Source organism: Panthera onca, chromosome B1 (genome assembly GCF_046562875.1).
Source record: "Panthera onca isolate mPanOnc1 chromosome B1, mPanOnc1 haplotype 2, whole genome shotgun sequence".
NCBI lineage: Eukaryota > Metazoa > Chordata > Mammalia > Carnivora > Felidae > Panthera > Panthera onca.
This window is the reverse complement of record NC_138342.1, coordinates 173,539,858-173,828,215: the sequence shown is the minus strand read 5'-3', so window position 1 is coordinate 173,828,215 and position 288,358 is coordinate 173,539,858. Positions and strand designations below refer to the sequence as shown.

The 288,358-nt window shown below is 41.3% G+C and overlaps 1 protein-coding gene, 1 long non-coding RNA gene and 3 pseudogenes across 8 annotated transcripts in view; 2 read left to right on the top strand and 3 right to left on the bottom strand.

The window, feature by feature from the left end:
• Positions 1 to 996: 996 nt before the first annotated feature.
• LOC144616059 (small ribosomal subunit protein eS24 pseudogene) lies at positions 997 to 1,417 on the top strand (annotated as a pseudogene).
• Positions 1,418 to 29,349: 27,932 nt separating this feature from the next.
• LOC132692917 (large ribosomal subunit protein eL8 pseudogene) lies at positions 29,350 to 30,661 on the bottom strand (annotated as a pseudogene).
• A 39,479-nt stretch (positions 30,662 to 70,140) lies between these two features.
• LOC132692918 (5'(3')-deoxyribonucleotidase, cytosolic type pseudogene) lies at positions 70,141 to 170,915 on the bottom strand (annotated as a pseudogene).
• On the top strand, positions 170,354 to 279,583 carry ADRA1A (adrenoceptor alpha 1A). Of its 7 annotated transcripts, XR_009615932.3 has the most exons (5): positions 170,357 to 170,778; positions 172,006 to 173,560; positions 274,212 to 274,597; positions 278,765 to 278,874; positions 278,984 to 279,583. XR_009615932.3 is itself a non-coding variant. In XM_060653203.3 (4 exons), exons 2-3 carry the CDS (start codon positions 172,678 to 172,680, stop codon positions 274,727 to 274,729), a joined length of 1,401 nt encoding a protein of 466 aa, XP_060509186.1. In that variant the 5' UTR covers positions 170,357 to 170,778; positions 172,006 to 172,677; the 3' UTR covers positions 274,730 to 274,741; positions 278,984 to 279,583. The 7 variants fall into 7 exon arrangements, 5 of the variants coding, with proteins under 5 accessions (XP_060509186.1, XP_078301556.1, XP_060509188.1 ...); XR_009615933.3 differs by lacking the exons at positions 278,765 to 278,874; positions 278,984 to 279,583 and adding an exon at positions 231,744 to 231,822 and having other exon boundaries at positions 170,354 to 170,778; positions 274,212 to 274,306; XM_060653203.3 differs by lacking the exon at positions 278,765 to 278,874 and having other exon boundaries at positions 274,212 to 274,741.
• A 7,564-nt stretch (positions 279,584 to 287,147) lies between these two features.
• The window catches only part of LOC144616109 (uncharacterized), a 2,647-nt gene continuing 1,436 nt past the window's right edge, over positions 287,148 to 288,358 (bottom strand). Inside the window, exons 2-4 of the long non-coding RNA XR_013555041.2 lie at positions 288,234 to 288,358; positions 287,960 to 288,062; positions 287,148 to 287,240 (exon numbers count right to left, since the gene is read on the bottom strand). The exon at positions 288,234 to 288,358 is cut by the window's right edge and continues 24 nt beyond it. This is a non-coding gene — a long non-coding RNA (uncharacterized LOC144616109). The remainder of the gene's footprint in view (positions 287,241 to 287,959; positions 288,063 to 288,233) is intronic.

Here is a 288,358-nt window from a genome sequence, read left to right as displayed (position 1 = left end):
TCTTCTTTAGCTGATTGATAGGAAGGACTATGTTAGTTGATTTTTGAGTGTTTGGGCAGTCTTGCATACCTGGAATAATTACCACTTGGTCACGTGTATACTTTTTTCTACATTGTTGCATTCTATTTGCAAATATTTTGTCGAGGATACTTTTAGACATGTTCAGGAGAAATATGGGTTAATAGTTTTCTATTTTTTTGCAGTGTCTTTGGTCTTGGTATTGGGGTAATGCTGGATTCATAGAATGAGTTAGGAAGTATTTCCTCCGTTTCTGTCTCTGAAAGAGATTACAAAGAATTTGGCATAATTTTTTCTTTAAATGTTTGGTAGATTTCACCAGTGAACACAACTGGTCCTGGTACTTTATGTTTTGGAAGATTAGTAATTATTGATTAGATTTATTTACTAGATAGGAGCTATTCAGATTGTCTCTTTCTTCTTGTGTGAGTTGTGACAGACTGTGTCTTTCAAAGAATTGGTCCATTTCATTTATGTTATCAAATTTGTGGGCATAGAGTTATTCGTGGTATTTCTTTATTATTATTTCCATTTTTGTGGGAGATGTAGTGATATCCTGTCTTTCATTTCTGAGATTAGTAATTAGTAGTGTGTTCTCTCTCTTTTTCTTAGTTAACCTGCCTAGAGGTTTATCAATTTTATTGATCTTTTCCAAGAATTGGCTTTGGGTTTCAATAATTTTCGTTATTGAGTTCCTGTTTTACATTTCATTAATCTCTGCTCCAACTCCATTTTTGTTTGTTTGTTTACTTTGGACTTAATTTGCTCTTCTATTTCTAGTTTCCTAAGGTAGAAACTTAGCTTTTTAATGTTAGGTTTTTGTTGTTTTCTAACACATCCTTTCTGTGCTATAAATTTCCCTCAAAACACTGCTTCTCTGCATCCCACAAATTTTGTTTTATTTTATGTTAGTGTAGTTCAAGATATTTTTAAATGTCTCTTGAGAGAAATGTGTTATTCTTTAAATAACACATTTAAATGCGTGTTATTGGCTCGGCCACCATAACGAATGACACAGTAACTATCCGGACCAGGAAGTTTATGACCAACCAACTACTTCAGTGGAAATGAATGGTCATTGATGTTCTTCACCCTGGAAAGGCAACAGTACCTAAGACAGAAATTTGGGGGAAAACTAGCCAAAGTGCACAAGGCCACACCAGATGCCATTGTTGTATTTGGACTCCGAATCCATTTTGATGGTAGGAAGACAACTGGCTTTGGCATGATTTATGATTCTTTGGATTATGCAAATAAAAATGATCCCAAACGTAGACTTGCAAGACATGGCCTGAATGAGAAGAAAAAGGTCTCAAGAATTCAGCAAAAGGAACTCAAGAACAGAATGGAGAAAGCCAGGGGAACTGCAAAAGCCAGTGGTGGTGCTGACAAAAAGTGAGCTGGAGATTGGACAATAGGAGTGAAGATTCTGTAGTGACTTTATCTGTGATGGCTGTGCAGATTTTTCATGAGAGGATTAATAAACTAAGAACTCTTAGGTGTCTAGTGATTTGGAAAAATGTATTGTTTAATCTTCACATATTTGGAAATTTTCTAGTTATTTTTCTGTTATTGATTTCTAGTTTACTTCCTTTGTGGTCTCAGAGCAGACATTGCATAATCGTTTTTCTTTTAAATTGGTAAGTTGTGTTTTGTGGCCTAGAATGTGATCTATCCTGGTGAATGCTCCACGTGAGCCTGAGAAGGATGTGGATTCTGTTGTTTGGGATGGAATAGTTTATAGCTCTCAATTACGTACAGTTGATTGGCGGGGCTGATGAGTTCAACGATTTCCTTAATTGATTTTTTGCCCGATGGATCTGTCCATTTCTGATAGAGGGATGTTATAGTTTCCAATTGTGATAATGAATTCACCTATTTCTCCTCGCGGTTCCCAGTTATTGCCTTATAGATTTTGACACTCTGTTGTTTGGTGCACACACATTAAGGATTATGTTTTCTTGGAGAATTGAACTTTATAAACATGTAATGCCATTCTGTACCCCTGATAATTTACCTTGCTATTCAGCTTTTCTCTTGTTAGGATGGAGTGATGAGTTCTAAGATCCTTACATGTAGGACAAGAAATGGGGAATAATTATATATAATATCTCTCTCTTTAGTTTTCATTGTTGTTACTTTGGGTACTACAATATATATGTGTATATTATACCAATATTTTACCACTTTGAATGAACTATAGAAGCATTCTTTTCATTTCCCTTCTTCATTTTAAAATATCATTGTCTTGAGTATCCTATGATGCTATAAATCAAATGTGATTTATACAACTCAAGAGGAAAAGGACAATCTGTTGTATACACCCATATTTCTGCTGTTTTTCTTCTTCCTTCTTGATGCTTCAGGATTCTTTTATTCTTTCCTTTGTGTCTGTTAAAATGTCTTTTAGCCATTCTCTTAGGATAGGTTTGCTATTCCATTATATGAGAATGTCTTTATTTCCCCTTCGTACTTGAAGGATAGTTTCGTGAAATGTAGAATTCGTAGCCGACAGTTCTTTTTCCCCCAGCATTTCCAAGATATTGCACTACTTCCTACTGGACTCTGTGATTTCAGATAAGAAATCTGTTATTTGAATGGTGTTCCCCAATTCATTTCCTCTCTGTCTGCTTTCAGATTTTTCTTTGTCCTTTATTTCTAAACGTTTAATTTGGATATGGATATCCAAATACAGATGGCATTTGGAGTTTGTTTGCTTGGATTCTTGGATCTATAGGTTTATATCTTTCACCAAGTTTGGGAAGTTTTTAGCCATTACTTTTTCAAATACTCTTTTAGTCTCACTCTCTTTCACCCTTTCCTTAGGATTCTTGACTATACCCATGCTGGATTATTTATTATTGTCCCACTGGTCTTTGAGGGTCTGTTGAATTTATTTTTCTTTAGTGTATGTCTTCCATGTTGTTCAGATAAGGGGAATTCTATTGATCTGTCCTCAAGTTCACTTATTTTATCTTCTGTCTTCTCCATTCTATGACTGAGCTCATCTAGTGAGTTTTGAGCTTTTCTGCCTCTTGTATTTTTTTATTCTATAATTTGTATTTGGTTATTTTAATATTTGATTTCTTTGCTGAGCTTTTCTATTTTCCCATTTGTCTCAACAAATTTTAAAAGCATTTTAAAATTGAAGCATTTAAATGTTGAAGCATTTTTATTCTGTAAGCTTTAAAATCCTTGGTGGTAATGTCAGAGAATTCCGACATCTAATTCATCCCCATTTTGGAGTCAATGGGTTGTCTTTTCTCATTCAAGGTGTTTTTCTTGACTCTTGACACAAAAGATCATTTTCTATTGTATCCTGGACATTTTGTCTAATACATTAGGAGTGTGGGTCCTGCTGTATCTTTTAAAAAAAACAATTTTTAACGTTTACTTATTATTGAGAGACAGAGAGACACAGAGCATGAGCAGGGGAGGGGTAGAGAGAGGGGGAGACACAGAATCCGAAGCAGGCTCCAGGCTCTGAGCTGTCAGCACAGAGCCTGACGCAGGGCTCAAACTCACAAATTGCGAGATTGTGACCTGAGCGGCAGTCGGTTGCTTAACCAACTGAGCCACCCAGGCGCCCCTATATCTTTTATTTTAGTAGGAAGTCTCCCTGTTTAGGTTTAACAGTCAAACCTTGGGCTGCTTTTGTGGGCTGTGGTTCCAATGGCTGTGCATTTGAAGCATTACTTTGGCTCATTTGAGTCTTCTGAGGCTTCCTCAGCTCTCTGCTTGTGCTGCCTTTGGGGACAGAAAGGATTTTTCCAGGCTGGGATTCTGAAGGAGCACTACGTAGAGATCCCCCAACTGGTGCTTTCTGTCTTCTCTGGTGTCCCTGAGCACGGAAGAGGATTCTTGCACCTGCCTATCAAAAAGTCTTTTCAGGTTGCTGCTTATGTTGCTACATCCCTATAGCTGGGTCCAAGCATCCACCTTGGTGCCCTTCGGAGAGTGGGATTGGCCATTTGTTATGGCTGAGTCCCTCCCACTGGTTCCACATGTTGACCCTGGTGGCTCCCAGTAGGAGAAGGGATATCAGGAGTATTAGCATTAGGTTTGTGGTGCCCAGGGGATAAAGGAGGCTTCCCAGACTAAGTCTGTTGTGGTAAGTTGGTCCCTCTTGCCAGTTCTGGCCCCCTGCCTCAGTGAATCTCAACAGTGCAGGCGTATGGAGGCTGCTGGGGGAGAGTACACGCCCTTGTCTTTTTTCGTTGATGAGGCTCCTAATTATTTTGCCTTGCTAGTGGTGTCAGGCTCACTAATGTTGTCGGAGCATCTCCCATTCGATCCAGGAAAGGAATGAATTTACCTGGGCCGTATTTTGTTGCCAGGTTGAGGGTCAGGAAATGCTGGGTCTCAATGACCTTACTCTGTTGGTTACGAGAAGACACAAGATACCCTTGCACTGAAGTGTTCCTCCAGTCCTAAGGTTCCAAATCAGCTTGCCTTCTGCTTACCACCATTCAGACTTCTTGTTTATTTTCATTATTATTATTATTATTATTATTATTATCATTTTTGCATTATTTCCGGAGTTGACAGTTATGCTTGGGAAGAAGAAATGGGGAGAAACAAGCCTGTGTCATCTTGTCAGGCTGGAAGTTCTATCATAATATTTTTGCTAAAAACTAGAAAACGACTTCTGAAAAGATTTCACAAATGCAATACGTTGGTTTCTGTGGATTATCACACTAAACAGTATGAAAAATGAGCATGGTGTAGATATACGTATCATTTTAATGTGATTAATCCTCCATAAGTTTAGACACATTTATGACTAGTACTTGTTTGAGAAGCAAACCTGAGAATTAAATAGAGAAAAAGTGATTTTTCTCTATAGTGATGCTATATGAAGTTTTCCTACTGATGAACACAAGAAAAAATAAGCTAAATATTAATGCAAACATATGTCTGTCTTCTCGAGACTGCATGTTTAAAACAACTTACAGAAGTTGCACAAGGTTTAAGACTAAAGATCGTCACTATTAAAATCACATACACTTGGTAAAAATATGCAAACCAATGACATGATGCTATATCAGGCGCTCCACACGTCTCTCGACTGAAATTTATAACTGGAATTAATTGCAGATGACTTTGGCTCATGACTGGGTAATTTATTCCAGGCTAGAGGTTTCAGAAACAAAGCATCTTTATCTGTCTCTGTCTTTAGCCCTCCTGAGAGGAGCCCATTTATCAGCCTTCTTTATTGATTTTTTATTTAGAGAAGTGATGCAAAATGTGCTAGACAGCCAGATAAATTAGTGATCATCGCCTCCTTTGCGTGGTTCTGAATTTCAAAAAACCATATGCATATATGGCATATATCATTCTGTTATATGTGACTGTAATACCTAGCAAGGGTCTCATCACTTAAAACATAAAAACGCACAGAGACCATCTTACTGGCTTTTGTTGGTTTAGAAATGAAAATTATATTGACAGGCTCTTTTTGATATCCCTTAAGCGATAATTTGGTTAACATTAATTATCATCGTGATATGTAATTGTATTTATGTATTTATGCATTTATGCATAGACCATTTGAATATTTTACATTTGCCTGTTAGCATTGTTTTCAGCACGCTTTTATATTCGTGATCTTTTACTCTTTTCACAACTCAGCTTTATGAAGTACCTTCATCTTGCAGATATGCAAGCTGAAGAGAAGTGTAGGACTTATTTTTGTTAAGGTCAAACAGTTAACTTCCAGCAGCCTGGAGACCCGAATATAGATCTTCTGACTCCAGGCTCTTTGCGGTAAACATCAATCCCTCTGTGACTAAAGTCCAAACACAGGATGAAAGAAAACAGAGCAGAATACAAAAGGAGTTATTTCGTGCTGCATGGAGAGGTGCTGTTTGCAACCAGGAAGCATAGCTAATTACCAACTTGGCGTTAATTACTGATCTGCATCTAGTTTATGACTAAACGTTATTCAGCCTGTGCTGATTAATTCTGCTGTGAATCAGATCATTATATCATTGGTTAAAATTCACACTTTGGCCATACGTCTGGGAACAGTCTTCTAGTTCATACACCCCACATGCAGAGACTATTTGTAGTTAATGAAAAAAAAATTGTGATTCATAGAATTCTAATTTCTAAGTTGCCACAAATGCATAGAAGATTATTATATAGAAAATGATGTTTGGCTAATTAAATACCGATCAATCCAACTTCCATTCCGAATCCTGTGCAGAACAAGAGACTACATTTAGGATCCATTCTTCGTACGCTCAGATTTAAGTAGAGAATCCTTCTTCACTTCATATGAACGATATAATTTTCTTTGTTTATTCAACATGCTGCATTATTCATTCTATTATAAAAATTGTCTACTCACAAGGTTTTAAAATAATTGAGTCTATTTGTTTCGCTTTCCCTGATGTATTAATATTTTCTTTGCATGGTACTTTAGAAAATATATGACCTAGCAAGCAGCCTAATTCTTGTCACAGCTGCAACCTTACTGAGGCAGAAAATTTGGCATTTATATAAAATGAAACCATCTCTAATGCTTTGTCCGCCCTTCTAGAATCCCCTTTGTTTAATCACCATGTGTAGAGCTTATAAAAGGACTGCTTTCAGGAATAAGTAGATAGAAATGAGGGGATGCTGATGTGTGAATAAAACGGTGATATAAAAGAAAATGGATTTTGTTCCCCCTCCAGCTGAAGTCTGTGGATGTTGCCCTCTGCCTGTCACTGATAGCTGTATGTGTCAGTCTCCAGATTCGTGAATTACATCCCTGACCCACCCCCTCCCAGACCAGGATGTCCCTGCTACACGTTTCCATGGTGCCGAGCTTCCCTATCATAGCACATTATTGTAATTGCTTATTGTGTCTTCTGAATCCTCTGATAGTCATAGAGTCAGGGACAGGGTCTGCCTTGCTTCGCATTCTTGCACCGTCATCTAGTACAATGCTGGCACACAGGGGCTCTTCATAAATGTTTGCTCAAGAAAAAAATGGACACAGTCTAAAATTTGAGCTCCTGGCCACTCTCACGCACACCATGAAGGCTCTGCCTCAATGTTCGTGTGAATCTCGCCCTTCAGAAACAACACTCCTCTGTTCCTTTTGGTAGTACCAGCATCTAACTCAGTGTCTGCAATATATTAATTGCTTGGTGAATGTCCCTTAAGTAACTGAATTAATGAGTTGCAACCAGTTCTTATCTTGGGCATGAGCTAGTTATTTGTGGATCAGATCTGGAGACTCTCTGGTGATTACATCACCAAGAGTTGTCTTCAGGACTGCGTAAGGGTAGGGAACAGGCACATCTGCTGTGAAAGGCATTTCCCTGATGTGTAAGTTAAACAAAGTTCACATTCCTATGCAATTTTCAGCCTAGTGTAAATTAGACACTCAAATAAACTCAAGAGTAGAATTTTGACTTTTCTGGTACCCTGACTGATTTTTGATGGTCTCAGTGAAGGATGCAGTCCCAAGTTCATTTCTGAACATCCTTCATTTTGATTCTGAAACCTGTCACACAATGAGAAACACCAGCCCCTTGGGTATGGTGGGTTTTATGTCTCTGACCTGTCTTATCTCTTCATGGTAAAAGGAAGAATGCGTTCCATGTCAGAACAGGGGTTCTGAACACCAGCCTCCTTCAGATTCCTCCTGGTGCCAGATGGGCACCGAGGAGAGTGGACGTACTGGGCCTGGGAGGGGGAGGGGAGGGATCGTCTGCACTGTGTCAACTGTGAAACCGTCCACAGCTTGAGGCTGTGCCGATCTGCTGGTGCCCACTGGATGGGGATGGTGGTGCTGGCCAGGCAGCCTCCGTAGGTGTCAAAGCTGGAAGTTGGAGTGAAGGAGCAGTGACTCAACCTCAACGCAAGAAGAGACCCAGCTCGGGCACATCCTCAAGGAAGACAACGCTGGGGCCATGAGGGATGAATCATGTTAACAGGGAGGGAGCCACAGAGATGATACCAGCTGGTTGATGCCTGGGTGAGTGGCAAGTTGTTAACAGTTGCTAGTGGGAAGGAAGATTCCTGAGACTCCACAGGTGCCTGCCATAAGATGGAGTGATTTGGGGATTTTCTTGGTCTGTTCATGCTGCTATAACACAGTACTACAGACTGAGTGGCTTACTCAACAAACGCTCACTTCTCAGGTCTGGAGGTTGGTATGTGTGAGATCAGGGTGACAGCATGCTCAGGTTCTGGTGAGGGCCCTCTTCTCGGTTTGCAGATGGCCGCCTACTTGCTGTGTCCTCACATGGTGGGGAAAGATCAGGTTCTCATCTATTCCTCTTCATAGAGAAACACTAATCCCATTATGGGGGCCCTGCCCTCTTGACTTCATGGAAATCTAATTACCTTCCAAAGTCCTCTCTCCAAATACAATCATATGATGATTAAGGCTTCAACACATGGTCTGGGGGGCCAGGGGAATACAATATTCAGTCTATAGCAGGAATTAAAGGAAGGAGTTAATGTACCTCTAGGTGAGGTACTTAGGTACTTCTAGGGTCCAGAGAGAAGTGTTTGTATTTCCTGAGTTACATGACCCATACTTGCTCTTGATTTGTCCTGTGGAGACCTTCAGGTGTCGGTACCATATACCAGGTGACATGTGCTGTGGTGGCTTTGCATGTGCCCCTCTGACACCCATGTGCCTTTCAGCTTCAAGCAAGGCACTGCATCCATCAGAAGAGCTTGGGGCTGAAGAGGAGTGACCTTGGGGTAGACACCAACTCACACGTAATCCATATATCATGTGGCAGGCATCCTTGAAGTTTGTAGAGATACAAATGCACGCAAGAGAGATCTACTTCCTGCTCTCGTGAAGCTTACATTCTAGAAAGGAGACAGACAGCGTGCAGGGCAATCAACATATTAACCAGATACTGTTGAAAGCGACACATGGAGGCACCTGGGTGGCTCAGTCGATTGAGTCTCTCTGACTTTGGCTCAGGCCATGATCTCACAGTTTGTGAGTTCGAGCCCCACGTCAGGCTCCACACTGACAGTGCAGAGCCTACTTCAGATCCTCTGTCCCCCCCTTCCCTCTGCCCTTCCCCTGCTCACTCTCACTCTCTCTCTCACACACACTCTCTCTCACAATAAATAAACATTAAAAAAAAAGAAAAGTGGCACACACCCTAAAGAAATTAAAATAGGAGAACTTGTGGAGTAACTGAGGGGTGGAGGGATGTAGTTTACACTAGGGGTGATAAATGAATTTGGAGGGGGTGGTATTGGAACTGAACCCAAATGATGGAAAGATGTAGGCAGAGTGTTCCAAGCAGGGGTCACACACAATTTTGTGACAGGATGAGGTGAATGCATTTGAGAAATAGAAGGCCAGTATAACTGAAGACCATTCTGTCTCTCACCATCTGCTTGTGTCTCTACCAAATGCATATGTTGAAGCCTTTATCCCCAGTGTGATGGTATTTGAAGATGGGACCTTTGGGAGGTAATTAGGGTTAGATGAGGTCATGGGAGTGGGGCCCTCATAGTGAGATTAGTGCCCTAAAAGAAGACATACCAGAGAGTTTGCCTTCTCTCCGAGGTGCCTTTCCACCGAGGAAAGGCCATGTAAGACGGATGCTACACCTTGAGGAGGAGGCCATCTACAAGCCAAGAAGAGGGCTCTCACCAGAGTGATTGGTGGTCACCTTGATCTTGGACTTCCATTCTTCAGAACTGTGAGGAAGAAATTCCTGTTGTCTTAAGCTACCCTAGTCTAAAATACCCCAGTATTTTGCTATGTCAGTCCAAGCTAACGAAGACACCATCAGAGACATAAGACATAAGACACTTGGGCAAATTAGAGCCAAACTAAGCCTTGTTTATCTCTCCTGTAAAATGGCAATATATAGACAACCACATCATAGTTTGTTGGGAGAATTAAATGAAATTATGCATTTAAAGTATTTAGCACTTTAACTGAGACATAGTAGATGCTCACAAATTTTGTTACTATTAATAAATTCTGCAGGAATAAATGTGAGTGATGATAAAACCCACTAAAATCTCTTTAAAATTTTTTTCAACATTTATTTATTTTTGAGAGAGGGAGAGAATCGGAGAGAGAGACAGAGCCCAAGCAGGGAGGGGCAGAGAGAGAGAGAGAGGGAGACAGAATCCCAAGCAGGCTCCAGGCTCTGAGCTGTCAGCATAGAGCCTGACGTGGGGCTCAAACTCACAAACCACGAGATCATGACCTGAGCCAAAGTTGGACGCTCAACCAACCGAGCCACCCAGAGACCCCAAAACCACTAAAATTTTTTGAGGAGTTGTTTTATTTTGTGTTGTGCCATCAAAATCATTCTTGCGGGGGGCACACAAAGTGGAGGGGGAGATGTCACTTGAGTCACAGGACCCTTGGTATGCGAACCACAGCTGTAGCTTTGGCAATGGTAAGCAAATGAAGCGCCAAGAATCTCTTTGGAAAAGGAGCAAATATAAGAAGGATTTACTGAAACGATTGGATTAGAAATTGTTCTGAAGAAGGAAAGAAGTTGAGAAAAAATGTATAGGGTTTTCACTGCCTTCTACTGATTTAGATGGGACGCACAGTCACACAAAGTGGTAATACGTGTTCATTTGTTTCTCTGAATCGGTTACTTGAGTTTTCAACTAATGGGAGAAAATTAGAAGCTCTTAGCGTTATATGAGGAAAAGGAAGCCATTAGAGCAAGGGGAAGACATCATTTACCAATAGTATTCCATAGATTCTCCTTTTTATAGTTTCTAAACCCATACATTAAGGGGAAACGATCACGACTATGTCTACCATAGTATCCTCTGCTGTGTAGACATTTATCCAAAGAAACTTTCATGAGCTCTACCATGCGCCCAGCACTCTCAGAGGCACTCACTGTTCACAACGAGGTCCTTGTGCCCAGGAAAGCAGCTGCAACGGTGCTTCCAGCTGAGGAACAATGGGATGCTATGCCATCCCCACTCTGCAAACTCAGGGCTGGGCACTGGCCACTCAGGATAGAAAGGAAGACTCTCCTTGCCAGTCAAGTGGTGGCCAAGTTGTCCAGACTGAAAAATCCTGGTTAGAAGAGCGGGAAAAATCTCATAGCATTGATACTCTAGCAGGACAGGAGCTTCAGGCCAAAATTTAAGTGAAGATGGCTACCTAGAGAAGCACATAGGGGACCAAGGCGACTTTGGCTCCAACTGTGCTCAACAAGATGACATTGAGATTTGGTTTTCATGAACACATGGGTAAAGGGACTGGGGCAATGCCCAGAGCCTGCCTGAGGTGATGGGTCTAATAGAAATCCCTCATCCATAAAGTTGCGATCCCAGTGGCCATGTCCTTGATGTGAAGGTGAAACGGAAAAAAGAGCATCGATGTGGGTACATAGGTAGGTAACAATCATTCACCAAGAGCCACACTTATCAGGATTCACAGTTTTAGAAATTCCATATCATTTCTTCTGTTCAGCAGCAATTTATTTCTGAGGCGATGAAGTATCTGCTCTGACAGAGAAAAAGAGAGGGTATTTAAAGGAGATTAAAAGGGACATCAAGTCAACATACAAGCGTTTGTTTGCTTTAGGTCCAGGGTGAGGTATTTTGGCAGCAAAATCCAGTCTTTTCTTTTTTGGGCACATCTTAAGCTCCCTGGATGGTCATGTGACAAAGTTCTCTCCAATGGAGTGTGAGCAAAAGTAACGTGGCTCCCTTCCAGATCAGGAAACACTCTGGCACATGCTTCTCCACTTCTGCCTTTGGACCAGACAATGACGGTGTTGTCCAGAGAGATCGAGTGTAAGGATGAAAGAGTGTCCATCAGCGCGAGTGCCCGAATGGCTGTCCGTCGAGATGACCCACAGACCTGAACAACTGTGAGAAAGTAATAAACTGCCTTGTGCTAAACCCCTGACACGTTGGGGTCTGGTGGTGGCTTCCAGCTAGCCTAACCTGACCAACGCAAAATCCAAGCACCTGCCATTCTGAAGAGTAAGGACTTGGAAGACCGGAGCAGAGGGGAGTAGTGAATCCTGAGACAGGCAGGAGAGAATGAAAAACAGAACTTACTACATGTTTTCATTTGTTTTATTATGGAGACCATTGCTGATTATAAAATCCATGTTGAGATGAAGAACAAAGCAAATCAAACTAATGTCCTGGTACTACGGTCCTAGGACCTTGGGAACTTCTCAGATGGCCCTTCCTGATGGCATGCCCTTCCCGCCTAGAGAGGCGGCTCCTGTGTTGACTTTTACAATAATCTCTGCTTGCTTTTCTTCATAGTTTTACAGACATATTATTCATACCTAACATTTTCTTTTAAAATTTTAAATAAGTGGTATATGGTTTTACGTAAAAATCATTCTGTACATTGTGATGGTTAATTTTGTGTTAACTTGACTATACTAAGGGGTGCCAGATAACGCATTGTTTCTGGGTCTGTCTGTGAGGGTGTTTCCAGCTGAGATTAGCATCTGAATCACGGCAGATTGCTGTCCCTAGGGGCATCATCCAATCCTCCCGGGACCTGAACTGAACAGCAAGGTTGAAGAAGGAAGAATTTGCCCCTTTTCCTTTCTAGCCTACCTGTGTGAATGGGGACATTAGTCTTCTCCTGCCCCAGGACTGGAATTTGTACCATAAGCTGCCTGGTTCTTAGGCCTTTTGGAGTCAGAGTGGAAATGTATCAAGAGCTCTCCTGGGTCTCCAGCTTGCAGAAAGCAGAACCTGGGACTTCCCAGCCTCCATAATCATGTGAGCCAATTCCCGACAATGAATCTCTCGCCCTCCCTCCCTCTCTCTCTCTTTCTCTCTACAGCTCTGAGAATGAGCCACCAGCGACCTTAGAAGCAAAAATTCACAAGGAAAGAACAAATGACAGCAAAAAGGGGAAAAAAGAAATTGATAAAAAGAGATACAAATGAAATATAAAAAGACTAGCACAAATCTAAAATTTTATTTTAAAGAATATATATATACATACATATATATATATGTATGTATATATATATATATATATATATAGTCAAGAAATTCTGGAAATTGGAGCATACAGAGGAGGGATTGACTTTACCAAATACTAATAAATTATTGTATTAAGTTGGATTCCATGGTTTTCATATATATATATATATATATATATATATATATATATATATATATATATTGTTTCTCTGGAGAACCCTGACTAATCTAATACATACATGATTGATTGTGTTACTCAGTATTATGTTTTTGAAATTCATTCCTGTGGTTGCACGTAGTTGTCCATTTCACTTTTTGACTGTTAAATCACATTCTGTTTTGTGAACAAAATAGTTGCTGGGTCATAAAATATATGTATGTTCACATTATTTAATAAAATTAACTTGTTTTCCACAATATTATACTAATTCCCAGATCCACAACAGTCTCTTTTGCTCTCTATTCCTGCCAGCACTTGGTCTTGTCACAATATTAATATTATTATTATTATCGCCAAACTAGTGCCAAAAGTAATCTTCTGTCCTGTTGCTACATCCTCTCCCAGATTATAGTTTGTGCTTTTACTCTCTAACTGCAGTCTTTTAGTGAAGAGGAGTTTTACGTCTTAATGTGTTTGAATTGTGTTTCTTACTGAAGAAATTTTTCTTCACATCAAGGTCAGTGGTAATTTGAGCCTCAAACCACAGGAGAGCTGACTGACGGATATAAATCTTCAGGTGGACACTCCCTACCACAGCAAAAGCTGAGAAAGGCAAGTTTACTCCTATCTTTCTTTGTAAGGTGCACCCCTCTCCCCCATCATTTATTTTCTCATGGATTCTAAGGTCCCTCAGGGGTCCTACTTCCATTAAAAGTTCTCTGCCTGCCCTCTGCCTTGTATGAACCCTTGCATTTATAGTAGGACTTAAAGCATTTATAGAGCTTCCATTTGAACTCAGGTTCTAGGTATATAAGGCCTGGAAGGCACTTCAAGACAGGCTTTGGCTTCAGCCTAGCTAACTCTCTGGATTGTACTTTAGCTTCGTTTTGCACTCTGAGGATTTTCCTTGGTTTCTTACCACTTCTGGCATGTATTCAACAAGAGTTTTTAATGGTTTATCCAGACTTTAAAATTGTTTTCCAATGGGAGGATTTTCCGGGGTATTTTGGATGACTTATGGCCAGAAACAGAAGTCCAAACAATACATTTTAAGACAAGAAAAAAAAAAAAAAAACAAAACACTTATCATTGGGTGAATGGGTTTAATAGATAAGGGAATATAAGGGATAACAGTGGAAAACAGAGCCCAATTCTTGAACACAAAAGGAAAACCAGTAAAAGCCAAGGCAGATTTTACTCCAGTTTCTCTCTGAATAAGTGGGGGGCTCTGTAGATCTCTCCCCAAGTCTAAGTAAAGTTCCTTAAAACAATCTTCAGCCAGAGGATCACCAGTTATTTAAATTATAACAATTCCTAACATGTAATATTATTAATTATAATTATTTAAGTCAGTTCCATGCCCAGCGTAGAGCCCAACTAGGGGCTTGAACTCACCACTCTGAGATCAAGACCTGAGCTGAGATCAAGAGTAGGATAGGTAACCGACTGAGCCTCCCAGGTGCCTCGATTGTTTTTTTAATTTTTATTTATTTATTTTTAAGCTCGACTCCAATGTGGTGTTTGAACTCATGACCCTGAGATCAAGAATTGCATGCTCTCCAGACTTAGCCAGCCAGGCACCTTAAGAAACTTTTTTTTTTTAATGGAAATTGTAAAATATAAATATGATCCTGTCATCCTGTGCTTAACATACATCAATGTCAAAGGTTTTCCATTGTTTATAAATTTCCTACCATGACGAATAAGGTCTTCCATTGTCTACACCTTTGTGTGGACTGTTGTCTCCACCTGGAGTTCCATTTTTCTTTTTTGTCCACCCAATTTGCTCCTACTCATCCTTTGAGAATGTATGTCAACTGCATCACTTCTGTAACAGTTTCCTCCTTCAACCCCAATTCCTACTCCTGCACCGACGGTCTCTTCCTTCTCCTCATTCTAGTGAATCATCTACACACAAAACTGTGTCACATCACACCATGTTGTTGTTATTCGTTACGTTACCGCTTGACCACTGAGTACGCTAGAAGTTATTTGAGCACCAGGCAGTATCCTAGACAGTTCCCTATCCCAAACACTCAATTATTGTGCCTAGAAAAAAGATGTGCAAAAAATTGGTCAAATGACCAAATGGAGTGTTCCAATTTCCTAATCAGGTTGGGAGGCTGTACATTTTAAAAATAAAATCAGGATGGGGCGCCTGGGTGGCTCAGTCGGTTAAGCGTCCGACTTCAGCTCAGGTCACAATCTCACGGTCCCTGAGTTCGAGCCCCGCGTTGGGCTCTGGGCTGATGGCTCAGAGCCTGGAGCCTGCTTCTGATTCTGTGTCTCCCTCTCTCTCTCTCTGCCCCTCCCCTGTTCATGCTCTGTCTCTCTCTGTCTCAAAAATAAATAAACGTTAAAAATAAAATCAGGAATCCCATTCAGTATGAAATCTGTGTAGCAACCTATTTCAGCCTCTTCTAAATCTGTTAAAATAACAGTGAAGCTATAGAGAAATGAAAAAAAAAAGCTTTGTATCTTTAAAAGCTAAGGCTAACAGACAAGCCAACGACAGAATGTGATGGTGATCCCCACCAGCGATCTGATAGATATAACTGAACTAAAAATTAAGCATATCTAAGCCTCACATTGCTAGATTCTGTTTTGAGTCACACAGGATTTCTGGAAATAAAAAGCCGAAGCGCTCCTGTCTGGAAGCCCACCCTCTTTACTCCCATACTGAGGAGACATAGGGGTTGCACTAGTAACAATAACATGCTAATGAATCTTCAACACTTTGGGCACTGACTTAAGATAGAAGATGAATTCTCCCATCCTCCTCTGCTTGAACATGTCTCAATGAGAGTCCCAGAAAACAAGCATGCAGGAAATAAAAGAAAGGTATGAGCTCCTCATAGGAGCGGGGGCTCACAGTAGCATGTTCTATTCATATAAATGCAATTCCCAGGAGTGAAATAAGCATAGTTTGTGTTCACGTGTGTATGTATGTAGGGGCAGGGCAGGGGTGGGGGTACTGCAGGAGGGCAAACAGAACAGACTTTCCAGTGCACACAAGTCCTTTTCTTCAGTGCAATTGAATAACAGAAGTCCAGACAGAGAAAGAGGGTGAAGTTGCCTGTGTACTGAAGATTTCTCTTAGGAACCCATCCAGTCACCCTCCACATAGAGACCCAAAAAGCAGATGAAACCATCAAACAATGGGGTGTCCCCACTTATAATTTATATATTTTGCTTATTGGTAAGCAGCGTGGCAGATTTCCTCTCATGAGAATGGGTAAAGATCATGAGACCAAAGTGAGGTATACAAATGTTGTTTATCAAAAGTAAAAGGAGACGGGATCAAGAGGACTCGAAGAAAATCACAGCTCTGAGAATGAGCCACCGGTAAGCTTAGAAGCAAAAATTCACAAAGAAAGAACAAATGACAGCAAAAAAGCAGCGGGGGGGGGGGGGGGGGGGGGGAGAAATTGATGAGATAAAAAGAGATATAAATGAAATAGGAAAAGACTAGCACAAATCTAAAATTTTATTTTGAAGAATATATATATATATATATATATATATATATATATATATATATAAAGTCAAGAAATTTTGGAAATTGGAGCGTATAGAGGGGAGATTTACTGTACCAAATACTAATAAATTATTGTATTAAGTTGGATTCCTTTGTAAGTTGGCTCTGAGGTGGAGAATCATATGTAGGAATTTTACCAGGATATATACTTAGGATCAACCCCTGTGAAAGAGTAAAAAAGCAGGGGCGCCTGGGTGGCGCAGTCGGTTAAGCGTCCGACTTCAGCCAGGTCACGATCTCACGGTCCGTGAGTTCGAGCCCCGCGTCAGGCTCTGGGCTGACAGCTCGGAGCCTGGAGCCTCTTTCCGATTCTGTGTCTCCCTCTCTCTCTGCCCCTCCCCCGTTCATGCTCTGTCTCTCTCTGTCCCAAAAATAAAAAAAATTAAAAAAAAAAAAAAAGAGTAAAAAAGCAAGGAAAGAGGAGGAAAGAGGCACTGGCAGGTGCCTATAGCGTCTCCTTTCCCTGAGGGGGTAGCCGGAACCAAGATGGCCCCTCAAAGTTGCCCAAATGAAGACAAGGAGCCGGATCTTTATTCTCCTGCAATAGTTATGGAGTTCAACTTTTCACAGGAGGAGGCAATTTAGCTTGGATGAGCAACTTTCTTTAACGGAGTGCTGTCCTAGGAAGTAAGTGGGGAATTAATACCTCAGTCTCTCAGGGGGATCTTGGTGGTGTCTCACAGTATCCACTGAACTCCAGAAAGAAAATAAGTGAAACAGTGATACCAGATCTGTATTCCTAGAACTGAAGAAGATCTACGTACCTAGAATATGAATGCATATACAAATCCAGAATACAATAAAAGAATGTAGATAATTAGGAGAGGGGCACATGGGTAGCTCAGTCAGGTAAGTGTCCAACTCTTGATTTCGGCCCAGGTCATGAACTCATGGTTGATGAGATTGAGCTCTGAGTCAGGCTCTGCACTAACAGAGTGGGATTCTCTCTCTCCCTCTCTTTCAGCTCCTCCCCCGCCTCAAAATAAATGAATAAACTGAAAAAAAAAAAAAAAGATTTGTAGGAGAAAGAATGGATTATTCAATAAATTTCAGGGTGACAGGGGATTCACAATTTTGACAAAATTAAAGTTATGCCTTTAATTTACCCTATACTGTTTAGGATATAGATCTGCTATATGAGATCTGAAAGAATCCAAGGACTTCAATATGATAGTTGTATATGATCATTTTGTAATCTGGGTGGAGGAAGTGCAGGGGTAGAATGGTGAATCTAATACATGAATCGCCCACTCTCTGCATGTTTCTAGACGTAGCACGAACACGTTGTGAGCAGCTAGATGGAGGACGAAGAGAGGATAAAGGCCCTCCTTTTGAGAAAAGACCCTGAAATTGCATGTCACTTACGCCCGCATTTCATTGGCCAGGTCATACCCGCAAGAAGGCTGAGAAATGTATTTCATTCTGAGTAGCCACGCATCTTGCCCAAACACAGGCCTTTTACTTCTACGTTGGAGAAAGTAAGCATCAATATTGGAGACTACCTCTGTCACAGGCACCAATTCCAGACGAATTAAACTTTTATTCAGAAAAAATGAAATGACAACCATTGGCAAAAGCTTATGCCAGGATGTGGGAAATAAATCCCCTCAAATATAGATATTAAAAATATCACTGTAACCAAGTCTGTTGATCTAGGACTTGCATTTCTAGTTATTTATCCTGAGGCATGAAACAAAGATGTGTGCAAACATTTAAGTGCAGTGGGTATCACAACATTATGATTATGAATTAAAAAATGAGAACAAGAGATTGTTCAATATTTGACAATATGAGATACATAAAATATTTTTATTTCTTTTGTCTTTATGTAGAGTTGATTCAGCCGACAATGGACTACTATAAAGGGGCGCCTGGGTGGCTCAGTTGGTTGAGCGTCCAACTTCAGCTCAGGTCATGATCTTGCGGTCCGTGAGTTCAAGCCCCGCATCGGACTCTGTGCTGACCGCTCAGAGGCCGGAGCCTGTTTCGGATTCTGTGTCTCCCTCTCTCTCTGACCCTCCCCTGTTCATGCTCTGTCTCTCTCTGTCTCAAAAATAAATAAATGTTAAAAAAATTTAAAAAATATATATAAAGTAATTAAATATTTTGGTGCAAAGAATATTTGATGTAATGGAAAATACGCAACACATGTTACTGAATGAAAATTTTTCAAAGGGGTATGTATAACATGAAGCTGGGTTTTTTAAAATGTTTATTTATTTATTTATTTTGGAAGAGAAACAGAGAGAGAGAGAGTGCACATAAACAGGGGAGGGGCAGAGAGAGAGAGAGGGAGAGAGAGAATCCCAAGCAGGGTGCAGGGTCCCAGCTGTCAGTGCAAAGCCCGACTTGGGGCTTGATTCCATGAACCGTGAGATCATGACCTGAGCCAAAACCAAGAGTTGGATGCTTAACTGATTGGGCCACCCGAGCGCCCCAACATGATGCTGGTTTTTGAAAGAGCATATACACATCTAGGAAAGCTAAAAAAGTGTAAGACAAAATGTTAATCACAATGTGCATCACTATTTACCTATATACTTTACCCAAACATGTATAAAGTATCACCTTGAAAGTAAAAAATAAAATTCTTTAAAGGAATCGAGAGTCTAAAGTATTAGCAGGATGCATGAAGTGGAACACACAGCAGTCATGGGTGACTTCCGAGAGGATGGCACTCGACATGGCTCTGGAGGGCCCTTGAGGGACATATGGAATTTTTTTTATGTTTGGAAAAGGGAGGAGCATTTGTCATGGCGAAGTGACAAGGCAGAGTAAAGTTTGTTCAGGGAAGAGTGAGCAATTTAGCGTCTTGGAAGGATAAGCCTGGAAAGTCAGGCTGGAATGGGCTTACAAAGCGATATTAGGAAGCTTGAGCTCTTTCTCTTGGGATAATAAAGAGCCATGGAAGATGTCAGTTGGAGGGAGTCGTATGATTAGATTTGACTACTGAAATAGGCAAGGTGGATCGTTCCAGTCCCTCTCCTCCCCAACTGTGCCATCACTTCCTGGTAGATGGCCAGGAGAATCCTGGGGTTTTCAGCTTCCCTCTAGTTTCGGGAGCGCCTCACTTTGAAATTCATCATTGTACCTTGTGTTCTCCTAAAATTCATCTGTTGAAGCCTCATCCCCAATGTGATGATATTAGTAGTGTTTATAAGTCAGCCCGTTTGTGGTAATTTATTATAGCAGCCTCCGTGGACCAAGGCACACTTTGCTATTTGAATGTGTTTCTTTTCGCCAGGCGTATGTATGCAGTGTTCTTCACCTCCCCAGCCCTCGTAACATTTATTTCATTTCTATTTCCACATATACTTTTGTATAAGTTCGTTAACGTGATTATATCAAATAAGCTTTCTTCACGCATTTTGATAACAAATTTTGTTCGTTCCATAGTTTTTTTTCCCCATGTATACATAAATATGTATGAAGTTTTCCAAAAAAATGGGATCATATCACACTCGCTTTACTGAATGTGCATTCCTTTTCTCATCAATAACTGGAACTATCCTCCAATTAACTGATACAATTCTAAGTCATTCTTTTCAAAAGTGCACATCTTGTTTCTATGCAGTATATTTTCAGTCACTTTATCATCTACAGCTTTACTTTACTTTTTGTCTAGTTTTTCATCACCACAATGCAATAAACATTCTTACATATGTTTGCTTCTGTAGCATACCCTAAAAGCAAAGTTGCTGGGTCAAGTGTAGGTGTAATTATAATTGTAAGAGGAAGCGGCCAGAAGGATTTTCAAAAAGGTTTAACGCTACATTTCTAATGGCCTTGGGAAAGAACACTCTGTTGTAGAGATCTTCACCAGTGATAAATATAATAGCTTTTTGGCATTATTGTTGCCAGCCCGATGGATATAAAATGATATCTTATTATTTTTATTTGCATTTCTCTGGCCACTAGTGAATAGCTGGTGTGGTGCTCTTGTCTATTGGAGCTGTACTTCAAGAGTTATTATTTATATCCTGCTTTCCAAATCTTCGTCCCTTCATAACCTTTTTTGATATAGGGCCAGCTGACTGGTCAATTTAAATTCTTCCTGGCCTCTGTTGACACAGTGTCCCTGAGTACTGTTAGAATTCACATTTTAGAACATGAACTGACTCCTCTGTACGAGTGTCTCCCTCGAGAGACTTAGTGTGCCTTACCCAAGCCAGATAAACTCTAGGCAGGAGGAATTGGGAAGTTCACTCACATCCCTCTTCTGGGGAAAAATGGGTGTGAACAGTACACAAATCCCTAACTCCTAAAACACCTAAATGAGTTCAGCGCCTTATCGAGAAATGCAGGTCTGCAGCTGTGGGATAAGGCCTCTGCGTGTCAAACACCACCTTTGAAAACATGAACTAGCTTGCAAATAAAGCATTCTCTGGGCATAACAGGATTTCAGAATGACAGATGTGACTCTGGGCGGTCTTGAAGGATACTCTGGGAGGGTGGTATGTTTCTCTCTCATTGATTGCTCAGTGTCTGTGCTCACCATTCTAATCTATTCCAGCCAGCTGCATGCGGCAGATTATTACCTAGTCAATGTGGAACACGGCCAACCGCTGGGGAGGCATCGGACATTATGCCATCATGTCAAGCAGTCACCAAGACCAGCCCTTTCCCCTGGAGCCCGTTAACAATTAGAATGTTGTGGATTGTCACTACAGTAAAAAAAAAAATCGAGAGAACTCAGCCTTGCTGTTTATGACTAACATCATCTGGGTTGCGAGAGGACTAAAGCCCAGCAGGAATTCTCTGCTTCCAGATGCCCCCCCCCCCCCGCCCAAATATCCCTCTGCCCACCACATCCTCATCCAGGGTTAACTGAGAGCACAACCTGCTCCAACTAGTTCTAACCTGTTTGCTCCAAAATGATTTAAAAGAGAGAGAGAGAGAGAGAGAGAGAGAGAGAGAGACCTCTCTGCTTCCTTTTTAAGGTAGTAATCTCTTTGATACCAAAATAATTACATAACCATACACATTAAAGAGGAAAAGACCATCCCTGTACATGTGACAGGTCCCCAAATCACATCAAGAAGGATTAAATGACTTGCCAATTACAGGTTAGCCAATGTCAGGATCAAGACCCTGACATGTGTACTCTGACTATAACATGAGTATTAGAATGTTCACGGAGGGGGCGCCTGGGTGGCGCAGTTGGTTAAGCGTCCGACTTCAGCCAGGTCATGATCTCGCGGTCCGTGAGTTCGAGCCCCGCGTCAGGCTCTGGGCTGATGGCTCGGAGCCTGGAGCCTGTTTCAGATTCTGTGTCTCCCTCTCTCTCTGCCCCTCCCCCGTTCATGCTCTGTCTCTCTCTGTCCCAAAAATAAATAAAAAACGTTGAAAAAAAAATAGAATGTTCACGGAGGATTTTCAGGGAACGTGTGGAACCCCTAGAATTGTGTGAAAACTTTGTGTCTTCTTTTTTGGTGGGCAGGAGTCCATGGTTTTTATCAGATTCTCAAATGGCTCCCAGGTCGAAAGTGACTTAATAAGAGTTACAATTCCAGGGGAAGCTCAAGTCCTCACTCCAGTGGCCAGGAGGGACTCTCATAAGGATCGGACCAAGTTAGAAACTTCGAAGATATACAATAGGACCCAGGCAGCAGAATGAAGAGAACTTTTGGTGGAGAAGCAAAGATGGTGATTCTCTTTCAACTTTAGGATCTATTCTCTATGTGCTGTTTTCTCATGAGGCAGATGCGATCACGTGGAGCTCTGAGTGTCCTCTGTTTGGGACTCTCCTTCATTCTTTGATGGCTGAGGGACTCTATGATCAGGCTTAGGGCATGGAACCCTGGACAAATTGACTCAACCGATTCTGCTCAAGGCTTCTCCGGCCCTTGCCAACTGTCATTATCTTTGGTGAGGAGGAGCCAGAGGACCAGCTAGAACAGAGGGCAGAGCTGATTGGACACTTCTCCAGACCTTCCTTGACCCAAAAAGAGTAGCAGGAGCTGAGGCTCCCATGCTGTTCAGCTCAATTTGCCAGAGTGAGAGACCAGACCTGAGGTTCACGTAGGAGCCTGATTAGTAATAAGCCTAATAAGTAATAAGACATTTACCTGGAGGGGCCACTCTGTGCAGCTGTCAGAGGCCCATCTCAGGAATAAGAGGCTCCATGGAGATACAGAACCTGGAGACCGCCACATCTGACATGACTAATGTCATTTACTATTGATTATCCATGCATCTAACTGCATTCAGGCTTCCAAAAGACATCACCAGTGGGTCGTGTCGGGGAAAGGCAAGCTCATTTTAGTAGCCATGCCAAGGAAACTAGATTTGCAAAGTAGGTCTGACGTACATTGACCAGCATACTTTTAAACACATACATGTATATGTGTATATACACAGGCACACGTTTGCCTATGCAGGTGTAAAACACTTGCCTGCGGTGAATAGAAATGATTTTGAACAACCACTTCTCTTAGATGATCCACACCACGGGTGCTCTTCAATAATGCAAATACGGAGGAAACAGAGACCATCTTTATACTCTCCTCTCCTATTATTTGTGGCTTAATGTTCAAACACCTGGCATGTCTGAGAACAATGTGGTACCTTCTTCCAGTAACCAGCAAACTGTATCTACTGCTCATCCTGGACTAAATCTCAGGGATCTCATGCAGGGTATAGCTCCAGCTCCAGCTGGCTTTTGTTTCAAAGCTATTGCATCAATGTCCTGAGCCCTAAAAGATTCATTTATTCTGTAAGTATTTATTAAGGGTTCACTTTGTGACAGTCCCTGCTCTGAGAGCTGGAGGCACAGAAAACTAAAACCACTGCCTTTTTTAGAGATTGCATCTTGGTCTTAGGAGACAAGCAAATAAAACATGCGAGATGGTGATCACACTATGGGATAAAGAGAGGGATGGGGCTGCAGAAGTGGGGCGGGGAGGGTGTGTGCATGTCATTTAAGATAGAAAGCCTCAGGGGCGCCTGGGTGGCTCAGTCGTTTAAGCGTCCAATTTTGGCTCAGGTTATGATGTCACAGTTCATGGGTTCGAGCCCCGTGTTGGGCTCTGTACTGACAGCTCAGAGCCTGGAGCCTGCTAAAGATTCTGTGTCTCCCTCTCTCTCTGCCCCTCCCCTGCTCATGCTCTGTCTTTCTCTGTGTCTCAAAAATAAATAAATGTTAAAAAAAAAAAAGATAGAAAGCCTCTTTGAAAAGGAGACATTTGAGCAAAGATCTGTCGGAGGTGAGAGTGTACCATGTGGCTGTCTAGGAGGAAAGAGCTCTAGGCCGAAGGAACTGCAAATGCAAAGGTCCTGGGGTAGGAACCTGCTTGGAGGCCAGTGTGGCTGGAGCACAATGACTGGAAGGTCAAAGAAGTGGCAGTGAGCCATGACCTGACACCAGGAGTGGAATCTGACTCTGATGTTTTATTTGATTAGTTGTTTCTTTTTTCTGAGTTGCTGAACAAATACCTACACTGTTTTTTTTTTTGTTTTGTTTTTTGTTTTTTGTTTTTTTTTTTAAGAATTTAAACTTGACAAAGGTCATTTCTGGAAAAAAGGTTCTATGATGTTTCCTTCATAATCTCTCTCTGTTTTGTTTTGTTTTGTTTTTCGCAGTTCTTGTTTCTCTCAGCCCTCTTTAGCTCTCTAGCTGTCCATGCTTTTGTTGCATGGCTTCAAGTTTCTACCTTCCAAAAAAGAAAAAAGATTTCCACCTTCAAACTCAAAAGCAGGTGAGACCCGGCAGCACCTGTATGTCAATGAACCAGACCCACGAAATACATGCAGCGAGAGAAAAGCACCAGTCTTTGGCCCACTGTCAGGTCACTGGGGAAGAAGCCCTGGGACCAAGGTGGTCATGGCTCCAGGCACAGCCCAGCCCAGGATCCCGTCTCTGGCATCATGAGAAGGACCTGTTGGCTTGTGTTTGCTGCCTGCTGCTGCTCCCCATATCAGGTGGCCACAAATAGGATAGGATATCAGCCCTGCCACAATTTCCTGGCTTCATTTCTAGCCTTGGTAGGATTCCAATAAGCTCACTGCCCATCTGCCTCCAAATCCACTTGCCCCCCTTCCCCATGTCCTTGTAAACGTTGGTCACTGGTTGACTACCACCATCCCCTGTGTCAGTTACCTAGTGGCGACCCTGGGTGGTCGTGACTGTGTGGCTCTTCCTCCTAATTACAATTTTGTTGTTTTTTTAAAGTTTTTATTTACATTCCAGTTAATTAACATACAGTGTAATATTAGTTTCAGGTGTACAGTATAGTGATTCAAAATTTCCATATATCACCCAATGCTCATCACAACAAGTGTACTCCTTCATCCCCATCACCTGTCAACCATCCTCCACCCACCTCCCCCATCAATTTGTTGTCTATAGTTAAGAGTCTATTTCTTGGTTTGCCTCCCTCTCTCTCCCCCACCCTTGCTTGCTTGTCTTATTTCTTAAATTCCATCTCTGAGTGAAATCATATTTGTCTTTCTCTGACCGATTTATTTCAGCATAACATTCTCTAGCTCCATCCACGGCATTGCAAATGGCAAGATTTCATTCTTTTTATGGCTGGGTAACACTTCATTGTGTGCGCACACACACACGCACACACACACACACACACACACACACACACACCTTTATTCATTCATCAGTTTCTACACTTGGGCTGTTTCCATATCTTGGCTATTGTAGATAAGGCTGCTATAAACATTGCGGTGCTTGAATTCCTGTGAATTAGTATTTCTGTATTCTTTGGGTATATACCTAGTAGTGCAATTGCTGGATCGCAGGGTAGTTCTATTTTTAACTTTTGGAGAAACCTCCATAGTTTTCCACAGTGGCTGCACCAGTTTGCATTCCCATCAACAGTGCAAGGGAGTTCCCCTTTCTTCAAGTTCTTGCCAACACCTGTTTCTTGTGTTTTTCATTCTAGCCATCTGACAGGTGTGAGGTGGTACCTCAGTGTGGTTTTGATTTGTATTTCCCTGATGATGAGTGATGCTGAGCATCTTTTCATGTGTCTGTTGGCCATCCGGATGTCTTGTTTGGAAACGTGTCTATTCATTCATGTCTTCTGCCAATTTTTTAATTGGATTATTCATTTTGTGGGTGTTGAGTTTTATATGTTATTTATATATTTTATATAGTAACCCTACCAGATATGCCATTTGCTAATATCTGCTCCCATTCCACAGGTTGCCTTTTAGTTTTGTTGGTTATTTTCTTTGCTGTGCGGAAGCTTTTTATTTTGATGAAGTCCCAGTTGTTTACTTTTGCTTTTGTTTCCCTTGACTCAGGAGACATATCTAGAAAGAAGTTGCTATGGCCAATGTCAAAGAGGTTACTGCTTGTGTTCTCCCCTAGGATTAAAAAAAAATTTTTTTTAATGTTTATTTATTTTTGAGAGAGAGGGTGTGTGTGTGAGCAGGGGAGGGGCAGAGAGAGAGGGAGACACGGAATCCAAAGCGGGCTCCAGGCTCTGAGCTGTCAGCACAGAGCCCGACACGGGGCCTGGACCCATGAACTGTGAGATCATGACCTGAGCCAAAGTTGGGTGCTCAATCGATTGAGTCACCCAGGCGCCCCTCCTCTAGGATTTTTATAACCTCAAACTATTTCAAAAAATAGAAAAGAAAGGAAAACCTCCAAATTCATTCTATGAGGCCAGTAAATTCATTCTAAGACTCCACTAAAAAAAAACCCCACAGGCCAATATCCCTGACGAACATGATGTAGAAATTCTCAATAAAACACTAGCAAACTGAACCCAACAATACATTAAAAAAAAAAAAAAAACCAAAAACATTCATCATAGTCAAGTGGGATTTATTCCTGGGTTGCAAGGGTGGTTCAGTGTTCATAAATCAATCAACATCATATGCCGCATTAATAGAAGAAAGGATAAGAACCATATGATCATTTCAATAGCTGCAAAAACAGTATTTGACAAAGTACACCATCTGTTCATGATAAAAATCCTCAACGAAGTAGGTTTAGAGGAACAAACCTCAATATAATAAAGACCATCTATGAAAAACCCACAGCTAATATCATCTCAGTGGGGAAAAACTGAAATTTTCCTCTACAGTCAGGTACAAGTCAGGGATGTCCACTCACACCACTGTTATTTAACATAACTAGAAGTCCTAGCCACACGATCAGACCAGAAGAAGAAATAAAAGGCATCCAAATTGGCAAGGAAGAAGTAAAACTTTCACTATTTGCAGATGACATGATATTCTATATAGAAAACCTGAAAGACTCCACCAAAAAACTACTAGGACTGATCATCGAATTCAGCAAAATCTCAGGATGCAAAATCAATGTACAGAAATCCGTTGCATTTCTACACAGCAATAATGAAGCAGCAGAAAGAGAAATTAAGGAATCGATCCCATTTACGATTGCACCGAAACCCATAAGATACCTAGAATGAACTAACCAAAGAGGTGAAAGGCCTGTACCCCAATTAAAATTTGAATCTATCCACTGATCTCACCCTCCTCTGCTGTGAGCCTTGTCTGGTCATTGCCATTCTAGCCAAGTGACTCACACGGCCTCCAGCTGTCCTGCCTGATCCATTCCCTGCAGAATAGTGAGATGATCTTTCTAAAGGGTAAATCTGATTGTATCACTCTTCTGGGTAACTTAGGATAAAACCCAAAATTCTTCATATGACCAGCAAGGGCCCTGTGTGATTTTTTTCCCTTACCTGCTTCTAGAGCTTAACATGGCTCACCTGTCTCCCTGTTTGCTAAGCTCGAGCCATTCTGCCTTTTTTTTTTTTTTTTTAGTTCCCAAACATACCCAGTTACTTCCCAATGAGACTACATGTGTCGAATCTACCTGAGGCACGCTTTCCTGTGCCTTTCTCTCCTCGGTAACTCCTACCCACCTGTGCATCTTAGCAAGTATAGTTCTTCTTCAGAACAGCCTTCCTCACACTAGACTAAGATAGATGCCCCCTCCTATATGGCATTTCTGCACCCAGAACTTTTATTGTACGGCACTAGGCAAAATGGTCATTGATTTCTTTTTTTTTAATTAATTTATTTAAATTCAAGTTAGTTAACATGCAGTGTAGTATTGGTTTCAGGAGTAGAACTTACATAAAACACCCAGTGCTCATCCCAACAAGTGCCCTCCTTAATGCCCATTACCCATTTAGCCAATCTCCCCACCTACCTCCCCTCCAGCAACCTTCAGTTTGCTGTCTGTATTTAAAAGTCTCTTATGGTTTGCCTCCCTCTCTGTTTTTGTCTTATTTTTCTTATGTTATTGTTTATTTATTGTTTGGACTATGAACCTCGCGATGTCAAGGAATTGCTCTTTCCTTTTACCTTGTGTTCTCAGCTCCTGTTTTTTTTTTTTTTTTTAAAAATGTATTGTTGTATGGAAACCAATTTGACAATAAATTTCATATATTGGGAAAAAAATTGTACTCATGAAACTTGTTGAAAATGGTAAGGCAGACATTTTTCAGGGGGACTGGTACAATGGGGTTTTGTAGTAGAGGAAAGATTGGGCTCAACTCTGAACATGAACACAGGCGGTGGGGAATTACGGCTAAGTAGCAAGGCAGGGGGCAGTGAATAGAGCATCACTGAGAGGCAATATCAGAGCTGGGGGATTATTGCTAGACCAAAGCAACAAGGTTCTTGCAAGAACACAGAGTTGAGGAATCTGATCAGATTTGTAGGAATCTGATCCTACATTGACCCTGTAGGATTCTTATCTGCCCAGGACAGAGCCCAAGTTTGGGTCTTGAGGATTTAGCAAGCCTGACTAGGGCTGGGTCACACCTAGCACAGTGCCTAGGGCATAGTAGGTGGTCTCTCTCTCTCTCTCTCTCTCTCTCTCTCTATATATATATATATATATAGTGAATTAAGTGCCTATCTGTTGGTGTAGAAGTGAGTGTGATTAACAAAGCTGTCAATTCTAATTTTACCCCTAACATGAGCTTACAGTCAAGCTCTTCTCAAAAACTGAAAAATGAGTTTAGTAATTTAAAATGCCTTTCACTGTATCTGAAGTTGAATTTTTTTGAGTTCATTTTGCTATGTAGCAGAATAAAGGGCCTTGAAAAAGTACAGCTTTCCCACAATAGATACATAATTCTCCAAGTGATTTTAGAAAGCAGAGCTATAGATTTAGCAAGCAGCATTTTGTTGCAGAATAATATTATTTATACCATGTACCAAACCAGACAGTTTCTTTCTTTAAAGCCAGTAGGAAAGGTTGCAAGCATCTAATGGAAAACGTGAAATATTAGCAACTGTTTCATTAGTCATTTGGACAGTCTAGTCAGCTTGGATGCTGGTTACTGTGCCCAATAAATAAGAAAGTAATTCCTCTTCCTACTTAAAATCATGGCTACAAATTTTAAAATTATTTCACGGTGTGTAGACAACCAAGTTATGCAGCAAATGTATTACTATGAAGACACAGGGGGCCTTAAACTAATTCTCCAAACAAAGCACATTAGATCAGATAGACTCTGGATATTTTCTGTTTTGTTTTGCTTCTGGCCCCTATTTCAAGCCTTAAACAGCTCTGGGCCACACAGCGGGGGTAGGTACTCCTTGCGGCTACCAAAATCAATGGAAGGTCAACTGATTTACCTTGCACTCAAGTGGATAATTTGCCGAGTGACCTTTTGTGAATCAAAATGTGATTCCTTCAAAGACTCTGATCTCTTTCCAAAAATAAAAAGATTTTTTTTTTTTTTTGGCAAGAGAACTATTTATGACTTTTATGTGCAGAAAGACAACAGTGTCCACTTAGCCCAGTCTTTGCGTTTTCCTGATTGGCGATGCGAGCCACCGACTTTGGACCCGGGACACTGCCTGGTCCGTGATGGCGGATATCATCATATCTGTCATTGTCATCGGTCCTGCTGGCTTCCGCCAGCTTCGCCAGAGCTCCTTTGTCTTTGGAGTTAACCTGTGTGAAGGACAGCAGTGGTGCAGGTCTTCCTGTGGACCAGACACCCCAGCCTGCACTTCCCCTTGATGATGTAGTAGGGAGCCCCCTTCTTAGGACACAGGGCAGGCAGGAAGACCACAGGCTCAACGGGATCCACACCATGTGCAATCACTACCGGCTGAGCTTTCTTGTCCACCAAGGTGGTGACGGTATTAACCCCAGCTCAAAGGACAGGTGACCTGTTACTGGTGTAAGAAGTGAGACGATTCATGTTCAGATATACCAAACAAATGTAGTGCTGTCTAGTTAACAATAGGTTTACAACCTGTTGGAAATATGTAGGAGACTCCCCCACCAATGGAGTCCCAAACCCTTAGACACTTCACTTCCTGGTTCTTCTTCCCCGCCCCATTTTCCGGACTTACTTTCCCAGGCTTTGCAATGAGCATGCGCCAAAGAACTGAAGTCTCTGCATCACCTCCAGGAATGTACTTTTTTGTACCTTTGAACATACTCAGCCAATGAGGAATCCGGGAAGGGACTTGCACACTAGGAGATAAATTGCCTGTTGTGGCTGCCAGGAGTGTGCCTGTCCATCAAACACTCACTCTTGGAAGAACATTGATTAAAGCCTCACCTCAAAGGGCTCTGAGTCTCCACCTCCCTCCTTTGATTGGGTCAGTGGGCTTATTTTTCATAGTAGGGACATCTGCTTTGCCAGCAGCTTTTTTCTCTGCCCTGGGCCAACAATCTCTGCTGCTTCTCCTTGCTTTGTCCTTGGTCTGTATTTGTGGGCCAGCTTAAGCTGAGTAGCTGTTTGGCAGCCCAAGGCCAAGGTCCTGGATGGACTGGTCAATTGCGGGAGGCACTTTTAGAAGTTTATGTGAAAGAGCCCTTTGCGGCTGCAGCCGGATATAGTGGGGCTATTTGACAAAGAAGGTGAGGTCCCTTGTGGGCTGGATGTCCTGGCCGATGCCAGATGTCTTGGGCCTTTTCTCAAACAAGGGACTGACTGCCTTCTTGGCCTCCTGCTTCTTCAGGACAGCAGGGACAGGGCCCCTTAGCCTTCTCTCCTTCCCCTTAGCCTTCTTTCCTTCCAGCATCTTGTATGGCTACAGGAGAGAGAGAGTCCAAAATGAGAAGATTTAATGACCTTCTAGGCCCAGCACTGCTTCATTCTCAAACACAGTAACTATTCTCACCCTTACCGTCGTGTGCCTGCATTTTCCTTTTTCTTTTGTTCTGATGTCATACTTTTTCTTTCACTGAGCTTTTTCTTTGGTTTAAAAATGCCTCAAGTTTGTTTTTATTTTTGGAGACAGCTTCAATTTAAAAACACTCAATATGTAAAAAAATGTTACATTTATTTTATAAGTGTACAGAATGACACTGTTTATGTAAAAGTTTAAAAACACAAAATGATCCTAAGTAATGCTTGTAGAAAGAGGCATTCATAGGAAGTGAAGATACGAGACACACACGGAAGTGACACCCCCACCTTAGGAGAGCCGAGACCTCCCAGAAAAGACAAAACCGGGATGGACTGGTTTAGCATTAAACCAGCTAAGATTTCACATTAAAATTTGTCACATTCTAATGTAGTACACAAAACAGATTTGCAAGATGGCAAGCAAGTGTGGTGAGTGGCTGGCTCCCAGAACCCAATCTGGAAATGCTCCAGAGTGAGAATGAAATTGATGGGCCTGCCTAATTAACTTAAAGACTGTCAGAACCCCCTGGGGCATCGCAAGTGGGGTGATGTGGGTGGGAACTGCAGGTCAGACTGAAGGAGGACCGGAAGCCACAGCAAGCAAGAGACAGAAAAAGATCTCTTAACTCTGTTCTGCTCTCTCCCCAGATCAGCCCAAACGGATCAGCCCGGTCACCCCACGCAGGAAGGAAACCTGAATTAGAGCCTAGTCTGGAGGCAGGGGCGAGTGATATCTCGGTGGAGCCGGTGGAGCAGCTCTGGAAGAACAGGTCGCAACAAACCGTGGTTATCACCCGAGGGAGGTGACAACCCTCTGGAAACCTGAGCTCGTAGAGAAATACAATGATTGTCTAAAATTCAGCTGAAGAATCAACATAAGGCGAAGCACGATGAATTGATTTCACTTCTATGTGGAATCTAAAGAAACAAAGTGAACAAAGAAACAAATAGAAACAGACTCATAATTGTTGGGGAAGGTCATCAAAAGGACATGACAACCAGCTGATCTGTGAGATGGGACCCGGAGGCTCCTCACCCCCTCCCCTGTCCTTGGAATGTGGGTTCCGCTTTCCAGCTCCCGGAGGCTGCTCCTAGGACCTAGGCTTGAGATAGCGATGTGGTGTGGAGAACATCCACATGAATCAGTGACTAAACCCAGTTAAGGCCTCTTTATAAACTTTTCGGAATTGGCAAAAGCAGGTCTGAGAATCCATTTGTCTTGCTGCTGCTCAAGACAAGCCTCGTATGTAAATTTCCTTTGCTTATTAAAACTATCACCTACCAACCTGGAGTGGCCTCTTTCTTCAGTCTCTTCCTGCCTTCCTAGTACTGATGGCCAGTTTCAGATTACACCAGGGAAGCTCCTCGTTGGATTGTGAATCAACACGGATACCGAGAACAAACATGGTTGCCAGAAGGAAGGGGTGGGGGGATGGGCGAAATACGTGAAGGGGATTAAGAGGTACAATTATAAGTTATAAAATCAAGAAACTGTGAAATTAATAAATCACAGGGATGAAAAGTAGAGCACAGGCCTACGGTCAATAATACTGTCATTTGGTGACAGTCGTATAGAAGTGCTGAATCACTGTCTTGTCCATCTGAAACTAACACGACATTCTATGTCAACGCTACTTCAGTTTTTTAAAAAGTAAACGAAAGCAATGTTTTTCAGGAGGACATTGGTAATTTGAAGCAGGAACGAAGGGTTATGAAGAAGAGCCAATTGCAAATTATCATTACAGTAAGAAAATCTGTAAATGGATTGAATATCAGAATGGACAAAGCCAAAGAATGAACTACTAAAGTGGAAAAAAAGACATGGAAAGGAATTTTCCCGGAAGGCAAGTATGCCTAAAAAGAGCAAACTATAAGAAAAACGTCAAGAGAGGAGGATTGGAGAAGCTTCCGAAGAAGACAACGAAATAAATGGAAGGGAGAAAATATTTGAAGAAATAATGACTGGGAATTTCCCACGATTAAAGAAACAAGGAAGACCACAGACTGAAGAGGTTTAAAAAACGTCAACCGAGGACATAAGAAAAGCCCACACTTTGTTATAATACAGTAAAGTTTAAGACCATGAAAGTCAAAGATTCCTGACACAAAGAAACAAAAGTCAAATTGATACCAGACTTTTCAGCAGTGATATTAGTGAGATCAGGCTAATATTTTCAAAATGGTGAAGGAGAAAATAAAATTAGAAGACTTAGAATCTGTGTAGAGTGTTTCCGTCTAGCTGGTTTCTTGTTCAAGTGCAATAAATGTAGTCTCCAGCATGTTATTGTCTCAGAGGGATTAACACAAAGACTCTCTTTGAAACCACTCTTGCAGGAAGTATTCTGGCAAAAGAAAAGGCATCCAAAAGATACAAAGAGATACAGACAGGAACTAATGGTGAGTAAACCTGTATTTGGATTTCACACACCTGATTCATATGTATTTTTGTGTGTCCGGGTTCTTTCCCTTTAGCATAACATCTTTGAGATTTGTCCACATTATTATATGTCATCTGTGATACTTTCAATTATTGTAATTTTGAGGGATCAGAGGGAAGAGAGTCAAAAGGGCAAACAGCCTAGATTTGAAATACCTGAGCTGAAATTCTGACTCTTTTTAGTTGTGTCACTTTGCACTAAAGGATATAATCTCAGGGCTGGCTGTTTGCACAGATCTCTCTAAACCTCAACTTCCTTAACTTCAAATGACTATAAAAATACTCAGCTCACAAAGGTGCTGTCAAGATTAAGATAAAATAAGTGAGAACTTGGTGCTAGACACAGAATAGTTGTTCCTGGAAGAGGAAAAAAAAAGATTTGTTCCATCTGAATATAGCTGGCTACTCACAGATATTGACTAATTACACTTCCTTAATGATCAACCAGAGGGGATGAAAAGGAGAAACAGTTTTGTTTTGTTTTGTTTTTCCCCATCAAACCTGACAATAGGAACCTTATGTTCTCCCCTGGAATACAATTTCAAGGTTTAAAAGAGATTATATATAAGAATATATCATTTCAATTTGGAAACAAAAGAGCAAGCAATTAAACATAGAGCCAGCAGCAAGGCTTGGGGCAGGAGGGACCCTTGTGAGTCTTATCTTGAACTTCAGAGTGTGGATCCCAGCCATTTCCATTGTCTTTCCTCAGGGAGGATAAAATTAATTCGAGAGATTTAAAGATAGACATTCCTGCTATGTTAAAATATTGTGGTGTTCTTGAGCAAGATGCTATGACTCAAGCAAAAATCTTTTTCATGAGAATAAAGCAGAACCAATGTATTTGGTGGCATTAAAATGAAACGATAGACCCAAAGACCCCCATCATCTTCCTGCCTATGTTAACATCAGCTCAGAGAATTTCTTCCCATACACATCAATGATTCCAAGATGTAGAGAATTAAAAATGTAGCAATCATTTCCAATTATCTGGGATGTTCTTTAAGAACTATAGGGCGTGAACCACTGAAAAGATCTCATTTAGGAAGGAAGGCCATCTTTGAATATCTTGAACACAGACACCTTAGACTACACTGCCATTCTGTTATCGTGTGGTTTGATGTGACAGTTGAAATTACCATTTAACTGAGGCATTTCTACATTGGTAATTCATGGACTGGGTAACTTACAATGAAAAAAAAATACTAAAGCAATCATTTTTCTTGTGGTTAATTTTATATGAATAGAAAGAGATAATACAAGTCATTCCTTTTTCTAATACTTCTGAATAGGGTTGATCTCATAGAAATTTAATTATAAAACACATGTTTGAACACTGATGAATCTATTAGGAGCCTGTGGCACAGACAAAAGGTTTGGAAGTAGCTTCTCTCCAATAAAAACTACAAGGTTAAGAAAAATAAATGTGTCATTGACTAAAAGAATACATCTTTATGCTGTTTTTTTAGATTTCATATATATTTATTCATTTATACATGAATAATCTTATAAAATAGGTAGAGCGAGTGTCATGGTTTCCACTCTATAAGTAAAGAAACTTGGACTGAGATTTTTGAGCAGCGTACTATTAGAAGAGATGATATTTTTCCCCAGATGTTATCACCGCCTCCAATTTTTATGGCCCCTTTTTCATCTATGAAGCATTTAGAGACAACTTGCTAAGGCAGACCACTCAAACCAGGTTAATCCAGAAAGAAGGGAATGAGTGGATTCCCGTAACTAGGAAAACCAGGATGACTGAATGCAGACGGAATCAGACTCCACATTATTGACGTTTCTTGCTTTCTTTCTTGCCTCAGTCCTGTTCTCTGTGTGGCTGTCTTTCCCTCCCTCTGCAAATGGGCTTCCTCCATGTGGCTTGGTAGCCCCACGTACCACTTCCTGCTACACCCACATTCCAGAAATGCCAGGGTCGGGGCGCCTGGGCAGCTCAGTCGGCAAAGCATCTAACTTCGGCTCAGGTCAGGATCTCGTGGTTGGTGGGTTTGAGACCCACGTCGGGCTCTGTGCTGACAGTTTAGAGCCTGAGCCTGCCTCGGATTCTGTGTCTCCCTCTCTCTCTGCCCTGCCCCCACCCCCATGCTCTGTCTCTGTCTCTCTCAAATATAAATAGACATTTAAAAAAATTTTTAAATACCAGGGCCAATCTTCTTCATTTGCTCCCGTTGAAAAAAACCGGGATCTCAGTTTGGGTCCCTTGTCATTTTTTTTTAGCCATTTCCTGAGATCAGAGTTATAGGAGACTGTGACTGGCATGAGTAGGACCCTATCTCTCATGTACAAATTGGGGACAGAGCACATGACTGACCACATATAGGGGGAGGGGATGATGCCCCAAAGAAAAGGATATTGGCAAATACTCATTGTCTCCTGTACACTGGCATAGAAATAAACAGACAGGAAGCTTACGGGTTAGACTAGAACATTTAGAAACAGATACATGTATATGTAAGGATTTGTTACAAAATTTTTTCTGGAAATTCAGATAGGTGGGGAAAAGATGAGCTGGATAATAAATGCTGCAAAAACTGAGTTGATGATGTGAAAACATCAGTAATTGTTGGATGTAATGAAAGGAACAAACGAATGAATGAATGAATGAAGAGGTCTGAGTTAGAGTCTCATTTCTGCCGCTCATAGCTCTGGGATTTGGGGATTGTTATTTCTCTCTCATAACTTCCATCTTCATTTCGATTCTTCATTGTTGGATTAAATGAGCTCTTAAAACTACAGAAGCTGCAACGGAAGTAATGGCAGAGGACACAAGTACGTAATAAAAATACACAATCCCATATAAAATAAACACAAGGAGTGCACTGGAAGATATTAATGCTTATACTCCATTTTGGTGGAGGGAAGTCACATATCACTGATTTCAAACTTAAGTTGGTACAGCCTCTTTGGAAGGTGACTTGGCAATACTTTGTCAAAATGCTACAGAGTTTGTATGTTTTTCATGCTGACATTTCACATCTATGAATGTGATTTTGATTTAATTATAAAGATCCCTTTCTAGCATTGTTTATTAGAACAACCGACTAGAACGGACCAACACTTCATAGATGATGGTGTATCGATAAATAGAAACACTAGAGTCATTAAAATAAATTTGTAAAAGAATATGTAATGACACAGATGTTCACTGTGTATTTTTATATTAAAATAGAGAAGGTACAGATAGTAATGGAAGTAATTCCATTTCCATAAATAATATGTATTTAGATGATTTGTTTTTCAGAGTTGAAGGGTGCACAAGCGTAACATGGACAGCAGCTAAGGAGAAAGGCTTCGCCATCTCACCATCCTTGTTCACTTCCAAGCCTGATCTGTTTACAACCCAATTTCCCCTCATTCAAAATGAATATAACCAGACATACCTTACTGCAAAGCTGTACACTTTATTTTTTTTTATTTAAAAAAATGTTTATTGGGGCACCTGGGTGGCTCGGTCGGTTAAGCGTCCGACTTCGGCTCAGGTCATGATCTCACGGTCCGTGAGTTCGAGCCCCGCGTCGGGCTCTGTGCTGACAGCTCAGAGCCTGGAGCCTGTTTCGGATTCTGTGTCTCCCTCTCTCTCTGCCCCTCCCCTGTTCATGATCTGTCTCTCTCTGTCTCAAAAATAAATAAACGTTAAAAAAAATTAAAAAAAATGTTTATTTATTTTGAGAGAGCGAGTGAGCGAGAATGGGGTAAGGGAAGAGAGAGAGGGAGAGAGAGAGAGAATCCCAAGCAGGCTCCATGCCCAACACAGAGCCCAGCATGGGGGCTCGATCCTACCAACCATGAGGTCATGGTTACAATATGTATGTGGAAAAGTGGATACACGCTCAGAGATCAACCCACAGGTGCTTCTGTGTGGTTGGACAATGGATCGTCTTCATTTCTCTGCCTTGTTTTCTGCAAATTCTTCGTAATTCACGTGTTAGTTTTTAGACAAACACAAAGGTCAAAGGGATTTTATAGACTCTATTGAGGATGTGAAGAACGTTACACAAAGACTGGTGGGAAAGAATCAGTGTGAAAATTGTTTTTAGAAGTTTTAGCAACGTTTTTCTTTGTATTTGTCTCCATGTTCAAGACTTTTTAAAACAAGCATGTATTTCTTTGTTGGCTTCCAAGTCTAGCTGCTTTTTGCCTTAACCTTCCCACCCTTTCCTCTTCCAAGGTAAAGGTGGCGAATACAATCATGAAATGATGGAAACCGCTTTCTTTGCCAGCCAGGAGATTCTGCTCCATTGCTTCAGGCATCGCAAAGTCAGTGATTATTGTCAATTTGTTTTTAAGTCCCACATTGGACATGCCATTTGGTATGTTGTCTGAAACATGGTGTCGCTGTGGGACTTCCCATCTGAATTTAGGACTTGCCAGAAAATCCGAAATGAATTCTCTCAGGAGTCCAGACTCCTTTCTGCATGGAAGATGCATGCATGACATTCAGAGCCCAGGCATGTCACTTTGTCTTCATAGGAGACTGATTATTCTTTTGCCTTTTGGTCCATTGCACTTACCATGTAGAAAGAACCCGGACACTTTGGCACGCTGTTGTTTCCACACCGAGGGAGGAAACATGTTGACTGTTACTGTCATTGTTACATTAAAGCGTGTGTCAATGTATTACTATTTCGTCAGGTAGATTTTCTTCTGTACGATGATGATCTGTGGTCACTTACCTCCAAAGCACTGATTTTTAATTTGATCTTCTTAGAGATGTTATTCCTCCAAAAATACAAAGAAATACCCATGGCTATACAGTGCTAAGATTGCAACACAGGAATAAGGAAAAAAAATGATTGTGCCCTAGGTGCCCTAATGTTCTTGTTGCTAAAGAAAGTGAACGGGCTGGAGGCCAATGTAGCTCTGTGTTACTAGTTTTAAATTGTCTTTTGGTTCTTAGTAGCTTAAGAGCCACAAGTTTTCACCCACTTGTAATTTTATGTTGGATTTCTCCACACAAAAGTAGGAACACTGCCTAAAGAAAACCAAAATAGATCCAACGAAATCCGCTAGCAGTCCATGAACTCCTTGTTTCTTTCTGCTTGCCCTGCTTTCTTCCTCATAATCTGAAACTGGACTAAATGACTCCATAGGAAAAGCAGGCATTTCCCAGCAGTAGGGTATAAGAGTGATTTTGAATCATACGGGTGATCTGCTATCCCCAACAAATGGACTAAAGGTCTGGATTGAAGGGAATTTTCCTAGCTTGACTTGTTAAGATTGCTTCACAGCAGATGACTTTTGGCCCCAGTGCCTCTTATCAGCTCTCAGTTGTGCAGCATGAGGTTGTGTAGGAGCAGACACTTATTTTGATGTAGTTTGAGTCTCTAAAGAAATATTTACGAGGTAGAACAGCTCAGGGTAAGAAACATAGAAGTTAGACATCAATTCAGTATTTATTAAATGTGATAAAATGAGTGACAAACAAGACGAATGAGGTCTAGAAATCTGCTGTGCAACATTGTACCTACTGTCAACAATAATTTATTGTACACTTAAAAGTGTGTTAAGAGGACAGATCTTGTGTTCTTTTCAAACAGAAAGAAAGAAAAGAAAGAAAGAAAGAAAGAAAGAAAGGAAGAAAGAAAAGAAAGAGGAAGGAAGAAAGGGGAGAGGGAGAGAGAAAGAAAGAGGGAGAGAGGGAGGGAGGGAGGAAGAGAGAGGAAGAAGAAGGAGAGGAGAAGAAGGAGAGGAGGGGAGGGGAGAGGAGGGAAGGGAAGGGAAGCGAGGGAAAGGGAGGGGAAGGGAAGGAAGAATGAAGAGGTCTGAGTTAGAGTCTCAGGTCTGCCACTGACAACTCGTCTTGGGATAATATTTATCTCCACATAACTTCCATCTTCACTAGATTGTTGGAGGAGTAAATGAGATAACAAGTGTATAAAGCGTTTAGTAAGCAATAATTACCTCACTTTGACAGGATGGTCGTGTGACCCTCCGGCTTCATAAACACTGCCAGAAACAGTAATGTCAGCCAAGATACAGAAATATCTTCTCCGGCTGGTGCCTTTTTCCTTTAGACTTTGGCAAATGTTCTCACACTGGAGAGGGCGTGGCATCGAGAGTGCTGGAACAGGTATGTGACACCTGCGAAGGGAAAACTGTCCCCCCAGAACAAAAGACCAGCCTCATTACTGTTGGAACTGTACCTCCGCGACAAGTCAACTCAAACAAAGGAAGGTTATTCGTTGCGCGCCACTTACCAAGAGTAAAAAAAGAAATCCAGGACTTGGAAAAGAAGGAAACACGTTCACAGTCTTTTCACTTCAAAACTGTTGCCTACTGCATTTGCATGTACTAAACAAGCACATTCCTGTTACTCATCTGGAAGAGAGGGTTGATTTGCCTTCAGAACGGTTACTGTTCTTAGAACTTCTGACTCTATTAGGCACAGTTCTACAGGAACCTGTTTTCTTCTCTGTGTGTTCCCTCCCCGTATTGTGTGGCTTGAGAGCATCTGGGGTCACGGGTCAGCACCAAACGTGCATCTGAAATGTAACCCACTGTTCGATCCTGTTTTGAATTCATAGCCTGTTGCTCTGAGGGAAGCAGCAAGCTCATGTTCAGGAAAGGAAACGAGCAAACGCAAATATTCCTGGCTTCCTTCGGAGCTGAAGAGTTGGACAGGGCAGCTAGCTCAGTCAGCTCAGCCTCAGTGCTCAGTAGCGTAAGAACTCGGCCTCTGTCACTGACTTGCACGGCAGCATATATATGAGACTGGGAAACAGATTATTTGATGTCTACAATGCATAAAAGCAGAACGTGTAGCAATCCATTTCCCAAACAGCAGCAATTCCACAGACCCAAAGAAATTTCCAGAAGCAGCTGGGGGTACAGACGGGGACAGGGGAGGGGAATAATGCATCCTCAGGATTTTGTTGCTAGTGTTTGAGGCTGGTGGCCATCTGTTGGTTTGTGCTCATTATTTGCACTTTTGCATGGTATGTGGGGAAAGATAATGCGTTACATGCATTATTTGTACCTTTGCATGATATATGAGGAAAGATCATCTGTGGAGGTAGATATTTTAGGAGTCCAAACTGAACAGGGCTTGGATCTCAGATTTAAATGCCTGGAGGACCAAGCAGATGACCTGACTGTGTAAAACAGACAGTGTATGAGCGCTTCCAGTGGTTTATTTCATGATGGTGCTTTGATAAGGTTACATTCAGTTTGCATGTAAGCATGTAACGATGTTGTTTACCTCCACCAAAATATGGGTTAGCTCCCAATTTGCTCATCCCTCTCAGTCTTTCTTGCATTTTCTTACTTTTGGAAGAGACTTAGAACTTAATAACTATTTTATTTCCTCTTATTTACATTGTAAGAAATCCACGATTTCTTGCAACAATCCATGCATGCAACAATCCATGCATGTCTGATGACAAATGATAATTGATACTCCTCAGGGTGTGGGAGACAATAAGACCGTGGCCAATGCAGAGAACATGCCTGGTGCTTTGGACTGAACTGTGTCCCCACCCAAATTCATATGGCGAATCCCTAACCCCCAGTGTGACTGCTTTTGGAAGATAAGGCCTTTAGGAGGTACCCAAATGTAAAGGTCATAAGGGTGGGGCCCTGACGCATTAGGCTTAGTACCCTTGTAAGCAGAGGTACCAAATGAAGCTCTTTCTCTCCCCTTCCCAAGTGCACAAAACAAAGGTCAGGTGAGCACAGAGCGAGATGGCCTAAAGCCAAGAGAAGAGGCCTAAGAATGAAGCCTTCCCTGCCTGCACCTTGACCTCAGACTTCTGGCCTCCAAAACTAGAGGGATACATTTTGGTTGTTCAAGCCACTCAGTTTATCTTACTTTGTGATAACAGCCCCATCAGACAAATGCACCTTGTCAAAAGTAGGCAGCTGCTTTTTAGTTACAGATTGTTATTAACAGGCAAGAGTGAGAGCCCAGGATAGCTAGATTTTCCATTTTTCCCCTAAGACAGAAACCTAGATTTTTACATGAGCAGTGTCCTGGATTTTTTAATGTTAAGTAACCAATAAAAACTCTGAACACTGTGAAGGTATGAAATGGCGTCTATAAAGTTCTTCACTGCAACATTATTTGTAAAACTAAAATGTTAGAAATAACCTAAGTGCCCATCAACAAGAGACTGTCTAAATAGCTGAACATTCATGAATGGGTTCAGAACAAGTGTCCCCTTTCTGAACGATGTTTTACAATGCCCCTTGGCAATGCATTCACTAATAACATAATCTCCAGTTGCAATTTTTAAAAAATTAATCAAGCGTCTTAACTCGAATATGAAAACTATGTAGCTTTTAGTTGATTATAAAATACGGATTTCCATGTAGAAATGTTCAGACTCAGCTACTCTAGATAATCAGCAGTACGATCAGGCATGCTCGTCCACAGAACCACTGTGAATGCAACAGTTAGAGCTGCAGACCCGCCCGGCATGTTGCATGGGAGGAAGCTGTGAAGAAAGAGAAGTATCCTGCATCTCAATTTCCACGGTCTGGCAATTTCAGTGTAAAACACATCTCATGTGTCTAGGTAAATTAGAATCAAGTTCTAGGCTTGCATAATTATAAACAATCCTACAAACGTCCGGCGGTGCACTTGAAAAAGTTGCAGAGCCTACGGGGAAAACCTTCATTGGGTCATGCATTGCAGCATGCCTGGCCTCCCCACTGAGTGCCAGTGGTACCCCTGATCTCTGTGACAAGCAGGAGCATCTCTACAAACTTCCAATACACTTTCCAAGGATGGGCAGTGTTGTCTTCATTGAATGCTGCAGACCGAATGTTTGTGCTCCTGCCCCCATTCATATGTTGAAGCCTTAATTCCCCATGTAATGATATTTGGGAGGTAATCAGGTTGTGCAGGTGGAGGTCTTATGAAAGGCTCAGTGTCCTTATAAGAAGAGTCACGGGACTCTTGTCCTCTCTCCCCTCCATGTGAGGGCACAGCAAGACGGCAGCCATCTGCAAACCAGAACGAGGGCTCTCATCAGACCCCGAGTCTGCTCGCACTTTGGTTTTGGACTCCCCAGCCTCCAGAACTGTGAGAGAGAAGCGTGTGCTGGTTAAGCCACCCTGTCTATGGTATTTTGTTACAGCAGCCTGAGCTGACTGAGACCTTGAGAATAATGGGAACAGATCATTTCCCATGTTTCTTCCTGCTCTTCATCGTGTAAGAAATCTACAGAAATGACTACAGTGGATAGGTAGCTAGAGGTACAGGTTCGTAGTAAATGCAGGTCTAGATGCTTATAATAGCCTCTCTAGAGAAGCAAAGATTTTGTGAGATTCCACGTCTCTGAAGAAAGACAGAACACATGTGGGAGGGAGAATAGAAAATCAGTCATGGGGTTTTGGGTGGATGGATCGGGTGAGAGCCGAGAGCATGCTGCTCATGAAGAAAAGCTGCCAGGTCCTAGGTGTCTGGAGAAGCTCTGGGTTTCCCTGAGGGAGACACTGTGTACCTTCTGAAGGTCAGCTGTAGGATTTTGAGGGCTACAGGTGTGTGAGTGCGAGTGAAATATGGATGATCTCGAAGGCCTGTGAACACACTGATGGTGTTAGACTGAGGTCACAGGCCAATATCCAAAGGTGACAAGAAAGGAACTGATTCGGGACGGAGTGAAAAGTACCACTGTCATCACCTTCTTTATAAAAATAGGTCCCTGATGAGGGGCACCAGGGTGGTTCAAGCAGTTGGGCGTCTGACTTCGGCTCAGGTCATGATCTCACAGTTTGTGGGTTTGAGCCCCGCATCGGGCTCTGTGCTGTCAGCACAGATGCCCTGTCCCCTCCCCCACTCTCTCTGCCCTCTCTCTGCCCCTCCCCCACTCTCCCTCTCTCTTCCTCTCAAAAATAAATAAACGTAAAAAAATACTATCAATAAACCTTAAAAATTAAGGGTTCAATGGTAGTTTCATTCTGCCTCTTTTTTTGGCAAATAATGCTTTCATCAAGAGTCCTTAATTATTGGTTGCTTTAGAAACAAACAACAAAATGTTTCAGGTGCAATGACTGAGGCCACATCTGGATCAGCTCATCTCGAGATCGCTGCTTGTCCCCTCCCCCATCCCCGGCCATCCCCTCGTGTGTGATGGCTAATGAGCTTTAAAAATATATTTACCCAAATTCTGCGTTCTCCACAGGGTGTGATTACAGGAATAATCTTGTCAGGACGAATGTTCCTTCCAACACCCGCTCGCCCACCCCCTCTGCTTCCATGGCAGTCAGCCCTCCTCCTTCTCTAGAGTTTATCCCAAAGTTCCTCATCATCTGGAAATGGAGTCAGGGCCCCATGCAATCGTTGTGAGTGAAGGAGCGTGTTTTAAAGATAGGAAGGATCCACTTCAGAAGGAGAGATTGCGTGCATACACGAGAGAGAAGTGGTAGTCTTTAGTGTAAGGTTTTTGAGAAGATGTGGGAGGACCCTCGAGTGAAAGAAAGGATCACTAAAAGAAGTTAGAATATTTGGACCTACGTTGGCCGTTGTCCATCTTATCTTTTTAGTTTTCAACAATTTCCAGAGTGTTCCTACTCTGTTTTGCAATGATCCTCGGCTAGACTGGAGTCATTAATAAAATCTTATAGCTCTCATTAGATAATTGGGAATGCCATATTCTCCTTAACTTGTGGGGGATAGAATCTATTACAATAAACTCAGTCTATTACAATTAGACTCATAATGTCCAGGCTTTTAAAACAAAATATTAAGCAAGATCAAATAGAAAACACAAAGAAGCACCTTCCATCCCCCCCCCCCACCTCCCCAACCCTGCCCCCACCTGAATACCAAAGATTGGTGACTTCCCAGTGGATAGGACAGAATGGGTCTTTCATAGTTATCTCAACAGTCTGTCTCCAGCCATCTTGTATCCTGAGGTGAGCGTGAACAGCAAGGATCGAGTCTCGTCGGGTGTGAGATGACCAGACACGTTCTTTGCCTGCCTCTGTGTGGTAGCTCCATGCTCTGTTATACAAGTCTTCAGTCACCTAGGCTGTTGTGTAAACCCCGACTCAAGTTTGTCTATCGAAAGCTTCTGTTACGCATTCATTTCACAAGAGACCTCTGGGTTTTTATTTTGTCTGATGGTGATGTCCGGGGCATTGGTGTGGTGTGTGGGCTACAGATACACTTGCCAAGGGGCGACCTGGGCTGGCTGTGGGTCCCCTCTCTTCCATTGCTACGCCCAGCTCACCCCACAGGAATAAATGTCTCCTGCCTCCGAGGCTAGTCCTGTTTTGTAAAGCAATGTGTTCTCATTTGCATCCTCTTTATTTTTTCTTCTTTTGAGTAAGCCCATTTTCAATTAACTTCAACCAAGCCATATTGGATACTAATAAATGTAAGGTATTGTTATATGTACTGCAAGGAATATAAGTTACATTTACTAAGCTGGAAGTCCCTCAAGAGCAGAGACCATGTCTTATTATCCTTGCGTTCTGCATGGTGCCCAACACAAAGCAGGGGCTTCATAAATATAACGTGAACCAAACGAAATGAATGTCTCAGCTGTCATCTGTAGGTACTCATTATCAGATAAAGGGGAATAATGCAAAACTTAATTAAGATCAAGGAAGAATGTCCTAAGCCCACAATACGGGGACAAAGTGTTGTGAAGAGTAACAAGAGAGCAATAACATATTTTAGGGGTTAATGAAAAGGAACTTCATGGAAGAGATACCAATGTGATCTGTGAAGAATGCTGGTGTCGGGCGGAAAATATAGAGCTAAAACTCGGACAAAGGACATGCACGATGGAGGGGACGATATGAAAGAAGGTGCTGAGACTTTGGGAGATGCAGAATATCAAGCATGTCTGGGTGACGTTACACAGTGATTACCCATGTGGGCTCTGGGTTCAAATCCCTGTGCTGCCACTGACTAATTGAATCGCTATATCAAATTACTTAAGTTCCTCTGCGCTTCAGTTTCCTCGACTGCAAAATGGTGGTAATAATAGTATTCTGCTCCGTAAGGCCACTGAGAGGCTGAAATTTGTTCCTACAGAGTCTGGCACAAAGCCAGTAATCGATAAATATTATTTATTAACATGACTAGAGTAGAAATTTGAACGCTGGATAAATGTTAGAAAGCTGCTTTCCCATTTCAACGATTCCACCACGTAGGCATATAATCTCGGGAAGTTTTACTCACTCAACAAAAGGATATATGTCCGTCAGTTGCCCTCATTGGGACTTCACTTTTTCCTCTACTAAACAAGAGGTTTGAGGGGCGCCTGGGTGGCTCAGTTGGTGAAGTGTCCAACTTCGGCTCAAGTAATGAGCTCATGGTTTGTGGGTTTGAGCCCCACACAGGGCTCCGTGCTGACAGCTTGGAGCCTGGAACCTGTTTTGGAGTCTTTGTCTCCTTCTCTCTCTGCCCCTCCCCTGCTCACGCTCTCCCCCCCCCCCTCTCTCTCAAACATAAATAATAAACATTAAGAAAAATGTAAAGAAGAGGTTTGATAAGATTGCCATTAAGTCCTTTTTAGCTCTACAATTCTGCAAGTGTGTTTGTCACGCTTGAATGAAATGCTAGATAACTGTGGGAGAACCAAAAGGAAACAAAGATGGGAAAGAAAATGTCACGTTGCAAGCGCTGTAAGGGCCACAGGCGAGAGAAGTCAGTCTTACAGGGAATGGAGAACTTTTGCCAGTTCTGAATAGAGGAACAAGCTATTAGGTTTCTAGTTCGAGGAGAGGATTTCAGGAATTCAAAGGCATTTATGAGAGCCATCTAGCTCCCCTTACTGAGGCAAAGCATCCCTGTGGAAATGATTTAACCCAGGGAGGACACGGTTTATGATTTGTTGTGTCAATAAATCACTGCTAAAGAAACAAGTTATTTGAAAGATCCAAATGCGTGTGCGTGTAAATACAGGCCTCAGCAAGCTGGAAGAAGGCGCCAGGGACTAAGGTGCATAAATCCAGGCCTCGGCAAGGGAGAAACATCACAGGCACATGGAGGCACCTGCTGAGGGAAGGTCACAGAAGTGACCCTTGAGTTCTTCAGAGACAGCACCGCCCTGACTCTGGAAGTGAGTAGGAAGTAGAAGCCATCTCTGGACAGGATGCGGAGGCCACACGGAGCTGTGTCCTGGGCTGAGGGGTTGGTGGGCCCAGGTAGTTGGAGGGCATACTGAGGATTCTGGATTTTCTTCCATGCCCAATGAAAAGCCACTGAAGTTTTTTTGTTTGTTTGTTTGTTTTTTAACATTACTTATTTTGAGAGAGAGACAGAGAATCTCAAGCAGCCTCGTGCTGTCAGTGCAGAGCCCATTGTGGGGCTAGATCTCAATAACCGTGAGATCATGACCTAAGCTGAAATCAAGAATCAAGAGTAGGACGCTTAACCCACTGAGCCACCCAGGCGCCCCAAAGTGTTTTTAATGAGAGAATGTTATGGTGTCGTTTACGTTATGTAAGTATTGTTCTTACTGCTCTATGGAGGAGACGCAGGTATGGAATCAGGGAGGCAGTTGGACAGTACAGTTTGAGAGAAGTTTTACAGACGGACTCTACTCGTTTGGAAAGGGAACAAGCAATCAGGGTCATTCTTACAGGGTAATGACAATTTAGAATCGAAGGGAACTTCGGTGAGAGTGCAGATTTTCACACACTATTTAGAACTGAAACTCATTTTCAAATGAGATTTTATTCAAGACTCCCACAATCCAAAGTTGCTTTGGGTGAAGCAGGGGAGGGGCAGGAAACGCAGAATCCACCCTAAAACTGGGCCACCAGCTTTCCCATAGTGCTGGCCCCTCCAGGATAGCCTCAGGAAGAAAGTGACATACGGCTCAAAAACCATGTTATAACCATTTATTGGAACCATCTCATTTAAAAAAAATTTTAACGTTTATTTTATTTTTGACAGAGAGACAGAGAGAGAGACAGAGCATGAGCGGGGGAGGGGCAGAGAGGGAGACACAGAGTCTGAAGCAGGCTCCAGCCTCTGAGCTGTCAGCACAGAGCCCGACACGGGGCTCGAACCCACAAGCTGTGAGATCGTGACCTGAGCTGAATTCAGATGCTCAACCGACTGAGCCACCAAGGTGTCCCATAACCATCTTATTTTACAGTTACATTAATTCTACAAGTGTTTATAGAGCATTCCCCATCTGCCAGGTACTGTGCTAAGCTCTCGTGTGCTAAGCTCTCTCTTATGTTTTAATTGGATGGCAGATGAAAAAAGAGCAAACGAGTACATCAACAAGATAGTTAGAGAAAGGGATACATGCCTTAAAGAAGTAAATAGGTCACGGAGAGTAACCTGGAGGTGAGCCCACTTTAGACTGGGTGGTAGGAGACAGACTTTTGAGGAGGTGACATTTGAGCTGGGTCTTTGTGGTGGATATTGGTGCAAGTCTATGGCTGCCTTGTACCTTTTGGATGTCTGCCCAGATTTTGCAGAATTTCTCACCTTATCGCCCTTGTCCGAGGTAAAAATGAAATCTTGCTTCGCCAGCCTTCCTGTGACCGGAGAGCATTCTTGTGACATGAGCTTCTCCGAACAGATGTTCTTTGTAGTGTAAGCACCTGACAACTAGCTTTTTAAATCGTCACGTAAGTTCCTGACATTAACCTTTTGATCACCGAGACGTCCGCGTCAAAGACATCCATCTTGAATAAACACATTGCCAGCTACCCAACTAGATAAAGAGCCAGGCCATTCTACTCTGGAGGTTCCCCCGTTTTGAAAGTTCTGGTTGGCCTTGGGGCACCTGGGTGGCTCAGTGGGTTGAGCATGGACTTCAGCTCAGGTCGTGATCTCGCAGTTTGTGAGTTCGAGCCTTGTGTTGTGCTTGCTGCTGTCAGTGTGGAGTGGAACTCGCTTTGGCTCCTCTGTACCCCTCTCTTTGACCCTCCCAGTTTGTACCCTCTCAAAAATAAATAAATATTAAAAAAAAAAAGAGGAAAGTTCTGGTTGACCTAAATTACGGACGGTTTGACCACTCGCTTTTCCCTTCTCATACTTTAATCCCCACCCTTCTATTTTATGTTCACCAATAAAGAATGAACCCACAAAATCCTACAGGTCCCACAGTTGATTCGAATAAAGACAGAACACTGGGTCCATGCTCCCTCTTTGTCTCCCTACCTGTGACCTCACAGTGTGGCCCCAGATGTGCCGTGTATCCTCTAGGATTTGTGAGTAATAAACCTTGTTTTTTCAAAGTCCGCTGATGGTCGTTGCTCAGCTGTATCTCGCAGTCGTAAGAACCACAAGGGCCAGTGCAGCCACAACATCGGCTCTGGTCAAGGAGGGGTCTCTGGGGGCTCTGCACAAGTAATGCAAGCTCAGGTGAGTGCCCCCAGCCACCTCTAGCCTATAGCATCACTATTGGCAGGCCAAGACAGACATGAAACACACCCACTAGGGATTGTGACTCAGAAAACTGTAATGTGAAAAGGGGTGGTACCTTTAAAGCATTCCAGGAAGGTGGCTAAACTTAACAACTCGGGCAACAACAGATATCGGCCAGGATGTGGAGAAAGGGAACCCTTCTGCACTGCTGGTGGGATGCACACTGGTACAGCCACTCCACTCAGTATGGAGGTTCCTCAAGAAAGTAAAAATAGAGCTACCCTATGATCCAGCAATTGCACCACTAGGTATTTATCCAAAGGATACAAAGATGCTGTACGAAGGGGCACATGCACCCCCATGTTTATAGCAGCGTTATCAACAACAGCCAAAGTATGGAAAGAGCCCAAATGTCCACTGACGGATGAATGGGTAAAAGATGTGGCATACGTATACAATGGAATATTCCTGAGTGATCAAAAAGGAATAAATCTTGCCACTTGCAGCAACATGGATGGAACTAGAGTGCATTATGCTCAGCGAAATAAGCCAGAGAAAGACAACTATCATAAGATCTCACTCATATGTGGCATTTAGGAAACAAAACAGATGAACATAGGGGAAGGGAAGCAAAAATAAGATGAAAACAGAGAGGCAGACAAACCGTAAGAGACTCTTAAATACAGAGAACAAACTGAGGGCTGCTGGCGGAGTACTGGGTGGGGGGATGGGCTAAATGGGTGATGGGCATTAAGGAGGGCACTTGCTGGGATGAGCACTGAGTGTTAGATGTAAGAGATGAATCACTAAATGCTACTCCTAAAATCATTATTACACTATATGTGAACTAACTTGTATTTAAGAGAAAGCAAGAAAGAAAGAAAGAAAGAAAGAAAGAAAGAAAGAAAGAGAAAGAAAGAAAGAAAGAAAGAAAGAAAGGAAGAAAGAAAGAAGAAAGAAAGAAAGAAGAAAGAAGGAAAAGAAGGAAGAAAGGAAGGAAGAGAGGGAGGGAGGGAGGAAGGAAGGAAGCACTTCCAGAAGGGTAATGGATCCTGCTTGAGAATCAACGGGAAAGGAAGGTGACATTCCCAGTAACAGCATCCCTAGCATTGTAGCATGGGCTGTGGCTCCGTGCTTCATGGTAGCACCAATCAGATTGTCACTGGAGTAGCTGCTCATGGTATTGTTCAAGCTGCTTCCTGATTCATCTGCAGATTCTGGGAGCCCCTTACCTGACTTCATAAATTACTTTCCCATTTGAACCAGCGTCAGTGCGTTCCATTCTCTGTGACTTAGGATCCCAATCGAAGCAGTAAGTGATCCTAGGAGCGTCTGCTCTCAACAGGTCTTCAAAGAAACGGGCTGCAAAGATGACGGGGTAGCCTGGTTGCTTCTGAGCTGACGAGCTTATAGAAAGAAAACAAGTTCAAAGCTTTTATTTTCCCAGGCTAAGGCATAATCAGAAAGCCAGGGGATTTCTCCGATTTCTCAGGCAGTACGGAAAGAATACCTGCTCTTGGCTGCAGACACAGGGCTGAAGTAGTCAAAAGTCAAAGTCAAGGTTTGAGCCTGAGGGATGCCGAAATTCAGAGTGAGAGAGTGACATCTCCAAAATAGCAGTGCAGGAAACCCCAGTTTCCATTATTCCCCAAAGATAAATAATTAGACAGTCATCCATGAACATAAACAGCTCTGAGAGAGCTATGGAGTCCACTGAAGAACCATCAGCAACTCGGTGGAACAAAAAATGTGAGAGTAATTGCACAAAAAGGGGAGGGAGACTGGCTTCACTTTGCCTGCATCATCCCACGCCCCGCCCCCCTTGGTGGCACTGCTCAGCACCAAGAAGGAACCCTCTAGCATTTGTCCTCGTGAGAAAAAGAAGAGGGGTAAGCAACCAGCTTCCGCAGCCTTTTGGGGCTCCCCACACAGATCCTACCAGCCTCTTGTCTCCCTCCCTGCTTTCTTCTCCTTGTCTCATTCCCCCAGCTCTACCAGGTCGTGGGTCCCAGCCTCTACGACTGTGAGTCAGGCTCCTGGAAGCGGTCCTAGAGTTGTGTGTGTGCATACCATATACTCTGGCCACCATCACTGCCTGCTCTGGTCTCTACCCACTGGATGTGGAGGTACCACGGAGGACCCCGACAGCCCTCCTAGCCACTGCAGACGCACTACAGCACTTACCAAGGACCACACAAGTTGTTCATGCAGCGGACCCCAACGACCTGAGCCAAAAAGACATCGTGCCTTCAGACCTGGTGCTGCCACATGCCCCCATATATGGCACCCTGCACCAGTAGACCTGGGGTATCACCAGCATAAAAACTTCAGCACCCTTTCATGATATGAAAAATATTCAGAGCAGAAGGCAACTTCCTCAACCAGATTAATAGCATCTTTGAAAAACCTATAGCTAACATCATACTCAATCGTGAAATACTCAATGCTTTTCAAAGATTAGAAACAAGGTTGGGGCACCTGGGTGGCTCAGTCGGTTAAGCATCCGACTTCGGCTCAGGTCATGATCTCATAGTCCGTGAGTTTGAGCCCCGCATCGGGCTCTGTGCTGACAGCTCAGAGCCTGGAGCCTGTTTCAGATTCTGTGTCTCCCTCTCTCTGACCCTCCCCTGTTCATGCTCTGTCTCTCTCTGTCTCAAAAATAAATAAACGTTAAAAAAGAAACAAGGCAAAGATATCCACTTTCATCACTGATGTTTATCATTAAAGTACTGGAGGTCCTAGCCAGAGCAAGAAGGTGATAAAAATCAAATAAAAGGCATGAAGATTGCAATAGAATAATGAAAATTGTTCTTGTTTGAAATAATGATCAGGGAAGTAAAAACTCCCGAGAATTTCCAAGAAAACCACTAGAATGAATAAATATGTTTTATGGGATTGTAGGATGGAAGTTCAATATTTAAAAAAAATAATAGTTGTGTATCTTTACACTAGCAAAAAACATTAAACACTGCAATTTAAAAAGTATTTGCTCTTAGCATTAGAGACTGTTAAAAACTGAGAACAAACTGAGGGTTGATGGGGGGTGGGAGGGAGGGGAGGGTGGGTGATGGGTATTGAGGAGGGCACCTGCTGGGATGAGCACTGGGTGTTGTATGGAAACCAATTTGACAGTAAATTTCATATATTAAAAAATAAAATTTAAAAAAAATAAAAAAAAAATAAAAAAAAAAATAAAAAGTATTTGCTCTTGCATAAAAAAAGAACAGCAAAATACTTACATAGATTTAATAAAAGGTACGTGAGTCCCTGTACCTTAGAAATTCTAAAACAAGGTAAAGAGAAATTCAAAACATATAAGTAAATGGAGATATATAAAACGCTTCTGGATCAGAAGACTTAATGTTGTTAAAATAGCAATCTTCCCTCTATAGATTTATGCAATCTAAAACCAAAATTCTAACAGAATTTAAAAAAATACAAATTGACAAGCTGCATTTAGAACTATTATAAACAGGCAAAGAACCTGGAATAGTTAATACAATTTAGTAAAAGGAAAGAAAATTGAAAGGATTGTGCTGATTTACATGTTTACTACAAAGCTACAGCAATTAAGACAGGGTGGTATTGGAGAAAGGCTACACTTACAAAGAATAAGGTAACAGAAAACGCAGTCCAGAAACAGACCCATATTTTAAGGTCAATGGATTGTCGACTTAATGCCATGGTGATTAGGAGAAAAGATAGCCTTTTCAAAGTGATGTTGCAACTGATGTTGTAAGTGTAACATCAGTTACAACTGATGTTGTAAGTGATGTTGGATATTTCTATAGAAGAAAAACGAACTTTGGGGCACCTGGGTGGCTCAGTTGGTTAAACCTCCCACGTTAGTTCAGGTCATGATCTCGCAGTTTGTGAGTTCGAGCCCCGCATCGCGCTCTGTGCTGACAGCTCAGAGCCTGGAACCTGCTTCAGATTCTGTCTCCCTCTCTCTGCCTCTCCCAGCTCATGCTCGGTCTCTCTCTCTCTCTCTCTCTCTCAAAAATAAATAAACCTTAAAAATTAAAAAAAAAAGAACTTTGACCTCTATCTCGCACTATACATAAAAGTTAGCTCAAAATGAATTGTAGATCTAAATATAAAAGTGAAAACTATTGAATTTCTAGAAAAAAATGCAGGAGAAGATCTTAGTGAAATTGGATTAGTCATAGATTTCATAAACAGGACACCAAAATTACAGACTATAAATGGAAAAAAAAAAAAGGTAAAGGTAAAATGTACTTCATCAAGGTTAAAACCTTTTTCCCTTTGAAAGGTACGGTTAGGGTAATAAAAAGCAAGCCACAGACTGAAAGATATTCTTGAAAAATATGTATACAACAGAGGGCATGTGTCCAGAATATATAAAGAACTCAGTATTAAAACCAAAAAAAAAACCAAACAAAAAAAATAGACAAAAGAGTTTAGGATGCATTTCTCAAAAAGGATGAGAAAAGATATTCAACATCATTAGTCATCATAGAATCACTGATTAAAACCACAATGAGATACCACTGCACATTCATTGTGATAACTAAAGGTAAAAAGGTTGACAATACTGTGTTGGTGTCGATGTAGGCCAACGGGAACTCTCATACGTTGCTGGTAGAAATACAAAACAATACACAGAAAACTGTAAGGCAGTACCTCATAAAACTAAATACATATTTGCGATATGACACAACATTTCCACTCATAAATATGAGAAATAAAAGCATATGCCCGTACAAAAATATAAACGTAAATGTTCACAGGAGCGTTATCCACAATACTCCCAGACTAGAGGCAACCCAGATGTCCATCAACTGGTGAATGGATAAAATTATTAAAATATTTAAACATAAATATGTATTACAGTAACACATTTTATTTATTAATACATTGTAAAACAAAGAAAATACATTTGAAATGTAAGCCAATTATAGTTGTTTTTAACTCTTAAAAGATAAATTCGAAAGAAAACTGTAGTTGCTAAGTTTGAATAAGAACACCACTGTAAAGTGGCCTTTGATAAGAGAATATGCATGTCGTGTTGACATACATCTCATTTTGACTGTTTAGTAGTTATAAATGTTAAAAATCACAACTTTCAAAACATATTGTCTCAAATGAATTAAAGTTTCAGAGCTCACTTTGTAGGGCTAGGATAAAATTCTTTCAGAAGACATCAGAATTCTCTCAAGCTTGAATTACTTCAATCCTAATGGGTTATTTTTGTCCTAAGGTCAATTAGTTCATTTTCAGATAGGCAAATATCTTCAAAATAGTTTATATCAGAAATAAAAGAACTATGTATTTATGATTACATACTATGCCGTCAAGATAGTGGGCATTTGAAAGGGTCCTGAAGTGTTCTAGGGGTTTCACAGATTTCTTTATTTGAATCTAGTGGTGGGAAATTTTCTATTTGAACTCCATTTTGGAAATGTACTTCATTCAGTATTTGAAAGTTTGCAAGGATGTTCGACGATACTATACTGTTTCATGTTAACAGCATGGCCAAGAAAATTTGTCCTGCTTTTTTTCAGTTGTATTGGTGACTTTAAAACCTTGAATTCGAAAACTTACTCATACAATTAAATATATCTGCCAGGTAAACTCACCTAGGTACAAAATTCTTTATTTCAAAGTGTTCCAAGAATGTGTTTCCCTTATCTTTTAGCAAACACAAAACTTCTACCCCTAGTTCAAACAAATACTTTAAGACTTGTCCTCTTGAAGGCCAGTGAATTTTGTCACCCATAGAAATCATAAATATTTTCATCTTGCGTAATAGCTGTTGCACAGATCTTGCAATACTGTTTAGACTCATCACTATTTCAAAATTATGTTAGTGATTAGACCTGCTGTTAGATCACACATGTTCACAGTTCTCCCCTCTACAGACACTTGTTTGACCAGTCTGCCAACCCTCAAGAGACTGGGTCTACTGGCCATTCAGGGCCAAATGTTGAGATCACTTGTTTGGGTTGATTTTTACTTTTTCTTATTTATAGTTATTTGTGACTAGCCCCATTGGAGTGTAGATCAATCAAGTTTAAATATCTATGGTTGAAATAAATGTTTAAGTGATCATTTAAAATAATTTATAATTTCTTTATAATACAAAGGATCGTAAGAGACTACTATAAACAATTATACGGCAATAAATTAGAAGACCTAGAAGAAATGGATAAATCCCTAGAAACATACAACTTACCAAGACTGAATCATGAAGAAATAGAAAATCTGAACAGATGAATAAGTAAGGAGATTCAATTAATCATCAAAAGTTTCCCAGAAAAAATGTCTAGAACCACATGATCACAAGTGAATTCTACCAAACATTTAAAGCACTAATGCTAACCCTTTCCAAATTCTTCCAAAAAAATAGAAAAGAGGGAATACTTCCAAACTCATTTTATGAAGACAACAGTACTTCAGTATAATAGTGAGTTAAGGACACTGCAAGAAAAGAATATTATAGGCCAGTATGCCAGACAAATACAGACGTAAACATTCTCAACAAATATTAGCAAACCAGATTCAATAATAATAATATACCATAATCAAGTGGGATTATTCTAGGGATGCAAGGATGGTTCAACATCTACAAAATAAAGAATAAAAATTATATGATCATCTCAATAGATGCAGAAAAAGCATTTTACAAAATTGGACCTCCATTAGTGAAAAAAACTCTCAACAGACTGAGTATCAAGGGAACATACCTCAACATAATAAAGGTCATATATTACAAGTCCGTAGCTAACATCATACTCAATGTTGAGAAGCTGAATGCTTTTCCTCTAAGACAAAAAACACTCTTGTCAATTTCATTCAATGTAATACTGGAAGTCCTGGCAAGAGTGAATAGGTAAGAAAAAGAAATAAGAAGCCTCTAAATCAGAAAGGAAGAATTAAAACGACCTCTATTTGCAGATGACACAATATTATACACAGAAAACCCTAAAGGCTCCATCAAAAAAAAATTGTTGGAACTAATAAATTCAGTAAAGTTGCAAGATTAATATACAAAGAACTGTTGCATTTCTATACACTAGTAATGAACTATCAGAAAGAAAAATTAAGGAAGCAATCCTATTTGCAACTGCATCAAAAATAATAAAATATTTAAGACCAAATTTAACCAAAGAGGTAGGAGATCTGTGTGCTGCAAGCTCTTGACATTAATAAGACATTGACTAAGAGAAAATAAGACATTGATGAGAGAAACTGAAGAAGACACAAATATATGTTCATGGTTTGGAAGAATTAATATTGTTAAAATGTCTATACTATCCAAAGCAAAATGTAAATTTAATTCAGCTTCTATCAAAATTTCAATGGTACTTTTCCACCGAAATAAAAAAAAAAACAACAATCCTGAAGTTTGTTAAAGACCTTGAAGAGCCTAAGCAATTTCGAAAAAGAAGAACAAAGCTTGAGACACCACATTTGCTGATTTTGAACTATATTACAAAGCTATAGTAATTAAAACAGTATGCTATTGGTATTAAAACAGACACACAGGTCAGTGGAACAGAAGAAAGACCAGAAATAAGTCCACAAATATATAATCAATTAATTTACTACAAAGGAGTCAAGAGGGGCGCCTGGCTGTCTCAGTCAGTTAAGAGTCCAACTATTGATTTCGGCTGGGGTCCTGCTCTCACAGTTTGTGAGTTTGAGCCCCATGTCAGGCTTTGCACTGACGGCGTGGAGCCTGCTTGGGATTTTCTGTCTCCCTCTCTCTCTCTCTCCGCCCCTCTTCCAATCTCTCTCTCTCTTTCTCTTTCTTTCTCTCTCTCTCTCTCTCAAAATTAATGCACAAAAACAAAACAAAACAAAACACAAAAGAAGCCAAAAATATACAATGGGGAAAGGACAGTCTTTTCATTAAGTGGTGCTGGAAAAACCAGACAGCCACATGCAAAAGAATGAAACTGGATCGATCTCTATCCTACACTGTACACAAAAATCAACTCAAAATGGATTAAACACTTGAATGTAAGACCTGAAACGATAAAATTCCTAGGAGAAAACATAGGCGGTAAGCTCCTTGAGATCAATCTTGACAATTTCTTGGATTTGACACCAAAAACAAAGACAACAAAAACACAAATAAACAATGGAAATACATCAAACTAAAATGTTTCTGCATACAAAGGAATCCATCAATTAAATGAAAAGGCAACCTATGGAATGGGACAAAATACTTGCAAATTGATATATCTGAAAAGGGATTAATATCCAAAGTCCATAAAGAACTCATACAACTCAAAAGCAAAAAACCAGACAATCTGATTAAAAAATGAGCAGAGGACCTGAAGAGCCATTTTTCCAAAGAAGACATGATGGCGAACAGGAAAATAGAGAAGGTGCTCGACACCACTGATCATAAGGAAAATGCAAACCCAAATGGTGATGAGCTATTGCCTTACACTTGTTAAAATGTCTGTCATCAAAAGGACAAAAAATAATTATTGGTGAGGATGTAGGAGAAAAGACAGACTATCGGAGGGAATGCAAATCGGTGCAGCCACTATAGAGGTTTCTCAAAAATTTTAAAACTAAAAAAAAATTAAAAATAGAATGACCATGTGATCCAGTAATGTCACATGTGGGTTATATCCAAAGGAAATGAAAACAGGATCTTGATGAGATATCTGTATCTCCATGTGTCTTTTTTTGCAGCATTTTCACAATAGCCAAGATAGGGAAACAACCTGTGTGTCAAGGGATGAGTAGATAAAGAAGATATGAGATCTATGTCTATGTAAACATAGAGATATGTAAACATAGAGATATCACTATTATTTAGCTATGACAAAGAAGAAAATCCTGCCATTTGATAAAGCGGAAAAAAATATTAGACTTGTGAACATTAAAATATGTGAAGTAAAAAAATTTTATGATTGATAACAGATTGCTCCGTGGTATAGGCAGGTAGCATGCTGTAAGAATACTAAAAAATCTTTTAAAATTCGCTTTTTCTTCATATTTCTTTTTAGTTTACTCTCTGAGATATAAAGTACTGGCATATGTATTCAATGTACGACCCAGTGATATTCATACGCTATTATTCCATGAAAATACCATACATTAAAGAAATATGTCTGAGAAAAGTGTGAAATGTACTTTATGAAGGCAAAAAACAAAACACAAAAACAAGCAACTCCACTTGACAGGAGCTGAATTTCACCGACCCAGATTCTGAACTAGTGTTTTAATCTACATGCCAACATAAGGGTTAAAGTCATTAAATGAAGGGCGCCTGGGTGGCTTAGTCGGTTGAGTGACCGACTTTGGCTCAGGTCATGATCTCACGGTTTGTGAGTTCGAGCCCCTCATCGGGCTCTGTGCTGACAGCTCAGAGCCTGGAGCCTGCTTCAGATTCTGTGTCTCCCCCCTCTCTCTGACCCTCCCCTGCTCATGCTCTGTGTCTTTCTGTCTCTCAATAATAAACAAACATTAAAAAAATAAAAAAAATTAAAAGTCATTAAATGAATTAAACCTTTACATAAACTATAGTATCTACATCTTATTGACTTCTTATATAAATTTCTTGAATATCCTATATTCTACCTATTTAACATTAAAATTACCTGCTGCTAAACACATTAAACAAATTGGAAATACAAAAAATCAAGTTTCAAAATGTCAGTTGAATCAATATTATTTTTGACGTATATATTTATTTTTACAGACTCAATTTTCGTTGACACGTCAAAGAAAAGGAAAGATAATGATTCCTGTAAACATGTTTTCACCTGCATTGTCGATGTGATGTTAGGATGGAATACAAAAGCCATTATGTTTTCTGGGCCAAAAGGTCTTGTCAACGGAAGCATATATCCAGCGAACCAAGAAAGGACTTCGCTTCTGCTCACGCCAAAAGTGGACCTAAACAAGATATTTTGGGAGAAGAGGTTGCACGATGGAAGTTCAACTCAAACGAACTGGGACCTCCCTAAACCTTGATTGTACTGTTTCCCAAAAACCTTTTCTTGAGGCATTCTACGAAAGTTGTCAAACACAAGAAGCCCTACTCTGTTGGAAAGGCTTAAGTAAAGCCATGTGTTCCAGTTAGCCAAGACTGGTTTGTAAAATAGAACAGGGGCAAAACTACAAGTGGTTTTCTTGTCTAATGATGTGTTCTGGAAGAGTTAATATTGCTTTTAACGTTTTGAAGCAGATCATCGAGTAATCGACAGTCTCCTTATTCCCTTTCAGCACGCAACTGGATAAAACTTCAGACATCTTTTTAAGCAATCACCTCCTTTCTCATACTCACTGTTTACATGCTAATGCCATCAAAGAAAAAAAATCTGACCTCATGAACTGCTTTTGAAATGACGAAGATCACCAATGTTTGGAAGTGGTAAAAAGTTTGTGGGTTTTTTTGTTTTTTTGTTATTTTTGCCACACCACTCTCTCCGAAAGTAATAGCTTCGTACGTAGCACAGATGGAGCTCTTGTCATGCTTTGTAAGGCGTCTCGTTTGGCTACTTTAGGGAAAAAGGAAGCTCTCCACATCTTCATCATAAACAGACAAAACAAGGCTCTTCCAATATCCCCAAAAGAAGTTTGGTGGACAGCCGTAAAGTTATAAATTTCATCAGAACTGAACCCGATTCCTTGGTTACAAACAACTGAAACTGAAGCTGAAACTTTATTAACAAGGGAATTTATTTAAAGGGATTGACCATAATAAAGGCTAGTAAACCAGGCTTGGACAAGTCAAGGGAGGGGACCAGCCAAATTCCTGTCACGGGAGTGGCCAGGGGCAGGGCCAATGCCACTAGACTCTTGACTAAGCCATCACAAACCTTTATTGACCCTCTGCTTTTGTGTTGTTCCCTCAGGAATATCTGTTTGTCACTTTTAGGTTATGTGGCTACGTTCGAGCTGCCAAGAGAGGGTGAGAGGAATAAATGCCTTCCTTCAGTTTCCCTAACGGAAGGAAAGGTATGATTTTTTTTTCTTAGATATACAGCTAACCAGTGGTGAGCGTGGTAAAACAAATTACTCTGAGCTTTTTTCTATCAAACTGTGACAGTGTTGTCATATTATAATGTTCATTTTTCAGATAACAGCTTCACATTGTGGATTCATATATATCTTGCCATCCCACACCCGTCTATAAAGAATGACTACAGCTGGGATGTGTCTGTGTGTGTTTTCATGACAGTTTCAAAAGAACCATCAGTCACACATCAATCCCTTTGGCCACGCCCATGAACAGAAGTAATAATTTATATCAGTCATATCATCATCATCTATCACAGTCAGTATAAGCATGTGTTTTCTTTTCAAGTGCAACATTTAATTTCTTTTTTTCCAGGCTGGTGAAATCATGCATGTGGGGGAAAAGGAAAAACAAACTTCTTTTGGATGAGACCATAGAGTTGGTAATTGGCCGTGGAAAGAATCAAGAAAGATAAATTTCTACTTCAATCAATAAATTAGTTAAATTAAAAAAAAAAAATTGGGGACCATGTGTACCTAAATCATGGTTGAATAACTTGTCTACAGTGCTTTATTCCAGGACAGTGAAGCAAGGTCCTCAGAGTTTTGAGAGAGAGAGAAAAAATTATGATCTGAGAATTAGCAATGTAAAACTGGATTACAAAATGAACGACTTCTAATGATGTTGTCACTGATGAACAGATACTGGGCAGATGGGGTGGAAAGGGAGACCTGAGGAAGGAGAATGTGATAACGTGTGAAGGAAGGGTCAGGGTGAGAAGTTGGGAGGAATAGGCACTGAGGGTTATTCCTGTTAATTATTTGAAGTCATTAAAATGCTGCATCTTTTTTTTAGCTACTATACTCTCACTTCAAGAATGTGGTTTCGCTGAACTAGAACAAATAGCACTAAAATGTGTGTGGCACCACAAAAGGCCCTGAATAGCCAAAGCCATCTTAAGAAAGGTGAACAAAGTTGGACGTGTCGTAATCCCAGCTTCAAGATACACCACAGAGCTGCAGGAAACAAAACAATATGGTGCTGGCACAAACACAGATGCATATCAATGGAACAGAAATAAACTTAAGCTTATATGGTCAATTAATCTACAGCACAGGAGGTAAGATTATAGAAGGGGGAAAAGATAGTCTCTTCAACAAATGGCGCTGGTGAAACCAGACAGCTACATGCAAAAGAATGAAAGAGTACTACTCCCTTACACCGCACACAAAAATAAATTCAAAATGGATTAAAGACCTAAATAGGAGACCGAAACCATAAAATTCGTAGAAGAGAACACAGAAAATAATTTCTTTGACATTGGCCATGGCAGTATATTCCCAGGTATGTCTCCTTAGGCAAGGAAAAAGCAAAGCAAAACTAAACTACTGGGACTACATCCAAATAAAAAGCTTTTGCACAGTGAAGGAAACTATCAACAAAACAAAAAGGCAGACAACCACAAATTTTTGGAAGCAAATATTTGGAAGCAAATATTTGCGAATGATAGAGCCAATAAGGGGTTAATATCCAAAATATATAAAGAACTTATGCAACTCAACACCAAAACAAACAAACAAACAAACAAACAACCCCAATAATCTGATTAAAAAACGGGAAGAGGACCCGAATACATATTTTTCCAAAGAAGACATCCGGATGGCTAATAGACATGTGAAAAGATGCTCAACAGCACTCATCATCAGGGTAATGCAAATCAAAACCACAAAGAGATATTACTTCGTACCTGTCAGAACGCTTAGAATAGAAAAGAAAAGAAATAACAAGTGTTGATGAGGGTGTGGAGAAAAAGGAACTCGCATGCACTGTTGGTGGAAACATAAATTGGGACTGTAAATTGGAAAACAGTATGGCGGTTCCTCAAAACTTTAAAAGTAGAAATACCATATGATCCAGTAATTCCACTACTGGGTATTTAACCCAAGAAAATGAAAACACTAACTTAAAAAGATATTTTCACCCCGTGTTTATTGCAGCGGTGTTTACAATAGCCAAGGTACGCAAGCAACCTAAGTGTCCGTCAGCAGATGAATGGATAAAGAAGATATGGCATGTATATACAACGAAACATTTCTCAGTCATGAAAAGAGAGTGAGATCTTGACATTGGCAACAACGTGGATGGACCTAGAAGGCATTATGCCAGGTAAAATAAGTCAGACTGAGAAAGACAAATAACATATAATTTCACGTATATGTAAGATCTGAAAAACAAGACAAAGAGAGACGGAAGACTCTTAAATACAGAGAAAAAACCGGTGGTTGCTAGAGGGGAGGTGGGGAGGATGGGCAAAATAGGTGAAGGGGATGAAGAGGTACAAACTTCCAGTTATAAAATAAGTAAGTCCTGGAGATGAAAAGTACAGCATAGGGAATAGAGTCAAAACGATTGTAATAATGTTGGGTGACAAGATGGTGATTATTACACTTATGGTGGTGAGCACCAGGTAATGTATAGAATTGTTGAATGATTATGTTGTACACCTGAAACTAATATAGCACTGTGTGTTAATTATACTTTAAAAAAAATTTTTTTAAAATGTTTACTCATTTTTTGACAGAGAGTGAATGGGGGAGGAGCAGAGAGAGAGGAAGACACAGAATGTGAAGCGGGCTCCAGGCTCTGAACTGACAGCACAGAGCCCGATGCAGGGCTTGAACTCACGGACCACGAGATCATGACCTGAGCCGAAGTGGGACGCCCAACCGACTGAGCCACCCAGGAGCCCCTAATTATACTTTAATAAAGAAAGTTCAAAAATTTTTACATTTTTAAAAATAGAAAAAGGAATATGGTTTTAAAATTTGGACAAAATTAGAAATTGTTCCAACTCCTGGAATTGTAATGTCTCTCGATGATTTGGAAATGATACCAACTTCTCCCAATATAAACATTTCTTATATTGTAGAGTTTAGCTCATCTGTGACTAAAGCACTAAAAAAGCATGTAGTTCTGGAAAGTGCGGATGATATTGGAAATGGATCTGCGGTAGGATTTCTGTGTAAGGAAGACCTGTCCGCTAATGGGACACCTTCCTACTTTAATGGACCAAAGGACATACAACCACAACTCACGGGAAGGAGCTGTATTTCTTTTCTCTAATATTTTCCGCCATGTTCCTACAGATCTCTTTTATTCAATATTTAAAAGAAGACTAATGTGATAATGATGCAGTAGCTGGGTAGAACAAAAAGTACCTAACTTTCCATGGCATTGCTAAACCAGCACAGTTCATTAACTTTATTTTAGAGCTACTCATATTTTTATGGAGTACCACTTATCCCATAAAAATTATATGATGAACAAAGATTTCCTAAGAGCCTCGGTATTGATAAATTCAAAGCACTTTTCAAGCCATGAAAACCCTTTGATCTAGTAGAAAGATAATTGTTCTTAGAATTGAAATGCATAACAATTACACGATGAAGGAAAATCTTGTGAGCTTTCCTGGCTGATGCAACAAGTTTCAGTCTGTCAAAGTCAGCTTCAATTCCATTATTTGAATTTAAAGGAATGGTAGAAATTACATCTCTTAATATCCACGGCATTAAAATCTTTATCAGGGACACTTCCATTGTAAACACACTCCAAGCATATAGCATTGAAGGATACTGGAAACAGAAAGTTAAAGGACAAACCCAAACACGGAGATGAACTGCTATGGCTCTGGAATGGTCTAGTCAGTGAGGAATCCATGGGTCTCACAGCCTAGGAGTCCCAGGGAAACCAGACGTGGCCCAGAATTCCTCTCTTACAGTGCCCAGATCATAAATGCACTCCACAAGGGGCAGGAACGCATAACCAGCCTCTGAATGAAACCAGGGCCTCAATAGCCTTCTGTACTCATGAAAGATGGTTGCAAAAGTTTCTGCCCGCCAGGAGTGTGAGGGAGACAACTTGCCCGGGGAAGCAAGAGGACACAGACACAGCTCCCAATCAGGACTGGCCGGGGTTGGTGATGACATCTACAGCATCCTGTATACTACTCTGGGGAGGGGATCCAAATCACTCTCCAATTTAAGATCTGATAGTTTTGGATGGGGTTCCTGAGACATTGGACAGAGAAGGCAAACACATGGAGAAGGAGAGAAAGAAAGAAAGAAAGAAAGAAAGAAAGAAAGAAAGAAAGAAAGATGGAAGGAAGAAGGAAGGAAGGAAGGAAGGAAGGAAGGAAGGAAGGAAAGGGAAGGAAGGAAGGAAGGAAGGAAGGAAGGAAGGAAGGAAGGGGAAGGAAGGAAAGAAGAAAGAAAGAAAGAAAGAAAGAAAGAAAGAAAGAAAGAAAGAAAAGGAAGAAAAGGAAGAAAGAAAGGAAGTAAGAAAGAGGAAAGGAAGGAAAGAAGGAAGGAAGGAAGGAACATAGTGAGGGAGAGATATAAAATTTTACTCAAAATGAGCTTTCAAACTAGAAGAATAAATATAAAAATAAGAAAAATTGCCAATAAAATTTAAAATGCAAAAGATCAAATCATTTTAGATAAATATAAATAATGTAACAGGCTGAAGAATGGCTTGAAATAAGTACATTTAGCTTTAAAAAATGTAAGAATAACATCCATGAGAAAGAATAAGACAGTATAAAAATGAGAGGCAGAATGAAATAGGAGTCCATGGATATGAAACTGAACCAATTAGAAATCTTGAAACTAAAATATTGTCATTAAATTTTAAAAATTAGTGAATAGGGGTGCCTTGGTGGCTCAGTCAGTTGAGCCTGTGACTCTTGCCTTTGGTTCAGTTCACGGGAACAAGCCCTTGCATCAGGCTGCTCACTGAGTATGGATCCTGCTTAAGATTCTCTCTCTCTCTCTCTCTCTCTCTCTCTCTCTCTCTCTCTCTCTCCTATGCTCCTCTCCCCTGCTCTTTCTCTCTCAAAAAAAAAAAAAAAAAGAGAGAGAAAAAAGAAATCAGTGAATGGGGTAAACTCTATGCTGGGTAAAATCAAAGAATATAAGAAAGGAAACATATTACTAAAGAATTCATCCAGAAAGCAGAACAGAGAAGCAGATATTTAAAATGTGAAACAACAGATAAAAGACACGGAAGACAAACGTAGAGGCTCCAACATATGTCTGATGAATGCATCAGAAGAATGGAGAAAAATTAGCAGAAAAGCAAAAATGAAGAGAAAATAGCTCATGATTTTGCTGAATTCAAGAAAGAATAGTGTCAAAGCAAAGCAGTATGCTCAATATTAAGAAGGATTTTTAAAAATCGATCCATACCTGGACAATGAGCAGTGAAGCTAAAGGAGAAAATTCTAGAAATTACCAGAGAAAAAAGGCTGATTTTGCAGGACAATAACAATGAACCTCATTGGGCAGGTTCAGCAACAATAGATGCCAGAATACAACAGACTACAATAGAACAATAGTTATCTTAAAAGTATTGAGGGAATGGGTGCCTGGGGGCTCAGTTTGTTGGGTGTCTGACTTCAGCTCAGGTCATGATCTCAAGGTTCATGGGGTTGAGTCCTGCATTGGGCTCCATGCTGACAGTTCAGAGCCTGGAGCCTGCTTCAGATTCTGTGTCTCCCTCTCTCTCTGCCCCTCCCCCTCTAATGCTCTGTCTCTTTCTGTCTCTCAAAAAATGAATAAATGTTAAAAAAAAATTTTTAAGTATTGAGGGAAAATACATGTCAACCTGGAAATAATTATTTTAACAATCTTTTATAATTTGGGTGCCATTAAAACTAAAGATATTGGTACAGGGACAGACAAATGGACATGTGAATAGAAAGCCAAGAAACAGAAATATACATTTATAAGCATTTTGTGTGCCTGAGAGAGAGAATTACAAGTCAGTGAATTAAAAATGGATTTTACTTCATACTTTGGGCTTGGACTTTGTTCTTCATGTGGAAAAGAATGGGACTAGACCTTACTTCATTTCATGCCCTCGAATTGACTCCAAGTGGCTTAAAGACTTAAAATTTTAATTTTTTAAAGTTTTATTTATTTATTTTGAGATCGAGAGAGAGCACATAAGCAGGGGAGGAGCAGAGAGAGGGAGAGACTCCCAAGCAGGTTCCATGCTGTCAGTGCAGGAGTCTGACTTGGGGCTGGAACTCAGGGACTGTGAGATCATGACCTGAGCCGAAATTAAGAGTTGGACACTTAAGGACACCTGGGTGGCTCAGTCGGTTAAGCATCCGACATTGGCTCAGGTCATGATCTCACAGTTTGTGAGTTCGAGCTCCGTGTCAAGCTCTGTGCTGACAGCTCGGAACCTGGAGCCTGCTTCGGATTCTGTGTCTCCCTCTCTCTCTGCCCCTCCCCGGCTCATGCTCTGTCTCTTTCTCACTCAAAATTAAATAAGCATAAAATAATTTAAAAAAGAGTTGGACACTCAACCGACTAAGCCGCCCAGGCGCCCCAGGATCTAAAATTTTAAAGCAAAGCTTTAAAGCTCTTGGAAGAGTTTTCTTAGAAGGAAACTTCTACTGTTAAGGATTTCTTAAGCAAGGCATTAAAAGCAAATTATAACAGAAAAGATTAATAGATTTGATTACATGAAAATTAAAACCTGCTATACAAGAACACTGTGAGTATAACAAATAAGATTTAGTTTGCTTCCATTTTTTTTCTCCATTACACTGCTATAATGAACATGCTTATACATATTTTTATGCAAATATTTCATCAAATAAATTTTTTAAAGTGGAATTGCTGAGTTGAAAAATAGGTACCACTTAATAGCTCCTGCTTTCTAAATAGTTTATCAATTTATATTTGCATTAGCACTAATTGAGAGTGTTTTCTTGACACTCTTTTCAACACTGGTTATTATGACTTTAACTTTATATGTACAATATTAATTTTGTTTCTGGTCTTCTGTTGTTTAGAGTAATGCTGCAGTAAACATCCTTGCACATGAGTGGTCTTGCATTCGTAAATGTTCCATGCAAAATATAGAACTGTGTAAGGTTCTATATGAAGTAGTCCTAGAGATGAAGTTGCTGAATCAAAAATGTGTATATTTTAATTGCTGTCAGAAGAGATAATTACTGTGCCACCACCAAGAGTTCATGAGAGGGGTCATTTCCCCATATTCTGGGCAGCATTGTATCTGTCAAACTTCTCAAAGTTCTCCATTTTTGCCAATCTGACAAGTGAAGAATGGTATAGAAATGGTAAAGTCTGCATTTCTTTAGTTATGAGTTCGATTGAACATCTTTTCATATTTTCTAAAGCTACTTGGATTTCCCCTTTTTCTAAATGAATTGCGTGTTCATGTCCTTTGCCTGTATTTTGACTGCATTTATCGATTAACTCCACAGTCTTCATTGAGCACCTGTTGTAATGTACCAGGCTCTATTCTGAACTCTGAGAAAACAGTGCTGCAAATGGCAGATGAGGTCTTCTGGGTCCTGGAACTTACCATTTAGTGGAGGAAGTGAGGTAATAAACACATAAAGTGTAACTTCAATATAATGAAGAAGATAAAACCTGGCATTGGGACAGATAGCAACTGGCGGAGGGCACTGCTTTAGAAGAGGCAAGCAGAGGAGATGCCCTGTTAAATCTGCTCCTCCCACCTCCTCTTTACATTATCTGAACATATGTCTGAACACGTGATCTGTTTCCATGATGTCAAGGTACACACCATTTATGACTCTGTCTGGCAATCATAATTACCCCAAGAAGTTCAGCTTTAATTCTACCTTTAACGGATAAAATTCACATAACCATCCCTTCTTCCCACAGCCTTCACATTTCTGGGTTCATAGTTTTGACTCATTTATTGGTTTGTTTAGATTTTGTCTTAAAAGGGTTGATGTGTATTCTATCCCTTAAATTCTTGCATGCCTGAATAAGGCCAGTCTGTTGGACAGCTTAGCTCGGTATAAAATTCTTGAGTCCCAGTTTCTCTCCTTCCTAATTTTTTTTTGTTTGTTTTTTTAGAGAGAGATCATTAGCTAGGCAGAGAGTCCAAGAGAGAAGGGGAGAGATAATCCCAAGCAGGTTCCACGCGCAGTGTGGAGCCCAACGGAGGCTTGATTTTACAACCAGGAGATCATGACCTGAGCTGAAATTGAGTCAGACAATTAACCAACTGAGCCACCTAGACGCCCCATAATGTTTTAGTTTTTGAAGTGTCTTCTAGTATTGAGTACATTCTGTGACATCATCTGAGGCCAATTTGATATTTCCACTTCTTCAACATGAATTACCCCTTAAACTGGCTATTTAGAAGATTCTCCCTTTACCCTTGAAGTTCAGAAATGAGACCAGGATATTGATCAGGTCTGTATCATTCTGTTTACATTTTTCCTAAGACATCATGCTCCCTTTCAGGATTGAGATTTGAGTAAATTTTAGTTTAGGCAATCTTCAATCTTTCCAACCTTACTGTTTTTTGAACTTCACATTCTTATTCTAATATCGCTTCTTAAAATGTGGTTTTAATTTACATAAGTTATTTTATTTTTCTCGTCCATTTCATTCCTGAACTCTGCCAGCTCACTCTTTTGTTGCCTTTTGTAGGGTTGTCATCTTGCTCTCTCTCTCTCTCCCTCTAACTCTTGTTTCAAAGAAGCCGTCTTTCTTTAATTCCTCTCAAGTCATGGATGCTTTAAAAAACCTTTCTCCTATTTTGAGGCCAAATTTGTTTTCTGCTTTGTGTTACTTATTTATTTGCCTTCTGATTTTCCTTCATGCTTTCTTTTTAAATAATAGTTTATATGCATAGGAGCTGCCATAGAGTGCATGTTTGTGTTTCCTCAATATTCGTATGTTAAAACCTATGCCCAAGGTCATGGTATTAGGAGGTAGGGTCTTTGGGAGATGATTAGGTCATGGGGCAGGGCCTTCATACATGGAATTAGTGCCCTTATAAGAGAAGCCCCAGAGCACTCCCTGGCCTTTCTGCCATGTGAGGACACAGTGAAAAGACAGGTGTCTATGAACCAGAAGGTAGGCTCTCACCAGATGTCAAATCTACCAGTGCTTTGACCTTGAACTTTCCAGACTCCAGAACTATTAGAAATAAATTTCTGCTGTTTATAAGCCACCCAGGCTATGGTGTTTTTATTACAGCAGGCTGAAAAGACTAAGAAAAGACTCATCACCCATTTCTTTCTCTTTTTTTCCTCATAATTTCTCATTTTAATGGAGGCTATTTTAGGGAGGAGGGAGATGTGAACTGCTGAGTGCCCACTTTTATTTCGATATGTTAATTTAGAACGCTTTCTCACTGGTTTTTATCCTTAGTGAAACAAGTCTCCCCACCCCCATTTTTAGCGGAATTTAAAACACTGAAATATATTTGATATATAACCCTGGATAAATTTAAAGTGTACAACATGTTGATCTGATACATTTATATATTGTAATATGATTGCCATTGTAATGATAATTAGCATCTCTGCCTGGCCACATAATTATCATTTCTTTTTAGTGGCTTGAAGAGTTAAGACCTAGTCTCTTAGCAGGTTTGATGGTTGTAATTGAGGTGAGCAGACAGCTACGTGACGCATGGTGGAGGGCGTACGTTTTCCATATGGTTATTTAGACCAGTATTTCACCTGCTGTGATGGATGTGCAGACAAGGACCTGGGGCTTCCCGCTAAAATACACACCTGCCTTCATGGAGTCTGGGGTGGGACGGGAGAGTCTTCATATCTAACATACTCTAGATGTGTTTAATTCTGCTAGTCCGTGAGGACACTTTGAACTGCGGGGATTTGGGGTTTACTTCTTTCTTTTCACCTGATTTAGTACAGCAGCTCCCAGATTGACCCACATCCCCCAGCCTGCCCTGCAGCTCTTCCCGCCTCCTGCTCCTTCTGCCTGGGGGGGGGGAGACGGGCTCTGGAAGACAGTTTTTGTGCTTTGTAGGCCTTTATGGGATTTAAGTTAACATTTGATTAAGTTCTAATTCTACGGCATTGTTTTTAAGAAGTTGTTGATGATACAATTTCAGTTTCTCTTTTAGGAAATTTGTTAAAATATTTTTGTGGCCTAAATTACAGTCTGGTTTTGTATGTAGTAACGAAAAATAAATGCATTTCTTGCTTATAGAGGCCAAGGTCTCTCTTTCTCTTTCTCCCTGTCTCTCCCTGTCTCTCCCTCTCCCTCTCTCTTTCTCTCTCTCTCTCTCTCACACACACACACACACACACACACTTGACCTTATATCTTACATATTTTAAAATTCCTTTTAATAATAGCTTTCCCCCACTTGTCTACTTGACCTATGAAGAAGGAAAAGAGGTGGAGTGGTATGTTAAAGTCTCCCACTGATATTCTGGTTGTGTTGATTTTCTACAGATTGTTGCTCGCAGTAGAATTTTTGTTGCAGTATTATTCCAGGCATGAGATGTCCTGGCAGTTAAATCTTCAGTGTGAACTCTAATCTTTAAAAATATTTCCTGATTCTTGCAAGTTCCTTTTTTCTTTTTTCTCCGTGAGCCAAAGTGTTTTCTTAAAAAGGTTCCTGAGTGATTTTCCCACCTTGCTTCCCGGCCAGCCATCTAGCGACGTTCCAGGTGGCTGGCCCTTGAGAACTGACGTTACTGTGTCTTTCTGCTTCAGGGTGCTGGGTGGTCACCGTCATCGCACTGCCCTGTCATTCAGCTCTGCTGGGGTTCCCTGGCAGCCTTCCTTCAGCTACTGTCCACTATCCTGGTCCCTTGCTTATTCCTGCAGCAGCTCCAGGTCCCCTTGGTCCCGCCGTCTCCACCCCCTTCACTTGCTGTCTATGATCTCCCTCCAGGTGTCCCTCCAGGTGTCCCTCCAGGAGAGCAGCTGTCTCCTAAAGGGGGCGGGGCCGGGTGCTGGTTGTGGCAGCAAGTAAACAAGATGTGCTCCCAGCTTGGCATCTCCTCTTGGCCTCAGATGGTGTCCTTGTCATCCACGAGCAGGTCCCCCAAGCCCACCGTCTTGTCCCTCATCAAAATAGTGCAGTCCACGAACTGGTGCTCCAGGTGGTTCTCCACCCACTCAGCCAGCGCTAATTCTCGCCCGCAGTGTTCACACTTCAGCGGAGGGCAGGTGCACACGGGGACCTCGGTGTCCTGCATGTCGTCCACCTCCGCACGGCTTCCGAGGCTCCAGGGATCGGCTCCGCGTCTGGGGAAAAGCCTGGGACCTCGTACACACTGGCCACTTCGTCCACTAGGTCCAGCAGCAGGTCTCTGTACTGTTGCGGGTGAGGAACCCCAGGCGCTCTGCCAGCGCCTCGTCACCACCACCGCCCCCTCCCTGGGAACTGCCTGGGGAAGCCCTGCAGGAGGTCCGCTGGACGTTGGCCCACAAGTGGTTCAAGTCCAACAGCACCTGCGAGAGCCAAGGGCCCTTGTTTTGTTTTGTTTCTTAATAAACCATTTATTTATTTATTTATTTATTTAAAAGTTTTATTATTTATTTTTATTATTTTTTGAAAATTTACGTCCAAATTAGCCTACAGCGAAGTAACGATTTCAGGAGTGGATTCCAGTGATTCATCCCCTAGGTATAACAGAGCCAAGGGCCTTTTTCATGCTTATCGCCTGAGTTCTATTCTTGTTACTATCAATTTTACAACCTTTGCTTGCCTTTTTTTTTTTTTTTTTTTTTTGAATGCTTATATGTTTGTATTTGAGAGAGAGAGAAAGAGAGAGCACAATCAGGGGAAGGGCAGAGAGAGAGGGAGACACAGAATTTGAAGCAGGGTCCAGGCTCCCAGCTGTCAGCACAGAGCCTGACGCAGGACTCTAACTCACGAACTGTGAGATCATGACCTGATCCCAAGTCTGGCAATTGACTGACCCAGCTACCCAAGCTCCCTGCTGTGCTTGCTTTTTATTTGCGTTTGCTTATCTCTATCTTTTTACTTTTAATTTTTTTTGCATCAGTTTGTTTTAGGTAAGTCTGCATGTATTTGAATTTAGTCTAGGCCCCATTTGATTTTTAATGAACTACTTTAACATCTTTAATTATTACTTAACAGTCGTATTTCATCTTGTATCAGTCACTGTGTTCCATGGTTTTTAAAATATTTATGTTTTCTTACTGTTTCAAGTTTTGATTTTTTTAGTTACTTTTTTAAAAAATATTTCTTTAGTTTTGAGAGAGCTCGTGTGAGCGGGGGAGGGTCAGAGAATGGGAGGCAGACGATGGGATTTGGGCTCCACGCTGACAGCGGTGAGATTCATGTGGGACTAGAACTCCTGAAAGGTGAGATTATGACCTCAGCCCAAGTCCAAAGCTCAACCGACTGAGCCAGCCGGGTGCCCCTTACTGTTTTCATTTTTTTACAATGAAATACCATGTCTTATTTTTATCTTCTTCAACATTTTGAAAATCATGTCCTATTTTTATGTCCCTTGGTGATTAACTTTTTCAAAAACGTTCCTTCACTATTTTTTCTAATTACCAGAGTTAAAAATACACATTTCAGACCCTTTCATTTGTGACACGTAATTTCATACACTTTGAAAATGTTCTCTCAAAAATCCCTACATACTGATATTTATTATTTATTCAGGCTACGCTATGTGCCCCAAGGGGGTCCAAGTGTCGACTACCTCAGGGAACGAGGCAGACCACAGGACCCACCCTCATGGAGTTCACTCTGGCACAGCAAAGACAGGCAAGAACAAAAATCAGTGTGTCTACACTGTAGAATATGATTTCAGGAAGTCATAGGTCTATATCATTGTTCTTATCTAATTATATTTTATTCTCATGGAAAATATTTTTGCATTGAATAATATAACCAGATTGACAATAATATTTGGGCTTCTTCCTATTTGAACTGGCTATTGCTCCTGATATGCAATAGTTTTTCCCATTGAGAGATCTCAATTTTATCAAATTGCAGGAAGTAAAGATACAAATCTAAGAGCTTCAATGGGACGCCTGGGTGGCTCAGTCAGTTAAGCGTCCGGACTTCAGCTCAGGTCATGATCTCGCGGTCGACGAGTTCGAGCCCCACGTCAGGCTCTGGGCTGATGGCTCAGAGCCTGGAGCCTGCTTCCGATTCTGTGTCTCCCTATCTCTCTGCCCCTCCCCCGTTCATGCTGTGTCTCTCTCTGTCTCAAAAATAAATAAACGTTAAAAAAAATTAAAAAAACAAAAACAAATCTAAGAGCTTCAAAACTTTCTAAAAACAATTCTAAGCGTTGGCTTTCCTGGCTCTATTTTCTAAGTTCTTACATTACTGAAAATAATTATTTGGGACTTTCATTTATGAAAGAACTAATATTGCTATAAAATTTTTGGATCTACCTTTGTTCCTTAAAATCCTGTACAGTGAAAGAAAATCTTGGGCAATTGTCTCATTGCCTCCTGAGATTTCATGTTATGTAAGGCGAAACTTGAGAAAGATTTTTGCCTGTTGTAAATCATCTACTTTATCTGCCTAGAAGCTTTCTTGTGTGTCTCTACAGATGGCTTCTTTCAGTGATTTTCCAAATAAAGTATGGAGGGCATTAGAGTGGATATATATATCCATTTATTTTGCCTGCCTTGTAGCACAACTCATGGAGTAGAAAAGAAAGCAGCTTACACCTGTAATGGCATGGGGCTCAGAGCTTCAACTCAAGCTTCCACTAAAGCTCTGAGATTCAGACCACTACAGACGTGCAGAATATGTACAATTTCTACATATGGGTTATTTTATTAAGGGAACATAGAAGTGTGCTATTAGCCTTAGACATTTTTTCCCCCAATTACCTTCTAATTTGTATGAAAATTTCCCCATAGCTTGACAGTTGTCTGTGAACTTTGTTTTAGTAAGAGGGTAAATTTTCGTCTTTTGTGTTTCCTCTTGAGTGATTTGTCGAAGAGTTTGGCAGATTCCCGGGTGGATGCTAATTAGTAGAAGAAATCCACAGTGTTTGTGATTAGTGACCCATTTACATGTTCTTTTGAAAGAGAATAGTATTCAGTTTACAAACAATGTATAAGGTGTCAGAAACCATTTTTCAAAATGTATGAGAAATTGAATGCTTCAAACTTTTGAAGAATACTGTCTTGGTCAGAAAGCTATATTGCTTAGCCCTCTTCATTCAAGAGAGAAGCCAAATTCAAGCTAGTTGAAAGAAAAAGAGAGAAGAGAATTTACTGGCACATGTGATAAAACATCCCGAAGTAAAAGTAACTTCAAGCATGACTGTCTCTAGCAGCTCAAAAAATGTGAACAACCCATTACACCAATGCAAAAATGTATTCTTTCCAGATTGTCCCAGAAAACTGTGTAGAATCGATGGGCTTATTTTGGGTTTAATGGCCACGCCACGGGAATAGTCATCCCATGAGAATGTTGACTGTCTAGGATTGTCCCTTTCCATCTTATAGGTACACACCATATTATCACGAAGGTTGATTTCATGTTCTAGAATTTTCAGAATATATTTTTAGTTGTTTTTTATCCCCCAGCTTTATTGAGATATAATTGACATATGACATTGTGTTAAGTATGCAGTATACAACCTGTTTATTTGATAGACTTTACAAACTCATTACCACCAAAGCATTATCCGACATCTGCATCACGTCACATAATTATCATTTCTTTTTTTGTGATGAGAACACTTGAGACCAACTTTCTTAACAGCTTTCAAGTATATAATACAATATTTCCAACTATAATCACCACGTTATACATTAAATACACAGAACTTATTCATGTTCTAATTGGAGGTTTGTACTGTTTGACCAACATCTTCCCTTTCCCCCTACTCCGCAGTCCCTGCTGACCACCATTCAAGTGTTTATCTCGATGCATATGGCTGTATGGCTTGTTTAGATTCCACATACACGTGCTATCGTACGGTATTCGTCTTTTTTGACTTTGCCCTGTCTCATTTAGCCTAAAACCCGCAAGGTCCATCCATGTTCTCACAAATGTCAGTATGTCCTCCTATCTCATGTTCTGAATATTCTATTGTATCTATACAACACAACTTCTTTATGCACTTATCTGCTGACACACACTTAGGCTGTTTCCATCTATTGGCTGTTGTGAATGATGCTGCAAAGAACATGGGAATCTAGATATCTTTTTAAGATCCTGTTTTCATTTCTTTCGGATATATACCCCAAAATGGGATTGCTGGGTCATATGGTAGCTCCATTTTATTTTTTTATTTATTTATTTTTTTAACGTTTATTTATTTTTGAGACAGAAGAGAGAGCGAGCATGAACGGGGGTGGGTCAGAGAGAGAGGGAGACACAGAATCCGAAACAGGCTCCAGGCTCTGAGCAGTCAGCACAGAGCCCGACGCAGGGCTCGAACTCACGGACCGCGAGATCATGACCTGAGCCGAAGTCGGCCGCTTAACCGACTGAGCCACCCAGGCGCCCTGGTAGCTCCATTTTAATCTAATCATCACCAAGACTCATGTCAAAATGCTTTCCACCCTCTATGTTTTCTTCTAGGAGTTTTACAGTTTCAGGTCTTACAGCCAAGTCTTTAATCCATTCTGAGTTGATTTCTGTTCATGGTGTAAGATAGGTGTTCCGTTCCATTCTTTTGCCCGTGGCTCTCCAGTCGTATTCCAACACCATTTATTGAAGATTCTGTCCTTTTACCATTGTATATTCTTGGCTCCTTTGTTATAAATTAGTTGATGATAATGCTGGAGTTTACTTCCAGGTTGTCTATGCAGTTCCACTGATTTCTGTGTCAGTTTTATGCCAATACCATACAGTCTTGATTACTATAGCTTCGCAATATAATTTGAAATCAGGAAGTGTGATGCCTCCAGCTTTGTTCTTTCTTAAGGCTGCTTTGGCTATTCAGTCTTTTGTGGTTCTGTACAACTTTTAGGATTTTTTTTCTATTTCTCTGAAAAAATACCATTGGAATTTTTATAAGGATTACATTCAATCTGTAGATCATTTGGGGTAGTATAGACATTTTAACAATATTAATTCTTCCAATCCGTGAGCATAAAACATCTTTCCATTTGTTTGTGTCTCCTTCAAATTGTTTCATCAGTCTTGTAGTTTTCTGTGAACAGATCTTTCAGCTTCTTGGTTAAATTTATTTCTAGGTATTTAATCCTTTTTGATGTAATTGTATGTTCCTCCTATGTGCGATTTGTTGGGAGTTTTTATAATGGAGGATGTTGAATTTTGTGAAATTCCTTTTCTGCATCTATTGAGATTATCAGATGATTTTTACCCTTCATTCTCTTAATGTTGTATATCACATTGCTTAGTTTATGGAATTTGAACCATTCTTGCATCCCTGGAATAAATTCCATTTGAATGTACTGTGGAACTCAGTTTACTAATATTTTGTTGAGAATTTTTACATCTGTGTATACCAGGGATATTGGTCTGTAATTTTCTTTTCTTGTGGTGCCCTTGTCTGGTTCGTTATGAGGGTAATGTTGGCCTTGTAAAATGAGTTTAGCAGTATTCCTTCCTCTTCTATGTTTGCAAGATTTTGAGAAGTAATTGTATTAATTCTTCTTTAAATTTTTGGTAGAATTCATCAGTGGTTCATTAGTTCATTAGTTCTAGACTATTTTTGTTGTCTCCACCTATTTGTACACGTTCCAGTTTTCTTCTTGCACCTTATTTTTGGTTTCATAGCTTTTTGATTAGAAGGATGCTTGATGTTACTTCAGTCTTCTTAAATTTATGAGGATTTGTTTTGTGGCCTCACATGTGATCCATACTGAAGAATGTTCCATGTGAGCTTGGAAGGAATGTGTACTCTTCTGTTGTTGGACGGAATGTTCTGTAAATGTCTGTTAGGTCCATCTGGTCTAATGTGTAGTTGAAGTCTGATGCTTCCTTATTGATTTCAGAATGCAGTTTTAGAGGTAGCTCCCATGAGGCACCATTTCACACCTACTATGAAAACGATAGTCAAAAAGATGGACAATAACAAGAATTCCAAAGATGTGGAGAAATTGGAATCCTCGTGCATTGCTGGTAGGACTGAAGGACAGTGCAGCTGCTATGGAAATACTTAAGCAGTGTTCCTATATGACTAAGCATTCCATTCCTAGGTATATATCCAAGAGAATTTAAAACTGATGTCTACACAAAAACATGCACACACATGTTCATAGCTTCATTATTCACAACATCCAAAAGCTACAAAAAAACCTGAGTGTCCATCGGTGGATGAACAGGTAAATAAAATGAAAAATTATTCAGCCATGAAAAGAGGCAAAATACCAGTACATGCGACAGCATGGATGTACCATGAAAACAGGATGGGAAGTGAAAGATGCCAGACACAAATTGTCTGGTAGTGTATGATTCCATTCTTGGAATGTTCGGAATAAGCAAATCCATAGAGACAGAAGCTATATTAGCATTTCCTAGAGGCTGAGGAAAGGGAACAATAGTGAGTGGGTATAGCGTTTCTCCTTGTGGTGATGAAAACGTGTAGGAGTTAGTCCTGATGGCCTCACAACTTTGTGAATACACTAACAGCCACTGAAGTCTACACTTCTCAGGGGAGAATTTTGTACTATGGGAATTACGTACAATAGAAAAGAAATAATTCTTTTTAAATTTTTTTTTAACGTTTATTTATTTTTTTGAGACACAGAGAGACAGAGCATGAACAGGGGAGGGTCAGAGAGAGAGGGAGACACAGAATGAGAAACAGGCTCCAGGCTCTGAGCTGTCGGCACAGAGCCCAACGTGGGGCTGGAATTCACGAACTGCAAGATCATGACCTGAGCTGAAGTCGGATGCTCAACCGACTGAGCCACCCAGGCGCCCCAAGAAATAATTCTTTAAAAATATAAAGATGGATTCAGAATGGAGAATGTGTAACCAGACATTTTAAATCAGCGCTTCCAAGAAATTATAACATCTCTGGGGAATTCTCTAGCAATCTAAGGGATGTGGACTGCCTTCAGCCGCTCCAGAGCATAAAGTGCAAACTATCATAAAAGGAACTGTTCAAGGCCCTATTTGTTTTGTTTTGTTAATTAGTGCTGCCTTCCTGTATGGCCAGAATAATTTCATATTTGCAAGTTTTAAATATGATTGATGATAATCATTAATACACAAAAAGCTTCCAAATACTGCTGAATTAAGTGGCATTTAACACCTGGAAGATATTTTAGGTCAATTATAATCTACTAAACTACAAAATCAGCATGCTGCTCATGAAGGGTTCTCATAAAGCAGAGTATAATTCAAAAAGTTCATGTGAAAACAGGAAAAGTACATTTTATATATGTAAATGGTTTGCCCAAAAAAGGACAAATTTAGGCAAATAGTCGAAAGTTCTTATTTTCAAATTACAATAAAAGAACTGTAAATAATTTACTGTGTAACATTTTTGACTTTTAAACCTATTTTACTTTATCTTTTAAACTTATTTATTTTGAGAGAGAGAGAGAGAAAGAGAGAGAACGCGCATGCAAGCCGGGGAGGGGCAGAGAGAGAGGGAGAGGGCAAGAATCCCAAGCAGGCTCCACCCTGTAGGCACAGAGTCCGAAATGGGACTGGATCTCACAAACCATGAGACCATCACCTGAGCTGAAATCAAGAGTCCAGCACTTAACCAAATGAGCCAGCCAGGCGCCCCTAAAACTATTTTATTATAAAACAAACCACAAATACAGGAAGGTCTTCCGAACAAATACACAGCCTGATGAGTTTTTATGAGGCCTTTTTATAACTACCATCCAGGTGAAGACATGTGGCCTGATTCAATCACAATAACACTCTTACCCCAAGTAACTATTATACTCACCTTTGTAGAGATGACACAAATGTCCATTCTTAGAGATTGTAATTTAATCTTACTCACTTTTTTAAAAGTGTTCGGATTCCGTGTCAATTTCAGCCCACACATTTCTCCTCCTTCCCTTCCTTTTTCTTATCATTTATCTATTAAGGAATCGAGGACATTTGCCCAGCAGAATATTTCACACTCTCAGTTCTACTTATTGTGGACTCATCGTGCAGTTCCTCTGTCTTCTTGAAAATTGGCAGCTGATCGCCAGGCTTGATCAGACTCAGTCAGGTTCAACTCCTTTGGCAAGACCGTGTGGAATGTTGTACTCTCACCAGGGGGGATCTGTCTGCTTGTCTCTCTTTGTGGTCTGAGCAGCTGTTGATACTCGATACCTGGATCCGTTCATTCAGTAGTGGTTGCAAAACAATGATCTTTCAATTCCTCATTTTTTTTTCATGTATTAAATAAAACGCTTTTACAAAGAGATGCTTTCCCTCTTCTACTGTTTGTACTATCCAGGCAGACAGTTTCTACAGAGCCCGGACAAACGCTGGATTCTTCGCTCTGAATATTTGCTTGGTTTCTGCTCGGTGGGGGTAGAGACAAATGACCTACTAGTTTTTAAAGGTTTAATATTCAAGAATAAAAATCTGAGCCCCTACTCTTATGAAAACAAAGAAGTAGAGATTTAATATTCTCGCGTATTTTTCACTTCTTACTGAAGTATAATATATTTAAAGAGTGTCCATATCATAAGATTGTAGATCAGTGGTTCTTCACGAACTGAACATACCTTGTAATCAGCAACCAGATCGAAAACCAAGGCACTCGCACTACCCTAGAACAGCCCCTTCCAGTCACAACCATCTCTGAGGATAACCGCCCCCCCACTTCCTGATATCCAACAACTGTTTCTGTTTTGTTTCTTAGATGAGTGGGATCATACAGTGTAATCTCTTTTGTACTGAGGTTCTTTGCTCTGTCATTATGTTTGCAGCAGTCACTGGATTGTGTATCCATTTTTCTGATAGGATTCAGATTGTTTCCAGTTGCCGGCTGGAGTGTTAAGAACTTTTCAGCGCATGCCTTTTGGGGCACGTAGATGTGCATTTCTTCGGGTATGGATTGCCTTCATTTTTAAACATGATACTAGAACCAGATAGTTTCTTGGGAAAACTACGGAAATATGTAAATAGCTTCATTTTTAAACATGATATTAGAACCGGGTAGTTTCTTGGGGAAACCACTGAAATTTCTGAAATTCTTTTATTGAAAAAATGAGTTGTTGTTAGTAATTATCACCGTACCTCATTTAGTTTCAAAATTGTAGCTGCTACCGCTGCTAACATCAAGTACCAGCCTGTAACAAATCTCAGAGAAAGTGGCACCGCCCATGGCTGCATTCAATCCACTGTCTATGCTTGTCGCAAAGAAAAACCGTAGACAGTTCAACGCCGGAGGGGAATTTTACTTTTTCTTTTCGATGCCCTCTCAAAGCTCTGTCTGCTCCCTCAGAGCAGTGCCCATTTACAGGCCACCAGTCGCTGAAGCAGCTCTGCTTAAAAACCTGAATTACCTGGAAATCTATTTTTAATTTACTTTTATAGGGATTCATCACCTGCTATGGGATAAATCATCCTCCCTCCCCCAAATTCATACGTGGAAGTCCTAATCCCCAGTAACTCAACATATGACCTTATTTAGAAATAAAGTCATTGCATGTGTCATTAGTTAAGATCAGGCCATTAAGGTGGGCCCTAATCCAGGATGATTGGTGTCCTTATATAAAAGGGCAAATCTTGGGGGCACCTGGGTGGCTCACTCGGTTGAGCATCTTGATTTCAGCTCAAGTCATGATCTCATGGTTGGAGAGATAGAGCCTCGTGTTGGGTCTGCACTGACGGCATGGGGTCTGCTTGGGACTCTCTCTCCCTCTCTCTCTGTCTCTCCCCGCCACATGCACGCAAACACACACACACACACACTCTCTCTCTCTCAAAATAAATAAAGAGCTAAGAAAAAAAAAAGGGCAAATCTGGACACAGACCTGCACACAGGGAGAAGGCCATGCGAAGAGGAAGGCAGAGATTAGGGTGATGCTTCCACAAGCCAAGGAACGCCAAAGATCGACCACAAGTCACCAGAAGCTAGGAGAGACACATAGAACAGACCCACCTCTCACAACCAACCCTGAAGATACCTTGATCTCAGACTTCGGGCCTCCTGAACCGCGAGCCAATAAATGTCTCTTATGTAAGCCTCCCAGTGCGTGGTACTTTGCAACAGCAAACTTACACATCACCCTTTATAACGTGGTACCCTGGGCTGTTGCCCATTGTCATGATCCTTAATTTGGACTCTAACTTGGACTTCTAACTGACTGACAGCGTGTAATCTTGAGTAAAGGATTCAACCTCCCTCTGTAAGCATCTGTGTCTTCTTACGTATAATTAGGATAAAAATCATACCTCTATCACAGGCTTGCTGCAAGAATGGAGTAAAACCTGCATCTAAAGAACTTCTGAAAGTATCTCTAAATGGTAATTATTATTTTTTTTTGCAGAAATATCAGAGCTTTATTCAAACTTAGGCCTTTCTAACCAAAGAACCTCTATTCTTTTTTAAAATATAATTTATGGACAAATTGGTTTCCATACTAAATAGCAATTTTTCAAATAAGTATTAACTTTTATCATTATATACTAAGTCGCAACCATAATAAATTCCAAAAAGCAGGACTCGTACAAGCCGCGTTCTGTAGAACACAGAAACATGCACGAAATAAATAAATAAACGCAAATTATCCTTCACAACAGATACAAAAGGGCAATAAAAACTGATGTCACAGACCATTTGAGGACAAGGCAATCATGACATCTTATCTTATGGATACAACCACAAAATAAAATAAAAATGGATAGCTTTAAATGCTTTCCATCAAGGAAACATTTTCAGGACAAAACAAAACAGGTAGCTCATGAAACCAGAAAGAGTCACAAAGTGATTCTAAGCCAGCAGGATGAAGAAACTGATGATGACAAAAGCAGGAGAAAAATGGCATTCTGGTAACCAACGTTTACAAAGCATTTCCTAGACACCAAACCCTGTGCTACATCCTTTTCCCAGACTGTCATGGAATGATCAGTACAATCTTATGAGGTAGGTACTACGATTATTCCCATTTTACAGGTAAGGACACTGAGGTTTCAGAGCTGGCGTAACTCACCCAAGATCATAAAACAGAGGCAGGATGGTGTCCCAGGAAGTATGACCACAGACCCCAAGTTCTTAATCACTGTATACTCCCCCGGTCTTCAGTCAAGGTACAACTGGTCACTCATGTTCTAGAGAACACCTCCCTTACTGCCTCTCATATACTGTTTCTACTGCATATCCTGTGCATTTGAATTTAGTGATTTCTTATAACTCGCTCTCACGGCGCCACATACCCCAGCCCCATGCACACGCACGTGCGCACGCACACACCCACACCTGATGCTTGTTTGAGCCCTCTCCATCATGAGACACGAGTGACACGGTTGAACAATCCTCATTCCTAGGCCGGACGTCTAACCATTGGTGAACAGCTGGGCCTCCTACCATTCAAATATGGAAAGGGTCTCAGGGCCCAGCCCTCCTGTGTCCATCTTGCATATGGGCCACTTCTCATCTCTGCTGCTTGGAGGGCACAAGCGGTCCCTGGAGCCCACCTGTGCCTACACCTTGCTGCCAGTGCTCCTCACTGTTTTCTCTGCCCTTCTAAAGGCTTCTGAAATTGGCCATCCGTGGCTTCCTTCACCCACAAATGATTTAAAGTCAAATTGAGAATAGATTTTTTTTCTTCACGTAAGATCCACAAATAAGAACGCGTTCCAAGGACAGGAAAAGAAAAATTTAGTATTGGTAGATCTCTGGTTTCTATCAGCTCGGTAGATATTACTCATTAACCGAAAGAGTCAAATCTCCACTCTCATAAAAACAAATTAAATGCAGTTAGCTGAAATATACCTTTATTTGGCTCTTGTAGTTTTTCAGCTGTGACAAAGTAAACCTTTTCTTTTTTTTTTAAGGATCTTTATATAACATAAGAGATCGGTTTGGCATATCCTAAGACAAACCCCACCAATGGAACAAAGGTAGATTACAATTAGTTGTTTTGTAAGCATTATTTTTGGAAAGCCCAGTGTTGATTTCAGCTTTGCACATACCGTATAATGATATAGTAAAGCTGGAACCGTACACATTTAGAGACCGTAATTACAGCAATGCTGTACTTGACTCCCTTATTTGCTAAGCTGAGTTGGAAACTGAAGTTAAGTGGAGACAGAGTCTACCCAGTTTACTCCACAAATTTATCCCACTTAGAAAACAAGTAAGAATTACAATAACAACAACACGATGCTTTAAAAAAAAAAAAAAAATGAAACTGCTGTAGTTTTTACCCCTTTGGAATTTGATGCCCCCTAAGGTAGAAAGGAAAAAAAAATAGGGATTTTCATTGGATTTTTATTGCCATTCAAGGAAAAACAGTTTGGGTTAGGTCTTTTGGTTTCTATTCATGTACCCCGTCATAATCAACGGGCCTCAGTCTGGCTGTCTCTTCACATTTCACATCTTTCCTAAAATGTTTTGGGTTCAGAGAAATTCAGAATGTACTTTGTGCTAAACACTCTTTCTTTTCCTTTTTAAGTCACTGTAAACATTTACCTCGGCTTCAGATTCATTTGCACTTATCCCATCCAAACTTCTCACCGCCTAACCCTGCACGGACTAAAATAAAACCAAACACTCTTGCTTATAAAAGACACCGGATTCCAGAATCTCTCTGCAGATTCTACTAGGCACTTTCTTCGTGGAGGCATGACGTTCTCTTTAGCCAAGTATAGCTGAATTAAAATATCCACTGGGTTTTCATTCCATTTGAGCCTCCTTGTCCCAGCTGAGCCCCGGGATGCTGCTGGGCCGAGGCCTTTCCAGCCTGCATGGCTCTTGGTTCCATGATAATTCCATGACTGAAACCCAATGTACTCAAAACTCATCATCTCCCTTCCCAAATCTGTTTTCCCTTCTGAGTTCATTCTCAGGAAATGGCACCACCTTCTCCTGCAGCCCCAGCCAGAACCCAGAAGTCATCCTTCACCTCCCACCATGCCACCAGAGCAGGTACATTCACCTGTTAGCATTCGAATTGGCTTTCCCTTTCGTTGCCCCTGTCTATGCAACATTGTTTCTTGTCCACATTTGTGCAGTGACCTCCTAAAACTAGTTGGTCTGTCGCTAGACTTATCTCTCCCCAATCCCTTGCTCACTTAAAAATAGTGATCTTTCCTTTCAACAATAGCTAAATTATGGAAAGAGCCTAAATGTCCATCAACTGATGAATGGATAAAGAAATTGTGGTTTATATACACAATGGAATACTACGTGGCAATGAGAAAGAATGAAATCTGGACATTTGCAGCAACGTGGGTGGACCTGGAGGGTATTATATTAAGTGAAATAAGTCATACAAAGACAGATACCATATGTTTTCACTCTTATGTGGATCCTGAGAAACTTAACACAAGACCATGGGGGAGGGGAAGGGGAAAAAAAAGTTAGAGAGGGAAGGAGGCAAACCATAAGAGACTCTTGAAAACTGAGAACAAACTGAGGGTTGATGGGGGGTGGGAGGGAGGGGAAAGTGGGTGATGGGCACAGGGGAGGGCACCTGTTGGGATGAGCACTGGGTGTTGTATGGAAACCAATTTGACAATAAATTTCATATTAAAAAATTATAAATTTATAATAAACTGCTATTTAATGGGAAAAAAAATAGTGATCTTTCTAAAGGAAAAATTTGGTCACCTGAATCCTCTTCTCAAAACCATTCCATGGTCTCGCATCACTTTTGGAATAAATTACAAATTTCTGAGTAGATTTCACCAGGCACTTCTTCACCTGCTCTTATCTTCCCTTTCACTCTTCTTTGCTCCTCCCTGCCTGTCTCTCACAAAGTCAAGGGAATTGCCCTCAGCTCCCCAAGTGTGTGCTGATATTTCTTCCCTTTAGGCCTTCTAGCTGTTTAGCATGATAATAACTCTGATATACTGACTGTTTTATCATGTACCTGGCGCTGTTCTTTTTTTTTTCTTGACTGTTTTTTTTTTAATTTATACTTTTTAAATTTATTTTAACTTTTTGTCAAATTGGCTAACATACAGTGTGTAAAGTGTGCTCTTGGTACCTGGCACTGTTCTACATAGAGTTAGTTCTGCTGTGCTGTGATATTTATCTTGCAAAAAATCACCATGCTGTGCAAAATCATGCGATCAAAATCTTTATGGAAAAAATGGAGTTGGGGGTGTACCACCCAAAATACAAATCAGTGACACATTTTAAAAAGCTAGAAAATGAATAAAAACTTTGACATAAATTTGATGGTTAAGAAACACATAAATACTCACCATACACATTTTTGCTCTTCTTCAAGGATTCCCAACACAGAGCTCCTAAAACCCTTGGAATTTCCTGAGAGATAGGGGTGAGAGAGGAATATCTTTTGTTATTCATAAGCCCTTTTCAGTGGTTTATGCTAATGAATCACTCTTGAGGATACAGGCTGGTTATCAGAGGAATCAACTTTGTGATTAGAGGGAGGGAACTTTTAGCTCAGGCTCCTGACCTTTGGGGAGGAGACAGGGCTGGAGATTGAGTCAATGGCCAACGGCCAATGGTTTTAGTTTCTCAGATGATTTGAATGTGCAGCCAGAGTTGAGATCCACTTGGAGCAAAGCTGAACCTGCAGGTGCAAAACATCTTTTTGCAGAGTGATGTGAGAGCCAGAAAGGTCCTTTGCACCTCCACCAGCATTTGGACTGATTGGCCTTGAGTTCTCTACTGGCACCAGAAAGTCTGTGAACCTGTGATCAGTAAGACCATGCTGAGGAGAGAGCAATTCAAAGCACAACATTAAACCAGATCTGAAGCATTTGTATAATCTCCTCAAACCAGATTTTATATTATGAATTGATGCATGTACTGTGCCCCCCATTTATTTTTGTGAATTCCAAAACATTCTTGTCTCAGAACAAGAACATCAGCATTAGATAACCTATTAAGTAGGTGAAGAAGTGTCAGATGCATGGAAAGATTTTAAGAATTGTGACAGTTTGGGGTGCCTGGGGGGCTCAGTAGTTTGAGCGTCCGACTTCGGCTAGGGTCATGATCTCATGGCTCGTGAGTTCGAGCCCCGCGTAAGGCTCTGTGGTGTGGTGACCGCTCAGGGCCTGGAGCCTGCTTTGGATTCTGTGTCTCCCTCTTTCTCTGCTCCTCCTCTGCTCACGCTCTGTCTCTCTCTCAAAAATAAATAAAGATAAAAAAAAATTGTGACAGTAGTACCATTGGGTGATGAGTGTAAAACAGACAAATTGATCAGAACAGCAGTATTTTCTATGATGATTTAAAAGTTTAAGAATCAAGGTAAGCTCGTGACCCCAGGTTAATGGGGCAACTGTCACAGAATGTACCATAAATTATTAATGTTTTCTATTCAGCCAGATGAAATGGGCAGAGAACAGTGTTTTCCAATGCGTATTTCATGAAATCCCCATTTCTTCAGATTATATGGGAAATGCTAGGTGAAATAAAATGAGACAGGTTTCTTTACTGTCGGATTTTTAGTCTTTCTTATGAAGATGTAGATGGTGAATGTCTAAGAAAGAGATGACAGTAAACTATGTCTTCAAAATTTCTTTTTTTCTCTCCGTAGATTTGTACTTCAAAAACACATATTGTTTTTTTTTTTTTTTCAACATTTTTTATTTATTTTTGGGACAGAGAGAGACAGAGCATGAACGGGGGAGGGGCAGAGAGAGAGGGAGACACAGAATCGGAAACAGGCTCCAGGCTCCGAGCCATCAGCCCAGAGCCTGACGCGGGGCTCGAACTCACGGACCGCGAGATCGTGACCCGGCTGAAGTCGGACGCTTAACCGACTGCGCCACCCAGGCGCCCCAAAAACACATATTGTTTTAAGTCCCAGAATAGAGGGCTGGGGGGAATGAGAACCAGTCAATTCCATCTTTCTCAAAACTGCTTCTAGCTCGTCTAAATATGTGGTTATAACTCTATGCCTTAGGTCATCTTCCCTGCCACTGGGTTCTGGACTTCACCGGGGCAGGGGCCCGCTCTAGGGACCAGAAGGAGCCTTAGCCAGCAAGTCAGACTTCATCCGGCCTCTGCCTCCCTCACAGCAACCACCCGGAGAGGGGAGCGAGGATGACAGGGAATCCTAGGCACTTAGACCACTGCCCACACACAGAAATAGTCCTGTGGAGAACTGTCCCAGGTTGGGCCTGGACCTTCTTCAAGGAGCAGGGAGGCTGGCTTCTGAGGCAATATGGCTGGTTGCGGGGGGCGGGGGGGAACCTTGCTCTCTCTGCCTGTGCTGTACCCACCCCTTCACCAGCAAGCTCTCCTCTGCCCCAAAGAGACTTTGACATAAAACAGTACATGAATCAGTAAAGAAGTATAATACAAGAACTGAAAAAAAACCACAAAAAAACCCTTTCATTTGCATCTCAAATTAAGCCCTGAATACATATGCTAACATAAATGAATAAGCTATTCATCCATGTGCAAAGAAATAATCTCTCCGCTCACTGATGAAAATAACCCAAGGCCCACTTCTACAGTAATCATGGGCTCCTGGTCCTCAGACTTGGCTACATCTGGGCTCACGGTGGCTCTCGGATGGGTGGTTTTTAGCTCTGTCCATCATTGTTGTTTTTTTTTAATATTTATTTATTTTTGGGGAGACAGAGAGACAGAGTGCAAACAGGGGAGGGGCAGAGGGAGAGGGAGACACAGAATCTGAAGCAGGCTCCAGGCTCTGAGCTGTGAGCACAGAGCCCGACTCTGGGCTTGAACCCATCAAGTACTAGATCATGACCTGGGCCGAAGTCAGACGCCTAACCGACTGAGCCACCCAGGAGCCCCCATCATTGTTTTTGTGATGTATGATACTTCCCATCTCTAATACCTAGTCTCTGTGCTTCTTCTCAGCTTTTGAACAGGTGCTATGCAATTTACAAATCTTCCTGAATAGTAAAATGGACAAATGAGTTTTCTCTGAGCATGAAAGACAAATTGGTAAATGGACTAGCCTGGTCTGGGAGCCAGAACTTCAATGAATTTTCCAGCTTCAAATACAACGAACGCTATTTCACAGTGAGTTATTCTTCTCGGTTTCATTTTTGTAGTATGAATCCTGGATTTAAAATTAGCATGAAAAAGCACTTTCTTGTAGATAGATTCCTACTTCAGGCTGCTTTAAAGCTGCAAAAGGCTTGGTTCAGTGAGTGCCAACCACATAAAAGAACCACCCTCCCAGGCAAAGAATGTTCCTTTCTTCCTTGCAATCTTCGGACTGCTGGATCCCCCCAAAGCTGTCAGGGAAAAGAAATCTTTTCTCCTCTTTCCAGGGAAAGGAAATTCTAGAGTAAACACTAACCATTTAAATAATGATCTGTAAATCTTTTCATTAGTGGCCAGAGGGCAGAGTCTTTTAAAGAAGCGAGTGCAGGCTGTGGCCACTGTTCAATTTGCTCTGTCCTGGAGCCCTGCAGAAAAATGTGTCCTAAGGTAAGGGAATAACAACCCCTGCAGGGCCAGCCAAGGGGTGTTCCTGAGCTCTCTCTCATTCATATGTGCTGTCCAGAATGCCCCAAAACCTCTCTAGACTCTATAAAATAAGAATAAAGAGGGGCGCCTGGGTGGCTCGGTCGGTTAAGCGTCCGACTTCAGCTCGGGTCACGATCTCGCGGTCCGTGAGCTCGAGCCCCGCGTCGGGCTCTGGGCTGATGGCTCGGAACCTGGAGCCTGCTTCCGGTTCTGTGTCTCCCTCTCTGCCCCTCCCCCGTTCATGCTCTGTCTGTCTCGGTCTCAAAAATAAATAAACGTTAAAAAAAATTAAAAAAAAGAATAAAGAAATACACCTACAGAAATTAATGAATAGAAAATAGAAAGTCAGCAAAGATGATGAATAAATCTAAGGGCTCATTCTTTTGGCACTATCTTATTCCCTTGCCTTCCTTTTATTTTCTTCAGAGCACTCAAATTCCACTGCATTTTTGCTTGTTTCCTTCATATTGCCCCTTCTTCTTCAACAGTATGATCCCAAAACTGGAAGGGCCTTTTACTGTTTTGTTCACAAAGATACTCTCAGCACCTGTTAATTACACTGTGTGGAAGAGAGTAGGAGCTCAATAATTATTGTTCACTAGATGGAAAATAAAGAAGGAAATGAAAACAACATATGCTGGGGCGCCTGGGCGGCTTAGTCAGTTAAACGTCCGACTTCGGCTCAGGTCATGATCTCACGGTTTGCGAGTTCGAGCTCCGCATCAGGATCTGTGCTGACAGCTCAGAGCCTGGATCTTGCTGTAGACTCTATCTCCTTCTCTTTCTGACCCTCCCCTGTTCATACTCTGTTTCTCTCTCAAAGATAAATATTAAAAAAAAAATTTTAAAAACCCAACATATGCCCAATAGAAAACATCAGACAAAATATATGTAATCTTGATATATATATAATCTATCTATATCTACATGTAGGTATATGTAGATATAGATTGGAAAATCTTGGAAAAATTAGCTAAAAATATATAAACAATAAATGTTTTTATATTTTAGTTACACTTTATATCACATTAGTTACATGTTATTTACATGTGAGTTATACTTTATATCAGTAAGCCCCAGGTAAATTAAGATGATAATGTTAAACAAAATACAAGAATGAAATATTTATAAACTTGGGTCCTGGGCTGGGAAAAGTCTTTATAAAAGTGATCCCAGAGCAAGCAAAATAGAAAAGATTGGTAGTTGTGAATGTCTTCAAAGAACAAAAAAACCTTTCCAATGTTTAGAAACAAATGAACTAGGAAAGTATTTGCAACATACACTATAAACAAAGGATTTGCATTGCAATATAAAAGAGCCTTTAAAATTCAAGAAAAAGATAAGTGATGTTCACTAGCCTTATTGTGGGGGATCATTTTGTAAAGTTTAAAAATATTGAATCACTATGATGTACACCTGAAACTAAAATATTGTATGTCAATTATATTTAAAAGTATGCCTTTTCAAAATAGACAAAATGTAGAGACAAACGATTCACCAAAGAAAAAATGCAGGTGGCCAATAAACAGGAAAATGTAGAAATGCAAGCTCCTTGTAACCTCATTTTCACCTATTACAGTGGCCCAAAAGATAGCTAATAAAGGCAGATAGTCTTGGTAAAGATGCCGAGCACTGACGATGGCTTGGCAAATTGGGTCTTTCTGGAAAACAGTCTCACAATTATACCTATTATACAAATCTTTAAAATAAGAGTAACTGTTACAACAGTAGTTTTGCCTCTCAGAATTTGTTGTAAGAAAAATGCTAAGGAAATAGCCAAGATTTAGTCACAGAGACGCCAATAACAATGCTGTTTATAGTCACCCTAAATTGGAAACAAACTAAATATCTATCAACTTTGAATTCAAAAACCAATCATGATTTATCTACATGATTTATATGGCCATTGAAAACAATTATGGACTGGGCATTAGTTGACACTGAACTATTCTTAATATTATTAAGAATATGATATGGACTGCGTTATGTTTTCTTTTAAAGTTCCTATCTGTTAGAGATACATTCAGAGGTAGGTGAAATGATATCATGTCTTCATTTGGATTGACTTGAAATATCCCTCCCTTTCCCATTCCAAAAAGTATGTGGGTAAAAGAGATGAAAAAAAAATCATGACTCTGGGGGTCAGTACTGTGTGACCCTGGGCAAGTGACTTGCCTCTCTGTGCTACAGCCCCCATATGACATGAGGCCAATAGTAAAATTTACTTCTTCAGTTGTTGTGAGGGTTGAATAAAACAATATGGGCATCATTTTCCCACAGTGTCCGGTGCAGAGTCAGGTACCTTTCCAGGATATGGAACATGCAAGGTCGTAGCAGGTGCTCAGATGTGTTTCGTGATCTTCAGAGGGCAGACTACCCTGCTTTTGAAAGGTTAGCTTTTTTCTTCCAATGCATGCCCGTATTTTGATGGTGCAGGGGTAAGGAGGCCTGGGTAACACCAGTGGGGAGAATCCCATGCTGCTGGGAGAGAGCCAAATACTAGCAAAGAGAGTTACTTAATGGCTCAGAGTATCTCTGCTAGAGGAGAAGAAAAAACTGCTTCTTCCACAGTTGTTCTGGGTTTCCTCTGTTGCCTGTAATAACTAAAAAAGCAGTAGAGAGTGGGCAGGAATTGAGTGAGGAGGCCGGGCCAGAGACTGACTTCAGAACCAGCCCTCTGACCCACTGGCTCATTCTTGGTTTTCCTTCCTGAGCGTCATTTTAATTTGGGTAGGACCTTTCTGCCCAATGCAAAAGACTCACTAGTATGGGCATTAAAACTAATATGGGCTCTTCAGCTTAGAGGTGCCCAGAGGGCAGCCCTGTGCATAGGTCTGTTCCAGGGCTCTGCAGGGAAATTTATCCTCAGTTATTTTCCAACTGAGGCCAACATTGGGAGTCTCTGGTCCTTCTCTCTTCCTGTTAGATCCTCGGGGGGGGGGGGGGGGGGGCATGGCTTAATCAATGAAAAGAGTTATAGGGTGGGATGGACGGGTCGATAAACGGTAGAGAAGAAAACGATCTTGGTCTGTTTCAAATTACACTTAATAAATCACAAAGTGTCGTAGATGAGCTGAGAATAGGAGTCCAAATTATTCTTTCTTTCTAAAACATTCAAACTCATCTCTGAAGCACCGAGTGATTAGACAGACAGGTGTGGCTTCTAATGCAGGCTTTAAAAATAAGACACAATGGGGGTGGCTGGGTGGCTGAGTCGGTTAAGGGTCGGACTCTTGATTCCACCTCGGGTGGTGATCTCATGGTGCTTGGGTTTGAGCCCTGCCCTGACAGTGCAAAGCCTGCCTGGGATTCTCTCCCCCCTTCCCCACCCTTCTCCCATGCTCTCTTTCTCAAAAATAAATAAATAAACTGTAAACTAAACTAAACTAAGGCATGATGGGGGGAAAGATTTGGTTCTTTTAGTTCTGTGTGGATATACTATATATCCTCAGCGTGAGATCGCTATGTCTTTCACGAATGAATATCACCATCTCAGTCCACTTGCCTGTCATAAAGGCAACACTGCACAGCTTCTTGATTTTTACTCCTTCCCTTATTTACGCACATTTCTTTAAATCAAAAGGAAAGTTTCATTTTTACAAATACTGGGGGAATGCGGAGTTCAAGGCTATTATTCTATTTGCAGTCTTCCATCCGTATCTTCCACTATTGCAGCCAAATCCTTAATGGGTAAGGACGAGTAACAAGGACGCTGGGAACACCCAGTTGTAAGGACATTGATGCAGAAAAACATGATCCTCCAGAAATACTGATTGTGCTTCGGACAATAGAATCAAGGGTAGTGTGTTAGTTTGCTTGGGCTGTCATAACGACTTACCATAGGCTAGGTGGCTTCAACAAACAAATTTATTTGCTCACAGCGCTAGAGGCTAGAAGTGCAAGGTCAAGGTGTCAGTAAGGGTGATCTCTTCTGAGGCCTCTCTCCTTGGCTTGTACATGGCTGTCTTCTCCTTGCAAGACCCACACCAGCTTACTCTTCCCTGTCTGTCTCCTAACCTTTTCTCTCTATAAGGCCACCAGTCATATTAGATTAAGGGCTCACTGATATGGCTTTATTTTACCTTAATTACTTCTTTAAAGGCCCCCTCTCCAAATATAGTCACATTATGAGGAACGGGGGTGCAGGAGGTAAGGAGTAACAGGAAAATTCAACATAAGAATTTGGAGGGCACAATTCCACCCATGACATCCAACCTTCTGGTCCACAAAGTTCATATCTTTCTCATATGCAAAATACATCTACCCCATTACAACAGCCCAAAAGTGAACCTATTCCAGTTTCAACTTGAAGTCCAAAATCTTGACTAAATATCATCCAAATCAGATACAGGAGAGACTCAAGGTCTGATCCATCCTAAAGCAAAATTCCTTCTTGGCTGTGAACCTATGAATCAGAAGGCAAGTTATCTGCTTCCAAAATACAATGGGGAGACAGCCATAAGATAGATATTCCCATTCTACAAGGAAGAAATAGAAAAGAAGGAAGCAGTCATGGATCCAAGCAAGTCTGAAAAATAGCAAGGAAAGTTCCATTAGATCTTAAGCCTCAAAAATAATCTTTGGTTCAGCACTCTGTCCTCTAGGCCTACCTACTCTAGTGGCCACCCCTGCTTTTCTGGTCCACCAGGACAGTGACCCTGGTTGGATAGACTATGTGGTTTGGGGACAGGAGCACTAGATTGAAGAGACCCTAGGTGTGGCTCTATTTAATAACCAGCTCTGCGACTTTGAACATGACATTCAAAGTCTCAGCATCTGGTTTCCTCATCTATAAAGTGAGATGGCTACCATTTCCAAGGCTATTTTTTATCTCTAAAATTATTTAGGTTGTTAAGGAACGTTGGTCTTCTTTTTTGATTATTTCTGTCCTCACAAGAGGATAGATGCTCACTGATTCCAAAATACAAAAATGCAATAATATTTAGGGACCATTTATCTGTCTACAGAGATCACTAACATGATTTTTACAAAATAGTAAAGGAGATATAGCCATTTTTCAGGATTCCTAATCAAGCAGTAAATCAATAAAACTTGAAACTAAATTCGAAGACATGCTTAATACAATAAAATGCAGACTTTTAGGTTTTGATCCAAGACTATGAAGTTCAGGTGCCTATTTACAGACCTGGCAATATGATAGCCGAAATCACCACTGTGGAGAAGCACTCTGTGCAACCAAATCCCTTCCTGCAAATCTGGGGAAAATTCTATTTTCAATGACACTTGGCACATCCTTCAGCAACTAATTGCCTACTCATTCAGCAGTTCTCCATTTCTCCAGTTAAAAATCCCCCATCTTTTGTCTTGAAGATGGAGGCAGGAAGTGTTGCAGCAGGAAAATTAGAGAAAATGCAAAGGAGTTAAAATGAGAGCTGATTCAAGCCATTAGAAAAATGTGAGTCAGCAGGAGGTAAAACTAAATTATAAGAACCCTGAGGTTAGCAAGTCTCACAGGCTCAGTGCATCAGAGTGCAATCATCTCATTAGGTAGCAAATCATGCCAATGAATTAATTAGCATTGTCATTTCTTAATAACATTGAAAGAACCTCAAGAAAGCCCTTTCATCGTCTTCAGCAATCCAGATCTCTAAAAGTTTAGATCTATCTGCATTCCAAGTGTTCTTTCAAGTAGAATCCAAGCCAGAAGCTAATACTGGCCACTCATCAAGCTGAGCATGGGAGGAGGGGGGTCATCTGCACTTGGGTGATGACTGTACATGTTGCAGAAGATCTATAAGTGACTGGGATTATTGACTATCAGAGACAGGAAGAAATTTAGAAGTTGTCCAACTGAATATTGTGACTTGTCAGATGGATCTCCAGTTCAGGAAAGTGAAGTACCTTGCCTAGACCACCCAGAAGATATAGGAATTCTTCACTATGTTCAACACTCTCCCAACTAAACTGACTCTATACCATAAAACACAAAGGATTTTGTCTTTTGTGGGGTTAGTTTGGTGTTTCTTTTTAATTTTGAAGAAGATATATGTGATAATTCTTTATTTCTAGTGGTCAGAAAGAGAGGTGAAGCTTTCAGCCAAAGTATAAACATAAAAAATTATATATATACATATATATATATATACATATATATATATATATGTATATATATATATATATATATATATATACACACACACACATATATACGTATGTGTATGTATCTATATGTATGTGTGTATATAAATATATACACACACACACACACACATACACACAATAATGCTCATACATATTTAACAATGTTCAGGTGCGTGTGTATATATATATATATATATACATATATATGTTATATCTACATTTGGACATCCATTCTAAAAAAGATCAGCCAGTTTGCAGGCCTGGAAAAAAACATCTTTCATTTTGCTCAAATAATTGTTAAATATAAAAGGCAAGTAGCATAGGGAGAAAAAGTTGCATTTGGAATAAACAAACGGCAGCTTGGATTTGCTTGTGTCCCTTTTTCAACAGGGTGTTCTAGAACAGTACCAGAGTTGTTTTAGGGATTCAATGGCTGACATTCAAAGTGCCTACATAAGTGCCTGGCAACCTGGTAAGCAATTAATAATTTCCCACAAAACAAGATTCTGTTGTGCTTCTGGGGAAGACTGTGGAGTCAGCACGGTCCTCCCTCCAAGTCCTCCCTGCCAGCACTGCTGGACAATTGGCATGGAGCAATTAAGGGGAATTGCCTGAGGGCTGGATCCTAGAGAAAGGGGCCACCTACTCATCACAAGTTTTGAAGAATTGGTTTTAGATTTTATGCCTATGGAGTTGATAACTATTTAGCAGATCTCCATATGGAGAGAAGAGCCAGAGGTAGCAGAATTAAAGTGAATACCAGCAGAAGCCCTCTTTTAGCTGCTAACATGAAGGAAAGAAGTGGAGGCCTAGATTGACTATTGTCACCAAGATGGCAACATAATCTGTTGCTGAGTTTGCTCCCAAGAAGAAGAAGAGGAAGAAGAAGAAGAAGAAGAAGAAGAAGAAGAAGAAGAAGAAGAAGAAGGAGGAGGAGGAACAACAACTATTCAAGCACAAGACACCACTGAGAGAATCTTAGAACACAGTAGTGAAACTGAAGCACCCCTTGCACCATAAAGACTAAGATAGATTGCCTTAGAAGGATAAGAGAGGTAGCTCAATGTTGACTGCATGGCCCCTCCCCTGGCCAGCACAGCACCATGCAAAGAAGTCTCCCTCGAGCCTACAGTTTTTCCAGTTGGAAAAAATGGGGGGCCACCAACTCCCATCAGCATGAGAGTCTCTTTACAGAAGCCCCAGCTCTGATCTCACACCATGGGGGTTCAACTACTGGGAACCTGACTGTGAGAGAGAAAGGGGGAGAGGCTTGCAATAACCAGCATAAGGATGTTGGCAGACCAAACTTATACCTGCAGCGTCCAAACAGTAAAACCAACCAGCAGCTTTGCTCATCTATGGAACCAGGTTGGGATGCACTCTGACCAGGGAATTAGGTGAGATGGAGATCTGCCAACTTGGATCCTGACCAAAGAATCCAGGCAAACACAGAGCCTACTCTGCAGTCTCACTTGGGTAGGGAACCAAGCCAGCAGTCCTATCCAACTGTTCTCAGCCACCGGCAGATACTCCCATTCCTTTCTCAGAACCTGACCAGTTGCCTTGCCCCAAAATGCACTATATTACCAACCCCCTTTGCCCAAAGACATTAACCAGCGGCTAATTAACCAGCACATCCAGAAACCCAAACTGAGCTGATTGGTAAAGAACTGACTCTGCGAAGCAAATCTGTAAAGCCTGGAAGAGGAGTCCCATTGCTCAGATGCTCAGGTACCAATATAAGCAATCAAGGATCACAAAAAATTAGGTAAATATGACACCACTAAAGGACGCTAATGAAGCTCCGGTAACACCTCTGAAAGAAATGAATCTGTCAGACAAAGAATTCAGGATAATCCTCTTGAGGAAGTTTAGTGAACTACAGGAAAACACAGGTAGCTAAACAACGGTAGAAAAACAATGTATGAGCGAAAAGTTTGACAAGGAAATAGCTACTATCAAAAACAAACAGAAATCCTAGAGTTGAAAAATACCATACCTGAACTGAAGAATTCAATAAAGAGTTTGAAAAGGAGATGTGATCATACATAAGAATCAGTGATCTGGAGGATAGGACATTGGAAATTACCTAGTCGGAAGAGCAAAAAGAGAAAAACTATAAAGAAGGGGGAAGAAGCCCATGGGAATTAAGGGACATGATGAAAAAAATCCATATATTCATTATAGGAATTTCAGAGCAAGAGAAAGGGACAGAAAATGTATTTAAGGCAAAAATGGCTAAAAACTTCTTGAACCTGGAGAGAGAAATAGACCTACAAATACATGGGGTTCAGAGGACCCCAGATAGGTTGAACCTATATAGGGCTACATCAAGACACATTATAATTAGACTGTCAGAAGTCAAAGATATAGAAAGAATTTTAAGAGCAGCAAGAGAAAAGAGAGAAGTAACAGGAGATGGATCCCCTGTAAGATTATTGACAGAATTCTCAACAGAAACATTTCAAGCCAGGAGAGAATGAAATGACACATTCAAAATATTGAAAGAAAATAATGGCCAACCAAGAATCCCATACTGGATGAAGCTATGCTTCAGAAACAAAGAAGGATAAAGACTTTCCCAGACAAGACAAAAAAAAAAGACAAAAAAAGTTGAGAGCATTCCTTACCACCAGACCGGCCTTACACAATGCTAAAGGGAGTTCTTTGAGCAGAAATAAAATGCTAATTAACATCATAAAAACATAAAAAGGCAATGCAAATCTCACTTGTAATGGTAAACACATAGTCACAGTTAGATTCTGCAATATGGTATTAGTGGTCCATCACTCACTTACAGCTTTATTTTTAAAGTTAAAAAAAAGAACGTAGCAAAAACAACCATAACTCTAATAATCTGTTATTAGTTACACAATTAAAAAAAAACATGTAAATTGTAACAGCAATAACCTAAAACATGAGGGGGAGGAGGAGGAAAAGTGTGAAGTTGATAAATTCTACTGAAGTTAAGCTGTTATCAGTTTCAAATAGGGTGTTATAAGGGCACCTGGGTGGTTCAGTTTGTTGAGCGTTGACTTCGGCTCAGGTCATTATCTCACTGTCCGTGAGTTTGAGCCCCGCATCGGGCTCTGTGCTGACAGCTCAGAGCCTGGAGGCTGCTTTGGATTCTGTGTCTCCTTCTCTCTGCCCTTACCTTGCTCGCTCTCTGTCTGTCTGTCTCTCTCTCAAAAATAAATGAACATTAAAAAATTATTTTAATAAAAAATAAAATGGGGTGTTATAAATGTAAGATATTTTCTGTAAGTCTCATGGTAACCACAAGGGAAAATTCTATATAATTACACAAAAGAACACAATAAGGAAGTCAAAGCATTTGATATCAAATGCCATACAAACACAAAAACAAAGACAGCAAAGGAGCAACAGATCTACCAAACAACCAAAAAACAATCAACAAAATGGTAATAGTAAGTTCTTACCTACCAATAACTCCTTTAAACATAAAAGAAATAAATTCTCCAATAAAAGATATTAAATGGCTGAAACGGATAAAATAAAAAGAGCCAACAATATCCTGCCTACAAGAGACTAACTTTAGCCTTAAAGACACACATAGACTGAGAGTGAAGGGATGGAAAAAGATTTCAAGTGAATGATAACCCAAAAAAGCAGGGGTAGCAATACGTATACCAGACAAAATAGACTTTAAACAAAAATGGTAAAAATAGACAAAGAAGGTCATTATATAACGATAAAGGGGTCAGTACATCAAAAAGATACAGCAGTTTAAAATATTTACGTGCCCAACCTGGAAGCATCTGAATATGTAAGGCATAAGTTAACGAACCTAAAAGAAGAAATCAACAGTAATACAATGATAGTTGGAAACTTCAATGCCTCACTATCAGCAATGGATAGATCGTCCAGAAAGAGAATCAATAAGGAAGTAATGGCTGTGAATAATGGACCTAACAGACATATACAGAACATTCTATCCAACAATAGCAGAATACACACCCTTCTCAAGCATACATGGAACAGTTTCAACCTTCCATGCCTGGAGTAGAGTCTCTACCCTATGAGTGGAGGCTGGGTGAAGGAAGGCAGCCTCCAGCTTCTCGGCTTCACACGTCTGGAATCTTGCCTCTGTAACATGGAATGGGAGGGATGAGAAATGTTGGCAAACTGCTTCTTCCAGGGAGATACCATAGCCCTTGATCTTTGGGAAAGGAGTTCTATCATATTGACCACAACTGCACAGAGTGAAACTTTATCAAACTGAGGTACAGTGGACAAGAGGAAGGAGCCAGTCATGTCTCAAGCACCACAGACTCCTGCTATTCTTAGCAAGAGTCAGTAGATTTTCTTGAGTACATCTTTCTTCACTTGCTATATTCCCTTAGGACAATTTCCAGGGGCTTAAAGTTGTTGGATGTCCTTTATAATTTTCCCCACTTATGCTTGGTTTTGCTGGTGAGCGGGTCCATGATGGTCCTCAGGACACACTTCCAAAAGTTCTCTTCTATCTGTCTCTTTTTAAATGAGGTTTTGTGGTTGTGTCTTTCAATGAAACATCCAATTGATACAAATTGATCAAGTATTGGCATATTGGCATAAGATCGTTCATAATACTATTATGATCCTTGAATATCTGTGGATTTTGTAGTGATATTACCTTCTTTGTAATATTGGTAATTTTCACGTTCTTCTTTTCTAGTCTAGGGTAAACCAATTTTATTACTTTTTTTTTAACGACCCAGGTTTTGGTTTTAGTGATTGTATATAATGTTTATCTGTACGCTAAAGTATTGATTTTTGCTCTGATCTTTATTATCACCTTTTCTTTTCACTTTGGGTTTTATTTGTTCTCATTTTTTTAGTTTCTTGAGTTTGGAACAGAGATCACTGACATGACAACTTTGCTTTTCCATAATATAGTTTGTTTATATGACAAATTCTACCCTAAACACTACTTCAGTGACATTCTACATATTTCAACATGCTGTGTTTTCATTTCTTCAGTTAAAAATATAATTTTTCTTTTGATTTTCCCCCAATTGCTGAGTTATTTAGAAGTGTTATTTATGTTCCAAAGAATTCAAAATTGTTAAAAATATCTTTCTATTATGGGGGCGCCTGGGTGGTTCAGTCAGTTGAGCCTCTGACTCTTGATTTGGCTCAGGTCACGATCCCAGGGTTGTGGGCTCAAGCCTCACATGGTATGCACTGAGTGTGGAGCCTGCTTACGATTCTCTCCCTCTCCCCCTCGCCACCGCTTGCACATACTTTAAACAAATAAATAAATAAATAAATAAATAAATAAATAAATAAATAAATTTCCAGGCTTTAAGCCCTGCTGATTGCAAGAACCACTTTATTCAGCCCTTCTCATTTTCCAAGCCAATGGCTTTAGGGAAATGTTCTCTTTGTGTATTCTCCTCTGTGTTCCTCTCTCTCTCTCTCTTGCCCTTCTCCACGACCATGGCTCCCTCTCCTCCGGAGCACCTGCAATCTGTTTCTTCCTAACCCATGTCTCCACCCTTCCTACCTTCTTCAGTGTGGCCTCTTCTCTCCCTTTAGCAGTGGAATTTGTTCTGTCAGTCTTCAGGGCCATTTCTGAGGTATTTAGGGTGATCTGATGGTTATGTCGTGGTGTTTGTGGGACAAAACAAGCCTAGGGTCCTCCTACCTTTGATGCCTCTACCGCTTTAATGCTTTTAAATTTATTGAGTCTTGTTGTGTGGCCGTGAATATATTCTATCTTGATAAAGGACTTACATGCGCTTGAAGCTAATATGTTTTCTGTTGCTGTGTGGTGTATCCTGTAAATGTCAGTTAGGTTAAGTTGGTTGATAGTCTTCTATATCCTTACCAATTTTCTATATACTTGTTCCCTACATTATTGAGCAAAAGGTATAGAAATCTCCAGCTCTAATTGTGAATTTGTCTATTGTTCCTTGCACTTCTATCAAATTTTGCTTCCTATATTTTGAAGCTCTATTATTAGGTGCACAAATGTTTAGGATTATTATACCTTCTTCATAAAATAAATTGAACCCTTTATCAATATGAAATGATCTTTTTTTATAGTTGATAAAGTTTTCCTTGAAATCTGCTTCATGTGATTCTACCCAAGCCACTTCAACTTTTTTCTTCTTCTTATTACCATGGTATATCTTTTCCATCTGTTCATTTTCAACCTCTTTGTGTTTTTATATTCAATGTTTGCTTCTTATTAGCAGTATATTTTAATCCAACCTGAGAGTGTCCTTTAATTGGAGTGTTGGGACCATTTACACTTAACCCTTGGTTAGGCTACATTTAAGTCTGTTATCTTCCCATTTGTTCTTTGTTCCTTTTTCCGTCTTTGTTTTTTGCCTTCTTTTGGATTAACTGACTACTTTTAGGATTCCATTTCAAGTCCTTTATTGGTTTATAAGCTGTATTTGTTTATTTTGTTATTTTAGGGCTTACTTCAGGCTTTATAATATACATTTTCAACTTATTATAGGCTACTTTCATGCAGTTTTGTTCCACTTCACATAGAGTAAAATAACTTTGCAATAGTATACTTCCATTTCCTCCCTCCTGGCCTTCGCGCTATTTTTGTAATATATTTTATCAAGACGTACCTTGTTTACCGCAGAATACAACATTATAGTTTTGCTTAAACAGTTTAAAAAATAATATAAAATCACCTGCATGGTTAGGACGTGTATCCCCGCTTTCCAAAAGTTTGCGTTCTACCGCTTTGCTTTTAGGAAAGGCCTACTGTTTTGGCTAACTACATTAAATCCAAAAAGGATTTCCACCTTGACGAAAACAAAAACAAAAACAAAAACAAACATCACTGTACTCAGGGAGTTCCTAAAAGTGAAGTGGCATAATGTGAATTTTTGGAAAGCCAGGAGATACTTTATGCCATTTTCACTTGCAGAGGTTTTATTAACACTCTACTTTTGTATAATAGGGAAAACCTTATTTCCATTCCTCTTCATTCCTTTGCATAGACGTAGGTTTTTATCTGGTATAATTTTTTTTTTCCACCTGATGGAATTCCTTTATCATTTCTTGTATTGTGGGTCTGTTGATGGTAAGTTCTTCCCTCACTCTTGTATGTGAAAAATCTTTATTTTTCCTTCCTTTTTTAAAGATTGTTTTTTTCTGGGTAGAGAATTCTAGATTGACAGCCTTCTCTTCCACTATTTTCAAGATGCTGCTTCAGTGTCTTGCTTAAACTGTTTTTAAGAAAGCATCCACCATCTTTGTTCCTCTGTACATAACACGGTTTTCTCTGCCTGCTTTTAAGTACTCTCTATCATTGCTATTGAGCAGTTAATTATGACAGGCTTTGACATAGTTTTTCTTCATGGATTTTTTCATATTCTTGAAGCTAAGAACTTATCGTTTTCATCACATTTGGAAAACATTCAGCCCCAATTTCTTTCACTTTTTCTGTTCCCCGTCTCTCTTTGCCTTCAGAGGCTTAATTACATCTACCAGCTATTTCATGATACCTCACGCATTTAATTTTTCTTTGTGTATTTAATAGTAAGAGTTTCTATTGCTTGTCTTCAAACTCGATCATCTTTTCTTCTGCAGTGTCTAGTCTTCTGTTAATCACATCCATGTGCTTAACATCCTACATATTTTAGTTTTCATCTTTAGAGGTTCTCTTTCAATTTAAAAAATCATGTCCATGTCTCTGTTTCATATGTTGAACATATAGAATTCAATTATTGCCGTTTTAGTGTCTTTTTTGGCTAATTCTATGCAACTGGTTTCAATTGACTATTTTTCTTTTCACCATGGGTCATATTTCCTTGCCTTTTTGTATATCTGGCAACCTTTGTTTGGATGCCAGATATTGTGAATTTTGCCTTATTGAACACTGGATATTTTTGTATTCCTATGAAGATTCTTGAGCTTTGCTCTAGGATGCAATTAAATAATTCAGAAATAATTTGATCCTTTTGATTTTGCTAATATGATTTTCTAGGCAGGACCAGAGCAGAATCTCATCTAGTTATAATTATTTCCTACTACTAGTCAAGAACCTTCTTAGCACTCTATCCAACTCTCCATTAATCATAAAGTTTTCTAGTCTAGACGTTGGAAACAGGCACTTCTTCAAGCCCATTATGAGTAGCAGGTACTGTTTCCTCTCATTCTTTTGCATTTTCTTTCCCCAAGGTCAAATATTTTCTTTTTCACATGGTGCTGTAGGTTCTGCTGACCATGCAAGGGACCTGTGGAGATCTCCAATGTTCTCTGTCAGTGCAGTTTTCTATTCTCCAGTACTCAGTCCTACAAACTCTCATTGTTTTACTGTTTTGTTTTTAAGTTTATTCATTTATTTTGAGAGAGAAAGACAGACAGAGGGGGGAGGGACAGAGAGAGGAAGAGACAGAGAATCCCAAGCAGGCTCCACACTCTCAGCATGGATCCCCATGCAGGTCTTGATTCCAAACTGCAAGATCATGACCTGAGCCTGAATCAACAGCTGCACGCTTAACCAACTGAGCCACCCGGGCACCCCTCTTATTCTATCTGGACTTTCAGCTCTGTGCCCTCAATTCAAGGAGACTACCATGCTTCACCTGGCTTCATTTTCTTGTTCTGATAGTTAAATGCTCTCTCAAGGCAGTAAGCTTGGACAATTATAGTGTTCATTTGATTTGTTTTCCATCTCTTAGGGATCCTTGTTCCTCACTGTTGATGTCTAGTGTCTTAAATAGTGTCTCGTGTAAAGTCTGTTTTTGCCTTTTGTTTGTTTCAAGTTGGAGAATAAATCTAGTCCCTATTATTTCATTTTGGTTAGAAATGGAAGTTTTAAAACTTACAGGAAATGGATTGAAATTTTAAATATCATCTGGTATCTTTCATAAGGAAATCAAATAAAACAAAACTGTATGTAAAAATAGAGAAAGATGCAGCTGAGATGATAAGAGAACTGACAACGTTTTAAAAAATGCAGAGAAAAAAATGCCATGGTAACTTTATAAAAATAAACATTGTTTTTAAAAACAATATTGGGTTACAGAAAAATTGCAAAGATAGTACAAGGAATTCCCATATACCCCACACTGAGTTTTTCCTGTTATTAACACTTAGCTGTTTCAATTCTGTGTCTCCCTCTCTCTGACCCTCCCCCTTTCATGCTCTGTCTCTCCCTGTCTCAAAAATAAATAAACATTAAAAAAAAAAAAAAAATTAAAAAAAAAAAAAAAAAAAAAGAAAAAAAAGGGGCGCCTGGGTGGCTCAGTCGGTTGAGCGCCGACTTCGGCTCAGGTCACGATCTCGCGGTTCGTGAGTTCGAGCCCCGCATCGGGCCCCTGTGCTGACAGCTCAGAGCCCGGAGCCTGTTTCAATTCTGTGTCTCCCTCTCTCTGACCCTCCCCCTTTCATGCTCTGTCTCTCCCTGTCTCAAAAATAAATAAACATTAAAAAAAAAAAAAATTAAAAAAAAAAAAAAAACACTTAGCATTATATGGTGTATTTGTCATAATTGATGTAACAGTACTGATATAACATTTTTAACTCACATCCATAATTTATTTGAATTTCCTTAGGTTTACCAATTCCTTGGACCAATTTGTGTTCTAGGATCCCACTCAGGATACTATAATAATTTTAGTTCATGTGTCCTTGGACTCCTTTTGCCTATGACAGCTTCTAAGACTTTCTTCTTTTTGATGACTTTGACAGTTTTGAGAACTACTGGTCAGGCATTTTATAGAATGTACCTCAACTGGAATTTAGCTGATTTTTTTTCCCTACTGGTTAGACTAGGGTTATTTGTTTTGGAGAGGAAGATCACAAGGATAAAGTGCCACTTTCAAACTATCACATCATGAAAACAAACCAACATGATTTATGACTGCTGATACTGACTTTGTTCACCTGGCTGAAGTTGTCCGTACAGACTTTTCCACTGGGAAGTTCTTTTTCCCCCCATCCATACTACACTCTTTGGAAGGAAGTCACAATGTGCAGTCCACACTCAAGAAATGGGGATTTCTGTTCCATCTCCTTGAAGGCAGAGTTTCTACGTAAATTATTTGGAATTTTTCTGCATGAGTAATTTGTTTGGTCTTCCATATTTATTTATTTATTTATTCAATCATCTATTTAAATCATTGTGGTGTCATAGATAGTTCCTTTATACTTGGGTTATAATCCAATACTACTTTACTTATTTTTTATTTTGTTGCTCAAATATTCTGGCTTTGGCCATCGGAACCTCTTTAAGTTGACTCCTGTGTCCCTTTTGCATACTTCCATCATTGCAGCCTCTATCATTTCCTTACTTTCTGACACTACAAGTTGTTCCAGAGTCATCTCATATGTTTCCTTCTCCAGTCCAAGAGCTAAGTATTTCTTCTGCAAGCCCTGGTTTCTTTTATGAGAAATGTATTAGAAACCAAGATCTGAGCCCTAGGAATGTTTATTGCCATTGGGGCGTCATTTCTTCTAGGCCTTCTTAGCTGACAGAGCAATAATATACATGTGTATACTGATCCAAATATATACACATATCTATAAATATTTCCACATGTGGCTTTATGTGTCTGTTTTAAGCCAAACATGAGTTTATATTGATGCCCCTAATCTAGTCCATTACCACATAGATCATTCTAGCATCCTTTTTCTGTGTATCTATAATATCCATCAGGGCAAATTTGGCATCCACCATATGCCATCCATTAACATAATTGTTCGATACCAGTATACACATATAGTGGTATTAGAAGTGTTAACTCATACCCAAAGGGGAACAAGTATATCGGTTAGAATACGGTACTTATGTACAGTTCCTTTTAGTCTTATAGACTCTGATTATTTCCACAGGAACATAGGAGGTACTTAGTTTAGTGACTTTGCTCCCACCTGCACTGAGGTTATTTTATGTATTTGTGGTACAATCTGTGTGTGTGTATATGTGTGTATGTATGTATGTATGTATATTACAATTTGATTTAGTCACATTCTTCATTCCATCTTGGATCTCCTGATTTATGACTTTTAAAACGACTTTAGGTATAGAGAATAACAGAATCAACATTGCATCAGATCGAATACATGATAAAAGTTTGAGAAATTTTCTTAGCATTCAGAAGAAAATGCCAAAATACGAAAATGACCAAAAAAGGAAAGCATGTTCCAAAATAATTAAGCTCAAGTAAATCAACATAACCAAAAAGTTTTTGGCATAAAGTAATAGTAGAAAGGTTTTCTGCAATACACTAAAACATGTTTTTAAGGTTGTAATAATTATAATAGCATGGTAAAGATACACCAATAGACTAAAAACCCAAGAGAATAAAAAACAGAGCCCAGAAGCCAACCTAAAAATATATTAAAATTTAACCTAGCTATGAAGGGAGCATTCAAAATAAGCTTCATCTGGTATTCTTTTGGAGTCTAATGTCCATGCTAATCTTTCATCACACAATTGTACTGTTCAAATGCAACCATTCTATAATGAGCATTGTTCTTCAAGGTCATGGGGTATGACCAGGATATGCTGGCCTTGGCCACACAGACAGGTTTGGCTGATGTTAGAAAGTCTAACTCCTCTGTGAAATTGGTTCCCAAAGGGCATGACCAACCATCCAAAGAGGCTCAGCAGACCTGTTTCAGATTCGAGCAACAGTAATAGGGAAGACAACGTGGTCCAAGTGACAGTTCAGACAATAGAAACTCAGAAGCCTCCAGTGAGAGGAACTATTTGGGGTAAACTTCAGCCAGAAAGCCTGGTGTGGGGTAAGGATGTGATAGCCCCTGGTGAAAGACATCTAGTCTTGGTCAGCAGTGACAAGGCTTTAGTACAACTTGCTGAAGTTTAATTCACTGAACTTACTAAAGACTTAAGAGGAGCTGGACTGCCAGTCAGGAAACAAAGGCAAGCACCCAAACACGTAAGTAAATCAACCCAGGCATCAAATAGTAGGAACAAGGGGGCAAAACCACTTCGGGTCTCTCAGACTGGTGCAGACCCTGGGGCCAGCTGAGCTTTTCAGGGGATTAAACGCTCATAGTCGGCAAAGTTGGAGATGGAGATTGCAGGTGTTATGCAGACAGGACTTATGAAATGGGTTGCAAATAGAAAGGGCGGTAAGTGAAGGAAGGGGATACACGGAGAGATAATAAATAATATAAATAAATAATAAAAAGCTGCTGCAGAAAGTATACGTTGTGATTCTCTCAACAGATGTGTTCATAACAGAAGTTTATTATTTTTACAGGAGTAGTAATAGATCTCCCTCTACGCTGGGTCTGGAGGAGGTATTTTGATCAGCTATCATCTCATGAGGAAAGTGAACATGTTTAGAAGCTTTCTCTTAAGGCAGTGCTCCTGAAAATAGGAACTCTGTATCCCAGGTTGATGTGTTCAGAAGCCTCCCCTCACATCCTTGAAGCTGGTAGTGATGTCCAAGTGCAGGCTTTTCTATTTTTTTGGTCAATACCTCCTCATCCTTTCCCCCCACCCCATTCTGGCAGTCAGGAAGGTGCTGAAAGGAAGGTGCTTGCCAAAGTCAGACTTGAAGATTCATAATTTAGCCTTTGGCCAGGACGGCTGTGTTCATGAAAGAGCCAAGGATAAACCTAGTTCAGACAAATGCCACTTTTTGAAGCCAAGAAATGTTAGAACCGTGACCAGAGTATTATTCTAGAAAATATAGATTCTCTTCTTTTGTCACGTGTCTGTGATGCTTCATGTTTCATATTTACTTAGTATGTGTGCGTGTGCGTGCACAAGACTAGTGCTATATGTGAGAGTGAAACTAAATATGTGAACCTGTGTCCTACAGTGGTTGCCTCCTTGATTCCTTGACGTGAATTCCCAGACCAAGCCATCTCAATAGTTCTGATTTCTTCTATACACCCATCCCGCCCTGGTTCTTCACATCCAAAGAAGGAGCCTAAGTCTTACTTAGTCATGTAAGTAACTTTTACTCTCTAAAAGGAAACTAACATTTATAAAGCACCAAGAATGCATTATTTCATTTAACTCTAAAAATCAACAAGATAGGTATTATTGTTAATTTTATCAATGAAGAAACCTTAAGGATAATTCATTTGTTTATGACCTTACAACTATTAAGTGGCAGAAACAATATTGGTGTATAAGGGAGTGTGTTCTCAATACTCATGTCCTTCCTATACCTTCATATGTTAGTGATCAGAATTTACTAATTCTGATTCAGAATCAAAATTCTTTTGGAGCTATAGGGGGAACAAAATGTACCTTACAAATAATCCAGAAAACACAGGATTCGATCAAATGCAACCTAGCTAATTTCAGGGCAAATAACTCTTTCTCCAGCCACTCCAGCCACTCTCTCTCCACCAGTTTGTTTACACATGCTAAGAGGAAACAGGAAAGAAAGAAAGAAAGAAAGAAAAAGATTTCTTCAACAGTGTATTGGGGCAAAATCTAATTCATCTTTATCCATTTTCAGAACTTGGTAGAGACTAGAGGGAAAGAGGAGCTAATGTTTCATGAATATGGAATGCTCGGCTAGAGGAAAATTAATTAAAAGATTGATCCTTTACACTTATATTTGGCAACCACAATTTTCAAAAGCACATCAATAGAGAAATGTGATCCTTTAGACATCAGCTATCTTAGAAATAAACAAAATTAAAGAATCGGAATTTTAAAATTTGCATGTACCTTAGAAATTATCTTAGCTAATAATTTTCAAACCTATGGAATCCTCAGGATTCTATGGAAATCCAAAACCATGGGAGGGGTGAGGGGTGGGAAAGGAGTGTCAGAGGAAATCAATGAAAATGAGTGAACTCCCAAACAAGAGTTAAAAAAAAATTAACTTATAAAAGCCTTTCTCATTAGTAGCAGAGTTCTAATCTTATTTGTGATGGTTAAGTACCCAGCTCAAAAGACTACATTTCCCAATCTCCCTCATAGAGAAGAAACTCTGGCCAATGAGATGACAAAAGAGGTATTACATGAGATTTCTGGGAAGACTTCTTGAAAGGTAAGGTTACCCTTTTGTCCGCCCTTCTCAGCTGTGGCCTGGAATGTGCAGGTGATGGTTGGGATTCCAGCCCTCAACTTGAACTCTGGGGGACATTGAGGATAGAAGCCATGCTTTGAGGATAAAGGAACTCAGAATGAGGAGCTTCAGTCGGAGATGACAGTATGGAGCCAACCATACTGTATCAGTCCCAGACTGCCTGTCTCCAGACCTATTTTAAGAGTGAAAAAATAAAATTCTGTCCTGTTCAAGCCAGTATTCATTCCTGTCAGTTACAACCAAATGCAATTCCTAGTGATAAGCCACATTTAGCATACAAAAGATCAGATGTCCTAAAAATTGCCTTTGAGGTATCAGTTCTAAAGAAGTTAAACATTTATTCACTGTTCTTTTTGAAATCCCAATTTGAGTAACTTCCCAGCCATCTGGGTGCTCTTAATGAAGACGTTGTGACTGTGTATAAAGCACGGACGTGCTCACGTTTCAAAGTGGACTTCACAAAAGAACAGGAAATTTTTATAAGCATTTTTGTGAAATTAAGTCAAGCAATATAAACTTATTCTCAGAAACAAGTAAAATCAGTCCACTATGAAAATTAAAAGTGCACACATTGCATAATTTAGAGATGATAGTAAAAAACACTCTTACGTTAAATCAATATATTTTTATTTTTGGACAAAGCTTCACAAAAGCTTTAGAAGAAGAAACAGGTTGGGGCACCTGGATGGTTCAGTCGGTTGAGCATCCGTCTTCGGCTCAGGTCATGATCTCGCAGTTTGTGAGTTTGAGCCCCACGCCAGGCTCTGTGCTGACAGCTCTGGAGCCTGGAGCCTGCTTCGGATTCTGTGTCTCCTTCTCTCTCTGCCCCTCCTCCACTTGGGCTCTGTCTCTCTCTATCAAAAATAAATTTTTAAAAATTTAAAAAAAAAGAAAGAACAGGTGTAAGCCGCCCATAAAAATCAGCTATAAAGTCAAAAAGTGGTAGGAAAATATTTAAGGTTGTAAGGTTAAAAAAAGGAAGTACCCAAACAATACATTCCTGTGGATATGTCTTTTCACCAAGGATGTTCAAGGAAGGTTTGAATTTGGTTTTGAAGCGGAGATTATGGAAAAGAGAGTCTGACCACGTGTCATGGTGAAAGCTGGACTCCACACCCCATGGCTATAAATCCCCCCTTCATTTGTGAAATATATGAGAATTGTGAATTGTATGTAAAATAGATGAAAAATAAGATCGCAGCTCTCCTTCTCTACATTGCCCCGAAGAAAACCCAAAAGCCAACTCAACACCATGCCTTTCTGTTTTGTTTTGGTTTTGCACCGAGAGATTGTTTGAAGGAATACTTACATCGACATCCAGATTTCTCAACCTCAGCGCTGTTGACATTTGGACCGATAATTTCTTGTGGGATGCTGTCCTGTGCTTTGTAGAATGTTTAGCAGCATCCTTGGCCTCTGTCCACCGATGCCAGGAGCAACATTCCCCCCACAGTCATGATAATCAAAAATGTCTCCAGACATTGCCAGTGTCTCCTGGGGGCACGGTGTCGGGGAGCCGCCCTCCTGAGGACCACTGTTTCGGCTGTGTTTTACTTCCATAAAAGGTTAGAGAGAGTGCCTGATGTTAAGCGAGATTGAAGCAGGAAAAGAATGAGAAAAGATTCCAAGCACTCCTCCACCCAATTCTGTAAAACCTTTTTCTCTTAGAGGAGTGGGACAGCGACAGCAGCGATGACCTAAAGAGGCCCCCCAGCCACACATCCTTCACGTGCAAGAACACGTTTCTCTGCCCAGGCACTCCTGATGGCCAAGTTGTCCTGGGCACGGTTAGAGCAAGGGAAACCCTCTCCCTGCTGACAAGTGGTCTCTTTTTCCCTTCCCTTTGGCCTCAGGGCACTTTCTGGCAGAGAAGGAAAAAAGGCCTAGACATCCATGAGTGGAAACACTGCAGTCTTTCTTTTGGCCAAGTTGGCTCTGGCTTTAATGAAATTACTTGCAGTTACAGCAAAAGGACCTCAACCTTCTCAAAGGGTCCACTGACTATACTGGACAGTCCGTAGCTTCTCTTTCCAGGGCTGCTGCCGAATGAATGTTTGCTAAGACATACACGGACTCTGATTCAAGATGAAAATTACGTATTTACTTACTCCTTCCTCTAGATTCCCGATGGGGATGACCTAAGAATGCAGCACAGGTAAAAATTTACATTGCCATTAGAAACTACAGAAGTGTCGCATTCAAGTGAAGCGCCAGAACTATTAACAGAATTCTGCAAGAAATAAGAAGCTGGATTGAAAGGAAGGCCAATTCATGTGAGGGTCACCATATGAAGAGGGAAAAGCCCAGCCAGAGACTATATGGAAAGGATCTTCTGGGTCTCCTGGGGCAGTAGGTGGGGAAAATGTAAAGCTTACGTCTCTAGGTAATGCATCCGTCAATCAAGGATCACAGAGTGGAGATTCTAGTAAGAGGCTAGCTCCCAGCTTACATTTGACAGTGAGGAATGCGAAGTGAAGTATACACTGTTATTACCCATCAACCCATTCTGTCTCTTTCCCTCCCCCCCATCTTTGTCTTCCTTTTTTCCTTCCTTCCTCATATCTTTTCATCTTTCCTTCCCTCCTTCCACCTTTCTTCTCCTTCCTCTCCTCTTGCCCTCCTCTTCCCCTCCCCCCTCCTCCTCCTTTTTCTTCTTCCTCTTCTTCATCTCCTCCTCCTCCTCCTTCTTTCTTCTTTCTTCTTCTTCTTCTTCTTCTTCTTCTTGTGTATAAGCAGACAGTCATTGAAAGCTTATTGTTCCCAGACACTATTATAAGCATTGGAGATATAACAATGTACAAGATAGTATACATTATACTATTTGTTCTCTATTTGGTAAGACTAGTTGGAAGGCAGAGAACAAAACTACCACCTGGATAAATTTTAGTTGCAGTGAAGGCATAAGCAGGATAGAAAACAGAATGCCACTAAGTCTTCTTCATTTGGGTTCCACCAGATCACAGCGGAACCAAAAGGAGTATTAGAGAACCAGGGGAGGGAGTAAGGTTTCCGCTCCTGCCCCCACCACTCAGACTAGGAAAAAGATGCTTCTACATAAGGGAAGACAGTAAAGGGAAAACATAAGAGGGAGAGTTCCTTGGGTTCCAGAGCAAGGAGTCCTGGCTCTTGGGAGATCTCAGGAAACAGCCAGATCCAGAGGAGTAGAGTCTGTGGAGTGTGTCACAGGCAGATGGGGCATTCCTGGTGAAAGATCATGGGAGCACAGCTGACACCTGGGTGGACTTACCCTGAACTTGGATACTATACTGAGGAAAGAATAACATTATAAATTAATGGAGTTTAAATTTCTACCACTCTGGTGACATAAGACATTATATCTTATGTCCAGTTTTAGAAAAATTCAGAAAAGTTGTCCATGCTGCACACACTAAATTTGTAAACTCGGATTCGTACAGCTATATTCATAAGTCTCTCTTGTCTAAAGTAAATTAATAAATCACAAAAAAATCCTTTCCTAAATCCCACATCTCTCTCTGTTATCACTCATTCACCTCTGTTCACAAATTTGTTACACATATTCTTTATTAGCTACTGCAATTTCCTCCCTCCCTACACACTCACCCTTCAACCAACTCCAGTATGGTTTCTGTTCCTGTTATCTACCAGGAAAACATTTATTAAAGTTCTTGGTGACTTGTAGGCTCCTAAATGCAGTGGGTACTTTCCAGCTTATTTCGTTTCATTGTATTTGATCTTTAAACAGCATTTGGCACTGGTTTTGGCTCTCCTTTTTGAAACTCTGGCTTTCCTTGCTTTCATGACATCACACTCTCCTGGGCTTTCCTACTGGCTCAATCTTCTCAGTTACGTTTGTAGGCTCATCCCCTCCTTGATCATTAAATATTGGTATTCCTCAAGATTCAGCCCTAGGACCCTTCTCTTTCTACTCTGTCCTCCCTCCCTGCATGTTTGCATTCGTGACCATGGCTTAATGAAGCCATTGTTATATATCTATATCTATATCTATATCTATATCTATATCTATCTATCTATCATCTATTAAATGACTTTCAATTTATATCTTTTGATCAGTCCTATCCTCCATACATTGGATCCTTATATCCAACCACTTATTTGGACCATTCTAGAATATCTCAAACATGTCCAAATTTGACTTTTTGGTCTTCCATCCTGTGTAAACCTGCTCATCTTCTCTAGTCCTTTTATTGGTGATTGGCATCTATCTCTCCACTTCCTCCCATATGCGTCCTTACTCTCTGGCTTTGGGTCATACCGGCCTTCTCTTTGTCTTCAAATGGGCCATGCTCTCTTCCCCTTAAGGGTATGCTGTTCTACCTGGAACGTTCCCCCTTGCTGCCTTCCCTTCGATGTAGACTCCTCTTCTGATCTCCACTCAAACATTCCTCCGCAGGAAGTCTTTCCTGTCATCGTGCGGACATCATTTCATTAGGCTCATCTGCTACCTGCCATCATAGCACCATGTTCCTTTTGTTTCATGCGATTGCACATTCATCAATCAGTATCTGACCCCTTCTCTCAATTATAAACTTCCTGAAGGCAGGGGCATTATCTGTTGCTAATCTCCATTTGACCCCAGTGTCAATATGCTTGGAATGAATAAAATAATTATCAGTAAAAGAGAGAACTGCTTTCCCCAAACTGAGTTGTTTGCCTTTTCTTTTTGATTTGTAGTGTTTTCACATGCGGACTTTTTTTTTTTTTTTTTTTTTTTTTTTTGAAATCTACTGTATCCATCTTTCCTCCTTTAAGGCCATTTTTAGAATGGCCTTTGCCACTCCAAGATTACATAAATATTCACCAAAATTTTCTTCCAGGACTTTTATGGTTTCATTTGCAAGATTTAATTCTTGAATCCATCTGGAATTTATTTCTGAAAGAAGCGAAATAGTGCCAGCTATTTTGTTTCAGAGCCAGTTCTTCCTAAATTGAAAACTTCAGCTATATCCGGTAGTGTGATGTCATTAGAGATAATAGGATTTAGAATCAGAAGGCCTGGATTTAAGTTCAGTTCCACCACTTGCTCACTGTACACATTTTAGCAAGTCATTTAATCTCTTTGCGAATTATCAGAAACCTTTATAGGAGGAAGACTCAGGGAAGACACAGTTCAGGAATCCTCACGAACAAAATGGCCATTGGAAAGGTAAGAGAGAGTGGAAGAGTGGCACATCGATTAAGAGTGATGAGCAGTGGGTATTGTATGGCTGCGATGAATCACCGAATTCTACTCCTGAAACCAGTACTGCACTGTATGTTAAACTACCTAAAATTTAAATTAAAGAAAAAAAAAAAAAAAAAAAGAAAAGAGTGTGGGTTGAGTCAGCCTATCTGGGTGGCAACCATTTTATCATCCACAAGATGACATAAAAACTGTAACTATCTTTATGGTTTATGGTGGGGCTTAAATACATTAGTGAATGTCAGGCACTTAAGGCTGGTGTCCATAACCAGTAAGCGAGGGTCCTCATAGCAAGGGATGTCACCTTTTTAGTGAGGGTAGTGGAGAATAGGTCCGTCTGTGCTCTCTTGAAGGAACTAGGAAAGTAGGTAAAGTGTGCTACCTAAGGAGCTAATAGGAATCTAAAGAACGCGACGTAGAGCCGTCAGTTTCCTGGCAACACGACCAAAGCGATTCCCTCCCACCTCTGATTTCCGTTTGTTCTTGCAGATCTGCTGTGTGTGGTCTCGTCTTAACGTGTACAGAGGTTTAATGTTTTCAAGTGTCAAGGGTGTGAGCTTATGAAATTCAGTACATTACTACCTCGAAGTTTATAGAAACCTGGTCCTTTGATATCGACACGTCTTAATAATATATCTAGACATGAATACCTCTCAAAAGAAAGTAAAAAATGCGGGGGAAGTCTCCTTCCCCAGCACGTGAGCTGGGGAAGAGTTACCTCATATGCCCACTGGTAATGAACCTCTTCATCACCGTTTCGATCCCCTAAAGTGCAGAAGGAACTGGGGAGGTGGCATACAGGAACTACCTAGTATCACGGAATAATAAACACTGAGTCGCCGTTGTCACTTACCTTTTCCTGTCTATTTCCTTGGGTTGCAGACCCTGACGTGGCCCAGACTCACATGACAACAGGCAGGGCCAGGCCAGGAGCTGCAGTGTCCACACACTGATTGAAATGATTAATGGAAGTGTATGTGTGTTTCACTGAGTTCCAACTAAGGGATTTATTACTGGCACTGGATTTAACACTGTAACTTATTTGAAATTGCTTATCATTTTACAGCGTGTCACATAACTAGATAGCATCAGTCACTTAACTGAGGATATAATAAATCCATTTTATTGGTTTTGTTTGAGGTTTTTGTTTTGTTCGTTTTGTTTTCCCTTTCGTGCTGGGAAGAAAAATGTTTTCTTTCGTTTCGTTTTGGTTTGTTTTTCTGACATGGTTCACTTTTATAGCAGAAAACATCCAACAAATTCCCACAGAGAATTCAGGTGCTTATTTGACATTGATGATTGTAAGTGCAGTTGAGTAATTTTAACTTTATTAACTACAAGATAAATTTATAAACAGAATTCCCATTAGCAGTTCCTATAATGTATCAATTCAGGGAAGCAGCCATTACTGGAACCTTGAAAATAACATGACTTTTCCCCCCACCTTTACCTCCCCCATCACCAGTTCAATGAGCGGGATTGTAGGTGGGGTGGGGGCAGGCATGAGTCTCGGGAGCGTTCTCTGCTACCCTGTTGAGAAAAACAATGCAAGCTCCCTTTCTCTGGTTCTCTCATGTTCGGTGATTAGTCCTCCTGGGGTGTGCAGACATGGTTTTCACTATATAGACTGTTCCAGCCAGATCTGTGATTCTTCTGTGCCAGCCTCCGGGCAGATAATTCAACTCAGCCCTCTGTTCTGCAGTGGGGACCAATTACATCAAATGCAGAGGCAGGAGTAAAATGCCCCATTTTCTCTCAGGTTCAAGCCATATCTTTCAGGCAAGGATTGGCAACAGCAAAACCGATATTTTGATACCCCTCCCGTCCCCCACAAGCACCCAACCATTTGCTGGGTCGTGTTTCTTCTCTACCTATTGCCAGCCACAGAGAGAAAGTCATCATTAACTGGGACTCATGCTCTCATGACACGATATGATCAGTTTGCTCAATCCCAGGCACCAAGCAGAATCCTTGCTATTAAGGTCAGCAGCAGGGAAATGCCAGTTGACCACATGACCTGTCATTTGAGTGGAAACAACAACAACAACAACAACAACAACACAACACTACTCTAATGCAATCAATTTCAGTTATTGTGTCTTGATGTTAATTATCTGAAACAGCAGAAAATCAAATGTTATCCTAATTTCTACTCAGAACTGAGACAGGAGTCAGATCCCATACAAGGAACATTTACCCAAAGCAGGAGAAATAGGCACAAAATCACGAATTGACCTCCACTGAGGGGGGAAAAAGAACAACAAAACATTCTTTTCTCTTTTGTAATTTTTTTCTCTTGAGTTTTCTTTCTCGGTTTTCGGAAGAAAAGTCCTCAGATGGGATATTAGTGCTTTTTAATTTTAGATGAGAATGAGTCACTTCTTTTTGGAAAACAGCTCCAGGCCATGCACGATTCCATTTCAGGATTTTGGATGGCTCTGTTGAGGTCTTCAGGCAACTGGCAACCCACTGGTCAAGGATTAGTGTCTGGCCCAATGTCACGCCCTCTAAGTTGCCACAGGCGTGTCACAAATATGCTCAATAGACCTAGGTCAGCACTGGCAAGATTTATTATTTTTATTATTTGTACCATTTACTTGAAGGCACTGTTTATTTTACTGGGAACAGGAACTATTTACATTTCGCCAGTTCTATTAGTTTCTTGGGCAGCCATAACAAACTACCACAAACTCGGTGGCTTAAAACAACCAAAATTTATTCTCTCACAGTTCTTGAGGCCAGAAGTCCAAAAATCAACGTGCCCACGGGGGCATGCTCCCTCTGAAGGCTCTGGGGAAGAATCCTTCCTCGCTTCTTTCAGTTCCAGTGGCTCCAGGCAATGTTTGGCTTATGGTCCCAACACTCCAATCTCTGCTCTGTCTTCACATGGCCTTCTCCTCCGTGTGTTCTTCCTTCCTTACTCTTGTTTTATAAAAGCACCAGTCAGTGAATTTATGGTCCACTTTTAGCCATGTTGTCGTCGTCAAGAGATCCTTAATTACATCTGTAAATATCCTTTTTCCAAACAAGATCACATCGACAGGTTCCCAGTGGACATGTCTTGGTGGGTCCCATTCAACACACCATGCCAGCTGTGTAAGGAGAAGATGTGGAAAAGTGAGTTAGCTGGCCCTGTATTTCTGATGTATTTCAATGATTTTGAGCCCCACAGAGAGCGCACTGCCTTTCTGAATCTTCCTAGTTGGCCCCATCCCAAATCTGCCTCTTGGCTAGGCAAATCTTGCACTGATTTAAGAAAGAGACACTTGAGGAGATCCTACCATGGCATTCTGTGCATCCTGCCTTTCCCACAACTCCCTGGTGAGTGTTCATTAAATGTCTCATGAAACTAAACTAATATGACAACCTCGTCCATTGTCCGCCCCAGGTAAAACCACCATGCTGTTTAACCTCAACACTCACCTTCCCACACCTATTCCCAAGTGTAGACCAAAGTACCGACTGACCTCATACAGAATTGACGACTGCCAACAACAAACGGACATGGAACACAGATCGGCAATCCTACCTTGTTTTCTAAGCATGCTTTCCAGGACAATATTATATACCTTCACTGTCCACAAGAATCCCTCCCCCAACACTCCTAGTTGTGGATCTTACTTCTCACTATATTGATAATATTGAAAAAGTCTTTCCATTCTGAAATGTACCACCTCTTTTCTTACCCGGCCACTACTCCTTTCAGTTAGCTTCTCATAACCCCTTCCGAAGGACCTCACTGCTGCAATTAGCCCTTCTTTCAATCAGCTCTCTCTCCTCAGAGCATTGCTACCTCCAGGAATCAATCCTACTAGTATTCAAGTATATTCTCGTAGCTCCAGGACCTATGAATAAACTCTCTCTTGGCCCCAAAGTTCCCTTCTATTTTGTGTCCTTGTCTCCACTCCCCTTTTCAGAAATTCTTGTTTTGTTTTTAACTCATTTTCCTCAAATTTCATTTCCCATTACTCTGTGGGCATTATCCACATAAGAATCTCAATTCCCCTTTATGCCATCAATTTCACTGACCATCTCTGTATCCTTAGCTTCCTTAACTTTTATTTGAGCAATTTCCCTGTATTTTGCAGGTTTCTGCACATTCTTTATAGGTTTCATCTTCTTCATTGTACCAGTAACTTCCTTTTTTTGGTTACATCTAATTTATGCAGAGATAAAATCCTACGGCCAGTATACCTGCCTCAGTTTTCCATTTGGGGGACTTGGTTTTAAAAAAAAACCAAAACTTGGTGGACTGCTAAATTATGCATGAATCCATTTTGGCAACAGCATTGAAATATTCCTCTGTCGTATAAAATCTACATATCATACAGAATGGTCACTGGGCTTTAGAATCTATTAGAGTGGCGAAAATGATCTTAAAAATTGGCAGGACATTTGTTTCCTGTAGAAGTGATTGGAGCATGACCTTTTGTACAAATCATATCGTTAAGTTATTTCCTTGGAGCAAGAGGGTCTAAATATATCTCTAATGGTGCACATTTGTATGGCCCTTTATAGTTTTCAAGGAAATTTCATATCCATTACTTTATTTGATCCTTACAATAGCCCTGTAAGATACTGGTATTTATCTAATTTTCACAGACAGGAAGAATGAGGCTTCTAGAGTCTGTATGACTCACCCAACACCCTCCACCTAGTGCTCAACTTAAACCCATGGCCATTACCCCAGTGGCTCAACCTTGAGTGCACAATAGAATCGCCAGGGAGCTTTCAGAAATCTCAACACCCAGGCTGCACTCAGCACTAATCAAATCAGAATCTCTGGGGTGAGATCAAGGCACTATTATCTTTGAAAACTCTCCAGGTAATTTTAGCATGCAACTAAGCTTGAGAAGCGGTACTTCAGCCCCTCCTTTCTGTAGCACTACCGTCACTCCAGTTCAACTCCCGCTTGCTGTCATCTTGAAGACAGATCTTTTACTGCCGTTTAAAGGGGAAGATGACTTTCTTGGATCGAGTTTCTTGCAACGCAGATATTAGCCTTTTATAAGGGGGGGAAAAAAAGGAACCATGTCAGTCCCTTTAGATATGTAATTTTCTCCCAAGTCTCTGACGGATGTGTCTACATCTGCATTGATCGGAAGATAAACAATGCCAAAAAGGGGTGTAGTGTGATTTGTGGGAAGTATCAAAACATTTGAACCTGCCTCGTAGGTTTGTGCGCATCGTATGGATATTCATGCTCAAATTTACATTCAAACGTCTTAGGGATGCCATCAGCTTCTTACTCTTTCTAAAGGAATCATAAAGTTGGCTCTGATATTGTGGCTCGTTTGTTTCTTTTTAATAGCTGGGGATAACCTTAGAATGGCTTGGGAATGAGCTTAAGTATCTTAACACTTGTCCTAGGAATGTACCCTACATACGTAAGGTCTGACAACTATTGATTGTAAAATTATTTTTACACCTCTCCCCTCTGAGGCTGCATTGGAAAAGGGCAATTGTTCTGCTGTGACAATGAAATGGCTCTGTTCCTAAGCATGCACTGGGGAGACGCAATGTTGGTAAAATGTTAACTGGCAGCATACTGAAGTCTTTCAATTATTAAGAGAGCATTTTCCTTGCAAAGTTAGGCCGTGAATAAAAGGTAAGTAAAAGAGAAGTATCTCCAGAGTCCAAGTACATTTCAAGGCTCATCGCAATATGATTGAAAGAAGAAGATAGAAACTGAATTAAAAATGATGATCCTTACATCAGTTCTTAAGAATACCAGGTTACATTGTTACATTACATTCTGAAACCATTGCCTCAGTTTGCCATATGCAGAAATGGGGATCCACTTCTGAAACTTTATATGAAGTCTGGAGATTTTGTTTCTTCAGCACACGAGGAGCAGAATGAAATCAAATTTTTTGTATACGGTTTAAGTGAAATACATTCAATTACGATCATTTTGGTGACTGATTATAAGGCAGCTGTTGGAGACTAAGGCTCCGACCAGTTGTTTGTCTCTAAGAATTACCCTAACCAAACAGACAACTTCTTCAGGAATGCTGTTTCCACCAGATGAACGCCCAGCTCAAGAACATGATTTCCTGTCGCTATCGCATGAAGTCAAAATTCTTCACTCTAGTTTCTAAGGCACCATATCCCTGCAGCTGTTTCTTCCTGTTTCCCAGCAGGCACTCTGTTCCGGTCAGGCTACTTTCTCTGTGTCACCCCACCCACTTCCCTGCTGATCCCAGATCTGTGTCTTTGTGCACGCTGCCTTCTCCACTACAGTACCTTCTCTCTCCTCTCCACCTGAGGAAAGCAGTCTTTCTTCAAGGCACCGCTCAGTTCACGTCACCTCTGTGACACCTCTTTCAGCTGCTCTGGACCTCGCCAATTCCCTCAACCTTCATTATCTATGCAAAGTACAACCATGACCGCATATTCTCCTGGTCCTTGCATTAAGAATTTTCTAGTACGTGCAGGACCCTTGCTCTGAGGTACCAAGAAGAATGCATACAGATGCCCCATGTTGAGAAGTCAAAGCCCATAATGCATACGACAGACACTATGTTTCCTATATAAGGGCAGGGACAATAGAGCTTGTGTCCGGGTAATGTTTCCGTTACCACTTCAAAATGGAAGGAGTCCCTGAAGTAGATTTTTAAATGTTGGTGTGGTCGGCTGACCTTTTGTTGTCCAGAAAATATGTTGGATTCAACCTTCCTCAAAGAATAATCCATCTTTAAAATTCTGTGACTGGTTATCTTTTTACTGAACAGATGGACTTGTCCATTGATTTAGCACCATGTTGACATTATTAAATTCAATTAAACAAACAGGTTGGCCCATGGTGTCCTTTCCTTCTCCCTGTGCACTTCTCTGAGTGACATTGTCCGTATGTAGAAGTGGCATGCCCCGATCTCAATTGACATGTGAATTATGGCCTATCGTGGATTATTAGCAAATAGTCCAGGCTGTTCCTATCTCAATCCATCCTCCTTTTGTGATTCAGTATTGTCACCAGGTTGTGAGGAAACCACTACTTCTTGGCTCTGTTTTCTCCCCAAATCTGAGGTGACACTTCTTCTCCTGCTCCATACAACAACCTTTCAAGGCTACCATGTTTCTGCAAGGCAGGGGGCACCGTAGCTTCTATCTCCACTATGAAACTCAATCAAGGATAATCCGTGCCCAAATGGACCTGGTTTCTCAAGGGTATAGCTCAGAGATGCTTATGAAGTAAGTTTGTCCCTGCCTCCAGCCCACTCTGCCCTACACTCTGTCCTCCAAGGGTAGGTTACAATTGATAGGTTAGAGGTTCTGAATCACTTCGGGAGATTTTGTTTGTTTCGTAGCAGCTTTATTGACATATGATTTGTATAGTATATAATTCATTTATTTAAAGGTTAGAATTCAGTGGCCTTTAGTCTTTTCACAGAGCCATGTACCCATCACCATGATCAATTTTAGAACATTTTCATCATTGCAGAAACAAACTCCAAACCCTTTAGTTATTACCATTCCAATCCCACCCTAAGCCCCAATCCTTCTCAGCCCTAAGCAACCACGAATCCACTTTCTGTCTCTATAGATTTGCTTATTCTGGATATTTTATATAAATAGGATCACATAGCATGTGGTCTTTTGTGACGGACTTCTTTCCGTCAGCATAATGTTTTCAAGTTTCATCCACACTGAAGCATGCATTGTACTTCATTCCTTTTCATAACCAAATAATATCTTATTATATGGATATGCCACATTATATCTACCCATCCATCAACTGATGGGCATTTGGTTTGTTTCCACCTTTTAGATATTGCAGGTCACGTTGCCATGAACATCTGTGTATTAGCTTTTATGTGAACCTAAGTTTTTAATTCTCTTGCCTATATATCTAAGAGTAGAATTACTGAGTCAAATCGTAACTCTATGTTTCACTTTTTGAGGAATTCCCAGACTGTCTTCCAAAGTGACTCCACAATTTTACATCTCTACCAGCAATAGACAAGAGCTCTGATTTCCCCATATCTTCACCAACATTTATTGTGATCTGACTTTTTGATTCTAGGTGCCCTACTGGGGTGAAGTTTCCTATTTTGATTTTGATTTGCTACTTGAGGGCTGATGACGGTGAGCCTCTTTTCATGTGCGTGTTGATTGTTTGCTTATCTTCTTTGAAGACGTGCCTATTCAGGTCCTTTGCCCCATTTCAATTGTGTTACTTGTATTTTTAGTATAGATATGATTTTTAAGTATTTTCTCCCATTCTAAAGGAAATAGTTCATCATCTTTTGGTTTATAGAATAGTCCAGCAAACTTCTTTCCCTACCCTTGATTTTAAATGCCAGTAGCAATCTTTCTAGTCATTTTGATAACCCAAAATACTCCCATGTAGTTCCAAGTCATGTTTTTAAAACAGTATGATTCCCAAGTCCCCAAATATTATGTTTTCAGCAAGGATAACTGTATCCCCTAAAGTCCTCACTTAAATTTCTAACTGCCTATGCCATTGAACCAGTCCACGTATAAATCCCACAGGCACCTAGACACTCAACACGTCGTCCCCTTCTCCTCTCTGGTTTCCTTACCAAGACACCGTCCACTGTGCATTCTACCATCCACCACCGTTCTCCATCTCTCTTCCTGCTCTCCTCCAACTCAATCGCCATGTTCCGTTGACTCCACCTCCTAAAAATCTCTTCACTTCATTCTTTCAAAGCCGTGGTCACTAACCTTTACCTGGCGGGGGGTGTTGCAATAGCTTCCAATTGTTTTCCCGCTTCGGTGGCTTCATTGTCCAATCCAGAGTGACTTTTCTAAAAGGAAAACCCGATGAAGTGTATTTCCTGCTGAAATCTCTTCACTGGCTTTTTATCATTCTAGTGGCTCTGCCCAGCTGGTGGTTTGAGAACACTTAGGGATTTGATGGAAGGGTTCTGGAAAGGTCATGTCATTCACAACAGTGCCACCTGTTCCTTTCCAGTTTTATCAGTCAGTTAATAGAGTAGGAAAATTTCTCAAAACTAAGCAAAAAATAAATCAATGATTTTAAATATTTTTCCCCTTTAAAGGGAACACTTTGCTAACTTCTCATTTCATATCAAGGGAACAGGTGTGCTGTGGCTAGCGGATTTCAAAGTGAACAAACTCATATCTCACCCATATTATCACTCAACTGAATCTTACTAGCCAAGATGGTTTGAATTACTTTTTTTTTTTTAACATTTTATTTTATTTTTGAGAAAGAGACAGAGTGTGAGTTGGGGAGGGGCAGAGAGAGAGGGAGACACAGGATCCAAAGCACAAAGCCAGGTGCGGGGCTCGAACTTAGGAACTGTGAGATCATGACCTGAGCCGAAGTCAGATGCTTAACTGACTGAGCCACCCAGGGACCCCTGTTTGAATTACTTTAAATCGTAGTCTTAGAGTTTTTGTATACATAATGGACCACTTATTAAAGAAAGCAAAAAAAAAATACAATGTCAAAATTCAAGTTATGAGAAGAATAAAAATGATAACGATTCTGCAATCTAATCTCAAATTGATCCTCACCAGATCTGTGGCTTGTTTAAATTACAATTTGCAGCTGATTGAAAATTTTTTTTTCAAAAAAAAAGTAAAAAGAAGAAATATAGTAATGAGTATATTTAAATTGACCATTTATTGGATAAGAATAACACACAATGTTATCTAAGACCGTAAGTGAGACACAACAACCTAACATCTCCTGTCTCATCATGTAGAAACAAAAAATAAAACAGTTGTTTTTTTAACCCTTGGTCAAGAAGACAGTTTTTGTCAATTTTTAAAGCATCAGTAAGTAATTACATTTTAGTATACATGTTAATACACATTCTATTCCCAAACCAAAACAACTTTGCCATTTCTAATTTATTTGTCAACAAATTATGCTTTTCTTACACAGTTAATACAAAGTAAATCAAATCATACAAACCATTGTTAACGGGAAAAAGACAGATTTTGTCCTCGATAGAACTATCGTTAAAATTATATTTTAGGAGGGGTTCCGGAAGATGGCGGCGTAGGAGGACGCGGGGCTCACAGCGCGTCCTGCCGATCACTTAGATTCCACCTACACCTGCCTAAAGAACCCAGAAAACCTCCAGAGGATTAGCAGAAGGGAGTCTCCGGAGTCAAGCGCAGACTAGAGGCCCACGGAAGAGGGGCTCCTCCTGAAGTGGATCACCTAAGGAGAAGCGAGCTAAGCCTGCCCCTCCAGCCCCTGTGCACCTTGCCTACCCACCCCAGCTAATACGCCAGATCCCCAGCAACACAAGCCTGGCAGTGTGCAAGTAGCCCAGACGGGACACGCCACCCCACAGTGAATCCCGCCCCTAGGAGAGGGGAAGAGAAGGCACACACCAGTCTGACTGTGGCCCCAGCAGTGGGCTGGGGGCAGACATCGGGTCGGACTGTGGCCCCGCCCACTAACTCCAGTTATACACCACAGCACAGGGGAAGTGCCCTGCAGGTCCTCACCATGCCAGGGACTCTCCAAAGTGACCAAACGGAAGAATTCCCCTCAGAAGAATCTCCAGGAAATAACAACAGCTAATGAACTGATCAAAAAGGATTTAAATAATATAACAGAAAGTGAATTTAGGATAATAGTCATAAAATTAATCGCTGGGCTTGAAAACAGTATACAGGACAGCAGAGAATCTCTTGCCACAAAGATCGAGGGACTAAGGAACAGTCACGAGGAGTTGAAAAACGCTTTAAACGAATTGCAAAACAAAATGGAATCCACGATGGCTCGGCTTGAAGAGGCAGAGGAGAGAATAGGTGAACTAGAAGATAAAGTTATGGAGAAAGAGGAAGCTGAAAGAAAGAGAGATAAAAAAATCCAGGAGTATGAGGGGAAAATTAGAGAACTAAGTGATACACTAAAAAAAAAAAATAATATACGCATAATTGGTATCCCAGAGGAGGAAGAGAGAGGGAAGGGTGCTGAAGGGGTACTTGAACAAATTATAGCTGAGAACTTCCCTGAACTGGGGAAGGAAAAAGGCATTGAAATCCAAGAGGCACAGAGAACTCCCTTCAGACGTAACTTGAATCGATCTTCTGCACGACATATCGTAGTGAAACTGGCAAAATACAAGGATAAAGAGAAAATTCTGAAAGCAGCAAGGGATAAACGTGCCCTCACATATAAAGGGAGACCTATAAGACTCGTGACTGATCTCTCCTTTGAAACTTGGCAGGCCAGAAAGGCTTGGCACGATATCTACAGTGTGCTAAACAGAAAAAATATGCAGCCGAGAATCCTTTATCCAGCAAGTCTGTCATTTAGAATAGAAGGAGAGATAAAGGTCTTCCCAAACAAACAAAAACTGAAGGAATTTGTCACCACGAAACCAGCCCTACAAGAGATCCTAAGGGGGATCCTGTGAGACAAAGTACCAGAGACATCACTACAAGCATAAAACATACAGACATCACAATGACTCTAAACCCATATCTTTCTATAATAACACTGAATGTAAATGGATTAAATGCGCCAACTAAAAGACATAGGGTATCAGAATGGATAAAAAAACAAGACCCATCTATTTGCTGTCTACAAGAGACTCATTTTAGATCTGAGGACACCTTTAGATTGAGAGTGAGGGGATGGAGAACTATTTATCATGCTCCTGGAAGCCAAAAGAAAGCTGGAGTAGCCATACTTATATCAGACAAACTAGACTTTAAATTAAAGGCTGTAACAAGAGATGAAGAAGGGCATTATATAATAATCACAGGGTCTATCCACCAGGAAGAGCTAACTATTATAAATGTCTATGCGCCAAATACCCGAGCCCCCAGATATATAAAACAATTACTCATAAACATAAGCAACCTTATTGATAAGAATGTGGTCATTGCAGGGGACTTTAACACCCCACTTACAGAAATGGATAGATCATCTAGACACACGGTCAATAAAGAAACAAGGGCCCTGAATGATACACTGGATCAGATGGACTTGACAGATATATTTAGAACTCTGCATCCCAAAGCAACAGAATATACTTTCTTCTCGAGTGCACATGGAACATTCTCCAAGATAGATCATATACTGGGTCACAAAACAGCCCTTCATAAGTTTACAAGAACTGAAATTATACCATGCATACTTTCAGACCACAATGCTATGAAGCTTGAAATCAACCACAGGAAAAAGTCTGGAAAACCTCCAAAAGCATGGAGGTTAAACAACACCCTACTAACGAATGAGTGGGTCAACCAGGCAATTAGAGAAGAAATTAAAACATATATGGAAACAAACGAAAATGAAAATACAACAATCCAAACGCTTTGGGATGCAGCGAAGGCAGTCCTGAGAGGAAAATACATTGCAATCCAGGCCTATCTCAAGAAACAAGAAAAATCCCAAATACAAAATCTAACAGCACACCTAAAGGAAATAGAAGCAGAACAGCAAAGGCAGCCTAAACCCAGCAGAAGAAGAGAACTAATAAAGATCAGAGCAGAAATAAACAATATAGAATCTAAAAAAACTGTAGAGCAGATCAACGAAACCAAGAGTTGGTTTTTTGAAAAAATAAACAAAATTGACAAACCTCTAGCCAGGCTTCTCAAAAAGAAAAGGGAGATGACCCAAATAGATAAAATCATGAATGAAAATGGAATGATTACAACCAATCCCTCAGAGATACAAACAATTATCAGGGAATACTATGAAAAATTATATGCCAGCAAATTGGACAACCTGGAAGAAATGGACAAATTTCTAAACACCCACACTCTTCCAAAACTCAATCAGGAGGAAAGAGAAAGCTTGAACAGACCCATAACCAGCGAAGAAATTGAATCGGTTATCAAAAATCTCCCAACAAATAAGAGTCCAGGACCAGATGGCTTCCCAGGGGAGTTCTACCAGACATTTAAAGCAGAGATAATACCTATCCTTCTCAAGCTATTCCAAGAAATAGAAAGGGAAGGAAAACTTCCAGACTCATTCTATGAAGCCAGTATTACTTTGATTCCTAAACCAGACAGAGACCCAGCAAAAAAGAGAACTACAGGCCAATATCCCTGATGAATATGGATGCAAAAATTCTTAATAAGATACTAGCAAATCGAATTCAACAGCATATAAAAAGAATTATTCACCATGATCAAGTGGGATTCATTCCTGGGATGCAGGGCTGGTTCAACATTCGCAAATCGATCAACGTGATACATCACATTAACAAAAAAAAAGAGAAGAACCATATGATCCTGTCAATCGATGCAGAAAAGGCCTTTGACAAAATCCAGCACCCTTTCTTAATAAAAACCCTTGAGAAAGTCGGGATAGAAGGAACATACTTAAAGATCATAAAGGCCATTTATGAAAAGCCCACAGCTAACATCATCCTCAACGGGGAAAAACTGAGAGCTTTTTCCCTGAGATCAGGAACACGACAGGGATGCCCACTGTCACCGCTCTTGTTTAACATAGTGCTGGAAGTTCTAGCATCAGCAATCAGACAACAAAAGGAAATCAAAGGCATCAAAATTGGCAAAGATGAAGTCAAGCTTTCGCTTTTTGCAGATGACATGATATTATACATGGAAAATCCGATAGACTCCACCAAAAGTCTGCTAGAACTGATACATGAATTCAGCAAAGCTGCAGGATACAAAATCAATGTGCAGAAATCAGTTGCATTCTTATACACTAACAATGAAGCAACAGAAAGACAAATGAAGAAACTGATCCCATTCACAATTGCACCAAGAAGCATAAAATACCTAGGAATAAATCTAACCAAAGATGTAAAAGATCTGTATGCTGAAAACTATAGAAAGCTTATGCAGGTAATTGAAGAAGATATAAAGAAATGGAAAGACATTCCCTGCTCATGGATTGGAAGAATAAATATTGTCAAAATGTCAATACTACCCAAAGCTATCTACACATTCAATGCAATCCCAATCAAAATTGCACCAGCATTCTTCTCGAAACTAGAACAAGCAATCCTAAAATTCATATGGAACCACAAAAGGCCCCGAATAGCCAAAGTAATTTTGAAGAAGAAGACCAAAGCAGGAGGCATCACAATCCCAGACTTTAGCCTCTACTACAAAGCTGTCATCATCAAGACAGCATGGTATTGGCACAAAAACAGACACATAGACCAATGGAATAGAATAGAAACCCCAGAACTAGACCCACAAACGTATGGCCAACTCATCTTTGACAAAGCAGGAAAGAACATCCAATGGAAAAAAGACAGTCTCTTTAACAAATGGTGCTGGGAGAACTGGACAGCAACATGCAGAAGGTTGAAACTAGACCACTTTCTCACACCATTCACAAAAATAAACTCAAAATGGATAAAGGACCTGAATGTGAGACAGGAAACCATCAAAACCTTAGAGGAGAAAGCAGGAAAAGACCTCTCTGACCTCAGCCGTAGCAATCTCTTACTCGGCACATCCCCAAAGGCAAGGGAATTAAAAGCAAAAGTGAATTACTGGGACCTTATGAAGATAAAAAGCTTCTGCACAGCAAAGGAAACAACCAACAAAACTAAAAGGCAACCAACGGAATGGGAAAAGATATTTGCAAATGACACATCGGACAAAGGGCTAGTATCCAAAATCTATAAAGAGCTCATCAAACTCCACACCCGAAAAACAAATAACCCAGTGAAGAAATGGGCAGAAAACATGAATAGACACTTCTCTAAAGAAGACATCCGGATGGCCAACAGGCACATGAAAAGATGTTCAACGTCGCTCCTTATCAGGGAAATACAAATCAAAACCACACTCAGATACCACCTCACGCCAGTCAGAGTGGCCAAAATGAAGAAATCAGGAGACTATAGATGCTGGAGAGGATGTGGAGAAACGGGAACCCTCTTGCACTGTTGGTGGGAATGCAAATTGGTGCAGCCGCTCTGGAAAGCAGTGTGGAGGTTCCTCAGAAAATTAAAAATAGACCTACCCTATGACCCAGCAATAGCACTGCTAGGAATTTATCCAAGGGATACAGGAGTACTGATGCATAGGGGCACCTGTACCCCAATGTTTATAGCAGCACTCTCAACAATAGCCAAATTATGGAAAGAGCCTAAATGTCCATCAACTGATGAATGGATAAAGAAATTGTGGTTTATATACACAATGGAATACTACGTGGCAATGAGAAAAAATGAAATATGGCCTTTTGTAGCAACGTGGATGGAACGGGAGAGTGTGATGCTAAGTGAAATAAGCCATACAGAGAAAGACAGATACCGTATGGTTTCACTCTTATGTGGATCCTGAGAAACATAACAGAAACCCATGGGGGAGGGGAAGGAAAAAAAAAAAAAAAAAAAGAGGTTAGAGTGGGAGAGAGCCAAAGCATTAGAGACTGTTAAAAACTGAGAACAAACTGAGGGTTGATGGGGGGTGGGAGGGAGGGCAGGGTGGGAGGGAGGGCAGGGTGGGTGATGGGTATTGAGGAGGGCACCTTTTGGGATGAGCACTGGGTGTTGTATGGAAACCAATTTGACAGTAAATTTCATATATTAAAAAATAAAAAAAATTAAAAAATTAAAAAAAAAAAAGTGAAGGGCAAACACCAAGTACTTCATTATCTACAATGCAAATTAGTCTTTTTTTTAAAAGCTATTCACAGTGCGATGGCTGAAAATAACCACTACCTCTTTGAATATAAATACATCTATACTGTGGGAGAGAGCCAAAGCCTAAGAGACTCTTAAAAACTGAGAACAAACTGAGGGCTGATGGGGGGGTGGGAGGGAGGGGAGGGTGGGTGATGAGTATCGAGGAGGGCACCTTTTGGGATGAGCACTGGGTGTTGTATGGAAACCAATTTGACAATAAATTTCACATATTGAAAAGAAAAAAAAAATTATATTTTAGGAGAGCTTTACAGATCTAGAAGAGGCAACAGTGAACTAGATTGCATATCTCTCTGGTAGGCAAAAAAGAAAAAAAGATGAGGGGTGAGAACCCACCCAAGCCTCCTCTTTTCCCAAACACTCACAGAAAATTCCAGTTTCTTTTACACCATGCTATCAAAGACTGACCTCATACGGAAAAGTGGTTTAGACATTAGTTGCCTCATTCAATTGACACTTAAAAGATATAAATGCAGAAAGTTCTGCATTCAGTGTGGGAGAGTGAACTCTTAACAAAATCGGTCTCCCACCAAGAGTAGCGTAAACTCCGGTCAGAGAGACAATGCAATCACTTGAGGTTTGGGAAAACTTCACAAAGTCCGGTAGGTTCAGGGCCCCACATGAGCTAGTCCGCCCCACCTTGCCCATCTGATTTCTCCTCACTCTCCCTCTGTGCTCGTTCTTCTCCAGGCATTCCCGCCGTGCCCACCCGGAACCCTCTCCCCCACGTGTGCTTGCCTCGCTCACATTCTCTGCATCATCTCACGAGCCCTTTCCTCACCATTTGGTAACAAATAACAACCCTCCAACCCTCTGCCTGGCCAGGACATCCTGCCACCTTACCCTGCTTTATCCTTCTCCATAACACCTGCGACCATCTGACATACCGCATATATTTGTTTATTGTCCCTTTTATCCGTGCGTGCTTACTAGGATGCACGGTTCATCCGAGCACCATGCTGGGCCATCCCCAGCACCTAGAACGGCACCTGGAACAAAGCAGTTAAAAAAAAGTGGACACTATTTGACTAAAAGGATGAATATGAGGTATTCTGGAGAACTGGGGGTGGGGGAGGGATCTCATTTGATAGTCTGGTAGCAGAAAGTCTATGCGGACACAGTGATGTCCATGGACAAAGGAATAATGGCTGTCAAGGTAGGAAGCATATGTGATGACAGGCCAGTGACACTACTAGACAGACTGGAATGTGTCTGATGTTAGTATAAACTATAAAACCCTGGAGGGTCAAGCTTATATGTTTCTCATGCAAGTCCCTCCGATGAGATCCTTAAGATTCAAAATGTTGAATGACTTGCCGAATTCACATAGCAACCAGAGGAAACAAGGACTTTCTGATTTCTGATTGTATGCTCCACATACACCCATACCCCCCAGCCTACCCTGCTGTGAACTGAATTGTGCCCCCCAAAATGCATGTGTTGACCCCCACTGTGACTGTATCTAGAGAGAGGGCCTATCAGGAGGTAGTTAAGGTTAGACTAGGTCATAAAGGTGGTCTCTTTATAAGAAGAGACACCAGAAAGCTTGCGGTCTTGCTGTCCCCCCACCCGCAAACGCACGGGAGAGGCCATGCGAGGACTGACAAGGCAAGGTCATAAGCCCGGAAGAGTACTTTCACCAAGAACAGAACTCTGTTACTACCTTGATCTTGAACTTCCCAGCATCCAGAATGGAAAAAAAATACACTTTTGTTCTTTAAGAAGATCCAGTCTGTAATACTTCGTTACGGAAGCCGAGCTGCTTAAGCCATGGCCTTTCCTCCTCTGTCACTGCCTCTCCACAAAGCGGGTGTCAAACCACTAATCTATACGACCACATGGCTGTCAATTATGAGGAGTGGGTAGGGAATAGAGCTGAGAAGTGGGTTATAAATGATGTCTTTCCCACACCTTGCCATCTTTAGTCAGCTCACACTCTCAGAGCCTTCACAGGTGACTCACTCGACTAATTCAGCGGCTTAGTTTTGACGTTCACAACAGCTAGCGGAACTATATCTACTTGAACACTTCAGGAGAGATTTAAACAGTGTTTTCCTATTGTCTCAGTCTTTGGGTACAAGCTGAATATTCAGACGGAGGCAGGAGCCGTCAGAAAAAAAAAAAAAGCTATCGTTTTCATTTTCGGTCTATCAGCACCCCCAAGTCATTCACCCAGTTCGAAAGCAATGAAGCATGGAGTTCACTTGCAATGACACAGATCCAGGCATATTAGTGCAATTATTTTATTAAATACTTTAGAGGACATTTCTTTTGTCTGGTGCTGTAATATCACCTTTTTAATTCGTGAAACTGAAAAAGAAAACTAGAGGCTCCATTCTTATTTTAGAAGAATCCCTGCCAGCAAAAATATTGGTATTTAAAGCCTGGGTTTGGAAGTAGGAAAGTGGAGGAGATTGCATTAAAATTCAATCCAATTCATCCAAAGTTTATAAAATATAAATGATATGCAAAGCATCGGTTTCTCTGTGGGAAATGTAAGAAAACCTAAGGCGGGAGCTCTGCCCTCTAGTTAGAGGTATGTATAGGTATGTATGAGCCACGATGTTGGGTACAAACATCAAATCGTTCCTTCTCCATTCTTACTGAAACGATTATAAAGATTATGAGCAGATATCAGTGCTGCAGTTCAAGAAAACATTATATATATGCCAGGAGCATTGAAGAAATCATTTAGATACAGCAAGATGGGACTGGATGAAAAGAAAGAGCCATCTAGTATTCTGTTGCATGTCTAGAAAATAAGAGGGAGAGGGGCGCCTGGGTGGCTCAGTCGGTGAAGCGTCCAACTTCGGCCCAGGGCATGATCTCATGGTTCGTGAGCTCAGGCCCCGCATCAGGCTCTGTGCTGACAGCTTGGAGCCTGAAGCCTGCTTCCGATTCTGTGTGTCCCTCTCTCTCTGCCCCTAACCCACTAGCATTCTGTCTCTGTCTCTCTAAAAATAAATAAACATTAAAATAAATAAATAAACTTAATAAAAAAAATTTAAAAAAAAAGAAAATAAGAGGGAGAGAGGAGCAAGACTGTATTAAAATCCTAGGAAGCAAAGAAACGAAGACGGGTACTGATGCGCTGTGAAGGGAGATGGAGGTATATTACCTTCAACGTGCGATATTAAGTGTAGTATTGAATAGCTGAGTGAAATACTTCCACTCTACCAGCCAGCACCTGTGGGGTGTCCTCCAGAGCTGGAGCCACAGAGAAGGCACGCAAGAGGGACACACACCAGAGGCACTGCTCCACTGGGGATTCAGCATGGAAAGGCTCCATGCTAAGATGCCTCCCACCCAGCCCTGGCTCAGGCTTCTAGCCACAGTGCAATGACTGACATTGAGCAGGGTTGATGGCGTGGCAACAAGAAATCGCAGTGAAAAAAAAAGAAGCAGCAACAACAATACAGAGGGAAGCTCGGCTGTCTTGTCTGCTTTCCACTAAAACTGAAGGATTGAGAAAGAAATTGAACTCTTCATTCTTACATAAAGCCATGAAATCCTAACTCTTGAAGCCAGTCTTGGGCAAACCTCGACCTCCCTCCCGAAGGGAGAATAAACAGAAGCCATTGAAACCTTCATATTTTATAACAAGAGGAACAAACGTCACCTTCTGAAACTCACGGTTATTATTAGAAACAGATATTTTAAAGAAATTGTGTCATCTTCATTCTCCATTTCAAAAGGGCACTGTAAGTATGAGATTAAAGTGGGTGTTCATCGGAAGGAAATTATTCGAGATCGGGAAAGAGAAAGGTGATGGGAATTACAATTTCAGAATTCAGAAATTCAGTGTAATATTGAGTAGCTGTAGAGGCTACAGAAGTCCTAAAAAAGTTTCTTTTAATGTTTATATTTATTTTTGAGACAGAGAGAGACAGAGCATAAGTGAGGGAGGGGCAGAGAGGGAGACACAGAATCCGAAGCAAGTTCCAGGCTCTGAGCTGTCAGCACAGAGCACGATGCAGGGCTGGAACTCACAAACTGCAAGATCATGACCTGAGCCAAAGTCGAATACTCAACTGACTGAGCCACCCAGGCGCTCCAAGACTGTAGAAGTTGTAACTGGTGAAGTAGAAGACGAGCTTGAGAAATTCTCTAACAACACAGAAGAAATGAGAAATAATGAATAGGATACAAAGTATGAGACCTGAAAAACAAGGTTTTACAAGATACAAAAGAACAGAATAGAACAATAAGAGTTTAAAACAAAACAAAACAACTACAGAAAAAAAACTGACCTAAACGGAAGTAAACCTGTGTCTGTGGGTAAAAAGAGTTCATGTCTACAAGGTCAAGATCAAAGAGATTCTAACAATTAAAAAAAAAAAAAAAAAAAAAAAGCTTTAAGGTCAAATACAATCTCCAAATGGCATCCAGATGAAAAAAAAAATCACATTCAAAGGAATGAAAATCAAGATGATCTCTTTGCAACACTAGACACTTGTAAGACAGTGAAGCAACATCTATGGAATTTTCAGGTAAAATATTGTGATTCCAGAATTCTGCACTATATTTAAGCAGGTACACTGGTAAGAACAACAGAAAGACATTTTCACATCTACAAGGGATCAAAAAGTATATCATCCATATATTGGCAGAGAATTTACTCAGAAGGACATAGCAACAACTTGCCTATATTAACTCATAAAAGGAAATAAAATAGCATAAAAAAGGCCACTAAGGCCTGAAACCAAGTCATACACACGTGAATTAAATTATAATAATTAATACAAGTGTAAACATTTTTTAAAGAGATGATTCATAATATAATATAACCACTTGGGTCTAAAAACCCCACAATATATAAATAAAATTTGAGAGGTAGAATGAAGAAGAGTAGAGGTACTGGTGATAAAAATATAATACGAAAATTCCTCATCTCGTATGTGTCTGGAAATCAACTCTTCCAAGTTTTCTTTGATTTTAGGAAAAGTAGTTTTAAATATGATTATTTTTAAAAACTTAAAGGCAACCAATAATAGAATAAAATATTTTAAGTATATAACTTCTTTGTCATTATAGAACAAATAAAAGGCAAAAATAACTCCTATAAATAAACATGGTATGAAAAATAAGTAAAAAAACAAAAATAATGTATATAAAACGTCATAAAGAATGAAAAACACTCAAAACCATTAATATAGAGCGTAAACCAAGATGGCAATCGTAAGCCCACACATATGAGAAATGACAACAAATGTAAATAGGTACACTTTTCTACTAAATGACAAAAAATATAAAACTATGTCGCAAAATAAAGGCCAATTATATGCTGCTTATAAGAGACAAATACAAAAGAGATACAAAAAGTCAAAAAATTTAAAATGACAAAGACATATCGAGCAAATACAAACCACGGAAATTTTAATATAAAATGGAAAGAAACCCAAATCGGAAGCGTATATAGGAAAAAGTCATTTTACATTGGCAAAATATACAATCCATAATTTAAATATAACTATCACAAACTTATTCTCTGCCTCATAATATTGTGCCCAAACATATAAAGCATAAACAGCTACAAATACAAATAGAACTAACAGAAATGAAGGGGGGGGGGTAACTTCAGACCTAAACCCTCTATGATGGATCAGTATACAAAATATAAGGGATTTGAATAATATCCCTAATAAGACGGATTAAATAGATATGGTAGCAATACTACCTAAACATAAAAATACCTTCTTTTTCAAGCATGCACAAAAAGTCTTGTATCGAGTTAGAACAAAAACCAAAATAAAAAGAGAGGAACAAAAATTGTACAGACTCTAATCTGTGACAACAACACAGTAAAATTATCTTTAGCAACAACAACAAAATCCCACAAACCAAAAGTATTCTCAAACTCCTGGACATCAAAATGCGGTGTTCTAAATAATTCGGAAGTTGGTCAGAGATTAATACCACCATTCCAGACTATTTAGATTACAATGATAATGAAAACACTACACATGTCAACATTTACGACATGTTGCTTATACTCAAATGTGTTCTTCCAAAATTTTGAAGAACAAATGATTTCCCCGTGGTATAACCTGTTCCAGAACATGGCAAAAAGATGGAAAGCTTCCCGATTTGTTATATGCAGCTAACATGCTCTGATTTCCAATTCTGAACATGACAGCACTCGAAAGAAAACTCTTGTGAATATAAGCAAATAAAATTTAGCAATTATTCAAAAGAATGATTGACCATAGTCAAGGAAGGCTTAACTAAAGAAAGCAAGGCTAACTTAATGTTAGGCAATCTGTTGACATAAATCATATCAATAAAGCAAAAAAAGAAAATCCATACAGTGGTCTCCTTAGGATGAGGGGACAAGGCTGATGACAAAGCACAAGGTAGGACACCCTCCCCCCTCTGCCCCAGGTGGGATATGTGATATTCCTCAGGCACTCCAGACTGCCCAGGAACAAAGGAGAGGGGAAAACAAATGTTTAACTGATAGAGATCACAGTCTTGCATGAGTCCTGCAGTCTCCATCAGTTTACAAATATCAGTAAATTACAAGAAAAAGGCAACATTATCAATAGCCTAATCTCCAGAAACCCATAGACTCCGTTTCCTGGAGCCCCAACATCCCCCCTCCATAGTGATGTGGGGAACAAAGGCAAAAAGGAACCGGCAGGTAAAATTAAATTTCCTTATAACCTGCAGCCCATTGACAAATACTTGAGGCAAATGCAGAGTGTAACATGTCTCCAGGAACCCCTAATGCCTCACAGGAGGGAAAACAACCTTAGCTTGACAAGGTATCTTAGGAGTCCTCTTTAGCATATCAAAGTCCTTCTGGAGGCCTCTGATTTGCCTTTGCTTCCCCAACTCCACACTATATAACCAGTCATTCTTCACAACCCTAGTGCAGCTCTTTCTGTCCATGGATTCTGTCTCCCTGCTTTGTAATAAAATCACCTTTTTGCACCAAAGACGTCTTTCAAGAATTCTTTCTTGGCCATGAGCTCCAAACCCCCACCACCCCAAAACGTCATCAGTTAGGGGCAAAAAAATAAAAAAAGAAGAAGATAATATTCAACATCTATCCCTAATACAAAGTTTAAATAAAGAAGCAGATGGGGCGCCTGGGTGGCTCAGTCGGTTAAGCGTCCGACTTCAGCTCAGGTCATGATCTCACGGTCCCTGAGTTCGAGCCCCGCGTCAGGCTCTGGGCTGATGGCTCGGAGCCTGTAGCCTGCTTCCGATTCTGTGTCTCCCTCTCTCTCTGCCCCTCCCCCGTTCATGCTCTGTCTCTCTCTGTCTCAAAAATAAATAAACATTAAAAAAAATTTTTTTTTAAAAATAAAGAAGCAGAGAAATATTTCTTCATTAACATAATAAAAGCATTTAACTCAAGCTAACAACCAATATCATACTGCTATAAATTTATTGAGCATTGCTTGGCATTTTTTTTTAAACAAAGAAAATAACAGTTTAGATAGTGCAATTTATAGTATCGTAAAGTTACATTTTATGTGTTTTTAAACACTAGTAATACATACACTGTGTGTTACTGCATTACCATATGGGTTTATTTTATTTTATTTTTTTAATGTTTATTTATTTTTGAGAGAGACAGACAGAATATGAGTGGGGGAGGGACAGAAAGAGAGGGAGACACAGAATCAGAAGCAGGCTCCAGGCTCCGAGCTCTCAGCACAGAGCCCGAAGTGGGGCTCGAACTCACGAACCATGAGATCATGACATGAGCTGAAGTCGGACGCTCAACCGACTGAGCCACCCAGATGCCCCAAGTACTGGTTTAAAAGCCATATATGATGCAAACATTTTATGGGCACTTCAAGAAATTCTGAAGGATTAATTTTGCGTATATTTCATTTGTGTCCTTTTTGTCCAACTTGAGCACTTAATGCTCCTTACCCTCATCATAGCTGATTTCTCTTGAGTGTTTGCTTCCTCTCAGTAATCTATGTGTTCATCTTTCACTGATTTTCCCAGGAATCTTTCCATATTGGCTCAGCTCATAGTAGTAATAGTAACTCTTTATATTTACATCAAAACAATAAGAACCTTCAACCAAAGTATTTCATCAAAGTAGAGCATTACAAACACGAGCTTCCTGGTGTTCTCTTACTCTATTTCAAAGACGTGGATGCCAGAGGACTCCCTTTCAACAATGATTAAGAACAGAATCAGAATCGATTCCCTCTTTAACAGCTTATTGTTCGCATTAGGAAAAGCAGTTGAGTATCCTTGTTAGAGTTGAGACATGGGACCCCCTTCAAAACCATTTTTAAGAAAGTCAATACTCCTTACTCTGCAAGTGAGGCCTGATAAATATTACTAATTGTACATCCATTCTCTGTGCAGAGCCGGGGTTGTGCCAGGCAGCCCACACTTCTGCTGGGCACACAATGCTTCTGCAGCACATAAAAGACCAGAAGTGGTCAGGAGCTACCGCAGTAAGAAAAGAGAATCTGGTGGAGTGAGCTGGGGGTGAGTAGGTAATGATGAAATTTGAAGTCGGGTTCGCGAGCAAATGGCTAAGAAAGAATTCTCGAGATGTTTTTGATATGAAAAGGTGATTTTATTAAAGCACGGGGACAGGACCTGTGGGCAGAAAGTGCTGCACGGGGTTTATGAGGAGCACTTGATTATATACTTTCAGGTTTGTGGAGGAACGCGAGGTATAGATAACATAGGTCTCCAAAGAATTTCTGGATGCTGAAAGCAGGGTCTCACAGGACCCTGAAGATTTAGCTGTTGTCAAGATAAAGTTGCTTTTAGTTTTTAAGGAAGTGTAAACATTAAGGCATTAAGGCAGCTATAAACGTCCTGGGGAGTGTTATACACTGCAGGCCTGTGACATCTGTCAATGAGCTGCAGGCTGTAAGGGAATTTAATTTAAACTACATTTTTCTTGCCTTTGTTTCCCTCATCAGGTAATAAGGGTGTGACTAGTAATACACGAGGGGCGTGTAAGGCTATCCACTGTATGATTCCGATGATATGGCATTTTGGAAAGGGCAAGACTACGGACAGAAGAAAAAGTTTAGTGGTTGCCAGGGGTCATGGCGGAGGGAGGGAGGAATCGATGGAGTACAGGAGATTCTTCAAACACCGAAACTATTATGAATTACACTGTAATTATACTGTAACGATGGACACATGTCATTATACATTTGCCAAAACCCATAGAATGTACAACAGCAAGACTAGACGCTAATGTGCAGTATGGACTTCAGTTAATAATAACGCGTCCATGTTGGTTCATCAGTTGTATTAATCAGATACAGTAATGCAAGATGTTAATGATAGAGGGAACTGGGGAGTGGGTACTGAGGGGGGTACTGTGGGTACTAGAGATACTGTGGGAACTCACTGCTCCGTTCTTCTGTACACCTAAAACTGCTCTAAAAAGTAAAATCTATCTCCTCCTCCTCCTCCTCCCTTCTTCTTCTTCTTCTTCTTCTTCTTCTTCTTCTTCTTCTTCTTCTTTTTCTTCTTCTTCTTCTTCTTTCTTCTTCTTCTTCTTCTTCTTCTTCTTCTTCTTCTTCTTCTTCTCCTTCTCCTCCTTCTCCTCCTCCTCCTCCCCTTCTTCTTCTTCTTCTTCTTCTTCTTCTTCTTCTTCTTCTCCTTCTCCTTCTCCTCCTCCTCCCCCTCCTCCTCCCCCTCTTCCCCTTCTTCTTCTTCTTCTTCTCCTTCTTCTTCTTCTTCTTCTTCTTCTTCTTCTTCTCCTCCTCCTCCTCCTCCTCCTCCTTCTCCCCCTCCCCCTCCTCCCCTTCTTCTTCTTCTTCTTCTTCTTCTTCTTCTTCTTCTTCTCCTCTTCCTCCTCCTCCTCCTCCCCTTCTTCTTCTTCTTCTTCTTCTTCTTCTTCTTCTCCTTCTCCTTCTCCTCCTCCTCCCCCTCCTCCTCCCCCTCTTCCCCTTCTTCTTCTTCTTCTTCTTCTTCTTCTTCTTCTCCTCCTCCTCCTCCTTCTCCCCCTCCCCCTCCTCCCCTTCTTCTTCTTCTTCTTCTTCTTCTTCTTCTTCTTCTTCTTCTTCTTCTTCTCTTCCTCCTCCTCCTCCTCCCCTTCTTCTTCTTCTTCTTCTTCTCCTTCTCCTTCTCCTCCTCCTCCCCCTCCTCCTCCCCCTCTTCCCCTTCTTCTTCTTCTTCTCCTCCTCCTCCTTCTCCCCCTCCCCCTCCTCCCCTTCTTCTTCTTCTTCTTCTTCTTCTTCTTCTTCTTCTTCTTCTTCTTTTTCTCCTTCTCCTCCTCCTTTTCCTCCCCCTCCTCCCCCTCTTCTTCTTCTTCTTTTTCTTCTTCTTCTTCTTCCTCTTCCTCTTCTCCTCCTCCTCCTCCTCCTTCTTTTTTAATGGATGAGTAAAAGGAAGATCCCACAGGGATAATGGGAGAAACCGAAATAAGAGTGGAAGAGGTTTAGAGGTCAAGGTGAGCTCAGACCGAGGTGACAGGTTTCAGGAATGTTGAGAAGTGAATCAAGAATGATAGGGGTGGGAAGTGAAGAGGCTGATCTTCACAGAGAGGCAGATAGAGGCTCCCAGAGCACACAGCAGCTCCTCTTGAAAGCAGCATCCTTCTACTTAAGCTTCTTCATTGTACAGAAGCTGAAATCATCAACCAGCCGTGAAATCGGTTGAGATGCTTGTATAATTCACTTAAATGTATTTGACAAGGTAGCATTAGTTGTAGTATCACTGTAAAACGTGTGTCAGCCTAGTTTCTTTAAAAACACAGATTATTGCTCGTTGATAGAGCTGCATACGGATCCTCACTGACCAGTAGTGACCCAGGTGTTTGTTTCACTAGTCAAAGTGCTAATGACAAAGAGACAGGTGTAGTTTTTAAAGTTCTAAAATCTTAGAATTTGGAAAAAAAATGGGGGGAAGGGATTCTACTCAAACCTGGAAAAAACTAGAATTCAATGAAATACATTGGAAATGGTAAGAATTGGTAAAATAGTTTCTGTTTCTATGCGTCTGTGTTGTTTAACTTGTGCTGTCTTGTTTGCATTACATTTTAAAATAGTTTTTATTAGCCCGTTGCTCCATCTCAAGGACTTTTACTCTACCTTTGCGAAACTATGTGAAAAGTCATCTAAGAGTTTATAATGGGCTCTGTGCCCTTCACAGCCTTCTCCCCACCCATGGGTGAAGCCCTGAGCAGGATAACATGGAGTTTTGGCACATACATTTTGGAATTGGCAAGCCGGGGATTCAAATCCCAGATTCTTTTGTTTATTATGTGACTTTGAGCAGAGTCTCTCAACTGTTTTTGAGCCTCAGTTCTTGTGTTAATCAAAGTTCCCCAGATAAACAAAACCATTCATATATGAAATGAAGAATTGGCTGACATAACTGTGGAAGCTGAGAAGTCCCGTGATCTGCTGTCTGCTGGCTGAAGACCAAGGAAAGCCAGTGGTGTCATTCTAGTCTGAGTCTGAAGACCTGAGAGCCACATGGTGTAAATCCTAGTCCCGTGGCAAGAGAAAAACCAGTGTCCAGCTCAATAGGGAGGCAAGAAATGGACCAATCCTCCCTTTCGCTTTTTGTACTATTCAGGCCCTCGATGGATTAGATGATGCCACCAACGCTGAAGAGGGCAATCTACTTTACTCAGTCTACTGATTCAAATGCTAATCTTATTCAGAAATACCCTGACAGACACACATAGAAATAGTGTTTAAGGGGCGCCTGGGTGGCTCAGTCGGTTGAGCGTCTGACTTCGGCTCAGGTCACGATCTCGCAGTCCGTGAGTTCGAGCCCTGCGTCAGGCTCTGTGCTGACAGCTCAGAGCCTGGAGCCTGTTTCAGATTCTGTGTCTCCCTCTCTTTCTGATCCTCCCCTGTTCATGCTCTGTCTCCCTCTGTCTCAAAAATAAAAATAAAAATAAACGTTAAAAAAAAAAAAAAGAAATAGTGTTTAATCTGAGCACCCCATGCCAATTTGACCCAGTCAAGTGGACACATAAAATTAACCATCACAGGGGCAGTGGGAGACTCCGGCAGTTGAGCGTCTGACTTTGGCTCAGATCACGATCTCGTAGTTCATGAATTCGAGCCTCGCGTCAGACTGTCTGCTGTCAATGCAGAGTTTGCTTCGCATCTTCCGTCTTCCTCTCTCTGCCCCTCCCCTGTTCACACAAGCTCTCTCACTCTCTCTCAAAAGTAAATAAAAATTAAAACAATTTTTTTTAAATTAACCATCACGTTTCCTTATCTACAGAAAGTACTCTGTAGTGTAGGGATAAATGAGTAATCCATGCATGGTTTCTGGCACAACATCTGCTTGTGTCCCCCCTAAAATCCACATCTTCAAGCCTTAATCTCTGATGCGATGGTATTTGGAGGTGAGGCCTTTGGGACACAATCAGGGTCAGATTAGGTCACGAGGGTGGAGGCATTATGCTGGGATTAATGCTCTTATAACAGAGGAAGAGACACAAGACCTCTCTCTCCACCATGTGGGGAGACAACAAGAAGACAGCCATCTGCAAATCAGGAGGAGGACCTCATCGGACACCAGATCTGCCAGCACCTCAATCTTGGACTTCTAGCCTGCAGAACTGTGAGAAATAAATGCCTGTTCTCGAAGCCATCCAGTGTGTGGGGTTGATTATTGCAGCCAGAACTGGCTAAAACAACAGTGGACACGCAGAAAGTGCTAAATAAACGCTGACAGCTACTCTGTGCCATCCCCTGCCTCTAATTTCCAGCACCTTTCCGGAGAATGTCTCCAGAATGCCCTGATTATCTCTCTTCCTGTCCCTGCTTGGTTTGTCTCACCATCTCCATTGGAGCTCCATCGCCGTGGGTCTAGATTGAGCACTTCGCAATCTTTTTTTGGAATGATGCTTGATTTGGCAGCCTGCTTAGTTCTTTTTTTTTTTAAGTTTTTTTTTTCAGTTTATTCACTTATTTTGAGAGAAAGAGTGCACACAAAGGGGAGGGGCAGAGAGGGAATCCCAAGCTGACCGCGCAGAGTCCTAGGGGGGGTTTGATCCCACAAACTGCGAGATCATGATGTGAGCCGCAATCAAGAATCGACTGATCCACCCAGGCGCCCCAGCTCCTTTAGCCCTTGATTCTTATTTGCCTCTGGCAGCAATGTCTTCACTTCATGGCCAGTGGCTGCAAGACTAGCGCTATACTTTCCCACCTTCATCCCCTGGCTCCTGAAACCTGAGTGTTAGTCAGATCCTACCTCCCAGGAAGCAGTTCAGGCACAACATTTTGTACAAACCGTCTGTTACAACATTCACCTAATAACGAGACTTCAGAGGAATATAAATATCCAACAACTTGGGGAATGCTTAAACAGATCACAGGGCACGAGTATGGTCAAATACTATGCAGCCTATACAAACATGTTTGAAGAGTTTCAGACAAAATGAAAACAGTGTTTTGCTACAGTCAGATGCGGGGGTGGGGAGGAGTTTTACAAAGACCTGTGTGTGATTCTGGCTCTTCCATTCATTCCCTGTGTGACATATGGCAGGTTGTCTAAACTCCTTGAGCCTCAGTTTCCTCATCTGCTGAATGGGGATGGTGACAGCTACCTCTTAGGATCACTCTGATAGTTCAATTAGATAACATATGTAAAAACTTTAGCAGTAAACTATGCTAGTAAGAAACACCCCCGAATTCCCATGGGCTTAAAAAGACAAAAGTCTATTTCTTGCTCACATCTCGAGTCCAGCAAGGGTTGCGTGGGGTCTGTGCTCCAGACCATCCTTGACTGGGCAGGCGGGCTGACAAAGCCTCTGTGGTCTGTAACATCACCTGCCACCATGGCAGAGGGTAGGAAATGAGCAAATCATGAATCTGATTGTAAGTTTCTGCCTGCAATGCCTCATGCCTATGCCCAACTTCAGGGGACAGAGAATTACAGTTCTACCACATATGTGAAAGAAAGAAACCCAGAAATGTAGGTAAATGATGCAAGGGTAGGTCAATATCACAAGTACCTATTACAGTGCCCACGCCTAGAGGTTTTCTATAATAATTATATGTATGTAACACTATACACTTTTGCATGTAAACGTTTGAAATGCTTAAACGTGAGAACAAGATGTTACCATATTAGCAGCGATGACTTCAGATAATCAGATTACTGATGGTCCTTTGCTGCTTCTATATTTATGCCATAAGAATTAATTTTCTATCATGTGTTTATATTACTTTTTAAATGAAGATAGATGAACAAGACTAATCTGTATTGCTGTGTATGCTTAGCTGTTTTCATCAAGTTTTTAAAAGCATAATCGAATTTAAAAATAATTAATTGTAAAAAAAATCATTAATCATGAGTCTGGGAGATCAGCTGTTTGAAGGACAAAGTCATAACCAGGACACTACTAGTGGAAAAAAAAAGATATACAAATTATGGGTAGAAAGGCAGAAGAAAAAGAAGAATGTAAACAGACTGTATATATAGCTAGCATTAAAGATTCAAATGTTCAATTGATGGCTAATGCTAAATATGGGACTTATAAAGTGTTCAAGTAAATACCACTAATGCAATTCTTGTATAATGAGCTACCTCGTTCCAAATTTTTTGATCAAAATGTAGAGTTCCCCCAAAATCTCATCTTACCTGTGTTCAATAAAAATAAAAGCATTATAGCTTCTGGTTAAAATATTCTTAAGAAGCATAGTAAAAATTATAGCTTCTGTAATGGAAAAAGGTAGCTGAATGTTTTTAGGAATTCCCCTAGGACTGAAGAAACTCTAAGCTTGTATCTAATAAAATAGAAATGCTCATATATATTGCAGATTTAATGTCCTCCATTAAATTTCTCTCCATTCTGCGAGGAAAACATTTTTTTTCTGTCTCCTTTTGCAGTGATCAGCCACTGACTGACCTTGCACCTCAGTCTGACTCCCTGAAGAATTGTGACCCCAGAGTCTGGGGACAGGAGCTGGTTGATTTGAGTCACAGCTGTCTGAGCCAAAGATGTCAGTTTTGTTCTGTTTTGTTTCTTACTGAGAGCAGGCATACTGGAGAAGGGACTTAGAGTTAAATGGTGCTTATAAGCCAACCCAAGGCAGCACAACATGTATCACTATTAACAAAGAGGATGCCAGCTAATAGCTTACTGTCATCAAAATTTTTACTTTCTTCAATGAGTTAATGTCATGAAGAAAGGTGGAGGAGACTACTTTGTATTAAAAGAGAATTTTAAAGCATAACCGTCCAACGAAATGTTCAAGTAAACCAAAGGTAAATACTATCTTGGGAACAACTGGGGAAATTTGACCGCAGACTGGGTATTAGGCAATGTCAAAGAACTGTTATTAATTTTATTAGTTGTGATGATAGTACTGTGGTTATATCAGCAAAAGTCTGTATTATTTAGAGGTGAATATCAAGACGTCCATAATTTTATTTTATTTCCTTTAATGTTTATTTTGTTTTTGAGAGAGAGAGCATGAGCGGTGGAGGGTAGAGAGAAAGAGGGAGACACAGAATCCGAAGCAGGCTCCAGGCTCTGAGCTGTCAGCACAGAGCCCGACACGAAGCTTGAACTCATGAACTGTGAGATCATGACCTGAGCCAAAGTTGGAGGCTTAACTGACTCAGCCACCCAGGTGCCCAAGACATCCATAATTTTTAAAAATTAAGCACAAATAAATAAAACAAACGTAGCAAAATGTTAATAGCTATTGAATGCAGGTGAGGAATATTTAGGGAATCATTATAATTTTTTTTTCTACTTTTCACTATGCTTAAAATACCTTGCACGATAAAAATTTTAAATTTCCCAGAGGAAGGAACCATATTAGGCATGAGAACACATCGATCATATCAGAGAACTATAGAGCTGGGAAAAAAAAATATTAGAAAACATTTATTCCAACACGCTCACTTCAGAGATGTGGATATTGGTGCCTTGAGTGATTGACGAGTTATCCAAGGCTCCATGACTGGTTGGTGACAGAACCCGAAGAAGAAACCAGGTCTCTTCACTCCCAAGTATCATTCTGCAAGTACTTTCTGATTGCTGGAATCTGTCCTGCCCACACAGGACTTGTAACTAAGCTAAACATGGCTGCCACTCCAGAGCCACCGACTGTCTGTCTTTTAGGCCATCTGCTGTGGTGGCCTCGGGCACGATCATTACAGCTGTCCCTGTTGCTGCTATAGAATTACAGAAGCTTCGGTAACACCGTCCCATTGCCCAACCCCACCTCAGACGCTGCCCCCACCAGCAATTCAGCAATGAGAAATTCTTCTGACCCTCAGAGTTCTGCCACTGCTAACTTCTTAGGTTCTATCAGAGTAGAGAGAAGGTTCATTGTCATTTTTAGCAAAGTAGATATTCTCCAAAAATGGAGATACAGTAATTGAACTATATTTGCATTTCTATAATATAATGACTCTGGGTTTTTTTTATATTAATCTTTGAAACGTGTTAGCAATGAATAGAAGAAATAACATGAATTAAATATGTTGTTTTCTTAGTAGGAAAGCCCTGAAAGCATTTGGGCCAGTTAGAAAATTACAAAATGCCCCAAATTCTAACAAAAAAAATTGATTACAAGCTTCACATCAATAAGGAGAGTTTAAAATTATAAATTCAATTCTAATTTCTCATTCTAGATTTACAATATTTTCTGCCTTCCTCCCTTTCTTAATGCATTTGTGTTTATCGTGAGAGTTACTAAAGGCAAAATAGTTGAAAATGTATGCAAAATACTGCACTTAGAGAGAAAGAATACTACTAAAACATTACTTCTATGATGACTTTTCTATACAAAACTTTCATCAGCCTATGTCATTGTTTAGCAAGGAGTTTTAGCTTTCTTGTCTCAATTAAGGATTATTTTCAGCTGTGGGATTTTTTCCTATTTTCTAGTTACATTTAGTTCCAATACCCAGACCTATGACCCTCAACAGGCAGCCTATAATATAGTAAAGAGTAGATCACCCTTGGGTTCAGAGTTCATCAATAATGCTTAGGAGTCCTGCTCGGGATGGCTCTCTGAGATGATGGATTTGAGCCCCGTTTTCCTGTTCTTTCCTCCTTTCACTGGCCTCCTGGGACTTCCTTTCCCAGCTGTCAGAACTTGCACTAGCTCCCAAATTCCCTCCCATCTTCTGAAATTTTTCTGGACCTAAACCCTCCTGAACAACTCTATTCCAATGCTCCTTAAATTCAAACACAACAAGAACACTTCATGGTTGAAAACAAATCCCTCCAAATTCTAGAACTGAAAAACATAATCAAACTTAAGAATTTAATTAGTTTGATGTTTATACACTGTCTTACTATTTTAATGGTTACCTTAGAAATTCACCAATTTAAATAAATATGTTTAACAAAAGATTATACACAATTGAAGAGAGAGAGAGAGAATTAGTAAACTGCACACAGGCCAGAAAATTCTGTCAAGAGAAAGGGACGGAGTGACAGAAGGGATGAAATTCAAGAAGAGTGGATAAGACATGTGGGAAATTCAGTAACAAGTTCTAACATAGAGTTGATTGAAATCCCAGAAGGAGAGAGAGACAACAACGTAGGCACAGTAGAAAAGATAATGATGGGATTTTTCAAAACCAATGAAACAAATCAATCTACGGATTTAAGGAGCCCAGAAGCCCCAGGTGGAATACATAAAAAAGAAACCCAAACAGAGATGTATTATAGGAAAATTGCAGAAAACTAAAGATAAGGAGAAAATCTTAGAAGCAGTCAGAGATAAAAGATACACCATCTTCAAAGGAACGATGGACTATATAGCCCACCTCTCTAGCAATGTCAGAAATCAGAACACCTTAAAAATACCAAACGGAAAGAACTGGCACCCTAGAATTCTATGTTGACTGGAAATTCCTTCAAGGGCGAAGTTGTACTACGGACGTTTTCAGACATGCAAAAATGAGAGCATCTGCCCCCTGGAGATCATACTAAAAAAAAATCCTAAAGGATATTCTCTGGGCAAAGAGAAAGCAGAAGTTTGGAGATGCAGAAAGAAAAAAAGAACAACAAAAACAATAAACATAAAAATAAGCCTAAATGAGCATTGATGGTACAAAACAATAATAAAGTCTTGTTTGGATATATGTATATATGTGTATATATACACACACACACATATATATATATGAACAATAACATATATATTGTTTATATATGTATATAAACAATGACATAAAACTCAAGAGAGGATTAAAAGAAAGCAAAGTGTTCTAAGTTCCTTTTATTGATGGGTAAAATGATTAATTAATATTAGACTTTGATAGGTCAAGTATACATGCTAAATTTCTAGGGTAGCCACCAGTAATTCTACAGTAACCAACAGTAAGATAGTGTATAAATTTCAAACTAACAGAAGAAATAAAAGGAATAATAAAATAAGTCCAAAAGAAGGCAAAAATCAAAAGAAACGAAAAGAAACCATAGAAGCGGTAAGGCAAACAAAAGCATACCCTAAGATCTTTGGAAGGATTACCAACCCAAGTCACTCTTCTAAGCTCTGGAATTTCAGTGTAAGAAAACTTGTGCCTGATTTGGGGTTGGCATTCCTTGGAATTACAGTGTAAGAAAACTTGTTGAGACTGATTTGGGGTTGCCCTCCTTGTGGGAAGAATAGAATCCAAATCACCCACACTTCTCAAGATTTGAACTGAGGGAGTCCTGTGTGTTAGACCAAGGTGGCCTCAACCGGGTCCCAGAGACAGGGCAGGACAGTGAAGTCCCGGAAATACAATTTGCCTGAGAAAAGTGGGAGTCCAAGCTGAAGAAAAGGATTCAAGATAAGGACCTACGTTGCCATATAAGAGTGTTGATTTCTTCAGTGACGCTGATGTAAGGAGCACCTCTGAACCAAACCCCTTGTTCCAGTGCTTGGAACCTGGGGAAAGAGTCAAGCACGAGAACTCACCAGAAGCCCAAGCAGGAGCAACCTGAGAGGATGCGTCTGGCACTTATCTGCCCTCAGAAGACTGAGAGTCTACTTATTGGTTACCTATTTCTGCTTAGCAAATTAACCCCAAAATTAATGGCTGAAAACAACAAACACTTACCGTCACTTGGTGTTTGTGGGTCACGAATCTGCGTGTAGCTCAGCTGGGTACCTCCAGCTCATGGTCTCTCATAAGGTCATAGTCAAGATGGCAGCTTGGCTGTGGCCTCATGTGAAGGCTCCACTGGAGGGTCAAGAGGGCTGCTTCCAAGCTCATTCACATTGGTCATAGTAGACCTCAGTTGCTTGCTTTAGGGATCTCTCCACAATGTGGCACCAGAGCCATTTTGTAATTTAACTTTCTCAGAAGTGCCATGCTCTCACTTCTCATATTTGTATCATTAAAAGTGAGTCACTGGGTCCATCCCACACTCAAGGGTAGGGGACTACACAAGGGGATGAATGCCAGAAGGCAGGAGTCAGTGTGGGTCTTCTTGGAGGCTTCCCACCGCAGAGCTATACCAACAAGACCTCACTGCAGAGAGGACAGCAGCCTCTGACTGCCAAAAACATGACTCTTAATGGTGATACTGTGACACTATGGGACACTATGACGCTTTGTGGCAGGGAGAAGCAAAGGAGATGGTAATAAGAAGAACCACTCTTCATGGAATGTCTAGTCTACGCAAACACTAATCTAAACAATTTATGGCTTGTTATGGGCTGAATGTGTGTGTGCTCCCCAAATTCCTATGTTGAAGTCTTAATCTCCAGTGAGATGGAATTAGGGAGTAGGATTTGGGGGGAGTAATTAGATTTAGATGAGTCATGAAGGTGGGGTCCCAATGATGGGACTAATGTCCTTTTAAAAAGAGAGTGACCAGCTCTTGCTCTCTCTCTCTCTCTCTCTCTATCCCGTATGAGGACACAGCAAGTATGAGGCTGTCTACAAAACCAAGAAGAGGGTTCTTACCAGACACCAGAACTCCCCGCACCTTGACCTTGGACTTCTCAGCCTCCAGACCTGTGAGAAAGAAATGTCTGTTGGTTAAGCCACCCAGTCTATGGTACTTTGTTATAACAGCCTAGGAAGCTTAACTTATTTAAGCCTCACGATGACCCAATAAAAATGCATTATTTTTATCTGTATGTCACCATTGAGGACAACTGGGCACAGAAGAGTTAAATAACGTGTCCAAGGCCATATAGCTAGTGAATGGTGAAGTTGGCTCTAAACCCAGGAAGTCAGGCCATAGACACCATTCTTTCATCCATTACATGCCACTGAGTGGACATCAGCGTGAATTCACTCAATGGATGCCAATGTCCTTCCTTGTGACTGTATAATGTCTCATGGTGTTGAAAATTTTGGACTGGGGAAAGAAGGTAAAATTATCTGCTTTCCTTCTAATACGGCAGGAGGGGCTTAAGCAAGTGTTAATCCAAAAAATAGATACAACTACATCTGTGCCTGTAAAGCCAAAGAACTTTGAAGTTATTTGCTCAAGTTCACAGGCTGACTCTAGGGATGTCTATGTTTTTTGGACTGACTGTCAGATCCCTCTGCTGTTGTGTAACTGTGGTTACACAGAGTGACATCTCGGGTATGTCTCAGAGAGCAAAGAGGTTGAACATCCCAGGAAAGGCATCTATGGTTCTGACCAAACTCCACGAAGATTAGCCTGAAAGAAGTCCTCCAAAGACAGACCACTTTCCTCAATGGCTTTGGTGGCCAGTTCTTCCCTTTCCCATACTCTTCCTGAAAGAATGCAATAGACAAGCCTTGCCTAAATTAACAACCTGCCGTAAAAATGAGCTGGGACAAATGGAACTGAGTCATATATAATCCGAGAGCGAAGGAACTTTTTCACTCAGCACCTCTGAATTTCTCCCTCTTCAAAGAACTTTCTCTTCCAGATGCCCCACACCTGAAGTCATGGTTCATCTGCGGGTGGCCATCACTGTATCTACCCACAGTACAAGCCATTTTCAGTACAGCATGGGATGGATAAATTTTCTTACAAACGGGGACTAGAAGCCATTTGCATTTCTTCCTACGAATACCAGAATTCTAAAATGTCTTAAATTAGTTTTGCTTTTGCCTTTGAAATAGATCCACTTACTTTTCCAACTTACTTAGTTCCATGTTTCTGGCAGAGGAGAAGACTCTCAGTGCATGCTGCGCCCAGGATAACGCACCCAGTAAATACGTGTCGGGTGATACAGTGAAGGAAGTCTTCCTCTGAATGCTTTGCACAAACTTGTTTTCATTGACCCAAAAGGAGAATGACTATTTCCATTTGAACTTGGCCTGGCACCAACCCTTTTTGCTCCTCTGGTTTTGATACCACTGGTCCCTCTGCCAATTTCTCACAATTCATCTGGAAGCCTGGGACAACTCGAAATGCCCTGATAGCCAGAGGAACTTCATAGTGTCAGAAAGTAATTCTGCGAGCACCAGCTGGCAATATCCAGGGACTCGAGGCCAGTTTAGATGGAAGCAAATGCTGCTTTTGGCACCTCTGAGTATAGAGGGAAACAAATTGCAACGAGTAGATCTGGTTTTGGTGTCGATGACTGTTTTACTCCGTTATAAGATAGAAGCAGGGACATCTGAAAGTGAGGAGGCAAAACTGGCAAGTGAAAAAGCAGAGCCGGTCTGTGATGGCAGCAGATAAAGGTTACATTTGCATGTGATTCAAAACACTAAGGACCGAGCCACCCCAAGTAGCTGTCATGTAACAAACATATGAGGGTGCCAGGGCCCCAACGACTTCCCTCTGCCAAACCCTCCCATTTCCCAAACTCACTTTGGTTGCTAGATGTGGATCATCACTTGGCTTCTTATCACTTTCTCAGGCTGATGCAGCAAACAAATTTGACTGCCGCCAGTGAGTTGTCCTTAAGCAGTGGTGGGATTCCTGGCTCAACACTTAATTGGAGGCTTAAGTGGCTTTCGGTATTGGTGCTGCTTGCCCATCTTATCTGTAGAATTTTTTCAGATGGGAGTGAAAAGGCCTGTCTGATATATACAGTGTTCCTAGTGAATATTTGTAGATTTTTCTGGACCTGCACTGACCAGTCATTGAGAAAAGGCTTATTTTTTTTAAATTTTTTAATGTTTGCTTATGTTTGAGAGAGAGAGAAAGACAGAACGTGGTAAGGGAGGGGCAGAGACAGAGGGAGACACAGAATCCGAAGCTGTCAGCCCAGAGCCCAACGAGGGGCTTGAACTCACGAACCAAGAGATCATGACCTGAGCCGAAGTCGCACGCTTAACCAACTGAACCACCCAGGTGCCCCAAAAAAGGGCTATCTTAAAATTAATTTTAGCTGTAAAAGTCTATAGGCATTGTCAAGAACCAGGCATACTCAATGCCAAAAATGCATTTACATATTTGCATTAAATTTCTAATACCTATTACAATGTGTTAACGTAATTATTTACATGACTACCTCCTTCAACAAACCATGAATTCATAAGGGTGAATACACTGTGTTTTTGATCTCTGCATTGCTAGCTTTTGATACAATGTCTTTCACATAGTAAGTATTCAATAGAAGTATATGATGGAAAAGTCAGCTTTAGTAACTATACCTTTTTTTTCTTTCCTTCTCAAATTTTTATTTAAAGTCTGGTTAGTTAATATACAATGCACTATTGGTTTCAGGAGTAGAATTCAGTGATTCATCAATTACATACAACGCCTAGTTCTCGTAGTAACAAGTACCCTCCTAAAACCCATAACTCATCTAGCCCATTCCCCACACACATCCCTCCATCAGTCTTCAGTTTGTTCCCTGTCTTTAAGAGTTGCTTATGGTTTGTTTCCCTCTCTCTTTTTTTCTTTTATCCTCCTCCCATACATTCATCTATTTTATTTCTTAAATTCCACATGTAAGTGAAATCATATAGTGTTTGTCTTTCTCTGACCGACTTATTTTGCTTAGCATAATACACTCTAGCCCCATCCAGGTCATTGCAAATGGCAAGATTTCATTCTTTTGATGGCTGAGTAATATTCCATTGTGTATATATACCACATCTGCTTTATCCATTCATCAGCCAATGGACATTTCGGCTCTTTCAATAGTTTGGCTATTGTTGGTACCACTACCATAAATATTGGAGTGCGTGTACCCCTTCGAATCTGTATTTTTGTATCCTTTGGGCAAATCCCTAGTAGTAAGATTGCTGGCTCATAGGGTAGCTCTATTTTTAACTTTTTGAGGAACCTCTGTATTGTTCTCCAGAGTGGCTACACCTGTTTACATTCCCACCAACAGGGCAAGAGAGTTCCCTTTTTTCCACATCCTCTCCAGAACTTGTTGTTTCTTGTGTTATTAATTTTAGCCATTCTGACAGGTGTGAGGTGGTATCTCATGGTGGTTTTGATTTGTATTTCCCTGGTGATGAGTGATCTTTTCAGATGCTGTTGAGCATCTTTTCATGTGTCTGATAGCTAGCTATCTGGATGTCTTCTTTGGAAAAATGTCTATTCATGCCTTCTGCCCATTTCTTTACTGGATTATTTGGTTTTTGGGTGTCGAGTTTGATAAGTTCTTTATAGATTTTGGAGACTAACCCTTTATCTGATACGTCATTTGCAAATAGCTTCTCCCATTCCATATAAGTTGCCTTTTAGTTTTGTTGATTGTTTCCTTCACTGTGCAGAAGTTTTTTATCTTGATGAAGTCTCAATAGTTGATATTTGCTTTTGTTCTTGCCTCCAGGAACATGTCTAGTAAGCAGAGAAACTATACCTTTCAATTACGAGTCCCATATAAATCTTTTAAATGATAGATAAGTAAATATTTCAAATAGAAGGGACCCTACTCAAGTCTGCGATCGCCTATGCATTCCCTCACACAATTGCTATGAAGAACAATATGAGAATGCGAAAGCCTCAGTTTTTGTGCTGAGTATTGAAAAATACTCTCTAGGCGGCCACATTGATGTAGATTCTAAACCCGACATTCCAGAACATTACTGGGGAAATTCGAAGTGTAGAATGATTCCAAAATTGCTCCCATTTGCACAGTACCACGGGCACATAGCCAGCCTGGCCCTGGAGACAGAAGCCTGGTGGATGCCAGGCCTGAATGAATTACTCTTTTCCACTTGGGTTCAGTTCACTAACTTCAGAAACTACGTGGGTCGGTTCCTAGAGACTTCCTGGGAGGTACGGGCCAGAGGCACCTGAAAATAGCTAAGATGATCCACCTGCCAAACTCATCAGCCTGTGGGAGCATTTTACCAGGAAAACAGGTGCTCTGGGTGTGCAACCATGCCATAAAACAGAGATCAGCAAAATCTGTCTCTACGGGACCAAATTATAAGTATTTTAGTCTTCGCGGATCACATACGTATCAGTTTCATACTCTTCTTCGCGTATTTGCTTGTTTTTTGTTTGTTTTGATAAACTGTAAGGATATAAGCAGTATTCTTAGCTGGAGGACATGTACAAAAAAATAGACAAGGGTGATAGATCTGACCCATGGAGTGCAGTTTGCCAACCCCTGCAAAAGGTCAAATTGATATGGAGATATGAGCACTATTCTTTTGCTTTGTGCGACCTCCAACCCAACAGTAAGTTCATTGTATTTTGGACCTATTATTATTGACAAGAGTGAAGAATTTAGGTTTGGAAAATATAGGTTCTTACCTTTAAGTCACTGTGTGATTTGGGTCAGCTGATTTCACTTCTCTAAGCTCTTGTTGCCTCATCTTAAAAATGTGAGCAATAAATGAGTATCTTGTAGGACTGTTCAAGGACTTCAGTGAGATCTGGGTGCCTGGGTAGCTCAGTCAGTTAACCCAACCCTTGATCTCAGCTTAGGTCTTGATCTCCGAGTTATGAGCTCAAGCCCCACGTTGAGGTCTGCACTGGGAATGAACCCTACCTAAAAAAAAAAAAAAAAAAAAAAAAGTTCCAGTGAGATAATGCATGTGAAAGTTCTGTGTAAACTAAACTCTTTTTTGTTTTAATTCTTTTTAACGTTTATTCATTTTTGAGAGACAGAGACAGAGCATGAGCAGGGAGGGGCAGAGAGAGAGGAGACAGAATCTGAAGCACGCTCCAGGCTCTGTCAGCACAGAGCCAGACATGGGACTCGAACTCACGAACTGTGAGATCATGACCTGAGCTGACGTTGGATGCTTAGGCAACTGAGCCACCCCGGCGCCCCAACTATAAACTCTTTTTAAGTGTTAGCTGTTATTACTCTTAATGTTATTGAACTCATAGGAAATAGAATTACTCTGATGATATGATGTTTTAGTTTGTATACATACAGTTGTCACGACTGAATGTGGGAAAATCCCAAAGAAATATTTGGCTCAAATCATGAATTATTCTAAAGCTTTGAACTTTTCTTAGAAGCTATTATTTTGATAATTTAGGAAATTACTTATGTGGAAAAACCTTGTGGTTTCTTAACCCTCCACATTTGAAAAAGAAAACCACACAAGAAAAAAATTATTTTTGTAAAAAATACTTGTAGAGATCTATTTTCAAATGCCAAAGTTTCTGTCCTCCTGAAATTAAAATGAGTGAGACTCACTTCTCTAGAAAGACAGAAATTGAGGTTTTGCTAAAAGTCCATGTAATATACTTTGGTAAGAAGTATATTACATTCAATTAAAAGCTGTTGGCTGGTTATAAGGACCATGTTAACTTGTCTAATGCATTTAGGAACCAAACACCAAAACTTTGGCAACAAACAAGACAAAAAGCAAATTCATACTCTTTTTATGAGACTTTTAAGGTATTTCTCCTCCCCCAAGTTATGTAAGGACATCAACAAATTGTGGTAAATGGCAATAACAAGTAGTGTGTGTTTTTACAAAATGTGTACAACAAATGAATTCTAAATCCTTCCTCTTTTCTTTTTAAGCCTTAGCATTAGACATCAGACCACACTCTTTTTTTTTATATAGCCTTGAATGTTTGACATTTTATTATCCCAGTTCATTATTCTCTGGATCCCCTGAACAAAGACTTCACAAAAAGGAGAGTCAAATGACCAATAAACATATAAAAACTTGCTCAACTTCATTAGTGATCAGAAAATGTGAACTAGAGCCACAATAAGCTATTTCTACACACACACAAAATAGCTAAAATTAAGAGGACTGACAATGGAGGGGTGCCTAGGTGACTCAGTTGATTAAGCTCGATTAATTCTTTGGCTCAGGTCATGATCTCATGGTTTGTGAGTCTGAGCCCCACGTTGGGCTCGGTGTTGACAGCTCAGAGCCTGGAGCCCGCTTCAGATTCTGTGTTTCCCTCTCTCTGCCCCTACCCCATTCACACTCTGTCTCTCAAAAAAAAAAAAAAAAAAAGTAACACTGAAACAATTTTTTAATATATATATATATATATATATATATATATATATGGAGAATCTTGCACTTCTGATGGAGTATAATTGGTACAGCTACTTTGGAAAACTATGTGTCAATATTTACTAAAGTAGAGCATTTAGGGTTTACAATTCGCCTTATGATCCAGGAATTTTATTCCTGGGAAATATGCCCTGTGGCAGTTCTGCACATGTACACCCGGAGTCTTCTACACACTGTTCATAGCAACATTATCCATAATAGCTAAACACTGGACAAAGAAAGGATAAATAAGTATTGGCTTATTCATACCCTGAAATACCATAAAGCAATGCCAATAAATGATCTACATAATTTACATGGAACAACAAATGTAATCGTGAACTCAAGACGCCAGATATGATTGAATATGTAAGACAAGACTGAAGTAAAGCTTAAATATTACCCTAAGTAAAAAATTACACATCAATTAGGTAATCTGGCAGTTGTGATAATCCATCAAACTGTACGTTTGCAATTGGTACACGTTCCTGCATATGTGTTTTATTTGCATTTTAAGCGTTTAAACGAAGAATGATAGATAAGAATTGTTAATGAAAATTACATGACTCTTCACGTTGAAAGGACACAATAGCACCCAATAGAACATCAACAAATTCACATTTTAGGCAACTACAAAACATAAAAGGTAAAAATAAAAGCTACTGAGGAGATAAAAGATTACTTACAAATAGATTGATAGCAAAATTATCAGCAGCAAAAACAAATAACAGTAGGAAAAAGATTAATCTTCTAAATAAGAAAAAAGTAAACATTAACTTTTATTAATATAAATTTTTTTATTAAGAAGGAATATGCATAATAGAACAAAGATCATGTCAAGTTTCAGCATGAAATGTCTTTATTATCTAGGAAAGGGACCCCCTTTAAGACTCAAGCATGAGCAACCATAAAGGAAATAAGTGGTAAACTTATAATTTTATCATCAACAGAATAGCTGTTCACGAGTAAGTCGGAAATAAAGATGTTTGCAGATGCACACAGGTCAAGAACGCTTTATATCACATACAAAGCTTGTGTAAAAGAACAGTTAAAGATTATATTTTCACAAGAATGTAAAAATTCATAAAAGAGCTTTGTCTCCTTTGCTCACCAATGTGTTTTTTTCACTTGTTTTTCAATGACGTTTATTTTTATTTATTTATTTTTTATTATATGAAATTTATTGTCAAATTAGTTTCCTCATCAATGTGTTTCAACTGCCTAAAACAGCACCCAGTGTCAGGGGAAATTCTCAGTAAGTATTTACTGACTGAAGAAGAAAAGTGAACTCAGAGGGGAAAAATAGGTAGACACAAGCAAGGTGAGGAAAAATTAGAAAATATTCCAGTAAGTTTCATTATAATGATTCATTGTTAATTTTTTTGTTTTTAAAAGATGGAACTACATTATAATTAGCAATAAAGAGAAAACTGGAAGTGTGGTTCAATGGGTAATTAGAGTTTGTGAAAATGATTACTTTTAGAAGAGGAAAGAGAAACAGAAGGTAATTTTAAGTTTTTGCTTGAAAAACATATATTTAAGTACGAGTAGTAAAAATGTAAGTACAAATAACAAAAATTCGATAGTAACTACTAACAGAATAGGGAATAATTAAATAATCTTCAAGCAAAAGTTAGATGAATACAAAATAACTTTATCAGTACAATAGAAAGGAGAGAAACAAGAGGAAAAGCAGAGAGAATGATCGTAATCAGAAAGCAAAATATGATTGAAATAAATCCAATTTCAAAAACAAACAAATAAATACAATCTATAATCATAATGTATGTGAACAGATATAACTTACCTATTAAAATACAGAAGTGTTAGATTCTACTTAGAAAAAAAACAAAAACCCCCAAGCTTTATAGTACCTATACAGAACAGTCCTATAACAAAATGACCCATAAAAGTTGAAAATAAAGATCTAGAAAGACATTAATCAAAGAAATATGCTGCCTAAAACAAAGCTGGTGTTGCAATGTTGACATCAGAACAAATGCAATTTCAGGTAAAGATCCTTAATAGAAAAAATGGAGGGACATTACGTTACAACGTGGCAGGGACTTTTTCTTGGTCTACCCTCAACACTATGAGAATTATATGACAAATAATCATAAATTGGGATGAGCCCAGCTATAATACCAACAGATAGAATACAATAACTGTCAAAATTATAAAGAGAAAATGTTGTAACCATAATGGTGGTATAAAACATTAAGTCACTTATATCAGAAATGAGTAAATCAGACATCAGACCTAAGATTAGTAAGGGTACATAAAATTTTCATAACAAAATTGTGTTTGATGTAATTGGCATATAGGGATCCCATACATAAATAAAGGAAGAAAGAATATGCAGGTTTTTCAAGCACATATGAAACATTTCAAAACTGACCATACGCTACATTACAAAGCCTGAAGAATTCCCAAGAGTCAGTATCGTACAGATGGTTTTCCTAGACTTCCACGTGATCAAATTACGAATGAACATTAAAACAACAGCTTAAAATTTTGATACTAAAAAGATCACACTCTTAATTAATTCATGAATAAGGAAGAAAAACATGTTGGAATGTGGGAAATGTTTGGAATTGCATGACTGTGAAAGCACTACATAACAAATCAAAACTTGTGGCTGTGTTAAGTGGAATTTAGAGGTAAATTATCACTGCAATTACATTTGTTTTGAGAATAAGTGAGAAAGATGTTCAATTTGTGTGTCTCTAACATGCCAGAATAATAACATCACGGTAAAACTAAATAAAGTTAAAAAAAAAAAAAGGGAGAGTAAAGGAGAGGTCAAAAAACAATGGAAGAAAAAGCAGAGTACCATGTGTCATGATCCCAAAACAATTAAATTCGAAATCAACAATAAAAGGATGGTTTCTTTAAAATACAAAACCATTACTAATGGAAACTAAAAGGCACAATGTTGAAAAACTAGTGAGCTAAAACTATAAAACTTAGGGAAAAACTCATAGGAAAATATCTCTGGGATAAGCAGAATTCTTAGACTTGATGCCAAAAGCATAATCCATTATAGGAAATATTGATAAATTGGATCTCATCAATGAGAAGAATGTTTTCTCTAAGTAAATGCACAAAAAGAAAAGCTAAAAACTGGGAGAAATTGAAAATGGATCAAAGACTTAACCATAAGACCTAAAACCATAAAACTCCTAGAAGAAAACCTAGGGAAGAAGCTCCCTGACATTGGCCTTGGCAATGAGTTTTGGGGTATGACACCAAAAGCAGAAACAACAACCACAACAAAATCAACAAATAGGATTACACCAAACTTAAAAGCTTTTGCACTGCAAAGGAAGTAATAAAATTAAATGTCATCTGTGGAATAGGAAAAAATATTTGCAAACCATGTATTGGATTTGCAAACCATGTAATTTATGAAGAACTCATACAACTCAATAATAAGAAAACCAAGCAATCTGATTAAAAAATGGGCAGAGGAACTAAATAGACATTTTTCCAAAGAATACATCTAAATGGTCAACAGGTACATTAAAAGGTGCTCGACGTCACTCATCATCAGGGAAATGTAAATTAAAACCATAGTGAGGTATCACCTCACACCTATTAGAATGGTTAATGTCAACAAGACAAGCGGTAACAAGTGTGGGTGAGGATGTGAAGAAAAGAGAACAACCCTTGTGCAATGTTCATGGGATTGTAAAGTGGTTTAGTTGCTGAGGAGAACAGTATGGACGCTCCTCAAAAAATTACAAATAGGAACATCTACCTGGCTCAGTTGGTAGAACATGCTACTCTTGATCTCAGGGTCATTAATTTAAGCTCCCTGTTGGGCCTGGAACCTGCTTTAGCTATTGTGGGTTTTTTTTGAACGTTTATTTATTATTGAGAGACAGAGAGAGACAGACCATGAGCAGGGGAGGGGCAGAGAGAGAGGGAGACACAGAATCTGATGCAGGCTCTGGGCTCTGAACTGACAGCACAGATCCCGACATGGGGCTCGAACTCACGGACCATGAGATCTTGACCTGAGCCGAAGTTGGATACTTAACCAACTGAGCCACCCAGGCGCCCCTGCCTGGAACCTACTTAAAAAAAAAAAAATTAAAATAGAACTACCACACAATCTAGCACTCTCACTTCTGGGTATATATCCAACAGAAATAAAAATAGGTGATCGAAGAGATATCTGCATCCCCATGTTTATTATTATGCAGCATTATTCACAATAGCTGAGATATGAAAACAACCTAAGTGTCTGTCAATGGACTAGGGGATAAAGAAAATGTGGTATATATATGAAATACTATTCAGCTATGAGAAAGAAGGAAATCCTGCCATTTGCAACAACGTGGATAGAACTTGAGGACATTATGGTAAGTGAAAGAAGTCAGACAGAGAAAGACAAGTACTGTATGATATCTCTTATATGTGGAATCTAAAAAGAAATGAATTCAAAATATAGAGAGTTGAGTGGATGGGGGATGGGGGAATGGAGGAAATATTATTCAAGGTTACATAGTTTAAACTAGTAGATAAATAAGTCCTGGGGATCTAATACACAGTACAGTGACTATAGACAATGAAACTGTGTTATAAACATTAAACTTACTAAGAGGCTAGATCTTAATTGCTCCCACCACTAGAAGAAATGATAATTATGTGAGGTGACAGAGATATTAGCTAATGCTACAATGCAATCATATTGCAATGTATATGTGCCAAATTAAAAAAAACTGGGCGAAATTATTTGCAAATCACACATCCAACAAAGAAATAGTATCTAGAACATATATACTCCAGATATATATGTATATATCTCAAAACTCAATAGAAAAAAAAAAAAACAAAGAAGCCAATCCAAATAGAAAATGGGCAAAAGGCACGAAGAAACATTCAGTGAGATCATTGAAGAATATACGCAGGCAGCACATAGAAAGATGTTTCACACCACCAACGATTAAGGAAATGCAAATGAAAACACACTACGCACCTACTAGGGTGTCTGAAATAAAAAAGGGAATGAGAGTACCAAATGCTGACAGAGGTATAGAGAACCTGGGCCACTTATGCATGAACTGATGGTAATGTAAAATGGTTCTGCCACTCTGGAAAATAGTTTGACATTTCTTTTATAAAATGCAACGTGTACTTACCATGCAACCCAGCAATTGCGTTCTTCTGCATTTATCTCAGAAATGTGAAAACTGACATTCACATAAAAACCTATATACAAATGGTTATAGCACCTTTATTTGTAATGGCCCCAAACTAAAAACAACCCATATGTCTTTCAAAAGGTGAAGGGTTAAACTAATTGTAGTACATCATGGAATACTGTCCAGCAATAAAGAGGAATGAATTATTCTTACATGCAATCGCTTCAATAAGTATCTAAGGTATCAGGCTGAGTCATTAAAGTCCACCCTAGGAAGGTCACATACTATGTCAGTCTTTTTACAATACGTTGAAATAACAAATTTTTAGAAATGGAAAAGAGTGAGTTATCAAGAGGATGGGGCAGGTGGCCCAGGAAAAAGGATGTGAGTAGCTATAAAACAAAGTCATGCAACATGAGATAGCCTTGTGGGGATGGAACGATTCTGTACCTTGGCTCTACATCAATGTCCTGGTTGTAACATTGTATCATGGTTTTGCAAGATGTTATCAATGTGGAAACTGGGTAAAGGGTACATGGCATCTCTCCATATTATTTCTTACAAGTGCATATGATCTACAACTATTTAAAAGTAAAAAGTTGGGTGGCTCAGTCAGTTAAGCGTCCGACTCCTGATTTTGGTTCAGGTCATGATCTCATGGTCTGTGGGATCAAGCCCTGCACTGAGCTGCTTGCACGTGCACGTTCTCTCTCTTTCTCTCAAATATGAATAAATAAACATTAAAAAAAAATAAAAATACAAAGTTTAATTAGAAAAACTGATTAAAGAAAAATCCTGATGAAATTAAAGTGTTATCTCAACTGAATAGAGAAGGACAGGTCTCAAACTTCCAGAATATACCTAAAGTGACACTTAGAAATGAATATAAATATAATATAGATTCATTTTAAAATATAAAGACTGGAATTAGTTGTTCAATGATAAAAAACTAAGGTACTAATGGCAGGGTAAACCCAGAGGTAGAAGAAGGAAGAAGGAAGGAAAGAGCAAAGATAATGACAGAGATTAATATAATAGTTACGGATAAGCAAAATAAATGAATAAATAAAAAGGTAACCAATAAAATCCCAACCAGCGTTTTGGGGGGGAAAAAAGCTGCCCTCTTAAAGGACTAATTAAGAAATAGGAGAGAAAGGCCATTTAAACAATATTAGGAATTTTTAAAAAAGACATATAAATAGAGTAAATATCTTAAAATTTGTAAGACAGTATCATGAAAATGTACATGCCAATAACCATAAAAAGTTAGATTAAAATATAATAAAAATTAAAACCAGAGTAAAATAAAAACTATTAAGGAAACAGAACTGATAGACAAAACTTTTCCCTCTAAAGCTGTTTTTATTTATTTTTTAAAGCTCTTTTTAAGTTCAAATTTATTTAAACTGTTCTACAGAACAGAAAAATAGGGAGAAGTAGATAATATTTTTTTCAGCAAGTACAATTATAATTTCAAAGCAGAACAAAAACAATATAAGGAAACCACAGTCCAATATTACTAATGAGTAGCACTAGAAAAAATTCTAAAGAAATTACAAAAAATGAAATGAAAAGTATGTAAAAAAATACTATATTGGCTAAGTAGTATTTATGTCAAGAGTGGAAAGAATATTTAGTATAAGAAAATGAATCCATATAATTCACCATATTAATAAAATAAAAAGAGAAACCATATGATTCTCTTAAAAGCACAAAAATAAAGAAGACTGTTAGCAAAGTAGAAATAGATGGGAACCCATTTAACTAATAAGATTATTACTAAAAGACACACAAACATCATGCCAAATATTAGAAGTCTGGAAGAATTCCCTATGAAGTAAGGATTAAGACAAGAATGCCTATAGTTATCCTTAAAATTCAACATTATACTGGGGCCAACAAAATACAAAAAAAAAAAAAAACAAAAAAAAAACAGATGAATAAGAAATAAAATGTATAACCTTTGAAAGAAAGACATAAAATTGTCCTTAAATATAGATAATTGTCTTTGTAGGAAATCTAAGATAATTCAAAATTTAAAAATCAGTATCAATTTTTAAAGAGAAAAAAATAAAAGAGATTCAGCAAAGAAGATCACTATACAAAATTAATACCATTCCTGTATGTCAACAAAAGAATTTTTTTTAATTTAATAAAGAAAAGACACCATTTATGTCAAGAAAAAGAACTGTAAGTTATCTAAAACAATGAAACAAAGTCATGCAAGATGCTTATGAAAAATGTTTAGGTATTATTAAAGAATATATTATAAGTAAAAGGAGAAATATATCATTGTAGATGATGTAACTATCATAAAGATGTCAATTCTCCACAGATTAATTCTTGTTCCAGTTAACCATCTAATAAGATTTTTGTTGGAAACCAACAAAGTCATTAAAATTCGAATGACATTTCTAGCTTCTGGAAATGGTGGAGTATTTTTGTCATAGTAATCTTTCTGCACATAACAATTATAAATCCTAGATTACATATGTGTGTGTGTGTCCACATGTATATATGTGTGATACAGACTCACACAGTTTATTCCATTTGTGGTAGTTATATTCTATAAAGTCACCACAAACACTGAATTATTGAGTACTAAACCATTGTTCCTATGGGAAACATAGGGTTAGGTTCCTACAAGCCTCAATAGTTTCATCAACTGATCAATACACAACTTTGTTATATGTGTATTTCTGTTTAGAGACAGCTTATTTAATACATATTGTTGATTCATTATCATTAAACTCAAGGCCATCAGTAATCATGCTTGAGCAAAGCTAATCTAACACATGCATTTTGTGATTATAAGATACATCACAACCTAAGTGTAAAAGCACTTAGGAATCTTTGACACTATGGTTGGGGGTCTGGCTGATACAGGAAGTAACAAACTGAGTATCTCACCAATAAATTTAAGCAAGATCAAGAATCATTTTGGACATTTTAGTTTCCCCAGTGTTCCCATTATAATCATGGCTTTGATTATCCATTTTACTTTTTCTAACATAGACCATTGGTCATTACATGGTTTCTATATATGGGAACTGAGAAGTGCAAATCTGGTTGGAGAGAAGCCTAAGGTTTTTGCCTTGAAGTTGAGTTTACATAGCAAGTGCATTTTAAATTTAGATTTCATGTCTTTAGGGGAGCCACGGAGAGAAGGCTAACGGGAAACCACACTCTCTACACTATTCTAAATTGGTGTTTAGTTTGCTTCATTAAAAATGTATTTTCTTAGGGCGCCTGGGTGGCTTAGTCGGTTAAGCATCTGACTTTGGCTCAGGTCATGATCTCGCGGTTTGTGAGTTCAAGCCCCGCATCAGGGTGTCTGTTGTCAGCACACAGCCCACTTCAGATCCTCTGTCTCCCTCTCTCTCTGCCCCTCCTCTGCTTGTTCTCTAAGTAAATAAATAAATAAATAAATAAATAAATGATAATTTAACTCTTCCTTCCAAGAACTTCCCAATTACAACAGATGTTTCTGATAAAATCAGACTGGTTGGATTCCTGATTTTTTTCCTTATGTATGGCTTTTTTTTTTTTAACTTTATTAACTGGAATCATTTGATTATTATAAGACAGTAAACAAAAATGATGATGACAGCTTCAGAAAGTGAAGGAAAGAATAGTAAGTGTTGTTTTGTTTTGCTTTTTTCTGATGTTGGACAGAGGAACGTGACCATTTTGTCAATTTATGTGCCATCACTTACAAAAGGCAAAGAAACTACATTAACAGCAGTTAAATTAACAAGACTGGATAAAAACCATCGAATACTTATCCAGAACTTAAGCTTATCCTTTAGTAAAAGAGAAGAGACACTGTCCTTTTTCAGACTTGAGGATTATCATCTATTTTCTGCTGAACTCTAGCCAGAGGAAATTAAAGGACTTCTCCTTAATGCTTACTGTCTAAGATTTTCATGTTGGAATAACCTTAAAATGAGTGCAGACTCACAGCTACTTCTTATGGGTTAAATTCAGTCTTGTCAGACATCCTAGGGGTGGAAGAAAAATTCCTTGAGTCGAGAGGAATAAGGAAGCTTCTTCAGGCTCTTTCATGAGGTCAGCCACTCTGACCATGAAGAAAAAAATCACTGACCAGTAAACTCCTATAACATATGCACAAAATGTTGGGCAGACTACATTCATAGGTTGCCAAGGTATAAATATGTCACTTCCTATTAATTATGAGAGAACTCATGTGGACAGCTTCCCTTTTTATAGAAATTCATTAAGTATTTTACCTTAAATATCTGTGACAGGAAGAAATGACAACAAATATCCAAAAGGACTGAAATCCTTAATGTATAATTTTGGCCCTTCAAGAAGCGGACACCAAGACATGATTAATCATATAAAAGATTTATTGGAGGAAATTCCTGTGAAGGAAAGGAGAGTCAGAGAAGGAGAGCCTTCGGACTATAATCCAAGCCAGAGGGGAGGAGAGGAGGATTAGGAAAGAAAAGTGTCAGATTGTTGCATAGTTATAAGAAAGTTTTGGCTGACTGACGGGAAGTCCTCAAGACAAAGTCTCCCCTTCGATAAATCCTGTGTCTAATAATAAGGGGCCTGCCTGCATCAGAACCTCTGCCATGCTTAGCTGTTGCCTATAGGAAGTGTAGCATGAGCACAGGGATGGATCCAGAAGGACAAAATCCGAGACTGTCCTTCAGTTATGCCCAATTATGCAGCAGGAAATCCGAGGGGTATATTTTTTATGGCTTCCATGACATATAAAGAGTTTTCACAAACGTATAGGATAAAAGGGGAAACCACCCATACAAAAATAGGCAGTGGACATTATACTAAGACTACTCAGAACCATCTCTCCCCTTCTATGCGCTTCTCTGAATTGCAATGGCTGGAAGAATCTCTGTCATCATTGTTCTGGTGACATCCACCAAAGAGAGGAGCTTCTATGAGATTCTGAAAGTAAAGGAGAAGCAGATACTCTGTCCCGTAACCGTGTTGTGCAGGAACAAAGGTGTCAGCCGACAGCCCAGGTAAGGCTTTGTCAGGAGCTTCTGGGTGTCCTGTACTTTATTGATGCTTCAGGCAGCTGAGCTCATTTTGTGATTTCCTAATCTTCCTATACTTCCAGATTTCTTGAAAGCAAATAGCGGTTTTCCCTGACCTGTTTCCCAAGCTTTTCTATTTGTCTTAGAAGCCTCTGATTACGAGTGTTAAGTCACTTCCCGCTTGAAACATCTACAGCAGTTTCCGACTAAATCCTGACTGATAGAAGCCAAGCAAATCACAACATAGTAAATGCACGTGTCAAGTAAGTGCATGAAAATATGCTCATAATTAAAAAGTATTTTTTTAAGATTTTATTTTTAAGCAATCTCTACACCCAGCGTGGGGCTCAAACTCACAACCCTGAGATCAAGAGTTGCATGCTCTACCAAACGAGCCAGCCAGGCGTCCCAAGAATAAAAATGTTTAATGAGAGATTTCTTATCACACTGGCTAAAGTTTGTTTCGTTTACAGATATTTATGTTCTTGTGTATTTTATTATGAAACACTCAAGATTGGCAAGAAGCAAAACTCAACTACCACCACCACAAAAAAAGTTTCTATCATACCCCACTCTTACGAGTTTACATTTTGTATGTACATTTGTAAAACCTTTCTAGAGGGCAAAGTATAATTTCTCAAATTTTCTTAATTTTTGATCCTCTAATTTCAGTTATAGAAGTTAATCTAAAGAAAAATTAGAGTATGGAGCGTCTGGGTGCCTGACTTCGGCTCAGGTCATGACCTCGCGGTTGGTGGGTTCGAGCCCTGCATTGGGCTCTGTGCTGACGGCTCGGAGCCCAGAGCCTGCTTCGGATTCTCTGTCTCCCTCTCTCCCTGCATCTTCCTGGCTCACACTCTGTCCCTTTCTCAAAAATAAACATTAAAAAAAATTTTTAAACAAAACACAAAAAAACATTATACCTGAGCATTTATCACAGTACAAGCTATAAATAGGACATTTTTTGGAAAACCTAAATATCCAAATAGTCAAATTTATCATGACATATATATGTAATGGAATTTCTATGCAGCTGTTACAAATCATATTTTTGTAAAAATTCATTAATATGAATAAGTGTTCAGACATAACATTAAATGAAAAAGCAGGCTATATAACTAGAGACACAATATGATCATAGTATTATACATAATGCATATATATACACACATATCATAAATACATGTATATATTTCAGATATGTATGTATATCATTTGCACACATGAGAAAAATGTATCAAATATTGCACAGTGGTTATTTCTGCAATGGCAGAATTATAGATTATGTCTTATTTTTATTTCCAACTTTTCAAAATATGCTGTTAAAATCATATATTTTATAATGAAATACAGGCCAATAAGCATTTTAATGTGCCCATAGACATCATCAGCAGGTGGAGAAATGACATAAAGCATTTCTACATTTGGTACAGGTATTGATTTTTGGTGTTTCCCTTCCCTTTTAGATGATATTGACAAATTTGATCGATATGACTCAACTCACATTTGCTATACAAGAGCAAAGATTCATTGCTTTACAGAAATAATTTACCTGATTTAGCTATAGGCTGACTTGACCCCATATTCCCACCATAATCTACAATGTAGGGATGGGCTCCATGACTCATAAGAGGCTTGGAACAAGTTGTTTTCTCAAGGGCAATGAGAATAAGCAGGACAAATGATGACAAGGGCAGAATTATTATCCCTTCCGAGGCTTCCTTCAGTAGTGTCTGTGCACTGGGTGGTTTTCTCAGTTCGATAAAGGATTAGAACACAATGCTTGTTTAGAGAAGTGTGACTTGATACCTGCATCAATATCATTCTGAGCAATGTTTTTCATTTCCCTTCCACTTTAACTTTTTAAGCCTTACGCGAATTAGTTGAAAAGCCAGGTCTTTTAGGTAGATATTAACATTAAGCCCTCTACTCTGTCACTTGGAATCATAAGCCTGGGAAAACAGCTCCTAATTCCATTGTGTATTGTCTTCTAAGATAATGATTGACAGATTTTTTTTTTCTTGAAGCTTCCTATATTTGCTGACTGTCTCACTAGTCACTAACAGAATCCTGCCAATCGAAGTCATTGGGTGTACGGTGATTGCAAGATCTTCTCCAATTAGACCCCAGTGTCCCTGAACACGCACACACACACACACACACACACACACACACACACACACACGCACACACATGCACACACATGCACACAAGCACACACACACACACACACACACACACACACACACATGCATGCACACAGGTACAGACACACATCCCCCCTCTGTTTTACACCTGTTGTTGATCTGCCTTTCTCACTTTTGCTTACCAATCTAAATTCTACTTATTCTGCAAGCCCTAAATCAAGCAATATCCTCCCAAGAGCCTTCCTGGAACCTCTCCTGCAATGAATTTCTCAGCTTCCATCACACCCAAAGTCTAGAGAGTAGCATCCTTAGGTCCAGGCAAGAGGATTCCTAACTTGGGTTTTGGGCTTTAGAGATCCCAGAATCTATAAGACTACAGGATTGAGGTAATATCCCTGAGTAGAGCCTCCACCCTTCTTTCTAGATCATGCTCTGGGACCCAGAATCCTCTGCTCCAAATGGCCACACAACCACTTTTAGGGCCTTAGGCCTTTGTCTTGGGCCCATCTTCTCAAGGGCAGACCACATTATAGGCCACTGCCAAAGGCCAAGGTAGAGCTGTCTGGATGTATGGATGGAAGTGTTTGCACATAATTTCATGGTCCTTCAAGATGTGGGACAAGGGGAAGTGAGAAGAAAGGAGGAGCAGCCAGTGAACGGGGCCATTCTTTTCCTTTGCCATGTTGGGTCACTCCGCTTACAGTAGTGGGCTTGGGCATAATTTTCAGGTCATTTCACAGATTTCTCCAGCTGAATACATAGTGCTCTTGTTAAATGTGGGATTGGGACCACTCTGGGTTAGAAGTGTGTTTCACTTTAACATAGGGCACAAAATGAGCAGAGTTTTTAGTTAATAAGATTAATAACAGGAGGATGGATAAGCTTCATGAGATATAATTTCACTGTCCTAATAACAGTCTTGGGGTTTTTGTGTGTGTGGTGTGTGTCCCTTTAAAAATTAGGAAGCCGAGGCTCAGAAAAGCTGGGTTTTGTCCCTGGTCTTACAGGAATGCAAGGACAACATCTTTAGGACTCTACAGCCTACTCTTTCTTCACCCCACCTCCCCATGGGTCTAACCGAACACCTTCCGGGACGTCCACCTCAACCATTTTTAAAAGCGTAACCCACCAATAGATAGTTTCCTGTTTGTGGGTCTATGGTTAGTGAGGAAATAATTGGTTCTGAGAGTCAGTGTCTCAAAAACTGATGTTCACTGGCCGAGAAGCAGATTTGAAAGATCCACCTGGGGCCAAGCTAGAAATAAAGAGCAGCTCTTCTCAGCATTGGCTCCAGCTAGTTAGCTGGTGGGGGAAAGGAGGGGTGCTCTGCTTGTTTGTTGGGGGCTGGAGGACTGGGAGTTCCAAAGACCTTTGTACATTCTAACCTTGCAGAGCTGAGCAATTTTTGGTTGCTTTTCTTGCTGATAACACTACTTCCCTTATCTACCACAGAACAGATCTTAATAGAGAACTCGCCTTTATGGTATAAGGTTAATGAATATGAAACTCAACAATTGGGGCGCCTGGGTGGCGCAGTCGGTTAAGCGGCCGACTTCAGCCAGGTCACGATCTCGCGGTCCGTGAGTTCGAGCCCCGCGTCAGGCTCTGGGCTGATGGCTCGGAGCCTGGAGCCTGTTTCCGATTCTGTGTCTCCCTCTCTCTCTGCCCCTCCCCTGTTCATGCTCTGTCTCTCTCTGTCCCAAAAAAAAAAAAAAAAAAAAAAAAAAAAAGAAACTCAACAATAAAATATCTCTCTGGTGGATGGCATTGCTAAAGAACATACATGATAGACATATCTGAGGATGGGATAATACTTCTTAATGAAGTAGTGCTTCTTGATCTTTCCATGGACATTCCTCCAAGGCATTAGAGGTATATAACTATAAAAGAGCCTCCCAAACATCTCCTTTCGAAAAAGAAACAATATTAACAAACTTCTGTTCAGGGAAGAGAGTTCTCTTTTTTTTTTTTTTAACGTTTTATTTATTTTTGAGACACAGAGAGACAGAGCATGAATGGGGGGAGGGTCAGAGAGAGGGAGACACAGAATCGGAAGCAGGCTCCAGGCTCTGAGCCATCAGCCCAGAGCCCGACGCGGGGCTCGAACTCACGGACCGCGAGATCGTGACCTGATCCGAAGTCGGACACCCAACCGACTGAGCCACCCAGGCGCCCCAGGGAAGAGAGTTCTAATGCATACCCCTGGTCAAAGTTATCTCTTTGTTACTAGGTTCAAGGGTACCTGGCAAATACATTAGGAACAGCATATGTTTTCTAAATCAATAAAGATGAAGGAGGATGATGTAGGAGGTGGGAATCAAAGTGGAGAAAATTCGAGTGTTTTCCCAATATCCCAAAACACATACGGGTTTATTCAATTGCAAGGTAAACAGAACATGGAATTTACCAGAAGGAAAAAATCAATAAAACTGGTGATGTCAGCTTTTCATACGCCAGCTATTAACGAATCAAAGAGAATTAGAGAGAAGTAACAGAAGTAACTTTAGTTTAAAAAATACATTTTCTCACAAAAGCTGGGAAAGAATTTGTGGAACTTTACCAACACTAAACTGTGGAAGAAACTACAGCGGGACTATAATGTTTTTAAAATCCATCTGAGATGGATGAGAGACAGATGAGAGGAAGATCCGAGAAATGAGAAATGGATCATATTTCATAAAGTTTAAATATGCTCCCTTTACATCTTCCAGGAATCATAATTTTGTTACAATCAGATTCATTAAATGTTATCTGATTTTACTCTCATCTTGAAACACCTTCAAATACTATAATTTACCCGTGTATTTGGCATAACAACATATGCTCTTCTTGATTTTAACAGAACCGAGTCCAAGTGTTACCTCAATAAAGCTGTTCAAAAGTAACTTTGGGGGCATTTCTGTGAACGCACCACATCCGCAGTAATATCTACCAGGCAGGCGTCAATTTTTCTTTAGTTTTAAAATCGTATCATTTAAAGAAGTTATTTCCTATAAGTAAAAATCGCACGCACGCGCGCGCGCGCGCACACACACACGCGCGCGCGCGCGTACACACACACACCACGCACACACAAACATCTTTTTCAAGTAAAGCGAGAACGCAATCCACTCAAGACAAGCAGGAGGGGGGAAAATACGGTTGTGCGCATTCTGCCTGTTGCCGCAGAGTAATACGGTAAACAGCCGATCACCGTACTCGCTGGGGCTACTGCCTGTGTGACGTCAGCGAGAGCTAGCTGCAAAGTTCCTTGCCGTTCTTTGCTGATGTCGGGGAGCTGAAAATTAAAAGGGTGAACGTGGAGTTATGGGTTGGCCGGGTTTTTTTCTTTTCCTGTTTTCACTCTTTATTGTAAATTCTGCAGGTAAAGCGATAGTGAGCCGGGCGCTTAAAGACATCTGTAGAGGAGGGGTGAGTCAGCGGGTGCAGAAGGACTAAGAATTGGTTCCTTGGAGGGACGGTCGCCTCTTTCCCCAGAGAGGAGGCGGCGGGGCTGCTCCTGGGACCGAACCCCCGTCCTCTCCCCGCTCCAGGTGAGTCCGCTGCGGCATGGGGCGTGGGCGTCCACAGGGGCCGGGATGAGGGCAAATCGCCCTCGCTTCCCGCTGAGACGGAACCCGCACTTTGCCCGTGCGCCCCCCGCTTCTTTCACCCGCTCTGACACCTGCATCCCCACCCCACCCCGTTTCCCTTGTATATTCTGGAAAGTTACCTCCTAGTTAACAAGTGTGTTTTTGGTCCGTATTTGTCGCCCCGAGGTAGAGGAAAGAGGCTTTCTGCAGTTGCTGGCTTTTAGGACCACCTGTGAGCTCTTGAACTTGTGATTTTCACCATAGCCTTTGCCTGGGAGTCCGGCCTCAGGGCCCGACCCCAGAATCGTCAGAAGGCAAGATGGGTCCCCACTCCTCGCACTCCTGCCTCAGTCCCCGTGGAAACCTAAGTATCTCACAAACACCGTGGCCCCCAGCCCGGCAAAGCGAAACGTCCCGCATCCTCCTGATTTTTAAGCCTACTACATCCGCAGTGGCCGCCACTTGCAAAGCCCCTTCTGCAGAGTGGCACTCGCCCTCTCCACCACTTCTCCCCCGGCACCCCCGCAGCCCGTCCGGGTGTGGCCGGCGGCTCAAGTCCTCCGGCACCGCTGCTCCTGCGGCTGGAAAAGGGCTCCTGGACCGACCTCGGTCGCGTTCAGCCCTCGGGCCCCGCCAGCTTTTTCTCGGGACCTGGCCCTCGGGCCGGCTTCGCGGGTCGACCGACCCGCGCGCACCGCACACCCCAGTGTGAATTCCACCGGCGTGAGCGTGCGCGTGGCACTGGCTGGCCGCGGTCCCCGGGTCGCAGCGGTTCCCTCTCCCAGGCCGCCCCCTCCAGGTGACTGCGAAGCAACCTGTTTAAATGGCACCCGGGTGGATCCTCCAGTTTCCACCGGCCAGGCTCGGCGCGACACACGTACGCACCAGCCGCAGTCCCGCCTAAGCGAGCTTCGCGGGGTTTAATCTCGCTGTGCGGCCGCGCGTAATTGGCCGCCGCGGCTCGGGGTTTGTTTGCTTCGGCTCTTGGAGCCGGCCAGAGGCCGCGGGGCCGCGCGCCAAGGCAGGTTCCCAGCGGCTCGCGGTCCTCTTCCGCGCCGCCCGTGCTGCAGCAGGGCACGCCGCTCCGGGACCGCAGAGTCGCCGGGGCTCCCAGCCGCAGGGCCCGGTACGGCCTCGCTCCCCAGGGCGCCCGGTATACACCCCGCCTTTCTCTTTGGGCTCTTTCAGGGGAACGCGGGGCCGACGACGCCCCGCAGCCGCCTCGGTCTTGGCCAGCGTTTCGCGTCCACTTCCCCCGGCCTGCGCGCGCAGAAGCTGGATCTAGCACGAGTCCACCGCGCGCCGGTCACACTGTGGGTAACTGCGGGCCGGGAGAAGCGCCCAGATGCCGGCGGTCCCCGCCTTTGAGAGTCGACGGCACACCGGTACTTGATTGTGGGTAGCGGGGAGGCTGGCGCTAGATTGTTGAATTCCCAGTTACGCGCAGAATGCCCAATCTTCCAAGCAGGACGGATCGGACAGTACGGAGAAGCGGGCTCCTGTAGTTCTGGGATTGCATTTTGCAACGTGTCTCCTCGAGCTTCGCGCCAAGCCTGGGGGAGGGAGGGAGTTGGGGCCGGAAGGCCAGCGCCGCGAGTGAATAGGGTCCGCGGGTAGCCCCGCGTGTGCGTCCCTGGCCATGTCGCTTTTAATGCCCTGCCCTTTTGCGTGGCCTTCTGAGGGTTTCCAGGGCAGGCCGGGGTTGCTTCCCACCCACACGCCCTCTCTCACCCCCAGCTAACCCCAGCGGGCAAGGCTCCCCAGAGCCGAGACCTTTTGACTCTGCTCCCTCGCTCCCGCCTCCGCCCTCGCCCGGGGGTGGCTCCCGAGAGCCGGACCTCGCCGGCCCCGGCTGGGACCATGGTGTTTCTCTCTGGGAATGCCTCCGACAGTTCCAACTGCACCCATCCGCAGGCACCAGTGAACATATCCAAGGCCATTCTGCTCGGGGTGATCTTGGGGGGCCTCATCATTTTCGGCGTGCTGGGCAACATCCTAGTGATCCTCTCCGTGGCCTGCCACCGGCATCTGCACTCGGTCACTCACTACTACATCGTCAACCTGGCGGTGGCCGACCTCCTCCTCACCTCCACGGTGCTGCCCTTCTCTGCCATCTTTGAGATCCTGGGCTACTGGGCCTTTGGCAGGGTCTTCTGCAATATCTGGGCGGCGGTGGACGTCCTGTGTTGCACCGCGTCCATCATGGGACTCTGCATCATCTCCATCGACCGCTACATCGGTGTGAGCTACCCGCTGCGCTACCCCACCATCGTCACCCAGAAGAGGGGTCTCATGGCCCTGCTCTGTGTCTGGGCGCTCTCCCTCGTCATCTCCATCGGGCCTCTGTTTGGCTGGAGGCAGCCGGCCCCTGAAGACGAGACCATCTGCCAGATCACCGAGGAGCCGGGCTACGTGCTCTTCTCGGCCCTGGGCTCCTTCTACGTGCCACTGACCATCATCCTGGTCATGTACTGCCGGGTCTACGTGGTGGCCAAGAGGGAAAGCCGGGGCCTCAAGTCCGGCCTCAAGACTGACAAGTCGGACTCGGAGCAGGTGACGCTCCGCATCCATCGGAAAAATGCCCCGGTAGGAGGCAGCGGGGTGTCCAGCGCCAAGAACAAGACGCACTTCTCCGTGAGGCTCCTCAAATTTTCCCGGGAGAAGAAAGCGGCCAAAACACTGGGCATCGTGGTCGGCTGCTTCGTCCTCTGCTGGCTGCCTTTTTTCCTAGTGATGCCCATCGGTAAGTCTTCAAACACCCCATCTTTGTGTCTAGGGTTCCTCATCCCCTTCCCCTTCTGCTAGAGTCAAGGTCAGGGGTGGCAGAAAAAGGATCTGCATTTCAAACAGCAAAGCCAGAGGTGGGGGTGGGGAGGGGAGCAGGTAGGAAATGCTCCCCCCGTAGAAAAGTAAATTTCAGTTTCCTTTCTTCTCCAGTCTCATTTACAGTATGTCCTTAGGCACCTTTTCAACTACTGTAAAGCTGCTTCCAACAGATGCAGATTAATTGGTCTCCTTAATAAGAACGTCAGCTTTTCTTAATGCCTGTAAGCATGTGTTTAATTTAAACAGATCCTCTCTTCTTTGGAGTCTCAGAGTCTCCACCACACTCTTAGGCAGGGCTGTGGGATTCCACTTTCACCTCTGCCGCTCTGAACTGCAAATTCTCTTGGCCTAAAAATAAGCACTGTACTTATGCTGAACAAATGTGTAATTTTATTATTAGATTAGATTATTCCTAAGGGTTAGTCATAATGGTCTGCTTAGTTCTATATCTGTGTTAATTTTATTTTCTGGATTCGGTATGGAAGAAAGTGTGGTGAGCCCCTGACAAGGAAAAAAAGATGATTTTATGTCCAAAAGAATTTAAGCTCTAAAGAATTCAACATCATGTTTCCTATAAGTAAATACTTTCCCCTGTATTTTAATAGTAAGTAGCAAAACAAACAGTCCTCTTATCCAAGAGCGTTCTGGAAGCTGCCGATGACACTGTTTGAAAATAATGCAGTAATGTTACAAATCCAATTTTTGCAAATGCTAAATTAGCTGTTGTCAAAACTAATTAGCTCATCGTAAGTATCAGCAAGCTGATCCACTTGGAATAGTCATCTATCCCCGAAAGGCCTTCGTGAGATCCCAAAATGGTTGTTGGCTATTTTTAGTTTGGGAGCTCAAGTATAGACCCACACATTGGTTATCCACTAACTGTAACAAACAAAAACAATATGGTAAAAGTTAATAAAAGTTTGTTTCTGGCACCTTGGAGCCAAATTTAAGTAGCATGTATTTAAAGTACTTTACTTTGCAACTCCGTGTAATAATAGCTATTAGTTTTGGGGGCCAACTTGGTTTCATTTGTCCAGGCTTTTTTATTTCATGCATCCCCTCAACAACTCAGTGAGGTTTGCATTATTATTCTGAAATCACAAGTGTGGGGAAGGTTCTGGAGCTTCTCTAGTACCATAGCCACCGGTCACATGTGGCTATTTAATGCAAGTTAAAGAAAATTAATATTCAGTTCCTCAATCTCACTAGCCAAAGTTCAAGCGCTCAGTAGCCACATCTGGCCAGTGGCTACTGTTTGGGAACCGCAAAGATATAGAACATTTTCATCGCTGCAGAAATTTCCATCCGACAGGGCTGCTTGAGAGGCCCTTCTGAGTTCACTATTTGACTTTCCATTGTGCCTACCCATCATTGTTGCTGACTCTGCTCCTAGAAGTACATCACAGCTTTGAATTTATTTCAATAGCACTCTACCTGAGCCCCTGCTTCCCTATCTTTCTGCATCCCATCTCTTACTTCCTCCTGAAGTTCGCCTATTTTTTCATGCATCCATGTACTTATCAAGTGTGTACCGAGCAATTGTTCTAGACATAGTTTGAGCAAGGCAGCAGACTCCTTGCCAGTAAAATGTTTGCATTCTTCTGGGGGAGATAGACAAATAAATATATATTAAGAAGTCACGGGTTGCTAAACACTATAAAAAACTAAGCAGGATCAGAGGATAGAGATTTGTAGGACAACGGGGTGGGTGGTCAGACGAGTCCTCTCTGAAGAGGTGATATTTAAGCAGAGACCTAACTGAAGTGAGGAGCAAACTTTACAAAGTCTGGAAGGACCTTTTGGGCAGAGGAACGGCGAGTACAGAGATGGGAAAGAGCCTGACCTGTTCAAGGCAAAGCAAAGACCACCGCCTGGCTGAACTACAGAGAATGAGTGGGCAGACAAGTCCAGAAACAGGCTGTGGAAATAGACAAGGTCATGTGGGTCTTTTAGGCCCAAGTAGAATTTGCATATTATTCTAATTGTGATGGGAAGCCATCCGATTGGACAGGTTTTAGCAGGGATGTGGCTGGTTTTATATTTTTAAAGGATCACTTGGGTTTCTGGTTGGAGAGTGGGCTGTTTGGGGGGACGATTGTGGAAGCAGGGACCCCGGTTGGGAGGCCGTTAGAGAAGCCAAGGGTGGAAAGACCGAGATGTCTTGCACTTGGGTGAAACAGGTGGAGGTGGTGGGAAGTGATCACATCTGGTACTTATTTCAAATGTGGAGCTGACAAGGTTGGACATAGGGTATGAGAAAAAAGAGAGGAATTAAAGATAACTTCCGGGTCTGGGGCGTAAGCACCAGGGTAAACAGCGCATTTTACTCTAGGAAAACCAGAGAATGACTGGATTATAAGGGGCTGGCAGGGGCGTGAAGTATAAGTGTTTATTTTGTGTAGCCACGTAGCCATGCCATATAGTCATATATCTATTTGACATCTAAGTAGAAATGCCAAGTGGCAGTTAGATACATGAATTTGGAGCTGAGCTACCATATACACTGGGAACACATCCATATATTTAAAGCCATGGAAGTGAAAGGATCTACAAAGGAGAACATAATACAGAGAAAAGAGAGGTAAGGACTGAGTCTTGGGGCATTCCTGTACTTGAGGGCCAGAGAGAGGAGAACCAATTAGCAGAAGTTGGAAGAGAGTGGCAGGGAAGAGGGAGGAAAACCAAGAGACCGTGTTGATCCCAAAGCCAAATGGAAATGTTTCAAGAAGGCAAGAGTATTCATAATCTATTTACTCTCTTGCCTCCCAAGAATATTCAGCTGTGTCACGGGCGACTGCTCGGCCAAGGCAGAGGAGGGCTGGGACTCAACATTGGACTTGGCCATGTGGAGGTCCTTGGTGATATGATGGGGTCCTCTGAGAATAATAGTCTCAGTGGAGTGATGGAGAGGAAAGCCTGCCGGTGTGCTTTCTAGAGAGAATGAGAGATGGAGAAGTGGGAGCAGTGAAAAGACACAACTCCTGGGAAAGGTTTTCCTAGACAGTGGAGCAGAGAAATAGAGTATAGCTGGAAGGATCTAGAGAGAATTTCCAAAGGTGGGAGATAGGATACCATTTTGATGGAATGATGGTATAGGCAAGGGAGGAGGTGGGGTTCAGTGCCCAAGTGAGGGTGAAGCCGGGGTGTCTAAGCACAGAGGCAAGCACATACGGAGGGGGAAAGGTAATCCCCTCTTTGGTGTATGTTTATGCCCTCGAGAAAATAAGCAAGATCATCAGCTACGAGCGAGAAAGGAATAAGAAATGATTGTTGGTTTGAGGAGCAAGAGAAGATGTGCAATATTCACCTGTGAGGCAAGAGAGTAAATAGATTATGGAAATTTAGTAGAGTCACCAGGAAGTCCTGAGGACATATTTGAGATTTATAGCCAGTCACAAGTTGAAAGTAAGACCAGTCGAGAAGGTTGCGCGTTACTGTCCAACAGCTAAGAGGCTGAGGGTTATGGGTAATGTTGCCGATGACTGTACGTAGGAACCACAGTAAAGACGTGTGTTTGTGCAGGGACATGAACTGGAACAGATTAGGAGTCCTATAGAGTCAGATGTTGGACTAAGCTCAGGTGATGATGGGGGACTGGGGGGTTGGGATTTCTGGTGGTGGCTGAGCCGTCCAGGGAGGTGGGCTGGTTCCTAAGCTCACTCAGGGGAAGGGGGGCTCTGGTCTAACCATGGCCTTCCTCTTGGATCCGCTCTCCTGGGGAGTTAGTAAACATTGAGCTGAAGTATTACAGTGGAGGGGAGTGATGGCAAGACAAGAGCACCCAGAATCACTGGGCTTCCTTTAAATCCAAATAATGGGGTGCCGCGGGAGGGAAATTGAAAACTCCTCTTTGGCAGCCTGACCTGCTGCTCCATACAGCCGAAGATCCCTAAACCTACCAGATCTGTGGTCCACAGCTTCTTCATGGCACCAAACAAGCAAGAGACTATTTCTTCCAGGTTTATTGACTGTATAATAAGTACCAGGCACTGAGTTAGAAAAAGATGCATAAAGCACATTCCCTGCCTTCAGGGGCATCACAATCTAGTTAAGAAAACAAATTAGGAACAATTATCACAAGTGTAGGAGGTGGTATTGGAAGTGCTAAGGGAACACCTGGGTGACTCAGTTGATTCAGCGTCTGACTCTGGATTTTGGCTGACGTTATGATCTCACAGTTCATGAGAGTGAGCCCCACGTCGGGCTCCATGATCGGTGTGGATGGAGCCTGCTTAACATTCTCTCCCTCTGCTCTCCCCCCTGCCCCCTACCTCCCTCTTTCTCTCTCTCAAAATAAAAATTAAAAAAAACAAAAAAACAAAATAAAAATAGGAGTGCTAAGGACTATAACAGTTAACGGTGCCTGGAGGTCACTGTGGAAGCTTCTAGAAGTATCATTGCTGACTTGAAGCCTGCACTACTTCCACTGGGCCATCAGCGAGGTATTATTTGTCTTTAGTAACTGTCTTGAGTCCATTTTTCCTGCGAAGTGTGGACAGAAGAATACACATGCCACTATATTCTCATACACAATGGACACAAGCTCTTAAGTATGACAAGTACAACAGAGAATAGCGGGACTCGAAACTAAGCCAGGCAGGCATGCACGTGGTATAGCAAGCTGAGAAGCCAAGTGCCCACATGTGTGGGAACCAGCCCAGGATAGCCAGGCGAGTGAGCGCTCTCTATCGCTGAAGGTCACTCCTCTACATTGTGACAATGGCTCCTCACAGACTCGGCGCTTTGCTCTTCCCCTGCTCCTCCCCTCGAGGCTGGGTGGATTTGCTGGACTGAATAGTGTGACTGCAGGTATGAATCTGACCTGCCCACTTCCAACTCTACGTCTTGCTGGTTTCGTTTTCTTTTTGCATCCTAAATGTCTGGTTGAAACTCGGAACCCCTTGTGGGGAGGGGTGTCACATGTGAGGATGATGTTATCAGCCATGGACACCTGGGAGTAAATGTTTTTAAAAGCCAGGTTTTGATCATGGAGATGACTAGGGAGAAGATGAAGGTGTCAGCCTTCTGTGATAGAAAGAAGGGTAAAAAATATGCCTCAGGGGGGCGCTCCAGCGCCTAAAGCATGTACAGCATCTTTGCCTATTTCGTCTTTTTGCCTAGAACCCGCTAGTCCCAGAGTCAGTGCGCTGGTGGGGGGGGGGGGGGGGGTTGGGAGCCATGGCCTGAGATTTAAAGCTAGGCTTGCTTCTTCATGAAATAGGAGATGTTATACAGGTCAACTGCCTAGCACAGTGCTGTGATGGCCACAAATGTGAATTTTATCAGAATGTATGTGACTTGCAGACCATTACTGACATACAAGGACGTTGCTATGAGGGCTAGAATCCCTTGGAGGGCCGAGAAAGAGAGAGCATTGGAAAGAAAGGGATAAGGGGGCAATATTTACTGATCGCATAATTGTGTGTCTGAACCTTGGACAGGTTATCTGATTGAAATGCAAAACAGGCATTATTATTATTGGACGTAGGCATTGCTGTTATCTCTGAGCCAAAGGAGGCAGTGTGGGGCTGAGCTGTGGCTCACGTAAACATAGAATATTTGATAATTAATGTTAAAATTAAAAAGATAGCAGGGCACGCAGTAGTGAGGAGGGAGAATGTGGTTTCTTTTTCTGTTTTGTTTTTTTTTTCAGTTCATTTATTTATTTTGAGAGGAACAGAGACAGTGGGAGCAGGGGAGGGACAGAGAGAGAGGGAGGGAGAGAGAGAGAGAGAGAGAGAGAGAGAGAGAGAGAATCCGAAGCAGGCTCCAAGCTGCCAGCACAGAGCCCGACCTGGGGCTCGAACTCACAAAACCATGAGATCATGACCTGAACTGAAACCAAGAGTCAGACGCTTAACCGACTGAGCCACCTAGGCGCCCCAGCATGTGTTTTAAGATGGGATGTTGGAGGGAAGGCAAAGCTGGCAAGGGGCGAATCAGCGGGAAGCAGTGAGGCAAAGGATTCATTCGTTCAGCAAATTTCATTGAGCATCTCCTATGTCCCAGGCAGCTAGAGAATCACTGGAGCTAAAGACAAGAAAAAAAATCCCTCCCCTAATGGAGCCGAAAATCTGTGCAATTAAATACGTAGCAGACTTTCAGCTGGTGATATGTGACACACAGCAGGGAAAAAGGACAAGTGCGTGTAATGTATAAATGACATACAGTGGCTCTGACTCTTATGGATGCCCAAGATGACCAGACCCTGTGTGGCTCGGCTGCAGGCACAGAGGGATCAGGCCCCTGACTCTTACGGAGAAGGTTGACCTCTTAGAGATGTGATGTGAAGACAATCTCAGAACCGTTACGATTTTAAGACGCGAGGCCAGTTTCTGTTACTTCTGCTGTACCACGCGCCATCCTGCAACGTCGTGGCCTAAGGCAGCAACTCTTTTACAGTTCGTGGATTCTGTGGGTCAGGGATGAGTCAAGGCCAGTACGTGTGACTGTTGGGGCTGGCTCTCAGAATTGGCAGCCTCTCTTCCTCCAGGGGTATAGACCAGCTTTCTTACAACGTGGCCGTTGTCTGCAAGTGGGCCGGGGCAGACGTGGCCAGGCCTTTGAAGAGCTAGGCCCAGACTTGGCCCGTGTCACTGCTGTCTCATTCTGCAGTGAAAGTAAGGCACAGGGCCAGCATGGGTGCAAGGGACAAGGACACGGATTTCTGTCCTGATGGGCAAGTGGCAGACGCCCGGAGGGCGGGAGGGTGATTCTGACCATCTTGTGGCTTGTCTGCCACACAATCATATCAAATTGCACTTCTCTTTCACCCGCTAGTTATTTATGGAGAGCTTCCTTCATGCTGGCCTTTAGGTAATGCACCAGGTAAAGCCAGTCTGGGTCCTTGCCTTCCTGCAGGCTTCTAATCTCTTTGGAGAGTTAGATATTAATCAGATAATGTCTGATTAAAAAATCCAGACTACGTACAATGAAGAGGGTGTGGGTGGTGCCTTGAGAACATGCACTGTGGAGGTGAGTGACCTGGGGCAGGGAGTGCAGAAAAGCCTTGCTGCAAAGGAAGGCTTGACCTTTGAGCCAGGATGTGCAGAATGGGGAGATGTTCAGTGGCCAAAAGGGTGAGGGGGGCAACAGAACGGGCAAGGACTCTGACAAGGTTGGCCTGATGTCCATGAGGATTTTCCAGATGGCTAGTGTAGCCAGAACTGAGAGGCTGTGAGATAACTGGTAACAAATGAAACTGGAGAAAGAGGGCCAGACTAAGTAGGCTTTTAGAGGTATTTTATGAGTGGTTGAGCAGGAACAAGCCTGTATTTCAAACTATCAAAGGCTTAGTGGAAGGAAGACTGTGGACAGACCAGTGGGAGACCTTTACACAGGACAGGTGAAAGATGCACCATTCTTCTCACGGTTGCAAATACTTTCGTGAGCTGCTGCCTAGTTCTGGAATGCCTCTTTGCCATTGCCTCCAGGGCAGATTTACGAGAAAACCTTTCTCTGATCACAAATAGTATAACCAGACTTGGCTTTAAATTAATTCTGGCTCTTTCCACAAGACGAAACTGTCGATGAAGATTTACCGTCATCTTCAAAAGAATGTGCTGCAGGCTCAGAAAACATCTAAAATGAGTTCCAACAATGCTTTGAACGATAACCGACTCTTTCCAACCAGGCTACAGACAGGCAAGTCATTACTTTGAAGCAGGTGACCCTTAGGGACGAAGGCATTGCTGTGTTTTGTGGCCTCCCGGTTTCAGGTTCGGATGTGAGGACCTGTTTCTAAGGCATTTTCCTTGTCTAGCAGGTTCGCTGCATTTTAACACTGCCAGTTGGTTTGCCAGCTGGACGTTTTTAGAGCAGCTTCTCATTTTTAAACCAAGTATTTCTTTACTACCTGAAAAAGTCTCCCCTGTTTTCTTATTAGTTATTTGTATTTCGACTCTTGTAACGTGAAATTGCTTGTCTGTGCTTTTGGGCCACTTTTTATAATTCCATTTCTTTTTATTTCTTTTCTATTTGTAAGCTCTTTTTATACATTGAGGACATCAATCACTTATCTGTAGTATATACCCGGTTGCCAGTTTTTTTCTCATGCCATGATCAGATAGTGCAGAGAAAATGTAGCTTCTTTATCTTCCAAAAACCGATGCGATCTTTTTCATGAACTTCCTCAGAAACACACACACACACACACACACGCACACACACACAATTTTAGTCAAATTCGATAAGCTCAGCCTGATCCGATCGTTTAAGCAATGTCTTTATATATTCAGTTTCTGTTGAATAACAACAAGCCTTTCAGATTTGCCTTCAACTTGATCAGGTCCAAGGGCTCACACGATTTCGTGGGTATGTAGATAGGAAATTAGGGTGCTTGGCTGACCCTTAAGTGTGATTTTTAGTATCCTGCACTGGGGAGGTTGGTGTAGTCTAGTGACTTAACACTAGCCCCCAGCCCATGCTCTTGTGCCCTGATGAATCTGAGGCTGGTCGTGGTGGCCCATTACTCCACCTGATGACCCAGCCCCACGGAGTCCTCCCTGGGACCTCCGACTCTCAAGGTTTGGCCTGTGACTCCATTCATTCCTGGCTGGGGAGATATCTGCTCTGTTGCCATTGGCCAGAGAGTCACTTTGTCCCGACTGCCCCCCCTTGATCACCTCTTGCTCCTAAAATCCTCAACACTGTTTCACCCCTGTCTCAAGGCATGGAGAGTCCCGTGGGTGCCTTCCACACCATGCCACAGGCGTATTGACTGGGCTTGCTCTCTGTTCAAACATGCTGGCTGTGACTTTCATAGGTACGGCCTGTCACGTGCCATCTCCCAGATGCCCAGAATGGACAGTGGGAAAAACCACCTTCACTCCCACCTTTTTCTTAAATGCCCCAAGGTCCTTGTTGAGAGGGGAGCTCAGAGCAGACATCCAGCTGCCTTTTCCCACTACTTCCCCGTTTCCCCGCACAGTCCACCCATAGAGGGTAGATGGGGAAGACCTTCCCTTTTTTTTTTCTGGCTAAATGGGACGCTCCTCTGAATCATGTCCTCCTTTCCAGGGTGGCGTCCACCATCTGTGGAATAGCAATGGCAAATGGATTGCAGGCAGAAAGACAGAGAGGTTTACTAAAATGAGAATAAAGATGAGGAGTATTTAATGATACTATAATTCTTGAACATACATTAGCAACTATGTTGCCCATTGGGTTTTTCACATTTTATGGTTTTTGTGGGTTTTGCAAATATATGGATGTTTAAAAATTTTATGTAGTCACCTATTTTAATCTGTTCCTTCATGAATTGTGCCTTCTCGGGGATGCTTGGAGAGATGCTTCCCCGATGCCAGTCAGATAACCTCTGTTTTCTCCTAGTTCTTTTAGGGCATCATTTGTAACCCATCTGAAATTTATTTTTGCACTTTGGTAGGTGATGTCTAACTGTATCGATTTCGAAATGGTTAGCCAGGTATTCTTGAGAGATCTAGTGAATAATCTACCCTTTCCTGTCTTATTTGGAAAGCCACCTTTGTGATATTAGAAAGAATCTGGGGACTCCTTCTGTTCCATTTACCTGTCTCTCCGCTCTAGCATTGGTGCCCCGTGATTTTTTTTTTCATTTAAAATCGTTTATTCCCTTTTCATTGTAGTGTTATAGTTGACATACACCATTATGTGAGCTTCAGGTATACATCATAGTGATTGGAAAGTTCTATACATTATTTTAACTCTTGTGGTTTCATAATACATTTTAATAGTTTTTGGTTTAAGGCCCCTGGAAGAATATTCTTTTTCAAAACTATCTCGTCCATCCTTGCACGTTTATTCTTCCAGAAGAACCCTGGACTCATTTTGCCAAGTGACACCCTGTCGCTCACTGGCCCCCACCACACACGAATCCTGTCACGGGTCGATCATGATTGATTAGGATGTATAGATTAATTTGAAAAGTGACATCTTTATCATGCCAAGACCTCCTGTTGAGAAATATGACATGTCACTCCATTTATTTCCCAAATGACTTTTGAACGATTGTTTACATTGTACTTTTCATCGCACTTGCTAACATGTCCTGGAAAAGTGATTATTGTAGGGGATCTGGGAAATGCTGCTTCAGTGTTTCGACACTGGATATGGCACTCATTGTTGGTTTTAGATCAACGTATTTCCTCATACCAAGGCAGTACCTTTCTGTAGTTTATAGAAAAATCTTACCAAAACTGAATTTTTAATTTTATCAAATGCTCCTTTTTTGGTACACATCAGTATCAGCTTTTGTCACTGACACCGATCTGATAAATTTTATTTCACAGTATTAACCTATCCATGTATTCTTGGATTAAATTCCATCTGATCAGTGGCATTATTCTTTTTGATGCTACTGAATTATACTAAATATTTTGTTTCTGGATTGCATCTATATTTCTATGTGAAGTGACTGTATTGTTTTATTTTAGTATGCTGTTTTGGTCACATTTTTGGTATCAAGTTTATGTTAACATCATAAAGCCAACTGTGACACTTTTCTTTTTTTTTTTTCAACCGTCCATAACAGTTTAAATAGCATAAGAATTATGTGTTCTTTCAAGGTTTGAAAGAACTTGCCCATAAAACATTTGGGCACAGCTCCTTTTATGGATGCAATTCTTGGAGACTGGTTTCTATTTCTTCCATGGATAGTGGTCTATTTTGATTGTCAGATTTGATAATCTTTGTTTTCTTATTTTCCATTTTCCTTCTCATTGAGGCTTAACATTTTTACAATAGAATTCTCCAGGAAATTCTTTAATTTTTCATTTATTTTCTATTTTTCCCATTTCCCAATCCTGTGGTTATGTTTTCTGTCTCTCTTTCTCTCTCTCTCTCTCTCTCTCTCTCTCTCTCTGTCTTCACCAAGATAGCCCTGGAAGATTGTCTATTTTACTAGATTTTTCTAGGAACCCGTGACCTGGATTTATTAATCATTTTAATCTGTTTTCTGGTGCAATAATTTAATCTGTAGAAATTTCTTTCTTATACTTTTTCTCGTTATATTTTGCCCTTTTGTATAACTTTGTGCAGAATGTTTGCTTCATGTACTTTAATTCTTTCTTGCCTAAGATTCAAACAGTCAAAGCTGTACCTTTTCCTTTAAGCAAGCTTAAGCTCCTTGCCCTATGTTTTGCTAGGCTGGGCTCTCATTGGGTTGTTCTGTCTTTCCACTGTTAATGTCTCCTTTGTCCTGTGTAGAAAGAAGAGGATTCGTCGTGGTGTTCTTGTTGTTTGTTAATTTACAAATAACTGGTGTTTTGAATCCTCCACTGTGGCAAATCAGTTTCCGATTTACTGCATTGTGGTCAGAAAATGTGAACTAAATAATTTCGAGCTTATGGAATTTATGGAGGTTTTCTTTATGACTTAATATATGATCAATAATTAGCAGAGTTAATAGATTTCATACTTAATAGGCATATGTTAACTAAACTTTAATGGTGGTGTTTTTAAGACCTTCTATTCTCTATCTTTACTCATCATCTACTTCATTTGTCAAATATTGAGGGAGGTATGGTTAAATTCTCACTGCTACTGGGAAGAAGTCTTCCAATTATTCTTCTATTTTTAACAGGTTTGCTTTATGTATGTTGATATAGTTGCTTGATACCTAAAAGACTGAGTCAACAATATCTCCATTAAATATAGACTTTTTGTCCTATTTATTTTTCCTTGATATGTACATATAAAAAATTAATGCTGTAATCTTTAATATGTTTCTGTTTGCATTTGCCAACATACCTTTGCCTGCCTTTTTATGTATCAGGTTGTGTATCTTGCATCACATAAATATTTTTATGGTCTATGTGTCTGTCTAGTCTGTGTATTTGTCTCTTGGTAAGGATTTAACTAATTTCCAGCGATTGTAACAGATACATTTGCTTTGATGTTTGTCCTCTTGCTTTATACTTTCTTCCTTTTCTTTGTTTTCTGTCTCTTGCAAATTGAACCATTTTTTTTCCCCTTTGCCTTTTAATTCTGCAATGTTTTGGAAACGTTTTGTCTCCTATTTTTAGTTCTATGAGAAGTTATCTTAGAGCTTTTCAGAAGCATTTTTTTTAAACCTTCAGTTGTGTCTTACCACAACTTCTGTCAGTCACCTTTGCCCACATAAGGAAAGAAGTTTAGCACACTTTGATTTTCCTTTCTTCCTGAAATTCACATCTTTGGGTTAATATTTGTACTTTAGATTTAGGGTATTGCTATTAAACGATTGTATTACCTACGTTGCTTTTTGTTTCTTTCTATAATTTAGTTTAGTAATACTAATCGCCCTTTTATACTGTGATTTACTCACTCATGGGCTCTGGATTTTACTTTGTCTATCATGTAGAACAGAGACCAGCCAACTATGGCCTGTTTTTGTAAATAAAGTTTTATTGTACCCAGATCAAGGGGAGAAGGAAACGAATGATCTTTGCGGTAGTTTAGGTTGGCTAAGGTACAGACCTGTGTATCCATAGGGAGCAGAGAAGGAGATAGAAGGAAAAGGTTTCAGTTTTACGGAGCAGGGTTTCTTTGTCCTGTTTGCTTGGCACAGGGGGTGTGGTGGCCTGTCCTCCGGGTGGCATGACTGGCCCCCTGGGATCCCCATCCAGGAGAGCCTCCCCTTACTTGTCTGCTGACCTTGCCTGGGAAAAGTGAGGGGCCTCCCACCCCATGTGAACCTCAGCATTCATACTCTTCTCAGACACTTGAATACAATTGAGATTTGTCTTTGAACAGCCCCCCTGGTCTACCTGTGTCTCCAGCATCCGTTATTCAAAGCCCCTGGGGGTATCACTGAGCAGCCACTGGGAAACCTCTTACCTTTACCTTCTTTTCTGGAGATTAACTGAGGACTTATCTGTCCTTCATTGAGGCTGCTCATGACCAACCAACCTGTAATTGCCAGAAATTTCTCAGAGGTTCTGGCTCATGGATATTGCCCTTCCTTAGTGTCTTTCGGTGGTGATAAATCACTGTAAAATATCAACTGTGTGCATTCTTTTAGATTTACTAAGAACTTAGAAAAGGGGATGAGGAAGTTCAGCTTAACCTTGACGTCACCACCTAGGCTCAGGTACCTCTTCCACTGATATCAGCGTGTGAAGCAGAAATTAGACCGACCCCGTGTGTGACCATTTCCTTTGGCACCGTGGAAGCTTGTGGTTCCAGACGGGGCAGTTAGAGGAAGATACCCATGGGGTCAGACAGTGGCAGAGTCCTTGGATAGTCCAGAAGGCCAAGCCTTCTCTCGTGACCCTGACCCATATGAAGTTTAAAAATAATCATGTGAAGAGTTAACACGTCTCTTCCTAGGAAAAAGAAATAAAGTAGTTCACATATCTGATGGGATAGATAGTTCTCTTAGTCACTTCTCTGGCTGCTGTAACAGACTGGGTGTCTTGAACAACAGACATTTATTTCTTACAATTTTAGAAGCTGGGAAGTTCAAGATCAGGGTGCAGCACGGTCAGGGGCTTGGTTCTCCTCCTGGTTCACAGACAGCTGGTGTCTTGGGGTGTCCTCATGTGGCAGAGAAAAGACGAGCTTTGTCTCCTCACAAGGACACTAATCCCATCATGGGGTCCCTACCCTCATGGCCTCATCTAACTCGAATCACCCCCCAAAGGCCCCACCTCCAAATACTGTCCCGTTGGGGTGAGGGCTTCCACATGTGAATTTGGAGGGGGACGCAGATATTCAGTCCATAGCAATGGTGCTCCTGTGCCACTTTACTGCCTCAATTTTAATTCCCAGAACAAACCTGTAAGAAGTTGGGTGCTCATGCAGAGAAGCAGAAACAGAGACACAACAGAGGTGAAGTGACATCTTGCTGGAGCTGCTTGGCCGGCTTCCCTGGAAGAGAGGAGAGTGGTCCAGCCAGGAGTTAAAAGCCTGGGTTTTATTTCCTCATCTGTAGTAAAATGGGCTTGTGCGGGGCCAGTGGCTTTCAAACTTGTCAGCTTCAGAACTCCTTGTTCGCATGAATTCAAATGAAACTCCAGCTTCAAATGGAATACTCAGAAGTCCAAGATATGAAACAGATAGGGGACTGGTGTCCTGGACCCGTAGCCTCGCCTCCCTGGCAATGGCTGCTAAGGGGGGTCTGGGGCACAGGTTGCTGTCTGTGCCAAGGGTATCGGATTCCAGATTCAGTAAAGGGTATCAGAAGAGGTTCTGGAAGGAGTTAGGTTTGCATTTTCAAAAGGGAAGGAGGGATAGTTGACAAAAGGCACATCAGCTGTCATTATTCTGGAATGCTGGCAGAGCCGTAGTCTTTGCCCAAAAAGGGTTTGAAAAGGGAATGTTGAACACTAACTTTTTCTTTCTTCTTTGTGTGTGTGTGTGTGTGTGTGTGTGTGTGCGCACGCGCATGCTATCCACATTTAGCTTATTGCCAGGGCGTGTAGTTGCCCGCGAGAAACCTGCTGCTTGTGAGTTGATCACATAGTTGATCCCTTATAATGAGAAATGGTTTTTTTTTGAAACTTACTTGCAGTCAACAACTGTGTTGTTTTTCAACATGATTTCACTCTCCTTAGGAAATAACTAAAGGACAGTCGCAGAAGTGGATTCTTTCAGAGGAGACTCTGGGAGAAGGTGAAATCCCAGAAAAAGAAACTGTCCTGCGGAAGTCATAACTGGTAGTTCTCAACAAGGGGTAATTTTGCTCCCCGGGGACATCTGGCCACATGTGAAGGCATTTTTGGTTGTCACAGTGTCCCAGTTGGGGTGGGAGGTGCTATTGGCATCTAGTGGGTAGAGGCCAGGCATGCTGCTAAACCCGCCACAGTGCCCAGTTCAGCCCCACCACAAAGCGGTGACCAGCCCCGAATGACGATAGTGCCAGGACCGATAAACCCTGGTTTATAGGACAGGAATTCCTAAGATCTATCAAAATCTTTAGAAACACGTTTAATTATAGTCAATAATTTTGATTCTTTTTACTGTGTTCCAACATCTTGGCCAGTCATTCCAAAAAAACTAAGGTTTCCAGATGCCTTAGGGTCCCTAAAAAGCTAATAGTTGTCTACCCACTGTTGTGTTTTGGTAAAATTTACATAACATAAAACTCATCGTGTTAATCATTTTAAAGGGTATAATCCAGTAACATTCAGTACAATGACAATGATCTGCAGCTGTCACCACTATCTAACTTCTAAAACATGTCCACCCCCAAATGAAATCCTGTACCTGTTAGCAGTCACTCCTCATTTCCCCTCTCCCAAGCCTCTGACAACTGTCAATCTGATTTCCTCTGTCTGGGTTTGCCTAATCTCAAAAGTGCAAATAATTCTAGAAACATGTAACATGTTACCTTTTTGTCTGACTTCTTTCACCGAGTGTAATGGTTTCAAGCTCCACCCATACTGTGACACATATCAGTCCTTCATTCCTTTGCGTGATTGGATAATATTTCATTGTTTGGATACCATATTTTATTCATCGCTTCATCAGCTGATAGACATATGAGTTGTATCTACCTTTTGGCTCTGGTGAATAGTGCTGCCATGAATATTCATGCAAAAGTTTTTGCTCGAATACCTGTTTTCAATTCGTTTCGGTCCATACCTAAGAGTGGAATTGCTGGGTCATATGGTACTTCTATGTTTAACTTATTGGAGAACCAAAAAACTGTTTTCCCCAGTGTCTGCCCCATTTTATGTACCTTCCAGCACTGTTTGAGGGTTCCAGTTTCCTCACATCCTCACCAGCACTTATTTTCCTTTTCTTCCTTTCAATTACAGCCACCCCAGTGGATGTCAAGTAGTATCTCCTTGTGGTCTTACTTTGCATTTGCCTCGTGACTAATGATGATGTTGAACATCTTGTCAGGTACCTGATGGCCATTTGCATATATTCTTTGGAGCAATTTCTGTTCAAGTCCTTTGTCCATTTCTAAATTAAGTTCTTTGTCTTTTTGTTGTTGAATTGTAGGTGTTCTTTATATATTTGTGATACTAGACCCTTATCAGATATAGGATGTGCAAACATTTTCTCACATTCTGTCTATGGATTGTCCTTAACTCTTTTGAGAGTGTCCTTTAATGGACACATGTCTTCATTTTTATGGAGTCCAATCTTTCTACTTTTTCTTTTTTGTTGCTTATGTTTTTGGTGTCATTTCTAAGAAAACATTGCCTAATCCAAGGTCACAGACTTATCACTCTGCTTTCTTTTTTTTAAACAATTTTTTTTAATGTTTATTTATTTTTGAGACAGAGAGAGACAGAGCATGAATGGGGGAGGGTCAGAGAGAGAGGGAGACACAGAATCTGAAGCAGGCTTCAGGCTCTGAGCTGTCAGCACAGAGCCCGACGCGGGGCTCTAACTCACAGACCGTGAGATCATGACCTGAGCCGAAGTCAGACGCTTAACCGACTGAGCCACCCAGGCGCCCCTCACTCTGCTTTCTTCTAAGAGCTTTATCATTTTAGCTCTTACAGTTAGGCCTTGGATCCATTTTGAGTTAATTTTTATATTTTGTGTGAGGTAAGGTTCCAAGTTCATTCTTGTGCATGTGGAAATGTAGCTGCCCAGGCACCACGTATTGAAAAAACTATTCTTTCCCTCACACCCTTGCCAAAATTCAGTTAACGATTGATAACTTGATTCCTTTCTGGATTCTCAATTCTCTTCCATATTCCAGATATCTATTATTCTCATGCCAGTACCAGGCTGTTTTGCTTACTGTAGCTTTGTAGTAAGTTTTGAAATTGCTACTCGCTAGTTTTTACATTTCGTAAAGCTTAACGGAATCTTTCAAAAAGACTACCTCTTTTTTTAGAAAACTACATAGAGTAGTATAAACACAATTCTTTTGGAATTCCTAAGTCCAAAAACTCTGAAGATAAAGAGTTCGACGTTACTAATTTAGGGCCAAAAACATAGCCTGATCAGAACTCATTTGGCAGAGAGCCCAGTCTGGATTCACATGGTTCTACAGATTTTATGAGATCTGTGAAAATCTAGACTTCAGAGTATGGAATAGGTTTTATAGATTTTATATTCACGCATTAGGTTGCTACCCCATTGTACATGTACAGTGTATAGAAAAATATGAGAAACAAATAGTCATGTGTTTCATGTAACTAACATCTACAGCACAGTTGATCTGTGTTGGTCAATACGTAGGCCCTTCGTCTACTGTATATCATTTAAAATTTTTCAGAGCATAGGTTCTGTGGGGAAACATAGCAAAGTGACCTTCGGCAGTAAAAAGTTGGGAGGGATTTTCCTGAGCCCCTTTTTATTATCAGGAGAAACTGAAAGGGGAATCGCTACCCCGAATTCAAGGTCCTGCTTAGCTTCTGTGGCTGATAAGCCAAAGAGTGTTTTTCCTCCTGCTGTTGGCTAGCCACTGTCCTTTCTGGCCTCTGTATGAGGACTGCTTTTTTCCCTTCACGGTTCTGTTCCGCCTCGTCACTCCCGAGAGGAAGCAGACCTGCTCAGATTCCTCTCACCTCCGTGTGGCCCTGTGCCGCAGTCATGGGCTGTATGTGATTTCCAGATGCTCCTTCTCCTTCAGATTAGTTGACACAGATTAACTCCACTTTAAGGAGTTCTTTTGGTTTAAACATGGCTTTTCTAGATCATTCTTTAAAATGAAAACGCCTCGGTCATCCATGTGGTTCTGTGTCTGGCATATCCAATCCTCTATCTTTAGCCCATTATTCAAGTGTGATTTTATTTAACTTGTGGTTTCCCTGTAAATGTACAATGAAGTATTTTTATCCTTGTTTTACCTGCCCAAGAAGTGAGACTCATCAGGGTTGAACAGTTCATCCAGTGACACCAAACCAGTAAGAAGCAGAGATCTGTCATGATTTTACCGCTATACTCTATAGCGTGACTTCCTCAACAGACACACGTTGATTATATGGCATAAGCAGCATCAGCCGTGCCCACCCCCCCAGGAGAAGATGGAAAACTCTTACACTCTGTACCCTGACCCGTCACGATTAGCTCATGTGATTTCCTGGAAGAGGTAGACACCAAAGGGAATAGAAGCTGGAAAAGGCGAGGACAAGTAGAGGGAGCTGCCAAGAAGGAGGGGGAGCAGAGAGTCGATTATGAACAGTGTGAGTTTAATGTTCACTGAGTTCTCAGACGTTTTCGTGTCCAGCTCTTATCCTGAACGTACCAATTAGTTGAGAAGTGTTCACGAAGCAATAAACATCTACCTCACGCTCCGATCTGAGCTACGTCTTACAGGGGTTACTGAAGAAAACGACTCACTGCTTTGAAGTCTAATTGGGAAGGAAAGGATAGTTCCCATGAAACAGTAATTATCAGGACAAGATGACATTCCCTAGAAATGTTCCAGGAATTCAGAGGCGAGGTGTGTCAGGCAGGGCTTGGAAATGTCTATGGAGGGAGGGAGTCTTCAGCTGGATCTTGAAAGGTAGGATTTGCAAAGCCACGCCCCAAGGTAGGAGTGAGCATGGAATGTCCATGGGCTAGTGAGATGATCCGCCTGGAAAGGGTAGTTGTGCGTGCGTGCGTGTGTGTTTGTGTGTGCGTGCAGGGAGAACCGTGGAAGGCAGCATGGCCACGCTTCATGGCATCACATTCTCTTGGTGTTTTGTTGAAAAGCAGACAAGGATTTTGGCCTTGAAGTAAGGGAATGTGGGGAACCACACTGCGGGTTTGAGGCAGGTAAGTGACATGATGGAGCAGTGTTGGAGAGAGGTTAGATCAGCAGCGACGGCAGGGCGCGTTGAAGTGAGAGACCCAGCTGACTGTGTAGGTCTGAATGAGGACCTGGACGGGGTGTGGCCGTGGGACAGAGGGGCAATGCCCAGAGTGGGGATGCCTGCAGGGGGAATAGTGGGAATCAGAGGCTGCTTATGAGGAATCGGAGTGTAATAAACAAAAGGTAGCATTTGAGCCTAGAGTGCAGACAGAGATGCCAGGGGGAGGAACACGTTCTGGAAAGCCTTTAGTTGTGACCAGATCACACCTGAAATCACGGAGCTGTAGTGAAACTATGTAGAACTGTACTGTTTAACGTGGTAGCCACGAGCCACATGTGGCGAATTAAATTTGAGTTAAATTCATGGAAATAAGAGAGAATTATAAATTCAGTTCCTCATCCAGGCTAACCACGTTTCAAATGCTCATTTGCATACGATGAATGGCTACCCTACTGGACAGTGTAGGCATCGAACTGTTGTGTTTTTTTTCAATTTTTTTTTTTTTTAACATTTATTCATTTTTGAGAGTGAGAGAGGCAGAGCGCAAATGGGGGACGGGCAGAGAGAGAGGGAGACACAGAATCCGAAGCAGGCTCCAGGCTCCGAGCTGTCAGCGCAGAGGCCGAAACGGGGCTTGAACCCATGAACTGTGAGATCACGACCTGAGCTGGAGTCGGGCGCTTAACCGACCGAGCCACCCAGGTGCCCCGGCATTGAGCTATTTCCATCATCTCAGAGTGTTCAGTTGGACACAACTGATCCAGAGATCAGTGGTGAATATCTGCGTCTTGGTGAGGGGCCAGCCCTCGTGACGGGATTGGGGAACCGGTGCTGCTAAGTCAGTGGGCCCTCCGACAAGGAGACGGGCCCAGGGCTGAACTTAGGGACGGGTATGAAGTTGGGAGAAAGAAACAGAAGAGGAACAAGCAACACTCGCCTGAGGTTTGGAAAAGTGGAAGGCTCAGTGTGGCAGAAAATCCTGGCAACAAGAATTGTCACTGCCGAGGGCTTCATAGCCAATCATTGCTTTTTTTTTCCTCCAAGAAAGGGAAGATGAGTACAAAAGAAGAGGGAATCATCAGGGGCCAGGTAAGAGGCTACCCGTGACAACCAGATGCCCTTGAGATGGAATGAGAAAGGGAACACGAGGAGACGGGCTGGATTTTGAGGGGCTCAGAGACGGGCATCGGAGGAGCTGGGCCAGGCTTGTGGCCATTGCGCTCTGAGATGGACCAGTTGCTTCAAGCCAGAGAATGTGTCAGTTTGGTCTGCTTGCTTCTGCTCTCCTGTCTTCCCTACCTCCCTTCCACCTGATTCTTCCTTTTGATTGATTTCTTCCTTTTAATTTTTTTTTTTTTTCCTCATGCATTAGACCTTTGCCTTTATGCATAGTGTCTCTACCTGGCTTTCTAGATTTCTCTAAGACTGTTGGCAGCTATAGCTGTCCACCTGTTTTTTTGTCCATGTCCGTGTCATCGGTTTAGGATTGTTAAGAACAAGGACAGCCTCCATTTTTGTTTCCGCTGTTTAAATGTTTATTTATTTTGAGAGAGAGAGAGAGAAAGAGAGAAAGCGAGCAGACGAGGGGCAGGGAGAGAATCCTAAGCAGGCTCTGTACTGTCCGTGCAGAGCCCGTGCAACGCTGGGCTTGAACTCACGAACTGTGAGATCGTGATCAAGAGTCAGATGCTTAACCGACTGAGCCACCCAGGCACCCCTGGACAGGCTTTGTTTTACTTGTGCTGCACAGGGCTCACCATACTACTGTGAACATATGGGCAATTAATTCAATACTGTTTAGTTATAAAGATCGGTAATTACGCTTGTATTTGAAGAGTTGCTTTTTAAAATCGACGTAGACAGTTGAATGTGTGTACGTGCGTGCATGTATCCACGACTGTTATGTAGGTATTGGCAACTCCACTGGCCCAAGATCATCCACCCTCCTTGCCATTAGAGGGTAAACAGTGGTTCCAGCTTGGTTTCATTTTGCATTATAGTTTATAACGTGCTGATACTAAATGCTTTGTGTGCATTATTTTATTTAATCCTTGCAAACTGGAGCGGTAGGTTTTCTGATTCTCATTTCAGAGACGAGGAAATTGTGGCAGAGGCTGGTTAAGAAACTTGCCCAAGGTCATGCAGCAAGGACTAGCGGCAGAGTGGGAATTGCATCCTGGCTCTCTCTGGTGCCCCAGCCCATGCCCTTAATGTTTTCTGTATCTCAGGCCAGTGCTCTAAGGCGACCGGTCTGTTCCTGCTGCCATGACCGGCTTGACCACAATTGCGATCATGCCCACAAAAGGATGTGTTTGCTCTCTGCGGCCATAATTCTCCTCTCATTCCTGAGAGGTGGAAAATGGTTGTGGGGAAGTAACAAGTAACACCTCCTGGTGTCAGCACAGCCTTCCTGGGGGACAAAATGCTTAGCAACTCTTTCAAAGTATCCAAGACAAAACTTGACCTTTAAGCAGTTTCCCCATTTAGAGTTAAATCTGTCTTCAACAAATATGGTTTGAATAAATCAAGGTCTCCTGTTTTAGCTATTTAACTGGGAAGGTAATATTTCCAATCTGATTTAAAATTTTTCTTTTGCCAAATTCCACGGGCGGGAAAGAAAGGAATACTAAAGTTCAGGATAAAAAGAGACTTCCCGGGAAGCGCATTGGTACAAACCATAGCTGCGGTCATCATAAATATCACTTTTACTTTCCAAACTAAAGCCTGGGGTTTCCATGGTAACTGCTTTTGCCCCAGCTGCTTTGCATCGTGTTTTTTTGTGTAGAAGCCAGTGGAGCAGGACCAGGCTATGTTACAAAGTTCAGGTGTCAATATCAAATGGATCTCCTGGGACAAAAACCAGAAAGAAAAAAATTGCGTGCACCACACTCTCCCACCCAACCACTACCTTCCCAAACCCTTGCACTTTGCTACTGTCCTGACCAAATGCCCAGAGCTTTCCAGAGCCTGCCATTTTCTCAAAGTCCAACTGCAGCCTGTAAGCAACTGTGACTTCTATGTCTAACCGTGTGCATTGGAAGGGAATTGGAGCCGCAAGGCTTTTGATTTACAATGTTGCAGCCATCCGTATGTTCTTGGGTAATAGCGTTTCATAAGGGTCAAAATGCAGATGTGACAGTCCGGGCCAAATGCAAACTGGAGAAATTTCATCTTGCCTTCCTGTGACTCACCCAGGCTTCCAGATGGAAGTGATTTCCCAAGGTCACTGCAAAGTTTGGTACAATGGCGTCTCGTACAGAGAACATATGGTAGGAGGGTGCAGGTGAAGCTGGGTTGAGGGTCAGGACTTCGTTTCCTGTTCTCACCCTTGACTCTGGCGGAGCGAGCCCGCCCCTGAGGACTTCTTTCCAATCACGGAAGAAGCGCAGGCACAGTCTGCTTCACCTCTCCCCCAAGCCCTTCTGACTACGCCCACCCCAAGCCCTGCTCCCATGTTCTAGGCATAGTGAAGGGAACTAAGGAAGAAATGTGCCTCCTTCCACCAAATCATTTCCATGTCTTAAAATAAATCCCAGCTTTCCTCTTCTGGGAAGCTACCCCAGAGTGGACTAGGATCTCAAAATATCTTTTATTTACTTTATGCAAGAAACATACTGAGAGCCTACTGGGTGGCAGATACAAGCGGACCCTGACTTCAACGTGGAGACTGACACATAATTGAGCCCCACGTAGGGTCACGATAAGCACAAAGGCACAGTTGGAAGAGGTTGGTTTTCCAATTTGGGGGGCAGTGTGTCCAAAAGGCTTCCTAAAAGACACAACTTGACTAGCACGAGCCATAGCCTGCTAACATTATTGATACGCACATTCCATAATTAAACACGGGCTTTATTAACACACATTTGCACGCAAGTCTGGCTTGGTGTCTCCCCAGATTATAAAAATCTTGAGTGTGAAAACCTGGTCTCTGCTATTCAGGGCTCCATATCTGACTCACCTAGAATAAAGCTGAGAACACAGTGAGGGTCATTGTGGCCTTGACTCTGCCTTCAGAAACAAAGGATAAGTTGGAAGATCCACGGGCAGTTTGAGCGAGTAGACGTGTAGACGCGTGTAGACGTGTAGACGAGTAGACATGTGTAGACGGTGTGTAGACAGCTGCTATGCTGTATCCAGATGGAGAAATGAATTGACAGCTGTGTCCAGAAGCTACATGATAGGGGACTGGCACGTCGTCCTTTTATTTTCAGCGATTTGTTTTACTTTCTACCATTTCTTTGATAGTAATGGCACCGACATTGTAACTGTGATTTTAAACTCTTGAGTTGCCCTCGCGTAGAAGCGTGACTTTGAACGGTTCACGCTCGCCTACGGTGTGACTCTGGGAAGGTTTCTTCTTTCCAGGCCTCTCATCTTCATCAGCAGAATGACAGGATCCGTTTGGATGATTGTCCCGTAAGCTCTGAATTGTATGCTACAGGCCTGACCTGAGTCAGTCGTGATCAGCTCGGAAGCCTCTGGGCCTAAGCGCAGTAGTAAGTTCTGAGTAAACATCTGTGGAAGTAAATGAAAGAGACCCGAAATCTGGTTCGACATGTGAGGTGATAAAGCTGTTTTCAACGTAGAGCTCAGAGAACCCGACCAGCTGCACCACGTTTTGTATGAATAGCGGAGCCGAGGGCTTGGGGTCTCCCCCTGCCACAGACACTCGGAAGGAAGGTGGCATCAGTGACTTTCAGCTGGGCCCAGTCTGCTTCTTCAGATGTACATGCAGGCAAAGATAGCCTGGGCCTCCTGTCGTAAAACATTTAAACATAAAAGGAGAAAATTCAGGGGTGCCTGGGTGGCTCAGTCGGTCGAGTGGCCAGCTGTTTGATTTCGGCTCAGATCGCAATCTCACGGTTGTGAGATCGAGGCCCCGAGTGGGGCTCCCTGCTGAGCCTGGAGCCTGCTTAGGATTCTCTCTCTTCCTCTCTCTCTCTGCCCCTCCCCCACTCTCTCCCTCTCTCACAACAAATAAACATTAAAAAAAAAAAAAGAAAAAGAAAAACTTCAGGTATCCGAAGTGCTCAAACGTGGTCTTGCAAACTTAAGTCTTCGTGTGTCTTTTGGTTCCAGAAAACAAAACACGGTGTGAAACATCTGTATGATGGAATGCCTGTCCTGGTTTGTACTCAGTTTCTTGGCTTCACTCTCCACAGTCCTGAGAAACAGGAGTCTTGTGATCAGTGTAGACAGCCAACTGGGACAACTCAAGCCAAAAAAAAAAGAAAAAAAAAAAAGAAAATCGAAACGTCCTTATTGTATGTTGTAGTGTTTCCAGTAACTTAAAGATGATTTTATTTCCCCTGTCCTCTGAGTTGCCCTGACAGAGACTAAGGTATTGTGTTAGAATAGGGATCAAAGCCAGCAAAGGTGGGAGCACTCTGAGCCAGAAATACATCTTCAGACACGTAAGCTTTTTTTTTTTTTAATTTTTTTAATGTTTCTTTATTTTTGAGAGAGAGAGAGAGATAGGCGTGAGTGGTGGAGGGGCAGAGAGATGGAGACACAGAATCCGAAGCAGGCTCCAGGCTCTGAGCCCTCAGCACAGAGCCCCACGCCGGGCTCGAACTCGCAAGCCGTGAGATCATGACCTGAGCGAAGTCGGACGCTCAACCGACTGAGCCCCCGCACAAGTTAGCTTCTTGAAGTGGGCGTCAGAATAGCCAATGCAAAATCGTTTCATAAAGCAAACCTTTTTTTATCCCGTCCTAGCAAACATCCTCACTGTGGATATCAGTCAGCCCTCAGGCTGTCTAGTTGAGTGCCCAATGGCTATTGTAGACTTTAATGTGACTCTCACTGCTCTTTTTAACTGTGTTTTTTTCATGTAGCTTCTGCACCTCACCTGAAGCTATTTTAATACAATAGAGTCAGTATGGAGGAAAAATAAATCAAAAATCTTTTCCGAGGGGCTTTTTGAAAAGATGCAGGGGGATGCCTGGTAGTGGAAGGTGAACTCTGTGCGCTTTTTCTCTATTTACAAAGACAAGTAATTGCCAGCATGTATGTGCTAAGCCATTTTACGTATATACCTTTGTTCCATAATCACAGTTCTGTTAGCATCCCAAAGTCAAGGCCCATTACCCATTTGGGGAGTGGCAGGGCTGGGTTGGAAGCTAGGACCCTGTGATTCTGGAACCCAGGCCTTGCCCCTGCCCCACGCTGCCTTCCTGAGCTGGAGCATTGCACCCCTGAAGCTCTCTAGAACTCCATTTAACTGCATGAACCCCGCAGTGACGTGAGCACTTAGCTTTGCTGTCACCCACCCCAAGCACACCGCTGGCCCCTCCTGCAGAAGACAGAGAAGAACATCCCCTTCTGAATAATAAGCAGAGATTTGGTTCAAAATTTCCTGAAGTCTTCGTAGCTTAACTTACAAACTTGGCATGCCAGAGGCTGCTTATTTGCTCCTACATAACGTACCACACCTGCAGTTTGGAAGCGCAGCTAGGAGGTGAGTAAGGCCACCTTGGTTGTGGCCATGGAGCCCGACTAATTTGTTACACTTCTTGAAGAGTTTAATGAGAGATTTTAGTGACATTGCTGTGGTTTGAGATTTGCTATTGTTTTTGAAAATTATGGATCATTTGAAGTTTTTCTCTCAACACAGTGAGGCAGCGTAGGAACAATACCATTAGCCCAAGGGTGCTGGACAATTTGGAGTGGGGAGCTTTCTTCAAGAATATATGGGGTAAAGAAAGGCAAGAAGGGACTTTGGCAGTATTCGCGCATAAAGTGTTTTTGGCCGGCCAGGGCCACGGGATAAACTCATCAAATAGATCAGCTTGTCGTTTATCACCACGTACATGGCTCCCCCGGGGGATGGAAAGAACCCGCGATCAGGAATCAGGACACTTTAGGTGAGTTCCAGCTTCATCACTGACCACGGTGGGCACACCGCTGAAAGTGTCTACGAGGAATTGCATCACTCGCCTGACAAATGGGGTTTGTTTAAAAGTTGCCCCAATTAGGCACCTGGGTGGCTCCGTTAGTTAAGCATCCAACTTCGGCTCAGGTCATGATCTCACGGTTTGTGAGTTCAAGCCCCGTGTCAGGCTCTGTCCTGACGGCTCGGAGCCTGGAGCCTGCTTCGGCTTCTGTGTCTCCTTCTCTCTGCCCCTCCCCTACTTGTGCTCTGTCTCTCTCTCTGTCTCTCAAAAATAAATAAATGTAAAAAAAAAACCCCAAAACTTAAGAAGTTGCTCCAATTATTCCTCAGAATGATGCTGGAGAGTCCTATGAGGGAGAGGATTTGAGTGCTATCGAAAGTAAAGGGTTGTAAAAATAGAAGATGGTCTTGTGGCACGGGCCACAGGGTGTGAAGAATCCTTAGCTACAGTGGCAGCCGGTTTGTTGATGACGAGGTTAGGACAGTACAGTCAGTGGCAGGTGGCCTGGTACTGATGGTTTGTCACTGGCCTGTGAAAAGAGTAAGTGTTTAGAGGCATTTGGAGCCATATAACAGAGGAATTTTATGTCGGTTGAATATAATAAAAATTGGGGCTTGTATTTGGTTGGCATTTTTTCTTTTCGTTTTTTTTTTTTTTTTTTTTTTTTTTTTTGGTTATTTATTCCTCTTGCATTTAAAAAAAGTGCTCGTACACGATGCATTTGGAAAAAAACTAGCCCTTCGCACAAATGACTTGAGAAGCTCTGGTATGCGAGGCATCGAAAGTCCAGGAGACAAGTGAAAAATTAAAGTAAGAGTCTGCATATTTTATTCATCCAGTGAAAGGCCAACAGGAAGCTGGAAAACAGAACGGCTGGTTCCAACTGGATGGGTCACTTCTCTCCCAGATGTTTGGTGTCCTGGAGGGACAACCAGAGGACATGTTCTGACCTTGGAGACTGACTCAGCATCATCAAAAGGAACAAAGGTCCAAAGCTTAGGGCTACAACTGCTTTTCCTAAGATGGTGTTGAGGACATGGGGGCTGATGGCTCCTTTCCTGGGCTGGGAGGACCTGGGAGAAGATGGCCACGATGCGAAATACCATCCACCAGAGTCCATGGTCAACTGAGAAAAGACAGGATGCTAATTTCGGTGCCCGGAGGGATCGGAAGTAGCTGAATGATCAATCAGCAGGCAGCCTTTCCATTTTGGTATCGATATTTTATAAATTACTGTCATTTTAAGAGTATCTTAAAATCTAATAGGACAGCCCCCATTTCGTTTAGGATTTTCATCCATATTTATTCCTCTAGGTGAAATTTAGAATTGTCTAGTGCCAAATAAACTGTTAGTTGGAATCCTGTTAACTTACATATTCAAATGAATGGAATTGCTATCTTTGCGACATAAAAGCTTCCCAACCCGCTTCATTGAAGGCAGTTAGTTTTCTGTTAGCTTTCTCTTTGTTTATTCTATCCATTTCCAGTTAAATGTAAACCTAAGTGTTTTATATTTTTATTGTTCCTGTGATGGAATCTTGTCCCCCATCACATTCCAATAGTTCTAATTATCGCTAGTATAAAAGAAAGCTATAGATTTCTAATATAGTTAACGTTCAACCAGCTTCCTCCTTGCTTTCCTATTATAGTACTAGGAGGTCTTTCTCCAGCTATTTCTTTTGGGATCTCCAGATATACAAAAATCATCTACATTTACTAACTCTCGTCCTCCTTTCCAATATGTGTAACTTACCTTTTTCTTGGCTAATTACATTATTCTTTCCAGAACAACGTTAATTAAATGAGGATATCCTGTTGCAAGAGGACGAGCGGCTGGATCTTTCTTTCCATATCAGTAGAAACACAGAACTTTGAAGCTTTGCTTCAGCCTCATTTTCCTCTCTGTTGTTCTCCTAACACTTGTTGATAGAAATGAAATCTTTCAGATGATGGCAGAAGGTAATCTTGGGAGAAATATGCACACAGAATGCGTTGTCTCCACTTTGCCTTAGTAATATGGTGCAAGAAGGAGAAGATGATATTGAAGGACTCATTACGTGTCCAATTTTGAAGTTCCTGCATTTTTTATAGCATCTTAATTGGCCTCAAGGGGTGCCTGAGTCACCACTGGGCTTCCTAGTTAGGGCTGGGTTGGAACAATTGCTTCAAGTTTACAGCCCCCTATGTAGCTCTGCCCTCCTGTCCTTCTGAGGGCTTTCCTTTGTGTTTTATGCTTGATTTCAAGGTACCCGACCCTGACAAGCAAAAGGGAGACAAAATTTATCCCTTGGTTCTATTTCCAACCCATTCAAAAATAGAAGGCAGTCAGAGTTCTCAGGAGCGGACATTAGTTCAGCCGGGAGCTTGGCGCCTGGTTTCCATTGTAACGACGTCAGGGGAAATCATCAGGCAGTATTACCACCAGAATTGCCCAGGCTGGGAGTCTACTCCACAGGCCCTTGGTATGGAGGCTGGCTTGGCTTCAGAACTGTCCGTGTGAGAAATAAATTTAAAATTTGAGAATCGAAGAGGCCTCTCTTCTCTTTACTCTTTTTCTTTGTGCATCTGCGCGCACGGTATCCATAATTTCACAGACTCAGACATGTGATGATGCCCCCTGCAGTGGCTGCTGTGCCTGGCCGTCGGGCCCCTCCCCTCCAGGACTAAAGCGCCATCCCTGTGCTGGATGGTTGACTCGGGCTCCCCGTCCGTCCGGGTGCTCTCCCTCTTCTGATGGGAGCCGCCTCCTTCCCGGGAGCAGCCTGAGTCCAATGCCTGGTCTTTATCCTAATTCGGGATAACTGTCCAGAGCACTACCAGCTCCACGGGGATTGGCAGAGATCCAGCTTATGTCTCTCCCCAACAGGTATGATCTTGACGGCACGTCCCCAAAAGTCAATCCGCTTCTCCGACTTACACCACATGCTTGAATGGTTAGTGCCAGCCTTTCCTTTTATTCTTTTTTGGAGGGGCCGGAGGGAGGCACAGTTCCTTCCCATCTCTTGTCCTGTACACTAATGTCAGCCTCACCGACTTCTTCCAAGAAACCACGTGCTCACAACGTGTTTTGTGTCTGCGCTTTTCCTCTGCTCGTTTAGTTCTGTATGGAAGCCATCTGGGGTCTATCACGTTCATTGGCTCCTCTGTCAACGGGTGCTCCCCTGGTTTCCAGACTTTTGCCTCCCAACAGTGCGCATGGCTTACAGAGGTGCTTCCGTATGTGAGTGCTGCTGCTTCCGTGAGATGGGTTCCTGAGAGGAGGTCTGCTCGTGGAAAGGGTATGCTTGCTTTCGATTTTAAATCCTGTTGCAGACAATCTTCTTAAGACTCTCTTCCACCATTTCACCAGCAATGTAGGAGAGTCACCCACTGCTTGTCTTCCCACCTTGAGCATCCCATCGGAGGATCAAAAGCCTCATCTTTGTTCAGGTCTTTGTCATTTCTCGCTGCAGACGGAAGCTTGCTCCCATCCCTTTTGAAAGGAAAGAGAGTTTGGTGAGGGAAAGACAAGGCCAATGAGCTTGAGAAAGTCCCTGGGCTTCCAGCTGGCTGTTTCCTCTAAATGGATGAGAAATACGGAGTGGAGACCAGGAGGACCTCCCCTCGTGCTCCAGCCTGCCTGCCCGGAGTCCGGTCTGCACAAGGCACAGGGGTCCCGACGCAGGGGCTCCTCCCTGGAGAGGCAGGGATGGGCATGGGAAGGAGCTGCATTCAGTGTGTTCCTCACCCTTCTGGGCCCGAAGGGGTCCTCAGCCACTTCCCTTTGAGTGGAATTACGTGCTTCTTGTCCCTAAAAAACAAACAGGGAGGGAACTGGCATGTTGATGATGTGCCCAGGCTACAAAGGGGGAAGGTCGATGTGACTACTCTGAAATTAAGGGAAATCTGTTTAAGTTGTTTGGACACACAGATACACCTCCTCCAGTGGCCAACACAGCAGATGTGAACAGACAGCTCTGTGACCTGCACACCCTTCCCAACCTGGCCATGATTGGTGATGAGGGTGTTTTGGGGGGGGGGGGGGCAGCGCTCGTTCCCAGGTGAATGTGTCTCTGCCTGTCACGTCGGGCACTGGGCACAGAACATTGCAGATTCTGTCTCTTTCTGCCCCCATATCATCTACATCTCTCTTCTCGGTGCGTGAAATTAAGCCGACCCTATGTTCCCTATGTTGCCGTTATTGTGACACGGAATCATTATCCCTTAATAAGCGTTTCATAACTCCATCTATTTTTGCCAATTGTTTCAAATCTTTCTTATTAGCTATGTTAGGCATGCTATTATCTTAATCTTCTTAACGTCCATGTGAGAGTTTGACAAGTCAGCAGGGGTTCTTGCTGTGGCTGCCAAGGATACATGATTAGGTACCCACGCTCCAGAGCCCCACGGTCTCCCCGCCCCACCAACCCTTCTCCTGAGCACGTTTCTTTTTAAAAGACTTCAGTCCCCTGAAGTCCAGAAAGTAACATGCATCAGTGAGACTCATATGAAGACCAATATCTTGGGCTTTCGTCAAATTCTTTAGCATTGTGAACATAAGTAAAAAGAGAGAGAAAAAGAATGTGTGTGTGTGTACATGAGAAAAAGAGAAAAGAGAGAAAGAGGCAGAGAGATGGAGAGAGAGAGACCCCAGTTGACCCCATCTGGGAAGACACTGTAATAGCCCGGGTCAGCTCGAGAGGCTAAAGAATCATATTTTAATATTCCGAAGGAGTTAACCACAGGTCAAGAGGGAGTAGTTGACACTGGGGCAGAAGTTGGACTGTTCTTTTCCTAGGATCATTTCAGGGTAAGAAATAATTGGGGTTTTGGCAGCTGAGATGATTGTGGGCAGAGCAGCTTATTTTTCTGTTAATTCCTTAAGTAAACCATCATCTCTGCAAGCTCTTGCCGTAGCCACACTGATAGGATTTGACTGCGCTGTCCCCTCCCCACCCCCCAGGCAAACCATCTCTGGTTTTACCTTTGGTCAACTCTTCCCCTCTTTGCATTAAAAGAATATTGTCTGGCTGTACAACCTCAGCCTCTCATGGCCATTTCCCTGTGGTTCCAGATGTGTGTCATCCTCACACTCAAGAACAGGGAGTCCTGATGATTAAGTTTGGGGTTCTGGAGACAGCAGAAGAAAGCCGGGCTCAGAACCAGATTGACAAGAATGAGATCACAGCATCATAATTTCACAGCCAAGTTCCTCCACGTCCTCCCCTTTCTTTGAAAGAAAAGGATGCACGGCTGCTTCTAAGGTTCGAGGGTGGGTGCAGACAGAATAGGTCATGAAGCTTCTTTTGGTAAGAGTGGTCTTGGGTGTCAACCTAGTCTTCCGCCTCCCCACAAGGAACCAGTGGATCCAAGAGCAGCCTGTTGCCATCTGGCAAGGACACGCTGGCTGGGAGGTGCTAAAATGGTGGTTTCTCAGGGCACCTGGGTGGCTCGGTCGGTTAAGTGTCCGACTTCGGCTCCAGTCATGATCTCGCCAACCATGGGTTCAAGCCCCGCGTCGGGCTCTGTGCTGACATCCCAGAGCCTGGACCCTGCTTCGGATTCTGTGTCTCCCTCTCTCTCTGCCCCTCCCCCACTAGTGCTCTGTCCTCTCTCTCTGTCTCAAAAATAAATAAACGTTACAAAAATAAAAAAAATAAATAAAGTGGTGCTTCTCAAACTTTGGTGAGCATGAGAAAGACCCAGGAAGCTTATTAATCTTATAGCTCCATAGGCAAACCCCGGAAACGCTGCCTCATGTATGCTGTAATGGGTCCTTGTGTCTCTGATGCAGGTTGTTGAATGGAGTCTAGCAGAGGCACGTTCTCACACACACCTGCTGTCGTCTTCGGGTTTGCAATACCCCAATCTCCCCTCGGTAGTTAGGGATGCAGAGGCACTACGTCCCTAATGAATCTGCCTGCACTCAGCTTGCCTGCTCCTTGGATAATTTTTTCAGATCTGTAGAAACTTACCAGGTGCGCACAGAGCTGTCTCTAAGGCGGATGGTGGGGTATGGAATTACTGATCTTTTTCTAGGTTTTCACTTTTCATTGGGCTGTTCCTCTGACTCTCATTGCTGCCTCTTTGCCTGTGTTCATAATAAACTCCAAATGCAAGCTGCACGTGTTCAGAAGTGGCGTCAAGGGTCATTGTGACTTGTAGCTGCATTCCTTTGACGTGTGATTAAGCATCTTATCATATTGCCTATTGTTCGCTGCTTGTTGTTGTTTTCTCCCTCCATTTATTGAACCACCCATCTTTCCCTTGCCATTTTTTCTTAACCGGTGAAATTTATAACACAATTGTAAGTACCAAGGAAAATTCCATTCGAATTATTTTAGATTTATTAAAAATACAGGATGAGTTGAAATCTTCGCGGTAGTGGTTGCATGCTTTAAGGAGCCTGCATATATTTTCATTTTTTCATTTTTTCCAATGCTCTTTGGGACCCGTCTTATCTTCCTGTTATTCCGTTTCCAGGCGGCTCTGCATTATGGATACTACTAGAAGCCATTTGAATTTGCCTTGTTTTGTGGTCATTTTTTGCTGGCCCTCTATTTCTCCCTCTTTTCATATGGTCTTGAATCCAGCAGGGTTTATCCAGACTCCGGCTTTGCCAGCAAATAAGACAGACATGCTATGCTGCAGGTTGCTCTGTGGCTCTGTGTGAGTGATGGTGCAGTCCCTGGCTCAGGTGACAGCTAGAAGGCTCCTAAGTTGTGTTTCCCAGCTTCCAGCAGTCGCTTAGGTAGTGTCCCTCTGCTGTACTGGGATGTGATGCTTTTGCAAAATTATGCACCAGATGCCCTGAACTTGACATGTGCTACCTCATGCATACAACCCTATAAGGTAGCTACTGTGTTATTATGCAGATTGTAAGGGAAGAAACAAAGGAATCCCAGGACCAAGTGATGTAACTCATGGAGCTGTACGTGGCAAAGACAGGACTGGAATCAGGTCCTGGATTCTCACCCAGATCGTCCTGCATGTGGTTGTGACACGTCCCTAGCAGATGGCTCGCTAGGCGATAGGCCTGATTGCTGTTTTCAGGGTTTAGGTCAGGTGAATATTAGGCCCCTAACCACCGAGACTTGAAAGAATTGAAATTCACACCCTACGACTTCATTTAGTAGAGAGCTCTACGGGGAGTGTAGTTACTCTAAAACCAAGAGGATTTCATCAAATTGTGGCAATGCCGGTATCACAGAAAAAAAAAAAAAAAAAATATATATATATATATATATAATATTTATATATTATAAAATATAAATAACACAGCCCTCGGCATCCCAGACCTTTTGCCCCCAGCCTTGGGTTCTTAAATCCTCCCTCCTTTCCTCAGCCAATGGAACCTGCTTTTTGGAGACTAGAAGCACATTTTAGGTAAAGGTGCTAATGACTGATGAGGACTTTCCTGTTGTTATTCTGACAGGGCTAGGGACAGAGAAGAGAGCTAGCACTCTGGATCTCCACACCAAATTTCCGGGCCTCCTGTAAGAACCTTGAGGCTTTCATAACCACAACAGGAGATATTTAGACACTAATCGTCTCCCTCAACAGAAAAGGAAGGCGGCCTGGTGACGTGGAGACCAAGGACAATGTTTTAGTACTTGTAAAGGAAGTCATTTGACTTCACAGATGAGAAAGCAGAGTGTTGGAGAGATTAAATATGTGTGATATGCCACCCGGCTGGTGACTGGCGGAGTGGGATTTAAATCCACGTCGGGCTCACTCCAGAACCTTTCTGTTAAACCTCAGCGTTTCCCATAAACAAGCTTGAGACATGAAAACCACAGCCATGTTATCATCCCGTGGCAGTTCTTTGAGAACCCAAGCTTCTATAAATATGAGTTCTTGTCATATTAAGTCATAATGATAAAAACGTTACTTCCCCAAATTTAGAACTTACCAAGGGCCAGATGCTGCGCTAAGCATGAATCATCTCATTTCGTCCACACAGAAGTACCATGGGGGGGATTCAGATCCAGCACTCCATTTTACAGATGAGGAAACTGAGGTTTGGTGAGTGAAGGAAATTGCCCAATCCACGACAGCTGTGTCATCCATACGACTAGAGCCCTCGCTCTCGGCAAAGCACTGGGCAACATGCAAGCAAAAGGCCCAACGTCCTGCTGTCCTGCTGTCCTGCTGTCTGTCTGGTGAGACTGACGTGTATGTATCAAGGGGGCAGACCAGGGCAGCGTGAGCTGGGTCCCAAGAGCACGGGGCAGCCGGCGCCATGGAGATTTGGACCAGGAAGAAATAAGCACAGACTAGCTGAGCACCGCCCTTAGGGACCATGAGACTTGTAAGGGCTCATGGAAATGTATTAGTGTTTTCAAAAAGCAAAATGCAAAAATTAATTTTCAGTTCCACGAAAGTATATTAACACATGATATATTCATCTTTATACTGAGTCCTACAATACAATTTGTAATATTCTGTGTGAAAGATGGAGCCCATGTAGGCAGAGGTGGCTAGAACCATGGAAGTCATATTGTGGTCCTGCCATTGCTCCTGGATCCAGGTCGCCCTAGGGTCTTAGGACATTGCAGAGCCACATGTGGAAGGAGCCTGGGTCTCTGAATATGGCACGCAGAACTGCCTGCCAGTCAGAAACACTCAACCACCAACTGGAAATAGATTCAAAGGATCATCCCATGAGAACATCATCTTAGTCATTCTGGCATTCCTCATTTCATTTTTTTAGGAAACACAGCCTTATGGCTGCATGGTCTGAGGAAGGTCATGGAAGGAAATAGAACTTGAGCTGAGCTTGACAGACAGGAAGTACTAACTCAGCTAGAATGCACCCTGCTTTCATTATCTCCGTGATGGGAATGAGGCCAGCTTATAGGTGGGTTGGTTATCTCTTTATAAAGAAGAGGTAACGAATGCTCTGGACAGAACATGTTTCTGACATGGCCAGCGGCCAACTCAGTCCCTAGAAAACTAGAGGCTTTTGAGAAATGTGTTCTGTGCCAGATTGAACCATTACACTATGAAAAGTTGTCTCTGTGGCTTACCAAGCCCCTGCCCTCATGCAAACACCAGTGCACAGAACTTGGAAGCAAGTTTTCTGTTTTAAGCGGATATCAAATAGGCAATGAACTCTGCATAGCCTTGGACCAAGACATGTATGGACAATACAAGAGAGATGGGAGATTTGGTCCCCTCCCTTAGGGATAATTAAATCAGAATGAGGAGTCTTAAGTACACGCACAATAGAGCTGGTGTGTAAGGTGGATACTATAACTAAACTTTGTTGTTTTTTTAAGAAGTGACAGGAGTTTTGTAAGGGCTGAAGTAGTTAAGGAAGACTTTTTAAGGAGGTGGCACGTGGAATTTAGGAAATAAGTAGAATTTAAGTAGGCAGGATTAGGAAAATTTGACAGGAATGGCCAACGGCTTGCAGGTGGGGTAAACTTGGCCTTTGGGTGATGAGGGACCTAGGATAATCAGTGCAAAGTACTCATGGTCACTTTGTAGGTCGGGAAGTAGGACAGCATTAGGAAATGAAGGACATCTGTCTTCCTTCCTACTTGCCTTCCACCTCTTGTGATATAAGAAAACTGACTTTGGTGGTAGAAGGAAGTATGGCTAGAGGTAGGAAGGAGAAGAGAAAAGGAAGGAAAAGAAGCTACAGGTGGAAAACAGAAAACAAGCTGGAGGGTGGGGAGCGAGGATTCACAGTAACCCTCAGGGAAGAGGTCCCAAAACACCTTCTCAAAGTGGGGGCTCTCTCCTCCCTCTCTCTCAACACAGCATGGAGACCGAGGCCTTGGAGGCTCTAGAAAGTTCAAGGTGAGATGTGTGGGGGTCAGTGGTTTCTCTGTAGCATGCAGGCATCACTTTTTGACGCAGTGCTTGAATTTGGAAAAATCAGATGCCGCCACAATGGAGTTGGCACATTGTTCTGCTGGTAATTCAGTTGCAATGCTGTAAATCTGCCCGCTGGCTTGAGAACAACTACTGATGCAGTCGAAATCCAGTGTTCAATTGGAAATGGAAGCTATTCTCTCTTTCTGTGGAAGATTAAGAAGCAAGCATACTCATGGATCACAGAGCCTGGCTGTCTTTTTCCTCAGAAATAAAGATGGGCTCATTTAACATGATTTCTACCTGTTCTTCTGCAATTAGTGTTTAAGTGACTATCTCTGGGTATTAGTCACTCCGAGGAAATGAAATGATGCTATGGTAATTGGCCATGTGGGCTTCTTCCCTTCCCTGGGGATTTCACTTGGCTCAGAGAACATTTTTTTTCACCTAGGCCCTGTCTGTACTCTTTATTTAGCTAATTAGAGGGCTTAAGAGAATGAGCTGGCATTGGGTAGGAGGGAGGGAAGAGGAGGGGAGGCATATTATAACGGGAAGATCACTTGATTGAAACAGAATATCTGGTTCTAGTCCAAACTAATAAATTTTCTCTTCTATTGTGTTCTTTATCTTGGACAGCCCTGTTATATACATTTTCTCGCTTCATCCTCATGATAATCCTTTGGTATTGGTGTCACAACCCCCTTTACAGTGATGAGAAAAATAAAGTTCAAGAGGTTGCTCTGACTGAGGCTCCCCGGAGAGATTGGAACTCCAATGGGCCTTAATTCACAAGCTCTGCTGTCCCTGTGTCTACTTACTAAATAGACCTCTCTTAAAGGGAACAAAGCCACCTCACTTCTCCGTCTTTTCTTTCCTTAATTCTTCTGACTCCGAGAAGGTGCTAGCTCTTCTGGAAACTCTAAGTGCCTTTCTTTATGGACAGGTGGAAACTATTAAGCATCCCTTCTACCGTTCTCTTGCCTTTTTTTTTTTTCTCTTTTTTTGCTCCGTATCTCTTTTGTTCTGCTTTTCCTGTCCTTTCTATATATCCAAACCAGGGCTTGTGTTAACAAGTGTGAAGGTTGAGCAAGGGAGGGAAGCAGATCTACTCATTAGACACTTCGTTTTCCAGCCCTGAGCAATGCTTCCTTCTAAATGAGATCACGGCACCACAGTACAAGGCAAAGACCCGAGGGCTTAGAGTCTTGAGGATTTCACTTCCAGTTCTGGTACCATCTCATTGTGACACTTTGACCAAATTCTGACCTTATGGCACCTCCAGTTACTCATCTCTACAACTGTAATACACATCAGGAAGTGGCTGTTTCCTTGAAGTCACAAAAACGTACAAGTGTCAGGTATAAAACAGGGGATTATGATCCCGGTGGAGGTCTGAGTCTCCATTTCACACAGGATGACAGGGAGCTGAGTTTTCTGGTACCACCTAGATATTTGGTGGCACAGAGAAGTAAAGAAGCCAGGCCACCTAGTACCCATCCTGGTGCCCTTGGAGCAGTCCACTTGTCCTCGTTTGCAGGATGGAATCCACAGCCCTAAGGGGGAAATAGTCTGTCAAAGAACCTCATCTAGTTCCCTTGGATGACTTTTCATCAGAGTATGGCAGGGGGGTAGTGGGATCTTTTTGAGGTAGGGATCACCAGGGACCAATTTCTCATAGCAGACCACATTCTTGTTGCTAACTGAGCTCCATGTGAGGCATTGCTCTATGAGGAAGCAGATCGAAATTGCTGCCCCTGCCCGTCTCCCAGCACAGAGCCATCCTGTAGGATGGGGCTCAGCAGGTGACAGAGTGTGGAAGGCAGACGCTGTAGTGTGTGGGTGAATGAGCATGTCATGAAGAGGAGCACACGTCGGAGGAAGGCTAATCATACATTTTGCGTCCTGTTGCTGTCCTCCTCCATTTCATTCATTTCTTGATGGTATTTATTCTTCTATTTAGGTCTATGACAAAAAAATTGACAGCTCTCGGTTAGAAGGGGAAAAATAACATACTTGAGTTATTGTATCGACTACAAATATCACCTCAGGTTGTGTATCACAGTGTCTTCAAAGCAGTTTTCCATATTTTTATTTACTCTGCATGAATACCGTGAGTATTAGTTATCCCCATCTATAACAGTGTCGCTCTGAACTAATAGAGTAGCCACTAGCCCCATGTTGCTATTTAAATTTAAATGACTTAGAATTGAGTAAACTAAAAGCTTAACCTCCTCAATCATACTAGCTGTGTTTCAAGTTCTCGACAGTCATATGCTAAGCACTTGCACATATCATCTTTTTCAGCTATCGAAGCAAGTTACAAGGTAAGTACAGCTTTACAGGTGGAGAATGTAAGTCTCGGACATATTTGTTCCCTTGTGAAGATCATATGTGGCAGGAGAGTGGTGGATATTGACCGGTCTAACTCCCAAATGTCCCCTGTAAACCACCACACCGGACTGTACTCCTGATGGAGAAACGGCCACAAGAACAACAGCAAAGGCTTACAAAATGTGACTAGGGACTTCTACTTCCAGAGAGATAGAGTGGACACACTTGCACCTATTCCTCCCACTTAATTACAACTAAAAATCCTTGACACTGTATATAAAACATACGAAGACTTTGAAAAATAGAAGGAAGACCAACTAGAGATCTTCAGACCCAAGGAACACCACAGTGATACATTTCCTGGGCTTTCTCTTTTGCCTCCTAGATCACAGACTTAGCAGAGTGAATTAGATAAAAAACATGACTCACCTATATGCTGTCTACAAGAAACTTACTTCAAATATAGTGATATATGAGAGTTGAAAGTAAAAAAAAAGACAGATCATGCAAACAGTAGTCCAAAGAAAGCAAGAATGGCTATTTGAGCACCAAAGTAGTCTTCAGAGCATGTATTACTCTGACCGAAAGGTCGATCCACCAAGAAGGCCTAGCAGTCTAAATGTATAAGCACCAAACAACATAGCTGCAAAATATGTGAAGTAAAAACTGATATAACTGACATGAGAAATAGAGAAATTCACAGTTGTACTTGAAGATATCAACACCCCTCTCTTGACAGTTGACAGAACAACCAGACTGAAAATAAACAAGCATGTAGAACTCAACACACTATCAATAAGAGGGTCTAATTGACATAGAACATGCCAATCCAACGACAGCAGAATTACATTCTTTTCAAGCACTCACAGAACACATATCCTGATAGACCATATTCTGGACCATACGACACATTTCAACAAACATAAAATTAAAGGGGCGCCTGGGTGGCGCAGTCGGTTGAGCGTCCGACTTCAGCCAGGTTACGATCTCGCGGTCCGTGAGTTCGAGCCCCGCATCAGGCTCTGGGCTGATGGCTCGGAGCCTGGAGCCTGTTTCCGATTCTGTGTCTCCCTCTCTCTCTGCCCCTCCCCCGTTCATGCTCTGTCTCTCTCTGTCCCAAAAATAAATAAATAAAAAAACGTTGAAAAAAAAAATTAAAAAAAAAAAAAAAAAAACATAAAATTAAAATCACGCATGTGGGGCACCTGGGTGGCTAAGTCAAGCATCTGACTTTGGCTCAGGTTATGATTTCCCAGTTCATGAGTTCGAGCCCTGTGTTGGGTTCTATGCTGACAGCTCAGATTCTGGAGCCTGCTTTGGATTCTGTGTCTCCCTCTCTCTCTGCCCCTCCCCTGGTCTCACTCTGTCTCTCTCTCTCTCTCAAAAGTGAATGAACATTAAAATAAATAAATAAAGTAAAATCATGCATGTGTGTGTGATCACTGATCACAATGGAATCAAACAAGAAATCAGTAACAGAAAAACATCAGGGAAAATTCCAGATGTTTAGAAGCTAAACAACACACTTCTAAATAATCATGGACCAAAGAGAAAGTCTCAATAGAACTTTAAAAAATACATTTAGATGAGTGAAAATGTAAATAAAAGATCAAAATGTGTGGGGCACAGCTAATGGCGTGCTGAGATGCACATACTTGCATGATAAAAATGTTGTAAAAAAGGAAAAGTCAAATAAATAATCTAAACTCCTACTTCAAGAAACGAGAATGAGAGAAAACAAAATAAATCCAAAGTAAGAAGGAAGGAAAGAAAGAAATAAGAACAGAAATCAGTGAAATTGAAAACAGAAAAACAATAGAGAAAATAACACAAAGAGCTGGTTCTTTGTAAAGATTAATAAAATTGACAAGCATTTAGCAAAACTGGCCAAGAGAAAAAGAAAAAAGACTTAAGTTACCAATATCAGGAGTGAAGCTGAATGTCACTACAGATCCTGCAAATGTCAAAAGGATGACAGAATACTATGAACAGCTCTACACACAACAATTTGACAATTTAGATGAAATGGACTACTTTCATGAAAAGCGCAAATTACCACAGCTCACTCAATATAAAATAAATCAGTTAAATAGCCCTATAACTATTAAGGGAATTGAATCCATAACTTTAAATTTTTTTTTTTCAACGTTTTTTATTTATTTTTGGGACAGAGAGAGACAGAGCATGAACGGGGGAGGGGCAGAGAGAGAGGGAGACACAGAATCGGAAACAGGCTCCAGGCTCCGAGCCATCAGCCCAGAGCCTGACGCGGGGCTCGAACTCACGGACCGCGAGATCGTGACCTGGCTGAAGTCGGACGCTCAACCGACTGCGCCACCCAGGCGCCCCTGAATCCATAACTTTAAAACTCCCAGAAAAGAAATCTCCAGGCCTAGATGGTTCCAGTGAAGAATTCTACCAGAAGAAAAATTGACATCAATCCTACACATCTTTTCCAGAAAATAGAAGAGAATGGAACATTTCCTAACTAATTTTGGAGCTAGTATCAAAACCAAAGACAGTGAATGAAATGAAGAAAGGAAGACCGGTAGGTAGGAAAGGAGGGAGGGAGGAGAGAAAGAACTACAGTCTAATATCCTTTATCCTTCCAAAATTTCTTAACAAAAGAATAGCAAATAGAATTCAGCAGTATAGAAAAAATTCTAGATCATTATGAAGAGAGATTTATTCCAAGGATGCAAGGCTAGTTTAGTATTTGGAAATCAATGTAATTCAACATATTAACACACCAAAGGAGCAAAAGCACATGATTATATCCACTGATGCAGAAGAAACATTTGACAAAAGCCACCGGTGCAGTTATGATTTAAAAAAAAATGCTATGAACAGATGGGGAAGCTTCCTCAATTTGACTCCATTTATCTGTAATAGACCTACAGGTAACATTAAACATAATGGTGAAAGCATAAATGCTTTCCCTCTACAATCAGGAATAAGGCATGTATGCCCCCCTCACTATTCTTTTTTTTTAATTTTTTTTCTATATATGAAATTTATTGTCAAATTGGTTTCCATACAACACCCAGTGCTCATCCCAAAAGGTGCCATCACCCACCCTCAATAACCATCACCCACCCTCCCCTCCCTCCCACCCCCCATCAACCCTCAGTTTGTTCTCCGTTTTTAAGAGTCTCTTATGCTTTGGCTCTCTCCCACTCTAACCTCTTTTTTTTTTTTTCTTCCCCTCCCCCATGGGTTTCTGTTACGTTTCTCAGGATCCACATAAGAGTGAAACCATATGGTATCTGTCTTTCTCCGTATGGCTTATTTCACTTCGCATCACACTCTCCAGTTCCATCCACGTTGCTACAAAGGGCCATATTTCGTTCTTTCTCATTGCCACGTAGTACTCCATTGTGTATATAAACCACAATTTCTTTATCCAGTCATCAGTGGATGGACATTTAGGCTCTTTCCATAATTTGGCTATTGTTGAGAGTGCTGCTATAAACATTGGGGTACAAGTGCCCCTATGCATCAGTACTCCTGTATCCCTTGGGTAAATTCCTAGCAGTGCTATTGCTGGGTCATAGGGTAGGTCTATTTTTAATTTTCTGAGGAACCTCCACACTGTTTTCCAGAGTGGCTGCACCAGTTTGCATTCCCACCAACAGTGCAAGAGGGTTCCCGTTTCTCCACATCCTCTCCAGCATCTATAGTCTCCTGATTTGCTCATTTTGGCCACTCTGACTGGCGCCCCCTCACTATTCTTATTCAGCACATTGCTGGAGATACTAGCCCATGCATTAAGGCAAGAAAAGACATACAGATTAGACAGGAAGAAATAAAATTGTCATTATTTACAGATGATACAATATCATATTTGTAGATATATGTATTTATTTGTAGATATGGTATCTCTGTTGAGAATTCCAAGGAATCTTAAAAAAAAAAAAAAAAAAACCCAAATTCTAGAACTAAAAAGTGAGTTCAGCAAAGTCTCAAGACACAAGATAAGCAAACAAACAAAAAAACGGGGTGCCTGGGTGGCTCAGTCAGTTAAGCATCCGACTTCAGCTCCGATCATGATCTCACAGTTCGTGGATTCCAGTCCTGCATCAGGTTCTGCACTGACATCTCAGAGCCTGGAGCCTGGTTCGGACTCTGTGTCTCCCTCTGTCTCTCTGCCCCTCCCCCACTGGTGCTCTGTCTCTGACTCTCAAAAATAAATGTTAAAAAAACTTTTTTAAACAAGATAAACAAAAAATAATTCTTTATATGCTAGTAATGAGCACATGGACACCAAAATTAAAAATATAATACCATTTATATTGCTCATAAAAATGAAATATTTACATTTAAATCTAACAATGTACAGTATTCATATGCTAAGAACATCAAAATGCTGATGAATGAAATCAAAGATCTGAAAAAAATGGAAAGAAATATTGTGTCCATGGACTCACTTAGTAAAATGATCAGTTCTCCCCAGATTCATACCCACTTACTACACAATTGCTCCCCAAACCCTGGCAAGATATTTTTGTAGTTATATACAACACAAGACTCTTCTGAAATTTATATGGAAGGTCAAAGAACTAGAATAGCCAAAACCATTTGAAAGAAGTATACTCTCAAAACTTACTATATAGCAAGACTAATCAAGACTGCGTAGATTGGCAGAGGAGCGGACAAAGTGGAGACCCCAAAAATAGACCCACACAAATACATCCAGATGATTTTTGACCAAGATGAAAAAGCAGTACAGCAGAGGAAAATAGCCTGCCTCTCACATGATGCAAGAGAAGTTAGATATCCAGGGGTAAAAACTAAACCTTGACCTAAATCTGACACCTTATAGAAAAATTAACTCAGAATGGATCATGGACCTAAACATAAAACATAAAACTATAAAAGTTTTAGAAAAAAAAAACAAAGGAAAAAAAATCTAGCATCTAGGTCTAGACAAGACATGATACCAAAAGCACTCTTCACCAAAGGAAAAATGAACAGATTGGATTTTATAAAAATTAAAAAAAAACAACCTTTCACTCTACAAACAACCTCGTTCAGAGAAGGAAAAGCTAACTTACAGACTGACAGAAATTATTTGCAACCCATATACTCAATAAAAGGCTGGTGTCTAGAATATATAAGGAGTTCATTAAAAAATACCCAAGCAATCCAGGTAGAACATGGGCAAAAGACATGCACAGATATTTCTGTAGCAAATGGCAAATAAATACATGAAAGGATGTTGGGCATCACTATCCCTTAGGGAATGCAAATTAAAATCACCATTAGGTATTATTACACAACCATCAGGATGGCTAAAATACAAAATAGTGACAATAACAGATGCTGGCCATGATGCAGAGAAACCAGATCACTCATAAATTTTTGGTGGCAATTATAAAATGATACACTTTGAGAAAGTTTGACAATTTCTTAAGAATCTAAACATGCAACTACCATACAACCCAGTAATTGCATTCCTGGGCATTTATCCCAGAGGAGTGATATTTATGCTCACACAAAAAGCTGACAGGAATATTTATAGCAGCTTTATTTAATAGCCCCAAATCAGAAACAGCCCAGATGTTCTTCAGCAAGGGAATGGTTAAACAGATTGATAACATTCCTATTCAGTAATAAAAGGAAGGAGCTGGGGACACCTGGGTGGCTCAATCGGTTGAGGGTCCGACTCTTGATTTCGGCTCAGGTCATGTTCTCAGAGTCATGGGATCAAGCCGTGTGTCGGGCTTTGCACTGGGCATAGAGCCTGCTTGGGATTCTCTCTTCTCTCTCTCTCTCTCTCTCTCTCTCTCTCTCTCTCTCTCTCCTTCTGACCCTCTCCCCAACTCGTGCTCTCTCTCTCTCTCTCTCTCTCTTTCTCCTTCTGACCCTTTCCCCAACTTGTGCTCTCTCTCTCGAAAACAAACAGATAAGCAAGGAACTATTGATACATGTGAATGAATTTCCAGAGATTTATGCTGAGTGGAAAATAAAACAAAACAAAATCCCCAAACAATTACACACTGTATCACTTCATTTATATAATATCCTTATACAAAGTTATAGAAATGACAAAATTATAGAAATGGAGAGCAGAGCAGATTAGTGGTAGCCAGAGATTAAGGAGGGGTTGCAGTTGGGAGCGAGGTAGGGGTGCTACCTCTGCCAGTGATGGAGAAGTGCTGTAATCTTGACTGTATCAACGTCAATATCCTGGTTGTAATATTGTTACTGTGTTTGCAAGATGACACCATTGGAGGAAACCAAGCAATAAGAGATCTCTCTATATTATTTCTTACAACCGTATGTGAATCTGCAATGATCTCCAAGTAAATTATAAGTTTTAAAGAATGTGACTATTTTTATACACCCATTATGTACAGAAGCTGCATCCTTTTAGAATCTCAGTGTCACGAAACACATTCTCTTTTGTGACAGGCTTGTGTACAGGGGTGTGCATATTCCCACAAAGGCATGGCTTGTAGCAGAGATGGATAGAATGCTTGATATATGCCTTAGGAAAGATAGTAAAAAGTCTAACAGCAAAATGAATGTTTACACTGTCCAACTGAGTGGCAATGAAGTTATAGGTCAAAGGCGATCAAGGATGTTTAATTAAGAAATTACTCCTAGAGAGGAGATTTAAAGAATTTTTTTAAAAGAACTTAAACAAGGGCGCCTGGGAGGCTCAGTCGGTTAAGCGTCCGACTTCGGCTCAGGTCCTGATCCTGCGGTTCATGAGTTCGAGCCCCGTGTCGGGCTCCGTGCAGACAGCTCAGAGCCTGGAGCCTGCTTCAGATTCTGCGTCTCCCTCTCTCTCTCTCTGCCTCTCCCCTGCTCATGCTCTGTCTCTCAAAAATAAACGAAAACATTTTTAAAAGTTTAAAAAAATAAGAAGAAAAGAATTTCAGCAAGGCGCCTGGGTGGCTCAGTCAGTTAAGCATCTGACTCTGGATTTTGGCTCAGGTAATGATCCCATGGTGTAAGGTGGAGCCCCCTCCTGGGCTCAGCCCTGGGTGCAGAGCCTGCTGAAGACTCTCCCTCTCCCTCTGCCCCTCCCCTGCTCTAGCATGCACGCGTGCATGCTCTCTCTCTCTCTCTCTCTCTCTCTCTCTAAATAAATAAATAAATAAATAAACATGAAAATAAAGTAAAATAAAAAAGAATGTAAGCAACTTTACAGAATAAAAGAAACTGAAGAATGATTCTGTCACTTTAAATTTTTTCACTTAAATAATTACATTATCTATTTCATAAGGTGATTGTGAAAAATTAAAGGAAAGGATGCATGTAGAAACACTAACCACAGTGCCTGGCAGGTACTAAGAGATTCATAATGGCTAGTTATTTTGTTCTTAATGGAATTTTTCCTACAAGGTGTAATTTATATGCAGTAAAATGCATTCTTTTTTGCTGCATAGTTATGTGAATTTTTTTAAGTTTATTTGTGTATTTTGAGAGAGAGAGAGAGAGAGCACAAGTAGGGGAGAGGCAGAGAGAGCGGCAGAGAGAGAGAATCCCAAGTAGGGTCGGCACTGGGAGCCTGGTGCAGGGCTCAAATTCATGAACCATGAGTTCGTGACCTGAGCTGAAATCGGGAGTCATCGCTTAGCCCACGGAGCCACCCAGACACCCCATTGTTATGTGAATTTTAACAAACACATACAAGTGGGTCACCACCAGCACAATCAAGGTATTAAAAATTCCATCATCACAAAAACTTTCTTCTTGCTGTTTGTAGTTAACCTCTCTCCCTGCCCTCAGCCTCCAGCAACCACTGATCTGCTTTCTGTCTCTATAGTTTTGCTGCTTAAAGAATGCCATACAAATGGAATTATGCAGCATGTAGCCTTTTGAATCTGGCTTCTTTCACTTAGCATAGTACATTTGGGAGGCACTCATTTTATTGCGTAAAGTGCTAGTGGGTGAATATAAAATCAGACCTTTGATCGACCTGGAATTGATTTTTATGTATGAGATTGGAATTCACTTTGACTTTTGTTCCCTATTTGGGTAACCAGGTTTACCAGGGCTGTTTATTGAACCATCTGTCTTTTCCTCACTGATCTGCAATATAACCTTTGTCGTATATTAAGATTCCATTCATATACATACATACATATATATATACACATACATATATATATATATACACATACATACATATATATGTATGTGTGTGTGTGTGTGTGTGTGTGTGCATATATATATATATATATGATCACTGGGCTCTCCATACTTTTCCTTGGTCTCTTCAGACCTAAACAGATTCTTAAACCGATGTAACTTATTTTACTAAAGCTTTCAAATATCTTGATATTTAGGAACCGGAGTTCTTCCACGTTCTTCTGTTGATTTTCCTTCTAAGTTAATTTGGAGAAATTTGGTATCTTTACAATAATGAGTCTTTCCATGTAAAAACACGAGATCTCAGTGATGGTAAATTGTATGTAACAACTGGACTGAGCTAAGGGATGCCTGGATAGCTGAGAAAACAGTATTTCTGGCTGTGTCTATGTGTCTCTGGAAGAGATTAGCATTTGAATCCAGAAACTGAGTGCAGAATACTGATCTCACCACTGAAGATGGGCATTTATTCAAGCCACCGATAGCCCAAATAGGACAAAATGGCAGAGGAATGGTGAATTCACTCCCTCCTTGTGAGCTGCTTGTATCATCTGCTTTTGAACCTCCGTGCCTCCTGGTTCTCAAGCCTTAGGACTCAGACTGAGGCTTACACCATTGGCTCCCTGGTCCTAAGGTTTGAACTGGAACTATACCACCTGCTTTCCTGGGCCTCCAGCTTACAGATGGCAGGTCAAGGAACTTCCCAGCTTCCATAATCATGTGATCCAGTCCCTTATAATAAACCTTCTCCTATATCTCTCTATGCATCCTGTTGCTTCTGTTTCTCTGGCAAGCCCTACCTCTCAATTTATTTAGGTTTATCAGTGTCCTTCAAAGTGGTATCCTTTTCTCCATAAAGATTTAGTTAATCTTTCATTGGTTGTCTTGTCTTAGATACCTTGCACCTGTGTTGCTATTGTGACATGTATTTATTTAAATACATGCTTTAACAGTGCCTTGCTGAGTACGGGAATACAATTTCTTTTTGTGTACTGACCTGCCATCCAGAAAAACTGTTGAGTTTTTATTAATTCTGATGCGTTCTCTAGTGGGTTCTCTGGGAGTTTCTGCATAGCATTCATACATCTGTGCATTTGAGTGACTCCTTTCTTCCTACCCAGTCGTTACTTTCTCTTCTCCTCCCGCATTGGCCAGGACCGCCTGTACAATGCTGAAAAACAGTGTTGCAGCAGCCATTATTTTTGCACCTGTGACTTTACTTGTTTCTTTTAAGTTTATTTATTTTGAGGCAGGGAGAGAGAGCGAGAGAGAACGTGAGCAGGGGAGGGGCAGAGATACAAGGAGAGAAAGAATCCCAAGCTGGCGCCATGCTGCCAGTGCAGAGCCTGATGTGGGGCTTGAACTCTCGAAGCGTGAGATCATGACCTGAGCCCAAATCAAGAATCAGATGCTTAACAAACTGTTAAGCCCCATTACTTGTGACTTTAAAGAGGATGCTTCTGATATTTCACCACTGAGTCTAGTGTGGCTATTAAGTTTTTGGTGGATAGTCTACCCAAAAAGTAAGAATGTATCTTTCCTCGTTTGCTAAAAGGTTTTGTTCTTTTTGGATGTTGAATTTCATTAGTGCTTTTCCTGAATCTTTGGAGAGAGGCATGTGTTGTGTTTTCCTTTAATATGCTAATATGGTAAATCACATTAATAGATTGTTCTAATATTTCCTAATAGACAAAACAATTCTCTAATATTAAACCAACTTGGCTATGGATTTTTCTTTGTTGTAAGGTTTTCAGCCACAAATTAAATTTCTTTCTCAGATATAAGAGTAATTAGGCTATTTGCTTCTTCTTGAATAAGTTTAGCAGTTGTGCCTTTCAAGGAATTTGTCAATGTCATCTCAGTTGTAGAATTTATGATCATAGAATTATTTGTACAAATGTTTCACTATTAATTTAATGCCTGTAGGGTCTGTAGTTCTTTCTGAGTACTGCGTTAGCTTCAAACCACGTTTTTTGATGTTATGTTTTCTTTTTCATTCAGGTAAGAGCTTCTATATTCTCTACAATTTCCTCTTTGATTCATGAGGTGCTTTTTCTATAAGTGAGTTGTTTACTTCCTAGTATTTGTAGATTTTTAAGTTACTTTTTCTGTAATTGATGTTTATTTTAATTCTATTATTGTCTGAAAATATATGTGGAAGAATTTCAGTTCTTCCAAAATTGTTAAGGTTTATTTAATGGCCAGAAAATAGTCTATCTTTGGGAATATTTCGTGTTCGCTTTAAAGAGTGTGTATTTTGCTCCTGTTGATTGGAAAGTTCTGTAAATTAGGTCAAGTTGTTTGAAGTATTGTCCAGACCTTTTGTATCCCACCTTTTTCTCTTTACTTAAGAGTAAGTGTTTAGGTCTCCAACTGTAACTATGGATTTGTTTAATTCTCAGTTTTTTCTTACATATTTTGAAGCTCTATGATTAAGTACATACACCTTAAGATTGTTACAGCTTCCTCAAAAAGTGACTATGTAGTATCCCAATTTATCCCTGGTTGAAAGATACTTTTTCTGACATAGGTATAACTCCTCTAGCATTGTTTTGATTAGTATTTTCCTAGTATATCTTTTTACAACCTTTTTCTTTTAACATATCTATGTCTTTATACTTAAAACCGGTTTCTTATAAACATATGGCATATGCATGCATGCGTGTGTGTGTGTGTGTGTGTGTGTGTGTGTGTATGCATATAGCTAGGTCTTGCTTTTTAACCAATTTGATAATCTATGTCTTTTAATTGGTTTGTTTAGTCTTTATATTTTATGTACTAATTTCAGTTAAAATCTACTACCTTGCTAGTTGTTTTCTATTTGTTCCATCTTTGGGCTTTTTTTTTTTCCTTCTAGTTTTGTGCCTTCTTTTAGATTATTTCACTTTATCTCTACTATTGACTTATTGTTGGTGCTTTTTTTATAACTTTAGTGAATACTCTAGTATTTACAGTATAATCTTTAATTGTATTCTGCCCTGAAATAGTATCATATCGGTTACCTATAATGTTAAGGACCTTCCAATAGTGTACTCCCAATTCCTTCCTCCCAGTCTTTATGCTAATGTTGTCGTATATTTTACTTTTGCAAACGTTATAAACACACAATACGTTGCTGCTATATTTGCTTTAGTCAGTTAACTTTAGAACAATTAAAATAAGGAGAAATGATTTTATATTTACTTTCAGCTATTCTGTTTGCAATGTTCTTCATTCGTGTGCGTGTGTGTGTGTGTGTGTGTGTGTGTGTAGATTCAGATTTCTACCAGAATAATTTCCTTTCACGTGTCTTACAGTACAGGACTGTTGGCAGTAAAGTCTCTTCATTTTCATTCGTCTGAGAAAGTCTTCATTTCTCCTTCATTTTTGAAAGATATTTTCTTGGGGTGCCTGGGTGGCTCAGTCGGTTAAGCGTCCGACTTCAGCTCAGGTCATGATCTCACAGTCCGTGAGTTCGACCCCGCGTCGGGCTCTGGGCTGATGGCTCAGAGCCTGGAGCCTGCTTCCGATTCTGTGTCTCCCTCTCTCTCTGCCCCTGCCCCGTTCATGCTCTGTCTCTCTCTGTCTCAAAAATAAATAAAACGTTAAAAAAAATTAAAAAAAAAAAAAAGAAAGATATTTTCTGTGGGTATCAAATTCGGAGTGATGTTTTTATTGTCAACACTTTAGAGATGGCACATCATTGTTCTTTGGTTTGCACTGTTTCTCATAAGAACCCTGCCATAATTTTTATTTTTGTTCCTGTGTCGGTAATGTGTAATTTTTTCCCCCTCTGGCTGTGTTCAAAATTTTCTGTCCTTGGTTCTGAGCAGTTTTTGTTGTGTTTTATTGTGTTTATCTTGCTTGGTTTTCTCCAGTGCTTTAAAGTAAACAGTTTGTTGCCCTTCCCGTATCAGCTAAGGTTTTTGATCCACTGGGGATATACAGGAAAAAGATCCAGCTAGGATTTTATGCCTTTCTTGCAAGGGCTGTTATTAGCCTACCCTAGGCCCACACAAAAAGGAATACTTTCTTAAGACTCTGTTTTGAGGCTCTCTTTTGTTGAATAGCCTGTCTGGAGATTTTAAAAAGGTGGCAAATTGATACACCTGTCAAGCAATCAGTTCAGTCTTATCATAGCTTGTAATAAATCAATGACCAGTGTTTATTATCTTTCATTTTGTTTCTACCTTTCCTTCCTCACTTCCCTTTTTCTCATTCTTTCTGCCCTGGGAGTAGATCTTCCAAATAAAGCATTATTATTTAATCCTTGCATCAGTCACTATTTTGTAGGTAACAGATATAGATACCTTACTGATTAGTTTTCATATTTCTTCTTTTCCAATAGAAGTATTTATGGTTGTATATTTCCCTCTAAGTACTGCTTTGGCTGCATCCTACAAGTTTGGATATATTTAATTTTTGCTATGTTTCAGTTCTCAGAAGAAACTTTTCTCTTCCACAATCAGGATCCAGGCTGAGACTGATAAGGTTCCTACTCATCTACCTTTTCACTGGAGGCCTAGCCCTTGGAAGGTTCCATGTTTCATGCAAGGATCTCAGTGTATATTGCACCCAATCTTATACAGGCCCAAGACCACATCTTCTGCCCCTGTGTGGTTCATAAAAGTCATATCTCTTGATCATCAATAACAATAAATGTCCATAAGGCAGCCTTAGATCAGTGTTATGTCAATACCATGTTTTCAAGTGCTCTTTGTTGTTGGACCCTGGAGACTCTTTTTTTTTTTTTTTTTTTTTTTTTTTTTTTTTTTTTTTTTTTTTTGCCATCTTGCCACTTAGCTATGTACTTAAATGGGGGCTTATTAAAATTACCTGTTATGTCTAGGTATTCTGGCTACAGGAGGTTTTCCAATATATTTTGCTTCTCCTATTTCCAGAAATAGAAGTCTACATGTGATCTTTAAGTCATTTTAAAAGTATTATTTTACTATTTGGTACCACAGAATTCATTCTGATATGTCTCGATGAGATAGATATTGGTAGTGAAAATTTTGGACATTTCGGCCCATACATCTAGATGTTCTTGACCAACAAAAAGAATAAAACATATGTTTTTCTAAATTATTAAATGAGTTAAATAGTTAGATTGGTATTAGAGGAGGAAGTGATCTAATAAAGAAACTTTGGTTTTAAATATTTTTTTATAATCTGAAAAAAAATGACATTCTTTACTAATTTAGATTTTCTGAATCACATTAATTAAAAGTTCAGTTCAAGAGAGAAAAGAAAAAATATATTTGAATTTTAAGGGAGTCTTTTAAGTGACAAGGATTATTGTTATATAAAACTGGTATGTGTTGAATACTGAAAATGAGCGCAATTCAGAAAAATATACTTTAAAAAAGAAAGTTAAAATTCCATTATCTATAAATAACCATCATTATCATTTGGACATAACAGTCTAGATATCCCTCCAGATGGGAAAATGGATGGATGAGTGGATTGATAGGTGGGTACTTAGAAAGAAAATTATAAAATAGTGTCGTATTTTTTTTATTTTAAAATATTAAACTTAAGGTATTTAGCAGAAATAAAAAATATACCAAAGCTAAGTTGAAGGAATCATTTAATTTCAGAAAGTGTTTCTTCACCACATCAGATAGTAATTACTAAACATATTTTTTTAATAAGAAAAAAATCATGAAAATCATTAAGCACACTCTTTTTGTCAGGATAAGCCAGACTCAGGGTTTATGTGAAATAGTCTAATGTTAAAACTTAGCAACTGATTCATTATTTTGGAAATATGGTGCTGGCCAAATAAAACACATCTGGGGTCCCCAAGCTGCAAAATTTCACCAAATAGGAATCAGGACTATTACTTGTAGAGAAATTATTCTCCTGCTTCAAATCTTACAGAAAACTTTCAGCTTTCAGAATTGCCCTTCTGTCTAGATTTTAGAGTCCAGTCTTAAAAGACTTTTTTGTGTGAACTTGTTTTTTTTTTGTTTCATTTTGTTTTCTATGTTTTTTAAAAAATTTTTTAAATGTTTATGTTTTTGAGAGAGAGAGAGAGCATGAGCAGGAGAGGGGCAGAGAGAGAGCGAGACAGAATCTGAAGCAGGCTCCAGGCTCTGAGCTGTTAGCACAGAGCCCAACACGGGGCTCGAACTCGCAAACCGTGAGATCATGACCTGAGCCAAAGTCGGACACTTAACCGACTGAGCCACCCAGGCTCCCCTGGGTTTTGTTTTTATGCCCTATTGTCCAGTGGTTGAAACAACTGTTACAGCAGTGGAGAATAAAATAATGAGAAGAATAAAATAATGCTAACTCGTGAAAGCTATTTGTTGACCGTGTTTCTTTGTCAGAATGAGGTGGCTGCTTGGCTTATATGAGTCTCATATCACTGGAAAGAGTTAAGCATAGCCTGAATGTCCACAGTGTGGAATACCAGTCTGAGATCTAGGCGTTGGATGGATGGATGATGGATGGATGGATGGATGGATGGATGGATTGGATGGGTGGATGGGTGGATGGATGGATGGATGGATGGATGGATGGATGGATTGGATGGGTGGATGGGTGGATGGATGGATGGATGGACGGATGGATTGGATGGGTGGATGGGTGGATGGGTGGATGGATGGATGGATGGATGGATGGATGGATGGATGGGTGGATGGGTGGATGGATGGATGGATGGATGGATGGATGGATGGATTGGATGGGTGGATGGGTGGATGGATGAGTGGGGTGAGTGAGCGGATGGGTGGATGCATGGACAAGTGGATACATGGGAGGGTAGCTGAATGGATGGATTTATGAATGGTGGATGAGGGTGAATGAATGTGTGGATGGACGGTTGGGTGAGGGTGAGTGGATGGATAGACGGATGGATAGACAAATGGATGGGCGAGTGAATAGATAGATGCAAGGGTAGTTAAGATTTCTTTTAGCCATAGGTTCCCTTCTAGGAAGAGTCTTTATTAATTCACTTCTTTGTAAGGAATGGGATCAGTGAGGCAGAAAGTTTGTGGGGGTATGGTTGAAAAAGGAAAGACAAAATGATGCCAAATATTTGTTTTGCCTTCTTTCTAATCTTTCCTTAAAAGCCTCATCCTAGTCTTGTCACTGAGAATCATTTTGCCTGTTCCTTTGGTGGCTTAGAATAGGTCTCCTCCCCTCAATATAATGAGAAGAAACAAATATTTACCAGCTTTTGTTCTTTCAGAGCAACTAGACAGCTTTCACTACTCTGAAACTCTAACTCAAAAACTTTTCCTCTAGCATGTTTTACTATTTAAGAAGTATAATCTTTCATAACCTATTCCTTGGCTGGCAGTTTATAAGAAGAATATGGTTGTACTTAATGCTTAGAAATTGTGATTAGACTATGTTTCCTATTACTATGCATATATCATCAGAAAAAGTGATGTCATTATTATTTAAATCTAAGTATTAGTTCATTGATTATGTATTTTTTTCTGAGTAGATATAAGTTGAAGGAATATGGAGAAAGCCCCAGAACAAAAATGGGTGAGTAAGAGTTGCCATTGCTAGGAGCAGAGGCAGAAGGGGAGGAAAAGTCAGGAGTTGGGAGCATCAGAGACAAAAAATACACAATTTTGCAGAGGATTCATCTCTGGATTTATCTGGTCGGAGTCCAGTTTTCTTAGCTTCCCATTTGAATAGACCACCTTGTCTTCTTCCAAAAAGAAAATTATAAAATAATTCTAATTTATCAAATCAGACTCTTTTTTAAAAGGCTCATGTCTGCCAAAATATATTTATAAGAGCGTTCATTAAAAAAAATTTACAGGGGCGCCTGGGTGGCTCAGTCTGTTAAGCCTCTGACTTCAGCTCAGGTCATGATCTCACGGTCTGTGAGTTTGAGCCCCGCATCAGGCTCTGTGTTGATAGCTCAGAGCCTGGAGCCTGCTTCGGATTCTGTGTCTCCTCTCTGCCCCTCCCCAATTTGTGCTCGCTCTCTGTCTCTCTCTATGTCTCTCAAAAAATAAATAAATGTAAAAAAAATTAAAAAAAAAAACATTTACAAAGGAGCACCTGGGTGGCTCAGTTGGTTAAGCAGCCTACTTTGGCTCAGGTCATGATCTCACGGTTTGTGAGCTCGAGCCCCACGTCGGGCTCTGGGCTGACAGCAGTCAGGAGACTGCTTCAAATTCTGTGTCTCCCTCTCTCTGTCCTTCCCCCACTCGCGTTTTCTCTCTCTCTCTCTCTCTCTCTCAAAAAATGAGTAAATGTTAAAAAAAAAAAATGTCATTTTTATAGCCCAGCAAGAAACAACCCACATGCCCATCATTTGTTAAATAGGGTAATACATTGGTGTTATATCTCTACTGTGGGATTCTATATAGGAATAAAAAAAATGAACTACTGATACCTATGACAATATGAATGAATGATGTTGAATGAACAAAGTCAGACACAAAATCGTACATACTGCATGACGCCATTTATATGAAGTTCAAAAGCAGGTGAAACTAAGCTATAGTGTTAGAGGTTAATATAGTCATTACCTTTGTGAGGAGCGTTGACTGAAAGCGGGCATGAGGAAGCCTTATGAGGTGCTGGAAATGTTCTGGGTCTGGATCTGGGAAACAGTTTCCTGCATGGGAACATCCGTGTAAAACCATTGAGCTGGACACTAAAGATGTGGAAACTTTACAAATCTTAAGTTATACCTCATTGTTTTTAAATGCAAGGAATTTGAGAGTTGGTCCCCACTTATGTGCTGCCATGGGTTGATGAAGAGTTTCTTGAGTGGCCTCTGAGTGAACTGGAGTTTAGCAGCAACGTGTGAAGAGAGGTTGGGGTAAGGGTGAACTTGTTTTTGGACAGCTCAATGGGGAGCCTTCTACCTTCGTTTCTCCCTCAAGGACCTCACACAAAATAATGATGAACAAGTGAATGCACCCAGAGTGAGCCCATGTTTGTTAGTGGACTTAGTGTGTGATATCAAATGTCCTGCATGGATTCCAATCATTTCCTTTAAATCCATGATTTTGTATTAGTTAACTCCAAAAAGTGGTTGAGTATACAAGCACATTTGGAAGAAATGATGAAAGAATAAAATTTCACGCCAGGTGACTCTTGATTTTTTTTCAGACACTTTTCCAAATAACTTACTAATCATATTTTTAATTAAAGCAACTTTATTTTTTATTTCGCTTTCACATTGTCTGAGGATAAGTCAAGTAGGAAGCATACTAATTAAAAATGATTGCAAAATCTGCTGTCCAAGGAAGAAAGATGTGTTAGCCATACGTGATTCTATGGAAGTGGGTATGTGGGGTTTGGGGCATGGACCTAAAATATTGGTTCTGGTTTCCACCAAAGACTGTGCCAACTCTGTAATAAACTAGTTTATTTTCTGCAAGAAACATCACTGGACATATTTTAGGCTGGAACATTCCAGGGCTACATTGCCAGTGTGACATACGAGGAGGATGCTTATAAGGGCTTGTCTTCTTATTTGAGATGTTTTATATCATTCCATAAATATCAGTTGCCTTTAACTGAGTTTTTTGAAAGATTCCCCACCATTTCCTTCCTGAGCTGGAAGATTCTAACAGATGGCTTCATTTAGAGTACACATGTAGCTTGTCTCCCTAGTGAAAGAGAGTGGCTGTTTTAAGCTTGCTGCCTGTCACCAACCCTTACGATGAGGAGAGGAAAAAATTCACAATTATGACTACATTTGTTAGGAATTGCAGTGGGAATTCAGAAATGCATCGTGAAATTAACCCAAAGTGGAATTTGCCTGAACTACTAGAACTTGGATGAGTACTCTTTGGTAAAAATGGCTTTGGTACTTGAGATGACCACAAGTTGGTCGAGATCTTGGCTTTATTGATTTGACCTCTGAGTTGAAAGCATTAATGGTTAACAAAAAAGATGTGTGCAAGCCACTGGGGTTTAGTTAAGGGGAGGGCAGCCAGTTTTCAAAATAGCAACTCTTAGAACCAGAGTCCCACTGCTGTCATGAAAGTTGCAAGCAGAGACACAGGATAGAGTGTAACCATCTAAGAAAGAAGTTCCGTTAACTGTGTAGGAAATCTGAGAATCAAATTGCTCGAGAGACTTTGCCAAAATTATATGACAAGCCATGGCCTTTACATAGGTAACCCGTGTCCAGGATTATCACGCTTTTGTCTTTGTTTGGGTAGGTGATATCATTTTGCGTTTTATGAGGCTAATTCAGTGGCCATGACTGTCTCTCAGCCCCTTGAGGGAAAAGATCATCCCTGCATTCCATGTCTAGCACACTGCCTAGTGTACAATAGAGGTACAAGCTTAATGCTTGTTTGAGTTTAAGTGTGTCATATATATCACTGAGGCAGAGAAGATTTTTGTGTTTACAAATGGTTACTATCTATTATTCCATGGGATCATCCCCATTCCTTAATAAAAGTTGCAAGGCAAGGGTCAGTTTGGCCTTCTAGCACAGGTTGACATCGTTTCCTGGGACATAGAAATGAGTGGTTCCTGATCTTAAGAGTTTCTAGTGTTTCTTGGCTCATGGAAAGTGAGACACCAGGATTCTGGTTCAATTTCCTCTACTGAATAATGCGATTCCTTTGGGGACTCCATATAACACTTGTCAGAGATGCTGGGTTTTGGAGACTAATGGGTTTTCAGTATGTGGCCAGAGTGGCAGGCACATAAAGGGAGAAGAATATTCCAGGCAGAGAGAATGGCATAATCCAAGTCATGAAAGCCAAAAAGGCAGATATCAATGGGAGTTCAAATGGCTTTGGTATAAAGTTCATTCGAGGGATTAGTGGGAGATAAGATTGGAACTGCCCATTGAAATTATATTGTAAAAACAGAACCAACAGTTATTTGCTTAGCACGTGGCATATGCCTGCCCTCAATAGAGATGCTAGGGATAAGATGTATACAGGCAGGCAGGTCCCTACTCTTAAGAGAGCTCACTAATAAATAGACATCTAGGTCTCCGATTATAAGCAGTGATGTAAACTTTCTTCACTAAGCAATGAGACAGCCTGATGGCAGGAAATCATCCCATCCAAATTGTGGGGATTTCCCTCCCAAAGCTTTCCAGATGGTTATAGTGGAAAAATAATTCTATATTATTGTTTTAAATGTCCCAGGATGAGTTAACTTTCTAACGGACTAGAAAGTAACAGTCAGAACAAAAAGGAAGGATGTATGCCCCAAATGTTGTACAAGAAAAAAAATTGAGGTTGTTGCTCCACTGGATGTCAAGGTCAAGGAAGGGAAGTCACTACAGGCAGTGAGTAAGAGAGTGAGCGTGACATCTTGGTGTATACATTTTTATTAGGAAAACCTAGAAGCAGAGGAGGTTCAGAAGAAGAAAATGAGGTCAGTTTTAGAGTTGCAGTTGAGTTGTTTCTGAGATAGCATTTAGTATGACATAGACAGCTGGACAGGGAGATGATATGCGCTGGCAGGAAGCCTTTGTTATCAGTGTGGAAGTCATTTCTGGAGTCCTAAGGATGGCTGAGATCACCAAGGGACAAAAGGCAACAGCAAGTAAAAAAACAAATTGAAAAACTCTTCAAAATTACTAGGCTATCCATTTCCACCATGTATATAGTAGGAAAAATAAGGACCAAGCCAAGTGTCAGCAATAGGGGACTCGTTTCCTAAACTGCTAACCACACACAGGGGAATATAACCCAGCTATTGAAAGGAGTGAAAATGTCTGTACACGTTGACAGGGAACTGAATACCAAGGTGTATGAAGTGGAAAAAAGCCAAGTGTAGAAGTATATAATAGTATGCTACCTTTTGTGTATGAAATACAAGAAAATAGGACTGTATTGGGGCGCCTGGGTGGCTCAGTCGGTTGAGCAACCGACTTCGGCTCAGGTCATGATCTCACGGTTTGTGAGTTCGAGCCCTGCGTCGAGCTCTGTGCTGACAGCTCAGAGCCTGGAGCCTGCTTTGGAATCTGTGTCTCCCTCTCTCTCTCTCTTCCCCTCCCCCACTCATGCTCTGTCTCTCTCTGTCTCAGAAATAAACATTTAAAAAAAAAGAAAATTAAAAAAAAAGAAAATAGGACTGTATAGAAAAACTTCCTTATATTTGTATAAAATAAAACATTAGAAGAATAAATAAGAGGCTAATAAAAATGGTTACCTAATAAAAATGGTAAGGATTGAGGGGAAATAGTATAGTTAGAGTCTAAGGCTATGATATCTCAGTGCATACCTTGTTATATTGTTCTAATGTTTCAACCAAGTAAATGTATTAGTTATCCAAAGTATGAACTTAAAAAAGTAAGAAAGTGTAGAGTGCATGGCCGTATGTCTAGCATAAAAGACTCAGGAACTGGTTCTGTTTCCAGACAGGAGCAAGAAGTGATAATGGAGAGAATTAGCCACTACGTGAGTCCTTGAAAAGGAAGGAGGAAACAGAATTTACAGGTCAGGAGCTAAAGTATGTGGTCCTGGCCCCTCTGGTGGATTTCTTTCTCAGTATCGCCCCCAACCCTTGTTCTCTAGCCAAGCCACCCCTCCCTGTCTTCTCTTGACTATTCTAAGTGTGTCCTCACTTTTGTTCATGCCACATTCCCACCAATGAGAATACTCGTCCCAGTGTTTCTTACCAACAAAAATCTTCATTCCTTTATCTAATAAATGTCCTGGCATCTCCATTCCCTACATACAGTGGCAGACCCCAGACCCAATTGAAGGACGGCTGTTCTCTCAAAGGTGTTCACTGTTAAGAGGGCCAGACATTGAGATGAACAAAGCAGCGTGGCATCCAGGAACAGCTCTTCACAGAGGGTGGTGCTGGTGCTGACTCTAAATTGTAAAAACCAGTAAGAACCGACCAGGGGAGAGATTTTCTGAGGGCAAATCAGAGGGAATCAGAGTAACACCGCTCTTCTTTCTAACTTAACTGGGCCAATTGTTTGTATTACTTTCATTTCTTGCATTCATATGTTAGCTCCCTATGCGGTTAGTCATCCTCCTTGACTCATGCACATAGACTTGTTATTTAGTTGCTAGAAGAAGCCCCAGGAGAATAGCTGTGATCACCCCATTGTATCGATAAAGAAGGGAGACCTGGAGAGGTAAGTGGCTTCCCCCAAGGCCAAAAGCAAATTCCTCTTAGAAGGTGATGCTTAATGGGAAGGAGTTAAGTTGTGATCTTTATGAAGGAAAATAATTATTACTGTGAAAACTGTTATAAGGCTCTCTCGTCTTATATTTATTCCACCTTCATGAGCCAAGGGTGTCTGGAATTTTTCACTCATTCATTGAACACATTTGTTTTTGTAGCATTCTTGCCTCTGAAAGTTTTATACTATGAGCAAAGCCAAAGTCAAGCTCTGTGGGCCCTCAGTAAAGAAGCAGATAATCCAATAGCAAGTAGCCAGACATGTGAGCCTGGCCTTCCTCCTGCCCCTCATTTGTCTTCTGTTGGTGGCCACAGATGTCACCTTTTCTCTGGTGACTTGAGGTGACGGGCTGCCCTGTTTCTCCATTTACTTCTTAAATGGAGTCTAGAACGTCATTTATCCTTTATGTGAATACATGATCAGTTCTTTCTTCTTTTCCAGAATTTCCCTGGGGCCATTTCTAACCAGGGCCAACTGTACTTGCTCTATTTCATCCTGTTATTTGAAATGTTATTTGTTATTTGTAATGACCGAACATGTTATTGGTAATGACTGAACTCTCAATTAATCCAGAACAGGGACTTAAGGAGCAGCCCAGATTCTCTGGCAATATCAACCTTTCCACTCTAAACCCTGAGCCATTTTCATTTACTGCCCCATGTGAGGTATGACATCTTCCCACTAATTAATAGCGACCCTTCTGAGTGATGAGTTACTATCTGGATTCCCATGCGCCATCTGGAGAAGAGCCTGGACACCGGAGAGTTTCTATTTTTATCAGGCTCTGGCATTGTACTTACATTCCATTAAAACTGAGCCAGAAGTCACAGAAAACTTAAATTGTGCTCTTTTTCCACCTAGGGCCACTATATCAACTTGATAAAGAGCTTTTCACACCCTCTTATCTATTGTACTACAAGGGAAGAGCAAAACAGCAGTCTATTTTCAAAGTCAACTTTTTGGCGTAAACATTCGGCTTCTGAGACCAGTTTCACTGCATCATGAAGGAAGACTGTGGGGACATTATTTTGATACAAACACGGGAGGCTGAATGAACTACAACCCAGTTAAAAATAGGACAGCCATAATTCCCCACAGTGGGTCATGTTTGGGGTAGGGGAGAGAGCAGAGGTGGAGCGGAAGTGGGGGCATGATCTGCATTTTCTTTCTTCCTTCAGAGGAAGAATGCAGCTCATTCTTCAAACAAAAAGGATGTGGCCACCTGTTGTAAGGCCAAGGGTGTAGGGACTAAGAGCATGGGCTCCAGAGCTGGGTTGCAGCTTCTTCCATTCTTCTTCCATTTCCTTCTTCCATGGCATTAGGCAAGTTATTTAGCCTCTCATGCCTACTTTCTCATCTGTATGAGTACCTTACCTCATAAGATTTCTGGAAAATTAAATAACACATGGAAATCATTTAGAAAGTTCCAGGCACCTGGTGAACCAGCAACAGGTATAGGTCTTGGTTGTTCTTCATTTTAGCAAGCACTTTGCCTCGTTTTTTAGAATGGAAATGATGCCTGCCTTGGAGATCCTAATCAGTAAATATGAACTCAGTGTTAATTTGGTGTCAAGCCTTGACACTTGAAAGAACAAAAGAAAATACTATGAATAATTATGCTAAGACAACAGGCAGGAACTGAGACTGCCCTGAGCAAACTAGGAAGGTAACATAAAGTAAGGAGGTAGGTAGGCATATGTAACCCCATTTTCAGTGGTCACAAGGAGGTGCTATCTAACTGATCATATAGCATTTAATTTTTGGCCAATAATGGACCTCTGAATCACCAGTGGCATTAGAAAAGAATTTTAAGTTATGCCCGGATATCTGTGGAACCCATGTGTGTGTGTGTGCACGTGTGTGTGTGTGTGTGTGTGTGTGTGTGTGTGTAATCCAGAACTGATTCCAAATGCGCGCCATTGATGCTCACTGATGATGAGCTGTGAAATCCTAATTTCATGCTTCTCCTTAGCTGCTAATAATAAACAATAAGAATAAATTAAATTTCCATCAGACCTTACAATTGCTATTGTTTTTCATACATGTTATCTCGTTTGATCTCCTATACAACCAACCACCAAGACATCAGCTGTTTTTCTGAGGGGACAGCTTTTTCCAGAGGTTACCTGACTTCTGGAATTAGCCATTCTGGAATTAGACCCCAAACTTTTAGTTTAGAGACTTTTCAGTCTGTATCATCATTTGTTTGTTAAACAAACAGTGATAAATGTTAGAGTAATTCAGAGCACAACTCTGGCCCTTATGAAGTCGTGGATGTCTGCCCCCAGGCAAACACTAACCTGTTTTCTGTCACTATATATTAGCTTGGAACTTCTAGAATCTTGCATGAATGGGATCACAGTATGTACACTTTTCCCTCTTTCCTTTCATTCACCATGATTTAGTAGTGTGTTTTGTGTATCAATAGTTCCTTTTTATTGCTGAGTAATATATATATTATTTTTCGGCTATGTTTAGGCTATAAACATTTTTTTAAATGTTTAAATTTTATTATTTATTTTTGAGCGAAAGACCACATAGGAACAGGGTAGGGGCAGAGAGAGAGGGAGAGAGAGAATCCCAAGCAGGCTCTGCCTTGTCAGTGCAGAGTTCGAGGTAGGGCTGGATCTCACAAACCGTGAGATCATGACCCAAAGCGAAATCAAGAGTCAGATGATTAACCAACTAAGCCATACAGGCGCCCCTGTTGATGAACATTTGGACTATCCAGTTTGGAGCTATTATAAATAAACTTGTATGTAAGCCTTTGTGTAGACATATGTTTTTATTTCACCCAGGACATATCTATGAGAGAAATGACTGAGACATAGCATAGATGTGTGTTTTAACTTTTTAACTCCCCAGATGTTATTTTTCAAAGTGATTGGATCATTTTACATTCCCACCAACAGTGTATGAGATTTCTAGTTTCCTTTGCCAACCCATGCTATTTTCAGTTGGTTTTTTTGTTTTTTGTTTTTAGGTCTATCCATTGTAATGGATATGCAATGGTATTTCGTGATGATTTTACTTTGCATTTTCTTAATGACTAACCATGTGTATTATGCTTTCAGGTACTTATTGGCCATTTGCTCCTATTTTAGTAAATTGTGTCTTCAGATCATTTGCATATTTTTTTGTTTTGAATATATTGTCTTATTATTGAGTTGTAGGAGTTCTTATATATTCTGGGCACATATATTCAGAATATATTCAGACACATATCCTTTGACATATATGTTCCAAATATTTTCAGTCTGTGCTCTGACTGAAGACTGAAGACTTTAAGAAAGTTTGATATTAATGCTTCTTTAAATGCTTAGTAGAATTCACCAGTGAAGCCATCAGGTCAAAAGGTTTTATACTGGGCAGGAGTTTTGATTATTGATGAAATCTCCTTCCTCATTTCTGGTTTGTTTAGATGACCTATTATTTCATGATTTGGTCTGTGTAGGCTGTATATTTCTAGGAACTTATCAGTTTCTTTTTAAAAAATTTTTCTCATGTTTATTTGTTTTTAAGAGCAAGAGAGGCAGAGCATGAGCAGGGGAGGGGCAGAGAGAGAGGGAGACACAGAATCCAAAGCAGACTCCAGGCTCTGAGCCATCAGCACTGAGCCTGATGTGGGGCTTGAACTCATGAACTATGAGATCATAGCCTGAGCTGAAGTTGGATGCTTAACTGACTGAGCCACCCAGGCACCCCGGAATTTACCAGTTTCTTCTCAAGGCCAGCAACATCCTCAGACCAAAACCAGACAAGGGTACTACAAGAAAAGAAACTTAGAGGTCAATATCCCTGGTAACATAGATGCAGACATCCTCATCAAAAGACTAAAAATCTGAATTCGACAGCAAATTAAATGCATCATACACCATGATTGAGTGCGATTTATCTCTGGGATAGTAAGATATTTCAGCCTATACAAATCAATAAATGTGATGTACCACGTTAACAGAATAAAGGACAAAAATCGTATGATCCTCTCAAGAGATGTAGAAAAGCATTTGACAAAATTTGGCACTCTTTCATGATAAAACCACTCACCAAATTAGTTGCAGAAAGAATGTACTTTAACCTGATAAAGTTATATATGACAAGCTCAGAGCTAATATCATACTCAACAATGGAAAACTGAAAGCTTCCCCTCTAAAATCAGGATCAAGACAAGGATGCCCACTCTTATCATTTCTATTCTTTATAGTAATGGAAGGTCTAATCAGAACAATTAGGCAAGAAAAATAAATAAAGGGTATCTAAATCAGAAAGGAAAAAGCAAAATTTTCTGTTTGCAGGTGACATGATCTTATATAGAGAAAACCCTAAAGACTGCACCAAAAAGCTGTTAGAACTAATAAATGAACTCACTAGAGTTGCAGGATACAAAATGAACATACAAAAATCAATTGCATTCTTAGGCACTAACAGTGAATTAGACAAAAAAGAAATTAAGAAAATAATCCCATCTACAATGGCATCAAGGCCAATAAAATACTGAGGAATAAAATTTAACCAAGAAGATGAAAAATCTGTCCACTGAGAACCATAAAACATTGATGAAAAAAATTACAATGTCATTTTTCACAGAAATAGAAAAAAACTCTAAAATTTGTATGGAACCACAAAAGACTGTGATAAGCCAAAGCAGTCTTAAGCAAAAAGAACAAAGTTAGAGGCATCACACTACGTGATTTCAAAATATACTACAAAACTATAGTAATCAAAATGGCTTGATATTGCATAAAAACATACATATAGACCAATAGAATAGAGAGCCCAGACTTAAGTCCATGTATTTATGGTCAATTGGTCTTTTATGTATTTGTGGTCAATTATGGTCTTTCAGACCATATGATTTTTATGTATTTATGGTCAATTTTTATGACCATATGTTTTGTATTTATGTATTGTGTATTACGTATTTATGTCATATATATTATGTATTTATGGTCAATTATGGTCTTTCAGAAAGGTGCCAGGAACACATAATGGGGAAAGGATAGCCTCTTCAATAAATGGTGTTAGTAAAACTATTTTTCCACATGCAGAAGAATAAAATTGGACCTTTATCTCATTCCATATACAAAAATCAACCCCAAAGGGCTTAAAGACCATGTAACAGCTGATATTAAAAAACATAGGGGAAAGCATCTTGACATTGGTTCGGGCAATGATTTTTTTTGGATATGTCTCCAAAAGCACAGGCAACAAAATTAAAAGTAGAAATGGGATCGTATCAAACTAAAAACCTTCTGCACAGCAATGGAAACAACCAACAGAGTGAAGAGACAATCTACGGAATGGGAGAAAATATTTGCAACCATCCACTAATACGGGGTTAATATCCAAACTGTGTAAGGAACTCAGCTCAATAGCAAGAAAATACATAAGCTGATTAAAAAATGGACGAAGGACCTGAATAGTCATTTCTCAAAAGAAGACATCCAAATGGCCAAAGATATATGAAAAGGTGCTCAACATCACTAATCATGAGGGAAATGCTAATTCAAACCACATTGAGATATCACCCCATACCTGTTTGAATAGCTGTTATCAAAGAGAAAAAAGGTAACACGTGTTGTCAAAGATGTGGAGAGAAGGAGAAGAGGGAACCTTTGGACAGTGTTCGTGGGATGGAAGTTCTTCCAAATAGAACTACCATATGATCTAGTAATCTCACTTGTGGGTATTCACACAAAGGAAGTGAAATCAAGATCACGAAGGTAACTGCACTCTGAGTTCATAGCAACATTAATGACTGTAGCCAAGATATGGAAATAACACAAGTCCCTCAAGAGAATACATAAAGAAGGTGTGGTGTATACATATATACAATATGTTATCTCATATAATATATAGAATATGTATAGAATATTATTTAGCCGTGAGAAAGAAAGAAATCCTGCCCTTTTTTGACTACGTGGATGATCCTACCTGGAGGACATCCTGCTAAGTGAAACAAGCCTGATAGGAAAAGACAAATACAGTATGATCTCACTTATATGTGTAATCTGCAAAAAGCAAGTCCAACTCCTAGAAGCAGAGGGTGAAACAGTGGTCATCAGAGGCTATGAGGGTGGGGATGGGGGAGATGTTGGTCAAAGAGCATAAAATTGTAATTACATAGGATGAGTAAGTCTAGAGAACCAATATATAGACATGATTGTTATACTTAGCAATACCGTATTAAACACTGGAGATATGCCTAGAGTTATTTCAGTTGCAGTCATCACACACAAAAATGCATAGAAGTCCCTGACAATTTTCAAAATGTATTCCTGGATATTTTAGGGTTTTAAATGCTACTATAAATGGTTTCCTTAACTTTGTATGTTACAAGCATTTCCTGCTAGCATATAAAAATACAATTGATTTTTATATATTAATCTTGTCTCCTGTGACTTCGCTAAATGCATTTATTAGTTCTGGTAGTTGTTTCAATAGAGTCCCTGGGATTTTCTATGTACACAATTATATCATCTGCAGACAAAGATGGCTTTCCTTTGTCTTTTCCACTTTTGTGCCTTTTATTTCCTTTTATTTTATTTATCTCAGCTGATATCAGGGGAAAACAATTCAATATTTCACCATTAGCTATAAGCTTTTCGTAGATGCCATGTCTCAATTTACCATTCCTAACTCACTGACAGTTTTTATCGTGACTTTTTAGTTTTGTCAAATAATTTTTCTCTATGTGTTGAAATGATTATATGTTTTTTATTCTATTAGTATGGTGAATTTTATCATCTGATTTTTTAAAAGATTGAAACAATAATCCTGTATTATGGGAACAAACTCTAATTGGTCATAATGTATTATCCTTTCCATATATTGTTGGTAACTTGTCCAATTCATCAAAGTTGTCAAATCTGTTGACATGGGGCGCCTGGGTGGCTCAGTCGGTTAAGCGGCCGACTTCGGCTCAGGTCATGATCTTGCAGTCCATGAGTTCAAGTCACGCGTCGGGCTCTGTGCTGACAGCTCAGAGCCTGGAGCCTGTTTCAGATTCTGTGTCTCCCTCTCTCTGACCCTCCCCTGTTCATGCTCTGTCTCTCCCTCTCTCACAAATAAATAAAACGTTAAAAAAAAAATCTGTTGACAGAGTTACTCATAATACTCTCATTATCCATTTGATGTCTATATAATATGTGATGGTAACACCATTGTCATTCATGATATATGATATTGCCGATTCCTTTCCTCTCTCTCTTGCCTTCCCTCCCCCACCCCCTCCCCTTCTACCCCTTCTTATCTCCCTCTCTTCTCCTTCCCTCCCTCCCTCTGCTGGATCAGTCTAGCTAGAGATTTGACAATTCTATAGATCTTTTCAAAGAGCCAGCTTTTGACTCTCTTAATTTTCTCTATCATACGCCAGTTTTCTAGTCCATTGATTTCTTTTTATTATTTTCTTCCTTCTATTTATTTTGAATTTACTATTCTCTTTTTTTCCTAGCTTCTCAAGTTGCAAACTAAGGTCACCAATTTTAGGCCTTCCTTCTTTTCTAATGTAATCATTTAAAACACTTAAGTTTCCCTCTAAGCTTTAGCTACATCTTTGGATGCTTTAGCTGCATCCATTAATTTTGGTATGCCTTATTTTCATTATCCATTAGTTCAAAATATTTTCTAATATCTCTCCCAATTTCATTTTTAAGGCCATGAGTTATTTAGAAACGTGTTGGGTAATTGTAAGATAGTGTGGGTTTTCTTACATTTCTTATTGTTCTGATTTCTTATATGATCAGATTTTGTACGATTTCAATCCCGTTAAGTGAACTGACTTTTTGAATGAAGCGTTTATGGACTGTCTTAATAATGCACCATGTGCATTGAAAAAGAATACGTACTCTGTATCCTCAGGTGTAATGTTCTGTGTAAATGACGATAGATCAAGGCGGTTGATAACATTCAGAGTGTGTGACTACTTGAATGATAACATTCAAGTATGTGACTTGCTGAGTTTTGTCTACTCGTTCTTTGCTAAGAGGGGACTATTACAATATGCTTTCGTTGTAAAATTATATCCCTCTTCCATTAAGCTTGTCAATTTTGGATTCATGGATGTCGAGGGTCTGTCAATTGGCAGGCACACGTCTATAATTTGTATCTCTTTCTGGTGATTTTTTTTCTTTTATGATTATAAAATGCCCTCTTTCTCTCTTGTATTTTTGCCTTGGAATCTACTTGTTCTGCAATTAATATAGCCACTCCAGCCCTCTTATGCTTGCTGATTGCATGGTACCTTTGTTCATCTATTCACTTTAAAATTTTCTGTGTGCATTTTTTAACGTTTATTTATTTTTGAGACAAAGAGAGACAGAGCATGAACGGGGGAGAGACAGAGAGAGAGGGAGAGGGAGACGCAGAATCGGAAGCAGGCTCCAGGCTCTGAGCCATCAGCCCAGAGCCCGACGTGGAGCTCGAACTCACGGACCGTGAGATCGTGACCTGAGCTGAAGTCGGACGCTTAACTGACTGAGCCACCCAGTTGCCCCTCTGTGTGCATTTTAAAAATACATCTGTGTATATTTAAAGTGCCTGTGTGTGTGTATAAAGTCTCCATGTGTTTGTTTTAAGTGTGTCTCTTATAGGCAGCATATAGTAGGAACTAGCTTTTTTATCTATTTTGTCAGTCTCTGCCTTATTAACTTAGACTAGTTAAAATCTAATGTGACTATTTATGTAGCTGGATTTACATCTATCATTTTATCATTTGTTTTTGTTTGTGCCTTGCACTTTTTGTTTCACTCTCTTCCCTTCCCTGCTTTCTGTTGGATTATTTGAATATTTATTGGTATTCTTTTCAATGTACCCATTGTATTTTTTCCATATATCCTTGTATTATTTTTAAGTGGTTGTTCTAGAGTTTACAATATACATATCTATATACTTACACAAATGCATACATGCATAGCCTACTTAGTTTATATTTATACATAAATATAAATATATTATTAGAGTAGTTTATTATTCTATTATATAATAGTTTAGTTTATATTACACATAAAATGTAGAAACCTTGCAACCAGATAGGAGTCTTTAAGTCCCCACCACTGACCTTTTGCTATAATTGTGAGATGTATTATATCTTTATAAAATTCCATGAGATGTTATCATTTTTGTCTTCAACCATAGTAAGTATTGGCTTAAAGAACTTTAGAGTGAAAACAATTGTCATTTATAGTCACCATTTCTGTTGTTCCCAGTTTATTTCTGAAGGCTCACATTTCCCTCTGGTATCAATTTCCTTCATCCTAAGGAACTTCCTTTAGCAATTGTTACAGAGTAGGCCCATGGTGACAAATTCTCTCACGTCTTCCTTCATCTGAAAATGCCTTCTTTTTGCCTTTATTTTTGAAAGATCGCTTTGCTGCCCCTAAAACTCTGGGTTGCCATTCCTTTTCTTCCAGAATTTTAAAGATGTTATTTCACTGTCTTCTGATCCATGGTTTTTGATAAGAAACTTGCAAGAATTTGAATCATTGTTCCCCTGTATGTAATCTGTCTTTTTTTCTTTAGCTCTTTTAAGATTTTTGTCTTTATCTTTGGTTCTCAGCAGTTTGATTACAAGGTATTTGGCATGATTAAGTTTATTCTGTTTGAGGTCCACTGAGCTTCTTGGATTTGTAAATGTATGGCTTTTGACAAATTTGGGATATTTTTTTACCTTTATTTCTTCAAATATTCTTTTCTGCCCCCAAAGTCTTTCTCCTCACTTTGGGGAATCCCAATGGCACATGTGTTAGATTCTTTGATACTGGTCCACAGGCCCCTAAGTCTCCATTTACTTTTTTCATTATTTTTTTTTCTTTCTGTTGTTCAGATTGGATCATTTCTATTGGTTTAGGTTCGTTATCTCTATTCTGCTACTGATCTCATCCAGTGATTTTTAAATTTCAGATACTATATTTTTCAATTCTAAATTGTCCATTTGATTCTTCTTTATGCTTTCTATTTCTCTGCTTGGAATTCTTTTTTTTTTTCACTCATTTCAAATGTTTTCCTTTATCTTACAGAGAATAGTTTAAATAAAAACTTTAAAACTATTCTTATAACTCAAACATGTTGGTCATCTCAAGGCTGACCTCTTTTGATTGACTTTTCCTTTGCCCATCTTATTCTTTGTACTTTGAGTAATTTTAGATTGTATCCTGGACATTGTGAATGTTATATTTTGTAGGTTTTGGGTCCTGTTGTAATCCTCTGGAAACTGCTGGTATTTTTAATTTTTAAATATTTTTAAACTGTTGGTTCTTTGAGACTGCAAATTGTGTCTTGTTTTTTTTTTTTGTTTTTTTTTTTTTTTTGTGGGAAGTGATTCAGTTCAGTTCTCTAAGACCTTGCTATATTTGTTTGGGCCTGTCCCATACGTGCATGGTTCATAGTGGCTCAGATAAGATCCTGAGGTTTCCCTAGGTTCATACACATAATTAGGCAATATACTTCTTCAGTCATGTCTTTTTTGGGATTTCCTCCATTCTTTCCACAAGAACTCCTTTTAATGGTACCGCTGGCCAGAAAGAGGAAGTTTTTTAAGGGACGTTTAGCCACCCATGCAAGTGCCCCCATTTAGCTCTTCAGCTGGGGCCCACCCTCAAGGCAAAACAATGAGGAAGAAGGAAACAAAACAAATCAGAAACTTTTCCCACCCCATCCTGCCTTCAAAAGTTGCTTCTCTAAATTTTGACACCCACGCACAATCTAGCATCTTTTACTTTTACATTTTACTTACTTTTCTGAGTCTTCAGTTATTGATTGATTGATTCATTCATTCATTATTTTATTTTATTTTATTAGTATTATTATTATTTTTGCAAAAGAGAGAGCACGAGTGGGGGAGAAGGGCAGAGGGAGAGGGAGAGAGAGAGAATCATGACCTGTGCCAAAATCAAGGGTTGGACACTCAACCAACTGAGCCACCTAGGCACCCCAAGTTTTTAAATATTTATCCATAAATTTTAGTTTTAATCACAAGAAGAATGGGGCATAAGGAGTTTCTGCTGCCATGCCAGGACAGAAATTCTCTGTTGCTTGTTTTTTTTTTTTTCCCCAGCGTTTTATGGTGAAAATTTTTAAACCTAGAGAAAAGTTGAAAGAATTACAGTGACTGTCCATATGCCCACTCTTATCCCATATCTATCCATGCTTCTGTGTAGCCATTAATCCACCTTATTTTCCAATATATTTTATTTTTGTATTGTTTCTCATACTGTGTTTTTTTTTTTTTTTAAATTTTAGAGAGAGAGTGTGCAAGCAGGGGAGAGAGGCAGAGGGAGAGAGAAAGAATCTTAAGCAGGCTCCTGGCTCAGTGTGGAGCCTGATAGGGGACTTGATCCCATGACCCTGGGACCATGACCTGAGCTGAAATCAAGTCAAATGCTCGACTAAATGAGCTACACAAGCACCCCTCACGTACCCGTTTTCATGTACAATTTAGTGGCATGAATTACATTCATGATGTTGTATAACCATCACAACTATCTATTTCCAAAAGCTTTCATTACTCCAAACAAAAGCTCTATAACCATTAAGAAATAGCTCTCTATCCCCTATTCCCCCAGCTCCCTGGTATCCTCTAATCTACTTTCTGTCTCTTTGAATTTACTTATTCTAGATATTTCATAAAAATGGACTCATACAATATCTAACCTTCTGTGTCTGACTTCTTTCAAAGTTTATCCATGTTATAACATGTATCAGCACTTCTTTCCTGGCTATGGCTAAATAATATTCCATTGTATGGATATACCACATTTTATTTATCCATCATCAATTGTTTATACTTTCTGGCTATCATGAATAACAGTGGTGTGAGCATTCACGTACAAGTCTTTGTATGGCCATGTTTCCAGTTATCTTGATTGAGTATATATCTACTTAGGAGTGAAATTGCAGAGTTATATGGTAACTCTGTTTAAATTTTTGAGGAACTACCGGACTGTTTTCCACAATGACTATACCGTTTTGCAACCCCACCAAGCAATGTATGAAGCTTCCAGTTTCTCCACATCCTCACCGACACTTCCTATTGTCCATCTTTTCCATTAAAACAATCCTAGTAGGTGTGAAATAGTAGCTCATAGTTTGGGTTTGCATTCCCTTAATGACTAATCATGCTGAACATCTTTTGATGTGCTTACCGGTCCTTTGTTTCTTATTTGGAGAATCCTTTGCCCATTTTTAAATTTGGTTGTTTATCCTTTCATTGTTGAGTAGCTGTGCTTTTGAAGTATAAGTTACATATAATAAAATACATCTTACGTCTACATTTTTGACGAGTTTTGACATATGCATATACCTATGTAAACTCTACCCTACTGAAGTAAAAACTGTTTCATCATCCTGCCCCTTCTTGATGAACCCATGCTCTTGTCAGTCAAACTACAGTATTTATTGACTTTCATCTGTAGAGATTAGTTTTGCCCATTTTCAAAATTAATGTAAGTACAACCATACATGTACTATTTTGTGGTTGGCTTATTTCACTCAGCATGTTTTTTGAGATCTGTTCTTTGTTGCAAGTATCAATAGCTGCTCCTTTTTCCATTCTGAGTAGTTTCCATTGAAAGAATAGATCATAATTCAGTCATCCACTTTCCTGTTGATGGACATCTGCATTGTTTCCAGTTTGGGATCTGTTAGGAATAAAACTGCTTTTAACATTCACGTACTAACTTTCTGTGTGTGGATATAGATTTTCATTTCTCTTAGGAAGTACCCAGGAGTAGAATTGCTAAATCATGGGATAGATACAGATTTAACATCATAAGAAACTGGCAAATGGTTTTCCCGAGTGTTTTTATATTTTCACCAGCAATGCGTGGAGAATTCTGCTGGCTCCCCCACAATGGTAGTATTGTCAGTCTTCTTTATTATAGTCATCATAGTGAGCTTGTGGTAGTATCTCACTGTGCTTTTATTTTTTTTAATACTTATTTATGTTTGAGAGAGAGAGAGAGAGAGAGAGAACATAAGTGGGAGAGGAGCAGAGAGCGAGGAAAACACAGAATCCGAAGCAGGCTCCAGGCTCTGAGCTGTCAGCACAGAGCCCGACACGGGGCTCGAACTCATGAACCGTGAGATCATAACCTGAGCCGAGGTTGGACGTTCAACCGACTGAGCCACCCAGGTGCCCCTGTCTATTCATCTCTACTGTTACCTTTTGATGAACAGGAGTTTTCATTTGGGTGATATTGCTTTCTAAGCCTTGTCTGTGAAAGATCTCCCTGCTCTAAGATCACAAAGGTATTTTGGTATGTTTTCCTTTCAGAACTTCATAGGTGTAGCTTTACGTTTAGCTTCGTAAACCTTATCGTATTATTTTTTTGTGTAGTATGTAAGGTCATAGTTCATCTTTTTTTCTGTACAGATATCCAATGATTCCTGCACCATTTGTTGAAAAGACTTTCCTTTCCTTCACTGAATTCTTTTAAACCTTTGTGGAAACTCAGTTGACTGTGGGTCTATTTCTGGAGTCTCTGTTCCCTTCAGTTAATCTGTATTCTTACATTCATATGATACTATAAGTCACAAACTTAGGCATCGTAACTCTTCCAACTTTGTTCTTTTCCAAATTGAATTGGAAATTTTAGATCATTAATGTTTCTACGTAAATTGATGTATTGAGATGTTCTGTTTCTTTGCATATCAGGTTTGAAAAATTGTGTATCAAGGAATTTATCTATTTCATCTGGGTTGTGGAATTTATTGGTATGAAGTCCAAAATATTCGCTTATCATCCTTAGGGGTTGTGAGCTCAACAGAACACATTGAAGATGAAACCAGCTATAGTAGAGACCTTGTTCCATATCCTGGGCTCAGCTGACACCCCAGAAAAGTATGCCTCAGGAGCAGGACTACTCTAGCCCTAGAAGTAATAATAAAACCTAAACCCAGGTCTCAACAGAATCAAACTGATCTGCCTCTCAGGTCTTCTAGGGGCCCCATCCTATGCTTACATGGTGAAATATTTGAGGATCCCTTCCAGGGGACCCATCCGCAGACTGTTGGGACTTGCTTGCACCACTTTCTCCTCTCTGGGCCCCTGCCTTTCAGCTTCCACCCATCTCCGCATCCCTGAGCCACAACCTCTGTTTCCCTCTATCCAGAGAGATGCTCTCTGTCTGAGCTTCGTGAACTTCCCTGTGCTTTGGTTTAGAAAATGCCCCTAAGGTTCAAGCCAGGGTGACTGTGGAGCACCTATCCTGCATTCCCTTCTCTCAAGGATCAAACCCCTAAATGCCTCAAAACAGGTGCTTCATATATTGTGTCCAATTCTATTATTTTTTTGGCATTAAATAAATAAATACAATGTTGATAACTCTCAGGATTTTTTAGCTAATTAAATTCAACATTTATGATTGAAAGTTGACACCATGTAAGGCATTGTTGAGAATCAGTAAAGTAAAACACTTGCTCTGAAGGATATGCCTGGGTGGAGAGAGCAGAAAAAAGCATAACAAAGTGTCATATACAAGAAGTTAATAAGACATAAGATGAAAAAGTGCTCAGGGGAGTACAATAAGAGTGTTTAATTTTGACATGGGGTTGGTGGTGGGTGAGTGGTGTTTTGGGTAAGTTTCTTAAAGAAGTAACCTTTCACGTGGCTTTTGAAGAATGGTAATCTACATAACCCCCCGGATTACCTCCTTTTGTAAACTTTAGGATATTTTATAAGCTTTGTTGTCTTTTCTGTAAGCAGATGCCATCCGAGTGCTACTTTTCATTAGACTCCAGTTAGTTAAATGAGTTGGCTTTCTCTACACACACATTAAATGACATGTCAAGACAACTGAATTATTGTCTCTGTCTGGGGAAATAATCTGGGAATTAAAAATGTCCTTGGAACAAAAGTAAATGAGAACAAGCAGGAGGTAGGTGAGAGGTGACAGTGTTTATGGCAGTGTAAGCAGAGGGAAAAGTATATTTGGATCTGCTTAACATATTAGGACTCCTTTTTAGAATGTGTTGCTTCTGCGTGGGTTAATATCCTGTCCTTTTGTGAGTGAGAGAGACCCGAAACTTTGCCCAAACACTCAGCTAAAAGAGCAGATAATTTGGAGCATCACTAGAAGTTATCCAAAGCTAACCTATTTGTCAATGCAGATAAACAGTTTGCGTCTGACTTTGAATCACGCAAATAACCAGCTCAACAGCCTGAAGACACCTTTTAGTCCCCCTGCTTCGTTTCAGCACCTTGGGCATAGTGAGTGCTTAATGATCATTTATTGAAGTAATCACCATGTCTTGACCACTTTGCCCTTGAAAGCCCCCTCAAATCCCTTCTTTTCTCCATATCCTTAAAACACTTAAATACAGCAGAGCTCAGACTTTTTGGTCTCAGGCCTCCTTTACATTCTTAAAAATTATTGAAACCCTCAAAGAGCTTTTGTTTATATCTATATCTGTTGATGTCTAATTAGAAATTAGAACTAAGAAATTTTTTAAATTTTTATTCTTTCAAAATAACAATAAGAAACCCGTGAATGTTAACGTAACTAGCATTTTTGTGCAAAAGAACTATATTGTCCAAATTTTTAAAAAAATAATGGAAAAAAAGTAATATTGTTCCATATTTTTGCAAATCCCTTTATTATTTGGCTAATATGTGGACATCTGGGTCCTCATCCCCACTTTTGCATTCAGTCCGTCACAATAATACACGTCATGTCCTTTCTGGAACATTCCACCGTACTCTTGTGGCAGGATGAGCATGAAAAGGCAAATAATGTCTTAGTATTATAATAAATCTATTACCCACTTTGCAGCCCCATTGGAAGAGAGCTTTGAGGACTGATCCTTGAATATGACTCTCTTCATTTCATACCTGATTCAAGTCCCATCTCTATAAATATTTGCTCAGTGAGTAAATAAACCTCTCCAACAGATACTGAACATATCTACCGTAGAAGCAAGGCTGTGTGTTTGCAAGAGTTCTCTGTGATCACATACTGCAGAGGCTGCTGGGTTATCGCGGTATCAGTCTCCATGCCTTTGCCTGATTTCGGAGGCTCCCTTTCATCTCCGCCCACTGTCTTTAATTTGATTATATCTCTGCCCAGATCCATTGTGACCCTCCTTCTGCAAGGTTCCCTTCCCATCCCTCATCTCATAGGTGCACCTGTTTGTTATCCATTCCCGAGGCCCAGTGTAGGGACCATTTGTCACAGTCGTTCCTCCGTGAATGCTTCCCTGCCTCACTGAACATCTCTGACACTTTTTATGACATTCTATACTATGATTTACTAGTGGATCTCTACAAGTCTTAGTTCAAAATGGATCCAGGAGGTGAGGAAAAAGGTCTCACCTCTTTTGTTGCTCACAGTCCCAAATATATTTGACTTTTAAGCAAAATGAGCCAAAGAGCAAACTCACCTAAGAGAGTTGGTTAAGTGTCTGACTCTTCATTTCAGCTCAGGTCATGATCTCACAGTTGGTGTGATGGAGCCCCGTGTCATCAGGCTCTGCACTAACAGCATGGAGCTTGCTTGGGATTCTCTCTCTCTCTCCCTCTCTCTCTGTCTGCCTCTCCCCTGTTCATGTGCGGGTACGTGTGTGCATGCGCTCTTTCTCAAAATAAATAAACTTAAAAAAAAGAGTTTTAAGACACTTAGACATACAGACAAAAGCACCCAAAATTCAGATAAAAATGAACTGTCTTCATAATTAAATGCTTCTACTCTTTTTAATTTAAAAAACTTTATAATGGAAATTCTCGAATATATACAAAGAGAGAAGAGAGGAATGAAGCTGGTATACCTATCGCCCAATTTTAACAACTTTAAATAGATATGTAAGCAGTTTTATCTTACTCATATTCCCCACTTGATACAGATTCTTCTGAAGCAAATTCTAGACAGCATATCATTTCACCTGTAACTGTTTCACTATGTACCCATAATATAATTATAGACAAAAGCCAACAATAATTTCTTATTATCAATATATCGAATTAGTGTTCACATTTCTCCAATTTTCTTATAATGCTTTTAGAATCTTTTTGCTTAAATCGATATCTTCATAAGGTCTATATATTGTGAGATGCCTTTATGTTTCTTAAGTCTTTTTTATTCTACAAGTTTCCCCTTGATCTCATTTTTTTTCCTTTCCTTGAAATTGTTACTTTATTTTATTTGAACAAATAGTTTTCCTTAGTCTAGATTTTGCTGACTTCATCGCTGTGGTGCCATTTAATGTGCTCCTTTCCTCCTATAGTTCATGGAAATTGGTCAGGCTTTAGATCCCAGAAGGTTTTCTCAGATGTTGATTTGTTGTAAAAATTAACTCTTGTGGCGCCTGGGTGGCTCAGTCGGTTAAGCGTCCGATTTTGGCTCAGGTCTTGATCTTGTTGTTCGTGAGTTGGAGCCCCGCGTCAGGCTCTGTGCTGACAGCTCGGAGCCTGGAGCCTGCTTCAGATTCTGTGTCTCCTTCTCTCTCTCTGCCTGTCTCCCACTCATGATCTGTCTCACTCTGTCTCAAAAATAAACACTAAAAAACAAAAAATTTAAAAATTAAAGAAAATTAACTCTTAAGTGGTATATACTTCCATCAGGAGGCACATAATGTTTTATCGACTCTCTTAAGATATCAATAAGGAAGACCATAGCCTAGATCCTTCAATTCAGTTTATTTATTTAGGTTGCAAAATGGCAACATCCTAACTCTATCATTCTATCTTCATTTTTCATAGCTTGAAAACACCTAGAAGGAGCAACTTTCACTCATCAACTATTTGATTCACTGCGATGTAGATTTTACCAGAAAACCAGGATAAATCCTGGCTTCCTTACCTATTTCCCAATTTTAAAAAGAATAAAGTGGATATTTAGCATCCCACAAAGGTAATCAGTGAGGATCCCCGTGCCCAGCATCACTAAAACTTCTGGCTTGAAGCACATTATTAATCTTTATTGGGATGATTAATGCATTTTAAATCTTTATTGAGTCTTTATTGTGGCAACTTTGGCTAGTGGTAACTTTTTGAGGCTAGTTCCTGAGTACTTATGACATGATCCAGTAGTCTCTCATGACTACCCCGCGTGTGCTTTGTGTTTCCTGACCAGACCTGGAATCAGCCGCCTCTCTAAGAATCCTTAGTTCTTTGTAGTGGAAAACGGTATTTAGGTGACACTATCTAGTGGGGTGGTTATTAAAACTTGCATCGATCATTTTCTGTCGGTTTTTTTAGTAGTCAAAACTAGGAAATAAGATTTTTTTATTTTTTTAATGTTTATTTATTTTGAGAGAGAGACCGAGCATGAGCAGGGGAGGGGCAGAAAGACAGGGAGACACAGAATCTGAAACAGGCTCCAGGCTCTGAGCTGTCAGCACAGAGCCCGACACGAGGCTCGAACTCACGGAGTGTGAGATCATGACCTGAGCTGAAGTCGGACGCTCAACCGACTGAGCCACCCAGGCGCTCCTCTCTCCTATTATTTATAGCTCCTGTTTCTTTTCTTCTTTCAAGGCATTGATGTAATCTTCTAGAGCATCACTCATTAATTATAATTTTAGACATCTTTGTCTTGTTCATAATAAACATTTTTAATAATCAAGGGACAGAAAGAAATCCTTCTTCTGCTTTCACACAAATTCCCCTTAAAGTGAGAGATAATTTTTGCTTTAGTTGTTAGCAAACTATTGCTCCCACGGGCCAAATCCAACCTGCCTCTTTTTTCCATAAGCTTGTGAACTAAGAATGATTTTTGTACATTTGTAAACGTTTGAAAAAAAATCAAAAGAAGAGTGTATTTTGTGACACATGAAAAGTACATGAAATTCACCTTTTAAAAGTATTTTCTCAGTTGCCTGTCATTGTAGTTTTGATTTCTACTCAAAAATTACCAGTAGGTACTTTGCTGTCTATATTTTAGTCATTCTACTCTGAGTATAGTTTTATTAGTTTTGTCTAAGAGCTTTTTTAGAGAGGGAGAGAGGAAGAGAGAGCATGCACATGTATGAGCTGGGGAGGGGCAGAGGGAGAGAGAAAATCTTAAGCAGCCTCCATAGCCAGTCCAGAGCCCCATGTGGGGCTCGATCTCATGACCCTGGGATCATGACCTGAGCCGAAATCAAGAGTCAGATGCTAAGCCAACTGAGCCACCCAGGCACCCCTAAGAGCTTTTTAAATCTATATACATATCCAATGATACATATTCAATGTATTCAATGTATTCAATACATATTCAATGATATGTATCCAGTATCATTTCATACATAAGAGCTAACAAATACAGCTTTATTGGGAAGTATTCCTTTTATCAACATAAAAGAAACCTACTTATCCCATGAAATTCCTTATGGCTTGAATTCATTGTTTGATACGAATATTGCTGCCCCAGGTTACTTTGCCTTGGCTTAGTATATAGTTCCAAAGCATATCGTTCTTTTAACCACACAATGGTATTTTGTTTTTGATTTCATTTGTATTTGGGTTCTTTCATGAACCATATATATTTCTATTTTTAACTCTGAGAGTCTTTGCTTTCTTTAATAAAAAGGTTATTTTTTTAAGTAATTTCTGGTTCACAGCAAAATTGAAAAGAAACTACAGAGATTTCCCCTATACACCCTCCCTTCACACATGCATAGCCCTCCGCCATTAACAACCCCACCCGTGGTACATCTGTTGTGATTAATAAATGTACATTGACCCATCATAATCACCCAAAGTGCATAGTCAACATCAGGGTTCACTCTTGGTATTTACATTCTATAGGATTTGGACAAATTTGTAATGACACGTATCCACCATGACAATGTCATACAGAATAGTTTCACTGCCCTCAAATCCTCTGTGTTCCACCTATTTATCCTACCCTTGCCTCTAGCTCATGGCGACCACTGATCTTTTTACTGTCTCCATAGTTTTGCCTTTCCCAGAATATCATGTATTTGGAATCATACAGCATGCAACCTTTTCAGATTGGCTTCTTTCACTTAGCCATATGCATTTAAGATTCCTCCATGATTTATCATGGCTTGATCGCTCATTTCTTTTTGGCATTGAATACTGTTCTGTGCAGGATGCACAATCTATCCATTTACCTACTGAAGGACATCTTAGTTGTGTCCGTATTTGGACAATTACGAATAAATCTTCTGTAAACATTCATGTGCATGTGTTTGTGTGGACATAAGTTTTAAGTTTCTTCAGGTAAATATCAAGGAGCACAGGGCACCTGGGTGGCTCAGTCAGTTAAGTGTCCAGCTTCAACTCAGGTCATGATCTCCCAGTTGACAAGTTCGAGCCCCGTGTCAGGCTCTGTGCTGACAGCTCAGAGCCTGGAACCTGCTTCAGATTCTGTGTCTCCCTCTCTCTCTGCCTCTCCCCCACTCACGTTCTGTCTCTCTCTGTCTCAAAAATAAACATTAAAAAAATTTTTTTAAATATCAAAGAGCAGAGTTACTGGATCGTATAGTAAGAGTGTGGCTAGTTCTGTAAGACACAGCCAAACCGTCTTTCAAAGGGCTGTATCATTTTGCATTCCCACCAGCAATGAATGAGAATTCCTGTGGCTCCGCATCCTTGCCAGCATTTGGCATTACGATGTTTCAGATTTTGGCCAGTCTAGTACGTCTGTAGGGGTATCGCTGTTGTTTTAATTTGGATTTTTTTTAATGACATATGGTGCAGAGCATCTTTTCATATGCCTGTTGGCCATCTGTGTATCTTCCCTGGTGAGATGTATGTTAAGGTCGTTAGCCCATTTTTTTTTTTTTTTTACTTAGATTGTTTTTCTTCTTGCTGAGTTTTAAGAGTTCTTTGTATATTTTGGATAACATTTTTTTATCAGGTGTGTCTTTTGCAAATATTTCTCCAGTCTGTTTTCTTGTCACCGCATTGTCTTCTCATCGACTTTTGCAGGGCAGACATTTCTAATTTTAATGGAACCCAGCTTGACAATCATTACTTTCATGGATTGTGCCTTTGGTGTCATAACGAAGAAGGCATCACATACCCAGTCATCTAGATTTTCTCCTATGTGGTTTTCTAGGACTTTTATAATTTTGTGCTTTACATTGAAGGCTGTGATGGATTTTGAACTAAACTTTGTAAAGAGTGTAAGGTCTATGTCTTGATTCACCTTTTGTGTGTAGGTGTTCAATTTTTCCGGCACCGTAGGCTGAAACGATGATGAGATTTTGTCTTTTTCTGCAGTACTTTATGTCATTTGTGTCTGTCTTTTCAATTGATATATTTGAGCATCTTTGTAATAATTCATTTTACTCCTCAAAGGGTGAGCATGGGTATACTAAAAATACAAACTTTAGTTAACAAATAGTTATAAATTTATTATTTTATTTTTGTATGTTTCATAGGATTAAGTAATAGTAAATCAATGTGTCTGAACTTTCTATGTGCCAGGCACTAATCCAATATTAGCTCATTTGATTATCACAACATGAGGTAAGCATTAATATAAAAGGAAGCTGAGGCAAAGAGAGTTACTGAGAAAGCAGTGACTTTAGTATATCTCACATTTAACTATTATCATAGAACTTGATATGTTTTTGTGCTGCTCGGAGGTCATCCTTCCAGTGATGGAGCATTAAGAGAATTTTATCAGGGATTGGTGATAAATTTCATTAAATGACTTTTATCCCTGTCGCGCTCATTGTATGTTCTTTTCTGAACTATTATTCTTACCTCCCAAAGAAATATTTAACATTCCATCTTACAAATGATGAGAAAAGATGACCACCCAATGGGGAAATGGGCAGAACTAATTAACAGGCAATTTGCAAAGTACAAGAAATACAAGTGACTAATAAAATGTAAAAAGATCATATTTTACCTGTCATATTGGCCAAGAGAAAATGAGTACTTCCTGCTGCTGAGGGGGGTGGGGTAGGCATTCTCTGTGTGCTGCAGTGCTAAAAGCAAGAATTTTTGAAGCAGATCTGGGTTCCAATATTGATGGCTCTTTCTAGCTGTTCTTTCACACAGACATTTATTTATTCGTACAGCCAGCAAGCATGTATTGAGTTCTTTTTGTTTACCAGGACTTTTTCTTGTGCTCCTTGCATTTAAGGTGATTACGTTTCATTGGTGGAACAGACAATTTAAAAATATTTCATGATATTGGGGCGTCTGGCTGGCTCAGTCAGTTAAGCGTCCAACTCTTGATGTTGGCCCAGGTCATGATCTCACAGTTCATGAGTTTGAGCCCCGAGTCAGGCTCTGCTGTCACCACAGAGTCTGCTTGGGTTTCTCTCTCTCTCCCTCTATCTCTGCCCCTTCCCACTCGCTCGCTTTTTCTCTCTCAAAATGAATAGATAAACTTAAAAAAATAAAATATTTCATAACATGACACTGTATGTTAACTAATTGGAATTTAAATAAAAAGTTGGAGAAAAGGGGAAAAAAAGAAAAATGTTTCAGAAAGTGACAAGAGTTGATAGGGAATAAAAAGGAATAACATGAGCTCATGTGACAGGGATGCTGACGTGGGGGGTAAGGGGGAGTCAGTGAAAGAGGTATTCCTTAGATAATATGCTCAGGAAAAGCATCTCAGAGGAGGGATATAAAAGAGAAAGATCTAGACAGGCAATCCCAAGGGAAGAGCATCCCCAGAAGGGAAAATCAAGCATCGAGACTTTGAGTTTGGGAAATCTTGGCAGTTTGAGAAATAACAAAGAGGTTCAGCATGGCTATGAGATACTTTATTGCCAAACGGCAGAGGCCAGCTCCTTGTAGTCCTTGGCGGGGATTTAATTCTTTACTCCGATGAGGAAAAGTGATATTTTCTGTGAAATGGGCTTCTTGGCACCCAATCTCATGGAGCACCTGTACATGAAAAACTAGCACAATGTTTTAGCACATAGTAGACACTCGTTATAGTTCATTGTCATTGTCATCACCATATTGCCATTATTTTATTTTATTTTATTTTATTTTTTTATTTTTTTATTTTTTAATTTTTTTTGGGACAGAGAGAGACAGAGCATGAACGGGGGAGGGGCAGAGAGAGAGGGAGACACAGAATCGGAAACAGGCTCCAGGCTCCGAGCCATCAGCCCAGAGCCTGACGCGGGGCTTGAACTCACGGACCGCGAGATCGTGACCTGGCTGAAGTCGGACGCTTAACCGACTGTGCCACCCAGGCGCCCCATTATTTTTAAAAAAATTTTTAATGTTTTTTATTTATTCTTGAGAGAGACAGAGCATGAGTGAGGGAGGGGCAGAGTGAGAGAGGGACACAGAATCCGAAGCAGGCTCCAGGCTCTGAGCTGTCAGCACAGAGCCTGACACGGGGTTCGAACTCAGAAGCTGTGAGATCATGACCTGAGCCAAAGTCGGATTCTCAACCGACTGAGCCACCCAGGCGCCCCGCCATTATTTTTTTTATTAGGGGCACAAGAGCAAAAAGACATCTCTTCCCCAGAGAGAACTAAGTCTGTATGTATCAAAAAAACATACAAAAATTTCTTATCATATGACCCAGATTTCTTTTTCTAGAAATTTGTCTTGAGAAAATCCTCCGTAATGTGCCTTACAAACCTACCCACGCATGTGTTTTATAGTTATTTATATAGAGAAAACTTGGAAAGACCAAAACTTCAAATTAGGAAGAGTAGACAAATAAGTTTTATGATATTTACATGATGAAATACTTTACGATGCCGTGAAAAATAGCGTTCTGGGGTAAAAATAAAGTAGAAAAATGTTCATGATATAGTAAGTGGAAAAAGTATGGTCACAAAAGCGTGTGCTATAAATACAGTCCCAGTTGTTTAAAGTGTGTTCTTATTTCTAGATCATAGCATAACAGTTTGACTTTTGTTTCACGTGTGTGCACGTTCACACGCGTGTACGTGGGCACCGTGATTAGGAATGGTACAGACCGTGCACACTGAGCGTGTGTTAGTTGTAGCATTGTTGAAATTTTTTTTAAGTTTATTTATGTATTTTGAGGAAGAGCCAGCATGAGGGGGGTTGGGGCAGCAGGAGACGGAGAGAGAATCCCGAGCAGGCTCTGCATTGCCGGCACAGAGCCTGATGCGGGACCGAACACACGAAGCTGTGAGATCACGACCTGAGCCAAAACCAAGAGTCGGACGCTTACCCGACTGAGCCACCCAGGCACCCCAGTTTTACAATTTTTTTTACACAATATTTTTTTAACATACTTGCTATGATGTTTCTTTTTTTTTCTTTTTTATTATTAAAAAAATACTTTTAATGTTTATTTTGAGAGAGAGAGAGAGAGGAAAAAAAGCATGAGCAGGGGAGGGGCAGAGAGCGAGGGAGACACAGAATCCGAAGCAGGCTCCAGGCTCTGAGCTGTCCGCAGAGTCCGACGTGGGGCTCGAACTCATGAACTGTGAGGACATGACCTGAGCTGATGTCGGACGTTCAACTGACTGAGCCACCCCGGTGCCCCACTATGATCTTTCTCAAACTATTTTAGTGTCTAAACACAGATAAACTAATTCGAAAAAGAAAGTGAATATAAATGTTTATGTTAAGAAGTTTCTAGAAATTTCTTAATAATGGATTCAATACTGCTTCATTTTTGGTGTCTACACCAAGATCTCATTTTGCCTGTGGGAATTCAGTGGTAAACACTGAGTACTGCTTAGCCGCAGAGAAGCCAGACAGCGGGCAGTGCAGATTTACAGCAAGTTCGGTATTCGGGGGTGCCGTGCAGGATCCGGAGCCCCGCAGAGTTGGGTTAGAACTCAGCTTCACTGGCTGATGGTTCTTTGGCAACTCATTAAACTCCCTAAGTTCCAGTTTCCTCGTCTGTACACTGGGGAGAAACAGTATACACCTTACAGGGTGTGATAAGGCAAAGCACGAGGTCATGCACTTAATATGAAGCCAGAAACTCGAACGTGCTCAGTAAATTTCATCTGCTATTCTAGTCATTACTCCTAAAATCACCACCATCCCCTTCATGGTGTTCTGAAGAACTCTGGTAGGTATTATGAGCTCGGGAAACTTTAAAAGCCTTAAAACCTTAAAAAACAAAATCAAACCATATCTAACTCCTAGGAGCCTTTTCATCTACAACAGACAAAAGCAGGAAACAGAAGGGCCTGGTGTGGTAGAAAGGCCAGATGTCCCTTCACGGGGGAAGAGTGCCAAAGAGAAATGCGGTAATTAATACGTGGCCCTAGCTCCGGTCTGGACACAGCACACCTTGGACAGGCACCTATCGTTTGCCTAATAGGACTCAAGCTGGTCCAAGAAAACCTTCGGGTGAACAAAATTACCTTTCTTTTTTGTAACCAAAATTAAGTATTATTGGACAACAGGCTATCCAAGAAACGTGAACCTATGTCAATGGGAATGTACCTTTTCCCCAGTACACTGAATAAGGTACTCAAAGTACTTGGGGATCTCAGAGCAGCCTGGCTGGTCATGGTTTAAGAAGATAATGGAGTCCACAGGCTATCAAGGAGGGCTCAAGGTGGCCTGAGCCTTAGAGCCAGAACAGGAAGTCCAGGCACATCTCACTAGGAAGATAGACCCATCACAGATACTCAGAACAGCTGGTTTCTGACCTTGAGAAGTCTCCCTGCAGGTTAAAAATAGACCAGGTGAAGACACAATGAATAACCAGGATACTCTGAAAGATGCAGAGCTGGTACAATGGAAGAAGATAGAGCTCAGATGCAATGAATGCTTACAACCCAACACCATGCCCACAAGTATGTGGGAACCGAGGCACAGGCAAGGGAAGAAACTTGCTCTCAGCAGTGGACTTGTAAGTGAACTGCCAGGATTTCTTTCCCAGGGAACACAGAGTGGCAAAAGCCTGTGGCAGGAATCAGTAATTTTATGCAGCAAGATAGATGGTGACTATTTCCATCTCCTGTCCTTCGCTTTCCCTTTATACTCCGTGTTGAAGGATTGCGGATCTCAGTTCTCCTTGTAGGCTGGACTTTGTCTGGTGTTTCTTTACAAGTGGTCAGGCCCACCTTCTGACCTAATCTTACCTGATTGTTTTTAAGCAAACTTTATTAATAGAGTTTTATCAAAAAGTTCTGACAGAATATAGTGTTCGTGGTTTTTCACATGGCCAACCATGTCTATCCTGAACAAACAAAATTCTTAACACTCAAGAATGGATTTCTATTTTAATCACTTGAGTTCTACATGTCTCTGCTTTCTGAAAAATAGTACATGAAATGTGTGATTAATTTTCTTTGCCACTCAGATGATTGTTTTTGTACTGAACTTTGAGTACTGTAACACTGTGCACTAATTTCACTATAAAGCCAGTAAAACACAGACTGACTCTTAAGGCAGCATAATCTGAGGGTTAAAAGCATGAGCTTTGGCATCAGACAAGCCTGGATTTGAATCTGAGCCCAGACATTTCCTTTAGTTGTCAGTTAAACTCCTTGAGCCTCAGTTTCTTCATCTGTAAAATGAGGTTGATAATGTATTCACATAGGGCTGTACAGGGGAATTAAATGGGATAATGTTTGGGAAATAACTTGCATGATGTCTGGCATATAATAAGTGTTCGATGAATGTCAATTTTATTCATGAACAGATATTTACTAAGCACCTACAATGCACCAAGTACAATTCCTATCTTGATGAAAGTTATATGTATAGGGAAAGACATTAAGCAAATCAATACACATGTAATCTTACAAAAATAAGTGTGACAGGTACAATGAATGAAAAACGTAGGATGCTTTGGTAGCATTTAACAAGAGAACTTCTCTTAGCCTGTAATCTGGGGTATGCGAATGTACAGAAGGAGATCACAGATAGTTTTCCTGAAGAACTGGGATTTAGGCAAAGACCTAAAGGATGAAGAGGAATTAGCACTGCAAAGGGGATAGAAATGGAGATAATATTCCATGCAAAGAGAACAGGAAGTGCAAAGGTCCCGGGGCAGAGAAGCATTCCATGAATCCAGAGAAGATCAGAGTGATCAGAGGAGGAGTCAAGGAAGGTATGCAAGACAGGACAGAAGAGGGAAGGAAGACCAGAACATTTGACTTGATGAATCATGTTAGTGCTTTTGGATTTTATCTAAGAGCACTGGGAAGTATTTGAGACATATAAGCAGAGATGTCACCGAATTGGAGTTGCATTTCATAAAGATCATCCTAAAGAAAAGAGAGGATTATGCATGCATGCAGGAGACCAATGACAGGGATCCTACAGGTGACAGATTAGGCCATGACAGTGGATATAGAGAGATGTGGAAAGGCTTGGATGACATTAGGTGGTATAATCTACTGGAGATATCAAGAACAAGGTACTGGGACCAAGTTTTTGTCACAAACAAGTGAGTGAATGTTAATAATCATTTTTAGAGATAGGGAATGCTAGAAGACAAGCAGATTAGAGAGTGTCATTGTACATACATTAATATCAAAGCTCCTGTAGATATCTAAGTAGAAATGCATATGTGGGTCATGAGCTCAAAAAGTGAACAAGGACCTCAAAGTATACACTTGATATCCAAATGCTAGCTACCGAGATATTAATTTTGAAAGTGTCCATATTTTTGGAGGGCCTGGGTGGCTCAGTTGGTTAAGCATCCAGCTTGGACTCAGGTCATGATCTCACGGTTCATGGGTTCGAACCCCGTGTTGGGCTCTGTGCTGACAGCTCAGAGCCTGGAGCCTGCTTCGGATTCTGTGTCTGCCTCTCTCTCTGCCCCTCCCCTGCTCATACTCTGTCTCTCTCTGTCTCAAAAGTAAATAAAACATTTTAAAAATTAAAAAAAAAAAGAAAGGGTCCATATTTTTTGGAGGCAGTTCTCGGAGTGCTCCCAAGTAATTGGACATATGTCTACTCTTGCAATGAAAAATTTTAATGGATTAATAATGGAAAGATTCTGAAGTGAAGACCAGAGTTATTAGTCTAGTCCTCCCACTCACCAGTGCTGCAACCCTGAGCAAGTGTCTTACCCTTTCTGCGTCCTTATCCATTTGTAGCCCAGATGTCAGGTTGGCTTTTGGGGCCTCGAGAGTTTACAGGAGGTGGCTACAAATGACTTCAACAACAATTTAGATCAGAATGTGTATATTGGATCCCAAGTAGCTAGTGAATAAAATTTAGGAATTCTTGAAACGTAGGTAGATTAGTCCCACTCACAGAAAAATGTAAGTCATGCTAAGCAAATCATTTGTCAGATCCAGTGACGTGTCCATAACCTTATATGTGTGTACCTCGTAAAATGCTTCTGGTGCACAATGTCTTTACTGCCACATTGGAAAGGAAGCAAGACGTTCAGAACAACCAACTTTCCTTCCCCAGTGGTGTTGGCTTTCTTCGCAAGTTTTAAAACTTCAGGGTTAGAATGTACCTTAAGGAATATCTTCAGAGGATGTTTTATGATGCTTGAATCCCCAGTATGACACCTCAGGGATGGGTATTCCAGAATGCTTCCATTGATGGGAAGAACAACTTCCAGGAAAGCCCGAATCTGCCTTCCTCCAGCTTCTAGCCATTGGTCAGAAGTCGAAGCCAGACCAATGTCCTGGTCTCCTAGTTGGCCTCCCTGCCCCTAGCGGCCTCCCTCTTTAGAAATTCCTAGATAAATGTGAGTCTTATGGGAAAAAAAAAAAAAAAAACCTAGGAAAATGGAAGCCTGCCGGAGCCTCCAGGTTCAAACATGTTTCTGTGCCATCCACTCGCTAACACTGATACCTCTCTTGAGGCACAACGTGGAGCTAACCTCTGCCTCACCAGAATCAAATTGGAATATGCAAAAACAGTGAGGGTCATTATTTTCTCTTTTTTACAGTTTATTTATTTTTTTGAGAGAGAGTGACAGCGCGTGCAGGGGAGGGGCAGAGAGAGGAGGAGAGAGAATCCCAAGCTGGCTCCGCGCTGTCAGCGCAGAGCCCAACACGGGGCTCGAACTCATGAACGGTGAGATCACGACCGGAGCCGAAACCAAGAGTCAGATGCTTCACCCACTTAGCCACCCAGGCGCCCCGCCCCCCAAGTATCATTAGTTTCATTTTGACAAACTACGGGAGCTTTCTTCTCTTCCTGTGAAAATTTGTCTATGGATGAAAGACAAATTGACAACCACAGCCAGGTAAAAGTCCTGTGGCTCTAACGCTTGCCCAGGGAATGAGCCCGGCTGTGCTGGAGGTGCTCAGGAAGGCTCTGGGTCCAAGCAGCACATCCAGAAATTATTGTTTTTTACTTATCAGATGTGTTCTGAATTAATCACCTAATCTGAGCAAATACAGCGTGGGCATTTCAGAGGGGAATCACGACAGCTGGGAGCAGCCTTTCCCTAGAAATGGCACTGTTTTTGGTAACGGAACATCACAACACACAGCAAGGATTGGTTCTTTTCGGGCTGCCCCAAATACACTTGCCCCTATCTTTGGCTCTTTTTCACCATTTTCCTTGTTTATTTTTCAAGCATCTTTATTCCTGACTCTGGAATTTTGCAGAACTTTCCGAACCACCGTCATCACGACCACTGGGACAGTTAGAAATTCATGAGTGGTTTCTCTTCTCTGGCCTTAGGAAGACTTTTTAGTGGACATGGTTTCTTCTGGTTGCCACATATTTATTTCTTAGGATTAAACTATGATACGTCAACCACTGTGACCCCAAACCACATCCTAATGAACTAAAGATACCGTATCAGTCGGTTAACAGTTATGCAGACGTTCAACTCCTGTTGGTTATAATTTTCTACTTCTCTGTAATACTAACTAGAGTCTTTGGGCACTTGGATTACCATCTCTACTAACTAGTTATCTAGCAAAGTCTCCCAAACCTGTGGACTTCATAAGTGCTAGTACAGAATTTGAACTTGATCTTGAATTCAGTGGAGAGTCATTGAAATGATTTGATCAAGGAAGAGATGATCAAGTTTGCTTTCCTAGAATCTCTCCGGCTACAGTGTAGACAGTAGGTTGGAAGGAGGTAAGGCTGGAAATTAGTGAGCCGAACAGATGGTCCTAGCTGGAGATGATGGTGGCCTGGACTAGGATGGATGGCGACAAGGAGAAAGAAGTTTCAGCAGTCTGGACTGGGAGATTGAGGGATGTCACAGAGGAGTGGGAGACTGAAAGGTTGAGGGTGATAGTGGGTTTCCAGCTGGGACAGCTCAGGGGAAAGGGTGCCATCTACTGAGGATGGATGGAGGAGAGAAGGAACAGCAGGTTTTGTGAGAGACAGTGAGTTCCGTTTGGTTATGTTAAGGATGAAATTGTTTGGAAACATCAGGAAAGATGTCCAGTAATAGTTGTATATGCAGAACTGGAGGTCAGGAGCCAGATATGCCCTAGGATAGAGGTTTGACAGTCGTCTAGGCAAAGAAGGAAATCGAAACCATGGAAATGGACGAGCTTCCCCGATGGCTTCCTCCCCTGTTTGAATATGAGACGGTTCTCAGTTGCGACTACAGAAGGTTTGCCTAAGTTTGAAAAGAGTGAGGTTGTCCACTGCCAGCAAAACTGAGATTTCTCAATATTGCATCTATTATGAAAGACAGAAGCATGGTCAGTTCTTTGTTTCAAAGATGTCTGTAATTAAAACAGTGCCATACTCTATTGCCTTTTTATTTTTTATTTTTTTAAGCTTATTTATTTATTTTGAGAGATAGCAGGCAGGGAAGGTTCTCTGAGGTTCCTCAAACAGGTTCTCTCTCTGAGGTTCCTCAAACAGAGGAGATGTAAGGGGCAGAGAGACGGTGGGGACAGAGAATCGCAAGCAGGCCCCGTGCTGTCAGCACGGAGCCCCTTGCGGGGCTCAAACTCATGACCCAAGATCATGACCTGAGCCAAAACCGAGAGTCAGACACTTAACCGACTGGGCCACCCAGGCGCCCCCTATTGCCTTTTCAAATTGAAGAGAAAAAGTTCCCAATCCCTTTTGCATTTTAAAATTGGTTTGCCCAGCTGTATTTAGAAGCCATATTATAGCTTCCCAAAAGACACTGTGTATTTTGAAAACAAGCTATTAAAATGCCTATGCATGTATGTTATGTCAGTTCGAATACCCCCTGTTTTTGGTGGAAGTGAGGCACTCAGCTGGTCTGGTCCAGCTTGAGCCTAGGACTGGGGAGAGGTGGCAGGGGTCCACAGCACCCCCCCCCCAACCCTGATCCCTGGCTTACCTTGGGCAGGGGTGGAGGGGATGCCAGAGCTGGGAATAGAGATCAAAGTATTCTTCAGATTCTGCCTTAGACAGAGCTAGATGATATTCCTGGAGGATGGCCATAGTATCAGGGCACATCCCTCTGGGTGACCTGGTGAGAGGACCTGGTGTGTCATTTCCAAGTAGGGAATTATCCGGAGAACTCAGATTTGGCCTCTTTACAGGCAGTCCAGAACCCAAAGTCCATCTGCCTGCTCGCCTGTTTACCTCTTACTACAAAAGCACCAGCCAACTCACCCGTGTCCTTTCTGGCAAGACTCCGGATGAAACCTGCCTGAGCCTTTAAGCTGAATGTGAAGGGACATCGTGCTGAGAAACTCCCGTGCTTCCTCCCTGGGTGACCGATTTGGGTCGTTCATGTCACCGTGTCGGATTTGTGGTGTTTGGCCTTGGATTTGCATCCTACGAATATGAGAGGCTGCTGTCGTAATTAGAGGCTTCGACGTTGCCTACAAGACCCCATAAAATATCTTTATAAGTACTGGAAGTAATAATTTCATGAAGTGCCTGGGACTTAGCTGTACAAAATTATTTGTAGAATGGTTTTGTTTTTATGTAAATATGAGCGCCTCACAGATGGGGAAGATAAAGTGTTGGAATGCGAGTTAAGACGCCCGCTTTCTCCACATAAGCATATGTTTCCAGCTGTGAGCAATTGAAGCCGGAGTTTGATTCAAAATGCCATTTTCTCCCATCAACAAGTGTCAGCCCCTAATGCAGCAAACATTTACTGAGAACTGTGTTCATCACTGAGGGAGATGTAAGGGACAAGAAGCCGTGTGTGTCTTTAGAGAGACTAGAACCGTAAGGATTGAACATGTCACTCGTTCACTGGTGTTTATCATGGCTTACCGTATGCCATAAACTGTCAGAGGTGTTGAGGAAACAGCAGCGAAATGGAAAGACAGGAACTTCTGCCCCTCAGGGAGTTTGTATTCAAGAAAAGCTGGGAGGAAAGAAATAAGTATAGAAATGAGTCAGCGGTCAAAGTGGCTAAAATGAACAAATCAGGAGACTATAGAGGCTGGCGAGGATGTGGAGAACCGGGAACCCTCTCGCACGGTTGGTGGGAATGCACACTGGTGCAGCCGCTCTGGAAAACAGTGTGGAGGTTCCTCAAAAAACTAAAAATAGATCTACCCTATGACCCAGCAAAGCACTGCTAGGAATTTACCCCAGGGATCCAGGAGTGCTGATGCACAGGGGGACATGCACCCCAATGTTTATAGCAGCACTCTCAACAATAGCCAAATTATGGAAAGAACCTAAATGTCCATCAACTGATGAATGGATAAAGATGTGGTTTACATATACAATGGAATACTACTTGGCAATGAGAAAGAATGAAATCTGGCCATTTGCAGCAACATGGATGGAACTGGAGGGTATTATGCTAAATGAAATAAGTTAGGCAGAGAAAGACAGATACCATATGTTTTCATTCACATGTGGATCTTGAGAAACTTAACAGAAGACCAGGGGAGAGGGGAAGGGGAGAAAAAAGTCACAGAGAGGGAGGGAGGCAAACCATAAGAGGCTCTTAAGGACTGAGAACAAACTGAGGGTTGATGGGGGTGGGGGAGAGGGGAAAGTGGGTGATGGGCACAGAGGAGGGCACCTGTTGGGATGAGACCTGGGTGTTGTATGGAAATCAATTTGACAATAAATTTTATTTTAAAAAAGAAGGTGGTGATGAGTGCTATAGAGAAAAGCACTGAGGTCCAAGGATTAGGGGGAATGGGGGAAAAGACAAGATAGACTGCCATGCGGAAGGGTTCATGAATGAGCTGGAGTTTGAACACAGCTTTGAAGTTAGACCATCTGAATGGATTCCAGATGGATGGAGGTAGGGGAGAGGGACAGTCCTGAGAGAGAAGCAGGAGAATGAAGGGGAGAGCCATCATCACGTGGATAGATTAACCAAATTACGGTGAACAGCCTGCCATGGCCAATAGAAAGCCTTGGTGTTGGAAATTTGCAATTCAATTTCACGAGCATTTATTGGAAGTACTCACAGGATGTAACCTCCAAGAACAGGAACCTTATGCATTTTCCTGACCATTCTAGCTCCAATGTCTACAAAAGGCTGTCTGACTGAGGGTGCTAAGTGCATCATTTGTTACATGAATGAATAATGGGTAAGGAGGTTGTGCAAGGCTGGTGAAAACCAAATGATGAAGGGCCTTGAGTGACAGGTGATGAGCTTGTATTTGATCTTGTGATTGGCCCAAAGATAATTCACAACACGCATCCTGACAGATCTCACCATTATGAGGTTCCCTTAACTGTATTACTGAGCCTTTTGGAACTCCTCCCTTCCTTTTTGTTTTTTGTGAAAATTTTTCCTCGTGGCTTCCAGCCGTTGCTTCTCTTTCTGTCCCATCCCCTTGGAGACGACCAGGATCATAGCCACTCAGCAGCCCCCATATTACCGAGGGGCATGGGGGCCCTGGAGCTGCCAGCAGGCTGACCATGCTGTGCTCCATGCCAAAGAGCAAATGCCATACTTGCTCCGTGTGACTGTCAGTGGGCCTCTGTGTTGCATGTGTCCCTCATGCAACAGGTGTATCTCGTGACCACAGCCCTTGGATGTCTCCTCTCAGCCCTTCTTCTCCTCCAGCTGAGACACAAATCTCCAGGAAGGACATTAGGATGTCCTCCGCAAAACCTAGCCCCAAACCTTGGGTTCCCTCCCTTCCAGTCTGCCGTCTTCCCTTCCAGCGATCCCTCATGGGGTTCCTTAATGATCTCGCTTGACCAAGTGACTGGCCATTTGCAGCAACATGGATGGAACTGGAGGGTATTATGCTAAATGAAATAAGTCAGCCAGAGAAAGACAGATAGCATCTCACTTTTGACCACTTCAGTTTTCCTCGACGTTGAATGCTTTTATAGGGGGCCAGGGGTGGCAACGATGGCCTGGTGCAAACCTTTCATTTTACAGACGTGGAAACGGAGACTTGGGAAGGGAGAGTGACTCACCCAGCTTTAAACAACGATCCGCGCCTTCTTGGTCCCTGGTCCCGACGAGGCTGCAGGGTGATGACCGGGCACTGTTGGCTTAACAGTGGTCAAGGCTGGAAGTGAAGAGACGCCCCATGCTCTGCCTCCATAATGCAGGGGTGCTGGGACGGGTGTGGAGGGAAAAGGCAAGTCTTAAAGGTGTTTCAAAGGCAAACGTCAGTGAGGCTTGGGGACCGGTTGCAATGTAAGAGGCAGAGAGGAGGAGGAGGAGGAGTCAAGTACGCATCCTCCTTTCGGACACCGAGCCAGACCCTGGAGTGGCACTACAGTAAGCACAACAGCCTGGGCCTCTAGCACGCTCCGGAGGGTAAGACGATCAAAGAAAACTTAACGTGGGACGGGGTCAAAATGTCCACGCTTCCAGTTGTAACACAAGTAAGTCAGAGGCTGTGATGTACGGCATGTGACCACAGTTCATAACACTGTATTGCAGACTTGAAAGGTGCTAAGAGTAAATCTGAAGAGTCCTCATCACGAGGGAAAAAAAAAAATGTTTGAGAACGTACAAACCACGACACGCGCCACGGAAGAAAGCGACCACGCCAGGCTGAGGACTACTCTTCTTCAGACCGGGTGGTTGGAGGAAGCTTGTGTGGAGAGATGACGTTTCAGACAAGAGACCCGAAACAAGGGTGACCCTAACGAACGTGGTAACGTTTGGGAAATAAACTGGTTCGTGAAAGGAGAGCGCTTCTAAGGAAACCACCGGTTAAAGAACAAGACGACGTAATTGCTAGCATTTTCCCAAGTCAAGCTGTGCTTTGTGAAGTAAAGGAGGAAAAAATCTTGCTGGCTTTTGGAAGCGTTTGAATTATGGATTCATTTCAAAAGGAAACACACCGCACGAGGTACTCTTTAGGGTCTGACACAGCTGGACACGAGTTCTTCTCCCCCGAGTTATTGCGGGGGTTGGGGCCAAACACGGGTGATCTGGAAGACCCAGTCCCCTTTTCTGAAAGGAGAAATGCTGGTTGGGGCTTTGACAACTGGTGACAGAAGCCTTTTGTAGAGCTTTGATTTGAGCAGCCTGGACTCCTCCAGAGTAAAATCCCTAATTCTGCAGAGCCACACTTGGCCAGCCAGAAGGGTCTCATAAAGAGTGTCTCCCGATTGGGATGCCTGGGTGGCTCACTTGGTTAAGCGTCCAACTCTCATTTTTGGCTCAGGTCATGATCTCGCAGTTCATGGAATCGAGCCCCGCATCGGGCTCTGTGCTGACCTTGTGGAGCCTGTTTGGGATTCCCTCTCCTTGGGATTCACTGACTTTCTCCCCATGCTTGGAACATGCGGGGTGCTTTTCTGCCGCAGGGCCTTTGCATCAACTCTTCCCTCTGCCTAGAACACTCAGCTGTTTCTCATCCTTTAGAACAAAAGTTAAATTTCACCTCCATCAGGCCTGCCCTGAGCATCAGATCTAAAGAATCCCTCTCTCTCTGCCCCTCCCCCCTCACGCTTTCTCTCTCAAAATAAATAAATTAACTTTTTAAAAAACGTGTCTCCCACTTGCAGAACTGTGAGGTATGAGAGAATGCCTCCCCAGGTGACCTCTTTTCTTGCCTGGGCTGGAAGAAACAGTGGTTCTTGACAACAGAAACCGGAGACTAACGTACCCCAGTCCCTGGGGAAAGGGAAAAGGGCCAGCACTGCCCTCCGCACTGGGCAGTCCCCGTAGCGCCCCAGGTTTCTTCTGTTCCGTGCCGTTTGCATCTTTCCCCTACTCACTGCACCCTGCCACACTTCCAGCCTTCCTCTGCTTGACTGCTACCCCAGCTTCCTGCCAGAAAGTTCAGAAAAGACTCAACATACTAACTCTCTGAGAGGAGCAACCATATCATTTCCCTAACACACGCAAGCCAAGAGCTCAGTTAAATAGAAAAAAGCAGGTCCTTCTAAAGAGGTGTTGAACTAACATCGTCTTGCCCCATTTGTAAGCTTAATGCTGTCATCAGGATGAACGGGCTTAGTGAGGTACACCGGCCAGCGGTACTGCTGGTTCTCAGTAGCTGGGAGCCAGGCTTAGCCAACTTTTGTGTCCCCGAGACCACAATGAGAAGCCAATGGAAGCTGAATCCTCTTTTCTCAGGAAAATGAGTCTCCGTACATACACAGACTTGTATTTCACTTCATGGGAGGCCTATCCATGAATCTTAAGTTGAGAGCCTGGGGTTCCAGCTCATGGTTCATGGCCAGCATTGTTAGATATTCTGACCATCATTCTAGGTGGATAACCTAAAGACGCCTGTCTGGCTGAGGACTGCTCAAAGGTGGTCCCTGGATGAACCTCAGGAGGGCTCAGGCATGTCACTGTGACAGCCAAGCTGGGAGCCCAACCCAGAGACATCTGGTAGATTCTGGGATGATAAGAAACTTGGGCCTGTGCTTACCCTCTGATTCCTATAGCTTTTCGCTGGGATTTTGTTCAATGGGGCAGAGTTTGCTTCTTGGTAAGAAGATGCCAACCGACCTGGCCTGAATGTTGCTTGGACCGGGACTTCCTGGTCTGGGGAGCTGGCCGCCTCTTTGTAGGACAGCTCAGATCTCTCCTCTGTTCATTGGATGCATACCAGTCACATTAGACTGGTACCACACTCACAGAGAGACCACTGGTTGGACGGGGAGAAACAATGAGGGTCATTTTCTCCCATGGTCACATAACATTAGCTGCTTCTTTTGGAGTCCACAGTTTTTTTAATTGGAGTCATCTAAACCCCAAGTTTCAGAATGTGATACCCTGCAGATGGGCTGTTCCAAGATCATCGCCCACTGTGCTTTTTTCCAGTGTCTGAACAGTACTTTACGGGTTTTTAAATGCTGTCATTATTGATGGTGCTGCTCTCCTCCCCTTTGCGTCTCATTATCTCTGAAAGACCTGTCGTCATCATATCCTATGACAACAGCTGGACCTAATTGCCGTTAACACGTCCGTGCCATGGTGGGGTTGCTAAATGGCACACAACACCAGGAGCAGAAATGGGTGAAGCAGAGCAGAGTCTGGGTCTGGGCCTGGCGGGACCACAAATGAGCCAGGTGATTTTGTGGGAACCATTCCTCTCCTCGGCCTTACCGTCTTCATCTGTTAAGGAAGGAAGGCAGTGGTGGCTAGGCTCTACGTTTCTGCCAGTCTCCGCATTCTGGCATTCCGTGACTCCAGCTAATTAGGGCTTATCATAACCCAGAGTCTCTCAAAGTGGTCATTAAGGTAAATGTCAAGTTTTCAGGTGGGTGAAATGAAGCATGGAAGCTGGGAGGTAAGAACTGAGAAGACTGACTCATAGTTTTCTGCTTCCATACCAAGTCACCCTGATTCTGAGAGAGTTGAACTGCAGAGGAAGCTTCTAATTACCAGTGCTGGGTTGGAATTTGAGAACACCATTTGTATCCTCACCGCCTTTTAGAGTGAGCTGCGCTGGCAGAAAACTCATTAAGGAGACCAACACTGGCAGAAAAGTTGGTTTTCTCTTGTGTTGGGGGCATTGAGAGAAAACACCTAAAATGTGAGTAGAAGTGGCCAAGACTTAATGTCCATGGCTCCCAGTGTCCCCTATCATAAGCCTACAGATGAAGCCTGGATCAGAAATGAAAGGTGACGTGTTCCCAATGGAGAGGACACTGAGTGACGAGTCATAAATGGTGTCATTTGAATTCATCAGCTTCAATTTCCCCTTGAAATCCAGAGGCCTTGACAGTGGAGGTGAGGATTCTGAACATTCACTTCAAGGGTGCAGATGTTAATGGTGCTTGGGGATGAACTCATCTGATCAAGTTTCAGTTGACCAAGATGTTCGGAGCGTCCCCAAAAGAAGAGTCAGAAATTCTGTAGCAGGACCAAATGGTGGAAGGGAACTCAGTGGAATGGGGAAAGAGTCCCTAGGGACTCGAGGCTTTTCCAAAGCTCGAGACTTTACCCAGGCGGGTGCACAAGCAAGGGATGGCCTGACCTGAAGGGGGAGGGGTTCAGAGAAGTAAGCTGGGAGCAGTTTGCTCCCTTCGAAGCAGAGTCTGGACAGGGAGTGCTGAGGAACACAAGAAACCAATGGAGACAAGAGACATAGAAGCCCCTATGCTCACGTGGGTAACTCAAAACTCTGGCTCTTCCTAGGAAGCCCGATGAGAAAAACTACAGTGTTAGATACCAGATGATGCAGCAAGGAGAAAACGATAGTGAAACCCTATTACAGAGAAAACCAGAGGGTTGAACAGAAGCTGGGCAGAAAAAGGGGAAGAAAAAAAGAGCAGCAGAAGAAGGAAAGCACCAGCAAGAAGAGAAATACAGGGCTACAGCTGTCAGGCAGAGAAGAAAGCCAGGCCACATCCAGGAAGCAGAATCATGGAGAGGACAGGGGTCGGCCATTCAATCAGTAGTAACTGGGAGGAGGCCTTCGAGATGCAAGCACCATGCTGGGTTCTAGAGCTCCCCGAGCAAACAACCCTGATGCAACACAGGTTCAGATGGGGCTTATGGTCTAGTCAGAAGTACCCAGGTCAGAGGCACCCAGATCAGAGATGTTGGTCCCCCAACCGGTGGGTTCGACCCTGGTGCCCCACGCCATGGTGGGTGGAAACAGGGAGTAGCACGATCCAGGAGCCTTCCCATCCTAAAAAGCATCGTCATCATCAAGAAGAAAGGGATCTGAGAAGAAATGGAAGCTGGGGATAGAAATAGTGGGGATTGCCAAGAAGACAGTGCCTGAGTGGGAAGGTTTGGACAGAGAAGGATGGCTGGATGAAGGGACCCCACAGGGCAGCAGCAACTGTTTTCCAAGCCAGATCCCAGCACAATCTGCCCTTCTTAGGGGAGGAAAAATGAACGGCAAAAAGAGATTGAAGGATGTGAATAAGGAGGGAAACACCCCATGCTGGCTTTTCTCACCTTTTTGGAAAGTTCCCGAAGGAAGTGCAGTTGTGAGTACCTCTCCTAATTTCTGCCAGCAGCTGCTGAAAGAGAATCACCCCCAAGGGAGGATGAACATCGCCAGCAGAAGTGGATCCCACGACCTGCTCCTGTGGGATTGTCAGATTGGGAATGGGCAGATAGGCTAGGTTTAGATACATCCAGGTGCTGTCACACACTTAATGGAATAAATTAAAAGGGGTCATTTATGGAAAGGCCTCTTGTCCAGAAAAATCTCCCAATCAGTCTGAAAAGCCAACGTCTCGAGACTTACTTAAATTACCCAAGACAATATGTCCAGAACATTAAAGCTGGAGACCATCTGACATTCCAATCTTGGTGTAAATGCATTTTAACCACCTCCCTGCCTCACCCTATACCCTAGCTGCAGGGGGGAGATGGTGTTTTGAGCACATAAAAGGGCAGACCATTATTTACCTCTTAAATTGTGGACATAGCAAGAAGGCCAGTATAGACAAAGCCCAAGCGCTCAGCTCTGGGTCCGCCAGGCCTGGAGTTCAAGGAGGTTCAAGGGACGGAAGAGATTTATTGAGATTTATGAATGCAAAACTGGGCTCTGTGAGCATAGTGACCTCAAAAGGATTGTGGGAGATTCCAGGGTTCCCAAATCCCTTTATTAGCATTCACATTCACAATTCATATATTTTTTTCTTTGCTATTGACATTTTTCAAATAAGAGAAATACACTCCCCTGCCTACCTGATTTACAGAATGGTGAGATCCCCAGACAAGGTGTGCCCTGTTTGTACATCCTCATTAAGCCCAGGCCAAGACATGTCTTTGTGAAGAGTGTTCACTTAATCATGTCACTGGCACTGTTAGAAAGAAATAGTGGACAATCTATAGGCATCATAATGTTAAGATGATTTTTTTTTTCTAGAACTGACCATATTCACACAAAACCACCAGTCATGTTGGCAATGGCCACTTTCTCCACCCCTCAAATGAAGCTTGAAAACACATCTCTCCAATTTCGCTTCCCCCAACTTCACTCCCCATACACCATCTTCTTTCCCAAGAGACGTGTTATTCCAGTATATTTTGAGATCCCATAAGGGAACATAGGTCCTAAAGTTTCAGAGGTAATAAATGCTCCCATAACCACCATCCCATTTTGTCTTCTTCGGTTCTGCAATATTTAAGTTCACTTTTTGCTTGTAGTTGTGAGATCCGCTGCTAAATTTCAAGACAACGTTTGCCAGAGTGGATTTTCGGTGCACCCAGTAGTCTGTCATGACTCTGATGGGTCTGTCAAGCAGAGAGAAAAAGAGAGACAGGAAATCAAGATCTTAGGCTGAAGCAAAAGAAAAAAAAGGTTGTGCAGAGAATAAAGAACACCGTGAGTCCTTTACCCATCCCTACGTTAGTGATTATCCATGAAGCTTGTGACAACCTCTTCGATCATTATTTTTTAAATTTGAAAATTGACAAATTAAACAAGATAACCCCTAAGACTGTTCATGCGTTAAGTCTCCATGGCTTTGTCACTGTGCTACCAAGAGCTACGTGACCGTTACTGTATAAGATGTAAAGAGGTCTGCAACTTGGTTCCTCCCGTGTAAATTAATGGATAAGACTTGAACAGGTAAAGAGGATGGGAAGGAGCATTTGAGACATCGGGTCCCAACTTAAGAGGACAAAAAATGGGCAACAGTTGCAGGAAAGCAGTGCATGCGGTTAGAGTAAATATATTAATGGCAGAAAGCTAGCTTACATGGAGTACTTTGGAAGACCCTGAAGGTCAAGTGACTGACAAGCGTTTGGCAGCCATTACAGCATGTCGAGCAGGGAGGCCTCAAAAGGCAGCATCAAAAATAATCGGCATAATTTCAGCGTGGTAGAAAACCACTGGCCAAAAGTTGGCATAGCCAGTATTTTGTGCATGCTGGATTCTCATTAAAACATACAACTCCCAGGGCGCCTGGGTGGCTCAGTCGGTTGAGCGTCCGACTTCAGCTAAGGTCACGATCTCGTGGTCGGTGAGTTCGAGCCCTGAGTCGGGCTCTGGGCTGATGGCTTGGAGCCTGGAGCCTGCTTCCGATTCTGTGTCTCCCTCTCTCTCTGCCCCTCCCCCGTTCATGCTCTGTCTCTCTCTGTCTCAAAAATAAATAAACTTAAAAAAAAAAAACAAAAAACATACAACTCCCCTGCTCAGGAGAGAAGAGATTCGCAATTATTTAGGCTGTGTCTATATAACACCCCATCGAGGAACAAAGGGCATATTTAGGTATCCCCGTTTCGATATGGATTATTTTAATGGATTCCAACTTGTTTTTAAATTCAGTCAAAACAACTTGCATGTGCCGACTCAGCCTAAATTTCATCGTCTTATTATTTAAAGTTGCGTCGCCCCATCACGTGATGTTTCATCATCGAGAACTGGTGCATCCCCACCCGATGGGTCGGCTCCCTTAATACGTATTGCACATGTGAACCAGGTGAGAAGGGTCTCCGAGGATACTACGAAAGGGCTACATTCAGAGGGGCTAGCCGGTCAAGTGAGAAACGCAAGTGCATTTGGAATCATTTGAAACATTTTAGCGATACGGAAGTATGTGTGTGCTTTTATTTGCTTGTTTCCCTGGCCAGTTGGCCTGTTGGCTTGCAAATAATGTGTATGAATCTGTGTGTTTTCTTCTAGGGTCTTTCTTCCCTGATTTCAAGCCCTCAGAAACAGTTTTTAAAATAGCGTTTTGGCTCGGATACCTAAACAGCTGCATCAACCCTATTATATACCCATGCTCCAGTCAAGAGTTTAAAAAGGCCTTTCAGAATGTCTTGAGAATCCAGTGTCTCCGCAGAAAGCAATCTTCCAAACACGCCCTGAGCTATACCCTGCACCCACCCAGCCATGCCCTGGAGGGCCAACACAAGGACCTGGTGCGCATTCCAGTGGGATCCGGAGAGACCTTCTATAAGATCTCCAAGACGGATGGGGTCTGTGAGTGGAAATTTTTCTCTTCGATGCCCCGTGAATCTGCCAGGATTACAGTGTCCAAAGACCAATCAGCCTGCACCACAGCCCGGGTGAGAAGTAAAAGCTTTTTGCAGGTGTGCTGCTGTATGGGGCCCTCGACCCCCAGCCATGGAGAGAACCACCAAGTTCCAACCATTAAGATCCACACCATCTCCCTCAGTGAAAATGGGGAGGAAGTCTAGAGGACAGGAAAGGTCAGAAGGAAGGCAGGGGGCGGGGGATGATCTTAGGCACCCACCCCACTTCCTACTCGGAAGGCCAGTTCACTCTTCCTGGATGACAAGACGGGACCATCAGACCAGGGACCATGTGGGAACGGGGTGGGGGAGGAGACCTTGGGCAGTGGGTAAGGCTCAGGGAAGAAGGGGGATGTCACACCACCATCCAGCTCTAAATGACGATAAACAGCATTTCCTTGAGGCTAATGCTCTCGCGGTCATCCTCTGAGGCCGCTTTCCACGTCTGGCCCTTGCAAACGAAAACCACCATGGGAAACAGAATGTCATACACAATCCAAAAGACTATAAATATAAGGTTATGATTTCATCACGAATATTTTGAGCACACACTCTAAGTTTGGAGCTATTTCTTGATGGAGTGAGGGGGATTTTATTCTCAGGCTAAACTTACTGACAGCCACGTTGGATATTTACAAGGAGAGGGCCTGGAGAGGAAGAGCCTTAAGATGGAGGCCAACATCCAGGCACATTCTTTTGAGAGTGCATTTTAAACTCCACTATTTCTGATCCATCCAGTTGCTTAACTTGGGTGAAACGTGGCAGTGAGGTTTACCTTTTGCAGCAGTTTGACTGGATGCTGCCCCTGATTCCCTAAAGATGAGGGGGAGGGGGCACTCATTTTGCCTCGGAATTAACGGAGGCACATCCTCTATGCTCGGGTCTGGATAGTTGGGGAAAAGATGGCTTTTCCTGATAGGAGGCAGTAGAGGTGAGGGCCCGTTTTTTCAACTTACTGCTACAGAAAAAATTCCAGTAGCCAATGCCAAGATCAAATCGAGGAAGGCTTCTTGTGAAACCTACTTAAAGATCAAGAGGTTGGGGTGGAGTGGGTGCTGATTTCATGCTAAGAGGCTGCAAGCTTACTGCGCAGCCTTTTTGATGTGGCTTAGAAAGGCTTTTCTTGGCAAATGGCTTACTTTTTCCAGAACTCCATTATGAAAATCCAGAGCTTGTAGTACCTTGAAAGGCACATCCTGACTTCCGTTTTTTCTCAGCTGCTTCGCTACCGCATAATGAATGAGGTTCAAGGTCCTGAATGCACATGCAGCCTGGTGGAATGAGCCTTATGATCCAGGGATACCCTTCCTGAACTTTGAAAGATACACACGCTTAGCTTGAGAGGAGACTGACTGGTCACCAGAAAATCATCTAAAGGAGGAATTTGCAAATAGTTTTTGACAGAGGCCCATTGCTTCTGGTAAAAGATCCAGGAACCTGTTCATTTCATCTATCCCCACTTTCTACAGGAATGGGGGGAACTTGCTTTATGTGTTCCAAGTTTTGGTAAACCTTCATAACTCTGAATATTACTAAAGATGAAGATGATCATGATATGCAAAAGTTAAAATATTTTTCACGTGCCACAGTAAGAATTTAAAATAAGACTTACGTTTTTAGAATAATTCTGGACTAGAATCAGTGGTCTAAAAACTACTGGTCGACCATTTCTGTGGCCTCTTCCCCCCACTTGAGTAATTTCCTCTTAAGAATTCCCAAGCAGATTGCAGCCCCTGTTTAACTTTCACAGCAAAGGTAGGAGCTTGTGATCTTTTCTTCTTCCCTTGCACACAATGATAATTTCTTCAAGTGCGCCTTGAAGGCTAATACCTTTGCACACTGCCATGGTGGGGGGGGGGGGGGATGTTTGCATGTGGATTTGAGTTTGTGGCTGGTTGTGCCGGGACATAAAATATTTTGCCTTTTCAACCCTTTCTGGAGAATGTCCTCTTGCTGACCAGATACACACACTATGTATGCCTTGTGCTTATAACTTTGATTCTGGCATTAGATATTGGCTGGATTTTTAGACTCTGGGCCTGTCTGCATGTCCCATAACAGCTCTACCAGATGTGGGGGTCCTATTATGGATGTAAGCATCAAGAAAGGACTTGAACAAACAAAACTTCTCTTCTGCCATGATAGGAAAGATAAGTTTCATTGTTCACAAGAGTTTCGTCCAGGATCTGAATTTTAAAAACCACTTTTCCCAGGCTCCCTTTTACAGGAACAGCATCCCCGGGAAAAGAATGGTAAATGTCTTGTTTCCGTAAAATATGGCTCTCTTAAACAACATTTCCAGACAAATTTAAATTTTAGGTTTTATTTGGGCAGGGAGGGGATGGGGAGGAGCAGAGAGACAGGAGAGAGAGAATCCCAAGCAGGCTCTGCACAGCCCCCATGGGGTTCGATCTCATGACCGTGAGATCATGACCTGAGCCCACATCAAGAGTTGAATGCTTAACTGACTGAGTCACCCAGGTGCCCCTAAATGTTGGATTTTAGAAAGCTAAGGATCACCAGAAAGCCAGCATTAATGCCATTTCTAATCAAAACAAGCAGCTAGAAAATCTTTCGGCCATCAGATAAAAGCCATGACAATTGTATTCATGTGAAACTATCCATAAATAAATTATCTGCTACACTCTTCACCAACCACACTCCCTCCAGGGAGGCAAACTTTAACATTTATTTCCTTTCCCATAACATGATATTAAGTATAAACATGCCAATTTGACAAGAAATCGATAATGTCACCCAAGACTTAGTCAAAGTGGGATAAACAATACTTGAGTTATTTTTTACTCATCCACAAAAATCTCTGTACCTTTGAGCATGCCAAAAACTCTCCAAAATTGTCACAGTTAAACAAATGATTGTCATATTTATACTCACATGTTTACTGCTTCTATTTGTAGTTTGAAGAATTTACCCAGAGTAACAGTGGTCAAAATGTTTTCTCAAATGTGTTATAAAAAGCAGTTGCTGTGAGACTCTCTGAACATCACAAAGAATCAACTTGACATAATGGGATGGGCAAAATTTGAGTTGCTTCTGCAGTTCAAATTGCGTGCCTTAAGAAAGACCTCGGATGTCTGTACTCAGACATTTCCCCAAGTTACTGCAAGGATTTCAGGAGAGCACTTTGCTTGTCACAGTTTTCTTCCTCTTGCCTCACTTGTGTCTCATCCAAGACCACTCTGCTGTCATCATTTTGTGTATGCTAACGCTCCCCAAAATATTAAGGCTTTGAACTCTCACTACCTACCTGGGATCATCCATCCATGGTGGACAGCGATGTTTGGGTAAATAAATATATTCTTAAGGCTTTTTTGTTAGGTTCTTTGGTGCGCCGGGCATTGGCAGGGCATCTTGTACCCCATTATCTCTAAACCTCATACCAATTTCACGTTTCTATTTTAGAGGTAAAAAGCTGAGCATTAAGAGTGATTAAAAATTTGCTGTAGGCCAGTGAGGAACCATGATTCAGTCCTGGAGCTGCCTATAACGCTAAAGTCTTACCTGTTTCTCCCAGTGCCTCTGCCCCCTAATTAGCAGGGGTGAATGCTCCCCAGTTTAGATTGGATATGCTGAGGATACGAAACTACACCCAAATGTTTTAATGTCTTGTCTCGTTGGGATTTGCCTTCCATTTAACCTCAGTAAATGTGTTGCCAAACTCCATCCCAGCCAAATCCCCCAAACAGATCATAATTAGAGGATCTCGTGTGTACAATTTTTTTTTTTTTGAGTCGAAGAGAGAGAAGAGAAGGAATTATAGCTATATCTCCAGGAATTACACGGAGCCCAGAGAGCATATCAAACATGTGAATTTCATATCAGTCCCTATAGGGAAATGGCTCAGAATGCTGATCCCCAGGTAGCCAGACACGTAGGCAACCCTTGAAAATGAAGAATCAGGTGGCATCCGTGGCTATGGATTAGCTGGCATTCACCTGTTCTTGGATTTCCTTTTGCAAATGAAAGCTTTATGCCCTGAGTATCTCGGATTGCCTCACCCCCTCAAAGTGAACTGTCACGCAGACCTTCTGACCCAGTAGGTCTCGTGGTCCCGGCCTGGGAACGAGAACATTTTTGGAACAATCTGCCGGGGCGGGTAATCATTGGCTCATTAATCGCAGCTACTTGATCACGGCTTGACAAACATTCTCATTTGCTTCTGGGGTTGGTTCTGCACAGGTCCCCTTGCCAAAAGAGATGCTGCCTCTGCGTATGAGTGCTTGTTGACTTAATTAAGGAAAGAGCTCTGCTCGTCAGCAAAGGGAGAAGGGAGCCCAAGCACATGGAAGGTAAACTCTGCCAGCAAAACTAGGGTGACCCAAAAGAAGGCAGTGGTGGCCAGTAGGAAGGCATCAGAGGTGTGCCCACCGTTGATCTGATTTCTTTTTATACTACTAGGACTTTTAACCATGAAACTGCCTGCACACAGCTCCGGTCCAGCCCGATTGGAACACACTGTTGGCACCTGCTCCTTGTCTACGTGCTGTGTTGGGGAGCAGGGCTGAGCCCAGGCTGCTGTGGGGTCCACCGTCTTCAGAAGGCAATGACAACAGTGGCCTCCTGGCCCTCCAAAGTCCCCGCAAGATGAATGAGTGGAGATGACTTTGGGGGCTGGGCTGGCAAAAAGCAAATTAGGATTTCAGCAGAGGACACCCAGCCCCTTGCCGTTGCCCCCATCTGCCTTGCTTCACTCATGCCTCCCAAGACCCAGATGTCATAGGGGCTGAGGGTGGAACCCATCTGCCCCGTGCAGGAAAATGTCATTTCTTCTTTGCTGCTGCAATATGGATTCCTGAGTCTCCCGCCTAAAAGGAAAGCTATGGCAGTGGGCAGGGGGCACCTGCCCCCTGTGTTGAGAAGGAAGGGAAGACCTACCCCGGGCATCGCTCAAAGCGGGATGCATGGTTTAGTAATATTTGCTACAACTGATAAGCAAGGAACTGCCCTGAAGCTGGTTGCTTCTCTGTTTCCCAAAACAAAATGATTGTCTTTCCTTTCCGTGTCACCCAGTCATTTATTACATCACTGTCCCTTGACATCATAGTCAACATAGCCACCTCATAAGCTGGCAATGCTTAGTGTTAAACTATGAGAAGTAGAGACTTGATCAGGTAAGAAGAAATCTAAGAGCAAATCCATACTGTGTTTGTAGGAAAAAAATAATGAAGGCACCGACCTGTTAAAAAGCCCAGGTACAGTAGGTGCATTCGGATGTAACAGAAAAGAAGCTAAAACAGAAAGTCCCGGTGTGAGCTTAGTATTTCCTTCCGTTTATGTAATGCTTTGTACTTGTCCAGGTAATTTCGCCTATCTCGGGTCATTCCTGTGAAGGACAGAGAGAAGGAAGGGTGTATTATCTCTACTGAACACATGGAGAAACAAGGGGACATAGAGATTTAAGGATGCTTTGAATAGCCCCATATCCAACCTCTGACTCCTCTTTTCGTGATGCCCTCAGTATCCTCAAGGACCACTGTGTTTCTTGGGACCGTGAATTTCATATGTCACTCATTTGTCTCTGATCCACATTTTCAGTTCCATTGTCACCTTCTCTGCTATTACATCCTTGCCAGCGGCTGGCCAGTGCAAGACTGTCCTAGGGGTTCAGTGCACATTTGTCTCTGCTTCCCTTATTGGCTAAAGGACAAGCAAATGTGATTCTGTTCTGTCTCCCTAGATAGGCAGGACCAGAGCCAAGGAAGTAAGCAGAGCAGGGGGCTCTTGGCTTCCTCAATAGGGTGGCACTGTAAGGCAAAGCCAGCAGTGATTAACAACCTAAGGACCTCAGGAATGCAAAGATGGAAAAGGGACTTTCTGGAAGGCTCAGGTGAGCCTGAGGGTGGTTGTTACAGTACCGTTTTGTCACTGTCGGCAAACTGCCCTCTTCCTCCCCTGCACCGGGCACTGCATTTGGCACAAAAAAATACTTAAGAGGCACAGACAGTCCCCAGCTGGGTGTGTTCCAAGTTCATCTGTTGCAAAGTCAAGAATGCATGTTGCCAAGAAGCATTGTTATAGATGGGGGAGGGGAGGGGTGTTCCCAAACCAACTAAAAAATAAAAAATCTATTTAATGTATACATGGGGCTGGCAAACTTTTCCTGTAAATGGCTAGATAGTAAATATTGGAGGCATTGTGGGCCATATGGTCTCTGTCACACGTCTTTTTTCTTTTTTTTTTTTTTTTTTTTTTTTTGGTTTTTGCCTTTTTTTTTCTTTTTTTTTTTTTCGGACGATCCTCTAAGAACATAGAATCCATCCTTAGTTCATAGGTCATTGCATAAAAAACAGGCCATGGGCCAGATACAGCCCATGGGCTCTACTTTGCTGTCCTTGATCTATGCCGTCTCTAGCTTATGGTATAAGAATACTAATAATGTCAAGCAGTGGATTTTAGTGTCTAGCTTACAAGCATCTTTTTAAAAAAATATGCCATTGATACATCTCCGATTGACTACATTAGTATTTCCAACCTTCATGATTTGTTGGAGAGTGCCAAGTTCATACGTGGCGGGGGGTTGGGGGGGGGGGGCGGCTTGCTCCATGTAACCCACTCACCCAAAAGACATATTTTAGTTCATCACTGCAATTTGCTATCCGGGCACGAGGACAAGAGGGAGGCACCAACCACCCCTTCCCACTTTCGGGTTCTGTAGAACAAGCAGGCTGCGGAAGCTCGGGGAGTCTACAGGGAGGTTGGGGCAGGGGCGGGGGTCTTTCAGCTTCTCACACCACTGGCAAAATCTCCCGGCACAATCCATCTGACTCCGCAACAATCAGTGAGTGCCATTTGACCGTGACCGGTGTGAAATCCCTCCAAGAGCACTGGAGCTTGCTGAAGTGGGGGTCCCTAGAGGCTTTGGGGGCCTCACTTGGCTCTTGGGAAGGCCTTCAGATCATAGCAGCCTGCACCAGGAAATTCGAGGGTCCACCCTGGGGATCCCCAAGAAGGAGGTGCTGGAGGGAAAGGATATCTTCCAAAGACAAATACTAGCTTCTAGCAGGACTTCTCCCTCTCTTCCTCATCCTTTTCCTTCTTCTTTCCCTGTTTTTCATTTTTTGTTTATGTCTGACATGACCTAACTAAACTCAAAGTGGCATTGCTGTGGGGAAACACTTAACCCTCCCCTGTGATGACAAAGCCATGTTTCTCGAAGTTAGCATGCTATCGGAGGGACTTCCTTCCCCGTCCCCTCTCTGGTCCTGCTGGGCAGTGAAGAGGAAGAATATGTTGTCAGTTGGACACAAGGTGTGCAATTCTGGTGGCCTAGGATAACGTGCACAGTGTTGAGAGATGAGACTCTGCAGCAGGGCCAGGGGGTAAGGCATGGAATGGGAGTGGGTGCAGAACTGGTAAGGAAGGACCTGGAGATATCAATAATTATATCAGTAATATATATAATAATGTAGCAACACCAAAAATATCAGTGCTAACACCAGTGCCTACGTTGGGCACAGCAAAGAAGGCTTGGGCCACACTACGTGGCCACTTCTCTTCCCTCTCCGTCCCCTTCCATCTTGGTCCTTTCCCTCTCTCCTTTCCAGTCTCCCTTCCATATCCCTGCCTCTCTCTCTACATCATTCCACCCTCTACTTTTTTTTAAACTTATGAGCGATGAATGCTGGGGTAGGCACCCTTGTCCCAGAAGGTGCCTGTTCCCCTGGGATACAGTGCTCCGTGCAGAGTTCTGGGTGACAAGGGGGGGTTTCCCTCACTTCTCCCGTCCCCTCCCCTAGTCAAGCCTGACACTGCAAGCTCGGATCCCCGGAGCCTCCAAGGAGCCCCAGGCAGGAGATGGGTCCACAGAGCGAGGTACACTTCAGGCCCCTCCCCCAGGACTTGAACATGTGCTCCCATTGCGGTCTTTCTGTTCTTATACTATTAGTTCCAAATGAAGGGTGCAGACACAAAGTGCTGGGGCTCAGGAGTGGTTTCTGGGTTATTTCTCTCCCTATCCACAGGCAAGCATCTCTTTTATCAGTGCCACCTCTCACTCTGACGTTTCCAAAGTCTTTACCGAGCCCTACAATGTCACCTTCTCTTTCTCTTCTGCATTGTTTGTCTCTTGCCTCTGTGTGCCTTTACTTTTCACTTCTCCTCTTAGCCCTTAGGGCCTTCGAGACCATAATTAATCCCAAAGTAAACTTGGTTTCATGTCAGCATTAAGCAATGATTGTTCCCTCAGAAGGTACACCCTAGGCAAAACTCAACAAAACTCAACTGGGGGAAAGGTGCTCCTTCTCATGTGGTGCTCCCACCCCTGACCCGATCCCCACCAGCCCCTCTGCTCCTAGAACTTATCCATGGACTCCTTCTATTCTTTCATCATAACTTTGGGCCAGGAAACATTCTTCTTTATGCAGAGGGTGCTCTCCTACCGAGTGTGCTCCTACTTCTGCTGACGCGGCTCCGTGCATTTGTAATCCCCCTGTAGTAGTCTGCTGGGGTTGTCATAGCAAAGTACCACTGACAGAGGGACTTCAACACCAGACATTGATTCTCTCGCAGTTCTGGAGGCTGGATGTCTGAGGTCAGGGTTCTGCAGGCTTCTTTCTTCTGTAGCCTCCTTCCTTGGCTTGCAGATGGCCGCCTTCCCCCAGCGTCTACACATCACCTTCCCTCTGTGTGTCTGTGTCTTAATCTCCCCTTTTTCTCAGGACACAGATTGGATCAGGGCCCACCCCAATGACCTCATTTAACCTAAACTGCCTCTTTAAAGATCCTTTGTCCAAACGCAGCTATATTCTGAAGTCTTGGGGATTAGGGCTTCAACAGACGAAATGGGGGGGGGGGGGGAGATTAGGGGAATTTAGCTCCTAACACTTTCCTCCCCACTCTGTCCTTTCTGCCCATGAAAACTTATCCAGAATTTTTTCTTCAAATCAAAAGCTCAAATTCAGCCCTTCCTGACCATCCTCTCCAAATTCTCTCTCGATTGGGCCTGACAAACAATTGTGCACTTTATTTTTTCATCCTTCTGTTGCTTTTTAAAAAACCTATCTATCTATTTTTTTCACTTTAAAATGTACTTTACACTGTGCCTCTACAGGTTCTGTCTTTAGATGAAACCTCCTGGAGAGCAGGAGCTGTCGTGTGTCTTTGGATGCCCAGAGCAGTGCACAGCCCCTAGGGGATCCTACCTAAGGAGCAGGGCCGCTCCTGAGCAAGCAAGCAGACAGGGGATGAAGAAGAACATGGGACCAGAGCCAAGCGCTAGTTACAGGAAGGGGCTGGAAGATCAAGTCCAGGGCCTTGGAAATGCCAGATGATGCACCAGGACAGCTCAGGTAATAGTTACTGGGCTTCTGAAAAGTTACAGTGAGATTGTAATCAGGGGTGCCGACCACAGCAGTGAGGAAGCCCAGGTTAGCTGCCATCTTGAGTCGGGCAGGCATAGGATCCCCTGGGAGGCATCTGCATGCAGGAAAGCAGACCACCACCAAGGAAGGGGACAGAACCTAGACCCTGAGAGCAAAGTGAGACAGAGATAAATGGGGTGAACAACCAACAGCAGAACCCAGTCCCAGGAAATGGGTCACTGAGGAACAGACTGAGGGAAAGATCACCACGGGGTCCCAATCCCAGCGATGGGTGAGTTCATGCTATGTTTCAACGTCTGCTCTGCACCAGGAGCCGCTTGAAAAATGAACGCCAACAAGCCTTTGGGTGGCTTTTCCTCCACTGTCTCCCAGCCTAGAAAGAGCAGAGGAAAGGAAGCTACACTGACTTGGCTGGATGTGTGGATGTAGATGGTCATTCCCTGCTAAAAGTCATCTTAATTCTGACCTTCTGAAGACCACCTCCCACTATTCCTGTCCCCAGCCCTCAGGGACTACAGTATAGTCATTTCTGCTCCTGCTTCTCGGGGAATGCTGCCCACCCTGTGTGGTTTCAGACTATCTCGGCCTGGTCACCTTGCTTCTGTTGGGAAATTCAGTCCCATTTCTGTTTTATCCACCACCTAAGCCTTTTATTGTAGACGAATTGTTCGCCCGCAAGGTGCTTCTCTGACAGCCATGGAGTGATGTCTTCTCTTCTGCCTGGTTCCCGCTGGGAAGCCAAGAGCATTTATCCTCACTTGGAAGGACTGGGACTGCTCTAACTGCATAGCATTTACTGTTGTGCTTTCCGGGCAAGGAACTTTGGTTTCCCATCCCCCTGCCCCCTCCCTGGGGCACATCTCTTACTGGAAGGGTTTCTGGCCCCACAGTATCTATCACAATGGAGCAGCCTTGTTGGCTAAGAGTTTGTGCTTCAGAACAGCTTCAATCCAATCTAGAAATTACAGGAGGAAAAAAAATCACATGAAAAGCCAGGGCCTACCAAAGTATTAAGTGTGTTTAAGGCCAAACCATCCCAAAACATTGGGATATATTGATTGAGTGTAGCAATGGCTTATTGATTTTTCTACTAAAACACAACCACAACAGAAAAGACGACAAGAAACTTGTCTTTCTTCCCCAGTCTGGTCCTCATTCCTTTTGCTAAACTCAGCCTTATCTTCATAATGAAAAGGTTTCAGCTTTGCAGCTTGGCTAATTGAAGTCTCAGTGGTTGGGAGGCCCTTGGCTCATTAATCAAAAGCTGAGCACGAACGCTTTGCAGTCCACAGCACCTCCCCCGCCCAGCCCCTGTGCCCTAGCAGAGGTGACAGTCCTTGCAAAGAGCAGAGAAAGAGGGAGCATCGACGAATAGGTAGCTTTAATCAAAAATAAGGCTGCCCAAATGCAACCTGACGAGAAGGCTATTCAAGTAAGATGATGAAATATTTGTAAGAACAAAACAAGCAAGTATTCCAAATGTTCGAATAACAGCTCATTGTTAGTTGTCTCCGTACTTTCTTAAGAGAGGCAAACGTTGGCTAGAGACTAACTGGATTAAAAAGGGGGGTCCCACGCTTGCTTTTGTCCCCACCTCCAGCAGCTCCCCCGACCCTCGGCCTTCACTATTGTGAACATCGTGTCCGATGCCAATATCTCAACCGCAACCCGCGGTCACTGACGTTCTGCAACAGCAATTCTTGCCTCGGCTGTTACAGCCTGAATCACAACACATGCTTTCTTCATCAGATGTGGAGGGAAGAAAATAGCTCCTTTTGTCTCTGGGGTATAACAAGTCCCAGGCAGCCCACTTTCCAGTAATACCGCACCTACTTAACCCAATATTGCAGACAACGAAATGAGCGTGCTCCATACGGGGCACTGTGATAAAGTATGCGGAGAGTAAGTAGGAGAAATTACACTTAGAGCATCTACTCTGTGCCAAGTCCATCGCGCATTCAGATATGGTGAAATGTAAGATTTTTCAGTCACTTTACAAAAGAAATGTTTTCACAAGAGACCCGAGAAGAGCCGTGGCCTGGGAGCCACAAGGCCTGGGCTTAATTTCAGGTGCCCATCTCTGTACCCACCTAAGTGATCCTGGACAAGTCATTTGACATCTCTTGACTGCGTTTTCTCACCTGGGACACGGGGCAGGCAAATGAACTAGCGCACGTGAAAATGTCTCATGGGGCTGATAAACCGTAGGAAATCATCGCGGGCACCCAACAAACGCTGGCACCCTTTCCCTGTCTTCATTTCCCCTCCCAAACACTATGTAAATAGAACAATTATTATAAGTTACATCACCTTTAAGGTGTCTTAAAGCACCCAGAACTGCCCGTGCAAGAAACAATGGGGTAAATCTCTCGCTTTCCTTTGCTTTCTACCTCAGTTCAGACTGATCTGTGTCCAGACGCAGGTCTTCACTAGTTCAAGGCACTAATTGAGCTTTCATTCGAAAGTCGCAAGAGGTGTTGTACCATTGCCGGGCTGCTATCATTCCTAAATTTAGAATGCGGGCACCAAATCCCAAGTTTCAGTTATGTACACCCCGCCCCCCCCACCACCACCATCTACCACAACTATGCTATTTCCTTGGGGTTGGAAATTTCCCTACCAGAGCATTTTGTTTTAATTTTTAAAAAATCAGACCCACTGTACTAGTTTACAGCTTTCCACCAAATTCTCAGATTATAGACAGCCTAGAACGAGAGTCTCCAGTGATGGTGATTGCAATCTTTCTCAAATTAACTACTTACTTGGCAATAGGAGGCATTGTGTTACCGTGGTCTGAAAGACACTACATAGCATGCAGTCCTTATATAAAAGGTGTGTGTGTGTGTGTGTGTGTGTGTGTGTGTGTGTAATTACATAAACGATGTTATAAGAAAGAGAAGTAATGTTGACCCCTGGAAAACAGTAGAACATTTGAAGCACAGTTTGGGATTAAAACCATCTAAAGAAATAGGGCACCAGCAGGCCTGGGTGACTATCAGAAGTTTCTGCAAGACAAAATAGCAAATTCCCAGGCATGCCCCCCAGGCAGTTTTGATTTCAGCCAGACTTGAAACCCACGTCACGGGAACACCAAGTCAATCTCAGCTCTAATTTCAAGTTGCCAGTGAGCGCCTTGGCACTTCTGTGGACCCCCTTAAATGATCTCTGGGACCCTTCTGGGCAGGTGGTTCCACAGGAAAAGCCATACCGCAAGCTCCGCGCATCATGGCTCAGTCTGTGTAGGGCAGGCAGCCATCTTGAGAAGCTGTGTTTGACAGGGACCTGCTGCCATCTCCGGGCCAAATGGTCTCTTGTGACTCGGAATCTCAAACTTGCTTTAAACGGAGGGGGAAAAGTCACTTTCGGGGATGAAGTTCTTGGCACACTCTGCTTTGTGTAAACACAGTCTATGGCTATTTCGGTCTTCTGGGTTTTGAGAAGCCGGGCTATGGCAAGGGTGAACGGGTTGGTGCTGGCCCAAATTACAAAGAAGAGTTTTTTCATTCTTTCAGTGCTAGGGGAAGGAAAACTGAGAACATCGTCTCATAGGGAGCAGAATGGGACTGGGTTGGCCAACAGGGAAATAAATGTGGGCCTCAGTTTACAAAGAACCAGCTCTACCAAAGTTTGAACTTGTGAAAATGGATACATTGGGTTTGTAGTAAGAATTCTTACTCTACAGAATTTTGGTCGTGTTGACTTTTGAAAATGGATACGTTGGGCTCGTAGTAAGAATTCTTACTCTACAGAATTTTGGTCGTGTTGACTTTCGAAAATGGATACATTGGGTTCGTAGTAAGAATTCTTACCCTCTACAGTTTTGGTCATGTTTACGCATGATGCTTAGTATATTGAAAGTATTACTGTAAGTCATTAAAGGTCAATGTGCCTTTTTTTTTTTTTTTTTTTTGAGGAGGCATACATCCATCACATGAAGCCAGCTTCATGTCCGTGAGTGCTGTCCTCAAGGTCAAATGAAGGGGGTCCCAGCCCACCTCCCGCTTCCTGCTACCCACTGTCTTTTGAATCCACCTCAGAAATCTGTAAGTCTTACCTGCCACATGGATTTACTTCTTTGTTGAACATTCACCTGACTAAGACAAAAGTCAAACATATTACTCTTGTCATTACTGGGACACTAGTGACTGAAGGAGAGGCTGTGGATATAAAAATAAGAGAGAAAAACAGGTTTGGGGGAGAAATAGTGCAGTGTTTTGAGAGTCAGCATAGTACAACTTCCTCTGTTGCATTCTTAAGCTCCCTTTGTGTCCCTCGAATTCTAGCATGTCTGTAAAAGTACAGGAGGCCATGCTGCAAAACCAGATCACCTTTTTCCAAGGGACGCTGTCATTGCATAGAGCAGTTCTTTCACTCTTATGTCCATTCTGTAATATTCCATGAGGGCTCCAGGCTCAGCTCCAGACAGTGGAGGAAACAAGGGTGGACACATGAT

Excerpts from the sequence above, each read along its gene's own strand:
- ADRA1A (XM_060653203.3), top strand. The coding sequence starts at position 172,678 with ATGGTGTTTCTCTCTGGGAATGCCTCCGACAGTTCCAACTGCACCCAT. Across the intron at positions 173,561-274,211 it reads TTTCCTAGTGATGCCCATCG|GGTCTTTCTTCCCTGATTTC; the intron begins GTAAGTCTTCAA and ends GTTTTCTTCTAG.